The sequence below is a fragment of the Poecilia mexicana genome, unplaced genomic scaffold (assembly GCF_051168715.1).
Source record: "Poecilia mexicana isolate PSO_F unplaced genomic scaffold, ASM5116871v1 scaffold_19, whole genome shotgun sequence".
In the NCBI taxonomy this organism is placed as follows: domain Eukaryota; kingdom Metazoa; phylum Chordata; class Actinopteri; order Cyprinodontiformes; family Poeciliidae; genus Poecilia; species Poecilia mexicana.
In genome coordinates, this window is record NW_028263388.1 from 24,572,495 (window position 1) to 24,817,303 (window position 244,809).

Below are 244,809 nucleotides of genomic sequence, written 5' to 3' on the forward strand. Positions count from 1 at the left end.
AAATCCTATAATTTATCATGAATGTTGAATAAATCATCTTTATAAAAGCATCTGAAACAAGCTGCGCTCTGTTTGAAACACGGAAGGTAATTAAAGTTCTGCTGTAAAGTTTTATCATTAATGGTTGTGGAAAATTATCATTGAGGAAGGATACTTCCTTCACATGTTCCCCCTGCGGTTAGATGGTTTTAAGAGGCTCTTTGCTCTTTGTGAAGCTTTTATTGAGGCCAACTAAATGTGTTAGTTCAATAAACGGGTTGGACTTTTGCTCTGCCTTTCACATTTTCAGTTTGCAGTTCCTTATAGGTCCAAACCGCAAGGAAGCCATAAATATCACAACTCGCTCAAACTGTGAACAGACAAGCAGGCAGACAAAATCTTTAACAAAACCAGAACAGATGAATATTTTAAAGAAGTAAAACTTTAAATGTCGACATCACAAGACGTCTATAGATGTTTACCTTTATTTACGGATGACTTAAGGAATGAGCTGGTCATAACCCTGAAGCAGACAGTTACAGCTGATATAAAGCAATCAACACTAATAAACTTGCAAAGCAGGCAAATCTGCTTGATCGATGTCCCTTTGAAAGCAGCAACTATAACCGTTAATAAGGAAGTGCCAGGCGGGGCAAAGGTCCCCGAGCTCACACAAGTCTAAAAAGGAGAAGCAGTTATTTACTGTGTCACTTTGAGTAAGAGAAGGGACCAGAGGTTACAAAAGGAGGACCTGGCTAGGAATTAAAAGTCAACACTGGATTTATTACGGCTCTGAATCAGCAGCAAGCTGGGGGAAATTTGTTGCTTCAGTCAACACATGAGGTGGAAGAGCTGAGGTTTACCTGACAGCGGAGACGAGCCTCTGCTTGTTCATGTGATTTTAGGGGAATAATCAATGACAAAGATGGAGATTTTATCACTCAGATCCACCTCAGTCGTCCTGTTACTCTTCAGCCTGCTTTTGGTAAGTTCTGTATCGTCTTTACATTTACTGGATCAGAAGCTGCAGCTGTGTGAAAAACGCTGAACCTCAACAAAAGGAAACAGTGTTAACCACAGAGGGGCTCATGATAGTCATCGCTGTACTTCAGTCTAAAGACAACTGACAAAAAAAATCAGTCTACACAGAAAACAGCAAATATTTTATAATAACAGACTGTGAGAAATGAATCATTTACCACTTGTTTTAAAGAGAAACTAATATATGAATTAATGGACATAAATTTGCAAGTTTAGTGTATTTTTCCCCAACAGTTGATTGTTTTTATTTGTCCAAGAAGAGAAATTGAAAGTTTCATGTTCTACAGAAGTACCTGTGTGTAGGTTTGCTTTGTCCTTTTCAAAAAAGCATCAAGTATAGTCAAAGTTTGGCACCTTGTCAGTGCTTCAGTTGGATTGTTGAGATTGTTACGTATATTTGTTGTTCCTAATTACTAAAACAACTTCAATCTGTAATTTGAGTTTGAAATTCTCTCATGATTTCCGTATTTCCTTCACACCAGTATCAAAATCACCCGTTGTTACTTTTGGATTGCATAGTTTTGACGTCAAAAGTGACGGTTTTACGGTCAAATTTCACTACGGTTGTTTTTAAAGAATAAAGTGTAAAATGTGTGTTGATGAATCCTGGTTCAGGTTGTAGCAGACTGCAATACAACAATAAAACAAACTACAAGAAACGGGACAGGATCGGAGAGGATAGGAACTACTTTTTTGTCATCAATATCTACAACAACACCAACAACAACAACAACAACAACAACAACACCCAAACCCAGTTAGTTTGAACTGCTTCTTCCATTTTTGACAGTGACATATCATTAATTACAGATTACTCTCAAAGCTTTTTTCTAGTTGACACCGTCTGCTTTTTGTCCTGCAGCTGCTCCTCCTGATGTAGCCAGTGTAACTCTGGTGACACAGAGTGAAACCAGTATAACTCTGCAGTGGAATAAGGTTGGCAGTGTCTCAACATACAGACTGGAGAGGGAAGGAGGTGAAGCTGTCAATGTGCCTGACAGTCATGAAGACACAGTAATGTATGTGGTCTCTGGTCTGACTGCTGGGAAAAGATACAGTTTCACTCTTTTTTCTGTGGCCAATGGACTCAGCAGCTCTGGATATAATTTTACTGCAGTTACAGGTTGGTGATGTTCTAAAGCTCATATGTTAACGTTATTGGTACCAACATCGCTTTAATCTGACAAATAATGTAACTTTAATCTTAAGATGTATTTTTTGTTCTTCATTTATATATTACATTATCTGTGATCATAAAACTCAGTTATAGGTTTGTCCAAATCGAACCATAGCTTTGTTAAAGTGTTGCTTTCATTGGAATTATTAGATTTTGAACAACTTTCCCAACTAAATTGAAATAATTTTTAAATAATTTTCCTCAAAATCTTTTTGTTTACGTTTTCACATGTTAACTCTCTGTGATGCAACATAATTTAAATCACTTACACAAAGTGAAACCCACATTCTTTTTTATAATGGTAGGAAAATGTTACCAGTTAAAGCAAAACGATGAAAAGCATTAGAGCCGGTTTCAGTCTTTATTTAAAATATCAAAACCAGAGAAGAAAATCTTCCCACAGTTGTTTTTTTTCTCCAATAATAAAAGGTAATATAGTCTCTGTGCCTGGTTAAATGTTATAGAGGAATTACAAATTCAACATAGATCACAAGTTATTAGGTGTTTGTGATGTTAGCTAATATTGAAGAGCATTTCCCGTGTTTCAAATCACGGATCTGAAAAAAAGTTTCTCATTTCACAGCTTCTCCACTTGTAGCTCTTTTCACCTCCAAATGTTCTTGTTCTTCTTTAAACCAAATCAAATTTTCATTCCAGCAGTGATTTGTATTGAAAAAAAGAGTCATTTCAACGTTTGATTTAATGTTTAAGTGAAACATATTATTCATTCATTTCCTCTCTAGACGATTTCATGCAAAATAATCTCATTATTTCTTTGTAATGTTATTCATTCACCAACTTAAATTTAAGACTGGATTGAGCCTTAAGAAAATTTTCTCCTTAAATGTCTCTTAGTTACAGCTGGTGGCATTTTATTAGTTATTCTTAAATATTTAAATAATTGTTTTTCATTTATTATTTATTTTGAAATCATCAACCCTACCTTTTTTTATCTGAACGTTTTTTCTATTGCCTTTTTTGTTTAAATGTAATATTGAAAGTGAATTAAACTTCTGTGAACTGCTAACATGTAGTTTGTAGGCAGACTGCTGGTGTCTCTGCAAGAGAAATACACAATTTCTAAAATAAAATTGGTTTTTGTTCTCCCTCACATTTTAGCTCCTGGTGATACTGACAGGTTTGAACCCAGCACACAAACTGAGACCAGCATAACTCTGGAGTGGAGCAAAGTGGGAAACATCGACACTTATATTCTTTCATACAATGGAAACGAGGTCAACATAACTCACTCTGCAGAAGGAGGAAAACACACAGTGTCAGGTCTGACCAGTGCCAATAGATACAGCTTCACTCTCTTCACTGTGTTTGATTACGCCAGAAGTGATGGAGCAACTATCACTGCAGTCACTGGTGAGACGTAAAATAGTTTATTTGCTTATATTACTCTCTATACTTTATATGTCTGCCTGATTCATTTAGACTCTAATTTGAATGATTTTCTGCCTGTTCAAACACCAAAGAAAAAACGGCTTAAAAACATTACTGACCAGTTTTACTCTGTTACTTTTTCTGGGGTTTTTTGCAGTAGATTTAATTTCACATAACTTTAAAAAGAAAATAACAGAATTAAAAATGTTGATTGTAAACTTTGCAGGAAGTAACATCTGACCTGCTGATGTTCAGAAGTAAAACATGTAATTCTGTAAATATTTAATTTTGTAGCTCCACGTGATACTGACAAGTTTGAATCCTTCACACAAACTGAGACCAGCATAACTCTGGAGTGGAGCAAAGTTGGAAACATCGACACTTATATTCTTTCATACAATGGAAACGAGGTCAACATAACTCACTCTGCAGAAGGAGGAAAACACACAGTGTCAGGTCTGACCAGTGCCAATAGATACAGCTTCACTCTCTTCACTGTGTTTGATTACGCCAGAAGTGATGGAGCAACTATCACTGCAGTCACTGGTGAGATGTGTTTTTCTTTTTATCTTTTTACTAAAACTGCTCTGGAGGTTTCTATGGTAACTATTACTTGGTTCATCAAACTTTCACTTTAAATTAACAAAAACCACAATAAAGAAAAATCTGCTAAAATACATTTTGCAAACTATATTGCATCGGTTAGTTTTGTGAAGTCTTTTCTTCTGAACATTTTTGCAAAGCTCTTTGTAAGCATGAAACACATTTTTCACGTTATAATATCAGTTCTACCAGGTTTGTGTAATAATTAACTTTTGCTGCTTTTTTTGGTTGGAGAAATTTTGTTATATTTTATCTGTTAACACATTTTCTACTAAATGTGAATTTAGACACTTCAGTGTTATAAGGTTGTTGTTTTTTCATGTGGGGGTTTTGAAGGAAAAATTATTTAAACGAAATATAATCGTAAAACTTTTCGTAACTTTTCTTAGGTTTAGAAGTAAAATATAACAATTCTTTTAATGTTTCTTTTTTTTTCATGTATAAATTGTAGCTCCACGTGATACTGACAGGTTTGAAAGCAGCACACAAACTGAGACCAGCATAACTCTGGAGTGGAGCAAAGTGGGAAACATCGACACTTATATTCTTTCATACAATGGAAACGAGGTCAACATAACTCACTCTGCAGAAAGAGGAAATCACACAGTGTCAGATCTGACCAGTGCTGATAGATACAGCTTCACTCTCTTCACTGTGTTTGATTACGCCAGAAGTGATGGAGCAACTATCACTGCAGTCACTGGTGAGATGTGTTTTTCTTTTTATCTTTTTACTAAAACTGCTCTGGAGGTTTCTATGGTAACTATTACTTGGTTCATCAGACTTTCACTTTAAATTAACAAAAACCACAATAAAGAAAAATCTGCTAAAATACATTTTGCAAAGTATATTGCGTCGGTTAGTTTTGTGAAGTCTTTTCTTCTGAACATTTTTGCAAAGCTCTTTGTAAGCATGAAACACATTTTTCACGTTATAATATCAGCGCTACCAGGTTTATGTAATAATTTACTTTTGCTGCTTTTTTTGGCTGGAGAAATTTTGTTATATTTTATCTGTTAACACATTTTCTACTAAATGTGAATTTAGACACTTCAGTGTTATAAGGTTGTTGTTTTTTCATGTGGGGGTTTTGAAGGAAAAATTATTTAAACGAAATATAATCGTAAAACTTTTCGTAACTTTTCTTAGGTTTAGAAGTAAAATATAACAATTCTTTTAATGTTTCTTTTTTTTTCATGTATAAATTGTAGCTCCACGTGATACTGACAGGTTTGAAAGCAGCACACAAACTGAGACCAGCATAACTCTGGAGTGGACCAAAGTGGGAGACATCGACACTTATATTCTTTCATACAATGGAAACGAGGTCAACATAACTCACTCTGCAGAAGGAGGAAAACACACAGTGTCAGGTCTGACCAGTGCCAATAGATACAGCTTCACTCTCTTCACTGTGTTTGATTACGCCAGAAGTGATGGAGCAACTATCACTGCAGTCACTGGTGAGATGTTAATTAAATGTAATTTATATTAAAATATAATACAGGCACATGCATTGAAATTTAAATCTTAATGATTCTGGATCCATAAAAAAATACCAAACAGAAAAAGTTGTAATTTCTTTGTTTTTCTTGTAATGATCTACTTTGTCCAGATGTTGCTGCCACACATAAAGCCAAGCTGCAATACAACGAGTACCGAGGAATTTAACTTTACTGTTCAGAGATGTTTTATTAATTTCTAACAATAGTTGCTTTATGTTCGCGTTCACATTGTAGCTCCTCGGAAAACGGAAAATTTTGATCACATCAATCAAACTGAGACCAGCATAACTCTGGAGTGGAGCAAAGTGGGAAACATCGACACTTATACTCTTTCATACAATGGAGACGAGGTCAACATTACTCACTCTGCAGAAGGAGGAAATCACACAGTGTCAGGTCTGACCAGTGCTACTAGATACACCTTCACTCTCTTCACTGTGTTTGATTACGCCAGAAGTGATGGAGCAACTATCACTGCAGTCACTGGTGAGATGTTCATTCTTATGAGATAAATGTGACTTAACATTTACCTCCTTATTTACTTATATCTTTATTAACACTGAAGTAGAACGGTGAAAATAAAACCCTACCAAATTAAAAACCTTTTTATTGAAGACATCATCTAATCATTTTTCTCCTTTTTGTCTCTTTCAGCTCCTCAGAACCCAGCAGAGTTCAGCCCAGCAGAACAAACTGAGACCAGTATAACTCTGCAGTGGAAACCAGTAAAAAACATCACAGATTACAGAGTTGCTTATAAAGAAACGGAGATAAATATTACAACATCAGATGAAACTGTGACACAAACTATCTCAGGTCTGGACAGTGGAACCAGATATGATTTCTGGATCTTCAGTGTGTTTGATTACACCAGAAGCAGAGGAGCAACAATCACTGCACCTACTGGTAAGAAATCTGAGAAAACATCACTACAGGGAAACCTTAGGGTTTTATTTAAGAATAAAAGACAACGTATATAATGCTGGAATGGTAATGATGAACTAGATCTTTTATTAATTCTTTATTTTTTTGTCAATGAAGACAAAACAAGAGAACTTTATAACATTTCAATGGTTAATTTGTTTATTATCATTATTTTCACTATCATAAGAAACAAAATAATGCTTGTATTGTGTTTTCGTTTCCTCAGTTCCTCCTCAGGTGTCTTCAGTAAATGTAGAGCGCTCTGTAAATGGAGCCGTTCTAAAGTGGGAGGATCCAAATAAAGGCTGGGAATACGAGTTTAAAGTTGACGAGCTTCAGGAAAACATTACTAAAATTGATCTAGTTACATATTCAGTAGAAAATCTAAAGGCTGGAACAAAGTATTCATTCAGCATCATCACTCTGTTCTCTGGACTCAGGAGCTCTGATTATACTGGTATCATAGTAACAAGTATGTATACAAGTCTTTACATTTTTTCTGAATTTCTAGAAATAGAAATCTTAATTATAATGTGCATTATTATTGGCTGAAGTGTTTAGTGTAATTGAACCTTTTGTAAATGAATAATTCATTTAATATTCCAGAAATCGACTGCAGTGCCGTATCCTGGAGTGTCACCAACTCATCGATCCAGGGAACAGTTGAAGGCTTGTTCTCCAAAGCTACGGCCTCTTATGGATCTGAAACTCTCATCAGTCCTGAAGGGAAAACCGTGAAATTTTCTGGCCTCCATCCTGGAGCAACCTATGAGATTTCTCTACTGTATGAAACATCGTCTGAACTTTATCCACAGTGTAGCATCAGCAAAACCATCAGTAAGTACAAAACACTCATTGTAACTTTTTATTATAACAGAAATCATGTTGGTAACACTTTATTTGAAGGGGGTTGAATAAGACTGTCATAACACTGTCATAAACATGACATAACACCTGTCATGAACATGAATAAGCCTTCATGAATATTTATGACTGTTGTCATAAAGCGTCATTCGGTAAATTATGACACTTTTAATACAAAGTTGACATTATTAAAAATGTCTTTGTTATGACAGCTTGACATTAACCAAGAAATCATTACTGATTAAACTTTACCTTTAATAACATAAAGTTACCTAATTTTTAAAGTGCAATCAGTAATACTTTTATAACAAATTTATATCAGTAATGATTTCCTGGTTAATGTCAAGTTGTCATAACAAAGACATTTTGAATAATGTCAACTTTGTATTAAAAGTGTCATAATTTACCGAATGACGCTTTATGACAACAGTCATAAATATTCATGAAGGCTTATTCATGTTCATGACATGTGTTATGACATGTTTATGACAGTGTCATGACAGTCTTATTCAACCCCCTTCAAATAAAGTGTTACCGTCATGTTAAACTAATAATAAGTCTTAGACTGAGTATATTTGAAATGAAACAAAATCTTTATTTCAAAGAAGTAAAATGTCAGAGAAAAAAAATAAGAAAACCAAAAAGTATACATAATAGTAATTAAACATAAAAACAAAAATAAAACTTCCATATTCAGTTCAAAAAGGAATAATAAGAAGACAAAGCTTTTAAATCCTTCCCCCAAATGTCTCATCTAAATATGTTTGACATTTTACTTATTTACACATCTAATTTTTGCTTCCAAATTAAATCCTTGCAAATAATCAGTTCATTTAACTGTACTAGAAGCAGAAAGTGGACTCCAACTTAAGGGTTTTATTATTGTTTTATGGTTTGTATAAGTAAATTAAAGGAGCACAGAAATACATTAATACATGAAAATATTTAGTTATAAAATGCAGTGGATTAGTACTAGATAGGAATACTAGTATCAGAGGTTTATGATATAAAGCTGACAAACCAGTACTTACATCTGTTTATATTATTAATTCTTTCTGATTAATTTTCTGGTTCTTTCCTCCAGTTCCTCCTTCTATATTTGCTCACTGCAGCTACTGGGGTTCTGGCTACAGCGCTCTGATTAAATGGGACCAACCGGTTGGTGTTTGGACGACAGGTGAACTCACCATAAATGGAAAAACTGTCACTTTAAACCCAGATGAGAATCAGCTCATTGTGGACGGACTTCAACCTGCCAAAACGTATAAAGTCTCTGTGAATTCAAAGCTGGAAACTGAAGCTGATCCCTTAAAATCTGAACCATTCAGTTTCTTCTGTTCAACTGATAACAGAGGTGAGAAAAACTACACACATTTTCTGTTTTGCTTTATGAAGTAATAATTTCTCTAAGCTGTTAAATGAATCCTTCCAGGAGTCATTGGAGGATCTGTCTTCGGTGTTCTGCTTATTGTTGTTCTCATCTGTGTGATTGTATTTCTTGTCCGTAAAAAGCCAGATATTATCCGGTGAGTTTCCTCCGTCACTAATTACCTCTATGAAGTTAATAACTGAATAATTAATGTTTTGTTTCTCTTCCCATAGCAGAAAAAAGTCTTTCCTCTCTGGATCCAAAAAGCCAGATTCAAAGGGGAAGTGAGTTTGAGCTTCTTTATCTCCAAATTTAACCCTCAGTGGAAATCACAGCCTAAAAATAACCAAGAACAACATTTATCTAATATTTCTACTGTTTTTGTTTCAGAGTCATCCCTGTAGCCAGATTCCCAGACCACTACCACCAGCTGAGTTTGGATGATAACCGAGGTTTCAGTCAGGAGTATGAGGTGCATCCAGATCTTTAACACTTCCTCTCTTCTCCGTTACGTTTCCAGATAAAGTTTCTGTCGTTCTGTGAAGCTGAGGTTGATCATTTCGCCCTCGTTTCATTTCGTGGTGTGTCGTTCTCTGCTTCCTCTCAGTCCCTCGCTCCTGCTGGCACAAACCAAACCCAAAAAGCTGCGACTCTGCCAGAAAACAGAGGGAAGAACCGCTTCACCAACATCCTTCCTTGTGAGTCCACCGTGTTCCTGTTGGTGTTTCTGTGGTATTTTATCTTTTTTTATTTTTAAATCATGTTTTCATTCTCCTGCTAGATGATTGGAGTCGAGTGAAACTAAATACACCAACTCCAAACAATATCTTGGACTACATAAATGCTAATTACTTACCAGTAAGTATGACTCTGCAGCCATGTTGCCGTGGCAACTGTTTTGTAATCTGAGCTCATGAGAATCACATGTGGGGTTCCTCAGGGCTCCATTCTTGGGACACTTTTATTTAGCATCTATAAACTTCTCCTAGCAAACACTATGAAGCACAACAACATCTCTTACTACATGCTGATGACACAAAACTTTTTATTTCTGACTCGTCATTAAAAGATGAGTCAGAATTTCCAACATAATTCAGACATACGTCCACAATAATCAGTAAATCAATTAATCACATGATAATTTAAAGCAAACTCAATAATTTCCATTGGTATCATTTAACTTTTATATATTTTTCTCTCTTTCTACTAAAAACTGGATGATAAAGTTTTCAGTTTGGTGTTTTGGTCTCAACCAGCTCTTATTTTGAAGGACAATTTTGTTTACAAAGACTTTACAATTGATTTTATTTGTTGTTTTGTTTATTTTGGATATTTAAAATGTCTTCCAGTTCAAGTGGTAAATGTTCATTAGAATTTAAAGTTTACTTTAAAGTTTCTTTGAGAATGTTTTCTTGCATTATTATTTTGCCATTACCGCTATATCACTTAAAAATGGCCTCAAAACAACAATATTATCGTTTATCGCAATAACTTCTGGAACAATTTATCATCCAGCAGAATTTATTATGGTGACAGGCCGAGTCAGAGATCAACATCTAGCTGGACTCAGTGATGTTAAAGATTACAGCGAAGGTCAGAAGCCTTGGTGTCTGAATGTGGGCAGCTACGTTAAATCCAGTAAATCATTAAAATATTGGCTGAATAAAGGGTTTTCTGTTAAATCAGGGAAGAAAATGCATGTTTTTATTTTCAGAAGGTTAGATCTAACATGCTTCTTTATGGAATATTATAAGATTATTTCATCCTTAGAAGGATATAAATCATTTTTAATGCCATTTTTTAATAGATGCAAATAAAACTGATATTTTACCATTTAATCTACATCTGCCAGAGTTATGTGTAGTCCTGTCTGCTGTGTTTGTCTTCATGGTGCAGTTTGTTCACTAATGTTCAGTTAAAAACCTCTGAGGCAGGAAACAGAGCCGCTCTTTCTCACATGCGCGCCATCTGATAGCTTTGGTTTCTCTGGGTTTTATTTAGAGGCATCGAGGTAAATGGGACTGAATACAGATCGTAAAATGCTTTTCATCTGTTTCTTTTTAAAGAAATGCAAAAGATCTGGTGTCATTTTCCTTCCACTTCAGAATTGTGCTGTGCTTTGTGTTGGTCCATCATCTTAAATCTGAACAAACATTCAGATTGGAAAAGGTCAAGGGTGAGCACTGCATCAGGAATGCAAAACAGAAAAATAAATCTGTTTTATAAAATGCACAAAAATCCCCTCAAAGCAGAACTGACAGCTGAGAGAGAATTTATAGATGTGCAAATCTAGCTCTATTCATCTTATGAGTGAGTTTTGTAAGAGGAAGCAGCTTTGATAACTGAACCGTGAATCCTATTGCTACAGTTCTTGATTTTAAATTTGCTTTCATAAAGCTGAAGCATTTATTAGTTGCGTTTTGGTAACTTTTGTAATATCTTATTCCTATTTTATGTTGTCTTGCGTTCTGATAATTTTGTACAAAGTCTGCAGAGCAAGACGGCCAGCGACCTGCTAGAGTTTACATATTTACATAAGGGAACAAATGAAGTCATTTAATCTACGGTTAAACTTTCATGTCATTGCTGTTGGTGTTGAATTTGATATTTAGCTTTGAATAACAAAAGTTGCTTCAAAAGACTGAAGAGAAAAGCTTCACCAAACCCAGAGAGGCGTGATAATAAGTCATAAAACTGTAGAAAAATCTAAAAGGAGGAAGTTGACAGAATCAACAGAACAAGATAACTGAGGTGTCAAATCATAAGAGGTCATTTTTCTGTTGCAAGCTTTGAACAGTTTAATAAAATAATCTTGATCCCTTTTTCAGCAGCATATTTTAATGTTGGTGGATGAGATAAAAACTTACTAACTTCAAAGTCCAAACTGAGGCATCAGTTACCGTTTGTAGGAGTTTATATATTAGACTTTGAACTTTGGTAAACTGTTAATCATAGAGCTTTTCTGGTAACTTCCTTTTATTCTTTTTACGGCGTCTTGGCAGTCGTCTTCCTCATTGCTGCAGGATTGTTCTCAAGGTCTCTCTGCAGATGTGGTCATAAAATAATTCAGTCACCTGCAAACTAAAATCTTATTATGCCTTTTGTGTTATTATATAGTCATTTCCCCTGAAAAATACATATTTTATTTGTTTATAGCATTTTTAGTCTTTCCTGGGCATTTTGTTGCATCTGCAGGTGTGGTTTGACCTTTGGTTTCCTAATGACTTCTGCTCTATTTATAAGCTTTAGTTCTTTTAATCATTGTGTTCTTTGTTTGAATAAGGACCAGATTACTGATAATCATTAGTAAATCTTATCTAGATGTTATGCCTTGCTTACAGTAAAGCGTTACTAAGGATTTTTACATAAAACTGATGATCCATGTGCTTAAATCAGAAAGCAGAAGTTTGATAAGCTTGATGGGTACAGAGAAGTGTGGTATTCAGTTTAAGCGAATTGTTTTCTGTGTATGTTGATGTTGACGTTAATATTGATGTCAGCATGAAACCTGAAGGGTTTAGGTCGTATAAAAGCTTTATAAAGATCGTCTTCTTTTTCAGGGCTACAGCAGCAGCAAAGAGTACATCGCCTGTCAGGGTCCTCTGCCCAACACGGTCGGTGATTTCTGGAGGATGGTTTGGGAGCAAAAAGTGAAGAGAATCGTCATGGTTACCAACTGTGTTGAAGCAGGGCGGGTATGTTTTCTGGAAAATGTTCTACAGATTTTAGGGAAGTTTAAACCTGAAATGAAAGAAAAAGATGCACTGTAAAACATTTGAAGGTGGTTTAACGTGAAAATGAAAGTCCACCTGCTGCCTAGAAAATGACATTTAAGTCAACGAGCATAATTTATTAACAGGTCCTCAAACAGTTAACCAAAATAGTTTTGGTTTTAGCTCAGAAATTAAAGTTCATGAAGTTGATTTAACAACAAGAGACAAGTTGTCTAAACTTTGTTTTTTAAGTTCATTAATCTTAAATTGTGAGTTTTAACTTAATGCTGCAATTTAAACCAAATAATTATTTCACAAAATGCAAGAAAAAAAACTGTCCTCACCCAGTTAAAGAGCCACATTTCTCTGTTATTTTACTCACAATATCAAGTTAAAATAACGACTTATTTCACTGTAGAATAATTTAAATTCTTGTTTCAAATCACATGAACCAAATTTCTGATCTGATGATGAATTTTATGAAACATCTGAATGAATTCAGCTCAGAAACATTTAGTGTGAACAGAACAAGAGTCAGATCAACGTAACACACTTCCATCTCAGGAGACAGAAACACGCCGCTAAGCATTCTGGGAAATAATTCCCACTCCTGACTTTTTCTTCTTTCAGTTTTTAAAGTGCAAACCTAAAAACTCTGTTTATTCAACTCTTAATAAAAAGTTAACACAACTTCTTACTGTTTATTCAATGTCACATGCTGTTCTTTTTTTTCCCTTTAATTATGTAAAGGACCTTGAAATGCTTTGCTGCTGAAATGTGCTATACAAATAAAATTTGATTGATTGATTGATGTCACAAACTCACCCATTTAGGTTCAAAATCTAAAACTCACTAAATGTATTTGACTTAAAGAGTAGAAGACAGTAGACACAACTCAAATGTTTTACAGTGTACAAATCTTTTGGTTCTCTTGATATTTGGTGATTAAATTGATATGTGAGCATGAAGCAAACCAATGCAGTAACAGAACAAGCATAATTGTCATTTTTTGTGTGTTTTCTTCTTGTAGACCAAATGTGAACAATACTGGCCTGAAGACAGGAGCCCTTGTGCTCATGGAGATCTGATTGTCTCCAAAACGTCTGAGGAGAGAGAGTCCAACTGGGTTCTGAGGGAGTTTAAAGTGAAACATGCAAGTAAAATTTCTTACATTTCAAAGAGAAATAAAATGAAGTCAGTGTCTTACCTGCTGGATCTCAGTCTGGAGAAAAACAGATTCCCCCAAACAGACTAACGTTAGCACAGCTAGCTCATGTTTAGGATTTGTTCAAATCCTACAGCAGATCTGTTTTAAACGCATCATGCAAATCATTTACTTCAGATTTTAATAATAGGTTAATTTTGCATTTCAATTTTGCATTTCAATAGTAATTTAAGTAGTCTGATCTATTTAAAATTAAGACTGTTAGCACCATTACCTGCTAGCAATAGCCCTCCATGTAAAACACATAAACAGTTAACATTTGCAGTCAGAGGAATTACTTAATAAAAATACAGAATAAAAATGAACAAAACAGCTTTTACATAAAGGGATAGTTTGAAATTTCTGAGGTGAGGTTCTGTTAAAAGGTTGTAAGTTAACATAAGAGGTAGAAGCTAATGGCTAGTTAGCAACCAACTGATGCAAATTAAAATAACTCCAGTCTCAAAAATATTGCAGCTGTTTATATAAATATTCTCTTTTATGAACCTTTAAAATTTCAACAGGTTCGCATTGCATTTGTATGTATTTCCATGTAAACACCAATGATTGATTTTCCTTTGTAAAACATGAAGAGATATAAAAAGAGGAAATACTGCTAAACAATGTTTTAGCTGGTCTAGAGAGTATGTGTTTCACATAGAAGATCAACAACAAATCATTGACTTAAAACTCAGTTTAAAAATTCAAAACTATCCACTTAAATTAAAAAAGTATTATTTTTGCCACCAAGTCACTTTATAGATTGTTTTTTGGTTGAAAACTTCAAATTGTTCAATTTCAAATTTTTCTAATTAGTAAACCATTACTAATGCAAGTTTTTATTATCGTTTTTCCAAACTGTTTAATCTGCTTCTTACTCCAGGTAAGATGCTGACTGCTCAATACCTCTCCACAGAACCCCACCTTTTACTGTTTCTTTGATCTTTTTTATACTGCTTACAGGAAATATGGATTTTTATTGGCTATAGTTTAACATTGACCCGTTATAACCTCTCAAATGCATAAATATAACTTATTTTATGCAGATGAAGGATTCAGAGGAACGGACGGTGAAGCATTTCCACTTCACTGCATGGCCTGACCATGGAGTACCTCAGGGCACAGAAATCCTGATCCGTTTCAGAGGACTTGTGAGGAAACATATAGAGAGCGAAGGGAGCAAAGCACCAACCGTAGTTCACTGCAGGTAAACAAAACGACAAGGAGACTCCAATAGGCACCAACTAGCTGCAGGGCTGATTCGTACATATTAATGCTGACAACTTTCCAATTTCTAGTTATGAAAGTTTTTAAGACAGAAATTTTGAGCAAATAAAGGAGAAATAACATCAACCTGAAAACTGCAGTGGTTGCAGTTTTAATTTGAGTGGCTTTCAGAAAACGGAACTAGGAAGTAAACACATTCTGAGTCGCACTGCAGAGGTTTCCATACAGAGCTAATTTAGAAAAGACTTTCTCTAGATTTAGATATTTGCAGTTTTTCTTAACACACACATTTTATTAACTGTTTGCTGATACAGGTGGGCTCTAGTGAGCTGAAGCTAAGTTTTACAAGAGTCAAGTAAACTTCAGTATTGACCCTTTACACGTGACGTCACGCTCCTCAGAACTCCGCCATGATGGACGTCAAAACAACCAACGCCTCCTTTAAAGCTAGTTTAAAAAACAGACATATGAAACCTAATATCGCTTCTATTTAGTTGATTTCACTTTAAAAATGGTCGCAGGGCGCTCAGCAAGGATAGAAACCACACTTGTCATTTAACTTTTAATGAATAAAGATACAGCAGCGATGAATCGTGAATAATAATGTCTGGCAACTATTATGGAGAAGATGCGGGTCTAATCGTTAGTAACCATGGAGACAATGAAGCGTCGTCATGTAGCCTAGCATGTATGAAGACAACTGGTTAGCATCTGGTCTTTTGGACAGTTTTAAGTTTTCTCCGGTGTAAAGGGAAACGCTGTTTATGACGTAGTGATATAAATCACGTGGTGTGAATTCAGGTAAGGTCGTAAATTTGATAAACGCGTCAGGAGGAGGAGGTACGGGTCGGTTTCTAAGCTAGCTGTTTCCAGCCTTTGTAAATCCCGCCGTTTATGAGCCCCGAGCAGGTGAGTCACGTTCACAGACAAATTATCTGAACTCGAACAAGAAAAAGCCAAGAATAAACGGGCAAAAACAACTTTGGAAAACAGTTTCAGTAGCTCTGTTCAATTCTCCCGTCCCTCACTTCCGACCGTCATGGCGCCTCGGATGATTAAGTGACGTAACTGCAAAGGGTCAATAGAGGAAGTAATCACACAAAAAGTCTAGTGTACGCTATATAGAAGAGGTAACATATTTTTAATGGTTTCTGTATAATACAATATGGTTATACGGAAGTATTTGCATGTAGTTTCCTGTTGCTGATGTTCATACTTTTAACCCAGAAATGCTGGTGCTTCTATTTGTTGTTTTCCCATCAGTGCCGGGGTGGGCCGGACGGGCACCATCATCGCCCTGGACGTCCTGCTGCAGCAGCTGCAGCAGGAGCGGGCCGTCGGCATCAACAGCTTCGTCTACAAGATGAGGCAGCATCGATCTCACATGGTGCAGACGGAGGTAAAACTAACACTCTGCAGGTTTATTACTGAAGCGTATCTCCACGTCAAACACCCATAAAATGTAACAAAGCTGCTTTTGGTGTTTATTTATAGATTTATTGACCGCATGGTTATTTGGCTGTTAAGCTTTCTGTAAATTTGCAAGTAAAACAAATTCCAGTACATCCGTCAATAATTCTTAACAAAAGCAGAAAGTAACTAAATTATTGAGATCTTTCCTAAATAAGATCATCTTTTCAGAGGCAGGAGAAATTCTAAGCCTACAATGAATCAGACTGAAGGGAAAACAGTAAATCTGCTGCTACCCCAACGTAACAAAATAATGTTTTGTGTTCTTTTGCAGTGAAGAGTTTAATTACTTCACTTTTTTTAGATTTATCAGACACATCAGGTGTTTTTGCACAAAGTATTGGTATCATATTGGAACTGCCGATGTCAGCTTGAATTTTACTCGAAAAGGAAATCGTTATCGAACTTTTCTATTAAAAATCTTTTTTCTAAATGTCCCTCGTCAGTCCCAGTACGTGTTCCTGCACCAGTGCATCATGGACAGCCTGCAGCCGCCCGGCGGCCAGGAGGAGAACGTTTATGAGAACGGCGACCTTATGTACGTCAACGCCACGGCGCTCCGACAGCTCCGCTGACCCGACGGCGCCGGTTCAGCCCAGCACTAAGACTTGATGCACATAATGACGAGCCAACAGTGTCATTATATAAAGCACACTTATACATGGTGTTCATACTGTATAGAAATGCTTTTGTAGTTTACATCTGCCGGTTCTGCCATTATGCTGCCTTATATTATTATTAATAAATGTCCTTCAAATGACCAGAGAATGTTATAAATTTTATTAGAATTATAAAATTATTCAAGTATAAAAATGTAATCTGTACATAGAAATAAAACATTATATGTTCAAAACAACCCAAAGTTTCCTGACTGGAAGAAAAAACTTTCAATGTTTTCTTCTTTAATTGCATCAAAGGTAACAGAATGAATTTCACAGATCCTCTTTGCTTCACGGTGAGTCCCGGCTGCCGACGGAGGCAGAGAAGTTCCTGTCAATGAGTTCCTGTCGGGCTTTTAGTGCCTCCAGGTTGATCTCCATCGGAGACGTATACGGCTTGCCCGGGTACGACGGTTCACCCATCCCGGCCCGTGGCGGCAGAGGGACGGAAAACTTTTTGGCGATATTGTGCAGAACGCTGCATGACTTGATGATGTTGGACTTTTTGTTCAGAGAGGCTTCTTCTGCAAAGCCGAGCTGCTGCAGACACCTGAAGCGCCTCTTCATGGCGCTGAGCATGCCCTGCATGACGCGGTGCACCTTGGCGTGCGCCTCGTTGAAGCGGACCTCGCGGTCCAACACCGGGTTGGACACGGGGGTCAGGACGTGTTTGCTCAACCGGTAGCCTTTCCCTCCTTCACAGGAAACCAGAGAAAATGAGTCGAGTTAGACAAAAACGAAGCATAGAAATGTCACATATAGGCCTCTCATGATAGCAAATTTTGCTGGACGATAAATTGTTCCAGAAGTTATTGCGATAAACGATAATGTTGCTTTGAGACCATTTTAAGAAATATAACGGTAATGGTAAAATAATCCAAGAATGCATTCTAAAAGATCAGTAAACTATAAATTCTAATGAACATTTACTGCTGGAACTGGAAGACATTTTAAATATCAAGATAAATAAAACAACACATAAAATGAATTTTGAAGTCTTTGTTAACAAAATTGTCCTTCAAAATAAGAGCCGGTTGAGACCAAAACACCAAACTGAAGACTTTTATCATCCAGTTTTTGGTAGAAAATGAGAAAAAAAACAGATAAATGATAAATCATTACAATGAATTTGTTTTAATTTGTCATGTGTTTAATTGATTTGGCCTAATTAAATCTCCTATCTTTTAATAAAGCGTTTTAATCTAAGGACTTGATGGATTCTTGCTGGTTCAACAGGATTTGGGACAAAAAGCAGCAGCTGCTGTTGCTAGAAAAGAAATTGGTTTATTGATCATCAGGATCAGTGAACCAATTACTTGAGTAAACTTTTTACCAAATACTTTTTTACTCTAATTAATTTCTTCTATGGCTGCTTTGTACTTTTACTTGAGTAGAAATATGTTGAAGTAGTGCTACTCTTACTTCAGTATTATCTGTGGGTCCTCTGCTGATTTATTGGTGTACTGCCAACAGCTGCTAGTCTTTCTAAGAATTCACATCTAAGAAAATTCTCCCCGACTTCTTTTAAGAGTTCTGAGAAGGAAAAAAAAATCTGAATTTTCTGTTTTGGCTCCAATCCTCTTTCATACATTGGTGACTAAAGGGCTGGGCTTTATTGTGACTACGGCAGTTTTGTCTTTATTCTATTTGCCAGCTGATGAACAGCTCTGATAAAACGAAACCGATAAATTGCTTTATAGGATTACCATGAACAATAATAGTAGTTTAAAGGAATTGGGTGTTTTAAACTCATATTATGGTTCAGATTAACGTAAAAAAAAATATTAGTGGAACATATTACTGCAGTTATTTTTAATCAACCCCACACTGGGATTTGAACCAAAGTCCTTGGAGTTGATGGGACTCTGGTTTCTGCCCAGGGCAGCTTTGGAAAAGAGGTGCACAATTGTTTTTAACAAAATAACCTATTTATCTGACCAGGTTCCGGCTGGTTTCATGCATACATGCACAAGAGTCAGATGGTATCTGAGCTACAATTAGTTAAGCAATAAAGGAAGTGTTTTATCACATGTTGTGGTTGAGGGGGCAAAAGCGGAGGTTGCACGAGGCATTGCTGCAAAAACCACCACTGCTGTTTTGTTTTTGCATCGTTTTCATGCCTCACCAATAAACCAGAAAGGTCCGTGCAGGTCGTCCTCCACCTCCTTCCCTTTGAACGAGGAGTCCCACAGCTCCTGCTCAAACGCGCCGCCCACGCAGCACTTCTCCACGCTCAGGATGTTTCCCTCAGAGTCGCATATGAACTGGCTCACCACCGACGTGTACCCCAGCGTGTTGATGAACGACTTGAAGGACTTCTTGTCATAGGGGGAGGCTCTGATCTTGAAGTGCGCCGGGGCCAGGACGCCCAGGACGCCGGGGATCCCGCAGAGCTCCTCCATCCTGGACGCGGTTCTGGCTTTGGCTTCGGCGGTCAGAGGGAAGGAGATGAACACGTCCGACATTCCCGCGATAACCCCGGAGATGATGCTGACCGCATTGACCAGGGCGGCCGGTTGGTTGATCCCTGCCTTCGCCTGCACGGAAGAGGTAAACACGCCATGGGCGTAGTAGCTCAGCGCGGTCATGAGCATCACGTCCACCGGCGGCTGGCTCTTCTTAAAGGCGGCCGACTTAACGCGCATGCGGACGGCGTCTGTGATGAAGGCTATGCAGGGTCTGGAGAGGTGGAAGGTCTCAAACAGAGCCTGGTCGTTAAAGTCGTCGAAACAGCTCTGGGAGCCGCAGTCCTCCTCTGGCTCGCCGCTTTCCAGCAGCTCCTCCTGGACAGCGAGCCACACCGGCGCCGGGAAGGCCATGTGGTTCAAAATGCAGCCAAAACACCGCGACCGGCTGCGGGTCTAACAAACTAAGCAACAAAGTAACACAAGCTACGCTAAACAACAGCTGCTGCGCTCAAAGCTAAACAAAAGATTCTTCCTCTAACAATTTAAGTAATTAGAATTTCCAACAATGACACTTTAGGGCCCTCTAGTGGTCATTTATATATATTTTTTTTATTTAATTTTTTTTTTCCTTTGGCCAAAATATCGATAAGATAATCAACTCAAATCAACGACATAAAGATAAAGTACAGTAAAATTTATGCTTTATGGTCTACATTAACATCGGCAGACAGTTTGACCTAACAACTCCAACACAGCTAAGAAAACTCTCAACCCATCACCGAATAGTTTATCATAACTTTATCTAAACTTCTTTAATAAACTAATCTCCCTCTTGCTAGCGATGCTTTTACACTAACAGTTTACTAAACATAAGCTAGCATGTTTTGACATGATTTGTTAATAATGAAGCTCATAACACATTTCTATGTATTTATTTTTTTAGGATACCTGAATCATCTAATTTTAGAGTTGATTTTTACAATACTTTAAAATGAACTGCAGTAATAGAAATCATAATGTGAAAATCCAAAATGTACATTTAAACACAAACACCAGCAAGCACAGCATGCTGAGCAGGTCACACATGGACTGGCTGCTGCAGCAGTCAGTACAGTCTCTATTTCACCATCAAATCATCGCAATAGGTGAAAAATAAAGTGAACATCATATAATAGAACCACTGCAATAAATATCCATTTTTAGGCTTTTTACACTTTCTAGTAAATAAGATCTTAAATCTCAATGAGACAATCTGTATAAATAAAAGTTAATTAAAAAAATAAAATCTTTCCAGCAGGTTCAGAGGTTGTGGATAATTTTGCACAGAATTTAACTCCATAAAAGCAAGAATATTCAATAAAACAAAACCCAGCTCATTCCATCCCAAAAAAAAAACTATTTAAGAAATATTTGATCCTGTGTTTAAAGATTTTCTTCTGAACCTTTAAACTGGTATTAACATTTAATCAAAATCTAGATATTGATATCAATAAAATATATAAAAGACTGCAACATACAACAATGAAGACTTTCAGTGACTCATAAATCAGTTGTTACAAAATAAATAAAATTTGACATAAACTGAGGATGATCTTTCTTCCTTCTGCACAAACACAACAGTTATTGTCCTTTATTGTTTTAAGACAAATGTAACATTTATGTAGGTTTTCAATATAACATGCATTACCATTGATGCTTCCATTATGATTTACGTCATCAATTTAACAAATTAATCATTTACAAAAGTATTATTTGCTTGTTGCCTTGTTAACATCTCCAACATGAATTGATGCATTTCCATGTTAGAATTGCTTTAAAATAATTATATTTATTACAGATTTACAGCCATACTTTACTTAGAGCTTTATAAAAACAATATTTGCTGCACAAAACTTTGCATTTAAGAGACACATTGACCCGTAAAGAAAGAAAAATAAATAAAAATCTGGGGATTTTTTTATATTAACAATTATATCACGGTTGTTATACAAGACTGAGTTTTTTCTAACAAGAAAACTACAATCAAATGAACTAAACAGCGACGGCCAGTGAATCTTAACCCGCCCACTGCTCAGTTACTCTGTTTGTCACGTCTCAGAGGATAAATAGAACATTTTGTTGACTTCACTGATGGAGACGTCCTCCAGTCGGGGTATTCCGCCCTTCCTGTAGCAGTCTGACCTCTGACCTTGTGCAAATACATCTGTGACAGAAATATGAAGTTTAGCAATATCTGGACGAGAACATGTTGTGCCTGAAGAGCTCTCAAGCTTTGAAATGATTATTTTTCCCCTAAATAAAATATGTCTAGCTTTATTCCCTGCAGTTCAGTAGGAGCTATTGAAAAAAATTATGGGATGGAGTCTCACCTGTGACGTTGTCCACAGAGTCCAGTGGAGCCGTGTTGTTCATGTTAATGCCAAACAACACAACCAAAGACACCATTAGGGCAACCAGGAGGTAGATTGGCATCGCAAGAGCCCAATACCTAAACAACACAAAGCATTTCATAAACAAAGACAGCTGGAGATATAATTTATTATTATAAGGAGGTAACTTACTTCTGAGGCCAGTAGGTGAGTCCTACTGAATGAAGCCATTCCTCTGGTACATACGCCCACAGGCAGTACAAAACTACAGAGGAGACAGCACTGTTACAAAGATGACTCTCCTTGTAATAATCACACATATTTACTGAAGTATTCAGCCTTATTAGTGCCATGAATTAGGATTATTTCTTTTCAGAAAAGAACAAAGGAACACAACTAGATTTAACAAAAAATATAAATTTCTTTAACTTGAATTGGTATGAAAATAAAAAAGTCCAACAGGTTTCACTTAATTCTGGTATCACCGGTTTACCATCAGAGGCTAAAGGTTTATTAAGTTTAGATAATTATAACCAATATAATCATCTCAAAATGTGCAATAAATACATATAATATATAATGAATATAATCATATGCGGTGGTTTTCACTTCCCACCACTTCTCCACAGGCTGGCATCGTGGTTACTAAGAAAACCCTTACAGAAGCCAAACTGTGAACCCAGGAAGAGCACAAAGCCATAGATGGCTCTCTCAGGCAGGGGAGACGGAGAGTTTTCCACCATGATCTGAAACCAAAACAGAAGCACAAGAATAAAGAAATCAAATAAGAGAGAGGAAAAAAAACTCTTATAAAACCAAACTAGTGTTTACTTCCTTTATCAACAACTATACGACAAACACTCATATTTCTGTACGAAATACTTCTGAAAAAAGCAATTTGGCCAAATTACCTGACCTAAATAATAGTCGAGATATCATAAATAAATTTAACGAGAACAATTTTAACAAACATGCAAACATAACCTACAGTTTATGACAAAATCCACCACGAAGACTTCCGACAACCTCCTTTGCGTCAGTGACGTTTTTACCGTACTATATATCAGGTCGATGCGAAACATTGTTCAGAACAAAAGTTCCTCCTTTGGAGTAACGCCGAATACAAGGAAAAACGTGACCGACTAAGTTGAAAATGTAACTTTATTAACAGATACTTATTTGCTTTCAATTATATATAAAAAACTAAAATAATCTAGCCACTTAGTTAGTAGTGTAAAATCGGGAAGTGTTGCTTCGTCGGAAACATTTTGCTGTTGCACACTATAGAGAGATACAATGCAGCATGGCTTCGAAAATCCCACGGGTGAGCAAAATTATGAGCCTTTAAAGAACGTATTTGAAGACTTTTTTTGTGTTACTATTCCGTTTACTGTAAATTCACTTCCGTAAATTATTCTCGATCGGACGTCGTCATCCGGTACGTTTTAAATCACGATGTCCAAGGCGAAGGAGAAGAAGAAAGCGCATTCTGACGCTAAAATCCATAAACATACAGCCAAAGACAAGAGGAAGACGTTTTGGATCAAACAGAACCTGAAGAAGAAGAAGAAGCTGGAGAAGCAAGCAGCTCCACAGAAGCAGCAGGAGAAACCTGGACCTCCACGGGAAGCCGAGCAGATCTCTGCCAACTGGAAATCATTACAGCAGGTTGGTCTCTGCAGTGTAGATGTATTTAAACAGAAGTGTTCTCTGGAGATTACACTGATCTTTCCCAAACTTCCCTACAGATCCTGAAGAGTAGCCAGCCAGAGAAAAAGCATCAGAATGGCTTCACCACAAAGAAACACCAAGAAAATGCTTTTCAGAGGAGTTCTGTGAACACTGCCGCTCCAAGCGAAAGGGACTCTGGGAAAAAGGAAAAGCAGAAAACGGTTCCTGTTGACCCTAAAGAGGCTGGAGAGAAGCTGAAGCTCCCTGCAGCTTCAGACTCCCAGCAATCTGCTGCTCCAAAAAGGAAAAAAGACAAAAATATGCCAAACAGTGAGGAAGAGGGACCAAAGAAGAAGAAGAAGAAGATCTCACTGGTTGAGGAGAGGAAACCGACAGAGTATGTATACTGTAAAAACGGCATGTTTATATTTGGGTTCGGATTTAGTGAACTTAGAAGAACTGGTTCCACTGGGACAGGAATCAAAACATCATCTAAAATTACACAAATGATGAAGCTGAAGAGTCGTTTGTGTTTCATAACTTAAACATTTTTGTTAAGATAATTGGAAAAAATTCAAAACATAAGATGTGTTTCTTTTTACAGTGACAGATAAAGTTTTTACTCTCCTGGTAAACATGAGTAAACCGCACTGAAATAAACTAATGTGTTTTTGCAGTAGAATATTCCTGAACAGTTTTTAAATTTAAAATTCAACCTTTAGTTTCAGCTTTCATGGGGAAACACTCATAGCAGTTTAAACAGTCTTAATTTTAACTAAATTATAAATTGCACATTTGTATGTTGTGTTAAAATAAATTTATTATTTTCAATTTCTAAATTGCTAAGAGTTTTACAGAACTTTCAGATATTTGGTTTTTTGTTATTGTTTATTTTAAAGGGGAATAATCCACATCACATAACGAGCTACAGTTAGCAAACATGCTAGTTTTCATCTGTAGTCCCTAAATGTAATCCGTAGTTTTCTGTTTCTGGGGGGTATGGATATGACGTGACACCGGTGAGCATTTCTTTAGGCAGCAGATTTTTGACTTTTTTTGACAAACCTGTGAATTAATTCAGCTAAAAAATAAACACATGGATGAGTTTTTTTATATTTTGCTGGTACATTAATTCTGGAAATGTTCTTCAGATGATTGAAGGCCGACTTTGTAACTGTCTTTATGTGACTCTGTGTTCACAGCAATAGTTGTTCTACTTTAGATTAGTTCTACGTTTTTTCAGCCTGATTAGACTACTCCACTAAAATATTAATTTATTTTAAAGCTTTTACACATAATTTTAAAACTAAATATGTTTTTTTTTTATCAGAATTGTATTCTAAGTGAGATCAACTTTCTGAACCACGGATTTTTTAGAGTGAATTTTAAGTCGCATAAAACGTCTAATTGTCTTGATCAGGTAATGTTTGTTATGTCGACGGTTCTCAACACGCTCCAAACAGTCCAGTCCAAGTCAGACTGCAGCGCTCTGACTCCTGAGCTCCTGTTTCAGGGACGACCTTTGGTTCGACGACGTCGACCCCGATGTGATCGAGGAGACGATGGGAGCGGAGGCAGCAGAGATCATGAGGAGGAAACAAGGCATCCGAAGCAAAGAGCCGGAGACTTCCCTGGTGAAGGAGTCGGCCTTCAGCGGGTGAGTGAAAACATTCCTGTTAGAAAAACCAGATCATGATGCTGTTCAACATTAGTGTGAATTAATGCAAAAACAGACCATCAAAAACGGATCAATGGGAAACTGAGATGGAGATTCACAAAATTAATCTCTTTATTCTTATTGTCACTCTTTGCTTAAGTTTCATATGTGAATTTGTGTATTGTAAGAAGTTATTACTACTACTAATAGTAGTAGTTTTATATTATAAAATAAAGAGCCTAAAAGTTGCTGGTGTTTTGCTGTAATTTAATTAAACTTAAACTATAACTTTAGCAGTAAATGAATCATTTAAAGACATGTCTGTTAATTTTATGTTCAGTATTTTTGTTTGTTTAGGGATGCAGGATAAAAGCAGCATCACATTTCAGAGATAATTGCTTCAGCTGGTGGCTGGTCGCACTGCGCCCTCTGCTGGTAGATCTATGAATAGGAGCTTAATGAAGATGAAGGGTTAAAAAATTTTTAAATATTTGCGTAGCAAGCAAATGTGGCATAAAGTGTAGGTTTTGCAGATCAATATGAAAGCATAAAACATTGAATAGTTTTTTCAATGATACAAAAAATAAAAGAAACAACTAAAAGAAACAAAAAAAAACTGAACATTAGAAGAAATGTACCCAATTTTATTTATCTGATTTATGCAAAATGCTTTGAGGCAAATTAATATTATCATATTTTATATGAAAGTTTTGCATGTTTTTTTTAAGTACTGTGTTTTTTGCAAGGCTGACGGTGATATTTATAGCAAACAGGACGTGACAAACCAGGTGGTTAGAATCCAGGTTAAATAAACATTTCTAAAATAATTAAAAAAATATACCACGTTATTTTTGGAGGATTTTTGGATTGTAACCATTTCATTATGACCAGTGAAGAAAAATATTTCAATACATATTTTAATATTAACAGACTAATAATTTCTTCTTAATAAGTAAATCAGTCCCATAAAGCCATTTAAAGCACTACAACGTGTTTTAACTGTCATTTCTATTCACTTTTTCCAAACATTGTTTTCTGTTCTTCAGTTCTTGAATCTTCCCACTGAGTCATGACTAATCTGTCTGAAAGCCTCTCCTGCTCCACATGGCATTAGCTCTTTTTGCTAACTTTGAAAATGTTTAGCACCCCTAGCTTCCTCTATACTCATTTTACTGGATAAATTTGAAAGATCCAGTTTATGTAACTGTTTTGTAAACATCCAGTTGGATAAACTTTAATATCTGGTGAAGTTTTGGTTATCGACTGTTAATATTCCTTCAGTTTATCAGACTTTTATAACCATGCTCTTATTTTGAAGGGGGGGAGGAACTGTTTACGCAGCAGTTTCTTTTTTATTTCAAAATAATATGTAAGGGCATTATAGAACAATGTTTTAATGTCAACATTTTGACATATCATGTAACTTATAATAAACTGATGCTCTTTAGCATTAGCCTCCACTAAATAAACTAATGTTTATGATTAGCGCCTTAGTGTAGTGCAGCTAACCTTTCGGCTAGTCATTCACCCCAGTGATGGTTTGTCTGTCTGCTCTTCATCATGGTCGTCAAATAACATCTGCAGCTGATGATTATTGCCTCTGGATTCCCTCTCCTGACCCTGGTTGCTTTTCTCTGTTGCCAGAATAACCCAAACTGTTGCCATCGACTGTGAGATGGTGGGAGTCGGTCCTGATGGCGAAGAGAGCATCCTGGCCCGAGTGTCCCTGGTCAACAAGTTTGGGAAATGCATCTATGACAAATATGTGAAACCCACAGAGAAGGTGACGGACTACAGGACAGCCGTCAGCGGCATCCGACCGGAGGACATCAAGGATGGTGAGCCGGCGGACAAACCGCTGCATCCGCATGAGCTCCTGGTCACATGACTGGATTTAATGTCTCTGATTGGCTCCCTGCAGGAGAGGATGTCCAGACGGTGCAGAGGGAGGTCGCCGACATCTTGAAGGGGAGGATAGTGGTTGGACATGCCATCCACAACGACTTAAAGGTACGCTGGCTGGCAAAACGAAGTTACAGGAAATTTCCCCCAAAAAAACTCAGAAATTTTGAGAATGATCTCAGAAATTTTCTAGAAAAAAATCTGGAAGTTTCTGAGTTTGAAAAGTTGGAAATTTGCTTGGAAAAAAATCAGAAATTTTGATATTAATGTGTGAAATTTTCTACAAAAAACTTGGAAATTTCTGAGTTTCAAAAGTCAAAGGTTTTCCCAAAAAAAAAAAAAAATCTAAAAATTTGTGATTTTAATCTCAAAATTTCAAATTGTTTGACTTTAGTTTAACATCTGAAGTTTTCTGTTGTAATGTGACAAAATGTGAAAAGGTTCAGGCGGTGTAAATACTTTTGTAAGGCGCCTAAAAACAACAAACACTTCAAAATCAGCCGTAAATGGTTGCTTAACTTTAGAAAATGTTTTCAGATTTTGCTTCTGGATCATCCAAAGAAGTTCATCAGAGACACACAGAAGTATAAACCCTTCAGGCGCATCGCCAAGGTAACATAAAAACATAATGTTATGTTTTAAAGTCATGAACTTCCAGCTGAATCGACCTGATTTCCCGTCTTTAGAGCAGCCGGCCGTCGCTCAAAGTCCTCTGCAGAGAAGTCCTGAACGTGAAAGTCCAGCAGGGCGAGCACTCATCTGTAAGTCATCAGTAACCCAAGCTTTCACTGGAGAATCAGCTGATTGATGGCTAAACTGAGGTCACTTCCTGTGTGTTCCAGGTGCAGGACGCTCAGGCCACCATGAGGCTTTACACACTGGTGAAGAAACAGTGGGAAGCCGAGATCAGCGGCAGGAAGAAAAACAAAGAGTCCGAGGAGAAAAAGAAGAGGAAGCCGAGGTAGGGAGGAGGACAGAGGAGGACGGAGGAGGACAGAGGAGGACAGAGGAGGACGGAGGAGGACGGAGGAGGACGGAGGAGGACAGAGGAGGACAGAGGAGGACGGAGGAGGACAGAGGAGGACGGAGGAGGACTGAGGAGGACGGAGGAGGACGGAGGAGGACAGAGGAGGACGGAGCGTCTCGAGATCGGAGAGGACAGGACTCGTTCTGGACTCGGTCTGGACTCGGTCTGGACTCTGTCTGGACTCTGTCTGGACTCTGTCTGGACTCGGTCAGGACTCTGTCTGGACTCGGTCTGGACTCGGTCTGGACTCGTTCTGGACTCGGTCTGGACTCGGTCAGGACTCGTTCCGGACTCAGTCTGGACTCTGTCTGGACTCGTTCTGGACTCTGTCTGGACTCGGTCAGGACTCGTTCTGGACTCTGTCTGGACTCTGTCTGGACTCGGTCAGGACTCGTTCTGGACTCGGTCAGGACTCGTTCTGGACTCTGTCTGGACTCTGTCTGGACTCGGTCTGGACTCGGTCTGGACTCGTTCTGGACTCGGTCTGGACTCGGTCAGGACTCGTTCCGGACTCAGTCTGGACTCTGTCTGGACTCGTTCTGGACTCTGTCTGGACTCGGTCAGGACTCGTTCTGGACTCTGTCTGGACTCTGTCTGGACTCTGTCTGGACTCGGTCTGGACTCGTTCTGGACTCGGTCTGGACTCTGTCTGGACTCTGTCTGGACTCGGTCTGGACTCTGTCTGGACTCTGTCTGGACTCGGTCAGGACTCGTTCTGGACTCGGTCAGGACTCGTTCTGGACTCTGTCTGGACTCTGTCTGGACTCTGTCTGGACTCGGTCTGGACTCGTTCTGGACTCGGTCTGGACTCGTTCTGGACTCTGTCTGGACTCGTTCCGGACTCGTTCCGGACTCGGTCTGGACTCGGTCTGGACTCTGTCTGGACTCTGTCCGGACTCGGTCAGGACTCGTTCTGGACTCGTTCTGGACTCGGTCAGGACTCTGTCTGGACTCGTTCCGGACTCGGTCTGGACTCTGTCTGGACTCTGTCTGGACTCGGTCTGGACTCGTTCTGGACTCGGTCTGGACTCGTTCTGGACTCTGTCTGGACTCGGTCTGGACTCAGTCTGGACTCGTTCCGGACTCGGTCTGGACTCGGTCTGGACTCTGTCTGGACTCTGTCCGGACTCGGTCAGGACTCTGTCCGGACTCGGTCAGGACTCGTTCTGGACTCGTTCTGGACTCGGTCAGGACTCGGTCTAACAGAACCACGCTGTGCCTACAGAGGCAGAAACAAACATTCTGGATGGAATATGTTTATTAAAATGTGTTTATCAGCTTGTGGAAGATTTTATGTTCCACAGCAACATCTGTTCGTTGTCTCACACGACCTTTGACCTCGTCAGATCATTACAGATTTCATCTGTTCTGCAGGTTTTGTTTAGTAAAATGTCTCAGATGTTTTTAATCCTATAAAACCTCCCAGTTATTAAACAGGAGGCCAGAGAACCCAAAAAATAAACTCAAGTAAGAGAAGCACTGCAGGACGAAACACGGCCGTACCAAGAGTTTCTATTAAAACATCCATCAGACTCTATAAGCACTTTATCATCCTTTAATATTAATGAAAAGGTTCTGGTTCTGCTGCCAGATAAATTCACTAATAAAACATGTTTCCCATGTTAAAGTGAATTTATCTGCCGGTGAAACCAGAACTAGAACATTTTAGCAAAAATGTAAATGTAGTTGAGTAAATGTAACTAGTTTCTTCCCAACTCTGCTCTAATCTAATCTAATCTAATCTAATCTAATCTAATCTGATGACGTTTGAGCTGTAAGTTTAGGTTTTTATGGTTTAAATCATAAAAATGTATTGGAGCTGAAACATTTAGACCTGGAGCCTCGTCCAATCAGAGCGCAGCGTTTGTGAGCCTGGAGGATCTGCGTCCAGCATCAGGACCGATGCAGCCGTTTGACCTGAGGGACCAAACTTCAGGTCTGCTCAGTCTGGTTCCTGCCAACTGCTGAGGGACGTCCAGAAAGTTCTCCTCTGTTTACTGTCCACATGAACTGGACCCAGAACCGAGTCAGAACCTTCAGGTCGGACCGGCTCAAACACCAGGACCAACCGGTGACCGTCCTGCTGATTCACTGAATTATTTCCAGGTTTGTTCTGGAAAAAACAATTAGTTTGAAATTATGATTGCAGTAAAAACAGGATTAGAGAAAATGCAGGAAATATTTTCCAAAACTAGAGAAACATTTTTACCGACGATCTGAACTCGTTTTGTTTTCATCCACAAAATCAGGTTTTCATCCTTTGAAAGATAAAACTTCCTTCCTTCCTTCCTTCCTTCCTTCCTTCCTTCCTTCCTTCCTTCCTTCCTTCCTTCCTTCCTTCCTTCCTTCCTTCCTTCCTTCCTCCCTCCCTCCCTCCCTCCCTCCCTCGCATTTTTCGACCCTTTGCAGCAGATTTGAACAGATTTAATATTTTTAATGTTTTGTATTTTAATAACTCTGAAGCTCGTTAGGATTGTAGTTTTACTTCGTAGTTTCTAATCAATGATTGATGGGCATTGAACACAAATGCAGGCCACACTTTTAAGATTTTATTTATGAAAAAGAAAGATGGAAACTGTAAAAGTTGGATCAACGTGTCTTGTTGTTCCTCTGCTCCACGTTCAGCTCTGGTTCCTCAGTCCAGCTGTTTATGCTTCATAGGAGGTCAGAGGTCACTCGCTTCCAGAGAGCCGATGTTCCTGCAGGTCTGATTGTTGGCTGAACATCAGGTAGAGTTCAGAGGATTCTCATGAATCCTGACTCTGTCTGGAGGATTAAACTTCACTCAGACACGTTTTCCCTTCAGACGATTCCCGGGAAAGAAAAGATTGAGCAAACAACAGAAACTGGAAATCTGAAGGGATTTAAACATGTTTCCAGTAAAATCACCAGATGTCTCTTCCTGTTTTCACAGTTTTCTCTTTTTTTATTGCTGTATTTTCTCAGTTTATTGGTTATATAAATCTTTGACACAATGAAATGTTTTATGTTACAAACAGTCTTGGAAGTCAGTTTGTGTCTCAATGAGATTTAAAAGTATAAATAAAGATTATGGCCATTTTAGTTTTTTTTTTAAAGGAGTAAATTTCCACCAAAAAATTCCAAAATTTTCCCAAAAAAACTTCTGAGCTTGAAAAAAATTTTTTAGAAAAAAATTCTTTCCACAAAAATTTCTTAGATTAATCCAAAATGTTGTTTTTCTTTTCTTTTTTTGGTGAGTTTTCAACTTTTCAAACTCAAACTTTCTGAGTTTTTGTTTAAGAAAAATTTTGACTTTTTCTTTTTTTTTCTAAAATTTTTCTTCCTTTTCTTTATTTTCACCATTTGAAACTCAATATTTTTAAGTTTTTCTGTTGCAGAATTTCAACTTTTTTCTCGTTCTTTCAAGAAAATGTGTGTTTTTGTCAGAAATGATCTGGAGCCGGATCTTTTCTAATTCTTACATGATGGAAAAACTTGATAAAAAATTACATTCTAAACATTTTTCTAGTCACAATAAGAATCTCCATAAACACCAAGGATACAAAAACCTTTCATTACGGTTATGATATTCTGTTTGCAGAAGGAAACTCGGCTGCAGTTCTGAGAGCTAAAATAAATAAAGCAGCTCTGGAAAACAACAGCTGTGTTTGTTGTTTGTTTGCTGCAGGCCTGAAAAAGACGGAAACAAATCAGGATGTAGTTTCTGTTTGTTACTGAAATTTTAGGAAATATCGCTGGCACTTAAAGCTTTTGACTCCCAAACTGAGTTTTTGTTTGTTTTTGTTGTTTCTTTTTGATTATGCGTTTGCTGCAGATCATTGCATCAAACTGATAAAAGACAAACTGGACTCAGTTTTTGCTTCATCTCTGATATTCATTTTTGCCTTCATGTTTTCAGACCACAGATTTTCAGACCAGTAATTTTGTCTTTGCTTTCAATGATCTGCAGGCGCTGATGGAGCGGCCTTTGACTGTTCCTGTAAGTTTCATCAGACTGTCTTCACTCAGCGCGAGTCCATCAGGGAAACTGTTGGCACACAAACATCCTCCTGCAGGCAGGAAGAGGAACTCATCTGGTTTGATTCTGCAGCTGATGTCGCAAATCAACAACTTAATAAAATTATGGAAAAAGTCAAAAGAGAGTTTTGTTAATTTATTTTTAAATCAACTCTTTTTTTTTGCAGAAGATGATTTAGGCAAAATAAAAACTTTGCAAAAAATGACAGCGATGATATTAATCTTGAGCTAAAAGATGTTTTAAAAAGTTGGATATGACAGAAATAAATTTTATTTATGGGTTCAGGGTTTTCATGTAGGTATAAGCTAAAAAAAAAGACTTAAAATTTTAAAAACAATCAAATCAAAAGTTAAATAGTGGCTGAAGGTGTGCAGGGTTCTGCAACCGGGTGTGTTTTGGTTTTTATATTTTCATCTCAGTAGATTTTTATTTTTATTTTACAGAGCAGATGAAGGTAAGAAGGCTTGGAAATATTACATATTATATATGATATTTTGAAAAAATAATTTAAAATCATGTCGGTTTATTTAAAAAAAAATTTCTTTCATGTCAAAAAAATAAATTTTATTAAAAATAAAAACCAATTTCACTGTTTTTGTCTCCCTAATGATGTTTCGCTGTTAAAGTGTGTAAGAATCCACCTGCTCCTCTCAAACCACGTGACTGATGATGTCAGCCGAGCCACAATCAAAGCCGGGAACCTGAAGACAAAATGGTGTTAGTGCGTCCATCCATCCATCCGTCCATCCATCCATCCGACCGGAAAGGGGCTGAAACGGGGCAAAAACAGACAAAAACAGTGAATCACTTTAATCTTCTGGCTTCTCCTCTCAGTTCCGCTGCATTCATGAAGTTCAGGAGACATATGGGAAAAGCATTAGCCTCTCTATTCACCAGGGCCCTCCCACCCTCTCTCTTTCCCTCTAATCCGCCCACATGTACCGTCTGAGGAAAAAAATAGTGCAGGAGGTGACGCTCCTCCAAAGGAACAGAGAGGGAGAGGAGAGGGAGAGGTGTCTACAGGCTGCATCTCCACTCAAACATTTGGAAGAGGGGGGAGGCAGAGGAAGAGCTACACCCAGAGAGAGAGAGAGAGCAACAAAGACTGGCACTTCTGTTTTTTCTTTTTTGGCAATAACAAAGAGGTGGGAGAGACAGAAAATAGCATAAATAAGCGGGGGACTTCTGCTTCACTTCATCCGGAAGACTCCATCATCATGACCATAACGCGCTTTAAGTAACATCCGGCAATAATAACGCGGCTTTCCAGCAACAGATGCGCGCGATTTGCCTCTGATTTTGATTGGGGAGAAAAGCAGAAGAAAAAGAAGAAGAAGGAGAAAAGATCAGCTGAATGCCTGCGAGAAACTGGACTGAGAGCATCAAGCAGAGAAATCTGCGCTTTGATTGATCTTTTTCCGTAAAGCTTCATGTGCGTGTCTGCGCGCGCACAGCAGCCGAACCTGAGCCAAACGCGAGTGAGTATCCAACCGTGACTGTGTGTGTGTGTGTGTGTGTGTGTGTGTGTGTTTCTTTATGTTATATACTGGTGGCTTCATTCAAAGGAATATTCTCCCATTTGGAAAATAAAAATAATAAAAAATAACTGCATCCGTTTAGCAGCATTCAACAAGTCTGCAATACCGGTAAAAAAAAAAAAAGTGTGATCGTGTTCTGATCAATATCTGACTCAAAGCACTTAAAGGGAAACAGAACTACAATCTGAAACTGCAGACAAAATAAATAGAATAAAAAATCATGAGCAGTTTGATGCTGTCTGACTAAAACGAGGCTGGGGGTTTAAATGTTGGGTGTTTCCTCCAGCAGATCAGTTTCATGACTCTGGGTGCATGCATGCACTCCCTCCTGCATCATTCTGCCTGCACGAGTTCCCCCGTTTCTGTGTGTGTGTGTGTGAGAGAGAGAGTGTGTGTTGCTTTGTGCTTTTAGCAGGAATGCATCTGTTCTTCTCTGTGCATGTCAGTTTTCTCTCTGTGTGTGTGTGTGTATGTGTGTGTGTGTTGAGGCCTGAAATGGAGGTCTGATATGGAGGAGGAGATGCAGAGGCTGAACAGGAAGGACATGGTGTCTCTGAGATCTCATCCAGGAAGTCTAGAAGAGATGGAGGCGGGATGCTGAGCGTCTAGACTTTTTCTCCCTCCTCTCTCCACGGCCTCTTCCCGGCGTTCGCCGACAGTTTCCTCCATCTGCATTCCTCTGCATTTCACACACAGAGCCCATGGTTTCGTAACAGCTGGCTCCGGCGCTCCTCTCCTCTCCTGTTCCTCCATTTGCTCTCCCTCTGCCACCTTCCCCAGCCCCGCTCTCAGTCCTGCATTATGAATCGACTTGCTGCTGCTATTTTTAGGCCCAGGGTAACCCAGAAACACCCCTTTTTGATTTTTTGTAAAGAAGAGGGAATAAAGATTCCCCTCTCCTTGTGGGATTCTGGTGGAGTAAGTCAGAGGGGCTCGTAAAAGGAGGGCGCTGCTGTTTGAATCTATTTTGGCAGCTGTGATTGAGTTACGGCTCCGTTTTCCTCGGACCCTTCATCTCTCCCTGCCTCTCATGCTTTCTCTGTCAGCTGTGGCCTTCAGAGCTGGGAACTTCACTGCATCTGTCCTGATTACCTGCTGGAGAAAATCCAGCTCCTCTAATGTCCACTTTGCTCCCCTTTTCCTCCTCTTAGCTTCTCGGCGCTCAGAAAGTATTTATCCAGGTTATTAAAGTGAGATTCTGTGAAGTTATCAAGTTTCCTCAGTTAAAGTAAACAGACGTTCGGTTAGAAAATCCTCAGAGCGATGCAAGTTATAAAGCACATCTATTCAATCCAGTTCAACCAGATTAAATGTTGATCCAACTCATGTAATCTGAGTTTCTTCATCACAGTGTTAGCAAGCGCTGCTAATCCGTCTCATTTGCTTTTGCTGCTCCCTCTTTTCATTCCGTTAGAGAACCGGGCAGAGAGACGTCCAGGCATCATTTGAACTTCTTGATGTTTTTAAACACAAGCAAAATTTGTTTCTTTTATAGGGTTAAAAAAAAAATCATTTTCTTTTTGGCACATTGATATTCCAGGAAAATTATGTTAGACATGCAGTTTACAAGCTTATGCCAAGAAAACCAGATCTAAAAACTGCTGCTGTTAATTTTAGTTTCATTCTGTAATGAAATTATAGCATGAAAAACCGATAAAACCTGCATTGTTTATTATATTTATTTATAAAAGCGTCAGTTGGCTCTTCATCACTTTTCTGACCTTCAGAACAAAGACTTGTTGAGTTTGTTGCTGTTATTTCATCAGAACTGATCCGAGTCACCAGGAGCCACAAACACACAATCCCAAACTTTAACCCACAGATTGACGCCTTAAACTTCCTCCGTTTGGGTCGCTTGAAACTGCTGAAATCTGCTAAACATAAACTCCAACCTGACGGATAAACTTTCTCACTCTGAGGATTTTCTCACTTTTTCCTACAAACTGTGTTTCCTACAGATAAAGGAATTATTACTGATAATAACTTCAGTAACCTACTGAAGTTATTATCAGATCTGCTGGCCTTTCTTCGCAGCAGATCAGACAGGAAGAGGGCAGAGAGAGAAAAGCAAAGGTCAAAAGGTCGCGACTCGAATCCCGGTGGGCTGAACTGGCAACTAAAAGCCTTTATTTATGGGCCGGCTGCTGTACCGCCACACCACAGCCGCCCCTCGTCTGCTCCTTTACAGACATATTAAAGGTCTTATGAAGGGAGATTTTGCTAAAAGGCTTTAAAAAGTTAATATCTTACCCTCAGTAAATAACTCTCTTGGGTCTGAAACCATTAGCTTCAATCTCAGAGGCGAAAGCTTATCGCTAATCCAACGAGGGACCAGAACTGCAGCAAACTTTTGCTGTTTTATAGCAACTTCTCTCTCAAAAACGTCTCAGCAAACAGTATTTCACGAATTGTTTTTAATGCTAACCATGACCTCTAACCCCTACGTAAACTCAAACTACTTGTGCTAAAATAAACTGGAAATAAATCTGGACAGAATAAAAGTTTAATCATAAACTGGAAAGAGTTTCAGACTGTGGAGTCTGCAGCTGATACAGAAACAGGAAACAGAGGTCGGAGGCAGCGCAACACCAATTATCTTCCTGTGTGAAACACTAAACGCTGAAAGAAATTTCAAGTGTTGCAGTCAAAGAACGTAAAACAGCAAAAATCATTTAAAATCAGTCACATGATTTATAATGCAATACTTTCCCTTTTTACATCACCACCATTACAAGTGGACAAAATGATTTGTTCCTCTGTTAATGACCAAAAACGTAACAAAGGTGATAAGAAATAAAAATTTGAATGAAAACCAGGCATCACTTTTGAATTGTGGTTCAACAGAATTATTTTAAAAAACAAACTAAGGAATCGGGTCAAAATGATTCAACCTGCAGCTCAACCTTTCCAGGTAATGAAAGTATTCTTATAACTTTTGCACCTGTTGAAAAAACCCGAGATCATCCCACTTCCCCATGCTGGAGATTTCAGTTTAACAGTAACGACACATGAAGTTACCTTTAAAGTCAATCACTCAAACTTCAATGAAATCAATCTGCTTGTGTTTGTTTTCATCTCCTGCAAACTTTGCTTTAATTCCACTTCCTTTTTCTATCTAATCATAAGAAATCACAGTCATGAGACACGAACGGCAGGCTTCCTGAGAAAAGTGGAAGTAAGTTTCCAATATTGCAGGTTCATGAAAATAATTAAAACTCTTCCTTATTTCAAAGCATAAAAGTTTCAAAGAATGAAATCTGAACATTTTGAGTAACTTACATTAATATTGTTTGCTTGTACGAATATTTACACTTACAAGTAAAAGAAGTAACTGTAACTTTGGTACCAAATAATTAGAATAATGGTTTATTCTTGGTTTCTTTTCAGAAGACCATCTGTAATAACTCAGATTATGATTATTATAAGAGTAACGAATAAGTTGTGGTTATCATAATATTATAAATGAATGAATCAAAGGAACTAAAAAGGTTATAAATGTGATTTTGACATTGATGGTGTAAAATGTGTAACTTTAATTAAAGGTCCCTGATGTTGTGCTGGAGGTGAAAGGATAGGAGAAAAGAGGAACTAACAGAGCAGAGATGACCACGGCCTTATTCGGAAACAGAACTTAAACTTTTCCAAGAAAAGGTTGTGCAGGTAACGGACTTAGGAGGATCATTGAGCAACCCTGGGTCATCAGAACGTCTCTAACACAGTGACGGATATTAACCAGGAGATTCTGTGTCAATATCTGCAGCAGTTCAGACGGTTAAAAGGTTTATGAAATAAAGTTCACATGCCAGCAGCTACAAATCTGGTTAACCTGGATTTAATCTGTTTTGGCAAAACAGAGATGTTCTGCGCATGCAAACAGCTGATAAAGCTTTATAAAGAGGCTTTTCAAACATTTATAAAAAGTTGTTGTGTGGAAAGGATAACTAGAGCTTCTGTCCTCAAACCAAAACTACATTTCCTAAATTAACCCACATCTGTTCTGTTAATTCAAATGCAAACTGATAAAGTTAATAAAAAATGAGTTTCAACTGTTGTGGCAGAATCATAACCTACCGCAGCTTTAGCCATGCTCAAAATCCTCACTTTCATTTGAATGAAAACGCTGCTGCCTCCTGGTGGCGGAGGATAGCTGTTACAGCTACAAAAATCCATCCAGAAGTAAATAAAAAAAGAGGAAAAAAGCATCAATTTAAAGTCAGAGTAGTTTATCTCAGATGTTCAGGAGGAACTCGGTTCAAAGTGGCACAATTAACTGAACCGAATGGAAAACCTGCTGTTATTCCACCAAATACTGATTCTGAGCTCTTCCTGAGTTAAAACATTAGTGTTGTTGTTTCTAAATGAATATTAACTTGTTTTCTTTGCATCTTTTCCTTTAGTTTGAGTTTTTGCTTCGCTTTTCAGAGACATGTTGTCAGTAGTCCATAGAATAAAAGAATTATCATTTTACTCAAATGAAAAAGTAAAACATAAGCCAATCATTTTAAGTTAATTTTTTCCAGAGCTGTATTTGTGTCTTGAGTAAACATACATGAAACTAAACTGCATTGAATTAAGCAAATAAAATATTAATTACATCTACCCTTCCAACTGGATCCAGACTCTCCCTCCTCTGTCTCACCTCATCTAATCGCCAACTTCTCTCTTTAGTATCCAATTGTCTTCCAGGTCACAGGTCAGGATTGAGCGTAGTAATACTCCATCCCGTGTGCCGTTCCTCTGTCTGGGCCGGCGCGCCGCATCGCTGCGCTGCCGGATCATAACAGGCCTAATCACACCGGCAGGATAGAGTCATTAATTAGGAGCAGGCAGGTTTAAATGACTGAGAGGAGCTGGGAGGTGAAGGGGAGGCTTAAAGCTATCCGCTCTGAGCACAAATTCTCCAAGAAGCTGGTTTTGAAGTTGAACACCGAGGGATTTCAGCTCAGATTTACCCGGGGTCTAAAAATAGAGCTCCTTCTCGACATGACACAGTATCTTGTCCCCCTTATTTCAGCGCCGCTTTCAGGGATTAACCTGACCTTTCCTTCACCAAAACACCTTCTTCTACCACTTCTCACTTTTTATTCCGACATCTCAACCTGACTTTGCATCTGTTAGGGAAAAACTTCCTCATGTAGGGCAGGAAAGATCTGAGACCGGCAGCTCCTGCTGCAGACTCCACTGCTGCCGGTCCGTTCCTGATAAGAGCTTTATGTATTAATAATCCCCACGCAGCTGCAGGAAGCAAAGCAGGAGTGCTTGAGTTTGGTTTTTGATAGAAAAAAAGGGAGCAGCAGCAGTTGGGAAGGGGTGAGCGACCGACATGCACAGCACTGAAGACCCCAGAGGGGGGCGGCGGCTGCAGCCTGTGTGGATTGGTCAGCCCTGCAGAGCTCCACCGTGATGTTGCCAAGTAGAGAAGCAGCCGCGGGAAAATGAGACACTTCCTCCTGTACTGCAGCAAATGATTTAATGTCTCAGCAAAATCTTTCACAGGTGGATCTAAGAACCTAATGTGGCCCAGATGTTCTCACTTTTCTTCTTTTTTTTAAATGTTAGCCACAAAAAATTCAAGATGGCGGCCCTGGCTGTCAAAGAAGATTTAAAGAAGTCTCAGGTTTCTGGTGGACAATTTTCAAAATGGCCACCATGGTTATAATGAAGAGTTTATAAGTAGCATTAGTATTGCTAGTGGCGGGCATAGCCAACAAAAATGTAGCTTCACTAGTTCAATAAGTAAGAATCTTAGCTATGCTCATGCTAAACCACTAAACACACAGAAATATTAGCAGAACCTAATGCTAAGCTGCTAAAAGCATAGTAATGTTAACAGAAGCTATTGTTAAACCTAAAAAATTAAAAAGCTGATGCTAAATCGCTAAACACACAGAAATATTATCAGAACCTAATGTTAAATTGCTAAACACATAAAATATTAGCATAAGCTAATGCTAAACCACTAAACCAAACTCAAATATTAGCAGAAGCTAATGCTAAAGTGCTAAGCGCATAAAATATTAGCAGAAGCTAATGCTAAATCGCTAAACATAAAATATTAGCAGAAGCTACTGCTAAAGTGCTAAATGCATACTAATGTTAGGAGAAGCTAATGCTAAATCGCTAAGCACAGAAAATATTAGCAGAAGCTAATGGCTAACACAAAATAACAAAAGCTAACACTAAACTGTTAGGCACAAAATAGTGAAAGCTAATGCTAACCATTAACTGTCTCCCAGTCATGTTTCCCTCCAGTTCAGGTTTGGTGTGAGACTCACAAACAGCAAAGTCCTCAGATTCATATTTTGCTACATTTAATCATTTTAAATTGCAGGAATACGACGACCAAAGTAGAAAAGACGTGATGTGACATAAAGTTCATCCAAGACGTGAAAATGGGAAACATTTCATGGCAATAATCGGTTTAAAAATGGCTTTAAAAATGGCCGTCATCTTGAAATTCAAGTGGCTAAATATGAAAACATGACCTGAGGGGAGAGCAGCAAATCTTTCAGCTTGTTCCCACAGTTAAAGATTCTGACAGGAATATTCTGCAATGCTTCCCTAAGTGATTTGACCTCTAGCTATCTGTATTTTTGGTTCATTTTAGTTGCCTTTCTTCCACATATTCACGCCATCCTTCTTTATTTAGTGTGTTCCTGCCATCACCAGCCCATAACACACACACACACACACACACACACACACACACGCGTCCTGCCCGGCTCAGATTTACACGGTGAGGTGCAGAGGGTGGGTGAGGTGGGGCGGCACGCGCCGTGGTGTGACACCGCACTGGAAGGGGAGGTGACCGCAGTGCTCTGGCTCCGGCTGCAGTGCTCTGGTTTCTCCTGCGGGGGTCTCCTCGACACTGGGGGATGAGCGCTAGAGAGGAGAGGAGGGAGGGGGGGAGGTGATAAGGACGGAACAGCGTGACGCCTTGTGGTTACATCCTTTGATGAGGTACAGTGGCGTGTGGAGGGAGAAATGTCTGCAGAAACACACACTTCACACACACATCGCTGTTTTCTCCAACATCCAGCTCAGCAGCAGCTCCGTCTACCAGGTTCTGTTCTGCATTTCCCCCACGTTCCCCTTCCTCTGCTCCAGCTATCTGTTATCTGCTCTCCCTCCACCCCGCCGCTCCTCTGTGATTGCTGAAGGTTTTGCACTTTTTCTGCCAACTGCTGCTTCTGTTCCGCATAGTCAGCACTCCTCCAAATTCCTCCCTCCTTCCCCCCGGATACTGCTGCTACTGCTGCTACCTCACAGTCAATGCATCCCATAATCTCCCTTTCTCCCTCCCTCCCTCCTCTTCTTCTTGCTGCAGTGTTTCTGCTAATATATATTAGCGTCTGCGCGGCGCACCGTGCTGCAGAAATGATCCCCTCTACTCAAATAGTCTTTTTTTTACACACATGCGTGTCGTTCTGTCGTTTCTTTGTAGCCAGGTGAGCATGTGTGCACTCCTCCTCCTGCTCGCTGTGTGTGTGTGTGTGTGTGTGTAGTGGCGCAGGACACGGTGGCCAAGGCAGGAAATGCTGCAGGAGAGAGAAAGTGTTGGTGCTGTAGGGTGGAGAAGGTGGAGGGGGGGATTGTCCCAACCTCAAATGTTCCTGTGAGAATCTTCTTTCTCTCTCGTTTTTAATCCTCTGGACTTTTCTGAGTTTTTTTTGTTCCTCCTTAAAATCAGCCACATGCCATGTAAATAAAAGTAATTCTGTCCTTTTAAAGTCAACAAAAACTTACATCCAGGATGAATTCTGACAGAAATCAATGAGCTCCACTTGCCTCACCATGAAGGAACAAACAGAGACAGAACCGCAGTTACAGACTTGTGGCTGACCGTGCATCAAATATTCAGCAGTTCGCCCAATAAAGCCGCATCTGCAGCTGTAAAGTGCGAGCTGGAGTGCAGGGCTGCAAAGTTTAACTGAAACTGAAGTTGTTTTCTCCAAGAAAAGTTACTAAAATGATGAAACTTCTTCCAGAAGCTGCAGCAGAAAAAGTTGAGCGTGGCAGTGTGGAGCTGTCCGTGGTGCTGGACCGGGATCCGGCCCGGCAGCACAGCAAAAGCCCCGCTGGACCGGGAGCTTCAGCACAGTTTGACCCAGAGATGTTTGTGTTTTAATGTGTGATGATGAAGCCGGCTCGGTTTCAATGTGTCTGCATGCAAACTACAGGAGCTTTGCATAAAAATGCAGCGCAACTCAAACTTTGCAGTGCAAAGCAAGAGAGAAACGGACTTGTTCAACTTTTCTCATTTTTTCCTCTGAGGAATAACTTCTCTTTTCTTATTGTCGACTCATGCAGAACGCTCGCTTTCAGTCGTTCTTACCTTTGGGTTGACAAACTGAATCTTTCCTCTGGTTTAGGAGAAAAGGAAAAATCTTCAGACATTAAAAAATCTGTTTCTTCAGATGCAAAACAAAAAGTAAATAAGTGCAAGAAGAGAATAAGTGTGAGAGCAAAGTAAAATAAGTTTGGGAAGCAGAGAGAAGGAAACGGAGTGAATCCAAGTGTGATGCAGAGATGGGAGGAGAAAAGATGACAGCAGAGAGAGAGAGAGAGAGAGAGAGAGAGAGAGAGAGAGAGGAACGGGACTGTTGAAGAAGAAGGAAGAGGTGAAGTCTTGATTCCTCTTCAGTGAAATGTGATTCCTTTATGCGAAATATGAGGGTGAGAGAGGAAGAGAAAATGAGGGAAAGGGAGGGAGGGATGGAGGGAGGGAGGGCTCACAGGAGAGGAGGAGGAGAGTGGTGCATTTCTCTGAATAGGGAAAAAAAGGTTAACAACATAAACACAGGGGGCTTTTTCTTTTCTTTCCTTCCTGCTGGGAACGCGTGTCTTTTCTGAAGCCTCTCTGGATTGCGAGGCAGCCCACAGGCAAACAACCTGACCCTCAGAGGGGGAGAGAGGGAGAGAGAGAGGGGGGGAGAGGGAGAGAGGGGGGGAGGGAGAGGAGGGGAGAAAGATGGGGAGAGAGAGGGAGAGAGAGGGGGAGAGAAAATAACTCCTGCTTTTTACTGCAGCAGAATTCATTCACTTTTATAGTGCACTCTCCTTTTAATGCTCTTCCTCCTCCTCACCCCTCCTCCTCCTCACCCCTCCTCTTTTTCTCCTCCATTACTACACAAGAGGCAGCGTTACACGAGCTGCCCTCTCTCAATCTGCTGCATTCACTTTCTCTTTTCTCCCAGCTCTTTCCCATCAACAATCTGATTTTCAGCCTCATCCTCTCTCCTTTTTTTCTTTTCTCACCTTCCTCTCTTCCTCTTTAAGCCTCCCCCCCCCCTCTCTCTCACACACACACTCACACACACACACGGCTCAGTGCAGTGCAGTGCATGGGAAAAGTGGAATAATTGTGCATCGCCTGGATCTCGGTGCGGTCGGAGGGGGCTGCAGCAGTTTGTGTAGAGCAGCACAGGCTGATTGAGGAGATCTAACATTAGTACGGACACCACACTCTTGGGAGGCAATTAACGCACACACACACACACACACACACACGCACACACACACACGTTTACGCACACGCACACACACACACACACACACACACACACACACACACATGTTCAGCACACACACAGCTCTGCACCAACACGTCACAGAGGTATTCTGGAGGAAGGTGGGAAACAGATCCCCAGTTCTCTTTTTCTCTGGATTTTTTTTAAATATTGAAGCTCTTGTCTACGGTGGCCCAGTAGGAACACTGCCTCCCGCTTTAGCTGCGGTCAGAATTGAGATGCTGAATGTGGAGGACTGTCCTGACAGTTGGAGGGAATCAGATCTCATCATCTCTGTGGTGTCAACAAGCAGCCATGCGGATTCTGACTCACGCCACCTGTTTTCCTGGTTTCTCCCTTTTCCACGATGCTCGGTGCTGCAAACTACTTTGCGCCCCTCTGCACCTCCTCCTCCCTCCTCCTCCCCTCCAAGCCCCATCCTTTTCTTCCTCCAGCTCATCATCATGTGAATTCATGTGAAACCTGCTGGTGTTACTGTGTAATTCCAATAATGTTGATAATCCAGATCTATATATTTCTCCCCCTTTTGTCGCTAAAAAACATTTTTCTGCCCTTTTTCTCTCCCCGCAGACTCCTCAGACTCCTCCCTCCTCCTCCTCCTCCCTTCGGTTTCTCGCATCCTCTCCCTCCTCCCCCCCCTGGTGCTCTATGCTCAGTTCGGTGTGTGTATCCTCTTTCAAAGGGCGCAAGGGTGGGAACAAGTCGTCCAACAAAGCATGTTACAGCGCAGACATGACTTGTCCGTCGGAAAGCGAGAAAATCGTGATAAACTGCGGGGGGGTGCGGCATGAGACGTACCGGAGCACCCTGAAGACGCTGCCCGGGACCCGCCTGTCGTGGCTCACCGAGCCGGACGCCTTCAGCAACTTCGACTACGACCCCAAATTGGACGAGTTCTTCTTCGACCGCCACCCGTCGGTCTTCTCCTTCATCCTCAACTACTACCGCACCGGGAAGTTGCACTGTCCCAACGATGTGTGCGGTCCGCTGTTCGAGGAGGAGCTGGCCTTCTGGGGCATCGACGAGACGGACGTGGAGGCGTGCTGCTGGATGAACTACCGGCAGCACCGGGACGCGGAGGAGGCGCTGGACAGCTTCGAGACCCCGGAGCCGGAGGCGCCGGACGACGACCCGGCTCTGGGCGGCGCGGACGGGGACCTGAGGAGACTGTGTCTGCAGGAGGACGCGCGGAGAGCGGGCTGGTGGAAGACCTGGCAGCCCAGAATATGGGCTCTGTTCGAGGACCCGTACTCCTCCAAATACGCCCGGGTGAGTTCCTCAGGTCTCCCGACTTGCTCCTCTGGACGGTTGTTGCATGTTTTCAAGAATTCGCGTGAAAACTTTGTTTAAAAATCTTCCATTAAGCCTAATTAGTGCGAAAACAAGCCGTCGATATTAACTACAGGTCACTAACTGCTTGCATGTAATCTCTGGCAGGATTAAGTGGCGGTTGCCTGTATTGACTTACTGATGTTTAATAATTAATGCTGATAACTTGAGGAAAAAATGGAAAATGGTTTGTCAGCCTTATAGTGTCTCCCTCCCAGCAATTCGCCTACGAACAAGTAAACCGCAGAAGGACGTCCAAAGACGTTTTGTATGACTCAAAGCCGAACTTATAAATATGTATTTAGTGAAGAAATGCGGTTTGAAAAAAACGCGAAGATTTTTATGACGTTAATTAATGTCTAAAAGTGGCTGAAAGGGAAGCAGTGAAAGTATTTGAAACGTAACGGAATGAAATATTTAAATAACTACAATAATATGTAGATTGAACAGCTGAAATTATATCTGAATAAATATAATTATGTAGAAATGAAGTTAAAAGTGAAAGGTGCCTGAAAAGACAATGTCAGCATAAAGACATCTGTTGACTTCAATGGGGTTCAAAACTAAAACATTAACATAAAGATGTATAAATGTGGTCTAAACGTGCAAATAAAAATATTTATATGTATGGACTGAAGTTTAAATGTGACTAAAATGTGAAAACAGCAACAACCCTGACATGGACCTTCACCTCATCGCCGTTCACTTTTAGCCAAATCAGTTATTCGCATGTTTTTCGTAGAGCGTGTCAGAAATATTCAAGAAAATTCAGCTTTGGAAGTTGAAATACTTTGGTGCTGAACACGCAAAGCGGTTTTCATTTTCCTTGTTGCCGATTGGCTGAAGTGGAGAAGACCATAAGATGGTTTCCACCGTGTGTATTAATGCATATTCAGATATATTTGGTGTTTTGGCTGCTGACGGCTTCAGACAGGATGATGAGTATTTAATCATTTGCAGGTGGTTGTGATTCCTAAATGTGAATGGGGATGTAGTTGACCTATAGCTGTCTATTAATGTAAAGATAAAGCCAGAAAGTACCAGATGACATCTTCCTGTTGGTTTTTGAAATGTGTTTGTACATCAGGACGCCTCATGAATCCTGTGTGGATAAAAAGACGTCTGCACGCACAGAGACGTCGGTTTAGTTGGTTTTTGTTGTTCAGGCTAAATTGGAAAAATACGTTGGTTGATTAAAGTCCAGTTTTCAATGCTTGGCACCTTTAAAAACCATAAATAAATGATACATTTGGCTTTTGGTGTGTCAGTTTTTATGTTTCTAAAGCCGGTCTTCGTCCATCTTTGGGATATTTGACATTGGTGATTGATATAACTGCTAATGTGGTTGAAAATAAACAGAAATATTTTTAGTTGGAATAGTTGGTGGATTAGTTCCAGCCCCTTTGTTGAGCAGTTTGATGCATTTACAACGTTGGAAAAAATGAAAAGCTCACTGCAGTGAAGCCCACTGAAAACCTCGAGGTTTTTCCACCAAATATTGATTTCTGAGTTATAACATTAGTGTTGATGTTTCTAAATGAATATGAACTTATTTTCTTTGCATTATTTCTGAAAGCTCTGTAGCTTTTCATCATTTTGACCATTTCTCATTTCCTGCAGATAAATACTCAAGTTTTGCTTGGAATTTCAGAGACTCGTTGTCAGTAGTTCATAGAGTAAAAGAACATTATTCATTTTAGTCAAACATATAATTATAAACAGGAAAATCAGAGAAACTGATGACTTTGCAGTCATTTTCTGTTCTTTTTCCAGAGCTGTAAATATGAGTGTAATGCATCATCCTTCAAAACATTCATGAAGTTATTTTAGCATCGTTGGTAAAAACGTTCATGGATTCCTTTACTTTTATCCTTAATATGCCCTGCTGGGTTTCTGCTTTAACATTCTGCAAGGTTTTCTCTGATTTTTCAAGTTTTTCTCTGTTTTTTTCTGGTTTTCCAAGTTTTTTTCTGGTTTTCTCTGTTTTTTTTTCTGTTTTTTTCTGGGTTTTTTTCTGGTTTTCTCTGCTTTTTCTCTGGTCTTCTGTCCATTATGTCTAGCTTACTGTGAAAATATTTCCTGCTTTCAGGGAAACTGCTAATGAAATCCCTCCTAAATGCTCTTGTTTTAAGACATACAGGTGGAGAAGTAACAAGTCTCCCTGACTGGTTTTGATCTGCGCCGGTTCTTTTATTCTGAGAGCTTTGTGTTGCAGACAAATCCAGCTGTTTGATCAGAGCTGCTGCTTTCTGTTTTTATATTTAGAGTCACCCTCTTGTTGCATTCAATTTTTTTCCTTTTACTTCAGTCTAATCTGTAAAGACAGTGCAGCAGAACCAGCCGGGTTTCTGCATTTGTTGATTTAAAATGAGGTGAAAATAAGGAAACTCCTAATTCAGCATAACTGCACCGTCAGGAAAAACATCATTGTCTCTGTATTAGTTTAAAACAAAGGTGCATCACATGATCTATTCACTTTAACTTGAAACAGAAAAGCAGGAAATACTTCTACTGTTGTCAAAATACTAAAATATTGAGTAATGCAGCTGTAGCGATGCTTTCTGTAACGTTTAAATGTTATTTTGTTTAACAGACTTAAGACTTTATTAAGTAACAGTTTAATCACAGCTGATAGTTGTTGGTTAGCTTGCATCATATTCAAAGGAAATGTTTTGAAAGGTCAGCCTTTTAAAAGCTTGGTTTAACTGGAAACCAGTCCTCATGCCTGATCTGTAATCCCAGTTAGCAGAAGGATCTGCGCTTGGCGGCTCCGACCATTTACACGTTTTCAGACACAGACATGACTTCAGTTCTCAGCCAAAATGATGGAAAGTATTGAGCTGTTATCGTCTGGGTTGGACGGCCCAATCCGTCAGACGGGACCTGGACTCAGACAGGAAGTGGTTCTGTTTGACCCGATGGGATTGAATCCTCACCACGTCCAGCAACCCCACACCAGGACTTTTATGATAAAAAAATTTAATTATGAGAACAAAGTCTTAAATTACGAGAATAAGGTTGTAATACTGCAACTTTATTCTTGTGTTATTACTACTTCCTTTTCGTAACTTTTTTTTTTTTTATCATCGTAAAGAAGTGGTGAGAACTCAGTCCCATCGGCGGTAAAACAGAACCACTTCCTGTCTGAGTCCAGGTCCAGTCTGACATCGTCGAGGTCAGCGGTGTCAAACTCATTTTCATTTTGGTCCAAAGCTCTTAAAGGGCCGGTTGTGCCGGAATGTATTGATAAAACCTGATCACAAGCTGTTAAAATATCAATTAATTCTTAAAGTTAAATAATAATATTAATCTTTTCAGTCCTTCCAGGATTTTGTGATATTTTGTGTGAAATATTTGGAAATATTTGCGATATTTGCTCTTATTTTTGATGGTAAATGTGACTTTTTATTCCTCGCTGTATCGATCATGGACTATAACCTGACATCAGTTAAAGCTGAGGCAGCCGGTTAGTACAAGTAAGAAAGTTTTTGAAAATTTTTGAGAAAAATCTGCAATAAACTCCCAAATATGTATTAGCACAACAAAGTGTGGGGATTTGTTGATTTTGTGTGAATTTCCACGATAATTTGCAAGAAACTGGAGGGACTGATTGATGTAATTTGGCAGTAAACAGATAAAAACTGCATTGATTTGATATATAACATGATATTTAATCACAGTTAGTGTTTAGTGTAGGATCCAGAGGGCCACATAAAGAGTTGTGGCGGGCCGGATATGGCCCACGGGCCTTCAGTTTGTCACATATGATCTAATATCATCTTAATCTATGATGATATTAGTCATTCAAAGACAGGAATCTGCCAATTTTCAGTTAGTTGTTTTTTGTTTTTATCAACAATCAGCAGGTCAAATACTGAAAGAAAGTTTCCTCATTTATTAAATGCATAAAAACAAAAACATTCCAACTATTTTGGCGCCATGCATGGCACTCATTTTAGTTAAATTCGGATGAACGTGTCCTTGGAATAAAAAAACTAAAAAAATCTCAAGAACCAGAAATCAGTTTCAGTCAGGAAAAGTCGGATTGGTGCGTTTTTACTCCAGTGTCTACAGTGGGTTGTGGCAGCGGGACGTGGCGCTGTGGCAGCGGGACGCGGCGCTGTGGCAGGGGGACGAGGCGTTGTGGCAGCGGGACGTGGCGTTGTGGCAGCGGGACGTGGCGTTGTGGCAGCGGGACGCGGCGCTGTGGCAGCGGGACGCGGCGTTGTGGCAGGGGGACGAGGCGTTGTGGCAGCGGGACGTGCGTTGTGGCAGCGGGACGTGGCGTTGTGGCAGGGGGACGTGGAGCTGTGGCAGCGGGACGTGGCGTTGTGGCAGGGGGACGAGGCGTTGTGGCAGGGGGACGTGCGTTGTGGCAGCGGGACGAGGCGTTGTGGCAGCGGGACGAGGCGTTGTGGCAGCGGGACGTGGCGCTGTGGCAGCGTGACGTGGCGCTGTGGCAGGGGGACGAGGCGTTGTGGCAGCGGGACGCGGCGCTGTGGCAGCGGGACGCGGCGCTGTGGCAGCGGGACGCGGCGCTGTGGCAGCGGGACGCGGCGCTGTGGCAGCGGGACGTGGTGTTGTGGCAGAGGGACGAGGCGTTGTGGCAGCGGGACGCGGCGCTGTGGCAGCGGGACGTGGTGTTGTGGCAGAGGGACGAGGCGTTGTGGCAGCGGGACGCGGCGCTGTGGCAGCGGGACGCGGCGCTGTGGGAGCGGGACGTGGCGCTGTGGCAGCGGGACGTGGCGTTGTGGCAGCGGGACGCGGCGCTGTGGCAGCGGGACGCGGCGCTGTGGGAGCGGGACGCGGCGCTGTGGCAGCGGGACGCGGCGCTGTGGGAGCGGGACGTGGCGTTGTGGCAGAGGGACGGGGCGTTGTGGCAGAGGGACGTGGCGTTGTGGCAGCGGGACGCGGCGTTGTGGCAGCGGGACGCGGCGTTGTGGCAGCGGGACGAGGCGTTGTGGCAGAGGGACGTGGCGTTGTGGCAGCGGGACGTGGCATTGTGGCAGAGGGACGGGGCGTTGTGGCAGCGGGACGAGGCGTTGTGGCAGCGGGACGCGGCGCTGTGGCAGCGGGACGCGGCGCTATGGCAGCGGGACGCGGCGCTGTGGCAGCGGGACGCGGCGCTGTGGCAGCGGGACGTGGTGTTGTGGCAGCGGGTCGGGGCGTTGTGGCAGCATGGCGTGGCAGCGAAACATGGCGTTGTGGCAGGGCTGTGGGTTTATGGGGAGTGCATAGCAGGTAGTAGGTGGAACTGATTTGGACTGAACTGGTTCTGTTTCTGGGTGAATTTAGCCCCGTTTCTCTGCGTCCTTCCATGTATGTCACACAGCGAAGTGACCCCAATCAGGCTTCGTCCTCTCTGCTCCTCCGTCACGCTATGTGAAGAGGTGCAACCTTTTTTATTTGCTCTACGATGGAAACTGAATGTAAAGGAAAAAAACCCCAAGGTGATTCAGACAGAAAAAACGAGAAAAAAAATGAAATCCCAACGTGGAAATGCACCAAAGGCAGATGAGAGGAAGAAGGAGCTGAGAGCAAACATAAAGAAAGATGGGGGTGGCGCTGGTGGGGCGGCTTTACGCAAATGATTTCTATGTGGGGGTTTGGGGGGGTTGTTTGCATGGCTGTGATGTAATGCAGCAGTAATCAATGTTCTGATCGGAGCGATCCACGCTTGGGTTTAGCTTCTTTTCTCCGTTTTACTCCCTCCTTCCTAATTTCACCTTCACCGCTCATGATGGCGTGAGGCTCACGCGCAAAATTCACCGTAGTAGTGCACACATGTAGAAGCATATATACACACAAGCTGGTGTCTGTGCTGGCGTTTCTGCTGCAGTAGACGAGAGAGAGAGAGAGAGAGAGAGAGAGAGGGAGCTGGAGGAAGAGGGAAAAAGAGGCGGAGGGGGCACGAAACGGGAAATGGAGAAGGGGAGAAAAAGGACTTAAGCAGGAGCCTGAGCGGGGTACAGACAGGAGGAGAGGCGCGGTGCGGTGGGGGTGGGGTCCTTCTCTTCTCTTGGCATCTTCGATTATCGGTGGAGGCTTGAGCCATCCAATCTTCCCCCTCTGCCTGCTAATCGATTGATGTTTCATTGACTATCTGCTCTTTTTGCCTCCCAATATGAGCGGCTCATTCTGGACTTGTAGGAAGTAAAGCAGCTGTTTAATGGAGGCGACTCGGCTGCGTCGGGTTCTCATTGAGACCCGGCTGGTTGGTTTGGACCTCACAGTGAATCCATGTAGATCTTGACCTTCATTTACAGACATTATTTAGTCTTTTTGAACCACTGTTACTTTGCTCTCTGTTGAATTTCTTTGTGTTTCTATTGACCACACAACTGGAAAACTGGAGTTACAATAGGCCTGTCACGATAATCAATAAATCACTTGATCACATGATAAATTAAAACAAACTCAATAATTTCCATTAGCATGATTTATCATTTATCTCTTTTTTCTCTCTTTCTACCAAAAACTGGATGATAAAAGTCTCCAGTTTGGTGTTTTGGTCTCAACCAGCTCTTATTTTGAAGGACAATTTTGTTTACAAAGACTTCAAAATTCATTTTATTTGTTGTTTTGTTTATTTATTTTGGATATTTAAAATGTCTTCCAGTTCCAGTGTTAAAATATTCACTAGATTTAAAGTTATTGATCTTTTAAATGTGTTATTGATTTGTTATTTTGCCATTACCGTTATATTACTTAAAAATGGTCTCAAAACAACAATATTATCGTTTATCACTTCTGGAACAATTTATCGTGAAAAGCCTGTTATGGACATAAATTTAAAGCCTAAGTTTTTGTGAAATGGTTTTTCGGCTGTATTGAAGTTATTGTATTTCGCAAAACTGCAATGGAAACTTTTTTTTTCACACCACTGGTCATGTGATCAACAACAGGATGTTGCTACTGAAAAGATGAAGACGACGACAGGAAGTGGTAGGAGGACGGTGGCGCAGCGTGTTTTTAAGTAACTTAACGCATTAAAAAACATATTCATGTGATTTTAATTGCGTTTCTTATTTACTGGAAAACTGCAATTACAAAATTGACTCCATTTCGTTTGGTTTCTAAAGATGTTTTTTTAACCCCTTACAGTTCATTTTGTCCTTTTTTTTTTACATAACTTCTTAGTGTTTCTATTTTTGTTCCTTTTTTTTTCAAGAAAAACACAAAAAACAGCATTTTTTCCAAACTATCTACTAATTTTATGGGGTGAATATTTCCCAAAGTTTGGGAGAATCAGAATCTGGCAGCAACACTGATCCTGATCACTTTTTAGTTTTTGTGCAAAGCTGTAAAAAGGTATTAAAAGGGAATTTAACTTTTGCCAACCTATTCATGTAAACTGGGAGGTTAACATCAAGTACAGGAAGGTATTTTCACCTGGAGCAGGAACGTCTGTGTGCGGCCGGATGCCTATTTGTGGCAGGAGGAGATGGGCATTTAGAGAAAGTGTTTCAGGGGGAAACATTCACTGATGCGAGGCTTTTGAAAGAAGATGCATGCGGTGGCTTTTACTCAAAAGGCCCTTCGGTGAACCCGTTCATTAAAATTAGCTTTACAGCTTCACCCTGTTCTTCTTGGTGAGAATACAGAAGCATCCTGACAGGAAGTAGAAAAACAAAACATTCTAGGAAACTGTGTGTGGTTGTTTTTATAGTTTTCATAGATTCACACAACAATCTTCTATAAAAATCTTTGTTAATTTCAATAAATATTGTGTTTTTAGTTCATTAATAAGCTGGTATCGCCTCTGCTTAGGATGCTGCCTCTGGATAATTGAAAAATAAATATATATCAAAACATGCAAGAACACAGGAAAATTAATATATTTTTAAAAATGTATGAAAATTGTCCCCTTATGCAAAATCTGACCACATTGTTTTTCAGCAGAAATAATCTGGAGACCGATAATCTGCTGATATTTTAGCCGGTTGGGATTTTTCTTTATGTTTTGTCTGTCATTAATTTGTTGTTTTAGGAACAGACATGCATAACATAACAACTTCAACAGAAAGTCAAACTGAACCAGAAGTTCACATTTTAAATGATCTTTTCCATTAGCAGCTTTAGCAAACATCAGATTATCTCTGGATATAAATCCAACGGTTTCCATAAAAAAACAGGAGAAATTTGATGTTAATATTTCTGTTCAGTGCTTTGCAGTCGAAGGTCTGTGAGGTTGGAAATAGTTTCCCTTTAATTAGCTTCATACACCTTTTGTGTTTCCTCTGATTGCATTTTAAACTCACTTTTCGTCTTCCTCTTCCAGAGGTAAAAGCTTTCAAACTGTGTTTTGGTGCGTTCACTGGTTGAAAGAAAATCTGATTTCTGTGTTTACTGTCACCAGTTCAGTTTAGTCGAATCTGAAAATCAACCAGTTCTCATCTCAACCAGGTCAGGCTGATAAAAACTTAAATTTAATCATCTTTTTCCTACTTACGTCTTTCCTTTGTATCTATTTTTCTGAAATTCCTACTTTAGGATTTCGGTTTTTTATATTTTTAATAAAAATAAAACAAGATAAAACGGATTTCTTTGGCTGCTGTGTACTTTAATGTCAGGAACTGGCATTTTGGGACCTTTACTATGTGGGTTTTAATTGTACAGGTAGTAAAATGATCTGAGGAAATGAATGAAAGCGTTTGCTCACACCTTTCTGGACCCGGCTGTCCTGTTGCTGCCCGTTTATCCTGCAGGTTCGGATCCATTTTGGTCACTTCCAGAAGGGCACAGCAGAAATCTGCTGATGAAGCATCATCTGTAGCTCAGCATGTTCCACAGACAGCGACCCGTTTGGCCCGTCCAGAACCGGACACCGTGTGCCTCGTTTCTGGTGGAGCAGCATCCAGAACCCACCTTCTCCCTGAAGGTCGGCGGCCGATCGTTCGCCGCTCTTTTTCCACTGTATTCAGCGTTTCGTCATAAACACAACGGCGAGCTGCCGGCTCAGGTCGTCTCCAGGTAGAGTCACACCAACCGGATCACGACGCCTCCCAGAACCAGAAATCTGGTAACGAAAACGTGAAGTCACAGAAATGTTAAAGATTTTTCCTCCATCACTGATAAAAATGACTAAAAACGCCCAAAATAAATTATGTTTTTAATTAAAACAAGAATCTTGGTGGAAAAAAAGACATAAATAATCTTTTTGGTAACAGTTTAATTGAAGGGGTGTGAAAAGACTGACAACACTGTCAGCATGAACATGAAGGAGTCTTCATGAATGTTTACGACTGTTATGAAGTGTCATTCGGTAAATAATGACACTAAAGCAAAATTTCTATTCTTTTATAAACATTAATTTTCTTATTTTACTTGAATGTCTGGAGTAATCCGTGGCATTTTGTTTCCCTTGGAGTCTGAATATCATGCTGTCACTCTTCAAAATGGGAAACAGGGTGTAAAGCTTTCAGATTAAAAGCTTGTTGTCAGCAGCGATGCCAATCGTTACATGACCTTTGCCTAAAGTTGTCGCCCAAATAAATGTAATCAGTTGTTTGCTTCAGTCTTTTCCTGTTTGGACTTATGAAATTTGTGCCTCATTATCCGTCCTCTGGAATGGGTTTAGTCATCTTAAATTTAACATATTTAAAAATCTCTGCTCTTCTGTGAAAAATGGCTTCTGACACTTGATTTGTTTTTAACTTTGGATGGATTTTTACTTTAACTTAGCTGTTCTACCATTACTGGACTATTTTGGTTTAAAATTGACAAAATGCAGGCAGAACCATCAGAATCTAGAACAGGTTTGCCACATTTTTAATTAATCCAGGAGAAGAGATGCGTCCCTTTAAATGGGCAGCGTTGAAATTCGTCTTTTAGCGGTGCATCCGCATTGTTTCCATTCGAACGCGACCCTGCCGAAAGGCCTATTTCCCTCTTCCATTCGGCTCCTCTCCCTGTGGGCTGACTCTGAAAATAGCAATGAAAGGAAAAGGAGGCCTTAATTTCATTCTCCGGTGGCAAATCTGTTCCTCCATTACTGCTGAGAGGATGAGACTTGGTGCTTGTATCATGCGTCTATAGAAGGCACTTGCCCAATGCCAAACCTGCCTTCCCAAAAAAACAGAAATTCCTTGATGCTCAGAGAGTTGATTAAGATAAAGAGTTTTCCTGGAGCAGCGGGGGTGTGGCGCTTTGTCAACTTGGCATTCCTGTGTCCGCTGTTGGTAAATATACCTCATTCTGTTTCATTTTTCCCTGACAAAGTTTTGTTCCGCGGGCCGTCTCATGTTGTGTTGGCATCCTGGGAAGTCGCTGTCCCGCTGTTTGCTGCTTTGTAATCTGAGCACTCTCTGTTGGCCATACTTAACTGGACAGAGGCTCAATGTCTCATAACAAGGACGGACACCAGATTTTGTGTTGAATAAGCAAGAACTGCCTTGAGGGGAGAGAAACCAGAGATGCAGTTTTACAGAATGCAGTCAGAGTTCGATTTGTTTAGATAAGCGAAGGATTTCGTGTGATGGCAGATCAAGGCTTTGAAACACTTCTTGTGTTGATTTGATTCTTCATTTTCTCTATTTACCTGATTTTGAAAATGTTCAAAGGCCTTAAGAGATGTTTTGGTACAATCTGCAGAATGTTTTTAATACTGATTGGCCCAGATTCAATCAGTATTGGATCTGATAACGAACCATCATGATTTCACCATGGATGTGTTTTATTCAGAACAGCCCATTTGCAGCTACGTCACTAAATCATTGGAGGCGCCATGATGGACGCCGGAAGTGAGGGACGACAGTACTGAACAGAGCGACTGAAACCGTTTTCCCAAGTTATTTTTGCCAATTTATTCATGACTTCTACTTGTTCGAGTTCAGATAATTTGTCTGTGAACGTAACTCACCTGGTCGGGGCTCATAGACGGCGGGATTTACAAAGGCTGGAAACAGCTAGCTTAGAAACCGACCCGTACCTCCTCCCTCCTGACGCGTTTATCAAATTTCCGACTTCGCCTGAATTCACACCACATGATTTATATCACTATGTCATAAGCAGCGTTTCCCTTTACACCGTAGAAAACTTAAAGACGTCCAAAAGACGAGATGCTAACCACTTTTTCCCCATACATGCTAGGCTACATGTATTACCAATAGTCTCCATGGTTACCAATAGTTAGACGCACCTTCTCCATAATGCAATGATATCTTTCTAATCAAACTTACTTATAAGTTAATCTTCTTACCTTGTTAAAAGCCTTCGCTACAAATCCGCGATGACACCAAGGCTGACAGTTATGATTAACAGCTGCTGTCATCGCTGCCGCATCTTTCCTCATTAAAAGTTATTAAATAAAATAAAAAGTTGGGTTTTTATCCTTGTTTGGTTATGCGGCCGACAGCGCAGCATCCTATGACCATTTCTAAAATGAAATCAAATAAAAAGAAGCGACATCAGGTTACAGATGTCAAACTAGTTTTAAAGGAGCCACAGGGGCCGCGTTTCATTGGCTAATGCCCATTTCACGTCACAGCGCAGCTACCACGTGCGTGACCGTCTCACAAACACAAGCCACAGTAGTAAACACATGCTAATATACATTGTGGACTAGCAGACCGGCAGAAAGTTTTTGCGTCAGGACTCGAAAAAGAATGGTTCTCCACCGTCAGTGGGGAATCTGAACAGGCGATGTCAGGTATCCTGATGTATTTGTGGAACTAAAATTCACAGATTTCCAAAATCTGAAACGGAAAGTCTTGCTTGGATCAAAGCTTGTGCACGACCGCATTTGCAGCTCAACCGTCATAGGATCAATAAGAAAGGAGTGTGTGCTGGTGTAAGTATTATTGCTTTGCTTTCTTTGTGTTTAGTGAATGAAAAAAAGAAAGTCAATAATTAACACATCCATTATGAAAACCGTTTAGCCACGTACAGCATAATGGCAGTATGGATACAACTTCTACACCTTGAAGCCTGTCTGTTACACAGTCTTACGTTAGCTGAACAGATCAATATGCAGTGTGTACCGTATCTGACATACATTAAATATTTTATTTTACCTGAAAAGGCTTTTTACTAAACTGTGATCGTGTTAGCCACGCTAGCACCGAGTACCGAATATCAGGCCTAGGCACACAAACATTTGCCAACAACAGAAATCACTGGTTTCAAAAGTAACCCTCAAAACCATGAATGCCGACTTACCCAGCCTTGCAAGAACAATAGGCATCAGTGATCTTGTCCACAGCTATATTTATGCTGAGGCTGTGAGGATCTGCTGTTTTCCTCATCGACCGGTAGCATTTAGCTGCGACGCGCACAATGTTGGAGGCATCCCGTGGCTCAAACACCTTGATGTCGTCCAAAAAAGATGATATGAACTTGTTGGTTCCCCTGTCCATTGTCGTGGCTGATATTTTGTGAAAATCCAGCAGAAATGCTACACTAATCGACTCAGAAATACTCTGCAGAGAGTCAATCGAAGTGAAACACGCCATGTTTACATAGAAACTAAGCTCCGCCGGGCTTTGTTTGTGAGCCATGCAGCCACGTGGGATTTTAGGGGGCGTTTCTGGGCGGAGCTTGGTGAGGTCCATTGGTTGTCTTGGTCCGTCATGGCGTAGTGGGCGGAGTTCTGGATGGAGTGACGTCACGCGTAAAGGGTTATTAAACTCTCATTGCACATAAAGAGAGTGGCTCTACACCAGAGAAAACCTCACACAATCTGAATAAATTTGAGTTTTCAATTTGAGTGAAAATTAAAGTAATTAGACACAGATGTTAGCGCTAGCATTAGCACACTTGGTTAACTCGGAGGCTACAGGGCATTATATTTTGTTTTAACCAATACTTTATTTTACTTTATTAACGGCAAACTTAGTGAGCGTTTTCAAGCACCACAACAAAATGGCCGACTCTTTGACTTGTAGTGGTGAATCAGTTCACAACCTGAACACAGCTCTGTTCTCTTTGTTCCGTGTCTCATGAATATAACGGAGCAGTCTTTATGCCTCTTGACATCCTGGTTATTTATTGTAGCTTAAAGTCTCTCCATTTGTTGGTTTTTACTTGAGGACATGAACTGAAGCCAGACACTAAACAATCTGTTGGTTTTACAGAAATGTAAATGAATAATACCTAAACTGGGTTTCAGGTTATCTAAATAAGTAATCCTGCTGGACATTTGTCTCGCAGGCATCCGATGAACGCCGCTTGTGTCTCCATTTCAGGTAGAGGCTTTGTAAAAGCAGTGCGGACGTTGCTGCTCTGCTCTTCACGTCCAGCCATGTTCCTCTTTCACTTCAGCCCATTTAGCGGCTACCGGTTAAGTGCTGAGTCAGCGCTCCGCAGCTCCGTACAGACGGTCAATTAGTTGGACCTTGTGATAAACCCTGGACATTTTGCTCTTATGCTCTGGAATTAAAACCGATCCAGAACGCGGGGCGTAGCAGAGACAGAGCCCACAGCATGCCAGAACCGATTATGGCGGTGGGAACCTGAATTTCCTAAATGGGGCAAGTCTTGTCCAATGACGCCAGGGAGCAGGGGTTTGTGAGCTATAATCAGAAAAACTGGCACATGTATCTATAATCAGCGTTTGATGATTGAAACATTTAGTTTTAATTCTTATCACAAAGTCAAGTTAGAAAGTTACCTCTTACCAAGCGGCTGCTGCAGTCTGATAAGGATTTCTGAATAGACTTTCATCCTCTTTTATTTCTAAATGTCCTCTTCTCTCCGACCCTTTGAAGCGTAACTCGTTCCCCATTAGCTTAGCCTCCCTCACCGGCCCAAACACAGCTAAGTGTATCTGCCCATAAAGCATTTGGCTGAGCTTTCACACCTACACGACGCCGATAAATCACTTCTTCTGACATTCCTCCTCATTTCTGCGTACAGACGGACGTCATCGATGAGCCGCTAACTGGGCCACAAACCAACACAATCAACGGTTCGTCCAAAGGGCTGATTTCTACTTTAGATTGTTTTGGGTTTGATGAAACAGACTTAAAATGTCATCACATAACCAGAGGAGGAAAATCTGAATTATTCAAATATTTATGCTATTTTTACACTGTAAAACATTAGAAGGTGGTTTAACGTGAAAATGAAAGCCCACCTGCTGCCTGGAAGATGAAATTTAAGTCAACAAAAATATTATTTTGGTATTAAACATAAATTAATGATTTAACAACAAGACACAAGTTGTCTAAACATAGTTTTTTTAGTTCATTAATCTTAAATTGTGAGTTTTAACTTAATGCTGCAATTTAAACCAAATTAAATCACAATATGCAAGAAAATAATCTGCCCTCACCCAGTTAAAAAGCCACATTTCTGTATTATTTTACTCACAATATCGAATTAAAATAACGACTTATTTTACTGTAGAATAATTTAAATTCTTGTTTCAAATCACAAGAACCAAATTTCTGATCTGATTATGAATTTTATGAAACATCTGAATGAATTCAGCTCAGAAACATTTAGTGTGAACAGAACAAGAGTCAGATCAACATAACGCACTTCCATCTCAGGAGAGAAATACATGCCGCTAAGTAGGGCTGTTGTAAACGAATATTTTAGTAATCGAGTAATCTATCGATTATTCTTACGATTAATCGAGTAATCGGATAAAAAAAATTATAAAATGAAATATTGGTAAATCTGGCATAATACCGGTGTTACTATCAGATATCAATATCAGTCCAATTGTTCACATTTGAGCATCCCTAACAGTTGCTTTTTTGTAGTTTAGAAAACTAACCTGTAACAATAATAGCTCACTTTCTAAGTTAACCAGAAGAAAAGTTATAGAAAAATCTGAAATTATATTGAATTTAATAACAAAGAGGCAGGCTCACAAATATGCTTATAAAAAATGTCTACGATCCAGCTTTTAGTTTATGTATTCATCTTCAGTGAGTTTAATAGATTAATTAAACTCACCTTGCCACCTAACCTGTCACGCTTTGGGTTTGAAAATACGGGAAATGCCGCCTGGAGTGGGAGGAGAGGGCGAATGAACGAACATGGGGTGGAGGGGAGGAAATAGACCAGCGGACTGACGAACCGTTAGACCGGGGGACGAACACGGGGGGAAGCAATACGGGATATTTACGACACCTTCACTGCTCACACTCAGAAACTCATCTACCAGCCATGTACGATGCGCTCCGCCACCCGTTTCTTCAGACCGGGATATGAAATTTATTGTGCGGTTCGTCGGTAAAGCTACATTTACACGGTAAGCATCAGCTACTCAGCCGCCCGCCCTGTTCAGGCTATCCGCTCACCTCAGCGCTCTTCCCGCCGTTCGCTTTCAACCAGCAGCCCCGGAGGAGAAATGCTGCCGTACTCCAGGCATTCCCCCAGTCATTTTAAGGATGCTTATTGGTTCCCCAAAAACGATAAAAAGTCGGGCATTATCATCAATCAATAAAATCCCCACGGGCCAATCTTGAAGATTGGACTTTATGCCGCTGAGACTTAGCTTTTGTCAACAACTCAGAGGCGGAAGTGAGAGCTCCGCGCAACGCAAATGAAGTCCCGGCCGGAACACGGTGCGCTAACTAATAAAACATAAATTAACGAAGCTTCGAGGCAGGTAAATTTTCCTCGAGGAATTTTAGTAATCGAGGTACTCGAATCATTCGAGGAATCGTTTCAGCCCTACCGCTAAGCATTCTGGGAAATAGTTCCCACTCTTGTCTTTTTCTTCTTTCAGTTTTTTAAGTGCTAACCTAAAAACTGTGTTTATTCAACTCGTAATAAAAATTTAACACAACTTACTATCTTTCAGAAACTCACACATTTAGGTTAAAATCTAAATTTTATTTAACTTCCAGCGTAGAAGATGGCAGAGCTCGGGTCTGAAGCAGCAGCGGGACGGATCATGCATGTCCTGCAGCCTGAGGCCTTGTGTCCACCTGCCTGTTTCTAATGCCTGGACATGCCTGGCAGGCCTCGCGTCATGATGTAGCACTTAAACAGTCAGACTCGGTGCTTGCTCATTCTCTTGGCAAATGACATTGGATGGTGTTGCTGCAGCGATGAGTCCTGTGTGACCATCTGCTTCCTGATCGTCCCTCCTGTCCCCGTCCAAGTGGAGGTGTGCAAACACCACGGTTTCATACAAAACGCTGATTTAGACGAATATCTGATGGCTTCATTCAAATTTTACACGTCGTATGACTTTTCAGAATAAATTGTGGTCAGTCACTTAAGCACACAGGGACAAAGACAAAAGGGGTTTGCAAAGGGAGGAGGCGGAGAAAGCAATCGGTCATCACAGCTAATGGAGTAGAAGCAACCGTCTCGGACGGAACAAGCAGGACAAGAGAGGACAGATGGAGAAAGGGATGATGACTGCAGAGAAAAGAAAACAAGGGACTTGCACATATAAGCTGCAGCGATCGGGACGGAGCAATGTTCTGACAGGAAGAAAGGGACATGTGTACAGTTCAGTCACCTGCAGGCGGTCTTTGTTTGTCTTCAGAGCTGTTTTGACAGGACTGCAGTGGAAGTAAAAAAGAAAGGACCTGAGCGCTGCGGCGCACATACCACACCGCGACGTGTCGACTTGAGTCGTGTGTGTGTGCGCACGTGTGTGTGTGTGAGGGAGCACGTTTTAAAAGCGCATTTATTCAGCTGTATCATGTCAAAGTGTTGACTCATTCGGGGGAATCTCTGAAACAGAAGCTCCTCCAGTGATTGAAATTTTACCAGGATATCTTCCAGTAGTGCTGACCTCAGAGAGTAAGAGTTGCAAGAATGTAAGTATAGCACTCTGAAAATAAAATATATGCCAGGATTACCCAGTGCAGGAGCTAATTATATCTCACAACCTTACTTAAGCTCCCAGCATTCCTCATTCATCTCCAAGGTGCCTGACAAACCTGCATCTCCTTCCTCCAGCTCATCTCTCCTGCAGCTCAGATTCTGGGTAACCCCTGATGGAGGCTGAAAGCCGTCCTGGCTCAGAATCCCGCCCACACGTGTTGATGGCATTATCTGGGAAAAAGCAGCATTTCATCTGCAACAGATGATGGTTCAGAGGAGGAAAGGGCCACTAGGATTCGATATATTGTGTTTGGCCATTTGGCTCTGGATGCTTCCTTCAAAATGATCCGAGGTGCTTCACTTTGTTTGGGCCGATGTGATCCCATGACACCGTGAGAGGTTTCTGCTGCAGTACATCTTCATTCGACAAAACCACAAACTGATGCATTAGCTGAATTTTTATTTTTCTACTTAACCTGACATAGGGAGGTAATTAATCAACTGAAGGTTGATTAGCTCATAATGAGCTCCAATCGCTCTGCATCTGCTTAGATATGCTTTCAGTGTTGTAGTTTGGCCTCCATCCAGCAGAGGTTGCCGATGGTCTTAGCGGAGCCAGTTGATACAGAAACAAAGATGGCAGGACCATGTCAGAACGTGAACGGTCCAAACAGAGTTCAGTGTGGGACGCAAGATTCACTTCATATGTTTCTGCTTTGAAACAGAAACAAGTTTTCACCTTAATGCTGCTGAATCAAGAAGTTGTTCAAATGTGCTGGTTTGCTCCCTGGGTGGTTTGTTTCGTCCACAGAACAGATCAGATCAGAATTAGGGTTGGCATTCCCTCCATCCAGGACTTGTACAGGCAGCTAACATTTCTGCAGACCGCACACATCCTGGACACAAACGGTTTAGACTATAACATGCTCAGATTGATAGCATCAGACCTGCTTATTATAAAAGGTGTGTGACTTCCTGCTGTGTCTCTGTTGGAGAGTTTTAATTTGACATTTTAGAAAGTAGTTCACAAGTTGTCCTGTTGTGTTGACGGAGTCTTACATAAGCACTGAGTTAGCCTCCAAAATGTTTAGATTGTATATTTTGGCTGAATTTTGGGTCTGCAGCAGCGAAAGTAAATGAAATGTTTGAAATGAAACGATTCAGTCAAACATTCATGTTTTCTGTCATGAAAACCATCTGAACGCTGATCTAAACCCGACATACCTGCTGATCTGCAATATCACCAGTAAGAAGTGTAATGTTCATATTTATTAGTCTGGTATTTTGCATGAGTTTTACACCTTTTCAAGCTGATATTCACACAACACACTCAGAGAAATAACGCCTGAATGACCCGGTCCGGACTCGAACCTTCGCCCTTCAGGGCCCCGTCCTGTTCTGTACCTCACATCGTTAAAACGTTCATCTTTCACGCCTCATTTTCATGATTTCAGATCATCCTTCAGTGTCTGCTTATCACTGCTGACTCTGCAGCGCTCGTCGCCCATTTGCTTCGCCCTCCAGTAGAGTCTCTGCACAGCCCGCCGTACCGGTTGCTGCTTGTCATACTAATGCCGATCAAACATCGCCATCATCAATCCGTGTGCATGTGGAGCAGAAACAAGCCTCTTTAGTGCATCTTTTTTTATATGCCACACCTCTGTGAAGGTCACCTGACCACTTCTGGTTTAAAAAAAATGATATTAATAATAATTATCAGGATCAGCAAGCGATCACATTTGTGCTCTCTTCGCCAGCTGTAGCAGTGTTTGGCTTAGTCTTGTCCTTGGTGCCTGAAAGCAGAGGCTAACGCAGTGGTTGTCATGGTGACAGAGAGCCAGGCAGGACTGTGGTAATACTGTAATGATAAAGCTCTTCTGGATGGTGCCGCAGTAAACACTGCGCCACTAGGGTCCCGTTAAAGAAGAGCGCAGCGCATCGGCGTGCATGTAAAGAAATAAATAAAAAGAAGAAGAAAAGGAAGAAGAAGAAGAAGAAGAAGACGTCTGTAGAGCTAATATCAGCTCAGATAATCTCTACTCGGTTATATCACTTACATTCATCCTCCTCCTGTCTTTCTCCTGTCTCTGCTCCCTTCCACCCTAATTTGTGCAGATTTGCAATGATCTCTCTTCCTCCATTCCTTCAGACTCGCTATACAATTAATGCATCATTCTCTCTCTCTCTCTCTCTCTCTCTCTCTCTCTCTCTCTCAAAAGAAAACATTTTCATCCTCTCCCTTCTGCTCTTTTAATTCTGTGTCGCCGATCTTTGCACACCTAATCTGAGAGCGCGGCGGTGGATTTGGGGGTTCGGTGTTGGACCTTGAAGGTCACCCGGATGCAGGTGTCGCGCGTGGCAGAAACAGCGCTGTCGAAAATTGAGCACGCGGACGGTACCGCGAGCGTCCCCCCGGTTGAATATTCAAAAGCGCCGACATGGCTGTTCTGTCACACACACCTTCACGTCGCGGCGCGGAATGGCGGGAGAGAACAGAGGCAAAGTGCCGGAGGAGATAAATAAGTGTGAAGTGACAGATTGCTGCTTCTCCTTTTATCGTCTTCCTCCACCTCTCTTCTTTCTCTCCGTCTCCTCCATCCTCTCATTCCTCACCGTCACCTCGGCGCAGTGCTCCTGCAGCTAGCGCGCTATCTGGGACCAGCACACACACCTTATGTGGCCATAGGCTGTGTGTCCACACACACACACGCACGCACACCCCCCCCCACACACACACACACACACACACACACACACACATCCACACTTGTGTGAAACATGCAGATTTGATGCATTGCTTTAAGAACATTATAACAATGTTCATTCCGTGGGAGATTTCTACTTCATTTGCTGCTGCATGGATTCATGAACTGATCTGGTGTTCGGATCTACATTGTAATCCACTCTCCCAGCATTAAAGTGCTATTAGATCTAATTACAGAAACAATGATATTGTCTTTGCCAACATTTGATTGTGGCTTTTTACCCAATCGTGATTAGATTGGCTGCGGTTGGAAAGCGGAGCTACGATTTCTAAAACTGGAGAATGGAGTCCAGACGTTTCCCAGAGTTTCCGATTGACAGTAATGAACTAAAAACAAATGTCGTTTCTGTAAAAAACCTTTTATGCTGCTGGGAACCTTCCAAAGCAGTGAGACAGAGGAGCAAAGAAGAGTCCAGTCATGATGTAAAAAGGAAAACATGCAGAAACTTTTCTGGAACTTACGTCAAAGATTTGACTAATTTCTGTTTACCAAAATGTTTTATTGACCAGAATCTGAGCATTTCAGCCTGATTGGTCGATTGGAAACACAGAAATCCTACATTTTTCAAAAAGAGAAGAAACAATACATCAGTACTACTTGTTCACTCCGACAATAACGCAAGTTTTTGATACGTCTGATCTGAAAGATCGTGGTGCAAAGAAAAACTATATTTGATACATGTGGAAATAAAAGTTTTCACAGTGGAGATTCATTCCTCATTTGTTCTGAAAGGACTTGATTGTGTTTTAGTTTGAGATAGTGAGATTTAAAACAAAGATGTTTCCTGTTTAAAACTCATTTCAGACTAAATGATAACACCAATTTTAGCAGACTGATTTCTTTTGAAGAATTACAACACAAGAAGAGAGTAGAGCTACTTTTTCATGCCCTGAGTGGATATTAATTATTTGTAGTAGTAGATGTGGTGTTAAGATAAGCAGAGGAACAATCACAAATGTTTTAGTCATATTTTAAAGATAAAATAATTAGAATTTAAGCCGTCTGCTAATCAATAATCGGTGTGATTAGCAGGGCTAGCATTCCTTTACATAACTTTGTCTGTTATGAAACATGTTTTATTTTCAAACTCAACAGGATTTTAATTTATTTTCTGTTATCTGCTGAAAGTCTTGCACAAAAACACGCCGCTAAGCATTCTGGGAAATAGTTCCCACTCCTGTCTTTCTCTTCTTTCAGTTTTTTAAGAGCTAACCTAAAAACTCTAGTTTATTAAACTCTTAATAAAACGTTAACACAACTTACTGCTGTAAGTTTATCTTTCACAAACTCACATTTAGGTTCAAAATCTGAAACTCACTAAATTTATTTGTCTTAAAGTGCAGAGGACAGTAGACACAACTAACTGCAGCTCAGATGTTTTTCAGTGTGCAAAAGGCTCTGGGATAATCAGAAAGCCATACAAGCTTATTCTAAGTTATGCAACTGTTTCCTTTCACATGAATTTCTGCGTTTGTGATGAAGAGATTTGATGGAGCAACATGTCAGCCGGGACTCCCAGGACTCCCCGTCCCTCTGCTTGACACAAGTTGCTTTTGTGGCTAAGGCCTGTCATTCACCATTAACCTCCAGGCTCCTGATGTGTTTGCTTCTTTTTCCTCGCTCTCTCCCTCTTCCTCTTACTATCAGCCTCGTCATACTTTTCTGTCCTCTTTTCAAGACACTGTCACTTCCTGTTGAGATCACTGGAATGACGAGCTACCTTTTCCCAACTTTAGTCGCTCTGGATACTTTCTGTACTTTGAATTATGCTGCTTAGTCATGTGGTTATTTTTGGTGCTCTCTCTGTTCTTCATGCATGGATCCACATTTTTGTCCAACCTGTCCACTCCCCACTGTGGGCCCACCTGTGTAACCTGCAAAGAAGATGCAACATTACAGCAGTTTTATTTTCTCATTGCGTCGTCTTGGGTGTGTTATTTATACTTTTGCAATGGATCTTACTCTACAGCGAGAAGAAAATGTCTAAAAATAAAAAGTACATTTCCCTCTGCAAAATGTTCTTTCCACTTCAGATTCATCCCATTTTGTAACCACAAACTTTTTCTGTGTTTTATTGGGATTTATTGGGACAAAACAGAAGCTATCTGATTTTAAACTTTCCTCTGTCTATTGCCTTTACCTGCAGAGTAAACGCGGTGTCCATCTCCAGAGGAGGATTACACTCTGAAAAAGTGTTATGATTAAAAACAGGATAAAAATGCAGCGTTTTTCATTCTCAGTGAATATTTTGTAGAAGGCAAGTCAAGGCAACTAGCGCCTTTCAGTCAGAGACAATTTAAAGTACAAAGAAGTTAAAACAACATACAAGAAAAACAGCAAAGTAGATGCGAAGATGGTACTTTGCTCCGATATTAAAAGTTTAATTTAAGTGTTCATCTACGGTAATGAGTAGTTTCTCTAGATAAACTGATAGGAGTTTCTTTCTAAGTTGGCTCTAATTCCTGCTGTGGGTTGAGGGAAGTTTATAAACTAAATGTTCTGTGTTGCTGGATACGAATAAGTTCTCCACAATTTATAAACTAGAAGGAGTTTAAACTGATACATCTCTAAATACTGGTCTAAAGTAATGAGTTCTCCACAATTTCTAAAAGTAATAAGTTAAACAGACAGACAGACAGGGCAAAGAAGAGACACATCTGGAAAAATCGGCACATTAAGCAACATTAAGACAGCAGATCCAGTGACGTCCTGGTGATGAGCAGAGCTGCGCCCCGCGCTGACTAACTGCATCTTAACACCTAGAATAAAATCATGCCTGAAACGAAATGTTTCTTTTTGCCAACACAAATCAAGTCTATTTTTTTTAATCATGCTTCTAAATTACAAATATCTCTAAAATGTTAGTGCACACAACACTTGTGGTAAAGAACTTGTTTGATTTCCATGTTTCCATACTTAAAGACTCTGTAAATGACTCAAAATGCCCCTGGTTTTATCATAACCCGCCACCTTTCACATTAGGAACAAGGCAATGAGTTAAGAGACTAATGTTTTCAATTCAGGTCGTTTACAAGTGGGCCATACGTTTCCATGCACAGAAAAATAAACATTTTATATTGGACAGCTGTTTTTATTTTTGTGGGACTCTGTGCAATCGCTGCACGTCTTGGACCACTTCCTGGTTGATCTGCAACATTTCCAGTTTTCTGAAACTTGCCAATAAGTTTTCCCACAGTGTCGTGTGTGTGATGCTCGCTCCATGTTTTCTGTTGAAGTTTGGTGCAACCATGCAACTGCTTCCCCATCCAGCCGTTAGCATCATTTCAGGTCTTTGCTCTTTTGTCAAACGCATCTTCTTGGGTATCTGAAATATAAAAGACATACACCTTTTACATTCTCCTACGTATGGAAACTTATGGCCCTCCCTGTATATTAAGATCCTCGGTCCTCGGCCTGAAAGAGTTCGAGAAACACTGCTGTAATGTGGAAGGATGTAAAAAAGTTTAACATTTTCTGCTCATCTGAGCGCCGCTGCCTTCGCAGCAGCCTAAGAAATACCAACAATGGAAGCAGGAGGATTAAGACAAAGATCTCCTCATTGGCCTGATTTGTTCGACTGAGACTCTCCTGTGTTGAGCCGGTAGAGGAGCCCGCTGAGCCGCTCCCACCGGTGCTATCCCTCTTCCCTGGGACAGCGGGGCCGGTGGGGGGAGGAGAGGACGGGAGCAGGTAGGGGGGTGACTGAGAGCCTCTGCGTGTCTATGTGTGTGTTTTCACGATACAGAGGAGAAGAGCACTGCAGCAATCGGAGAAAGTAGGTCAGACACCGACTAGTGAGAAAGATCGAAGAGGAGAGGTAGGGAGGAAAGATGGAGTGGAAATGGGAGGAAGGAAGGAGAGAAGCGGAAAACTGCTGGAGAACGAGGATGGATGGATGTCGAAACAAAATATTATGGGACAAATGTAATGTGTCATTGGAGCGGCATGATTTGGCGCCCTGGCTTTACTTCATGGAACTTTATTCGGCATAATCTAACAGAACCAGATAAGAAAATAAACATTTCATTTATCCTGATGCTCCAGAAAGGCCACATGTTTTAGACAAACATGACATTAAACCAGACTAAACTGTTCCTGCTTGTTTCTGACTTCAAAATGCAAAAGATGAAAAATTACTTTCCTCAAACTCTGAGATTTAATTACATTTCCTTAATATTTAGTAGAACCGACTTTTGAACTTTATGACTTTTGAACTTTATGGCTTTAGTCAAGCATAACTCAGTCAGTTTGTGTGTTTTTTCCACACACACACCGTTTCATGACACACGTTAAGCCAGGAGATCCCCACAGTTAGTGTTACCTTTGAATCGCCACTTGCTTTGTGAAGTGCACCAGTCCCTCCTGCAGCAAACACGAAGCTGCCACTCCTGCAGTCAGAGTTGTGTTCTTGTGACCAAACACTCCAGTTTCAGTTTCATCAGAGCCTCAGAAAATGAGTTTATGTACAAACTGCAGTCTGGTTTTTCGTGTTTCACCTGAAGCAATGACTTCTTACTCTACATCTGCATTTCCATTGACCTTATTGGCATAATGGAAACATGCCAATAAGTCTAATTCTTTTGTTTTAAAGTTTTGGCACGTGGAAGAGATGAATGTTTTGGTCGTATTCAAATTAGAATATTTCACAGAACTGCAATGGAAAGACATTTTTTGCATCCAACAAGTCGAGTGATTCCAGTGACGATTTAACTGCATTTCTTGTTTCATGGAAACAAACCAGTTGCATAATTGTGGAAAATCAACAAAGCTTTGGAAACAGAGTTTGATTTGTGTTTTAGCTGATGTTAGTTTACTGTAGATGCCGCCTTTCTGTCTTCAGCCTCAGCAAGCGACTTCTGCTGCTGATACACACTCATACAAAACAGTAACATTAATGCAATCAGCCTTTTAATTTAGACATTTGAATAAACTAATAAAAAGTCTCTAAAGAATTGTTTTCTTCATTATTCTGGCATTTAACAAATATAAATATTTTTAAATATTTATATTTAACAAATAAGTATTTTTTTAAAATATATTTAACAAATATTTCTATTTTTAAAAAATATGCATATTTGTAAATATCTATTTTAAAAAGATTTCTATTTTAAAGTATTTATATTGAAAATATTAAGATTTTAAAATATCTATATTTAAAGGAATATACTTTTTTATATTTATGTTTAAACAATATACATATTTTAAAATACTTACATTCAAAAACATAAATATAATCTTAAAAAATATATTTACACTTAAATATAAATTAAAATATTTGGGGATCATAACCGACTTAAAAGTTGAGTTTTATTTAAGGTCAGAAGGTTATGCGTCATTGTATCCAGTTTATATAAATATCTGGTTTTAACTGTGTTTCTCAGCTAATCTCCTCAGTAAAAGCTGAGGCTTAGTATTTTAAATCTTCTGCTTTGTCTGTCTGTGTCATAAAGGCACAAGGGGAAATATGTGTAGGCCTTCATCCAATTTCCAATTCAAAGAAACTCGAGAAAACAAAGTGAGTCCTTTGAGGGAAAAATAAGTGAAAGTGGCTCCATTTGTTCGATATAAGGTCTCGTCTTGTAAGTATTTTCCTCTTCATATTACATAAGTGCATAATGTTGAAAATACATGCAACACACGCAAAACACACTTAGGCTTCCCATATATATATCTGGGCTCCACTCAAGTATGAATTACCTCTCTGTTCTGCTCCTCAGGCCAAGCTGGTATTATTTTATTATTTATCTGAAAAAGCTCAAAGTATTCAGCGTCTATAAATACTCGGGGCTGGAGGGAATCAACCGCAGTCCGGAAAAAGCCTGAACATGTAAAAAACTCGGAAGGTCACAGTTGGGAGAACAATCGTGTTTTTGAGTCGGGATTTTATTTATTTTTTTATCTTGAATGTAATATTTTCCAAAATGAGATTCAAAAAATGATGATTAGACCTGGACTGGTGTGACATTCACTTTCTTAGTGACACTGAGTAAAAAAATAAAAACAGCTTCACAGAAACTATTCAAACATGATATAATGACTTCTTTAAAAATAAAAGAAAAATGTAAAAGACGGCTAAATGTCACAAGTTTATTTATTATTTAGATTTTTAATGAAAGATCTAAGCAATAATATTAAAACCAGAGGTTTCATTATTCCAGGTCATTTTAGTCGCATTTGTAAATGTTGGAATGTTGTGTTTCAGTTCTGGCTCTCAGAAACATTCTTCATTTTCTTCATTCTTCATTTTGTTATTTTTGTATCAAACTAAATAAATACGGATATGTACAACAAATTAAAGCAAGTAAAGATGCTCAGTGTGTGACAGGAGCTTTACAAACGAACCTGTTTATAAAATGTATCAAAAAATTATGACTGGGTATAATAAAATTCAAGTAAAAACATAAAATTATAATAAATTTATGACATTACGCGAATAAAGTTAATAATACATGAATAAACTCGCACAACAATTAAGTAATAAAATTACAAGAATGAAGTCAAAATAATGAGAATAAAGTCATAATATCACTATTATAGTTAATTGTATTTTTTTTACTTTAATACTTTGTTGTAAAAAAAAAAAGTTTAATAAGATAAAACATTTGTAGGAACATTTTCTGTAAAGAAAAACATTTTTGGAATCATGTGTCTGAATTGCTGCTTTGATTCATGTTTTCCTCAGTCTAACTGTCCGACTCTCTCCTTCTTCCCCTTGTCGTCTTTCCCACCGTGTTTCCCAAAACCTCCCGTCCTTCCAGTATGTGGCATTCATTTCCCTCTTCTTCATCCTCATCTCCATTTCCACTTTCTGCATGGAGACGCACGAGGCCTTCAACACCATCCTAAACAGGACAGAGAACGTCACAGACGGCAACACGACCCACGAGGAGATAGTGTACGAAGTGGTGACCGACAGCTGGTTGACGTACGTCGAAGGCGTCTGCGTCATTTGGTTTACAATTGAGGTCTTGCTGCGGGTCATCTTCTGTCCAGACAAGTTGGAATTCTTCAAAAGTGCCCTCAACATCATCGACTTTGTCGCCATCCTGCCCTTCTACCTGGAGGTGGGCTTGAGCGGTCTGTCCTCCAAAGCTGCCAAGGATGTCCTGGGGTTCCTCCGTGTTGTCCGATTCGTCCGAATCCTCCGAATCTTCAAGCTCACTCGCCACTTTGTGGGTCTGCGCGTCCTCGGCCACACCCTTCGCGCCAGCACCAATGAATTCCTCCTGCTCATCATCTTCCTGGCCCTCGGCGTCCTCATCTTCGCCACCATGATCTACTACGCCGAGCGAATTGGGGCAGACCCAGACGACCCGACCGCCAGCGCACACACCAACTTCAAGAACATCCCCATTGGGTTTTGGTGGGCCGTGGTGACGATGACCACCCTGGGTTACGGTGATATGTACCCGGAGACGTGGTCGGGAATGCTGGTGGGAGCGCTCTGTGCCTTGGCTGGTGTGCTGACCATTGCTATGCCTGTACCTGTCATTGTCAACAACTTCGGCATGTACTACTCTCTGGCTATGGCCAAGCAAAAGCTGCCCAAAAAGAAGAACAAACATATCCCTCGAGCGCCTCAGCCGGGCTCGCCCAACTACTGCAAGCCAGACGCCCTGGCAATGGCCACCGCATCACCGCAAAGGATCTTGGGAAATGTCTTAGGTGGAGTGATGGGGTCTGGAGGAATAGGGGGTGACTGTCCTCTTGCTCAGGAGGAAATCATAGAGATCAACAGAGGTAAGAAGTTCTCATCATTTTTGATCACAGATACAGTCTTGGTAAAATATTAATTTCCCCCTTACAGACAGATTCAGTTGTTTTATCACATTAACCCTTCTAGACCGAACGTATCACGATGTGCAGAACCGTAACTAACACTATGCGCCAAAACTTCCAGCGGTTTCTGAAAGGGGAGACGTTGCGCTTTCCAGCCAATATCGGGTAATTATGGTAGTTTGACTCCCAGGAAGTGAAATTAATCTGAGGGGCGAAAATAACGGCTAGATACTGAAAGTTCCAGTAGTTATGAATAAATGGGTAAATATATTTACTCACAGGTTAACCTGTCACAATAAATCAATTAATCGCATGATAAATTAAAAGAAACTCAAAGATTTTCATTTGCTTGATTTATTGTTTTATCAAAAACTGAACGATAAAAGTCTTCAGTCTGGTGCTTTGATCCCGACTTTCCCTTTTTTTGAAAGATAATTTTGTTTACAAAGACTTCATAATTCATTTTATTTGTTGTTTCTGTTGTTTTGGATATTTTAAATGTCTTCCAGTTTCAGTGTTAAATGTTCATTATAATCTAAAGTTTATTGATCTTTGAGAATGTGTTCCTGCCATTATAACTCAAAAATGGTCTCAAAACAACAATATTATAGTTTATCGGAATATATTCTGGAACAATTTATCGTCCTACAAAGTTTGTTATCGTGACGAGACATTTAAAGAACTGTGTAAAATTAAAAAAAGCAAAAATATCCAGGCGGAGATTTGAAACTCTGAGGTTAATAAATCTTTCCTGCAGTTGGAAACAAAAACAGTCTTTGCTGTTTCAGATGTGCAGCATGACTTCAGAGATCTTGTGTACTCTTGATTTCAAAGTGCCAGAGTCTCCAGAGAACGGAGTGGGAGTGATATCAAGCGGTGATGCGTGGTTGATTCTCGCACCACCCTGGAGAAATCACTGGCCCATCAGAACTGTTGTGTAATTTATGATCGGCTTTCGGATCGCAGTGGCCTTAAGGCTCTTCCATCTGCCAGTGATGAACATTCACTATGGGAAGACAATGAACTCAATTATCTATTAAAACAGACTAATGCGTCTCGATTTTGGCTGACTTCACGGGATTTTTTTTTTCTGCCATTAGCAGTAAAACTGCTTTAGCATCTAGCTACCATAATGCACCTTTAACGCATCACTTAGCAGTCAGGAGTGAGCACGTCTCGCCAGCATCGCCTGGAGTCAAGACTGGAAGCAGAACCAGTCGATTTTATTGTTGCTCCAAGGAGGAAGTCAGAAACTTTTACCGGGGTTCAGCACTTCCTCTAATCGGTGTTTTGTCTTTCAAAATGTGACAGTAATGCAGCGTCAACTGGGCTTAAAAATGATGGAGAGGAGCCGCGTCCCTACGTCTGTTATCTACAGCCGTTTGTCCTGCTGTTTGTTTGGGTCAACTAAGAGCAAACAGCCGGACTCACACTCACTTATTCCTATGTGCTAAGAAACGGTCAGTTAACGGTCCTGGTTTAAATACGTAAAAACCCAGAGAGAACCGATGCATGCAGGGAGAACGTGCAAACTCCAGATGTTTCTGTCCCAGAAATGTATCATTTATTGCGATAAATGATAATATTTTACGTGATATCATGGTAATAATGCAGGAACCGATTCTGAAGAGGTCAGCTTGGCTCCAGGTCTCTGGCTCCTTCAGCCCTGTGCTGCCTTTTCATTTTGTCAAATTATTGTCACAGCAACCAGATTTCACCTACTGAATGCTTTTAATCGTACCAGCCCAGTTCCATGTGTGTTTAAGCTTTAATTGTGTTTGGGAAAGTTAAATAAAATGATCCTGAATCGCTTAAAGTAGCTGCTGGTTGTTAACATTTAATTACGTTGTAGAGACATACAAGACATCTACATATCTTGAATAAAAATACTTTTTTTTTCTCAATGACAATAAATCAGATTTCACTTTTACTGTATCCCTAAATTGTTTGTATTTGCTTAAAGCCAGAAAAATGAGATATAAGTTTTTAGAGAGTTGTTTTCTTCCTTTTTTAAAATAAGAACCTTACACGATAGCCGTTTATGTTACATGGCTCTACTGGCAGATTACGTCAACTTTTTCATAAATATAAAATAATTATTTACTTTGAACCAGGTCCTATATCTTGGCGAAAAGTTCCTTGTAAGTTAGTTTTGTCTTATTTCCAGTTTACTAAGATGTTTTCTTTAGAAACTGGACAAAAATTCTTGGTAAAATTATATTTTTGCCATTTAAATTCTTAGGTATTTTATTCATGTTTTCTTTGATTTATTGTAAGAAATTAACTTAATTTTTTGTTTACATACTTTATTTCTTATGCATGGTGATGTTGAATGAAAACAAATAAAACTGGACCTGGCTTCAGCAGGCCTCCCTCCCCGCGCGTTTCCTGTCGTTTCCGTGACGACCTCGCTGTCGTCCGGACACACAGAAGTCCGTTTGCAGCAGTAAACCTCCGCGGTTGTGAATTTTTCTTCCAGATTCCAAGCAGAACGGCGACGCAGCCTCGGCCGCCCTGGCTAACGAGGACTGCCCCACCATCGACCAGGTGCTGAGCCCGGACGAGCGGAGCCCCATCGGGCGGGGCCCCACTCGGGAACGCTACCAGCAGGACCGAGCCTGCTTCCTACTCAACACCAGGGAATTCCGCGCCACAGATGGGAATGTGCGGAAAGGTACGTGTCGCACCGGGAGACGGATATGCGAAGTGCACTCCTCGTGTAAACACGAGCACAGAGCAAGGCGCAGTAAACACGTCCCCACAGAGAAACCACGTAGAGCGCTGTGTGTTCAGGAGACGTAGATGAATTATTACACGTGGATGCAGATTCCAGTTCATATGGCTGCAGAAACATTAGCCCTTCTGCTCTGCTGTCTTTGTTTCCACCTCTTCATATTCACGTTGTTTTTATTTCCATCACCGCTTCGTGTCATATTTGATTTATTCCGTCTCATAATGTTGTGTTCTAACATTTTTCCTTTCATTTTGAAGACATTTTTGAACATAGCTCCGGTCATGTCCTCCATCTTTCTATGGCGTCTCCGGATCTTTCCGTCCCAGAACGTGTCACGTCCTCTCAGACTCAAAGTGATCTGTCTTTCTCTGTCTTCTGGACTCAGACAGTTGACCATGCATTAATTTACTTCTCGTCACTTCTGTTTCTCCCTGTCTGTTTCTCTCTCCCTCTCACGTCGCCCTTTTTTCTTTTCTGACTGGCACCTCCCCCGTTTTTACCCCATTTTCATCCTTTTCCCTCCCAAACCCCCCATTAACTCCCCCCCTCTGCTTCCTCCCTTTTCCTTTTCCACCTCACCGTCCCTCCTCTTGTTTTTCCCCCCACCGCCATTCATTTAATACTGCAATCTGACCACTGCCACCGTCACCAACCTGCACCAACAAAACACTCCCTCCAAACTTTCCCCTCCCTCCCTTCTTGTTGGCAACAAACCACTGTAGAGGCAGCAGCCCTGGCTCCCAGCCCAGACTCCCCTCTGACTGAGGATTGGTATAAGATGGAGGGGTCTCTGTTACAGCAGGACCTCAATGCAAACTCCACCTCCTCCTGGATCAAACCGTAGCTCAGAGGTAACACTGAAACCAGTTAAAAAGTCACAAATAACCCAGTTCTGGCTCCCCAGGAAAGTAGCGCCCCCCCCTTTTAACACAAATCATCAAAAATCACAGATACACAAATATTTCCACCCTGTTGTGTCAAAGATGCTGCAGCTGACTTGTCACTCCTCTGTGGCTGAAAGAGTTTGTCCTTAAGGTTGATGCAGAACAGCTGAGCATAACCTTAGCCCGACGTCCCGGTTGCCAAAACCTCCTGTTTGGTTCCGTGACGTCGTCTGCAACCATTTCGATACACAATGTCCAGGGTGTAAAAGAAAATGGGGTTTGCAGCACAAATGACCCCAGATGTTTTGTACCTGTGTGTTTGTTTTGGTGTGAGTGTCTCTAACCTGCATCCTGTCATGAGTGCAGGATCGCTAAGCACATCCAGCTACTCAAGTGAATATAACCCAGTTGTTGTGTCCTGTGTTATTAACTAATCTGTAAGAAGAAAGAGATGAAGCGGGACGGCGGGTCACCTTGTTGTCTGATGTGCCTCTGTGTTGTTGTTGTCTCTCTCTTCAGGTTGTGTCATATCACGCGTGTGTATGTGGGCTTTTCATTCTTACGTGTTTATACACTGTGTCTCTGTCCCCCCGAGTGTCGTGTTTGTGTTGTTGTGTGGCTTTACTTCTTTTTTCCCCTTCTAATGTGTTTATTCGTGGTATTCCCAACCCCACAGACCAGCACCTTGGTAAACAACAGCACTTATTACAGCCTAATGCTGCAAACCGCTGCACAGCAGCTACAGTGGTGTGTATTCATATCTCCGTATCAAAGAATGTGTTTTATGCATGTACAGAACTGTGCAAAAGTTTGAAATCAGCCTTAATTCACACATAATGGTTCATTTTTTTCACAGCTTGTGCAGCACTCAGGTTTCATATCAAATAGTGGTTTTTTTTTTGCTCTAGTTGCCTTTATTTGATAGCTAATTTGGTAATAAGAGAAAGGGGAAGACATGCAGCAAAGGTCGCCAAGGCCGGGAATCGAACCTGCGACAGCTGCGTTGAGGACTAAGGCCTCCATATGTGCTGAACCCATGCGCCACCACAGCACACCCATATCAAATAGTTTTTAATATCAGACAGAGAACTTAAAAGTAAGTAAATTTCAGGTTTTAAAGAAAAAAAAGCCATAAATTTAACTGGTATCTGCATGAGGCATTAGTAGTAACTGTCATCAGCTGCGTTTTCATTACAATCGGTAGAAAAATACCAAACAGAAACCTTATTGCTGCAGCAGCAACAGCATCATGCAGATATAGAAGTAAACTGGTACAAAAAGGAACCGGTTCTGTCTGAAATATATCAGTTAAGCTTTATTTATGTAACTCTTGATCTGCAGAAAATACTTTACATAAGACCCTTTAACCCTTTAACACATGCACTGAAATGGGTGTCATGACTACAGAGCCCTAGAGGACATGGAGGGTTTTTCTTTTGCGTTCTCGTAATAATAACTTTCTGCTACAATATAAGGTTTTTCCATGTATGTTAATATCTCATTTGTGACATACCTGAAGTTTTATATCTTTCTCTTTAGGATTGAAATGCACCACAAACCTTTGTGCAAAATGCAAAAGTAAAGCAGGTCAAACATGAGATTTGCATCCCTTTAAGATATAAACAGAAACTTAAATAAATAAATTGATTTTCAATCAGCTTTTTTTTTTGCACCAAAGAGTTAAAAATATATAAACATGTTTTCACTGAAGCTCTTTAAATGTGTATATATTTGAAATTTGAAATTTCATTTTGTGACTGTATACAAAAATAGACCAAAGTCTATCTGCTTATTGTGAGGGAACGCAAAAGAAAAACTGCCCCCCATGTCCCCAATGGGGCTCTGTAGCAGACACACCAAATGCATGAATAACTCAGTCTGAGGACTCAAGACTTTTGCACAGTAACGTACATGTTTAACATTTTGTTGGACGTTTTTCCCCAACTTAAAAACGTTTATAATGGTGCTGCGAGTCGGTTTCCCAAGGTTCAAGGTCCCTGGGGTCAGTGGAGTCGTCCATGCCAGGGGCGGCATCTCTGGAAACATGGCACGCTGTAAAAGAGCAACGCTGCTGCATTTTTATCAGCGTCTCAAAACGGCAGCATCAAAACAGAAAATGTGCGTTCATAAATCAGCTGCAACACGGCAGAGACGTCTCCCAAAGCGTGTGATGGATCTGAAATGCGACTCCCTGGACGGTGTGACTGTGTTTCAGTGCCTGGTGCAGCGCAGACCGTTATGGAAGTTAAAAAAGGCGTCCAGGCTGCACTCGGCAACTGAAACACTTACTGACCAGACAGACAAAAACGCTGCGACAGGTTTGACTAACAAGTGGCTTCATGCTGTCTAAGGTAAGCAAGCCTTCCAACTGTCCGCGCTTCTAGAGGACGCTAACAACGCTGCCATTGTAAATGGTTCTTCTGTGCAAACTGCAATTTAAGTGACACAAAAATCCCCCTTTAAAGCAAATCAGGAGCGCATTGAGGAAAATAATTACTGGACTCATTAGGACGCCACTTCAAGGCAACCTAAAGACAAATTGCACACTTTAATTTGTACCCTTAGGCTGGGGATCTATAACGGTCCTCGTTCCTTAAACTGCTGAAACTTCCTGTGCACTAAGAGAGGAGACGGCGCTTAGTGCTTTACGGTTAAAATCAAACGGATTTGATCCGATTCCTGCTGACCTCCAAACCCGGAGAACCTTTTGCAGCTCGTTGTGGACGACCACAGATGTGTTTGATTCTGTTTCCTCTGATGAACCAACACAAAACGGTTGATAAATGTAAAGAGAGGAATCAGAGCTGGACACATTCCTGTCCTTCTCAGTCTCAGTCTGACTGGACGGAGAACGACTCTGGACATCAACGTCCAAGTTCTTCCTCTGATTGGATCCTACTCCTGAACTTTGACTAGACCATTCCAGCACATTCATACCTAATAGTCAGCTTGACTACTTGACTTACTTTTCCTATTTATTGTTTCTTTTTGGTAACGTTTTATTTGAAGGGGTGTACATAATACTGACCTGACTCTGTGGTAAACATGAAGGAGTCTTCATGAATGTTTGTTGTCATGAAGGGACATTTGGTAAATTATGACACTTTTAATGAAAGGTTGCCATGTTTAAAGGACTCTTAATGCAACTTTTAATTGAATTTTAGATTAAAAGTATATATTTTTTGCAGAATAATGCAAAATTTACACATTTAATTGACTTTTAGTGCAACTTTTAGTGCAAATAGTGCAAAGTTGATGCTGTTAATGCAACTTTCAGTGTAGATTTGAATGAGAAGTGCCGTTATTTACCAAATGATGGAAGCAGTCAAACATTCATGAAGGCTCCTTCATGACGGCATCATGTCAGTCTTATTCACATCATGTTACCTTCTTTCTGCATATCCACTAATTAACCTGTGAACATGGATTTTATTGAAGTAATGATGACTGAATACTTTCGCACTTTTCACATTTTTATTTCTAAAAGTTAAAAACTTTTATTTTCACTCTTAGCGTTCAGCGCTGCTTTGTGTTGACCGATCAGAGGATTCCTGTTGCTACTTCAGAGTTTGTGGTTGTAACCTAACAAGATGAAAAAGTTACAAAAAAAGAGCATGGATGCTTTTTTTAAAGGAACTGTATGTGGATAAGATTCCCGTTTCTAGAAAATCAAATTTCTGAAAAGTATTTGCGTTGAGTTGAAGCGTTTTGTTTTAAAGAGGGATTGTTCTGCTCCTCCTTCCTGTGTGCATCGTTTGTGTTTTATTTGATCTTCCTGAGCGTAAGACGCCTTCCTTCCTCGGCTTCTGTGTGTTTTCTGTTCTGTCGGCCATGTTGACTTCCTGTGCTCATAGCTGATGCATGGCTCTCAAAGGGCGACAGCCTCTTTGACTCTCCAGACCTTCATCAGGATCTCAGTCCTGTTGGTTTCAACTCTTCAGTTTCTCTTCTTCCCTCACCTTACAAATATGTACAAGTTTTATTTCATTTATTGTTTTTGTGTCTATCATTTTGTTACTAACTTGGTGTGTACAGTGAAATATGTTTTGGTGATTTGGTTTCTAACGTGAATGCTTGTTTTTATTGTGGTGACATTCGGTTCATATTTTGCCGTTTTCTGTGATTGTGATTTATTTTTTTGGATATATTTCAGTTTTGTGCAGCAGTGTCTTGTTGTTGTGGTTTTACTTCCCTTGTGTTCTTCCTGGAAGTCGGAAGGAAAATACTTCCAACATGACGGTGAAATCAGTGACTGGAAAACAAATAATCTTAACTAGACACAATTTTAGGAGCTTTTACCCTCAGAAAGTTGATGCTTGTTCAAAAACAAACTGCAAAAAAGTTCATTTTTTACCATTTCTCTTTAAGTTAAACAAAATCTCACGTTTATTCGAAGGTTTTAGTTTCAGATGCTCAACTAGTGGATCTAAATGATGTGTTTGTTAGCATGTCAGGCTCAGGACCCTCTGTGTGTTCAAAGCGTCTCGTCGTCCTGCATGCTGTCGTCTCACTGTGTCTCTGATCCGTCTCTTCACACACCTGGCAAATATTTTGTCTGAGCCGCATTTAAGAAACAACAAGTCACAATCCATCAACACGATTAATATTCATACGATTAAAGCTGAAATGAGACAACGTGGAGTAACTGAGCAGTCAGTATCTTGCCTACAGTAACAGATATTTTGCTAAACAAAGATTTTCTCTTGTGTTTGTACCTGTTGCTCAGGTAATTATTTCATGTGAGCCGTATCTCAGTAAGCCAACTTCAGACTCTCAGAATATTTCCTAGGGATCCTCATGTTTACTCTGAGGCTGAAAGCTTAAATAATAAAACAGAGCAGCTTTCCTGTTACCTGCTGAAAGTCTCGCTCTCTCAACAAACTTCAGACATTTTTCACACTGTGGGACAAATAGTTTAATCTTAAATTTAAAACACTTCAGTGATGTTGAAAACAGATAACTGAGTCTGCTTCCCTCAGTCACAGCCTCCACACTGAAGAGTGTTGATTAAAGCTCAGTGCTTTCAGAAAAAGATGGGAGTTTTGAGTCAGCAGCCATTTTTTTCAGTGTATTTTTAGTTTTTTCTTCCTTTGACCATCATATATGACTGACTGACAGATTTTATTTAAAAAAGGTGGAGGTGAGTGTTGCAGGGCATTAATATACAGATCTGGAAAAATGAAGAGACCATTTAAAATGATCATTTCCTCTGGTTTTTACTTTTCATAGATATAAGTTTGAGTAAAATGAACATTGTTTTTTATTGCATGAACCAAAAATTTTGTATTCATTTACAGACAATGAGAAATGGTCAAAATAATGAAAACGATGCAGAGCTTTCAGTCCTCAAATAAAGCAAAGAAAACAAAATCCTATTAATTTCTAAACAACAATATGAATGTTTTAACTCAGGAAGAGTTCAGGATCAGTATTTGGTGGAATAACCAGGAGGTTTTCAGTTCAGAGGGCTTTTTGTTTTTCCACGGCTGTAAATGACATGAATACAATCAAAGATTAAAGACTTAGCCAAAGTAGCATCATCTTTGTGTAATTTTTGCACATTACAGGAAACCTGTAATGTTGATTAAAATATTCAACAATTGTATCATGCAAAAGTAGTAAAGTATAAAAATCTTTTTTGTGAACTCCGTCTCTTAAATTTGAGGTATTTTGAAAGTAATTTACCTTTAAATGGACCAGTTTTCATGCCGTACTTCACTTGACTCTACATGAGGATTTTCCTTACTTCTGTCTACTCCAGGTAAAATCCTGATCGATCAGAAATACTCCACACCAAATAAAAAAACTGAAGTATCCCTTTAAGTAGACTTTAGCTTTATTTATAACTCTACAGGCTGCTGTGACCCAGATACTCCTGACAGGAGGTGGAGGGACGCGGCTGCATGTCGTCTCGTTTCTCCGGCAGGCTGTACTGTATGTACTGTATGCGCCGCTCCGGTGATCATCAGGAGAAAACTCAATACATCTAATTATGGGTAACAGGAGATGACGCCACCTTTAACAGCCAATTGACCGCATGTAGGAATGATACTGTAGATGGGCAACCCAGGGATAGAAACTGAGCAGTCAGCAAATCCTGTGGATTCCTGGCAAACATTACAGAGCATGTCTGAAGACAGTCAGGCCTGTCATGGCGTCACATGTTACTGGATGATACATTGTTACAGAAATTATTGCGATAAACGATAATATTGTTGTTTTGAGAACATAATGCAAAAACACATTCTAAGAGGTAGTAAACTTTAACCCTTTCATGTATGAATTATGATCCTTTACGTCAGGATGTTTTTCCCCCAAAGAGTTTTTGACTTTTTTAAGGAATAAAAAAAGTGGGGAAAATTTATATTTTTAGGATTTTTTTCTAGGTGATCAGTTGTAATTTTCTCTTATTTGGAAAATACATCAGTAGTATTGGTCTTACTTTGTCACAATGTTCTGTCCTTTACAGTAGGAGGGGGGACTGGAGTTGCTTTTTCATATGTCGGCCATATTGGATTTAACAAAAATATTCTTGCACTTGCAGCGGATGGCCAGTAGTTGGCAGTGTGCTGTATGAGGCACTAGGGTCCATTTCAGTGGTCTGTGTGCATTTCTAACATAAGAACAGAAGAAAAAGGCTTTAAGATGGCCGTTCGCTGCAGTGATTTATGGTTTGACATGATTACTGTGACAGGTATGTATATACTTATATGTAGTTTACCTAGGCTACAGTAAAATCAAAAAGTCAATTACATGATAAAATAAATTGGACAATTTGTTGTTTCATTTATTTTGGATATTTAAAATATCTTCCAATTCCAGTGTTAAATGTTCATTCATATTTAAAGTTTATTGATCTTTTAGAATGTGCTCTTGCACTATTATTTTCCTTTTACCATTATATTCCTTAAAAATGGTCTCCAAACAATAAGATTATAGTTTATCGTCCAGTGAAATTTGTGATGGTGACAGGCTTCGTTAGGTATTTTGAAGTCATGTTGGTAAACAGGCTGGACACAATATTTGCTCCTCTTCCTCCTCTTCCTCTTCATAACCTGCTCCTCCTGTGATTAACACTCATTCTTCATCCCATCCCCAGGCCGCCACTGCAGTGCAAGTGTAACTAAAGTCTGACTCTAGGTAGGTACCTGCTCCCTCCTTAGGGTAAATGAAGTGTGACTTTGGGCAGGAATTATGTCATCATCGCTGAATGCGGTGAGGGCCAGGCTCCTCGTTTCCCCTGACGGCAGACCGAGGCGGCTCACACACGTCCAGCCTCATTTCATTCTCACACTGCAAAAACGATAAATATTACCAACTTATTCCTGTCTAGTTCCTAATACACTTGAAATAAGACAAAGTAACTTAAACGTTTTTTGTTTTTTTTCCCCCTAGAAAATAGGGGCTTAAGTAAATAATTCTTTATTATTAATGAAAACGTTCTTGTTCCATTGGCAAATAAATTAACTCATAACGGGAAAAACGTTTTGTCATAAGTGAAATAATCTGCCAGTTGAACTAGAACTGGGTTGCTAGGTAGCGGCTGGGGTTGCTAGGTAACGGCTGGGCTTGGCTGGGGTTGCTAGGTAACGGCTGGGCTTGGCTGGGGTTGCTAGGTAATGGCGCCAGTGGAACTAGAAATTTTTCACCAATATTAAGGAATTATTTACCTAAAATCAGCCTCTATATCGAGCTACAGAGCTACTTTTAAGTTAGTTTGTCTTATTTCAAATGTACTCAGATATTTTCTCTATAAACTAAACCAAAAATACTTGGTAAGATTTTGTGTTTTGCAGTGCATGGATTAAAAAAAAACAAATAACTAAAAATCCTGCAGAATTCAAATCATAGACTCCTGAATGATCTCCATCTCTCTTCTTTCTCGATTCATATTTTTAAGCGAAGCCTGAAGGCTGCCAGTTTCCACCGTCTGTTTTTCTTCTGTTTGGGTCGAAATGTTCACGAAGCTCTGACGTGTTTGGATTCGATCCGGTACCGAGTGACCGGACAAACGTCAAACTAAGCACTGAAATCCAAGCTGCCTCAGATTATTAGATTTATGTGACGAAATCTTACAGGTGCTTCTCAGTAAATTAAAATATAATTCAAAATTTAGGGTCATTTAGAATCCTTCTCATTTTAATGTTTCTTCTCTGCTGACTTTTTGTGTAAATTTGCTGTTCAATACTTTATGCTGCCCATCTGGGCTTTTCTCAATGGGATGGTCCTAGTGGAATAATAAAAAATATATATATTAGTGACATATTGCAAGCATGTATTTATGTTCATTAAAGAAAAAACAGCTTACAGCTGACGAAAACCCAAAGTTCTGCATAGAAAACTGCTGACTTGATAAGGAGGAAAAGCCACAAATATTACAGAATAGAAATAAGATTTCTATTCACAGAGTGTTATATTCAAGCACATTGATAAAAAGTTAAGTGGAAGGAAAAAATGTGTCTAAAGAACAACTTCTTTTCAGAAGGTAAATCAAAGTCCCAGCATGCAGCAGAAGCTAATGAAGCCAGACTCTGAGGATCTCCTCCATGTCATGCTGCACTGACCAGTAATCTGAGCAGGAGGATCCCAGACTGAGATCATTTCAACTGGTTAAACTGGTCTTTTGGATTTTCATTGGCTGTGAGCTGCAATCTCTCAAACAAACAGAAATCTCAACCTGTGTGCTCTGAATTCATGTAACGACTCTAATGAGGGAAATCAACATTTCAGTGATATTCTAATTTATTGAGATAAACCTGCAGAGACGTAGAGAGCTGGGTGAGAGGCACAAAGCTCTAAAACCTATAGATGTTGAGTTAACTTCAGTTTTTGACGTCATAAAAAAACCTCGCTAATCTGCAATGGATGGAATAAAAACCAGAAGAAGGAGAACCGAAACCCGGTTCTGTTGCTCAGCAGCAGTTCTGGCAGCGAAGTGAGCGTCTGCTCTCTGTGAAGCTTTCACTGCCGCCGGCCAGCGATGCTCAGATTGCAGCTGCTGCGGTTCGGCTACAAATGGGTGAAAACACTCCTGTCCATTTGCTGAGCTCTGCACTTCTGAACATTTTGACCTGGATGACTGCTTCCAGTGAAACAGGAGGAGTGTTGCACAAACAGACGCCGTTTCCTCAGGTGAAACATTTAGCCGAGTGCAGAAAGCCTCACAGGTCAGCTTCACTGGATTGCAGCGACGACTAAAGGCGACGATGTTTTAGTCTTTAAAACGAGGACAAAATAAATGCAGCATCTGAATACACACTCATCGGCCACTTTATTAGGTACACCTCGATAGTACCGGGTTGGATTCAGAGCTGCTTTAATCCTTCATGGCAGAGATTCAACGAGGTACTGGAGACATTCCTCAGAATCTGGTCCATGTTGACATGATGGCATCATCCAGTTGCTGTACATCCAGGATGTGAATCTCCCGTTCCTCCACATCCCAAAGGTTCTCCGATTGAGATCTGGTGACTGTGGAGTTCAGTGAACTCACTGTTCAACAAACCAGTCTGAGATGATTTATGACATGGTGCATTATCCTGCTGGAAGGAGCCATCAGAGGATGGTCCACTGTGGTCATAAAGGGATGGACATGGTCAGCAGCAACACTCAGGTCGACATGATGCTCAGTTGGTACTAATGGGTCCAAGTGCCAGGAAAATATCCCCACACCACCAGCAGCCTGAGCCGTCGATACCAGGCAGGATGGATCCAGGCTTCATGTCGTCGATGCCAAATTCTGACCCATCATCCAACCAGATCAGGCAACGTTTCTCCATCTTCTGTTGTCCGTTTTGCTGAGCCTGTGTGAGTCGCTGCCTCAGTTTCCTGTTGTTAGCTGACAGGAGCGGCGGCGGTGTGGTCGTCTGCTGCTGTAGCCCAGCCGCCTCCAGGCTCAACATGTTGAGTCTTCAGAGATGCTCTGCTGCAGGGCTCGGTTGTAACCAATGGTTATTTCAGTTACTGTTCTATCAGCTCCATCCAGTCTGGCCGTTCACCTCTGACCTCCGCGTTCGCGCCTGCAGATCTGTGGCTCACTGAATGTTTTCTCTTTTCGGACCATCCCAGTAGATCAGCAGTTTCTGAAATACTCAGACCAGCCCAACCTTTCTGACGCTCGGTTTGACCTGCAGCGGATCGTCTCGCCCAGGTTTACCTGCCTAAAGGCGTCAAGTTGCTGCCATGTGATTGGCTGATTCCACATTTGCATTAATGAGCAGTTGGACAGGTGTACCTAATAAAGTGGCCAGTGTTTTTACATAAACGTTTTAGCAGTTTTTCATACTATGAGTGTTTTTCTTCCTCTCCTTTCTCCTCCTCATTCTACTCAGCATGTTGCATGCTCGCTGTTGTTTCTAAAAATAATTATCTGGACACAAAGCATCCGTTCATCTGTCTGTTCTCATTCAGACCTGCTTTCATAAAGTCAGATTAACAGCCTGAGCCAAGAAAATTCAGTGTCTTTGTGCTGCATTTGTAGGAATTAACTTATAACTTAATAAATAGTGTATGATAAGAAATAAACTAACAAAAATAGAATCAAAATACAAACACTGAAGGAAACTGACAGAACCGATTTAAAGCAAACATAAAAATAACACTGCAAAAACACAAAATCTTACCAAGTATTTTTAGTCTGGTTTCTAGTGCAAATATTTTATAACACATGAAATAAAACAAAACTAACAAGTGTCTTTTCTGCAAGACACAGGAGCTTGTTTTAAGTAAATAATTTCTTAATATTGGTGAAAAAGTTCTTGTACCGCTGGCAGATTAACTAGGAAATGTATTAATTTAATTAAAAACAAAACAATTATGTACAATAGAAAAATATAAGTAAAAAGAAAAAAGAAAAAAAAATCTTATATCTTCCCCTTTTATTCCAAAAATATATCTAAACAACAGAGATTTACAAAATCACTTATAGTTATTTCACTTACGACATGGGAAAACTGACTCATTAGTTCATTTATCTGCCAATGGAAATAGAAGGAATTATTTACTTTTAAATTAGTTTTATCTTAGTTTTGTCTTAATTCAGGTTCACTGAGATATTTGCAACAGAAACTAGACAAAAACACTTTGTAAGATTTTGTGTTTTCGCAGTGAAACAAAAAGATTTTATGCAGATCAACTTATAATCCAGTTCAGTTTAGATTCCGATCGGTTCAGTGAAACGTTTTTGTTTCTGTGATCCAGACATTTTCATGCCACCACTGATCGGCGTTTATAATCTCAAATTAGACGATTTCTGGTTGGGATTTAAATACTTTATTAAACTCAGTCCAAGAAGATTATATGGCGAAATGGCTTTCCATACTCCCACTGCTTCACCAAAAACATTTTGCACATTTTCGTACAAACGTATTTCTGCAAACAGGATGCTGAATTATCTACATGAAGAATTAAATAACACAAATGAATATAACATGTTAATAATTGAATAAAGAGTCGTAACTGTTCAGGTTAACAGCTGATCGTTTGATCCCAGCCGTTGCACCGCAGATTTAAGCAACACAGAATATTTCCCAGGAATCATTTCAGTGACGTAAAAACCTCCAGAGCTCAGTAAAAATGCATCATACATATTTTACTACTCAGGCCTACAAAAAAAATAAAAATAAAATAAAGACGTGTTGTCCAAAGTGGTGGAGCTTAATTCAGGTTCATTTTATTTTTACTTGTTTGCTTCTGGACAGGAAGACACACAGGGCGTCATCTGCTGCGTGCTCCTTGTTGTCCGTCTGGCCATGTGATGGTTGGAGGTTTATTTAATGCCACTGGAAATCATTAAATCTCTTAATTTAGCAGTAAAGCTCCAGCCATTATATGTGTGTGAGCTGTTCATTGGTAGATTTCTACCAATGGTGTTTTTTCACTTCCTCTGATGCAACAACACGCCGTCAGCACGGCCCTTTGTTCTCTGTGGCGCCGCCCTGCAGGGAAAACTCAGCATCTGCATGCTGTGGCTCACACCCACATACAGCGGGAAAGGACACTGAGGACGCTGCATAAGTCTTAAACTCACCAACAAGTCGCTTGCGCAGCTGGATTTAGTTTTCGTGTCATTTCCCACTGTAGCCAAAGTACGAAGAGATCTGGTTACAGGAAACGGTCACGGCAGGAAACGGTCACAGCAGGAAACGCTTTTTTTCTTCTTTTTTTTTTACGTTGGCCATCTGAAGTTTGCATGAATGAAAAGCAAACGCAACGGGTCCACGGTCAGATTGGCAGCGGCGCTCAGTGGGACACGACTGACGAGACACAAAGTCATTTTAAACGTGAAAATGTTGTGATTTTTTCCACCTTTTATGTGACGTTTATTCTGCACAGTTCAAATGAAAACTTGTTAATGAAAATTTAAAAATGGTGCAGTGACCTGTTTATCTAATTATCCTGATGCAAACCTTATTTTGTTACAAAGCATAAAATAACCAACCAAAATGGAGGAGCAGTGCTGCAGGACAGAAATCTTTTTTTTCTTTTGCAGTGAAAGCATCCAGGTAAAACCTCCACACAGCTGCTGGGATCCAGCGACAAAATGTAACTTTTGTGATAATGCCATTAATGGGTTTTACATTGCTTTTTAAATAAGTTAACATTTTTAGTCAAAAGCAAACATTTTTAGAGTCTTTATATTGTTTTATTATCATTTGAATTTTGTCTGACTACCAGAAAACTAAATAATTTTATAAATCCACCTGCCAGGTGTGTAACTGTAAGTTTAGGACAGAAACACGGTGGTGGCAGCATCATTCCTATAAATATTAATAACTTTCTGATCCGTTCCACAAACCAATCAGCTGTGATGTGAAAGCTTGAAGAATGAAGATGAAGGCCGATTTAAAAAGAAAAAAGAACAGAAAAGATGGCGATGAAGGAAATAAAACTTAAGTTGAAAGAAAACACTAGAAGGTCTGTGGGATCGCCACCAGAGGAACAGATTTGTAGAACTTTTTCAGATTTTTTCAAATCATTTTCCACCTACAAAATTATATTTTACTTCCTAAGAGAATTTTTTAATATTAATCTGAAACATTACAGGATAAATGTCACATCAGAGGAGGAAAATGTTTTATAAAGCATTTATTATATTTAAAAACTGACTTTTCACACTGTTGAGGTCGACAGATCTGCTCCAGAAAAGCTTCATGTGGTCAACTCCTTCTCTACATGGATGATTTGCTCTTCTATATTTGTGTTCAACTGTTTCCTTCAGGCTGAATCCGCCTAAAACACCTGAAGAAGAAACAGTTTGGGTGATTTACGCAGTGGGCCTACAATTGGTGTTAAGTCTCTAAAAATCTGTACATTTTGTGCTTTGTGTTTTTGAAAAGAAAAAGAAAAAATTACATGTCATAACTCGCATTTTCTTGTTTTGTCTTGTCTGTCCTGTCTCTGTCTGTCTGTGTGTCCTTTCTGTTTTTTTCTTGTTTTCTTTTTAAACATTTCTACTTATTTCTGCTTTTCATTATGTGCTTCTTCTCTTTTGACTTTATAAACTACATGCTCATGTTTCCAATCTGTGCCAACCAAACTACAATCATCTTTACGCACACGTTTCATCTATGATTTTCTTTTGCACGCGTCCAAACTGAATCGTTTTTGGGTCATAAAGCCACCGGCCAGGAGAAATCCCGTAGTCTCAATAACATATCTGGAGTGGCGGGTTCGTCTCTGCGCCTCGCTCCCATCACTAGTCCCCCGTTTGAGAACTATGAGACGCCGGGGCAACTGCGCCGCTGCCGCTCCCCCATCCCCTCCATTTTGTAGCGGATCCTCGCGATTGGACGGCAGAGAAACGCGGTGGATTCGTTACGGATCATGCTGAAACTTCCCTTTGCATTATAATATATTGTGCAAACAAAAATAGCAATAACGTTAAATGAACTTGAACGTAGAGTGACTTCTGTTTGTGATGCATGCATCGGCCATGCAGATGGGTTAAAGTACAAAATGTAGCTTTACAGGAAGTTATTGTAAACTATTAGATGATTCGTTAAAATATTGAGATTGGTTTAAAAAATAGCCTCACAGGTTCAAGAAAAAACAAAAACAAACACGCTGATATTTTAGAAGTTAAATTTGTAGATAGACATCCATTTTGTGTTGTGGACCAAACAAAACTAAGCTAGCATCTCCAGAAAACGTTCATTTAGCCAAAGAAAAAAGTCTTTGTTTGTAGATTACTTTGATGTTAGCAGTTTTCTGCATTCGTCGTTTGTGACTAATGATGTAAGAGGATAGTAGAAATCATCACGGTTAGCTCTTTGTTTCACTGTTAGCATCCTGTCATCATAGGGCACATAAGTGGAAAGTTTAAACAGCGACTTAAAGCAATGTGTAGCTAAAAAAAGAGATGCCATGGTGAAAATTAAGATTATAAACCGGCTTCATCTTAATACACCGGGAACAGAATCCTGCATATGCAAATATTACCCTGGATTCAGCCGGAAAAGGTCCATTCTGTCATTTTACTGACGTATAAAATGAAGATTTGTGCAAAACGAGTTCATCAGGAAAACATTCTTACCAATTACAGAAAACCAGGATAATGTAGATTTTGTTTCCAGATAGCAGTGGCTAATCAGGCCGAGCTAACGCTGCGTTCACACGTGGCTAATCGGGCCGAGCTAACGCTGCGTTCACACGTGGCTAATCAGGCCGAGCTAACGCTGCGTTCACACCCAACACGTTTAAAGTGTCAAAACGTTTCTTGTTGGACGGTTTGCACAAGTGCAAACATTCATGCTGCGTTCACACTGAGCGCGGTTTGAGCATCAGGCCCTTCAAGTTCACATTCAAAGTCAAAATCGCTCTAGACGCTCGTTGGAACAAGTCGTTGTTTTCTCTTTATGGTAAATGAAACTGAGTGGTATCGAAATGTGGCATAGTAAAAGTTTCTGCAGTCGTAACAGAGGCTCAGATGTCTCTGCTCAACATTAATGTTCAGTTTCTATTGAACAAACAGCGATAACAGCTGATAACGGCCCGACGCGTTGGAGCCTCTCGCCTTTTTCCTTCTCCTGGTTACTTTGAACAATGAAGGATGAAATTCTGAGAGTATCGAGGTTTTATTTCCTTAAATCAACTGAATGTAGTTGTTGGGCGCGTGTTTAAATTTACCAGATAATTCAAAGGTATTGAGAGTTTGGAGAGTTTCACAGCTGGGTGTTGATTTCGTCTCGCCCGAGTCCAGTTCGATGACCTTCTGACCCGCGGCGTGTCTCCTGGCAGGACACCCCCTACTGGCCACTACGTCACACAGCAGAGTCTCTCTGATTGGTTGATTGGTTGACGCTCTAAGCTCAGATTGTCCAACTCCAAACGCTCAGCGCTGGATGCGCCGCGGCTCCACAGAGACTTTGAATGTAAACGCGTTTGGGGTGAACATAGCAGCAGCATGGCTGTTAGCTAGAGCTACACTTGTTTTGACAACAGCAGCTACAGCAGAGCCCCAGGATGCTGCCACAAATACTTCAGACCGTCTCTAAGGATCCACTTCATTTCCTGTTTTAACAGATCAAACACCAAATATACCTTAAAATGCATTAATATAACGTAATATCTTCCATTTCTCTGCTCTTGGGTGCAGCCAGTCAGCTGCAAGTTTCCCAAGCTGCATTTTATTTAGAATATTTTGGATATGCTCATAAAGAAAAAGAAAATTAAATCAGCAAATTAAGGATTTTTCTCAAATAATTTGGAGTTATGATCCACAGAAAAATCAGCAGCAGGTCCCTGCAGCCACGTTTTCACAACTTTATTTACTTAATGACAGGAAATGACTGAACGGACCTTTGGGGGGGAAAAAATCATTTTCTGGTAAGTGATATAAACAAAATATTGAATATTTCCTCGTTTATTTAAAAAAATAAATAAACTTAATGCAATGTATTTAAAAAGCTCCTAACAAACTAATTTTTAGAAAGTCAAATTTGAACGACTTTAACTACGAAGTTTAAATAAAAACAAGCACTTTACTAACAGTCGGTGTCGATTACTAACCGTTAACGTTTGCATGTCGGCGTAAGGAATGAAATGTGTGGAAACGAGCCGCGCCATCGAACACGCTTCGCGTAGCGTCTGTTTCACACCATGATTGTTCGTTTCTTTACTCAGGTTCTCTTTTGCTTTAAATGTTTTTCTAAAATTATCAAATCATCTTTTTTTTCCTCATTTTACTGAAAATAATCAACACATTTTGCTTTTAAAACCAAGATAAACATCTTTCTGTGTATATTTTTCATGTTTGTACATTCTGTGTTGAGCAACAGATCAGCAAAAAAAGTGGAAAAAAAAAAGTCACATTCACATATGCAATAAATGTGCAATATTTCTGTCATGCTGGAAAAAACATGTAAATATGCAGATATATTTTTACCCTAAAAACTTGTTCGCATGTTTCAGCTCCTCTGGATGTAAGTAGACGTGTTCAGATCTGATGTTGTGTAGCCGTCTGAAATGGTTTTAGGTTGGAAAAAGTTTATATTTTCCTTTTTTTTCTGCTGCATTTCACTGTAAACGTCCACACTGCTGCTGTAAGAAGAACAAACTAAAATCAGATCTGATTTAGGTTCACGTGTGTAAAACTCGTCTGCTTGTTTCGGTGTTGCTGTTCTGTTACAATCCTGGCACCAGGTTTTAAATCCATGTGCTTCCAAAGAACTGAAACTAAGTGAGTCTCATGTGAACAGATGGATGTTTGTTTTAATCGCCAGTTGACTGGAAGTGAGTTGTGATGTGAACAGAAACGGATTATTTAGAACATTTTTCACACATAGATTTAACATTTTCATGTAAAAAAAAAAAGGTTTCAGTATTGTAATGTTTTCTGAACACTTGTCATTCAGCATGCTGAGCAGATTTTCAGATTTGTTGTGTACAGTATGAACCTAAACTCTGGTTTTAGCGTGCAGTGAGGAGGAACGCTCCAGGACCAAACTGAGATTCGGCTCAAAACATTTGTTAGGATCATTTCTCTCTTTTTCTGCTGCTTTTCTTTGCTTGGCTCCTCATTAACGCTTTTAGCCTCATTTACATCTTGTCTAATCATAAAGGGAGGCTATTATATTCTGTGGATTATACTTTATCGTTTACAGAAAAATAAGAAGGAATATTTTTGTGGACTGATGCAACTGAAGGGATCAAATAATGTCTTTATTTTGCACAGTTTTCCTCATATAAATGCTGTATTTGTGTTTTAGTCACAGTTATCTTCTGTTAAATCATATTTGACCTAAAGTTGAATCAAACAGAAACAGGCCTTCCTGTGCCTCCAGGAAGTACCTTAGACCCTGATGTCAATTTAGATGCAAAATGCGGCTAGATTTAACTAGCTGAACCTTTGAAGAAGCACTTATTACAGAAAATGTACATGTGAATGCATTAAAGTTATTTGAATTTAGTCGTACTGATTATGTTTAAAATTTTCATATGCAGCTCTGGAAAAATTAAGAGACGACTCGAAATGATCAGTTTCTCTGATTTTACTTTTTATAGGTTTATATTTGAGTAAAACGAACTTTGATCTTTTATTCTATGAACTACTGACAACATGTCTGCAAAATTCAAAGTAAAAAGTTAGTTTTTATCTGCAGGAAATGAGAAATGGTGAAAATAATGAAAAAGCTGCAGAGCTTTCAGACCTGAAATAATGCAGAGAAAACAATTTAATATTCATCTAGAAACAACAATATTAATGTTTTAGCCCAGAAATCAGTATTTGGTGGAAAAACTTGGAGGTTTTCAATGAGCTTCAGTGCATTTTTTCCCACAGCTGTTTATTATTTTTACCAGATGTTATTGTCAACAAAAACAGTCTGAATATCTGCAGACAGAATTGGAATAAATGTAATGCAGATTATTGAATAGTTTCATGCAAAACTACTTTAAGTCTTTGAAAATGTAAACTATTTTTGTGATAAAAATTCATGCATAACTTTTCAGTGGAACAAAAAAATATACTTTTTTTCATGCATATTTATTCCCCCCTTTTTTTTACTTTACCCCTAAATAAAATCCAGTAAAAACCTCAACAAGTAAACAGGATCAGTCTGTGTATAAATAATATAACTAACATTTATTTTATTTCAGTTAAACTCTGCAGTGACAGAAATACCACATTTTGTACAAAAGTGTAATGTTGGGAACTCTAAACTAAAATAACTATTAGTTACAACACAGGAGAATATTTTGATCAGGTGATTTCATCAGTTAGATTAGATTAATGCCTTTAAGGATTTTTAAAATGTACAAACTCAAAGATCCATGTATAAAAGCCATATAAATAATCTGCAATAGATTACTAATTATTGTCATAAACATATCAGATCACATAACTTGTTCCCATTGAATTTTGAATATTCTTTTAGTTCACGTGTCAAACTGAAGGCGCGGGGGCCAAATCTGGCCCGCCGTAGCTTTTTCTGTGGCCCTCTAGACTCCAGATTACATCAAAAGTCTCCAGTTTTTCACAAATCCTGAAAATTCACACAAAATCAACAGATTCCCAATTTTTTCTGATTTTACTGGAAATTTTTCTCAAAATTCATCAAAAACTTTGGATTTAATTGACTGCTACCTCAGCTTTACTTGATGTCAATACGGCGAGTATAAAAATTCACATTTAACATCACACATCAGCGCAATTATAAAAATTCCTTACAAATATTTCTAAATTAGCAAAACAAAATCTGTGATTTTGATTCCAAAAAGCCACAAAAAACAAAACCCTGATCAGTGATAGCTTAATTATAAGAAACACTGATTGGATGCTGAAACAAACAGCTATTTATTAATATCAATCCCAGAATGTATTGATAAAATGGGCTTTATCAATACATTCTGGCACCACCGGCCCTTTAAGAACAGTCAGATTTTTGATTTGGCTCAAAGTGAAACTGAATTTGATGCTCCTGTTCTAGTTGCAATTTGGATTTATTAAAAAAATCAAATTTACTACTTTCAAAAAGTTGATGAAGAAGAAAACCAATCACCAGCTGGTATTATTTTGCCATGATGGCGTCTGTATGGAACAATGGCAGCTGTTTGGACGACATTTTAATGGCCTTGGTGCTGAAAGTGAGTGATGTAAATAAAGTTCCTTCTGTGATTCTAAAACAACATAAATAAACAAGTTTCCAAAAATTCACGCCTTCATTATGTCAATTTTCCAATGATAAAAAATGGTGAAAATAAGACATTTTATTGCATATAATAAAATAATAGATTCATAGATAATGTAACTAGATCTAGAACGCTGTTTTAAGAAGTGACATTACAATCAGTTTTAAATCAAAACACAAAATGAATATATATGTAATGTAAAATCTATATAAAAGTATAATTATATAGCTTTATAGAACTTAAAAATATTTTTTCTCTGGAGAGCTCATTGTTTTAGTGTATTCATTACAGATAAAAACATCACAAACTCAATAATTTCACTGGATTTGCTGTAAAACTTTTGTTTCATTTGACTGCTGCTTTGTTGTTAAACATGTTTACAGTTAATTTTTCATTAAAATTCTGTTTTAAACCATTTACGATTGGTATTTTTAATGCAAAAGTTGGGCTTGATTGTAATGTGATTATTGAAAACATGATGTTTTTCCAACCTGTTTATTATTTTACTGGCCTGCTGGAGGTTTAATGAACTCTGGTGACGTCTCTCCACTCCACGCCTCGTCCTGTGGAAAAATGAAGAGCACACAGAAGAAGTTAAAAAGCAGCTGCAGCAACGGATGATGTCTGGGTTTAATGAAACAACATTAATTTTCCTTGATTTCATCAAGGAAAATCCTTCAGAAATGTTTTATTTTATCATTTTGTGTCTCAGCATTACCGTTTGCACCAGTTCCTATCTGTAAATTAGATGTTTATCACCAATTAAAGGCACAATTTAGAGCCTGAAGAAGTCAAACTCACCATAAATGCTAAGGTACAAAATGACTGGGGCTAAATTTACTGTTGTATTTTACTAAATGTTTACTTTTTCTTTGAAAAGTGAAACCATTTCTGGATGTTTCTGAACAACAGTTTTGCAAACACATGCAGGTCAAGCAGCACCAAATCACATGCTGAGCTCTCGAATGCTGTTCAGTCTGGGAAAAGTCAGTTTTCCATGTTTTTGTAATGTTTCCATTTCATGATTTTGCTGTTTAAGACGAACCAACCATTCCAGCAATTTAAGTGTTTGTTGTGTGTTGTTGAAGCATTTTATTTCAATTTGTTCACTTCATTCTGACACAGTTAAACTGCAGTTGACAGGTAATGGTAACTCCTGATTACTTTACATTTGTTCATAATGTCAGAACCTAATTAGTCATTTTTTTATTTGTATTTGAGAAACCTCAGCTAACCAAATATGAAGTGTGACTGAACATGATTATTTGAAGGCTAGCGGCGGTGAACGCGACACTAACGGCTTTCTGTTTCTCTCTTTGCAGTGTTAAGTTTCTAGCATTCGCCTTCTCTGTTATGAGGAGTCAGTAACTGGTAAACAAATTGCGGCGGGAGCCACATAAGCAACAGGCTTGTCACGGACGGACAGTTGAAAGGAGATCTTTGAGGTGACGAGAGAGACCAGAGGGTAATCATGAAATAAAAAAAATATATAAATATGTATCACACGGTCTGCTCCTCACATTGTTACCAAAGCAGCCTCTTGGATCGCCAACCACACCTTTTTGACAACAGTTCACCTGAACCCCCTCCCACCCGCCCAGTTCTTCTTCCTGTGCCCCCTTCCCTTGTCCCTCAAGCGGACTGAGCATTGCACTGACACACTTTTGGAGAAAACAGGACTCCTGATGACACATTCCAGACGACATCTCTCTGACAGTGTTATGAACGCCATCCTGCTTATTGACCAAATCGGCGCCGCCTGCAGTGCTGAACCACTGAGCAAGTTTCCCGGTCAAGCACTCGTCTTTCACCTGGACTCAAACGAACAATGTAGCATCTCTGCTAACACACTGTAGCATCTGTTGGTTGGGAAATACCGTGACTTAAAAACCAATCCATCCACAGTTCAATGAGAGAGAAAATTATGCATTCAAGGGATCTTCTAGATGTCACTCCTGTATTCCTTTCCAGTGAAGAAGAAGAAAGTAATTGAGGGAGCACATGAGAGACAAAGGATTGGTCTTATTCAATACAATTAGTTTAAAAAAGAGAGAGATGCACAAATATAAAAATGCACAGTCTTTAACGGCACCTCCTGATAGCCCCTTGTTAAAGTTTAGCACTTGTATAGTCTTCCATTTACTTCTATTAGACTGAAGTACTGCCCTGCTCATCAAACAGCACTAACTCTGAAGCAGAACAATCGAAGCACATGTAGCATTATCTTAAACCAGTCATTTTATACTCGCCCTAAACAGTCTCCATCACTAAATAGTGGAAAAAGACTTATCTTTATCTCTCATGTACTGATGTGGGCTTGCACGAAAATCTATGTTGGGTACCAAAGGTCCTTTAGCATGCACTTGCTGAATGACCCTCTGTAATGTATAGTAGATTAGTAGAGATCTTAAATATAGGGTGAGGCTTCTACTCCCTCTCATGCTAACCATTGTCTCTTAGTCCTTTGACTGCCAGTAGCTTCCCGTGCCTCACTGCACACGTAGGAAACGTCCCCGTGTCTGGGCGACGGAGACTTGATTAGTAAACAGACTGACTCACGGAGTCAAACCCTGTTGGAATATCGGCCTATCCTGCCTAAATTACAAAAAAAATGCAAACAGTTCTGCATTATTTTGAACGGGACCAATCTGGTGAATATTTCCCAAACACTGCCGATTAGGCGCCAAGACTCCTCTGATGCATACTGCCCTGCCTCTCTTGTCCCTCTTGCTGCCAACAAGTGCTTCACTGGCAACACAATGTCACGATGAAGTTCAGGGGGGAAAGAGGGAGTCCTTCTAGGCCCAAAGGATATATTCAGAGAAACGAACCAAGAGTAAGAGCAAGCGTGGAAGTGTACAAAGAGAACAAATCTATATTTTGATAAACAAATCTACGATGCTCCATGTCTTTGGAGATGGGGTCCTGTCCGGGAAGAGTCCGGGAAAAAAAGGTCTCATACAAGAGAAGAAAAATAGTCGGTGGAAAGGATGCAGGAAAAGAAGTATTCCTTCATGCTGGGGAGTGCAACATAATTTAACCCACAGGTGTTGGGGATGAAAAAAGGTCTCTAGAAAGACCTTTAGCAATGACTGACTCTTGCCCATTCAGACATGGAAAAGAAAAAGGATGGACAATAAGAATAATGGGGAAAAAATGCATTTTTGTAACTTTGTTTACCAGCATGACTACTTTGCATGACTGTCTTTTCTGCAAGCCCTTAGTTGAAGACAAGGGTGCTAGAGATACAAAAAAGTATATATAAAATAAATTTAAAAAATGTTATATGCAATTAATGTTTTAAAAAAGATTATAATTAAAGAGAAGAGCTATATTTTCTTTTGAGAAGTAAAAAAAAATGTGAATATTGAAACATGTATGTTTGCAAAGTACACCCTGAACTATGTTTTGTTTGATGAAATCTCTCTGCTACTACTGCCCTACACTCTTCATTCCAGTGTTGATGGCCTCTGCCATGGTTTTTATTTTGTAACGCATTGAGCAGCACACTTTCTAAACATTCAATTGACCAACTTTGCCCGTAGCATCTGAGCAAAGTCCTGTAGTTGTTGTCAGTCACAAAGTCCATGTTTCCTCCTTGACTTGTTTGCACATCTTCCGTAGCAAAAGCAGCACCGGTACTGAAACAGCAGCTCTCCATGTTCTGAAAGCTTGATTAGTACTCATAGTTTGCTAGTTTTCTTTGGCAATAAGGCAAGAGTTGTCACGACTGTAGCTGATAAAAACCGAGTCCTTTGAGTTATCTTCAAAGCTTCGGTGTTGAAGGGATTCCTAAGAGTCTTGGATGCCTCGTTCGCAGAGATAGCAGTCTCACCCTCTGCAGGAGAACAGGAAGACCAATAAGATAATAAAAGATGCAATATGGCGAGGAGTTGGGAGAGATTTTTAAGTTTGCATGGAATAAACTGCCATTCCAGATTCAGAGCGTGGGCTTTAGGGACTCAGGTGTGCTGATAGTGTGTGTGGATGTAGGTGTTTTGCTATTTTCTTTTAACATAATAAATTCTAATATATAGAAAAATAATAATGTGAACACCTCACAGTGATGTGTTAAAAAATTAAAAATCAAAAAAACAATACAAAAAAAAAAAGCATGCATTATGACTTGATAATCTCTCGAGGGGGAACAGAGTCTTGCCATTTCCCTCCAGCCTTCTGTCATTGTTCCCGTCATGATTCCAGTCCGGATAACTTTATAAACACTGTGCCGTGTTGTAGAGCAGCAAAGTCTTCCTTGGAGAGGCAACTGAGAACTACTCACACTCACAGTGTCGGCATGAGTGTGTAGAGGTAGCTTGTCTTCATTTTTTTTAAAAGGTCAGGTCTTAGCATCTGTCATGACCACACGGTCGAGTTCTTGTCATCCCGCTGGCTAGTTCATCGTATCACAACGCAGTCATGCAAGCACCAATCAAAGAGACCCAGAGCTTCCAAAATGATGTCAGAAAGTGATAAAGGGTAAGAAGTGGTCCACCTGGGGGAGACTGATGGTGAAAATGAAACAGTGACAGGTTGAAGGAAGACAAAGGTAACCTGAGTGTAGATGGGTCTTCAAGAACTTCTTCTTTGGTTTGGTTTTCCCAGTGAGTTTCAGGCCCCGCTGGTCCGGGGTTTAGCTCAGGCAGCTGAACGGTCCCCCGCCCATTCCTCGTTCATTTCAGCGTGATGTAGACGACAGAGAGCGTTCAACAGTTCTGTTGAGTCTGCGCAGGTTTAACAGGGTCTACAACTTTCTCTATGTGCAAAAATCTTACTAACACATAGTTTTCATTCGGGAAAGTTCTCAGAGCTTGGATGGCCACAGTGATTTTTCAGAGGTGGCGTGCACACCGGCAAAAACAAAAAAAAAAAACTTTGTGATTCACCCAATTGTTTGTAAGTTGTAATTTTTATTTTTTATGGCCAGGCAGTTTTTATTTTCATGCCACTGTTTTTCATTGTTAAGTTTTCCGTATCTTTGTTCTCCACGTTGCAGCTGTCTGCCAGCGGCAGGCTGAAAAGATGTCTTTTTTTCCCTAATGCATAATACTGCCATTTGATTTAGATTTGGTTAACAGGATGAGTTACAATGTTGGTTGTGCCAAGTCTGTTTTATTTTTAAAGGTTTTCTATGTGTTGGAAAATGTAAAAGAAAAAAGCAGTCACCTCATACAACCAAAAGGACAGAAATGCTTTGTGTCGGCGTGTTACTCTGATTTGTCCTGAAGGCGCCACGCGGTCTTTGGACAAAAACCTCCTCAGCAGCATCCTGTTTGGTTTTACTCACATGTTTGTTCATTTTTAAAATGTTTTCATTGTGTCTCTTTCTGTTTGAGGACACTGTATGCAATCCACACCATGAATGCCACTGATCGACACTTACTGTAAGCTCCCCGTGACACAGATGTGCCGTCATCAGTTTAGACGTTTTCAGCCACCTATTTAGTGGCTTTATGGCTTTCCATAGAGTTACATAGCAATCACATATATCTTAAAAAAAAAAGTATTTTACAAATTGAAAATATTACAGTTGTTTCAGAGCAAATTATATCATACTATATAAAGTTTTCTAATATATGAAATGTTATTTTAATTAGAAAATCTAACAAGTCTAACCTCTTTATAAACATCTGATTTACTGCATTCACATAAGCATCCCAAAGATTCATTTTACATGCTATTATTGTGTAAAACAGACTTAGGTACTGGTCCATTGTACTGTGGTCTTAAATGGAGCCTGAATGGGGAGAAGAGGTGGTCACTGCAGCGTCAGGTTGTGACTTATGCCGGATTTCATTTTTGAAATGTTGGAACACGAAGAACAACTCATCAAGAACTGTATAAAGTATATTTCAATGGAATGTTCATGATCTATCTTTTTATATTTTGAAGAGAAAAAAAAATAGAAACATATCAATAAAGCGTCATAATTGAACATATTTCTACTATTGAGACTTAAAATGTATGAATGTCAATGCGATCTAATGTGAAACAACCTGCACTGCAGCTTGAATGAATAACTGAACAACAGTCATGAGATGCTTTTTCAGAGACATTGAAATTGCTTAAAAATCACTGAGATCAACCTAAAATAAATGGAAGAGTAATCTCAGCTGTGTGTCGGTTTGTTTAAGTTGAGTAACTGAAAGCAAAAGAAGCCCTCATGCGTTGTGACCGAGTAGGATATGAAGTGGTGAAGTGACTGTCACAGTTAGCTGTGTTCATCAATCTGACAGCAGCAGGGAGGCCACTAAGCACTGACTGATGTAATCAGAGCTGAAATGAGGAGGCGAAGAAAATCCAAAGTCTTTCAAGGCAACAGTGACATGTTAGATGTGACTGAAAGTTTGAGGACGTTTCCAGGAGCTTGCTAAATATCAACATGGAGGTTGATATTTAGGGGGGATTTTTCTGCCATAATTTGAGAGCACACATTTAAGTTTGAAAGCAGGGCTTCATGTCTTTCTCTTCAAAACATGTCTGCTCTTTCAAATATTCACTGTGCTTTCTCAAATCTCCACTCGCTTGCCAAACATTTTCTGCTAGCGCTTGGAACAAAAACCTACTGTCGCCTAGCAACCTCTCAGCCAATCGAATGAAAGCGTTATACTGGGTGCGTTTGTTTCCTTCTAGTGGGTGTGCCTGTGTGGCTACTGTCGATTCTATCTATCTATCTATCTATGATGGACAGGTTCATAGATAAATACATTTTCTGTTAATGGTTGTCTATATATCATTACATATAACCACTGACAGAAAACATATATCTATAAACCTATCCATCATAGAGAGACAGACAGGTAGCATGTTGTGACTAAGGTGTAACACAGTTGGTTCTGTGGATCTGTGAACAAACTCCTGCTACAATCGACAGTAGCCACACAGGCACACCGACTAGAAGGAAACAAACGCACCCAGTGTAACGCTTGCATTCTATTGGCTGAGAGGTTGCCAGGCGACAGTGCTTTTCTGTTCCAAGCACTAGCAGAAAATGATTCGTAAGAGAGCAGAGAGGTTTGCAGGTGGAGATCTGATCTGAGAAGTTTTGAGAAGAAAGACATGAAGTCCTGCTTTCAGACTGAAAATGTGTGCTCTTGAATTATGGCAGGAAAATTCCCCCATAGGAGGTGATCTTTAAATCTGGGGCAATCTGGAACAGGGTCAGGATATTTTGAATCAGGGAGGTAATCTAATGGCCTTTCTTCTTTTACATAAAAAACTAAATTGTTCAATCTCAACATTTGTTTTTGAAAGAATCTTTAATATTGACACACACCAGTTTATGAAAGTAAAGAGCCTTCAGGTTGTGTTAATACAACCTGAGGTATTTGACACTGTGTCACATTAAACCACAAACTTGTGTTCAGTCTCCTTTAGCCTACTACGGTCTTTACCAGATTAGCATATCCAGAGACTATTTTTCTTCTTTTAAAAAAATTAATCAGGCAGAAAAAAGCATTTTTTAAAACACAAAATAGACTCTTAGCTGGATTCAGGTCTGGACTTTGACTTGGCCGTTGTAACACATGAACATGCTTGAAGCTACTCCCATCAGTTTCACATGTTTTGCAGTTCCTGAGGTTTTCGTCCAGCATCAGATCAACTCTGACCATCCATCAACTATAGAGTGGACTCCTGGTATTCATTGGGGTTAAAGGTCACAATGCCACCCACGAACAGCTGAAGTCCTCAAACTCTTGAGATTACATCTATAAAAAACTTTATAAATGGCAAATTTATTACTCTGAAACACTAAATATACCTCCAGAGGCATTAATATGCACAGTGGAAATCAGAAAAAGATTATAGATGATTTTTTCTGCAAATAATTAGCAGAAACCATGTAGCCCTAACTCTGACCCTTATATACATATTTTAATTTGTAAAAAAAAAAAAAAACTTTAAACGTGTAATTTTTCTCATTTCTATATGAGTGTGTTGTCATGTCAGGAGTATCACAGGGTAAAATGATTGCTCTGCAAAGCTGCAGCACAGTAAAACCTTTATTTGACGCATTTCATTCAATAATTTCATAGGATTAGTTTGTTGCCTTCATCTTTTAGTTCACATTAAGCACAGCAGCCAAACACACTATATTAGACGACCAGGAAAAGCATAAGGGTTTGTTTGCTATGAATGAAGGCAGCTGTGAGGAAATGTCGCAAACATACAGCAGCCTCTGTTACAAAACATTACCGCCCTCTGGTGGTGTATCACGGTACTGTTTGGTAGAGTATATGCAACCACATTTTCCAAATCGATTTAATTGATTATGTACCATCTGATCTTTATTTTTTCTTACTTTACACTATTTACAACATTTCTGAAAAAACAAGATGGAAAATGATCGTTTAATTTGATGTGTTTTAAAGTTTCCACTTTCATTTACCATCTAAGACAAATCAGCAATGGAAATTGAAAATGGTACCATAATTAAAATAAGACCGACTCATTTTTGCTTTCTCTTAAAAGAAAAGCATAAGCTAAATACACACATGCATATCTTTTTAATTAAATCATATATACATATTTTAATTAGATCATTGGGAGATTTCTGTAAATAAATCTGTTTTTTTTTATCAAGCAACAGAAGATTAAGTTAATTTGTGTTTCTGTTTTTTTTATCTAAATATTTTTGAAGGGAATGCAGTAAATGTAGTTGAGGAAATATTTCTGAACCATAATAATAAACTTACCAGAGGTGACAAGACGTCACTCAACTCCCCACCTGAGTCTAGAGTTAAATCCCAAATAAAACCATGAAAGTCCAAATTTAAGTCCAAAGACAAAGGTGTGCAATTCTTGAGTTGAGTCAAAATCCAAACATTTTACAGATACATAATTTAATTATAGTAACTCTGAGATGTTAAAATTATTTTTAACAGGTGCTTTGTTTGCCAGAACAACCTAAGTGAACAAAGTGAATATCAAAGTCGTCTTAAAATCATTGCCTCACCACACTAAACTGAAATATAAAACACCTTTAAATCAAATGGCTTATTAAAAATGATTAACAAGGTTTTAAATCAAAAGCCTTGGCAGTAATCAAATGGGGTCGGGGCCTCCTGTCAGCAGAAAGCCCCATGCTGGGCTCAGGCGTGTTGTCATTCGATAGGGAGGTTGAAGGTTGTCGTGCCTCATGGCTGAAGTGGAGGGGACAGGACAGGGAGGAGGTGGAAGGGTCTGCCGGGGATCTAATTTCAACACGACAGCGCTCCTAAAACATTTCGTCCACTGAGGGACAGGGCGCGATCCTGGATGTTCCTTCAACAAACAACTGGAGGCAGAGGTTGTGACCAGGCTGGACACAGCGGATCACATCGCCGGCCGGAGCGGGCAGCCAAAGGAAGGATTGTGTTTGTGTGACACACATAATGACAGGCGAAAAGACAGACCACCTGGTGAGCAGCAGGAGGCGAACAATGTGAATCCTCTTCCTCCAGTTAGTGTCTTTCAGCAGCTCGCTTTCCAAACAGTGAGTAGACTTTCTTCTCACACTACGTCTGAACACTACAGACACAAAATCTGACAAAGTATTTTTCGTTTCTAGTGCAGTATCTCATTACACTTGAAATAACACAACACTATCTTACAAGTAACTTTTCAGTAAGACATAGGACCTTGTTTTAAGTCAATAATTCCTTAAAATTTATGAAAATGTACTCGTTCCACCAGGTCTTGTTATAAGTGAAATAATCTGCCAGTGGAACAAGTACTTCTTCAATATTAAGGACTTATTGACCTACAACAAGCTCATATATCTTATTTAAAATGCACCAATCTATTTGCATTAGAAACTAAACCAAAAATACTTGGCAAGATTTTGTGTTTTTGCAGTGAACGAACATTTGCTTGCTGTTTCTCTTTAAAACTAAGAAAAATGAGTTAAGTGCACTAAAACTTATCAGGTCCAGTATCTAAAACTCTGCTGCCATCTGTAGCTCCCGTTGATGGTCTCATCCCTCTGGTTTTAGACAGCGTCCACCTTCAGGTCCAGTTGTTCTACAAAGTCTCAGGTGGGAGGTTCTTCTGATCTCTCCGAGGGATGGATAGTGGAGATCCAGAGGCATTCGAAGAAGGAGACAGAGGGAACGAGGGGAACACGGAACAGGACAAACATCTGAAGAACCAGCTCAACACCGAGGAGAAGGGAGAGAAGGAGAACAAAGGGGATGAGAACGAGAAGAGGAAAGAGCGGCGCCGTTCGGGGGCTCTGTGGCGGAGCGGCTGGGCTCTGAGTGAACGGCTGGCCATCAACGTCTCAGGAATGCGCTACGAAACCCAGCTTCGCACCTTAGCCCAGTTCCCCAACTCCATGCTCGGGGATCCCAGGCGGAGAGCCCGGTACTTTGACCCGCTTCGGAACGAGCTGTTCCTGGACCGTAACCGCGCCTGCTTCGATGCCATCCTGTACTTCTACCAGTCCGGGGGGCGGCTCCGCAGGCCCGCCAACATCCCCCTGGACATCTTCATGGACGAGCTGATGTTTTACGAGCTCGGAGAGGACATCGTGAACCGCTTCAAGGAGGACGAGGGTTTCCATAAAGAGGAAGAGCGGCCCCTGCCGTCCAACGAGATCCAGAGAAAACTGTGGATGTTGTTTGAGCACCCTGAATCCTCGTCTGGGGCCCGTATTATCGCCATCATCAGTGTGATGGTGATAGTGCTGTCCATCCTCATCTTCTGCCTGGAGACGCTGCCTGACTTCAAGAAAGAGGTTGGGAACATAATGTTCTGCCCCAGTGGGCCCTTTCCCTGCTGCCCAGGGCCCCACTGTCCTGCATGGGTCCAGCTCAGGTCCACTCAGTCACATTTACTCCATCAAGCACAGCACATTAAACAATGTCACGTCTTAAAAACACAGCAAACTGCTTTGTGCTGTTTTCTGACCACAGGCTAATTTGCAGACCCAGTCATTGGCTGGACCTAGGCCTGTCACAATAAGCAATACATGAATTAATCGCATGATAAATTAAAACAAACTCAATAATTTCCATTGGTATGATTTATTATTTATCTCTATTTTTTTTTTCTTTCTCCCAAAAACTGGATGATAAAAGTTTTCAGTTTGGTGTTTTGGTCTCAACCAGCTCTTATTTTGAAGGACAATTTTGTTTACAAAGACTTTAAAATTATTTTTGTTTGTTGTTTTGTTTATTTATTTTGGAAATTTAAAATGTCTTCCAGTGTTAAATGTTCGTTAGAATTTAAAGTTTACTGATCTTTGAGAAAGTTTTCTTGAATTATTATTTTGCCATTACCGTTGTATCGCGTAAAAATGGTCTGAAAACAACAATATTATCGTTTATCGCAATAACTTCTAATTTATCGTCTAGCAAAATGTGTTATTGTGACAGGCCTACTTTATTAAAAGACAGCACAATGAAAATTAAAGATTCTTATCACACACACCCAACTGCTCCCCCTCTCCTGCACAGCTGACTAAATGTCTGCTCTGCCTCCTTAGCAGGCCTTCAGTTGCTGCAGAAACTGATTATAAAAACATGGGGATTTTTTACATTTTTGTTAAAATTGTCAATATGTTGTGACTGTATAATCTATGGGAGTGTTTTCATTAAGCAAATTCATTTTCGTAATTCCAATTTGAATACTTATGCAGTGATGGGATTGCAGTTACTCAGTGAAACACCTAAAACATGCAGGACGGCCCTGAAGACACCACGTGTCGGAAAAAGATTAATGCTAGAGGTGCACAGATTTATCAGCACCAATCTTCTTCATTTTGGGAGATTGGTGATCGGCCAGTTCTGGTACATGAGTCCGATCTGATCCATTGACCTCATCAACCTCAGCAAAGGTCTGAAAATCAGACCTTCAGCTCTGCAGTGACCGACCCACCAGGTCATGTCTGCATGTTTGCCGTTGTTTCCAACTCAGCAACTTTCTTGCTATATTTAGCAACATTTCAGGAAAAAAAAAACTGGAATCGGCCTAAATCCAAATCAGCAGGTCAGGCTTTTTAAAGATGGGTAATCAGCGACTGACCAGAGAACTGCACCACTAATTACTGGAAAACTCTCTTGGTTTTGGTACATTTCTAGATTTAGGTGGAAGAAAATTGATCTTTTCTAAGTAATGAAGTTAACATGGGTTACACATTCAGGACGGGAAAGAATAAGAAATACACTGACATTTTTCCTCCTTACTGTTTTGCATGTGAGTCATTCAGGGAGCAGAAAGGAGGACATTGTTTAAAATTAATTGGAACCTGATAAAGTTTAAAGATAAAACAAGTATAATGCAATTACATTACAAATAAGATTTTATCATTTCGGACAATTCATCTCAATAAATATCTAAATATGTTAGGAAATATATACATGTACATATGTACTTAGTCTATGTACATGGTTTTCTAAGAGGAATGAAATGGAACCAAAACACAATGCAGAGGAATGAAATTAAATTAAATTTACTAAAAAAAGGAGCCAAAGAAACCATAATACTGCCCACATTACTTTCAAAGAAAATATCCAGTTATCTAGTCATAGCTAGGGCCACATTTTATTTGACACACTATTGTTGCTGACTCTGATCCTCTGAAATATGACAGATTTTGAGTCTCTCAGTCCAAACTTTTACCTCCTGCTGGTAGATATTATTTATGTTTCACAGTAAAATATGAGAAGATTATAACCTATTTTAAATCATTGGTTTTCACAGTGGGTAGAGAACGATACGTCCCGCCGCTGACGGCTAAAGAAAAAGTAAACTGGACGAGAACCAGTAGCTGCTTTTTTATCTAAACATGAATAGTTTAGTAAGACCTTAAATAACAAACTATCCTCCTTAATTCTGCCAATCATAACCCTATAGGTTTAGTAATTCAAGTTAAAACAAATTTAATCTTTTGATTTTTGTTTTTATTTGATTGAACCACATTTGAAGCGATACGTTTTTGCGCCACATCTGCCTCCAAACGGTTGCTGGTAGCACCCAGGAGTATTTTCTAGGAAATTCTCTGTTTGGCTCCTAAAGGACTTATTTATTAATACGTCCAGGTTTTAATATTTATAGCAGTGGCGTCTGAGCCAAATAAACTTTCACAGCCAAATGTTGCACATTTTACAGCCTTCATATCAAATCACCAGGGTACAGAGTTTTTAAATGGAATATGCTTAACTATTTGGGTCAAAGGAAACATGATACCGTGTGAGGCAGGTGTTCAGGTAAACACTCTCCTGGAGAGTGCCAGAGTGTGTTTGAAGGAAAAATACTGGCACGGGAAGCTTTTGGCCAATATCCCTGGATGCAGACCAGAGAAATACTGCAGGAAGCTTAGGGTGTGATTATTTTAGCCGGCTGTTAAATCTGATATGGATTCAGGAAGGGTACACCGAGTGTCACTTGGGAACTAGAACACAGACAGAGCGAAGGGACGGTTAGGTGTGTTAATGAAAGGTCACAAATGACCGTACACATGAGCAAGGGTGAGAGCCAAAGCTCGCCGATGGCTTGGAACCAATGAGTTAAAGGTCCTGCAGGATGAGCAGGATACACTGGGTCATGTTAACACATTCCTCCAGCAGTGTTGTGCTGCGCCAGGCTGGCGTTGCTGTCAGGAAACTACTGTAACTTTCTCCTGTCCAAGTCAGAACGCCCACCGTTCACCAGCAGTGTTAAACGGGGAGATGGGAAGGTGTAGAAGGATGAGGAAGACACTCATGTTTCTCCTTAGAGATCTTAAAGGGGTTATATTTAGCATTAGGAGAACCCATGGAGCGGATCAACACATTCTGCAGATATCCAGCGTTAGTAATAAACACTGTCACCGACCTGCTACTGAAAGTCACCATCAATACTCCCTCTTCATTTAAGCTTCTCTCAACCTATATATATGTATGTCATTATAACATACAAAGCATATTGTTCTATATTCAGGTCGTTTATCACTGTACTTCTGACTGGACATGTTCCCAGTGTCATATCGTCCTGCACAGAAATATGATGATAAATGACTTGACAGATGGAACAACAGGTGGTCTGAGGAAGAGTTCAGAAAGTGCAAAATGTAAAAGACGTTTCACGTGCTGCCTTAAAGGGCAATAACAGTAAATATCAACGTAGCTTATTAGAAATTTGTAGATGAACTGTGAATATTTTTGATGGTAGATGTGTATTTACTGAGTAGTCTGTGCTTTAGGCTAACAATGGAACCTGAAAGCCTGTTATTAGTTAGCCTAGCTTAGCATAAACATTCCTAACTGTGTCTTCACTGATGTCATCGAGTTCCTAAAGTTACACATTGCAGCCATGTTGGAGACACTCATGGTGATCAGTAAAGCAGTTTTAAACAAACTTCTGATATATTGTTTTAAATATTTTAAAGATTATTTTTTGGCCATAAAAGCACCAGACTGGCTAACAAGCATCAAGAGGAGCAAACAAACGAGAACATATTTTGGTTTTGATGAATTATAAATCACATTATAATGAGAAAGTTTCCCTGCGCCTGAATTGAAAATGTTTCCATAGCTGGAGGAGGAAAACAGCTGGTGCTACTGTGCAAAAATCAAAACAGATTGACCCAGCAGGGCTCAAACACACAAGAGATATATGCATGTAAAAAGGTTCAAGCAAATCAATCTTATCAATGAACACATAACTAGGTAAGAGGGCCGACCTGACACAATATCCACCCATCACTGACCCCTTTCCTCCTTCAGCTCTATGTACATCTTCTCTCCCCCAACAGCTTCTGACATTCTTCTACTTTATTATCATCATTATTAATTGTTGATACTTTTTATAAAGTAAATGTTTTTCATAATCAGAACAATTTCAGCTACAGGAGTATGTTATTATTTTTACCTTACTTGATAACATAGGACTTAGCTTGTTTTAGTTTTTATATACTACCAAAATGGCCACCCGGTTTGATGACATAAAATGAAAACACTCCAGTATTTCTGGAGCAATACTCTTTTTTTTAGCGTTTATAATTTAATACCAACTAATAGGATGTATGTTTTGTTATTGTGCACTTGTTTAGTTTCAAACTTCTGCTGTATTTCCTGTCTGTTCCTCTTTAGGAGCACCACTCCCATGGTAGGAACTCTTCAGAGAACATGCCTCCTCATCCAAGCATTTTCAGCGACCCGTTCTTCATAGTGGAAACTTTGTGCATATGCTGGTTTTCCTTTGAGCTCATCATGCGATTTTCAAGCGCTCCCAGCAAGATCCACTTCTTTAAGGATGTCATGAACATCATTGATTTCAGTGCCATCCTTCCTTATTTTGTCACCCTTGGAACAGAGCTGGCCAAAGACGATGACTCGTCTCCGACCACATCCTTGGCCATCATCAGAGTCATCCGGTTGGTGAGGGTCTTCAGAATCTTCAAGCTGTCTCGGCATTCCAAGGGCCTTCAGATCCTCGGTCAGACGCTACGGGCCAGCATGCGTGAGCTCGGCCTGCTCATCTTCTTCCTGTTTATTGGGGTCATCATCTTCTCCAGCGCCGTCTACTTTGCGGAAGCTGACCACCACACCACGGATTTTGTCAGCATACCGCATGGCTTTTGGTGGGCAGTTGTCACAATGACCACAGTGGGATACGGTGACATGTACCCTGCGACCGTTTGGGGTAAAATGGTTGGCTCCATGTGCGCGATTGCTGGTGTTCTGACCATCTCTCTGCCTGTGCCCGTCATTGTGTCCAACTTCAGCTACTTCTACCACCGAGAGACTGAATGTGAACATCAAACTGAGTACAATCATGTGCAGACATCCCTATGGGAGGATGAGGAGCCTGAGGGAGAGGAGACAGAGGACGGGGATAGGTATCAAGATCCAGAATTTTATCCCACTGAAGGAATCTGCAACCCTCTCAACGGGACTTTACTTGGCGGATTATGTACTGGCCAGATGGCAGAGTACACAGGAGGTAACATGTATCTGAGAGAACCACTAGTTACACAAGTTTAGAAAGAGCCAGGATTCTTAGCCCCCGTATTCAAAGACACAGGAAGTGTAAGTAAATAAGCTAATTCTTGCAACAAGAGTGAAAAAAAATGGAGGAACTCCAAAGGGACACTTTTAAATTCTCACCTTGAGTAAGACAATCAAGGTTATATACCTCCTAAAAATGTTGTACTGGTTCTACTTCCTCGCTTAATTGTCCTTTTCAGCGACATAAGTCAGCTAAATATACCTGAAGATAAGCCTTTTTCACAGAACAGCTCAAACTACCAACAGCTTTCTATTCTCAGGGTAACGGTATAAAAATAACTCCTGCTAACATGTAGCAATGCTTCCAGCTTGGGATGAAAATGACTTTCAGAAAGTCTGTACCTTGAAACTATGACGTCTTAGTTATTTTTGCCTTAAAGGTTGCAGTGCAAGCGAGACAGATGATTGCTACATCACAACAGAACTCAGCCAAACGGCAGTAAAGCTGCCTCCGAAGAAAGACTGGGATCTGTCCTGATCCAAATTCACATTCTCAACACTCTTTTGTGAAAAGTATACAAACGCCGAGTTTGTCTGTTTTAATTACATGCTCTCTTTGTTATGCTATAGCAGTAATACCCTTAATTTATGCTTTATAGCTCAGTGTTTTTGTCAAGGATACTATTTTACTAATTTTCTTGAAAGCTACTTTCATCTGTAGGCAGTAAAAATACATGGGTAGAAATTAAATGGGTTGACAAATATAATATTCACCAAGTGATAATTGTATTTTTTTTATTTTATGATAAAATAAAAATGAAAAAAAGTCTTTAGGCTGCCATATCAGACCTCGTGTTTCATGTTTGAGTTGCTGAGAGAAGTCTTGCTAACTGCCAAATAGTTGTCATCCGATAATGTTCTAGTAATGTTCCTGTCTCAATAAAACTCTTCAGATTTTCCACTACATCACAGTGGAGACTAACAGAAGTTATGCAGACTAAGGCAATGCTGCTACAATAAACCACTTCAGTAATTGGCTTCAGCTAGTCCATTTAACAACCAGTAAAGTCCGAACTGATGAAATTGGGTTTTTTGGTGGATAAAGTCCAGATCTCTGTTTACAAAAGATGAGGAAATGATGAAAACATGATGTCAGTGTGATTTCCCACATTACAGCAACACATTTTAAAGGCATGGGAAGAAATGCTAACTTCTAAAGATTTTATGTTTATTTGATCATACCAGTAGATCTATGATATCAACAAGACATTTTTGTTTTAGTTTTCCAAAGGTAATTTAGATTTGTCTTGTAGCAGCAGAGTGACTAACTTTATTTGTTTTTGAGCTCTGATAATAGTGTGAAATTAGATGCAAAAACAATACAGTAAAAAGTGTAGGCTGTTTAGTTTTTATAAATGTAAAGAAAATGTTGTCATATTGTGAAACACGGACGTCGCCATGTTGTTTACGCTGCAATGCATTCTGGGTAAATGACATGCTTAGTCCCGTAGTGCTAGCTAACCAGCCAAAAATCGATGGCAATGTAGAAATCACAAGGCGCAATGAAGATGAGGAGGACCAAACGAAACAAGAGGAAAAAGTTACCAGAAGAAGCTGCTGCCAACTTCAGCTTCATAACTGAAACAATGGAAGCCACGTACCTCTGGTCGGACTGTGTGATCCGGTAAGTTCATGTGCTCTGTGCGGTCCGGTAACATCTGTTTAGGGTCTGGGTTTTGGCCCGGTGTCGGTCCGTGATTTTACACTCGACACTATGGTAATAGCTTTGTTGTTTAAAAGAGCTTTCTGTTTCTCCCGTCGTCTTTAGCTTATTAGCCGGCGGGGTTAGGCTGCGCTTTGTGGATAAAAAATGTCTGCATGTCATTTGGTTTAAGCTTACCAGGTTACGACTCTTTTGATCAATTTTGCTCATGACTTAAAGTTTTTTAGAGAGAAATGCTGAGAGCAGAAATACTTAGGAAGTTGTGTTTTTCCAACTCTTCTTGAGTTTTATTGGCGGTTGGCAAAAACCATTAAGTAGCATTACCGCCACCTACTGGTGGATGTGGTTCATTTCTTCGGCTCTTTCTCATTGTGCTCTTCGTTTCTTTCACGTGGGAAGCGTGTAAGACTCACTTCACTATTTTTGTTTTTGTCATGAAATTACTGCCAATAAAATGGCTACCTCCAGGCGTGACAAATATAACAAAATATATACATTTTTTGAAGTAATTATGAGTTTGTATGCATCACAAAGAGCATTTTTTGAGTTAATAGGAAAATTACAACATGTTAATGTCAACATGTTCAACTAATTAAGGATCCATGTAAAGTAAATTAATCTTTTTTGCAGTGCTACCACACAAAAATAGAAAAATCTAACTTTTAATTTGAGTAGGCTTCATTTATTCAGAAAGGAAAACACGATGAGAGAGGATTGTTAAAAAAATCACCATTGGTTTGATTATTGACATCTTTACAACTGGTGAACCATCTCTGTTAATTTGGCCCATATTGGTGATAATTATTATGCTGACAGACCAGCTATATATATTTTATTGTAAATATAAATGTCATTTATCTTTTATTTATTTATTTTTTAGCTTTTTAAAAATGGCAGCTTAGAGGGAGTTGCAGTAGTATAACCTATATACAACTTCTGGCATCATTCAAAACAAAAAGACAACATATAAATACCTTCATGGTAAAAGTAATAACAAAACAGGCTAAAACTCTCTGTCACTTTAAATAATGTAGAAAAAAGGAGGTATGTATGTCTGCGATTACTGTTAAAAAAAAGTAAACATGAAAATAACTCAAGATGTCCAGAGATTTAAATCAAATTTTATTTCATTTTATTTTTAACAAACTCATAGATTACAATTTAATTTAGAAAATTTAAGAGTTTTTTTCTCTTTCCTGAATCACAAATCAGACAGAAATTAGCAAAATAAAAAAAATTAAAAAAAACTTTTGCGCTCATTATTAGTTTCTTCCACTAGAGGGCGCCCTGCTCCTATACTGAGCACTGCTCTGCATTGGAAATACCAAAAAGAAAAACGTGGAATTGCACAAAAACAATTCCAGGATTTATTTCCCTGGAAAAGAAATACAAATTATTCATATTTTCTCAAAAGATCTGAGCAATTCCCAGAATGAATAAAACTTCAAATAAGCTTTAAATAAGACACAAAAATAAATAAATAACTTAGGTCAGTATTAATTAAATTTAAGAATCCTAAAAAAAACAACAAAAATAATAAATTAGAAGACAATCATGTATCAGAGTTTTAAAACCCAAACAGTTCTGGTTTCTTTGTGGTTCTGTATTTTAGTCCACGAACAGCTGAGGACTGACCACCACGTTCTGACCCATCCCGAAAAGGTCATCCGAGTCCAGGTTGAAGTCCCTCTGAGTCTTTGTTGATTCTTCCGAAACCGTTAAAGTATTCCTGAGAGGTAAAAATCTTGTGAAAGGAACCGAGTGTCGATCCGGAGAGTTTCTGGATGCCAGCGATAAAGGAACGCCGTGTTGTGAGTTCAGGAAACGGGTGTAGCCGTCAGCGAGCAGCAGTTCCCTGAAGGAGCAGTCAGCCTCGTCATAGGTTGTCTGAAAGGAGCGGAAACCATTAAAACTTTCTTCACCAGAAGAGAAAAATACGACTAAAGAGTCAAAAATTAGATGTTCTTGAGCTCTTCTTCATCGTACCTGTCCCCTTAGATTCCCGGAGTCGTCCATGCAGAGAAACATGGACGATGTCTGTCCCTTTATGACCACATGACCCGGTTTAACGGACTTTATCTGCAACACACCTGGACAAACAAACAGGTTCAGTTTTCAGGCTGTTTTTTCAGCTTAGGAGATTTTTCTTCAACTTCTATTATATCCTCAATGACACACTTGAGTCCTCTTCCAGTTTTTATGTACTTTTCATTTTCTAAAGTGACCAAGAGGAAGGAGCCTCTGTCATGTCATGCACTGCAAAAACACGTCATTTTATTTTGTCTAGTTGCTGGTGCAAACATCTAAGTACACTGAAAATAAGACTAAACTAGCCTAAACGTAACTATTCAACAATAAATAGAAGCTTGTTTTAAGTCAACAATTCATAAATATTGATCTTAAAAAGTTCTAGTTCCACTCTGGAAGATTTTTTTTTAACTTATAATTTTGGAAAAATGTCTTTTTATGAGTGCAAAAAGTCTGCACTTTTTATCAATATTCAAAAATTTATTTAAAACAAGCTTCCATGACTTGCTGAAAACTTTCTTGTAAATCAGTTTAGTGTTATTTCAAATGTCCTCAGATATTTTCACTTGAAACTCGACCAAAATACTTTGTAAAATTTAGTTTTTTTTACAGTGTAGAAGAACCGGAAAGTCTTGGATTCCTGAATTAAAGCCCCAAACAATTTAATCAACTCTAAAACGTGAAGCATTATTTCAACAAATATTTCATTCCAGTTACATTTATACTATTTTGTTGAAAACAATTATTTTTTTTATCTATTAAATAAATGTATTCAAATTAAAGATCAAATTTTAAGGAAAGTGATCAATGTGAGATGAAAAAATGTGCTGGTTTCTGTATTTGCATGTATTTTTTCATATGTTTTTACTTGCAGTTTATGTTTTAATCCCTCAGTTACTCACTATAAGGACTCTGAGCATCACTTCCAGTCACTCTCCCATCCAGATGCATCTCCACATACAACCCGCGTCGGTGATTCTCTGCAGCAAAGAAATCAGCACAATTAAAATTAATAAACTCTTTCATTTTTTATTTAATTCACTTAAATATGAACACTTTATGTCAGATAAAATAAATCGTGAGTGAAAAGGAGCAGAAAGAAGTTATATAATTTAAATATCTTAAAATGCAGAAAGAGATTTAAATGGTTTTATCTCACTGTCCAGATTCACACCTTGAACTGAAATTCATCTTTCCATCAGAAAAATGTTTGAAAATCTCAGTTCCTTTTATTAAATTCCAGATTCTCCTTCCTGCACTGAATAAAACTGAAGTCCTGTACATACCTGTGTAGAGACGCACCTCTCTGAGCTGATTCCTGAAGGCAAGGATTGGGTTGGATTCTGGGACGTAAAACGACCATGAAAAGGGAAGAGAGAGGATTAAGAAAAGGAAGAGGAACAGGCAGGAAGGACGCTTATCTGGAAACAAAAACATTTTGACAAAGGAATAAAAGGGAATGTTAAATAAAATAAATACAAAATAAATAATAATAAATAGCTAGGGGGGAAAAAGCCAAAATAAATAATAAATATGAAATTCTTGACTCTGTGTGAGCGGCTTCTGGATTAAAGGAAGTTTGGTGCTTTTATAAAGGAGTTAGGAGAAGGAGGTCCAACTTCACAAGAGTGTATGAGTCAGACATTAAGCTGCTCAAACTGGAAACCAGTTCCCATAATGGACCAGCGTTCCCATAATGTGGTTTAAACACTTTTTACAAATCGATTCTGATGCATTTTAACAAGAATATTTAAAAAAGAAACATCAAAAAAGTCTTGAAATTAAATGTTTTTCCACATTCCAGCGCTGCGGCAGTCAGTGTTTATCTGAGACGTTCTGCATAATTACCTCAACACACAGCAACGCAGCGGCAGCGGCTCTAACTCACACCAGTGATGAAGATCCTTTTGTCACGTTCACAACATTTACTGTAACCTAGCGTGCCTTCCCCTGCAGCCCTCCGCTCGGAAAATAAACACATTTCAAACCTGAGAAGGAAGCTGCGGCGCTGACACGTCTCCCTGCGTCACGCGCCGCAGCAAAATGTGGCGAGTGATTCTGCCAGGAAGTGACGTCGGCCGTGTTTTGGACTTTATGGTGTTTATTCTGTTTGATGTATGAGTGTTTGAGAGAGAAAGAGAAGGAGAGAGTGGGCTGAAACTGATTTCCAAGCAGGGGAAGTGTTTACAGGACCGCAGCTGTGCAGACACCAGAGAGACGCTGAACGTCAGACTGTAAACTCGCCGCCTGGCATCCAGCGAAAACTCCAGAGCACAGCAGACTGACTCCAGATACTGTGACAAGTGATGTTTGCAATGCAAAGGTAATCTATTATCACATTTTAGAGAAAGGAATCTGAAAACATATGAAAGATGAGTCACTGCCAGCCTTTTTACACTGTAAAACACTTTAGCTGCATTTAGCTGTGTCTGCCATCTTCTACTGTTAACTTTTTATTGAGAATTGAACAAACAGAGTTTTTAGGTTAACACTTTAAAAACTGAAAGAAGAAACAGACAGGAGTGGGAACTATTTCCCAGAATGCTTAGCGGCGTGTTTCTGTCTCCTGAGATGGAAGTGTGTTACGTTGATCTGACTCTTGTCCTGTTCACACTAAATGTTTCTGAGATGAAATCATTCAGATGTTTCATAAAATTCATCATCAGGTCAGAAATTTGGTTCTTGCAATTTGAAACAAGAATTTAAATTATTCTACAGTAAAATAAGTCATTTTAACTTGATATTGTGGGAAAAATAACAGAGAAATGTGGCTCTTTAACTGGGTGAGGACAGTTAGTTTTCTTGCATATTGTGAAATATTTATTTGGTTTAAATGCAGCATTAAGGTAAAACTTACAATTCAAGATCAATTAACTTAAAAACTGTGTTTTTAGGTTCTCTTGTTAAATCAACTTTATGAACTTTAATTTCTGAGTTAAAAACAATAATTTTTTATTGACTTAAATTACCTTTTCAAGGCAGCAGGTGAACTTTCATTGTCACCTTCTAATGTTTTACAGTGTATTGATTTCTATTTTCAAGCAACTAACATAGAAACTTACAAAGCAGTTTTCTGCAACCAAAGAGCCTTTAGAGTCGTGCCCATTAAACAGGAAGGTACGACCATATATGGACGATGAAGTAACGTCTGTGATTACATTTTCAAAAGTCCCTTACCGAACAGACTGTTTTATTCTCAGGAAACATAATTTGTAGCAAAAATGCATGAAGTAGATGTGTGGCTTCACAAAACAAGGACAGAATGTGCACTTTGCTGTAAAGATGATCTACACAGGACCAGGATGAGCTCTGTGGAAGTAAAGAGGTGAAGATGATACTGTTTGTTTCTCACTCATAAAAATGTCTCTCTGTTGGAATCACTTTTTGAAACAACTTGAATCTTTGTTTCAAATAAACCAGGCAAAACTGAGGAATGTGAATTTAGCACGTATAAATGCCCTGAATGTTAATGAAAACTCGCTATGGGAGTAAACGGCCAGATCGCCATGGTGACACCTGGTGTTGTTTGTGAGCATGAAGTTAATCAGTTTAGAAAATAGTTTCTTTATGAGTCCAATGTCAGCAGATTGCACTAAACCAACTAAATCATTTGGCTTCTTACTGGATGTTTAGCCACATCACGTGACTTCAGCTGCCACACTGCAAAAACACTAAATCCTACCAAGCATTTTTTTTGGTTTAGTTTTTAGAGCAAATATCTCAGTAACCTTGAAATAAGACAAACTAACTTAGAAGAAATTTTCAGCAAGGTATGTCCACTTGTTTTAAGTAAATAATTCCTTTATATTGATGAAAAAGTTCTAGTTCTGTTGGCAGATAAATTAACTGTTTGACCGCAGCTGCAGTCTGGATGTGTTTTAGCTTCCCTCCCATCAGCCACATCTATTTCTGACCTTTTTTGGGACCAAACGATTTGTAGTTGTGGTGAAATAACTGCAGACAAACGTTTAAGGTTGGAGTAGGATGATGGGAATAATGTTTTCACAGAAACTTCTGAACTTCCTTCAACGCTGCTAAAATTTGAGCACTTTTTGTCATAATGCAGGGAATTACAGGCAGACCAGATGCTGAGCTTTTAAATCTCTCCACATGATGCCGGTTTGTTGGGTCTAATTCCTTCTGGGTTTCTTGTTAGAAAACGTCTTGCTGTATTCAGTTGTTGATGCCATTTCACTGGTTCAGTCCTTTGTCTTCAACTTGTTTTCATTTCCTATTTGTGCATTTGAAGTTATTTCTCTTACATCGTTGTTGGGTATTTTTACTTAAATTTGTAGTTTTTTGGGGTCTGGTTCAGGTTTCTGTTGTTTCTATTCGTTCCCTCAGGCTGCCTGTTGCGCCTGCTGTCTCCTCTCCCCCCCAGTCTAATCTCACTGGTTTTCTGCTCTCCACTGCTCGTCTTTGCAGAACTTTTAACTATTACTTATGTCAATGTTATCAAAGTACTGCAGCAATATATTTTTATTATGCAAATTGGCCGAACAAATCTTTCCAGAAATAAGAGTTGAAATTTGAGAGTTGACGCCACCAGAGTTTTCCTCTAATTTAGAAATCAAAATGATGTGTTAGTGCAGCTGCACCATGTGCAGAGTCTCCAGTCCTCAATGCTGTTTGATTCCTGATCCATTTGATCAGGAATCAATTTGCTGCCTCCTTCCTGTCCAGCTGCTGTTGCATAAAAGACACTAATGTCACACAAACCTTTAAAAACCTACAATAATAAACCATATTTAGCTCTTTACCAGAGATAATCAGGTTTATATGATGGCAGCATTCTAACACATTTCCCAGGTTGTTTTGAAAGAGAAAAAACTCCCACAGCATCATAGTCCCTCCACCGTACTTAACTGAAAATCTGTAACGTGTATTCAAACATAACTGGATGAGAATCCATGTTTATCTCAACAGAAATAAGGCAACAATAAGGCAACAGTCTAACTCCAGGACATTATCGTGCATCGTTTCCTGCTGGGAAAAATTTAACAAAATGTACTTTTCAGCAAGAAAAACACCAGATGCATCTTTTCTTTTTTTTTTTTTTTTTGTGTACGCCGGAAACGTCATCAGCTGAAAGAGCTGGTCTAAATGCAAATTCAAACAAGGGTTTATTATTTGCAGATCGTCTGAAGTTTAAGCTTGAATTATTTTTGAATTACCGTATTTTCCAGACTATATTGTCTGATTGATCTGTAGTCAGATCAATTGCCTTCAACTTAAAAGCTGCATCATACGAACTTCTTCGTGTGGTCTCCATGACGAGGTGAGTTTGAAAACATTTCTGCTGCTAGCATGTGCTTGTTCTAAATGAAAATTAGCGCCTCCTTCTTTGATTTCCAATTTTGACTTCTAATGATTCACGTCCTGCTAAAGCGCCCCCTGGTGGTTGAAGAAAAATCCAGACAAGCTGCACCGGGCATCAAGCCGCATGGTTCAAGGTGTGGGGGGAAGTAGCGGCTTATAGTCCGAAAAATATGGTAATTTTGGAGCTAATGTCTTAAGCTTCAATAATTCAGTTACAATTCACTTTACATCTGTATTTGTCACAAGCAGACTGATGTGTATTTCTATATAGAGATCAGATTGCCTTCTCAGATTAAATTAATATTTGATTTTTGCCCAGTTTTCATAGATCTCAGTGCTGCTGTCGGTTCAAGATGTGTAAAAATAACAAAACATCTTCATCAAAAACTCCAATCTGCCACATTACAGGTATGTTTTTTTAATTACAGCTTTTACAATCATTTTCATTATTGTCATCATATTATGTCACTACTCTCCAGTAATATGAATTTAAATCATAGCACAATGTGTTTTTTTATTCTCCAAAATGTACACATACAAGTAGCATATCTTAAATGTCCATAGTTTAAAACATATTTCCTTTTCATCAACCGCAAAATGAAATTACAGTCAGCCTTAAAACTGAGTATGAAATGAACGTACGGTTTAATACACACATACGAACTGTACATACATACATACAATAGCAGTTATCATAAAAATGATAAAAATAAAATACACGTTTTACAAAGTCCTGACCCGAGCGTCCACATCTTTAGATGACTGATATCATGAAGTTCACTCTGAAATGACAGATTTTGGCATGCATATTAACACAAAGGCTCCCTATCTAAACCGTTTATTTTTTAAATCCTGGTTGGATCAGGAGTTTCTCATAAAGCACTTTTCCCAACTCTCGTCATTGGTCCTGTTCACATTTGTGCATCTCAGTTCCTCTATGGCTTCAGAACACACACACACGCACGCACGCACACACACACGTCAGTTATCCGTCGGAGTGTTTTCTCCTTTCAGAGTCAGATCATCTGAAAATATATCAACCGTTTCACTCGATCTGAACAGGAATGCATTTCTTAAATCGTAAATTCGTTGTGTCAATATTGCCGTCTCACGCTCAGAAAAAGAAGATGAATTCACGACAGGCGATGGTCACTTTCTACAGACCACTTTCTACAGATTCAAACATCATCATCATGCCACAACTATGGAGAGGAAGAGACAGAAAGAGAGAGAGAGAGAGAGGGAGAAACTGATGGATAAATGGACATTCACTCGTTATTTCCTCATCTTTTCAGATTTCATTCACACACCGTCTTTGATTATTTCGGGACACGATGTCAGTCGTCCGTTTTTGCTTTTGCTCTTCGGTATTTTTTTCTTAAAAAATGTGGGTTTTTTCTTTAGGTTGGAGTAGAAGTGGGTTCTGAAGAAGAAGAGAAAAAAAGAAACATCTAAGTGTTATTACTCTGGTCAACAGCCAAGAAACAGTCTGAGGTTTTCCAACTGTTTGGGTCATTTTGATGAGCTGAATCCAACAATCACATCGGTTTTGCTCAATCAGGTCAACTTTCTGAGCTATGGAGCAACATCAGCATCAAAATGCAGGACCTGTTCTCACATCCTGAGAATCTGATGAGCAGGAGAAGAAATCAGGACAGGAAAGAGGCAGAGAATATTCCACAACACAGACGTAACCTTCAACTTACCCTTAAAAGTGTTTATTACTCAATTTACAGAAATCAAAGTTTATAACATTTAATTAAGAAAACCAATTTTTTCTCCTAAAACCTTTTTTGGATGAGAAATTTTAATGGAAATGAGCTGATGATGTCAAGTTAGTCCAAATTAAGTTAAAATAAAACCCTGACCTGATGGGGAAAAGTGAATGTCATTTTTGGATTCAGTGGTGCAAAATAATCCTAATTCATCTGAAAAAACAGATTTTTTTTCTGTAACCAGGTTTTGTTATTTGCGCTGCTTCAAGAGGAGGTTCTCACCTGGTGTGCTTGTCTTTAGCAGGAGTACGTTCTCACAGAACCCGACTCTCCTCTGGGCCCGGAGTTAGCTGAGAAAGAGAAGGAGGATTATTAACAGACAGTTACTGACGACCCGTCTGGGTTTTACTCGGCACCAGACAGACCGATCTGCAGTTTTATGCAAAAGTATTCATGCTGCTTGAATTTTCTCACATGTTGCAGCAGCATGATGACAAATTTTACTGGATGATAAATCGTCCCAGAAGTTATCATGATAAACGATAATATTGTTTATTATATATTATAACACATTCTTACAGATCAATAAACTTTAAATTCCTGTGAACATTTAAAACTGGAACTGAATAAATAAACAAAACAACAAATATAATTAATCATAGAGTCTCTGTAAACCAAACTGTCCTTCACAATAAGAGCTGGTTGAGACCAGACTTTTATCACCCAGTTTTTGATAGAAAAAAAGAGTTTGTTTTAATTTATCATGCGATTCATTGATTTATTGATTATTGTGACAGGCCTTGATGCAGCATTGGAACCACAAACATAATCAGTACAACAGAAAAGTAGAACTTAATATTTGTTTACAGTTGCATCGATTGGACGTTCCCAGGAGGTTTTAACCAGATTTGGACCTCAGAATCATGAAATGATCCCAAAGGAGACACTTCTCAGTGTTTTCACTTCGGTAGGTTTAGTTCGATTTAGTAGATTGAGACATTCGTAACATTTTCAGTTGGTGCGGTTCACTTTCATCCTGCATCGGGTCAAATGAACCAAACCCTCTGAGGAACCAGTTCCTCCTTTCGCCTGTAGGGGCGCTGCATCAAGAACCACTACAGAAAAACCTCTGAAGAAGAAGCTGAGCAAAATGTAAACATCAATGGAGAGCATCAGATTTTAGCAGTTGGAGGATTTCTCTTTTTGTCTTTGGGAAAAAGAGAACGAGCCATTTCTCCTGCTAGCGATAGACTACTGTGTTCGTTTTGGTTTCGTTTACCCACAATGCACTGTGAAGCGCTCTCCATACCGTTGACCTTCACATATACATTGTTGCAGAGTTCATTTAATCCGAACCGAGACTTAGCCTTGCAGGTGGACCTGAGTTTGTGTTGGTCTCTGGCTAATGTGAAATACCTAAAATACAACTTGGCTGTAGCTGTAATTACCCACCATGCAGCGCTGCAACTTCTCACCTTCACTCTGGACTTTCCTCAACGTGACGGAGGGCGTCGAGATGGCGGAGGCACGGAAGTTGGCAGGTAACGTCTCGGAGGAATCGGACGTGACGCCGCGGAGATCCTTCTCCCGGAACATCTTCCTCCAAGACGGGGAGCGTGTGAACGTTTTGGTGCCGTCCTGCAGGAAGCAGAAAGAAACGGAGGTGATTTAGGAAAACCAGCATGCAGAGCAGAGGACGGCCATTACAGCCTGTTGATAAACTAGCATTTGACAAAGCACTCTCTTTTGGACGGTTTGGTCTTGCATGCTGTAACTAAGCAATTAGCACCATGTAAACACAGCTGAACCTCTTCTGCATGCCAACAGTGGCACATGCACTGGAGCCCAAATGGCTTTCTCTATAAATAACAGGAAACTGGAGCTTTTCATGACAATGGGGAAAAATTGACAAGTGAGCAACATCAAAAAAATCTTTGATGTGAAGTAAAATGGACCTAATCAGCTGGTTACAGTAACGTCACACTTCAATCTTCATGAGGAGCGGTTTGTCGTACCTCATCAGGCCTCCTTTCTGTTCCCATGGAGATCAGAGCGTTGTACTCCTTCTCCAGGAGCTGCCTCGCCTGCAAACACAAATCCTGGTCAGACAGCAGCTGACAAAATGAGATGAACATGAGAATTATCTTGAAACTAGACAAATAAGAGTGGAAGCAGTAACTTCTATTTGAAGCTCAGCACCTGTGTGTTCTGATTTGGGATCTGGAGAAGAAGTGCCAAGTCCGTGTAATCAAACGTGTCGTCGAGTGCCAGGAGGGCCCCGTGCACCCCGCTCTCCAAAAGGTTGTCTGCAAACTCCTTCAAACCGATCGACTGAACCCAACACATCACGCGCTCATTGGACCAGACCATCACATCTGCAGAGAGGCAGGCAAAAGCAGCTGGGAGAAGTTCCTTCTTTAAAGTCACGTCTGGTGAAAATGCCAGAGTTAAAATCTTAGGTGTGGTGCTAAATAAAAAGTCTTGGTGGTGTTTTAACAGCACACAGCTTTAAAGTAACGCTGCCAGCGTATCTTCTGACAAATCTGCGTTGTTACATTCGAGTGTAACGGCTGCAGAGTGCGTTCTTAAACCGCCAACGTTTAACGATCAGAGAGGATTTCTAAAATTCTTTTGTTGTTCGTTACCTCAAGAAAGTCGTGCATTTTGTGTGAAATGACAGGCCTGTCACCATGACAAATTTTACTGGACGATAAATTGCTCCAGGAGTTATTGTGATAAACGGTAATATTAAGTGATATAATGCTTAAAAACGCAAGAACACATTCTACAAGATCAGTACATTTAAATTCTAATGGACATTTAACACTGGAACTGGAAGACATTTTAGATATTCAAAATAAATAAAACAACAAATAAAATGAATTTTCAAGTCTTTGTAAACAAAATTGTCCTTCAAAATAAGAGCTGGTTGAGACCAAAGCACCAAACTGAAAACTTTATCATCCAGCAGTGGAAATTATTGAGTTTGTTTTCATTTATCATGTGATTCATTGATTTATTGATTATTGTGACAGGCCTAAAGATTCCCTGAAAAAGAAGATTCATGTTCTTAATTCAACATAAATGACTTAAATACACAAACAGGCTCAGTTTGGAGCAGGAAGGTCCTGGGTTCGATTCCCGGCCCGGCTGTGGGGTTCGCCGGCTTCCTCCCACAGTCCAGGACAGAACTGTCAGGTTGACTGAATTCACCTTTCAGTGTTACTTTAACATTATATTAACACCAACACCAGGCTCTGTTGAATATTTAACCATGTCTGGTGTTAATTTCACCAAAACAATGGGTGTCAATCTTTCAACACTTTCACAAATGTGACTTTAACACCAGTCATTGTGGACACATATAGACACTGTGTTGGTGTCAAATTAACACCAACATTTTTTCTGTATTATGAGAATAAAGTCTGCACATTTTCCCCAGCAGAGCCAGTAAACGTGAATCTTCACTAACCCGTGTTCTGGTGCTGACTTTCTTCCCTCCTCCTCTCCAGCTCTTTCCTGTCGTAGTTCAGGCGCTTCAAGCACATGATCCCATAGTGAAGACTCACCCTACACGCAGAACAAAACACACATTATTCAGTTCTGCTAAAAAAACACATCATTCAGAAGACATGGGAGAGAAGGAGCGCGTCTGTCTCGCCTGTGGAAACTGTCCACCATCTTCAGCTGGCCTCTCAGTTCCTTCTTGGTGAGGTGGTCCAGCATGCGGGCGTCCACCAGTGACTCCATGAAGTATGAGCGATACTGGGGGAGACCGAGACTGGGCAGCCACTCGTTTCCAACCCACTCATGGTTCATGTCTCCATGGGCCAGAATCTGGAAGGCAGGAAGGTTGACTTAAAAAATCAAACACTTCCTGAAGAGAAACTCACACAAAAGCTTTCCACGGCGTCTCACAGATAACTGGACCGTAACGGACTACAGATGAATAAACGGTGGTGTTTTCTTCTGCTATTGTACTTTACTAAATGCACCAGGACAGGCGACTTTCTCTCTGATTTTGTGCTACAAATTTTAACTTGAACTTACTCAGTATTAAGTGAGGTCATATGATGGCTTGCTAGGGTCATTGCAGAAAAAATAATTCTGCTAAAATCTAATCTCAGAAAATTTGTAGAAAAAAATTTGAAATTTCTTAGTTTCAAAAATGAAAAAATTTCGATTTTTGGAAAATTTCTTAGTTTCAAAAGTAAAACATTTTCAATTTATGCAACTCTGAAATGTTCAAGATTTTTTCTAGATAGATTTTTCTAGTTTTGTTTAAATGTATTAATTTTTTTCTAACATGCCGTCATAAAGGTTATAATTGCATAAAGAAGCACTTTGGGGGTTTTGAAGTGTCACAAAATGTGCATTGCTTCAAATGGCCAGCAGGAGGCGCATGACTGCATATAGAGGAAACTGAGAATATTCCTTATGAGTTTACTTTTAATCATTCCTAAAGATTGTTTTACATTAAAAATTATGTTTGTGGAAAAATATGTTAGTTTGTTTTGTTGAAATTAAACATAAGCTAGTCTCACCTGATCCCAGCTGAACTCCTTCTGCTCCTTTTTGGTTCAAAAAGAACATGAAGAAAAAAGGGAAAGAATTGGAAAGAAAAGGGAAGATCACCAGGTAGGAGTATGATGTTTTGTGTGTGTGTGTGTGTGTGTGTTACAGTGAATCGGTGCCAGAATAAAATGGAGGGGAGAGGAAAAGCAGAAGAAGGAAAAGCTTTGTTAGTGAGTGAAAATTAGTTGGAAAAACACCACATCAAAACAGATTTCAGGGAACAGCAGGGAAAAGGTGAAGCCAAAAATTCCTAATCAGAGACAAAGAAAAAGAGAAAAGCTTTACTCATATTGCTCACTTTGCTTCGCTAAAAAAATACTTCTATCTAAGCACCTCAAAGCAGAAACTTCTGACATAAAGGCTGCTATAATCCTGAGTTTTAGCGAGCAATAGATGCAGTGCTTACTGGTTTGGTGGCAGCAGCGAGAGACTCCATCTCAGCATGCGTCATCCAGATATTACTGGTTGACTTTAAAGACAGAAGCATAAGGGAGAATGAAAACTTTTTGTTTGAACATGTAGAGCAGAGATTTGCTGAGGTTTTCCTCTGAGGCTTACGGAGCGCGTGCTCGCCGGCGCCGACGGACTCGTGAGGGAAACCATTTCCTGGATGGCCAGGCGAAGCTTTAGCCTGTGCAGAGGGTTGCTGATGCCGATCTCCCTCTGGATCTCAGTGTCCGACAGGTTGGCCATGATGGCGCCGCTCTTCACGTTGGCGCGGCACGCTGCCACGTACCATGCAGGCATCCCGACCCACAGCTTGGCAAACAAAGTGTGGACACTGTGAACTCTGAATGGTGGGAACTCTAAGCTTTTCTTTCTCTCTCAAATTATTACTGCAGTACTACAGGTTCCTAAATGACACAAGATGGGGAAGGAAGTGAGATTTTATCTAGGGATGCATGATATCTGCTCTGAAGGCAGGACTGTAGTGTAGTTCTTAGCTTCGCCGCTAGGTGGCGCGGCCGTTTTGTGAGTAATATTTTGTTCCGCTGAGGAAGAAGTTCAGATCGGCGGAAAGTTTGGTTGTACGTAGTTTTACGTTTGTTTTTTTATGAGTGTGCGTCCATAAGACTGGTAAGTTACTGTCTATTTGTGTTTAAGTAGAATAATATGTGTATTTTATTACTTTGGACATTTTCTGTTTGCCAATTTGTCCAGATTAAGCTATGGCTAAGCTAAGCTAAGGTCTACTCTAAAATAGTGAATTCTACTATGTTTAGTTGAGCTCTTTTACTTTAACTTTATTAGTGATTGAAAGATAAGACAGGAGTAATGAGAATAATGTTTTATTTCATTTACCTTTAAGAAAACATAGAAGATACTATTTTTTTATTTTTACACACAGCAAAACTTCATGATTCCCAAACTGTGTTTTTAAGAATTTATTTTAGGATTATCAGGTTAAGCTTTGAGCAGATCCAATATTATTTGTTAGCTGGCTTAAAGCTAGCCACAGATGACGGACTGTTAGCTAAGTATTAGCCATTTGTGCTAACAGAACATTGGTATCGTTGTCTTTTTTCTACGGGGCATCTGAAATCTTGTCGCAGAAGAAATTTAAGTGACTTCTTCAATGCTGATGTAACTTATGTTTACTTTTAGATAACTCCTGTTAGTTTATGAATTATGGAGTACTTTTTATTTTAGACCAAAATTTAGCTTTATACTTTTAGTATCCATGCAAGACTTAGATAAACCCTGCTAGTTTATAAATTGTGGAGAACTTAACAATCCAGAACAAGAACCCAAGATGGAGAACCAACATTTAGCTACTTAGCAACCCACATCAACTGGAACATCTGAAAGTGTCGTTTTTCTTTTGCTGTACTTGTTTTGTTTGTATTTCTTTCTAATTCATGTGAAAAAAAGAATCTTATTTTATGTACCTTAAAGGGAAATCAGAATCGACTAAAATTGGAAAGTTAAGTCAAAGCTTTACAAAAAGCAAAACTAGAATACAAATTACCTTTATTGTCCCTCAGGGGGAAATTCAGTACTAATTTATTGTTTTTTCCTGAAATTCTTAGATTTCCTTGAGATTTACTTCTATTGTGATGACAGGTAACTGAGTTTTCAGGCAGATATAGTTGCTGGAAGCGTATTAAGCGATGAATGACATTAAATCGCATAAAGCAAAGAACCGGACCGGGGCTGAGGCGTACCTCCAGCCAGGTGACGACAGTGGGGCCGTCCCAGGAGGCGAAAGGAAGACCCTGACGACAGGCTTCCTCCAGCAAGTCATGTCTGGCAAAGAAAGTGGAAAACAGATTTTTGACAGAGATTAATTTCTTCGTATCTCACCTTACGGATGTTTCCATTTATAAATAACAGTAAACATGAGATGTCATTTTATAGCATCCCTCAGTGCATGCTTGGCGTCACTCGACTGTGATTAACAAATCTGCTCCAGAGATTATCTTCTAACATGAGAAGAGTGAGGAAAGATGTCTGGTCTCACTTCTTTTTGCTGCGGCGATCTTTCTCCACCGTTCCCGTCCCGAGCTTCGCCAGGCCCAGTGGGTCGGCCGAGCCGAGGTCATCAGACGGAGTGGAGGCTGTGGGGAAAACAACTGCTTCAGTCCACAGGTTGGTAAATAACCAAGTTTACATGTTGATTCTGCAAGTTAAAACTGGCTACTTTGGCTACTGTTCGTCACAGGGTTTCCCCCAAAGACTGGCGGGTGACCAGGCTTTACTTGTGCCCCCACCAGGCTAAGCTTACTTATTTAAGTCTTTTTAAAATATTATTTAATACCTTAGACAGAGTAGCTTGTCAACGAATAAGCAATTTCCCCTTGGGGATCAATAAAGTTTATTCTATTCAGTTCTATATTTTACAGTTTTGTTTTAGTTTTGCTCTGTAAAACCGGTCCAGCAGAGCAGCTTCCAGTTAGTCCACAGACCCAGAGAGGCAGATTCCCGCCCAGGCGTGCCGATTCTCCCCTTCTCCTTCTTGCCAAACAGACGGCCGATGGACGACTTGATGCTTTTCTTTTTGCTGGCTTTGTGAAGGGAGTCCTGGCTCGCTGTGGTGGCGCCGTCAGCAGAAAGACTGAGCAAACAGAAACAACCAGAGAACAGTTGAAGTATGATGACTGCTAGCAGGCCTCGTTCACAGCAGGGTTTCCGTTCTGCACCTGCGGAACTCGCGGTGGTCGTCCAGGCCGGCTCCCGGGTGTGTGTGAGTCATCCGGTCCAAGCGCAGGGCTCGGGGGACGGGCGGAGGTGTGGAGTCGATCAGGGCCAGCGCTCGGCATTCCTCACCCTCTTTGCTGTTCTGCAAATCGGAAAACATTCACTGGACTTACACAGCGCTCCTCAGAGTCTCACCTCTTTAAGATGCTTCTGCTGGTTTAACTAAAACTAACAAAATAATGGAAACTGGAATTGAGAAAACATTTTTGTAAACTGAAGTAAGTAAAAACTGACTGGAACTATATCACGTTTTCATAACACACATACGTTTTTGAAAATGTTATCTTCTGTTGAGTATTTGTTAACCAATCGATGTATAGATAACCACAAGACGATACTTTGACCTTTTGAATTCTGCACCTACAATTTTTAAGTTAACTCTGTCAATTAAATCCATGATAAATTAAAATTAGCTCAATAATTTCCATTTGCATGATTTATCGATTCTCTATTTCTACCTAAATGTTATAAATTTTTGGTCTCAACTAGCTCCTTGTTTTTGAACAGAGACTGAATTCATTTTATTTGTTGTTTCTGTCGTTAAATAATCATTTGAATTTTAAGTTTATTAAACTTTGACAATGTGTTCTTGCCATTACTATAATATTACTTAAATGGTCTCAAAACAATATTATCGTTTATCGCAATAACTTCTGGGAAAATTTATCGTCCAGCAAAATTTGTTATTATGACAAATAGTATGAAAAACTAAAACTACTATAATTAATAAAAACTAAACAGTATTTTACTAATAAAAATGAGTAAATACACTCTAAAAACTAATTAAAACCAACTGAATTGGACAAAAAGTCACAACATGAAACAAACCATTAGAGCCCTGTCTGGGAGTCAGTACCTGTCTTTCAGTCTCCCTGGCAGGCGAGTGGGGCAGGCGGGGGGTGGAATGACCAGAACTGGGAGGCGACGGCGACGCCAGGGTGGAGGACGTGATGGACGGGGTCATGTAGCCCCGCCCCATGCTGTCCCGCCCCCCCAGTGAGGACGGAGGGAGAGGCGAGGCATCGAGAGCCACGCTGCTGACCCGGCTCTCGATCTCCTCGGCCCGCAGCTCCGTGCTCTCCTTCTCCTCCTGAATCAGCCTGGGAGGAAAGAAGAGGAGGAAATAACCATGTTGTTCTGGATGACTGGGGCCCAAATCCACCCTGGACCCTGAGCAGGAGTCTTTATTAAAGTTACTACCCACTGCGGTGCAAACAAATGTAAACTGACTACATAAACACACCAGCATGGTTTCCACTGCAGGATTTAACAAAATATATTATTTTTTATTAAGTCAGAGAATAAAAACAGCAGCTAATTCTGCTCTGTTTGATGACATCACAAGAGGCACAGGAGCTGCTTTTTAATTAAAAGGAGCCATAATGTGTTTCTACAGCCGTTCTGGATACAAGGAGTACAGCTGGAGAAAGAACTGGATTTAAAACATGAAATTAAAACAAATGAACTGAACTCAGAAGAGCTGATTGGTTGTTTTCTGCCTTTTGTGATGTCATCAGATCCATCTGTTCAGAGCAGCTCGTTTTCAGGACGATAGTTTGAGTTTGACTTCATTGAACGTAGTGTAATAAAAGTTATATGACTTTGTTCTACAACTTTGTATGTTTTTACGATATCAAGCAGTTCAAACTGCCTTGTTGCTATGCAAATAAACTTGATTGATTGATATACAAACAAAGGAAATGGAAAATAAAAGCAAACAAAAGAAAGGTAGTAAAATATATTTACACATTCAAAGGATCCCATAAATTACTATTCATGTTAACTTGGTTTTACCAGTATTAGTATTTTCTCCATATTTATAACTAGTATGGTGCATTCACACTTCAATGCCCATTTAAGCAAGCATCATTTTTAACGTTAAAAATTTCAGAAAAATGTAGTGATACTCACTTGATCTCCTTATTTATGGCCTCCAGCTGCTCCTGCAGCATGATGGCCAGCGTCTGGACGTCCGTCTGTCCGCTGGGAGACAGAAGCTCAGACCCAAACAGAGTCTCTCTGTCCTCTTCATCATCAGAGCAGCCGCCTTCAACGCCGCCCTCAAACCCAGGGGGCAGCATGTTGCCACTGTCCCAGTCTCCATACTGAGAAGAGAAACAGTCTTCCTCATGAATAATTAGAAATTAGCTTTTATAACAAGCTCTGCACTGTAAAACATCTGAGCTGCGTTTAGTTTTGTCAACTGTCTTTTACTCTTTAAGTCAAATACATTTAGTGAGTTTTAGATTTTGAACCTAAATGTGAGTTTGTGAAAGATAATAAAAAGTTAACAGAACTTACTAAGAGTTGAATAAACAGAGTTTTTAGGTTAACACTTAAAAAACTGAAAGAAGAAAGACAGGAGTGGGAACTATTTCCCAGAATGCTTAGTGGCGTGTTTCTGTCTCCTGAGATGGAAGTGTGTTACGTTGATCTGTTCACACTAAATGTTTCTGAGCTGAATTCATTCAGATGTTTCATAAAATTCATCATCAGATCAGAAATTTGGTTCATGGAGTTTGAAACAAGAAGTTAAATTATTCTACAGTAAAATAAGTCGTTATTTTATTAAAATAAACTTTTAATATCAGAGAAATGTGGCTCTTTAACTGGGTGAGGACAGTTTTTTTTCTTGCATTTTGTGAAATAATTATTTGGTTTAAATTGCAGCATTAAGTTAAAACTCACATTTCAAGATTAATGAACTTAAAAACAAAGTTTAGACAACTTGTCTCCTGTTGTAAAATCGGCTTCATGAACTTTAATTTATGTTCATAAACCAGAACAATTTTCTTGTTGACTTAAATTAAATTTTTCAGGCAGCAGGTGGACTTTCATTTTCAAGTTAAATCATCTTCTAATGTTTTACAGTGTGCTGTGTCGGCCTGAGATGACCACCTTGCCACCGTCGTCCCTGGGAGGCCCCCAGCGGCCGCGGTGGGCCCGCCTGACCACCACCCCACTGGAGGAGTTTCCGTAGCCGGCCGGGAGCGAGCCCCCGCCCTGAGGGTACCGCAGCTCGGAGGCGCTCCCTGGAAGAGATCTTCGAAAAAGGGTGGAGGGAAGTGAGCTGACGCTGCCCGCCCTACGATGAGATCCAGAATTCATTTGTTATGCAACACTTACTGAAAATGACAACTTCCATTTTCAAGGTGAGAAGTGAAGTGTGACAGTTCATCAGAGGTCACACATGAACATAAATATGATTCTGATTTATGGTTTTTAGGAGCAAAACAATCTGAAGGTTTTTCTGATTTAAAAAAAAAGGAGATTGCTGGTCCTCTGAAGATGATTTTTCTGAAGTGACGTTTTGCTTTTAGCCGTCTTTTACTTCAAGGTGGAATGATTACGTGACAAAAAAAAAAAAACAGTCAGATGTGAACCTTTGAATTCAACGTTACGGCTGAATTATTTACATAAATCACCACACATGTAAGTCTGTCGTAATAAATCAATTAATCATGTGATAAATTAAAACATTGATTATTTCCTTTTGGATGATTGTTTATTTTCTCTTTCTACCAAAAACTGGATGACAAAATTCTGGTCATTGATCTTAATCAGCCATTTATTGAAGGGAAATTGTGTTTATAGAGACTTCAGCATCAATTTTATTTGTCGTTTTGTTTATTTATTTTGGATATTTAAAATGTCTTCCAGTTTTGTTGTTAAGTGTTAATTTGAATTTAAAGTTGTTTGTTACATCATTCCACCTCGAACTGCTTCAACAAGTCGTTCCCATTTATTATGACATGTTTCTGATGAATGCATGCGGTGACTTCAATCATTTCTTGGTACATCAGAGTAAAGAGTGAAAACTAACAATATTAAGCAGGTCGTAGTTAACAAAGACAGCAGATGTTAAGTTTCATGGAAATTCAATCATTTTAGTCTGAAAACAGAAGAAGGTTCAGTTAAACGTTGATGGAGGCCAACCTGGAGTAAGAGGAGCCGGGTCTGCCTCTCAGCTGATCCAGCTCCAGTTGGACTCGCTCCAGCTCAGCCAGGAGCTGATCCTAAACACAAACCACAATATTCCAGCTCGTTCACTGGAAATTCACATTTAACTTAAAACAAACAAACAAGAGGAGAAATGAGCACCTTGTTAGCGAGAAGGTCGTCTTGGATCTTCTTCATGTTGGCCAGCTCCTCAGAAAGCGCGTTCTGGCAGTGAACAGGAGAGAGAGCATTGGTGGTGTAATGTTGTTGCATTGTCAAAGCTGACCTCTGACCTCTGGTTTCTCCTCACCTTCTCCTCCAGCGCAGCCATCCTCTCTTTGAGGTGCAGCTGAAGCCTCTCGTTGGACTCAGACAGAAGTTTATCTACCGTATCCGAGAGCCGTTTGTTGTGTTCATCGTTCATCTTCTCCCGCTGCCTGGCCTGAAATCAGGCAAAGGAAGCCGAACTTACTGTTAAAAAAAGAGAAAAATCTCTGGTGAAGGAAGCCAAAGAGAAAGAAAACGATGTTACCCGTTGTAGTTCTTGATTTTTCTCTTCAAGCTGGGCTTCCATTTGCCGCAGTCGCTCCTCAAAGTTTCCGTGGCGCTCCTCCGCCTGGTAACAAATCAGATTTTAAATTATTACAGCGTAACCTGTGTCTGAATGGAAGCTTATTTTCTCATGCAACAACCACAAACCAACATGTTTTAGATGGGATTTCATGTCACCACCAACAGAAAAATGTAGAAACCAAGGAAACAGATACACAATGCTCAATGTTATTCATCAAATCCAGAATCTCTGAAGAGTTTTGTGAAGAATTAAATCTGAAATTACAGTCATAATTATTTTAGGATCACAGATTTAACAGCTTAGAATATCCAAGAAGGATTTTACAGAAAAACAACCCTGAACATCCACGTCTTAGAAAAACAGAGCGTCTTTAGTCAGAGGCTCTTCAAATTCAGGAGAAATGAAATGATGAGTTACAGCGTTTCAATAAATCGTTTTCAGTTCAAACTGAACTGAATATCGTTTAACTTAACTCTGCCTTAAACTTCTGAAAGTTACTGGTTTCACTGTGGATTTTATCAGTTTGTTATAATTAAGTAATTAGTAATTTTCTGAAAATTAGTAGAATCAGAATCCAAATGCTCATGTAAAAATAATCATGAGAACCATTTATTATTTTCCTTCCACTTCAGAGTTACACTGCTTGGTGTTGTTCCATCACTTGAGTCATTTTTTTACTTGAGTAAAATTTCTGGATTTTTTTACTCACTGAATGAAGAACAAACAAAAATTCACCAGACACAAACACACAGCTGCAGTTTGTGTTAAACTTTTTTATATGGAAAGAAACTGACTTGGATTTTGTTTTATTTTGCCTGATATTTATATTTTCAATTTGGTCCTTAAAATACCAACATTTCCCACATAACTTTACATTTTGGTCCAAATATTGATGTAATTTTTAAATGTTGAATGGTTTTTGTTTTGATCAGTTACTCAGTGGACTATTTACCAAATACTTTTGTACTCTTAGTTGAAGTAGTGCTCCTCTTACTACAGTGCAGATGCTGGGAACTGGACCAGGTCTGGTAAAACATGATCACCTTATTGAGAGCAGCGACTCTCTGAGCGAGCTGCGCCTCGATCTCCGGCAGCGTCTCGGCCCTCTGCAGCGTCTGCTGCAGCTTCTGCTTGGCCTCATCCAGACGCTCCTGCAGCTGCCGGTTCTTCTCCTCACTCTGGACACAGAAAAGCAAACTCATGCCTATGAGCTCTGCAGCTGGAAAATACTCCTCCAGATCCATTTTCATATTTGCTCTCAAACAGTGAGGTGTTTTTTTGCCTGCTCAGAGGCAGATTTACTTGTCTGTGCAGGGACTCCTTGCTGGCCAGCTCGTTCTCCAGCTTGTCTTTGATGTCATGGAGAGAGGTCGCCTCCCTCTGGGCACTCAGGTACCTGCAGGCAACGGAAACCAACATGTTTCTGGTTCAGGTTGTCACAGGTTGTTAATAGTTTCAATTCTGTTTTTTACAGGAGAGGATTAGGGACACTGAAAAAAAGAAGAATTCTGACATTTTTCTCAGAATTCTTCTGAAAGTCAAAATTCTGAGAAAAATCTGAATTCTGGGAAAAAAGTCAAAATTCTGAGATCAAAATCAGAATTCTGACTTTAATATTTTGAGATCAAAAGTAAAAAGTCTAGGAAAAATGTCAGAATTATGACAAAAAAGTCAGAATTCTAAGAAAAAAGTAAAAAAAAATTCTGAGAAAAAATAAAAATTCTGAGAAAAAATAAAAATTCTGAGTCAGAATTCTTTTCATGTTTTTTTCCTCAGTGGCCATAATCCTCCTTTGCATGGATCTAACCAGACTGCAAAAAATAAAATAAGATAAAATAAGGACAGTAACCTGCATACTGCTAATACGTAACTTTTGATTCAGTTTATCATTCAGTCTTCTTTAGGAAGTCCCACCTGCCATCAAATACACTGAATCCGATTGACCTAAAAATAAAATTTAGGACCTGCAGTAGGTTTTCCTTGTACTTTGCTCTTTTCCACCCCTGAACAAAAAGTGATAGTTTCTAAAGAGGTTACAGAATTGCAAAGAGTTCAACTTGTAAAGGTATCAGTCAGGAGGGGGGTACAAAACTGTGTGTTGTCTTATCAATAATTTGAGAAAACACAGACTGATGTTACAAAAAAGGAGATTGCTCCAAATTAAAGAAAAGATAAGTTGGAAAGTAGCCAGAGAGACAGAAACATTGAAGGAGCGGCGAGAATTTATGAGAAAAGGTGAGTAAACTGGATTTTCATGTGACAATGGATGAAACTTCCATCTTCCAAATAAATCAGAAATGGCCTAGCATAAGTTCAGGAGCACATCTGAGGAGGCGCCAGAAACATTTCTTCAAAATCTGATATATTTGGAAAAGATTAGCAAGGTAGAGTGGGATGCCAAATCAAAAGTTGCTTCAACAGTTTAAACTAGCTTCACGCTAGCTCATACCAAACGCAACATGAGCTAGTGTGAATTTAAATTGCCTTGTAACTGAAGATCCATCACAGGAGTTTGCTTGGTTTTCCACTTGCCACCTTTGGCAACATTATATAACCATTTCCACCTAAAATATTAATTTTTTGTTGAAATGTGTGGGATTAAAGGGGGAACATTTTTGAAAACAAACACAAACTCAGTGATTTTGCACTTAGACTTTTGGTTATGATCTGTTACCTTCGCTCTAGCGTTGTAATTCTCTCTTCCATGTCTTCTCTTTGGCAGAGAGCCTGTAAAAAGCAGCAGTTCAGGTTATTCTATCCAACAACGCAGCTGTTACCGTTCAGTCCGGAAAACTGATTAATGCTAACAAAAGGAGAAAATATGCATTTCTGCCCTGCGTAAGCATTCTGTTTAGACTCTGCAGTGTTACTATTCACTCCTCTCTTTGCATATATTTGGGTCTGAAATATCAGTAATCCGAATAAATATATAAAATATTTTAACTGTTAAACAATTTGTGATTCCCTGCTAACCCAGCCCCAGAATAACCCGGTGTATTATTAGCCGCTATGCCCACAGAGTCTGGATCTACCCCTGGAGCCCCGGGTGCTGAGACAGCTCCGGGTCCGGGCCAGGAAGGGACAGATTGGTCCAACAGACCTCCTTCACTTCCCTTTGGAGCTTCTGATTGGCCTCCTCCGTCTTCGTCACCTCCCTCCTGGCGGCCGCAAGCTGTTCCTCTATTTCTCCAACCTAGTGTGAGCGAGAGAAAACGCCACACACTGAACCTGCAGAATTCACTATTATCTGCCACAGAATTAGGTGTCAAACTGAAACAACAGCGACTGATGACAATCTCCATCTGGTTAATGTACAAACACATTTTTTTAATCCTCAGTCAAACCTTTTTTGTATGTCAATAATTATATAAATCAGATTAGGCTAAAAAAAATTTATTTGGCTGATATCCAATATTTCTGAAGTTTTTTACTGCAAAAGTGTAATTTGCCACTAGAGGGAGCAGGTTTTCTCTTTTGGGAGTTATTGACCCTTTGCAAGTGACGTCACGCTATTCGGAAATCTGCTCCGCCATGATGGACGTCAAAACAACCAATGCGCTCCTTTAAAGCCTGTATAAAAAGACAGGCAGCAGGTAGCCAAACATCGCTTCTATTTAGCTGATTGCACTTTACAAATGGCCACAGGGTGCTCAGCGGTCGGCTGCACAACAGACAAAGACAGAAACCAAACTTGTCATTTTATTGCATAACTTTTAATGAGGAAATTTACTGCGGCGATGATAGCAGCCGTTAATCATAACGACTGTCAGCCTCGGTGTCAACGCGGACTTGTAGCGAAGGCTTTTTACAAGGTAAGAAGATTAATATTCGTATGTTTCATAAGCAAGTATGATTAGAAAGATATCGCATTATGGGGAAGGTGCGTCTAACTATTGGTAACCATGGAGACAGTGTCGCACCGTCATGTAGCCTAGCATGTATGGGGAAAAATGGTTAGCATCTCGTCTTTTGTACGTTTCGATGTTGCTCTGGTTTAAAGGCAAAGGCTGTTTATGACATAGCGATATAAATCATGTGGTGTGAATTCAGGTAAAGTAATCTGATCAACACGTCAGGAGAGAGGAGGTACGGGTCGTTTCCTAAGCTAGCTGTTTACAACTTTTGTAAATCCCGCCGTCTATAAGCCCCGACCAGGTGTGTTGCGTTCATAGACAAGTTATCTTGACTCGAACAAGTAGAAGTCATGAATAAATTGGCAAAAACAACTAAGGAAAACTATTTCAGTCGCTCTGTTCAATTCTTCCGTCCCTAATTTCCGACGTCCATCATGGCGCCTCAATATTCTAGCTGAAAATTTTAAGTTAAAGTTAGCATCCCTGCAAAAGACAGCTGGAAACCTGTCTTCTCTGAGGCGCAACATGAGGCTCACTCACCTGTCGGCACATGAGGGCCAGCCTCTCCCTCAGCTGGGACAGCTCGGCTTTCTGCCGCTCTATCTCCCCTTCCCGCTGCCTCTCCAGCTCCCCGTCCTCCAGCCCAGACGAGGGGCCGTTGGGGAGCCGCTGGAAAGAGGACGAAACAGCAAAAAAATGAGAGTAACGAAAAAAATAATGAGTTTGGATCTTTTTTTAAACTTCGGAAGAGGTGGAAAATCACACTGACACACCATGGTACCCAAAATCTACTTTGCTAACACGTACACAAAGACAACTGGAACCAACATGCAGAAAACCCTCCCTTACATCTTTCCCGCCGTCCACCCCTTGTTGACGTCTTTTAATTTGGTCTCTTAAAGAGATTACCTGAAAAGAGGGAGACAAAAAGTCCAAACAGAAACTTCGGATTAATAATCACGCTAAATGAGCTGGAGGAGTTGGTTTGCATCTGAGCTTACCTCTTGAGAAGACGCTGCGAGCTGATCTTCTAACATGGACACCCTCTCAAGGGCCACACGGAGCCGCTCTCGAACCTGATGGGGAAAACACACAGTGACCCAGGTAAGATGGCCGCCGTGGCGCTGAACTTTACGTTAAGCAGGAACCTCAGGAGCCATGACTGCGGCAGCGACTGGTTATGCACTAAAAAAACACAAACTATTACCAAGTGTTATTGATGACAATAATTTAAGTAACAAAAATTAACAATCAGATTAGTCTCTTTCAATAAAAAAAAACGTATAAAACTTTCAGAAAAACTCCAGCTGTGTGTTTGTCAGGTGAATTTTTGGTAAAAACATGCTTGTTTTTTATTTAGTGGGTAGAAAATTCAGAAATTTTACTACAGTAAGAGTAGCAATACTAATTTAAAGTAACTTTTCAGCAAGATGATCAATAATTAATTGATATTGATAAAAAATAAAAAAAGTAATGCTATGCAGTGATTGGTGTGATGGACTTAAAGTTCTTATCACAATATCTTGTAGTAACGATAACTATTTATTACTTCTTATGACTGTGACTGTATGACAACAAATAAAGCCCCACAAACACAAATACTGCTCTTGGAAACGCATATCAACTTGAATTGAAATTTACAGATACTGTCATTATAGATACCGTCTTTGTCAGTGTTGAAAGTTGCAAAAATAACAACCTAAACAATACAGACAGTTTTGGGGGGATTTTGAACATCATTCATTTGAATTTATTATGACGGCAATAAATCAAAATTTATCATGATAAACGATACAAGTGCAGATTATTTCACCTGTAGTATGGGGAAATGTCTTGTTATAAGTAAAATAATCTACTAGAACTGGAATTACTGACTTTAAACAAGCTCCTGTATCTTGCTGAAAAGTTACTTGTAAGTTAGTTTTGTCTTATTTCAAGTGTACTAAAATATTTGCACTCAAAACTATACCAAAATACTTGGTAAGATTTAGTGTTTCTGCATCATCAATTCATGGAAGTAGACAAAACTGAAACAAACATTGTTGTAAGAAATCAGCTCTGCTCTTTGGGTGCAGGAGGAACCGGAGAGGAAAAAGCAAAATGATGCCAAACACACTGGTGCCAAAAGCATTTTCATTATTCACAAAGTCTAGAAGCACCAATGGAAGATTGGAAACGTTTTTTCAGATGCAAAATATTGACCATTTCCTCTGGACTGAGCAAATGCTGATCCAGATATTTGATTATCAAGCCTCTTTAACCCTCGGATTGAGGCAGCCTGGGGAGGAATGAGAGCTCATTTGTTCGCCCTGGGGAGGAATGCTCTTATCTTCTCTGGATTTTCATCATGAATACAGTTTTTATTTTCCTGTAAACTCAGACAATGGAACTATACCTCATATATGGCGTCAAAAATTGTTCACACATCCATTGTTGGTAAAACGTTCCCTTTTAAAACCTTTTTTTCTTCTCTACGTTCACTGACACACCTGGTAGATTATGTAAAAAGCTGCAGTGTATTAATCTCTCAATAAAAAAAATCCTGCACTTCCCCAACGCTGAACTCTGGAGATTTGCTTCTTTTTTTTTTTTCTTTTACCTCCCTTATCAGCTTCCTGACTTTGAGCTGTGACGAGATAAACTTGGATCTTCATCCAGCCTTTTATGTCACAGTTACACTTCATTTAAACTTCAGTCGTTATGGACAGGTAAACGCTAACAGGTACTCTCTTGACTCAGGAGGATAAACTCACATCTTACTTTAAGCTTATGTCACCTTGATTTTCCCCAAATAGTTATAAAATACTACACAGGGCTGCAGAGTACATCCCAAATTTACCACCGTTATGTCTGAGCAATAAATAGATCTGATCAAATAATCAGATTTTCTGTTTTTGTATATTTTATTTTTGGAAAATTGTTTTTTTTTTCCACCAATAGATTCTTCAGGTTTCCATGGTTTTCACACATAAGAACAACCATCAGGTTTCACCAGCGTTTTTACAACTTCTATTTATTTCCACTTAAATTCAGGTCAACTCAAAAAAAGAATGATTGAAATAGAAGGCAGTATTTTAAGATATTTGCTTTTTTTATTGTACAACATGGCAAAGAAACAACTTGGCCAGTGATATATATTTGATGATGCTTGTTATCTAAATTGGCATAACGATAACTAAAAGATAAAGTGGTGGTAAAGTTATTAAGAAACAGCTCTAACTAAGATGGTTGAAATTTTGGCCAGAAGCAACTTTTAAATAAAATTTTGTTGTTCAGATGAAAATATGGAGTACATTTTTTTTTTCAGGCACTTGACGGACTACTAAAAATCTAGTTGTTACAATAAACCCAAAGCAGAAACACTTAAGAACATTAAGTTCAGAAGTAATTTCATTATTGTGACATTCGCCAGTACTGACCTTCATATTAATGATGAGACATAACGACATTAACGGCTGTTTACTTTATTTAGCCGTTTCATGGCGTCTGAAGTTTAACGCACCAGCTTTAATTCGAAAGGCATGTTCTCCTGTCTTTCTGGTTTTGAAAAGGACCAAATAGAAATTTGGCCTTTGTGTCCAGTCATATTAAAAATGCAGGTAAATAGAAAATCATAACTAATATAAAGTTTCTAAACATTCTGATCACAAATGTTTTTACCCACTGAATGAATTTATTCAAATTAAGTTATTTTTTTATGTAAATTGTTGAGTGAGACTATCCTATTGAGCTTGTTAACTTTATTTTATTTTTTACATTCCTGTTTTGCTCTTTGACTAAATTCTCTCCATCCTCCTGAAGCTGGTTGCCGCGTTTGGTTGATGCTTCATTTTAGGTCAGGCAGCACCCAGGCACCTTCAGAGCATCTCCACACTAACTTTAATGAGAGCAGGAAGGAAAGTAGGGTAAGCCTGGATGATTTGCTGGAAGAGGGAAGGAAAGCGAATACATTTCACCGCTGCACTGACCCACCTTCTCGTCCAAGGCTTTGTGGTGCTCAAACAGGGATTTGAGAGCCTTGAGGACTTCCACCTCGCTGGACACGCCTGCAGGGGACTGGGCTTGCCTCTTCACCACCGTCATCCTCAGGCTGCGCTCGTGGCGGGACACCAGACACTCCAGGTGCTCCAGCAGCAGCTGCAGGACGGAGGGGGAGAGGAAGTGAACATCAGGAAACGCTGCAGCTCAGAGGAGGAACCGGGCCGGGCAAACTATTCACTCCATGCAAATGTTCTCACATTTTATCAAATAACATTATGTGATGGGTTTTCTGTGGCAGATCTTCAAAAATGAATGCAAAACTGAAACAAAAGTGGATATAAAATCTCACTTATAATCTATTTTTTAAAAACAAACAAAGACTCATAGATTTGTCAATACTTTTAATAATAAGTACCTTCTGCTATTTTTTATTTACTTCTTATACTTTTTATAATTATGTTTTAGTTTCCTTTTTTTTGCAATTACTGTTTGACTTGATTATATTTTTTGTATTTATTTGCACATTTATTTATGACGTAAAATCACTTTAACCTTGTTTGTATCACCTTTGTTTGTTCTTAGCAAGACAAATTACTCATTGTCCAGAGACAACAGGTGAAAAAATACCCCGGTGGCTAATTCTGATGCATTTACAAAAATGTTAACGTGCATTTTCCCTACCGAATAAATTAAATAAAATTAAAATTAGCATTAAATAAAATACAGTGCAAGCCACTGTGTTTATTAAACGGAATCAGAATGCAGAGATCCACTGTTTATATTAATAAGTAAATTATCATCTGAAACAAGGTGGTGGCAGCTTCATGCTGAGGGGAAGCTGGTCACCGTCGATGGAAAGACGGAGATTTACGATCCATCAGGAAAACTAATAGAAACACACAATCCAACAGTTTAGATCAGAGCATGTCATCGGGAAAAGCAGAACGTTTAAGGAATAGTTTTGCAAAAAAAATTAAAAGAACACAGAAAGAGGAAAAATAAAAACAGGAAGACAAAGAAGGAAGTGGAGTTAGAATGTGAATGGGCAAAAGACGAAATAATTAGGAAACAGAGGCGAATGAAGCGGCTTCACAGCCACAGCGGGGTGAGCAGCGAGTCAGAGGCTGCGACGGCGCTAATAGGCAAAATGGCCGCTAAACATCTTACACGTGTGTTGTTTCTCTCCGCCTTGAGCTCAGCAATTTCCTCCTCCCTCTCCAGAAGCTGCTCCCGGCAAACGTTCAGCTCCTTAGTCAACACGGCGAACTCCTGTGAAACACACACACACACACACGCACACACGCACACACACACACACACACACACGCACACGCACACACACACGCACACACACACACACACACACACACACACACACACACACACACACGCTGCAGTCAGGAGCAGGAAAACAGACTGAATGTATGTTTGTAATACTCTAAATGTGGCTAGGCTGCAATGAGACAATACAGTACAGATCAAGGTATATAAAAAAATAAATAAATCTGGATTTCTGCAAAACTAAATATAATTGTCTGCTTCAAGGATTCAAACAAAGAAAGCTAAAAATATACACAACCAAAAGGCTCCCAGAAACACGTTTAGCGAGACGCCGGCGACTAAAGCTGTAGGTTGTACATGATGTAAAGCTACATAACAATCAGGTGAATCTCTGACACAGATTCTCCCGTGAACTCTTCTTCATGGACAGATTACATCACGCTGTTACACAACGGGCCGGCGGCGCAGCGCTCAGCAGAGACCCCCAAAACAAAGCATCAAACGGCGTTTATGACACCACTGGGAATACATCTGCAGCGCCTGGGTGCAAACAGGACGCCGTGTCCTGCGTGATCTTTGCAAAGCCCCGCACCATCTGTGGTCATTTGTCTTTTCACGTCTCCATAAAACACACCTACGGCTGCAGCTTAGCGCCGTTCGTAAAGACGCCTCGCGTGTTTCAGGTGTGTGCAGCGGCCTGATTTATGGTTAGAAACAGAGTAAAGCAGATAAATATAACTCGTTTGTGTTTGAAAGGGAGGAGAGTAAGACGGAGAGAGATGCATGCAGATGGTGACACAGTGGGTTCATTGGCCATCGGCCTTGTGGGATTGTTTCTTGCTTGGATCGGGGTCAGCTTCTCAGTTAGCCTTTAGCGTCTTTGTCTTTTTTTCTATGGAACCTCAGTCTGTCTGTCTTTGCATCACTTTTTCATCTACAGTCCTTTTTCATTCTAATCAGACACTGTAAAACATTTGAGCTGCATTTAGTTGTGTCTACTGTCTTTATTCTTTAAGTCAAATAAATTTAGTTAATTTTAGATTTTGAACCTAAACCTGTGAGTTTGTGAAAGATAAACTTACAGCAATAAGTTGTATTAACTTTTTATTAAGAGTTGAATAAACAGAGTTTTTAGGTTAACACTTAAAAAAATGAAAGAAGAAAAAGACAGGAGTGGGAACTATTTCCCAGAATGCTTAGCGGCGTGTTTCTGTCTCCTGAGATGGAAGTGTGTTACGTTGATCTGACTCTTGTTCTGCTCACACCAAATGTTTCTGAGCTGAATTCATTCAGATGTTTCATAAAATTCATCATCAGATCAGAAATTTGGTTCATGTGATTTGAAACAAGAATTTAAATTATTCTACAGTAAAATAAGTTGTTATTTTAATAGGATATTGTGGGAAAAATAACAGAGAAATGTGGCTCTTTAACTGGGACAGTTATTTTTTCTTGCATTTTGTGAAATAATTATTTGGTTTAAATTGCAGCATTAAGTTAAAACTCACATTTCAAGATTAATGAAATTAAAAACAATGTTTAGACAACTGTTGTAAAATCAGTTTCATGAACTTTAATTTCTGAGTTAAAACCAAAACAGTTTTTCTTGTTGACTTAATTTGCATTTCCAAGGCAGCAGGTGGACTTTCATTTTCACATTGAACCACCTTCTAATGTTTTGCAGTGCAGGGTTTCACCCATAAATCCAGCCAATCAGGGTCCTGGGGTGCTACAGCAGTCCACCAGTTGACCCACTGTGCTTAAAAGGTTTTAAAAGTTTGAGCTTTACATCATGTTATGATGTTATTTCCTCATACCTGAAGTCTTGCTTTCATTCTTTCACACGTTTGAGAAATCCTTTAATCACCATGGCAACCATTCAGCTGTGCAAAACACCTGGGTGGGCCTAGCTCCACCTTCGTGGCGTAGCTTGTCCCCCCTTCAGCTCCTACACACTAGCCAGTAGCAATTAGCAAACACCTGATGGAACTGCACATCTGAGCTGATTATAGGAGCTACTTCTCAGAGCAACGCTGGTAAAAACTTTGTTAAAGTGTTAGTAGAGGAGCCATGTTGTGATGACTTCCTGAGGGTGGAGCTTCACAAAGAGCAGGAGTTTTTAAAGAGACAAAAACCCAATTTCAAGGCGTTAAATTCGGAAGTCAAATTTCTTTTAAAACATATTCGATATAAATACTGCAAAGACAAAATTTTAACAAGTATTTTTGGTCTAGTTTCTAATGTAAATATCTTCGTACACCTTGAATAAGTCAAACTGACTTAAAATAAACTTTTCAGCAAGATACATGCACACGTTTTAGAAAATAATCCCTTAATATTGATGAAAAGTTCTAGTTCCACTGGCAGATAAATTAACTTATGGGAAAATAATCTGCTAATGGAACTAAAACTTCTTAATCAATATTAAGAAATTATTTAAGACAAGCCTCTATATCTAGCTACAAAGCTACTTTGAGTTAGCTTTGTCTTATTTCAGGTGAACTAAGATATTTGCACTAGAAACTAGACCTAAAATACTTGGTAAGATTTTGTATTTTGCAGCATTTTTATAACAACTGAAGTTATAAAGTGGCACTTTGTGCCTGGGAAACACATGATGCTGCCCCTTTAAGGCTCTACCTGTCCCACCCACCCAAAGCAGCGCCTCACCTGGGGCAGAGCGATGGACAGCTGCCTCTGGAGCGACTCCTTCTCGTGGCCGAGCTCGCGGAGGCGGAGCTGTGCCGTGCCCAGGCTCTCCTGCGTCTCCCTCAGGTTCTCCAGCAGCCTCTCCCTCTCCGTCAGCATGTTGACCATCAGAGACTCCAGGTTCCCTGTGCTGCCTCCTTCGTCCCCCCTGGGCTCCCTGCTGCTGAATCCCCCTCCACCCATGGCTCCGGCGGGGCCCCCGCCCACTCCTGCCCCGGGCGGCGAGGTGGGGCCTCCACCGCTGCTGCTGCGCCCATCCTCAGATATGGTGGGCATCACCTCGCACATCATCATGAGACCGCGGCGTGTGAGTGGAGTTAGTGGAGAAACCTAATGAGGGGATTGTACGTGCAAACTCTCTTGGTTTTTTTATTTGCTCGTACTAAAAGTTAGATGTATAAAATATAAATCTTTACATCTTCCAAAAATAGCGTCCCTTTAGTTGTCTCTACATCCACTTCTTCTTGAGTTTATTGCCGTTGTGTTTGCTCTCTTTGCTTACTAGTCTTTCATCACAAAGTCCTGACCTACATGGGAAATGATCCGAATGTTCATGTGGAAGAGGCAGATAACGCAGCGTTGCCCTTCCGGGGGGTATCTAGGGTTGGCCAGGGACATGGGAGGGAAAGGGTTAAGGACCAGGAAGGGATAAAGGTGGGCCGGTTGCTTTAAATGGTTTCCACAGGCAGAGCTCCTCACAGCACCAGCAGGAAGAGCTGCAAAACAGAGCAAGCGTAGCATTAGCTCAGCTAGCAGAGACTTCAAAAGAACTGCTACACACAAATAAGAAAGGACAGAATGACGTACGTCAGAGGGAGCTGACAGAATTACAAGATGATTGCTTCCACTCAGAATTTTGTTCAAAAGAAACTAGTAGATTAACATCTTAATAAAGACCTAAATTATAAAAAAAAAGTAGCAATTCTAACTCTAATTGGCTTCTATTGTCATGCTTCAGGATCTCAGATTGCACAAAAATGTCAGTCAGCGTTTCTAAGCCTGGAAACTTTCCAGGTCTGCAGAATGACGGAAACAGAAGTGTGCAAATTAGGGCTGATGCAATTAATCAGATTAATCGTGATGAATTGATTAGTCAAGTAATCGTCACATATTGGGTAATTAAATAATCGTAACTTGAGTATACAGATTCTACAAAAGGCTGAGAGAACAACACAGTCAGAGCACTAAATAAACCAAAACTGTACAAAAATATACATACATACAGCATAACAATAACAGGATAATTTCTTTTGGATCAAATCTGATTCAAATTCTGTAAAATTTATATTAAAAATAACATTTAGGCAGTGATTTTACATCATTTTTTATAAACATCACATTTCTTTAGTTAAAATATTTTTATTGGTCTGGTGTAATATTCTAATCTTAAATGTTTTTTTATTAGCTGTAAGAAGAAAATTATTGCAATTAACATACATATAGGATTTTACATCAGTCTGTGTAAGTAATCTATATAATGTGTTTGTCTTGGTGAAATTAGTTATTGAAGTAAATTAACTCAATAATTTATTGATTTTAGCTACGTTCACACTGCAGCCTGAAACGACTCCCGATTCAAATCGGATTTTTTTTTTATTTTTCTATTTTTTACTGTGGTCGTTCATATTTCCAAATACAAACATGTGATCTCCAGTTGAACAGTAAATGACCTGAAAGTGTCCCGCATGCGCAGCAGAGGGCGCAATAACGTCACACATAGAGAGCGTGTTCAGTGTTTTGCTAACCACCGCAAAGAAGAAGAGCTCGGCGTTTGCGGAAGTAAACATGGATCCTAACGGTGGAGCATATCTTACGATCTTGAAGTTGTTGTCCGAGCGAAGCAGCACATTAACAATTTAATCTTCATTATAGTCCGTCATGGTTGATGTTTTTCTTCCCGTTTGCGCGTATCAAGACGCAGAATAGTGACGTTTGTCGAGTATCAATGACGTCCAGATTTAGGTCACATTTGAAAAGGTCAGGTACGTATCGGATATCCAAGCGGCCTGGGTGGAAAAGAATCCGATCTGTGTCGTTCAGACTGTCATGAAAAGATCAGATACAGGTCATATTAAGGCAGTCCTCAGGCCCCCTGCTCTGCATGTTTTAGATGTGTCTCTATTCCAAAACAGATGATTCAAATGATTGCATGACCATCAAGTACTGCAGGAGCCTGTTAATCACCCACAGATTCAATCCAGGTGTGTGGCAGAAGGGAAACGCCTAAAACATGCAGGACAGGGGGGATTGAGAAGCACTGCATTAAGGCAATAAATCGGAATTGGGTCACTTCAGGCTACCTTCTTCCCTATGTCCTGATATTTCTTCCGTCTTTCCTCTCTTCCCTTTCTCATCATTTCTTCCCTCCTTCATCGTGCTTTTCCTACTTTTATTCCTTTCTTCTTTGCAGTTCTTGGTTTGACTAGATTTCATAATAAAATATGACACTGTAAAAAAAATCCCCAATAAGTTCATAAATGGCTTTGGTGTTTTTACTCTAAACTTAGCATAAAGGAATGCGAACTCTGGAGAAGTTGGGAGTTTTTCTACGTATAAAAAAGTAAGGACCGTGTTGCCGGTTTTTCTCTTCAGAAACGTCTCAGTGAAACTGAAGAGAATCTGTTTCTGAAAAACTTGAGTCAAAAATACGAGACAACAGCTGACTGCCATAAGTTCAGCTTAAAAAACAAATGTAGTTTACATCTTAATTGCTGTCTGCATCTCAATTTCAATGAACGTTTTTCCAGTTTTTCCCTCATTAAAGCCACAAACTGGTGGAGTTTGTTGGGATTTTATGCGGAGAACAAATATAAAGAAATGCATAACAGTGAAGTGGAAGGAAAGGAATGAATGATTTTCATAAATCTGTACCGGAATAAATCTGAAACGTGTGGCGTGCATTTGTATTCAGCCCCATTCCCTGACAGCCTTCACTGCAAATCCATAATTTAAAGGCATAATTTGTATAATTTAAAGACACAACAGAATAATAACATTTTAAGCTCATTTCTATATCATTATTTCTATTTGTTTATCTTTTCCTCTTCTAAAATGATGTTATATAAAATATACTACATTTAAATAGATCCGAATTTTGCTCTAATAATTCCATTAAAAGAAATATTTTTTAAAGTTGAGTCAGAGTATTATTGAAATTAATTAAAATTAATGATAAGTCCTTTTATGAAACATCTGACTTCACTGCAGGCAGACTGTAGTGACAATATTTGGACCCATTACTTAAAAAATGTTCCAATATAATCTCCACAGTCAGCAATCAGCAGCTTTGTCTGCCACGATTTTCCCACAACATTTGCTTACGTTATGCTTTTATAGTTGACTCCCTTTTTAAAGCGTCTGCTGTTCCCAGAAGCCTTCAGGGGAATTTGAGGAGGAAGGAAGTGACGTGATGTTGAGTCGAGCTCTGTAATGTGACGGGATTAATGAATAAGAAGTGGTTTAAGGGAAATCAAAAGCAGGAGAGGTCTTTGATCTGTAGAAGCCGCAAGTTGGCAATGTTAGTTATAATAATTTCGTTCCTGGCAACAAAAGAAGCTTAGTGCTGATTTTTAAAAGCAGCCTGTGCTTCTGTTGCTGGGAGTGTTAGGAAAACTCAGCGTGGACAATTCTAGGAGTTCAGCCTGGTGATTTATTTGGATGTATTGCATATCTATAAACATTATCCAAATGCATCTGAGAAGTTCAACAAGAAAGTAGTTGGAGAAAAACTCAACCAGTCACAGTAACAAACTTAGCTGGACAATAAATTGTTCCAGAAGTTATTGTGATAAATGATAACGTTGTTTTCAGACCATGTTTAAGTGATATTATGGTAGTGGCAAAAATAATAATACAAGAGCACATTCTGAAAGATCAGTAAACTTTAAATCTAATGAACATTTAACACTGGAACTGGAATCATTTTAAATATACAAAATAAATAACCAAAACAACAAATACAATTAATTTTGAAGACTTTGTGAACAAAAAAAAGGGTTTAGTTGAGACCAAAGCACCAAACTTACAAAACCTCTTCCAAAATTATGTTATATATGAAATAGATCAGAATTTTAAAAATGCCCTTTTTTAAGACAATGGAATTGAATTTACAACTATAAAACATTCTCAGTCTAATTGTGAGAGAAATTGGAGCTCAGTGACGCTGAGGCCAATGTATTTAAGAGTAAAAATGCTCACGCCATTATTTACCAGTATGATGAATTAAAGACTGACTGGATTCACCAGAACGCTTTTAAAGCCCCAGAAGGAAGCCGGTTTGTTAGGTCTCCAAGAGACAACAACTCAGCTGACTTCTGCATCTTTACTGCAAAGAGTGCCATTTAATTCTCACATTCAAGCTGGAATATTTACTGTAGATAATATTTTTTTGAGTCGACTAGAGTTTAAAAGTGTCCATTATCCTTCTATGAATATTTATATGTATGTAAATGAATTCATTTATCTTCATTACCTTACAGTTTTCTTCTGCTACTCTAATGAGGAGAAGAAGATGCTTTAGCAATCTGATGTAATCTGACGAGGACTTTCAAATAATAATTTTAAGAAGATATTTCATCTTTTTCAATAAACCTGAATTCACTGATTGTTGCATAAGCACTTCATTGGAAAACAGGCTGCAAACAGGGAAACGGTGTAAGAGGCCTTTTAGCAACGCTTTGCATTCATGCTAACTCTTCTCAGTGTCTCTTCCCTGGGAAAACTAAGCTGAATCAGTTCAGACCAACATTACTGTGCAGGCTGCAGTTTGGAGTGAAGCGTCAGCTGAGAGGTCATGACCTCTGTGTTTATGGATGTGTAATGAAAGAGAGACAGTGGAGGACAGAACAACAACTTGAAGTGTCCTCATTAAGCAGTATCCTTGTTTTTAAAAAGGTTTTTTAGTTGGTTCAAGGCAACTAGAAATTACAAATTTATGTTTCAACTATTGTAGGAAGATTTTCCAAAAGTTTAAGGAGTGTTAATTTTTTACCCTTCTTCCAGAAGAGCATTTAGAAGGTCAGACACTGATGTTGGACGAGAAACCCTGGCTTATATTTTCCATTTAAATTCAGTGGGCTGATGAAACAGGAAGGGTCATTCCCCAAACTGTCCCCATAATGTTGGAAATGTGAAATAGTCCAAAGTATGGCTGCACTGATTGCAGTTTTCTGGCTGATCACTGATCTTTAGAAAAGCCCAAACCTGCCAATTCAGATTTTGACTGATTTTTTTTTTTATCTGGAGATTCACTAAATACTGTGACAAAGTGGCAAAGTTTCCAAAAGTCTGATGACTGTTAACATGTGCAGACGTGATCATCACTCTGATGCAAACCATGGCTGATCTTCAGACGTAGATAAGATCGGTTTCACATGTATTTATTCACCAACCTCTGCTCACCCAAATTTAAAGCTGCAGTATCAAACTTTTACAGACTTGTTACATATTTGTTAAACTTTTCATTATGTTGTGACCGATAATCTCTGAAAAAAATGACCTTCTGCCAGTGCTCCCACTACCAACTGCTGAAATATACCACTTAGTCAAAAACAACCAGTAAGAGCCAGGAGGAGGGTCTTAGCGCTGTCAATCAAGCTCATGCTCACCCCGTCCCGCTACAGCTGGTTCACCACAACATAGCTTGCCATCAATGCTAAGGCTAGTTAGCGTAGCCACTGATGATGGCAGGTAAACAGTTTTCTTGGAGCCCTGACTTGTTTCTCCACCTTTAGCACTTTGAGCAGCAATAACTGCCAGATTAAAAACGAATCGATCTTTGATTGGGATCGATGCGCTTCTTCAGATGCTGACAGCAGCTCATGGAGGAAGAGGAGATCAGATTACCTGTCAGTACACTGTCACATTTGACAGTTATAACAAATACAGAATCAACATATTTTTGTAAAAGTTTTAAGGAAATCGGAGCCGATCGATTGGTGCAGCCACAGCGTCTTGTTGTGCTGACGTATCGCTAACCTGAAGATCAGCCCCACTATAATTCCCTTCACATCAAACTTTACATTTAACTCAGGCAGGAACATGGCGTTCTCCTGGAAACGCCCAAACCTAGACTCCAGACTTCAGGCAGGATTTATTGGTGAAAACAGGAAGCCTCAGCGCTCCAGTCTTCACTCCAAAGCATCTGATGTGATGTAAGGCCTGGGCGAAGCTGCACAGCAATAAAACCCAGTTTTTAAAAATCTCTGTTCCTGTTCTTGAGCTAATTTGATGGCCGCATGACGCTTCAGGGCCTGGGTGTCCAAACTTTATGGCAATGTCGAGTTGCAACTCTGAGGGCCACAAAATTTATCATACTTCTAATTATAATTGCAAAAACAATTTTATTTTGTTATTTTTCCTTGCTAAATAAACTAAACACACAATACTTTGATGAAATAAGCAAAGCAGTCAGATATCTGTAGTTCTTTGTTGACTGAAAACAAAAAAGGGTGTTTTGGGTTTGCCAGATAAATAAAAAACAAAACAGTAAATCATAAACAAAATTTTTCATCTTTTTCTGTTTTTTTTTTTTGTCTGTTTTTAGCGACAGGAACTGTTTATTTCTCAGTTTTTGGTCCCATTACAAATAAATTAAATTCAAAGCAAAACCCTGGATGAATACTTTGTTTTGTACATTTTAAGATTTTAACCAGCAAACCAAATTTATGCTAAATGTGATCAAGGGCCGCCCCAGAATTGTTCAGAGGGCCGTAAATGGCCCCCGGGCCGCACTTTGAACACCCCTGCTTTGAGGTGTACTGACTGTGTGGAGTCGTTGCGATCGTTCCCATGGACTCAACCAAATTTAGCAGCGAGGACTTAGTGCACAGATGGCTTCACATCACAGTGTTACATGTAGAAGCATGTAATCCTGTCTGGGCTTTACACACCAGTCAACTCAAGTGTTGGAAACACATGAATTTAATCATTTGGATTCATAGGCCAAAACCTTTGGTAATATATAGTATAATGAGATTAAATTATATACACAGGAACCCAATTTACTAAGGAGCTGAAATCTGAAAGCAAGTGATTGTAGTTTTTTTATTTTATTTAGGGGTTTCAGAGTAAAACAAAATCCCGAGGTTTTATGTGATGATTTTACTGTGTTTCTTATTCTTTTGTTCTTTGTATAAATTCTTACTGTACTTTGTGATTTTACTTCCTAAAAGTAAAAATTTTATTTAAAAATTTTATTTTGGCTAATTTCCATTTCTAATCCCTTTGGCAGGTTAAAAACAGGAGAAATAAAAAACACAAAATAAAGGTACAGAATAAGAAATGAATTAAACAAATATAACATCTATACATATTTGCATCTATTTAGTGACATTTTTGGCTTTACAATAGCCAGTTTTTATGATTTTTGAATATAATTCATATTAATTCACACCAGAAATTTAAGGTTTTAATTTGCTAAAAAAAATTAAAATCATGTCATTATTCACTTCTTTGTGTTTATCTGTCACATAAAAACCCAGTAAGAAACAGAAGTTTGTGGTTTTAATGTAAATGTGGAGCTTCCTGCTGAACATGGATGTTTTTCTGACTGTGGGTGAGCACATGTGATTCTATGGCATAGCTGCCCACACCATCATCATCACCATCACCATCACCATCATCACCATCACCATCATCACCATCACCATCACCATCACATTCAGTCGCATCCTACCCAGAAGTTGACAGAAAAGCTGTGCAGAGCAGGTCTTGTTATTAAGAAGAGATTTATGTCATTAAATCCTCCTTGTGTGTGAGAAGGAAAGCGTCTACTGTGCCTGTGATGTTGCTGCTTGTGCATTGTGTGTGTGTGTGTGTGTGTGTGTGTGTGTGTGTGTGTGTGTGTGTGTGTGTGTGTGTGTGTGTGTGTTGGTGGGTGAGAGAAAGAGAGAAAAACACGCTCCTCCACCAGTTACTGGGGCGGGGGATCGAGCAGGAAGCTGCACACTGAGGCGGCCTCTCTCTGTAACGTTAAATCACGTTCACGGTGCGCCTGAAATGCGGTAGTAATCGCATTTCAATAGAAGCAGATCGAGTAATAATCAGCCCCCATTCTCCCCGCCCCCCATCTCCCCCCAGCATGGAGCGGTGCGCCCCTGCGGGGCCAGAAACGCATCACTGGAATCAATAAGCGGTGCGGGCAGACGGGCTGAGGAGGCTGGAATGAGAAGCACCTGGATCCCGGAACATCACACAGCTGACATGTCGACTGATCTGCTGCACCTCCATGTCTGGATGGAAGCAGGAAAGACCATTTGGTGAGGAGCGCACGAGCGCGCACGCGCAAAACTCCGTCCCTATGGGAATCTTGTTGGATGTATAACTAAGGGATCTCCTGCCCATCCTTGCACTAAACGACAGGAAGGAGCCGGAGTCCGGTTCGGTTCTGGTCCGGCATATAAAACATCACCAGCAACAATCAACAACAACCCCACAGAGGCAGCGGCAGCTCGAACTGGGTGGTGTAATTGCCAGGCTCCCAGTGGCAAAGAGCTTAGTTGCAGCCATGATTAATTACAAGCAACACATTCTAGTAGGCCAGCATTCAGAGGCATCTCCTGGTGATGCTCCGGAGCCCCGCTCCTCTGCCTCCTCTCCTCCCCTCCGCCCTGCCTTTAACAAACCCATCACCTCTCTGACTGGATGCAAAGGGAGCGTGCCCTAAATAAATGCTGCTGTCTGAGTGTTGCCAACACACCTGTCAATCCCTGACGCGGACAAAAGCAGCGAGCGATGCACAGTTGGTCTGATGCGAGCCGAGACTCCCTCCAACACGCACATACATGCACAGACCGAACCGCCTGCCTTCCGCGGCTTCTCAACACCGCGGAGTCAATGCAATTCACCAGTACGTGCACATTTCTCTTCTGCGCCGTTTCTGCATCTCCTCTGTTTTTCCCTCTCTTGTCAACAGAAACTGGGTTGCGATGGGGCGGTGTGAAGTTGCATCCTTACCACAGTCATCGCGGGAAGTCTGGAGTGTCCATGTTTGGTGCTGGAATTAAAAAATAAATAAAAAATGTTTTTAGAAACCCCTTATCCATCCATTTCGGTGTGAGCGCCGCTCTCCGAAAGTAGCCTTCGCGTTATTTCCCCCCCACATGTAAGGCGGGAGGCGGGGGCGCGGAGGGCGCAGGCAGGGAGAGACGATCCGCCACCTTACCACAGACTCCCCCTCAGCCGGATCGGGAGGTAATGGGTCTTAAAGAAACATCCTCTCAGCATTCTCCGCATCTCTGTGATTTACGCGCGCGCGACACGCTCTCGGCGCGCGCGCGCGGACGGTCATTGGCCAATCAAACAGCTGATTAAATATACAGTTACCAGATACAGGCCGAGTTTTCTCCTCCAACTTCAACATTCTGCTTTTAAAAAAGGAAAATGGTGTCAAATTCACCACATTAAGTTAAATGTGAGCTAAAAGGAGAATTAATTGACTGAGGATTCTGTTCTGTTTGATCACCGGGATCAACTGGATCCGTTTGATTGGACTGAAATTATTTTTGTGTAGTTTGTTGAGAATTTGCGTTATATAAATAAATTGAAAACTACTTGTTATTATTTTCTACATTTAATATTCATTCTCCTCTGAATAACAGATGTTCCGATCGATTGTCATTTGGATTCAGGTCTGGGCTTTGACTAGGCCAATATATATCTAATCCTTTCTATTGTAGCTTTTTGCTACGTCAGAGGTGAACCTCCATCTTCCGATCATCTGCGATAAGTTTTGTTGTCCCTGTTGAAGACATAGCATCCATCCCACAGCATGCTGCTGCCACCACCGTGCTTCAACATGCTCCTGTCTGTGTTTCAGTGATTCATGTTCCGTGATTTATGATTAATAACTAGTTAGTGACACAGGTTCATATTTATCATTACTGGACCCAGGATGTGATTTTCTTGAAACTTCTGCTTTCTACTCTCATTTCAAATGTGGTTAAATTTCCAGTTTTGATTAAATTACATGTTTCTAAATGTTTTTTTTTTCCCATCTTAAGGCTAATCAGGAAAAAATATAAACTACAAATTTCAACATCAAAATGACATGCAACAAATACAGAACACAATATTTGGAAGTTTTTGTGTCTGAACAGCAACCTAGACCAATTAAAGATTTTAGAACAAATTTTTTAAAAATGGGATTTTTTAAATGAAAAACTTAAACTATTTTGATCTGCTCAATGTCCAAACTTGTGTTACATAAAAGTTATTTAAGCTAATTTAAAAGGCGTCATTGTCGTGATATTATGTTACAGATATTGATTTGGAGCGCTAATAATGCATCCTGATGCAGGACAAAAACATTCACCGTTTGTTTTGAATTTAAAACCTTAAATAAAAACCTCTTTGGTGTTTTCACACGTTAAATAAACCTTTAAATATTTAAAGACAATGTGGCGGTAAATGTTAAATATAGGAGCAATGAGTCGAATTGGAAGCTCTAGTTCAGTTTTCTCAAGAGCCCCTAAGCAGAGTAATGCCCTGGGCAAAGAGCCATGTGAAAAAACCAAACACTTCTTCCTTTAGCAACAGCTCACATCCGAAATGATCTTTCTCCTTTTCTACAGCATGAAATTAACTCTCATTTACTCTGTTCCAAGTATTATTCTTTTAATATACAATATAGAATGCAACATTAAAACGTGGCAAAAACCGTAACTGGATATATTTCATGCAGCCACAGACGTATTTACTTCAGCAGCAGCACATGCATTACAGCTACTGTCATAAATATGCATGCTGATATAGATATCACATCTGCAAACAGATCAGTAGATCAGTGTGTGTGTGTGTGTGTGTGTCTCAGTAAACATGAGGTGGTGCGGTCTTTAAGAGTGAGGGAGAGAGGGAGCCTGGGAAGGGGTGATGTAATGTGTTCTCAGACAATGATGTCATCGGCTGAGACACGCTGAGGATTTAAAGTGACAAAGGCTTTTTTTTTTTCGCAGGAGCTCCATGTATTTCTGCGTCGGGTGTCCGCGGAGAGCTGCACCCTATAGCACATGTGGGACCTGGCAGACGATGAGGCGGAAACGTGAAGCTCTGACAGCAGCCGGAGCCGCGGCGTGAACAACGCTCCTTTATTATCGTCGTTATTATTCAGGACATCTGAGATACAAAAAAAAGCACGTTTTCACAGCGATAAAAACAGGATTATGTTGCCAACAAAAACAGCCATCAAATATAATTTCAGTGAGTATTAGATGCATACATTAAAAGGAATGGAGGTGTTAGCATTTAAATAGGATATTTGACTGCACCTGTCTAGTTGCAAAAAACACAATTTCACTTGAATAAATAAGATTTCTGGTGACAGATTTCAACCAACATCCTCCTTTATGTTCTGTAAAATGAAAACATTCAAGTTTATTGATGGTTATACATTATTCTGCTGTTATACGTTCTCACAGCTGGGCCCAGTCCAATCATCTCCAGTGAAAAGTATTCACACCCCCTGAACTTTTTCAGTCGTTCTGCAACCTCACGCTTCAGCTTTATTGGGATTTTAGATAAAGACCAAATCAAAGTACTACATGATTTAGAAATTCCCCCCCATAAACATAAATTTTCAAATCTTACCAAAAATCTTTTGGACTTTAACTAGGTCGTTCTAACATGTTAACGTGTTTTGAGTGAAACCAATCTGTTTAACAGCTTCTGTTCTTTCATATAATCTGACAGGTTTCCTCTGACCTACTGAAAGTAAAACATCCCACAGCATGATGCTCCCTCCACCTGGTTTTACTGTAGGGATGGCCAGGTGTTAGTGTTTTGCCACTCCTAGCATTTTGTGCATTAGCAAGAGGAATTTGGACTTCCTGTGGCTTTCTTTTCACCACTCTTCCATAAATTGTTTGAAAAGTCATCCTGTGATCTCTGCAGGTTTTCCAGAGGTACCAAAAGTTTCTGGGGTCAAATATTCAGATTTCTGTTTGTAAAATTAAACTTATACCCTCTTTTGAGTTGGTCTGTCATATAAAATCCAAATAAAATGCCACGAAGTTGTTGGTTGGAATGGGACAGCGTCTTTTCTTGGATCTACAAACTCGTCCGGAGGACCGTAACCCTCGGCTTTCCGAAGGACGCGCTCCGGATGATTCTTCCTCCATCACAGTCGGTCTCTCCACCGATGGAGCGTCTGTTTCCTCGGTTTTCCTCATCCGTCTTCTTCTCTTTACTTCCTCTGGAACGTTTCTTTGTTTCCTCACATCCCTCTTGCTTTGTGTTCAGATCTTCTGACTCTTTCTTCACACGGTGTTTCTCCTCTGTCTTTGTGTGGCCTTCCAGTGCCTGAGTAGAATCCGTCTCCGGGACACAAGCTCCCGTTTCTGAAACTTTTACTTCATCGTCCCGCCCGAATTGCTCTGCTGGACTTAGTTCACTTGGATCCACCAGAGTCTTGTCCTGCATTTCTCTCGTTAACTCCAGAGATTTATTTTCAGCTGCTGCACCTCTTCCATCCAAACTCTCTAAATGAGACGGCGTCCCAACATCGCCGGTCCTCGCCGGTTCTTCGATGACCAACGTTTCTTCCTCCTCTGGTCTGCAGGTCGTTTGATCGTCGCTCTTTATGTCTGAGTCGGAGATGCTGATGTCGCAGGCGATCTTGTAGAAGAGCGAGTGGTTCTCCTTCATCTTCTGCAGGCTTTCGGTCACCGTCGCCGACATCTCGTTGAGGTCGTTGGCGTCATCAGAGCACGGCTGGGCGTCGGGTTCCTCGTTCTCCTCGATAGACAGCGGCTCCATCTGCAGCGGTATGAAGCCCTGCCACTGGTTCGTCGACAGGAACCACTTTGTCCTCAGATGGGAAGACTTCAGTTTCTCCTCTTTGTCTTCTGCAGCGAGTCCTTCGGGGTTTTCCTGCTCTTCATCGTTGCAGCTTATGAATCCTTTGGCTCCGTCGTTTTGGTAGACGGTCATGGATGAGATGTGATACGGAGACGCTGAGCGTCTGCTTTTATTGTTGGCAGCTTCTGCTCTCCCGCTGTGCTGTGCTCTGTTCTCAGTCTGGACCCGACTTTTAGATTTAACTTCATGACAACTCTGAGACGTTGAACCTTGAAGATCTCCTGATCTGCTTACATCATCCAGACATCCATGACTTCCTGGAGGTTGGAAAGAGGGAATCATTTGTCAATAACTCAGTTACTTTCTGCTAGTTGTGTTTCTGTCTGTTCCAGTACCTGCTGTCGGCCATTTTCCTTCAGCCGAGTCAGAACGAGCCTGGTGAACTTCCTTCCTCTCCCTCCTGATTGGACGCTGACTGTCTGTCGTAGAACTTTCTCTGGCTGCGCTGAGAAACGGACGACAAACAATTTGTGGACGTTTGCTTCTGTGCAGGGCGTGTCTGCACATTTCACCCAAAGCAAACCCACCTTCTCATCACTCTTTCTCGTATCCGTTCGACTCGTCGGAGTTTGGCTTCGCGCTGCTCAGAGCTCACACCAGGAGTCAGGTCAAAGTCAGCAGCCGACGACCCTTCAGCTGCCTGGTCAGAGGGATTTTATTTAGTTTATCAAGTAAATTAAAGGAATTTTAGGATAGAAAATATAATCTGGGCTTTTTAGTTCTTAAATGTTTTCAGATGTAGGTGAGGTATAATTTTTCCCCTCAAGTTGTTATTTTTTCACTGCAAAAACACAAAACCTTACCAAGTATTTCTGGTCTAGTTTCTAGTACGGATATCTTAGTACACTTCAAATAGGACAAATTAACTTAAAATAAACTTTTCAGCAAGATGTACAGCCCATTGTTTTAAATAAACAATTCCTTATTATTGATGAAAACATTCTTGACCCAGTGGCAGATAAATTCACTTATAACAAGGGAAAATGTTTTATTATAAGTGAAATAATCTGCCAGTGGAACTAGAACTGGGTTGCTAGGTAACAGGCGGGGGTTGGCTGGGGTTGCTAGGTAATGGGCAGGGCTTGGCTGGGGTTGCTAGGTAATGGGCAGGGCTTGGCTGGGGTTGCTAGGTAACGGCGCCAGTGTAACTAGACTTTTTTCACCAATATTAAGGAATTATTTACTTAAAACAAGCCTCTGTATCTCGCTATAAATCTACTTTTAGGTTAGTTTTGTCTTATTTTATGTGTACTCAGATATTTGCATTAGAAACTAGACCAAAAATACTTGGTAAGATTTTGTGTTTTTGCAGTGCTCTCATCTAAAAGAGCCTCAGGCATCTGGCTACTGATGTCTTATGTTGTTTTTTTTTTTTTTTTTTGTTCTTTCTTGTACTGAAGTTAATTTTGTTGTGTTTTCTGTATAATGACAATAAAGGCTGATCGTCATTGTACTTTAACTTGAGTAAACTTTTACATGTAGTGGAGTATGTTGTTACCATGAGTATCGATACTTTTACTGAAGTTCTAGAGCTCAGTACTTCATCCACCCTTTCAGAGATAAAGCGGACGTCTCCCTCCTCACCTTGACGTCTGCGCTGCCTTGACCTCTTCCTGACCCCGTCAGGTGTTGAGCTTCACTTCTCGGGCTCTCTGATCCGTCGCCTCTGCTCACTTCTAAAAGCGGCTCCATCCTGGAGCTCCTGTACGCCGACGGGTGTTTCCTGCTGGCCTTTTTTGCAGCCTGATCCTGGTGCGGCTCGCGGGCGGCCTGGTTTGAGTCGGGGCTCTCCGTAAGCAGCCCCCTGGCGGGTTTGCTCAGGAGTTTTTTGCTCGGTTCCGTCGGTTTCTGCTGCGTTTCCGGCAGGATTTGTTCGGGCAGCGGAGCGTCGAGCTCAGCTGGAGGATCCTCGACAGAAACTCTTCTGGCCACGAGCGAAGAGGGCAGCACAGCTGTGACAACGCGGGTCACCCTCAAGGGAAACGGCGCCTGGCAAATTAGAGTTGAATCATTAAATTATGACATAATATCACATATATTTATACCTCAATCGGGTTAAAAACGACATGTTGTGGGCCTAACCTCCTGTCTTGTGTCTGAACTCTGATTCTGGGGTCCTGGAGTCGCCACTGGAGGTTTCCTCTTATTAGCCAACCTCTCCTGATTCCTCTTCATCCTCTCAATCTGCTCTGCCTCACTCATCTTCAGTTTCATCTTCTAGGATGAGAACATAAGCTGTTTAAAATATGTAATTGTGATTTAAAACATGTTTTAGGTGAATTATTTCTCGCATTCTGTAGAAAACTGCAAGAAAAGCAGTGTGTGTTGGTGTGTGTGTGTGTTCTGTGAGTAAAGGGTGGGGTGCAGGGGAACTGAGCTGTACCGCTGTTGTGTTGAAACATGAGCCTCTGGCGCCCCCTCTTGTCTACAGCTGGTATTGCAACATGCCCTAATTGCAGTGAGGATGGGAGAACTAAAGAATTAGAATTTGGCTGTGATTGCAATGAAAAAAAAACAGCTTTTACTGCGTCTATATTTAGCGTCTTTTGGCCCACTTCACAGATTATCATGGCAGAAATGAAGAAAAATCAAACCTTTGTTGGCTGGTTGGCTGTTTCTGGTGGGATCCACTTTGAACCAGACTGAGATTCTAAATATAAAAGACAAATAATCAACATGAGACACCATGGAAAGTGGGTTTAAGGTCAGAAGAGGAACAAAAATCCTCCCCAGATGAACGCAGGTTAGGATTTTGCAATGAAAAATACATGAGAGCTGGTATTAATAGATATCAACACACAGCACACGTCAGAATCAAAGTGTCCTTGTTTCTGCTGGTGTGTGTGTTGGTGCCAACCAGTTGCATCTCTCTGTGCTTTCACGTTAAGGAGGTCAGGCTGGCTGTTTCCTCTCCTGTCGGCAGGATCAGCAGGATGCTCGTAGATTCTCTGAAACACAGAAACACGTTAAACGCACCGCCGTTTATCTGCCTCCTCTGGTGATGAACGGTGATAAAAGTCCCACCTCATACGGTGACTCTGGCCACACACGGCCCGGGTCCTGAGCCTGCTGGCTCTCCTGGATCTCCAGGGGTAACGGAGGGCGCAGCGGCGGCTCCTGCTCCAAATCCTGCAGACGTTTGTCACACACTGATGAAACACTCACCGGGGAAACATCCGAATGCTAAAATCCTGATGTTACATAACGACAGAGATGTAAGAGGAAGGAACATTTTATTTCTATGATATCCAGAGACATGTCAGTGATTCCTTCAGGCTGCTCAAAGGTGAGAGAGAGCAAGACTAACAGGAAGGCTGAGCAGAGAAAGGCAAGGTTTGAGTTGTTCTCAGGACCAACGTTCAGGGGCATTTACTCACTAACATCAGATGTGAAACAGCTTAAAAGCCAATCATGGCCTCCTTCTAATATACAAACAATTATTTAAAATGTTTTCTGCTCTCTTGTTTTATATTTCCTAAATGAAAGTCAGAACTGAGTGAATTTGATATTAACAAATCAAAACTTTACAAAAAACAGAGATGAATCACCAGATCTGTGCTGTCCTGCTGACTTAGGATGCCTGAAAAATGTATCGATACTTTATCAGGTTACCTGAGCAGACCAGTTTTTAAATATCTACTTGAATAGATTAAAGAGAAGTTGTGCATAAACAGGGAGAGCAGAGCGTCTTACTGCTGGCAGTCCGACTGGAAGCCCGTCTGGGGGCGAAGCAGGAGGTCCAGGAGGCAAAAACTGGAACACTGCAGACAGAAAACGTCTCGTTCACGACTCCATTTCTGTCTCAGTCTGCAACCTTCACCATTCAAAGAGCCATTTTTACCCCCAGTCCAGCTGAAGAAAACTCATTCAGAGACACAAATGTTACATGACCTGCTGATAAAAGACAATTTTTCATTTTTAATATACATCTACTATGGGACATGTGTTATTTTAAAGAACCACCATTTTATTTCTACTTTTTGGTTTTAAAAAAGTAGAAATACTAAGTTGAGTTGAGATATTGGTAGTAATACAGCTGTTATGGCAGAAATTACCAATATTTCATTTAATCAATTTTTTATTTGATTACTCGATTAATCGCCAGATTACTCGATTACTAAAATAATCTATAAAAGGACCAACAAATGCAGCCATTTTCGTGCTGCTAATAAGTAGCTCTAAGAAATGCCGCTGCGTTTTAATACAGGGACAGGAGACGTGTGTCTGAGCAGCAGATCATTCTTACTGTGATGTGTCTGCAGTCCCAGCAGGAAACAGAAATAATCCCGATTGACCTTCAGCCCGTCCAGGATGTCCTCCATCATCCACAGCTCCCTCTGAGCCTGACACTGCTCCTGATCGGACAGGGAGACATCAGGAGACGGTTTGGACAGCAGATCTTTCAGCGTTATATTAAAATAAACAAGTTTTTAAAATTATTTTAGCTGATGTCCAAACATGAAGAATAACAGTCAGACGTTAAGAGTTGCATAAAATTACCTGTGGCATTCCAAAGTTGGAGATGTGTTGAAGGTGTGAATGGATGACAGACAGCTCACTCTCCATCCTCTCATACTGACTCCACACTCGCTCCATTTCCTTCACACAGAAACACCACGATAAGAAAAACATATATTTATATATTTACACTGCACAGCTTGTTCTCTGTTACACACCAGTGAGACGTCGCACACTCTGGCCCGGATTGTAACCAACTCCTCCTGCAGCAAAGCCTTCTGGGTGAGTGCCTCCTCCAGGGCCCGGGGCCCCTGGCTCCGCCACTCCTCCACTTGGAGCCTGGACACCTCCAGAGCACACTGGACGCTGTCCTGCAACAGAAACGCCTCTGTCATCTCATTTCCCAAACTCACTAAAACCTGAACAGTTTTTCCTCAGTTCTGAGTCACGATAATAAATTCTGCTGGACGATAAATTGTTTGAAAAGTTATTCCGATAAACGATAATATTGTTGTTTTGAGACCATTTTTAAGTAACACAATGGTAATGATGCAATATCACATTCTGAAAGATCAATAAACTTTAAATTCTGATGAAAATTTAACACTAGAGTTGGAAGACATCACAAATATCCAAAATAAACAAACAAAAAAAAGAAAAAAAGACATTTCAAGTCTTTGTAAACAAAACTGTCCTTCAAAATAAGGGCTGGTTCACCAAACTGAAAACTTTATCATCCAGTTTGGTAGAAAGAGAGAGAGAAAAAAAGATAAACGATAAATCATACAAATGGAAATTATTTAGTTTGTTTTAATTTATCACGTAATTAATTGATTTATTGATTATAGTGACACTTTTCTTTTACATTTACATATGTATCACAAAATTATGCAGATAAACAGATCCGTTCTCTCTGGTGAACCACAGGGCTCCATTCCTGGATGTTTGCTTCTTTTCACTTTACCTGCTGCCGTTAGAAGAAACAAAGAACAAACATAACATCTGTTTTTGTTCATATTCAGGTACATTTCCCCCTGAGTAGAAGAACTCACTCTGTTGATCCCCTTCTTGACTGTCTGGCTAACATAAGAAACGGCTTGGGACCAGATTTTCTGAATTTTGATTTATTTCAGAAACAAGAAAAACCAACAATCTGTAAAACAGAGGAAACATGTGTATGCATAACCAAGAAAAAAATATTTGTTTTCCACTACTTTCCTGTTTGAAAAGGAGTGTGAAGAAGTGAACACTTATTTAATCCGACCCTGGGCTCAATTTAATTAAATATATTACTTATTGACTCAATAATGATCAAAAATCTGTAAATAAATCCATGTTAAAATGCCTCTGACCTATTAGAAAAACCCTGTTAACAAAGCTAAGAGTAAACATGAACTTTCTCCTGAAAATAAGCAGCCAAGTTGAGCAGTTTAGGAATTTTATTTTATTTTGTTCTGAAGGCTGTAATCAATGCTTTTATCACATTTGGGCTCAAACACATTTTTACTTCCAGGCCTTTTAGAGTCATTTTAGTGGTTACTATTATATCTTATCTCCTGCTGTGCTGCATGTTGGTCAATCTTGTTGTTTTAAAGCTACTTTGTAAATAAGTTTGATTAGATTTGGAGATGATTACTAACCTTATCCATCTGTAGCTGGGTGAGCTCCACAGACAGAGACTGCAGCAGCTTGTCACACCCACACAGACGCGTCAATACGGCCTGAAGCAGAAAAACTCAGGCTCATGTCCACTAAGATAAATAACTATTCATCTATAAAAGCTGCTGAACTGGGAATACTCACATCTGCATCACTTTCAAGAGGCCGTATCGGCTGCAAATCCCTCTGGTCAGATTTAGACGCCTGGAAACAATTCCCAATCTTATTCTTTAAACGCAAATACGTACAATCCTACATATCACACACTCTGGACAGATTGTGAAATTAATTTACCCTTTAATATCAGTATTAAAGGGTAAAACTTGAGCTGCAATAAGCCTCAGCAAGCTGTAAACATATTTTAAATATTTTTAAAAATTTGCGTTGTTGTAACTTTGCAAAAACAAAAACAAACAAACAAACAAACAAACAAAAAAATTATATATATATATATATGAAAATAAAAACAGTAAAAAAAAAACTCCAGACACAGTTAAAGTAAGCAAAATGCTGGATGCGTTTGGCGCCATCTAGCGGCTGTACCAGAGCTTGCGGAAGCACAGAGACCGGCACGTGAAGCTGGCGGGGCTGTTTTGAGGGGTTGGAAACATGCGCTGCCCTCGCTGCAGGGGGCAAAGGGGGCAGTAAATCTGCCCCCGTGGAGTGGCTCTGAAGGAAAACACAGGATGTAAATCAGATAAAAACTTTTTATATCAGGCTAAACAAACTGTCGACTAAAACCTCCCATGTTAATGATTTTATGGGAAGTTTTTAAAGTAAACGCAACTTAAAATTTTGGGCTTTTTATTCTGCAGCCTCCCCAACAGCTGCTGCACATTAGTTTGGATATTTCGCTGCTTATTTTTGCACAACACTGTCATGTTTTCACCTTAGCTAAGGGTCTTCTCCCACTTGGTGTGTGGTGAACAGAACCGTATAAGGCGGCAGGCTGCGAAGAAACGAAAGAGAAACAACAGAGCTTCACTAAATACCACACGGTTAAATCCATGGGGACAAATAACTCCTGTTTTGTGAAATAATTATTTGGTTTAAACTGCAGCATTAAGTTAAAACTCACAATTCAAGACTAATGATCTTAAAAAACAATGTCAACTTGTCTCTTGTTGTTAAATAAACTTCATGAACTTACATTTATGAGTTAAAACCAAAACACTTTTCATGCTGACTTAACTTTTATCTTCAAGTTAAACCACGTTGTAATGTTTTACAGTGTAAGGTAATTTGCATTAACAGCGCTGACCTTGCTGAGGTTCTGCCACCTCTCTGTGACCGGGGTGGTGGGAGCAGACTTGAACTCCAGCTTAGGGGAGGCAGGTGTGTAGTACACAGTGACGGGGTCATCGTGGGGTCGAATGTCGACCCTTCCCACCGGGGTGTGGGGCCGGGAGCCCAGCTGTCCCCTCGAACCCAAAGAACCTGACCCCACGATGGCCGCCTGCGCTGAGTTTTCATCGTAAGAGTCGTCCTCCCTGTTTGAAGCAGTTCTTCTCCTGATTGGATCCGGTGGGCTGGGGGTTCGGTTCGACGGGCTTTGGAGCGTCACAGAAAGCGGAATACCAAACTGTAAGTTTCCCATATAAACAAATAGGATGTGAGATTGAGATTACTGACCTCCTGTTCCGGTAATGCACGCTCCGTCTCCCCCGGTGCTCCGACTGTGACCTCCCCACCCTCCCGCTGAGCTGACCCGGTTCGCTCAGGGTTCTGCTGACATGCCTGTGTTTTTGCGGCGGACACTCCTCCTCAGTGGGCGATCTGGGGAAGTCCATGGACTCACTGCTGCCACCAAGCTGCGTAAAATCTTGATAACTCGAGCAACGCCTAAACGGATCAGAGTTTTTGCATAAAAAGCTGTTCGTGCAGTGTCGCCAGGTGTACGATAATTATCGTATTTGTACGATAATTTTGCCCTCTGTGCGATGTACGATCAATAATCCCCAAAAAGGCCATAATCGATAATTTGACCATCCCGTGAATGTGTGTTTGCAATCAGCCTGTCGCAACTGTCTTTCAGAGTTTTTTTGTGACCCTGAAGGCATCTCTCACCGGAAACAGATGCATGATTGGCTGGAAACTCCAACCAATCAATCGTGAGCTACGTGTATGTGTTTGCCTCGGAACAACGGCCATGCTGGGCTGAATAGTCCGCTGCGCCCACACCAAGTGACGAAAAGGAAAAAAGAAACGGACACTTTAGCCTAACGGAACGGTGGGTGCGCTTTTGAATCCATTCCGTACTTTCACCACAAAGCGATGCCTACTATACGCTATCAAGAGTGACTATAGCACATCAATAGACTTGTTATTTTAGTTATGACGATAATTTCCCTCAAGATACAATAATTTTAATGTATCTGGTACGATAATCGTACATTTCTCGCCTGCAGGCCTGTTTTCGCGTCATTCTGCGTCATGGTAACTTTGAACTGCGTCATACCTGTTCATGGTGGTGTCTGGCTCCATCGCAGCTGATTGGCTCAGGGCTCGAACCCAACCCAACATGTCCTCCTGAGTGTCGGCGCTGAAGAAATATGACCGCATCCCCTGGTGCACCACCTGGATTCACAGGAACGGCGGATAAAACCTCTATGCTGAATAATGCTGTGTGTTTGGAGGATAAGATCATTTATTAGTCTCCCGTAGGAGAAATTTGTCTGGGAAGCAGAGGCAAAAACTGCAGTAGAACAATAAGAACAGCAAATCCAGAAAGAACAATAGCCATAAGTAAATGCATACAAGCAAAAAACAACAACAACAAAAAACAACATAAAAACACAAATGCCAGATTGGCAGCACATCCCATAACCATTTTCATCCACATACAATAAATACATCCTCTACAAGCTGCTCCTGGTCAGGCTGGGCCCTGCTGGTTGGCCATTTATCAGGCTAATGGAGAGTCGTACAAATGAATGTTTCAGACGACTATTTACCCAAAGGATCCCTGTAGCCTCTCCCTGAATTCATGAGGGTTGATCCCATGTCCTGTTGGAGTCCCACAAGGATCCCTATGGGGACCAGCTGCAATATCTTTAAACCTTCTGCTCTTTAGGCTGGTATGTAATTAGACTATATCGCCAAAAGTATCGGCTCCCTTCCGTGACTCACACATGAGCTGAAGCGACATCCTGTTTAGATTTTAAAAAAATCCTGAAAACTATTTTTACTTAAAGGAAAGTCTGAAGGTACTTACAGTGCAGCTCTCTGTCAGACTTTTGATTAATTAGAATCACAGATTGAACTTCTGATCCCATAATAACGATTAACCATAGCTGCCATGGTAAATCATTTCTGATAACTATTGTGATAGTCCTTAACATTAATAAGATCAGGCAGCTTGTAATCATAAATATGTAGATGTATTATTGTTATAAAGGAAGAAAATGTGTGTCTGTATCAACACGTCGCCCTTGGTGCTGCTCTGAACCCATGAAGCAGCTTCCAGCCTGATCCCAGGTGACCCTGATCTAAACTAACCAACCTGTCGACTCGTTTCTCATCTCTTTCGTTTCTCATAATCCTGAACTTGTACATCTCGTTCCCTGACATCCGTGTAGCTGTGAGGAACGAAGCTTTTGCTACCTTGAAGGTGAACTTCCTGTTCTTGCATTCTCGCGGCGTGCAGAACAGGATTTTGTAGCTGGGCAGCGGGATGCTTCCCAACACGGTTTCTTCTCTGCTGTCTGGGGACAGAAAGCATTTCAGTAAGGAAGAAGACATGCGGGTCAGAACCTCGGCACCGAGCTGCAGGCGCTTTGCTTCCTACCTTTGTAGTAATACAGACAGTAGTTGGAGAGGACGAACCACCGCCTCTTCCACAGCTTCAGACCAGAGCTGTCCTGCAGGAGCGGCGAGTCAAAGACACATGAAGATAAAACGCCTTGCAAAAGTTTTCACATTTATTTAACTTCTTCAGATTTAGTCATTTTATGAAGCTTTGTGTTTTCGACAGGGATTTTTATGCGACAGACCAACAGAGTGGTGCAAACTTAACTAAACTTCTCCAGAAATCTCATGTTTCTTACAGTTTGTTCAAGTCTGAGCAACTTCCAGGATCCTGGTGAGGAAAAGCCTCCACTTCCCAAAGCATGATGCTGCCGCCAGTGGTGAGTTCAAACATATTTACATGAAGAACCAACAGTTTAAGTTTGGCTTCATCTTGCAAGGCTTGTTTCATTTTGTTAGAATTTTACTTCAATCATTTTTTTTCTTGTTTCTATTTCTTGATACAAGAATCAAACATGGAGAAGCAGAAAAATTCAGTTTTTATGCTCCATTAATCTGGAACAAACTTAAAAAAAACTGCAAAACAGCTGAAACACTGAGCTCTTTTAATTAAGGCTGCCATTGATTTATAATAACTGGAACATATATTTGCACAAATTGGAATTACAAAAATAAATTGGCTTAATGGGGAAAAAAATCACATTTTTTGATAAAACTTTTCGTGTTACAGTGAGGAGGTTTTCTGACTGCATTGAAGTTTTATATTTCGCAAAATTGCCATGGAAAAAGTTCCAGTTCTATTGGCAGATTATTTCACTTACAGCCAGACAAAATGCCTGGTTAGAAGTAAAACAATCTGCAGTGAATCTGGTCATTTCTCACCAATATTAAGGAATTACTGACTTAAAACAAACTCCTACATCTTACTTGTAAGGAAGTTTTTTGTAAGTTACTTTTGTCTTATTTTAAATGCACTGAGATTTTTGCTCTAGAAACTGGACCAAAAATACTTGCTAAGGTTTTATTTTTCAGTTTGACATTATGTGATAAAGTTTACAGAGGATAAATAGTTTTTTCAGCGCTGCGTGACCCAGACGCACCTTTTTGTTGAGCCAGCCTCTGATGACCACCGGACAGTTGGGGTCTCTTTTAGCAGCCTGGCATCTTTTCCCAAACGTCTGCACCTTCCCATCACTTTCCTGCTCAAATTGGAGGGAGACATTTTGATTCTCCTGTTTGCTCTCTGCAACAAATCATGCATGCAAATAAATAAAAACAAACCTTAATGACATGAAAGTAAGAAATCGTAGCCACACTGGACGCTTGGCTCACTCTGTCCTGGTCGTCCATCCTTAAAGGAAATGAACAAATGAAAGAAAATAACAGTTTTAAGCAGAAAACAAAGATAAAATAAAAAGTCGACAGTAACACATGAGCTTGCAGTGGGTCAGTTCTGACTAATATCTGGACCAACAGTCCGTCACTCCCTTCCACTCACACATTTTCCACATTCCCGCCCAGCTGAGACGTTTTCCCTCCGGTCAACTGTCCGTTCCCTCGGCCGCGGGCTCGGCGTCCTGCTCTCCCACTTCCACCAGGAACTCTCCCACATTTCTATTCTGAGCCGTCAGCCGGCCGGAGCGCATCCCTGGCATGGCAGCGACAGGTGACAGCTGCGTCTCCGTGGTAACAGGGAGGGGCCGTGAGCGTGAAAACCAATCTGGCAGCAGGGGGGGAAGTAAAGGACGGCGCTGCCAAACGGCAGAGGGCCCAAAACGTGAACACATGCACGGAGTGGAGGGACATTCAGGGTTTTAAAGGGTTTTGATTCCCGTCAGACATGCAGCCTGCTGGTGTTTCACTGCAAAAACACAAAATCTTACCAAGTATATTTGGTCAAGTTTCGAGTACAAATATCTTAGTGCACTTGGAAATAAGACAAAACTAACTTAAACGTAGGTTTGTAGCTACAAGGCTGGTTTTAAGTAAATAAATCCTAAATGATTTAAACTCCTGAACTCAAGCTACACCTAATGCAGCTTCATCTCATAAATTATTTACACACACATATATTACATAAATTATTTTATTATTTATTTATTTTTGTGTAGTAAATTTCTTAACCTGTCCGAATTTCGTACCTCAGAAAAAGCAAGGTATTATGCAGCTTTATAGCTCCATACAGAGGCTTGTTTTAAGTAAATAATTCCTTAATATTGACAAAAAAAGTTCTAGTCCCACTGGCACCGTTACCTAGCAACCCCAGCCAAGCCCAGCCGTTACCTAGCAACCCCAGCCAAGCCCAGCCGTTACCTAGCAACCCAGTTCTAGTCCCACTGGCAGATTATTTTCACTTATAATAAAACATTTCCCCCATGTTTTAAGTGAATTTATCTGCTAATAAAACTAAAACTTTTTCATCAATATTAATGAATTATTTACCCAAAACAAGAGCATATATCTTGCTGAAAAGTTTATTTTAAGTTAGTCTTATTCCAAGTGTACTAAGATATTTGCACTATAAACTAGACCAGAAATACTTGGTAAGATTTTGTGTTTTTGCAGTGTAGTTTCTTTTAATTATGCATAAATTATTTTCCTTTTCTACATATCCTTTGGTTTATACATTAACGAATCTAGAAAAGTACTTCTTTAGAAGTTTTTCTGGGTCACACCTGTTGAAACCGGTTTTAAATTTAGACTTCCTGGTTCGTGACACATCGCCACAGATGAAGCTGAAGATAAAAACATCACGAGAGAAACCCAACACTGAACCCGACCCACTTCACGGGAGACCACGAGGTTCTGACAAGGTTGGCCGCATCCAGAGCCTTTGTGAGCCCAGACCACAGTCCCCAACCGGGGAGGCTTTGGGTCGATCAGACCAGACAATCGGCTCTTTGTCAGACAGGCGAGGAGAAGCTAACCACTTTGTAGCCACCGGTTGTGTGGGAGTTGTGAAATATTTGGAAAATCTTCTCCTTAATCAGGCAAGTTCTCCGGCTGGGAGAGGAGAAGACTGGAAATGCTAAAGAGGGACGGAGGGGAGGAAAAATGGGGGTCTGTGTGCGACACAGAGTGGGCTTTGTGATGCCCGAACGCATCATGTGAAGACGCACACAGAGCATGTTGAATACGGTTAAAGGCTGGAAAATAAAGCTTTCTCTCTTGGCCAAACATTGGCGAATCTCCATCATTCTTGATGCTTCAAATGTCAAAATAAAATCAAAATGAAGCTTCGACAGTAAAGCTGGGAGATTTTCTCATTTACAGATGTAAGAGTCCAACATGCAGACGTGAAAAAAGTTTTTAATCTGACTAAATATGATCCAGACACAAAACATAATCCTTTATTGATGAGGTTTCATTTAAAATATTCTTTAAAATCTCCCGTTTTTAAAGTGTTTATGTTCAGTAGGTGGATTACCTGAGCATCTGCGGCCGCCTGCCGCCGTCCTTCATCTCCATCGCTGGGCGTTCTTCCTCACAGCATCCCGTCAGGTCCGGCGCCGGTCAGCCTTCTGTCTGCTGGTAAATACGTTTTTAATCGTTCACATGTGAAGCTTTTTCTGTTTGCTGCTGCTGCACTTTGTTTTGACTGAGTCTGAAACGCTCTACCTCCGCTGAGGCTCCTCAGTGCTGAAACACTGAACTCTCTGTGAGCCCCGTCTTTCTTCTTCTTCAGTCTCCCTCCCTCACACTCTCACCCTGACATTGACCGCCTCTCTGCCGCTCGCTCTGTGTGGGTTTGTGGCTCAGGAATTTACAATAAAACAGCTGCTCTCTGTCTTAGTAAATTAATAATCAAATATTACAGCTTCATGACAATAAAAATGTAAATATTTGCCTCTTCATGTGTGCAGTCTGTCAGTCGTTGCCTCTTAAATTTATATTTCTGACCATTAAATACCAAAATCATCAGAAATGAAGAAAAAAGAACCAAAGTTGGGTTGTTATGACTGGATGAATTTGAAATATGTTGCTTTCTGGAATGACAGTGATGGTTGATCATGTAAATTTTACAGAAATTCTGTATTGGAGAATGATTTAATATCAACCATTTATATTTATGGTCTGTGATTGATGTACTTTTCTTTCAGTATATTTTATGTTCTGTTATGGTTGAACACAGTTTGTGTGGTGAGTTTTTTTTCTCATGTCTTTGTACTTTAAGCAGTTGATTTACATTTTGTGTTTAATTTTACTTTGTCTTAAGAGATATATTTATGTCTTTTTAGGAATGTCTGTAAATTATTCTTATAATAATGTTGATGTGAACCTCAGGAAGAGACGAATGGGAATAGTTACATAAAGAAATAATTGTTCTTTAAGATGAAAAACATACAGTTTCAATTAATAAGTAATCACAAGTCAAATGCAGTTCTTTGAAAAATGTTTATTTTTTCTGTTTTTCATCTAAATAGGATCTGTCTGACATCATGAGTCAGGTTAAAATATCTGACAAAGCAACATATTATGTTTTCTGAACTACAACTGCTCAGAAAAAATGAGGTTTTGGAGTGGCCTAGTCAAAGTCTGGATTTTATATCAGCTCAATCTTAAATCTTCCATTTATTCTTAAAAACTGCTGAATTAGATCAGTTTTTAAATATTGATCTCAGATATTTGATGGCACCAAATATCAGGATAAGGAAGCAAAAATATGTAAAACATTTACAAAGTCGGCTTCTGGACCTTTTATGTTCGTTTTGTTCTTGGCAAAATTATACTTCATGTTCATTCTTATTCAACTGTGACTTAAAAATTCAGAAAGAACCCAAAAAACTTTTTAAATTTATTTTTGGCCCTCATACTAAGAAAAATCAATAACGTAAAATGATAATAAAAGAGACACGTGATTATTTTAACCTTTTATGTTATTATTTATAGAGTAAGTGGAATAAGTTAAAAACTAAACCTTACTGGTGAGAGAAACAGAAACACCTTTAGGGAAACACCTGAAGCTGCTGCAGGATGTTAGAAATCCTCCTGAACTCTAATTCATTTGTCTCGACTGAAAAGTAAACACATTTTCCCAGATGGGTAAATTATATTTAACTCTGCTGCTGCACTGACTCAGCTCCATGCTTTCCTCACATGTCCTCTTTTTAGAAAGTGGGTCTCTGGTGCACTAAATATACCTGCAGCACGCAGCAAAACAAACACAGAGCTACTACAGCTGCAGGGAAAAAATAACATCTCATATCGTCTGAGCTGAAATAAGTGAAAACATTTTGGGTTTTGCTTCATTTAAAGGGGAAGTATCAGGAAAAATCAGCTTTTTTAGCTTAACTTTCATCAAAAGCATACCTGGGGTGTCGCCTTGGTCCTTTCCTGAATGTCAGAATGTCCTTTAGTCTCCTGTTCACACTCCCCACTCAGCTCCTTCAGACTAGCCAGCAGCAATTAGCTGAGCATCAGCTGAGCTCATTGTAGGAGCTACTTCTCAGTGAAATGCTGGTAAAATTGTCGTTAAAGGGTTAAAAGAGGAGCCATGTTGGGATGACTTCCTGAAGTGGAGTTTCAGAAAGAGCTGGAGTTTTTAAAGAGACAGAGGCCCAATTTCAAGTCGTTAAGTTATTTAGTAAAATGTCTAAATAACATTTTATTTATTTATTTTCTGAAAGATGGAGATCTTTCAGAAATAATGCAAAGAACACAAGTTCATATTCATTTAGAAACAGCAACACTAATGTTTTAACTCAGAAATCAATATTTGATGGAAAAACCAGGTTTTCAATGAGCTTCACTGCAGTGGGCTCTTCATTTTTTCCAGAGCTGTATGTAGCATTTTGATAACATAGTTACTTAATTATGTTAAGAACTGGAGCTGTGTCTGGGAAACACTTTCCTCTGCCCCTTTAATGAGCCTGGAAGCGGTGAGAGCGAGAGCTGATGTTCAGCAGCAGGCCAGAGATATCGCAGGCATTTTAAGTGATCTGATAACGAGAAGGAAAATGTCTGAGAACAGCAGCCTGGTGGGAGGCTCCAGCTTTAAATTCGTGACAAAAATCACAACAGGAGTTACTTCTACATGCAACTGAAGCTCAAAAGTCCTGCAGCCCTGACAGAGCGGCAGAAAAGCGTCCAGCTGTTGCTCACATGGCAAACATGGCGTCTCATAATTAGCATTGTCATCTCACTTGTTCCAACCGTTTGGTTTCTGACAAGGTCGTGACCTTCAGGATGTCCAAACACTCAGCATGCAGAGATTTACCCCCCCAGTCCCAACCACTTCAGATGCAGTAATAATCACTGACAGATGCATTAATATCAATATAAAAGCCAGCAGTTATTTTTTTTTTCAGTTTATTGCTCAGTATAATGTGAACATTTGAAGTTACAGCTGAAGGAGTATCACTGTGTGTGTTTAAAAAAAGTCATTTCAGGAAACTTGACTGATTCAGAACTGGAATATTTACATTAATTTCCACAACACAGAGTCTGATTCAAATATAATAATAATAATAATAATAATAATAATAATAATAATAATAATAATAATAATAATAATAATAATAATAATAATAAAGCAATTCCAGACATGCTGTCTCAGGAAACCAGCAGGTTGTATTAAACTTTCACTTTGAAGAGTTGCTGAAATTTAAACTGAGCATCAAAATCGAGATGAAATTAGATTTAATAGCTAAAAAAAAACTGATTAATAATTATAAATTTACCTCATGTGTCTGCAGCTCGTGATGTTTTTAATGTTTGACCAAAGTTAAAATCTCATTAGGTGGAGTTTAACAGGTGTGCTGACCCAAAGGGCCCACCAGGTGGTGCTGTTCCAACATTTATCCACCTGCTGAACGTGGCGCTAATAATCAATCATTCTTACGATGTGTTACAGCTCAAATAATGACAATGTTTGGGAAAAAAATAAAAAATTTTGTCTCTCATTTCAGAAAATGAAACTTATATTAAAAAAAATCAGTTTGCTCATAGAAATGAACAAACTGATGACATTTCTGCTCAAAATATCGTTTTTTGCTGATCTGAGAAAAAAGTCAGAATTTTGAGACAAACACAAGATGCTGATATTTTGACTCGTCCGATTCAAACTGCATCTTCACGGCTCTCTGCAGCACGATGGGCTCCACCGCTGCCCATATGTCGAGCTAAAAGTGTCGCTTGTGCCTCTCTGAGTTGCAGGCTTTAGATTACAGAGCGCTCGCATGCCTGGCATAAGCTCACACATACTGAACACACAGAGGGAGGTCGGCTGCATGATCGATGGTCACTGATGAGTTTCCCGACTGTAGATCAGGAGCCAATCATAAATCACCTCTGGAGTTACATACACACTGTTATATAAGACACATAATATTTGCTTTGCTGTCCGTGAACCTTTTGTTTGGCATCCCAAAGGATGAGTAAAAAGCCTTGGTATTTATGGTTGCTATGGAAACTTGACCAAAAGAGGCTGCTCTTCATCCGTTACCATCGTCCTCTCTTTGCATTTCAGCAACAGAAACTCAAATCCTTATCCAGCTCTGAGCCCGTTTGGCTCTGCTGAATGGCTGAATGTTTTTATGTCTTTCCCGTTTTGCAGAGCAGCTAAGAGAAATGACGCCGTGTGTCACGTTATATCTGCTCCCCAGAGGAACAGGAAGCCGTAGATTAACAAATGAAACTACTGATTTACAAACTGCAGGAGTATAATGTTGTTTGAATTCATCTGTCTCAGAATGATGGAAATCAGGTCTTCTATCATCATCGGCCAGCCGATTCCGTCAGAGCACACCGTGGTTTGTTTTGTTTCCACAGAGATGGACACCAATCAGTCAGGTTTCCCCGTAAATATCAACACATTCGATCAAACTTAAAGTTCTGTCAAACTGACATGTTTCCTGTAGTCTTATGCTAAAAATGCCTGAATATTTCACAATTATTTCCTACTGGAGCTGTTTTGATAAAGTCTTTCAAGGTCTTAGTGGAGATCATATGTCACAAAATGGAATAAAATAAACATTTATGTTAACATAAATTAACATTTATGAATAATGTAAAAGATTTAACATTAAAATAAATCATTTTTACTGGAAGAGCATGGATTAATAACAGATTATCCACCTTTGATTAATTGAGGGCTGCCTCAAACATCAAAGTTAATTCAGTGGGTCACTGCTGCCTCAGCCAGGCATCGTTTCCATTGTTCAGGAGGTACTGAGTGTCAACTGGCAGCAGTTAAAGTGATTCACATTCTGGCCTGACTTGTGCAGCCGTTTACTCTGGATCTACACATTGAGTGATGTTCTCCGTGCCCGCTGCTGTACTCCCGCCTTAATCCCACTAAATCCCGGGTTACACGGCAGCGAGGTCGTCTGCTTCTCCTAGAAAGAGTCTGATTTCCAAGCAGGACCTTCTAAAAATGGGCCCATTTGACCCTTTGGACATTTCAAGCTGCTCTAATAGATAATCAGAAAATGGTCATGAAATGTTTTGGTTTGGTTGCAAAACAAATAAATAAAATTTGTTCCAAAAATTTTTATTTTTAGAGATTTGAAAACCACTGAACCATCCAGAATAATTACAGTTCTTTACATTTGAACTTGATCACATTTAGTATTTGCAGAAACTCTTTCTGCTAACATTACAGCTGTAAGTTTGTTGGGAGGATTTCTCTGTATTTTCCATTTCTTGCAGGAAACGACTTGAAAACTCTGAGCGCAACTTCCTTCTTCAAGAAACGTAACCAAACGTGGCGTAGCGTCAGATTTTAGCGTTTGTAGGATTCCTGGTTTGGTAAAAGACCAGCTGGGCCGTCATGTATGTTTTGGTTGTATTTACCCAGAATGCCCTGCGCTGTTGTTCGCTTCCTACTTTTGGAGCGGTTCCTGTCCGCTTGGTGTTTCTATGCATTCGAACGGCACCAGAGTTCACTTCAACCGAACTGAGAGTGGTTGGTAGGCGGACCAGAACCCCCTAAACGAACTGGACTCTCCAGGCAAATGAACTTCAGCTTAAAGCTGAACAGGGCTGGTGTGAAAGCACCCTTAACACCACAATAAGGTATTTTCTATTAGTTCCCCTGGATTTTATTTATAGGCATCAGCATAAATGCATAACCTTCTATATTTTTATTTGGAAAACCATGGATCCAAATGAGCTTAAATGCTATAATCCGGTACAGTGGGTCAAATGCTGACATTTATTACACATTGTCTCTTTTTAAATTAAGTTTATTATCATCCATTTTCTTCCACTTCACGGTTTATTTAATACTTTGTGTTAGTGTAGCTCATAAATCCCAATAAAATACACCAACATTCATACTTCTTCAGAGTTTAAACATAACAGTCTCTATAAACAGCGTTAGTTTCCTGGACTCATTCTGTTTTCTGCAGTAAGGTGCATGAAGACTGAATTCCCAGCCAGAACCCTGGAAGAATCTTTTTCTCCATGGTGGTCGTGACTCGGTGCAGCAGCCTGACCTCCCGCTCCGCGCCGTCGCCGGCTACAGCGTAGAAGTTTATGATCCCGGCCGGCTGGTCGACATACATGCCGATCCTGGAGCAGAACGGGACGTCGCTGATGTCTTCGTGGTCGCAGTCGAACCAGATCTGGTAACAGCTGCCCGACCAGCACAAACCCCAGGACTGCTCGTTTTCCCCCAGGCCGCTCATCCCAGAATCCGCTCTCCTCGCTGCTTGGTCGTACGAAGCGCCGACCGCCACCCAGCCAGAAAACTCAACCTCCCAGTAAGCCCTGCGCTTCCAAATGCTCTCCTTGCACAACACCTGAAAGTAACAGAATAAACTTCAGCTACATTTAGCTTAACAGACCAGGAAAAACTCCTGTTAGTTTATTACTTAACAGGAGAATCAACATTAACTTTATACTTAGCAACCCAGAACAGCTGGAACCATCCCGTTCTGACTCACCTGGGGAGAATATTCAAATCTCTCCGGTCCGTCCAGAACAGGACAAACCTCTTTGGTTCTGCGGCAAACCTTCGACCCGCCGTCAGAAATCCACAACAGCTTATTGGCTGTTTTATTATCCAAAGTCAGATTAATCCAATCTAGACAAGAGAAAGAAAGTTACTTTGATTTTCTTCTTACAAATAATAAAACTAAAGTTAAAAATGTTACATTTCATCAGCTCAGCTCTGCTTGTGGGCTCTGGAATATCTGGTGAATAAAATCTCTCTGCACAGGAAGACAGAAAACAGCATAAAGAACGAATCATAATAATCGTAATAGTTTCACATCTGATGGTTTTCTTTTACCTTCATTTGTTGTTTCATCCTTTTTGGATTTACTTAGTTTCCCTGCAAAGCGCGAAAATAACAGCTGCTGAAATAAGATTCCTGCCCAAAATGAAATCTTAAACATGAACAAAGCAGACAAACAAAAGAAAAGGCTTTAAATCTTTTTCCTGAGTTTCTTACCTGGTTTGGTTTTGTCAGGGAGGATTGCTGCAGAACTGGGTTCCCTCTGCATCTCAATCTACATCCAAACTAAATCACCAAGAGAAAGTGGTGATTGTTTGTCTTGTGGTTTAGTTCTCAGGACAGCTGATGGAGCGTTCAGGAGACGTGTTGGTTAGAGGAACGAGGGATCAGTCTGACACATGCCTGGCCTGAAACGCAGAGGAAGACTAATGTTGACATCCAACCTCAATGAAACATAAGAACTGAAAAGAACTTCACTGGAAGCAAGATGGAGGCAGGATGGATCAACGTTGTCAGCAGCAGCCTGTTCCGAACAAGGTGGGGACAGCGTGAACCGCCAACGCCTGCAGTGTTCGTAAAAACGATCTTCCTGCTTGTTTTTTCTTCGTAGTCACAGTTAAACACAATTTAAAGGTTCAGTCCTTTAAATTAAAAGGTTGTTGTTTTGTAGATTGATTTGATTCTAGTCTCATTATTATTTTGTATTAGTTTCTTATTTTGGTCAGATCAGTCTGGTTCCTGTTTGTCTTTAGTTCAGTCCTTATTACTGATTCTAGCTTATTATATTTATTTATTGTGTCTAATTATTTTTACTCACTACTTTAATTGTGTTTAGTGTTTTACTGTTGGATTCATCTTTTAGTTCCCTGTGTGCCTTTTGCTCTCCTCAGTCAGTTTGCTCACCAGCTCAGGTCCGTTATTTTCAGCCTCCCAGTATTTCAGTGCCTCTTTCTCAGTCACTCCTTGCTGGTTCCTCCCATTTCTTCCCGTCTGTCCCTTGTACTCCTGGATCTCCTTGTACTTTTTGTTTCTACCTTAGCTCTGTTTTGAGATTTACAAAATAATCTCATCAACTTTTCCCTTCTGCTGCTCTTGCATTTGGGTCCGACTTTAAAACTGCACCTCAGGACGAAGGTGGCCTCTTTTGTTGTAGTGACCATATGTTAGTAATCAGAGTAAAACAGACGTTTGGTGGTATGTGATTTATTTAAACTTTTGCATTCAAACAACATTGGAGAAAACACAATTTTCTGAAACAAAACATATTGGTACCGACATAGAGCGGTTAAAAATACTCCTGATGAGTTTCTTAGTGTGTTGTTTTATGTAGCTCCCTTTACTTCTGTTTCTAAAGATTCAGCCAAGGTGCAACCATCACATCTACTATTCTATAAAAGGCTTTGAGTTTATGTGACGAAACTCCCTGCAGTATCAATAAAAACAACAAAAATAATTTTTTTTCTAACTTTCAGAGATTCTTACTAAATAAAAAAAAATAATTCACTCTGCAGTCTTTACAAAGTTGCTTCTTAAGTGTACTTTGTTCATTTTACCAGTATGTAAAATAGCATTTAACGGGAAGCATAAACCAAATATATTTTCTATGAATTGGACCCCTGGTTTTCCCAAGCAGGTTTCTTCAAACTCTATGATAAAGAAAGTGAATTTTGGATTTACTTTACAAGAAAAAATCTGCAAAAACAGAGTAAATCTATGAATATTGAACCATAAACAGGTGAGGCTCCACTGAGTATATTTAGTTTGCTACACTTTATTTCAACAAATCTAGTTTCAAGGTTGGCAAACTTTTAAAAAAGAGTAATTTCAATAAGGTTCATGCAGCAGCTCTTACTTGTCCTGAATTCGGTTTTACTCCCTGTTAGATCTGATTTTCTGATCTACTCCTCCTTCTGCAGGATCAGGCAGTAGGAGTTTGTTCCCACCCAGAATCCCGGCAGCAGCTTCTGCTGGAAGCAGCTCCTGACCTGGTGCAAAAGTTTCACCTCCTTCCTGACTGCGCCTTCCTCCTCCTCCTCTTCAACAGCGTAGAAGCTCAGTAAGCCAGCAGGCTGGTCAGCGTAAACGCCGATGGTGGCGTGATGGGGAATCCCGTTGATCTCTTCCTTCTGGCCCTGGTGCCAGACTTGGTAGCCGGAGCCGCTCCACTCCAGGCCCCAGGATTCGTGGTTCTCTCCGAAGCCGCAGGGCCCTTCGCTGTTCCTCCGTCCCGCTCGTTCAAACGCAACTCCGATCACGACCCATCCAGACGACCGCACCTCCCAGTATCCTCGGAAACCCGCGATGCCCTCGCTGCAGAGAACCTGTTGGAGAACAGAACCAGTTACATCAAATGAAGGGACTCGGCGTTCGTCGTTTCACCCGATTTCAGGTCTGAACACTAATCACATCTGCAAACATTTGAGCTGCATTTGGTTGTGTCTACTGTCTTCTACGCTTTAAGTCAGATAAACTTAGTGAGTTTTAGATTTTGAACCTAAATGTGAGTTTGTGAAAGTTAAACTTACAGCAGTAAGTTCTGTTAAGTTTTTATTAAGAGTTGAATAAACAGAGTTTTTAGGTTAACACTTAAAAAACTGAAAGAAGAAAAAGACAGGAGTGGGAACTATTTCCCAGAATGCTTAGCGGCGTGTTTCTGTCTCCTGAGATGGAAGTGTGTTACGTTGATCTGACTCTTGTTCTGTTCACACTAAATGTTTCTGAGCTGAATTCATTCAGATGTTTCATAAAATTCATCATCAGATCAGAAATTTGGTTCATGTGATTTGAAACAAGAATTTAAATTATTCTACAGTAAAATAAGTCGTTATTTTAACTTCATATTGTGAGTAAAATAACAGAGAAATGTGGCTCTTTAACTGGGTGAGGACAGTTTGTTTTCTTGCATTTTGTGAAATAATTATTTGGTTTAAATTGCAGCATTAAGTTAAAACTCACAATTCAAGATTAATGAACTTAAAAACAATGTTCAGACAACTTGTCTCTTGTTGTTAAATCAACTTCATGAACTTTAATTTATGAGTTAAAACCAAAACTATTTTCTTGTTGACTTAAATTAAATTTTCCAGGCAGCAGGTGGACTTTCATTTTCACGTTGAACCTTCCAGTGTTTTACAGTGTATGTTTTACCTGTGGGGTGTACTCGTATCGCTCTGGTCGGTCTAACACAGGACATGTGATGTCATCAGTCATACGGGCGACTTTAGCGCCACCATCAGTGATCCACAGCATCTTATTGGCTGTTCTGTCATCCAAAGTCAGGTTGACCCAGTCTGAAACAAAGGGAACGAACAATAACTGAAATATTTCATACTATATTCTGAATTAGTAAAAGGTCTGATTATATTTATGTGTATTTTTGTAAAGGACAGCCAATGAAAACAACTTATATTAAAAAAATCACAGCTGTTTGCTTTATGCATAATGTCCAGGACAAAAAATAATGTCTGCTCAAAGCTTCTTCAGATATATTAAATATGTTGTCTCAATTTTTTATGTAAGTTACAAGTTCAGTTAATGCTTTTTACATCAAAGTAATTTATAATTCTGCTGTTTTATAATACGTAGCAAAACCTCTACCTGCAGAAACCTGACAGTATTCCTCCAGTTGGATGCTGTAGTTTAAATAATATAAAAGGTAAAACAGTTTTCTCTATTATTTTGAAAGGCATCAGCTGTAATGTTTGAGTTTGCATGTATTTGGTGCAGAATGCTTCCTGTATCCAGTGCCGTTACAAGAATAAAGGCGATGGCACCGCTTTATGGATTCCTCCTTATGTTTTTATATTTTAAACATTTTCTTACGTTTGATAAGATCAGCTCGACATTTTGGTTCTGGAATATTTGGCTCGTAGTCGGGGACCTTTGTTAAAAAAAATAGAAGAAAAAGAGAGATGGATTTGCAAAAATAGCGTTTTTTATTTTAACATCGTAACATTAACTCTGCTTACCTGTAGGTGTGTTTCCAGCTTTGGATTTCTTTGCTGAAGAAACTAAGAAACACGAAAATACAAAATAAATTCAGTCAGATCAGCCGGTGATGAGCTCATGTTCTTCAGAAGTAATGCACTGTAAAACATACATCAGAAGATGGTTTAACTTGAAAATGAAAGTCCACCTGCTGCACTGAAAATACAATTTAATTCAACTTTGATTTTAACTCAGAAATTAAAGTTCATGAAGTTGATTTAACACCAAGAGTCAAGTTGTCCAAACATTTTTAAGTTAATTAATGTTGAATTGTGAGTTTTAACTTACCGCTGCAATTTAAACCAAATAATTATTTCACCTGATTTATTACCCAGTTAAAGAGCCACATTTCTCTGTTAGTTTACTCACAATATCAAGTTAAAATAACTTATTTTACTGTAAAATAATTTAAATTCTTGTTTCAAATTGCATGAACCAAATTTCTGATCTGATGATGAATTTTATTAAACATCTGAATGAATTCAGCTCAGAAACATTTAGTGTGAACAGGACATTAGCAACTAAATGCAGCTCAGATGTTTTCCAGTGTATTTTGACTTAAAAAGTCGTATTTTTCCTCCAGCCAGTTGGTTCCAGGTGGTTAAAGATTCACCTCACATGTTTTAGCGGCTCAAAGCTCAGAGCAGATTATCAGAGGAGATGAATGATACGATTTGTTTGTACAAATCAGATAAGCCACGCAACCTGATCCAGCAACTGTGAACTTTTTGTAAATAACAACTGGAGACTTCTGGGAAATTTTCCAAAAATATCAATCCTAAATAAGCACAAGCTGCTGTAATATAAACTGTAAGTGACGATTAAATCTTCCCTTTAAGTAGGAGATGAAGTAATAGATCCTACTGTCATTACCAATACTTTGATCTTACAGATAAATATGTTTTTTTAATTATGTAGATCAAGATGAACCCTTAACGCTCTTAGCATAAAGTTGTCAAAACTGGCACACGTTGTTACGGAGTAACAGTTCCCACATTTAATCATCTCAGAACATTAAGTCTAGCTAAGATGAATTATTGGTATGAAATTTAAGAATGAATATGACATAATAAATCCTTCAGAGTACAACGTGTCATTGTCCTCATTCAGTCCTTTCACACGTTTCTTCCTGTCCACACTTTTACAGCAGAAAGTTTGTCACGTCAGGTTTGAATCTGTTTGCTTATTGGAGGCAGGAGAGGCTGGCAGGACGAACACCTGCCTGGACGCAGCAGCAGGGGATGAAAACAACACATTTAGACGTCCTCATTGCAACCCAACACCAACCTAAATGCTTGCGCCTGAACGTTGCTGCCGTCTCAACTTCTATGAGACCTTTTGATCTCATTTACTGACAAGTGTCTGAGACCTTGAAGTGTTTCAGTGAGTCATGAGTGTGTGTATATATACATATGTACCCATAAACCAGCAAGCCGTGACCTCGTTTTCTCAGGTGTAAATTTAGATATACCTTGTCAACATGGGAAATACAAGAGAACATGCAATTCAAGTAAGAGAGTGATGTGTTTTCTGGAAATGTCTACAAGAAAATAGTTCCTCAGGGTTTGGTTTTGGGTCCTCCATCTTTGCTTTATGATGATTAGTGGTGGATTTCCATCCTTTATTTATTTAGAAATGTTATTAGTTTCAGTTTTGCCTCATATGGTGTGCCTAAATGTAATGTGAGTTATTTATACAACTTTTCCAATAACTGACTCTCATTCAGCGGTGAATTTTCCCCAACAGATTCGTATTTTGCAGCGAAATAGCCAATCGTGTGTGTGTGTGTGCTAGGGAAAAAATTATAAATATTTGGCCAATCAGCATTACTCAATTCAATGTTTTTGGGGTGCACCAAAAAAAAAAGGTGGGGGGGGAGTTTTTAATTGCTATGGGAATAAATGCAAAATTCTCCATATTGGATTTTAAAGACGGCAGATTTACTTTATCTTCTGTTGTCCACGTGTTTACTTAGTTTTAGCTGTTATATGATTCCTTTTTTTCTTCTGCTGTGTAGTTTTCATTAATAGTTGATCTTCGCTGATAGTTGTGAACGTTGCTGTGGAGTGGATGACGTCACGCTCGCCTGAACTCCGCCCACTCCGCCATGACAGACGTCAGAACAACCAATGCGCTCCTTTAAAGCCTGTCAAAAAACAGGCATCTGTAACCTAATATCGTTTCTATTTAGTTGATTTCACTTTAAAAATGGTCACAGGGTGCTCAACGGTCAGCTGCACAAACAGACAAGGATAAAAACCAAACTTGTCATTTTACTGAACAACTTTTAATGAGGAAAGATGCGGCGGCGATGGACAGCAGCTGTCAACCTCGGTGTCATCGCGGATTTGGAGCGAAGGCTTTTAACAAGGTAAGATGATTAATGTTCATGTACTTTATAAGTATGATGAGAAAGATGTCAAATATTGCTTCATGGAGAAGGCGCATCTAACCACTGGTAACCATGGAGACAATGCCGCACCGTCATGTAGCCTAGCATGTGAAAAATTGGTTAGCATCTCCTCTATTGAATGTTTCAATGTTGCCCCGGTGTAAAAGGCTGTTTATGACGTTGTGACATAAAACATGTGGTGTGAATTCAGGCAAAGTCAGTAATTTGATGAACACATCAGGAGGAAAGAGGTACGGGTCGGTTTCTAAGCTAGCTGTTTCCAACTTTTGTAAACACCGCCGTCTGTGAGCCCCGACCAGGTGAGTTCAGAGACAAATTAGCTCGACTCGAACAAGTAGAAGCCATGAATAAACTGGCAAAAACAACCGAGGAAAACACTTTCCTCTGTTTCCTCTGTTCAGTACTCCCGTCCCTCACTTCCGACGTCCATCATGGCGCCTCGAATGATTTAGTGACGTAGCTGCAAAGAGTCTATGGTTAGCATGATGCTAATGCTGTTCTCGATAAATGTTCCTAAGATTATTTTTTTAAATTGTTAACGATGATGATGTTCCTATCAGTTTTTGTTTTTTGATAATATTGGTGAGATAATGTTTGGCTAATTTAAAGATGTTTCTTGGTAAGATGTGTTGTTGCAAAGTGGAGCTGAGATTCTGTTTGCTGACTCAGATTTATGAACATTCATATGTGATTGTCCTGTTAAATTGCTTCCCACAGAATCTGATAACTCCTTCGGGTTTGTTTGTAATCATGTTTATTTCATCCTGTAGAAATGTGTTTTAGTTTTCTTCTGTTTGGTGCCATCAGTTGATTTTCAAAAGTTCAGTTTTGATAGGATTTAATCAATTATTTGCATATATTTACATTTATAGGAAATCATACATTAGTTTGGCATTTTTCACATTTTAAAGTCTGACTTATTGTTACTGTTGCAGTTGACAAAGATTAATGATTAAATTATTTTTCAAAGTTACTGAACAAACCTTTTACTTCTTGCTTATTTAGAAATTTATGCTATTTTTGACCATTTAACTCCTGAACTAGAAGACTAGGGAGGGAACAATGGCATTGTAATCGACTGTACACTCAAAATATTACTATCATACAGCAAAGAGTGTTAAATCTTTTTAACAGGATGATGCTGCTGCTTGCTGCCAGGTAGTAAAACTCTTCTCCGCCCTCCCATAATGACAGGCATGAAATCGCTAATTGAATTGCTGAGCTTTACATGCAGACATAAACTCCAGTGACCCCTTCACTCAGGATCTGCTCAGAAGATAATAAACCTCACAATTCATTTAATGCTGTATTAGATGAAGTAAACCTTAGTAATGATCCAAATATTTAGCTGAATATTTATGTGAAGTCATGCATTGATCTTTTTACTGTATAAAGTGGTGGAAAGGAAGCTCACCTTTATCTGAGTTTTGGGTTTCAGAGATGATTCTGTTGGTGGTCGGCATCTTTACAGAAGATCCTGAAGGAGACTGACTGAATTATGATGAGTTTCCTTTAACTCGACCCTGCAGCAGCTTAATGCTGCCCATATATACCTGTAAAGGCATGCAGAGGTTAAGCAGACGGAGGCGGTTCTTACCAATAGGAAGAGGAAGGGAGGAGATTTGTGAACTAAAGAGGTTTTTTACCTTTAAAAGTTTTAGATGGAGGCAACGCTTTCACCAAGGAAGCCCCGCCTCCTTCCCTCTGCTGAACCGACGACCTCAACACACTGCAGTGACTACACAGATGTTGGTGTGCAAGAACACACACTACACGCCTAAACACACAACTATACACATGCATAGACTTCCATGCAAATTCTGATCCATGAATCTCGGAGGCGTTCCTGGTGTCACACATAAAGCAACGTGAGCTCCAAGTGATGTAACTAGAACTTAACAAGAACCTCATTGTGTCACTTTATCTACTACTTTAAAATATTTAAAAAACTAAATTTTTGTCTTTTAATTTAACTTTCTCTAGCTGAACAGAAACAAAACTGAAGTTTTTATCTGTGGACCTAAAGAGGAACGATCTAGAGTCAACATCCAGCTTCAGTTATTACAGCTAGAAACTAGAGAACAGGATGAAATCTGTGTGTAGTGATGAACTCTGACCTCAACCTCCAGAGCCACATAAAGGCAGTTACAAAGTCGGCCTTCCATCACCTGAAGAGAAACTCAACCATATGTTTATCTTTAGTCACACTGATTACTGCAACAGAGTCTTCACAGGTTAAAAAATCAGTCAGATCCAGAACGCTGCTGCTGGCATTCTGACTAAAACCAGGAAGACGGAGAACATCACCTGGTTCTACAGTCTACTGAGAGCAGACTGTAAAACACTGATGTTAGTTTATAAATCACTGAACGGCTTAAAGATCTGCTGCTGCTGTGTCAACCTTCCAGACCTCTCTGGTTCTGGTTCTGGTCCAAGGAGCATTCAGCTTCTGTTTACCACGAATCTGGAACAAACTTCCAGAAAACTGCAAAACAGCTGAAACACTGAGTTCCTCTAAATCAAGGCTAAAAATCAGCAGAGTTACGTAAAGTGGAAAATTGATCAACATATTTGATGTGTATTTACTTGATAAATTTGATTATGAATTTTGACAAAACTTGATGTTTATTGCTTCACGTTCTTATGATGTAAAGGCCTTTGAACGGCCATGTTGTTGAAATGTGCTGCACAAATTAACTTGAATGATGTCAGAGATTACCATTTGGTTTTTAATACATTCTGGTGTATTAACTCTGTGCGAAAGTACAACACATGTCAGTTTTTACTTTAAATAATTACTCCTCTGTGTAGTTAAGTTCACCTTACATACTTTGTTTATTGATTGTAGGTTCCTGATATAAATACCTGCTTTATCATGGCATCAGTTTGTCATACCAGATCCCTCGGATCATGCAGTGCGGTGAAATGAAAGGCCTGCGCCGGCCCATAAACCCGCTCTGAGCTTCGCTCTGCAGGCCGGGTGTCGGAGGTGTTTACTGTTGTTGGCCCTGAGCCCAACCTCATGTCATGCTGCTGCGTCCTTCTAGTGTTCCTGCAGCAGAAGCACCAAGCAGGACATACCAGACATGTTACAGTATCAGGCCCGGTTTCTAGGAGCCGGACTGTAAGGAGCAGCGATGGGGACGGGGTCTGCGTGTGAGGGGTTCATTTCCACCCATTCATATCTCACCAGGGAGCGTGAAGTGATGACAGACCGGCAGGCGAAGCCACATGTTGACTTTGCTTTGTCCGCTTAGTAAGACGTAAGATTTTTATTTGTCATTATGTTTCTAGAACGTAACGACACTGGAGTTTTCTTGTTTCTTGTTTCAAATCACATGAACCAAATTTCTGATCTGATGATGAATTTTATGAAACATCTGAATGAATTCAGCTCAGAAACATTTAGTGTGAACAGATCAACGTAACACACTTCCATCTCAGGAGACAGAAACACACCGCTAAGCATTCTGGGAAATAGTTCCCACTCCTGTCTTTCTTCTTTCAGTTTTTTAAGTGTTAACCTAAAAACTCTGTTTATTCAACTCTTGGAGGTTTGGCAAAAAATGAATAAAAAGTTAAAACTTCTGTAAGTTTATCTTCCACAAACTCAAACATTTAGGGTCAAAATCTAAAACTCACCAAATTTATTTGACTTAACAAGTAGAAGACAGTAGACACAACGAAATGCAGCTCAGATGTTTTACAGTGCACTTATGTTTCCATTTAATGTTCTCCAGCTGAGCAGAAACAAAACTGAAGTTAATATTATCTGTGGACCTAAAGAGGATCGATCTAGAGCCAACGCACAGCTTCAGTAATTACAGCTGGAAACTAAACCAAAAATATAAGATTTATTTATTTTTTTTACATTGTAGAAACTCAACTTCTGTTATTTGGATCCGATCATCTTTAATGAACCAAAAGTCTTTAGTTTTGTTCTGAGTGTCATTTTATTCCTTCATCCATTTTCCAGACAGTAGATTAATCTGTAAATAGATGACAGCAGCTGATCGCTGGGAACTGAAATATTCAGGCTGGATCTGCCTATAAACGGGCAGAGGAAGGAACAACAAACCTGTTTTTCATAAAAACACACAGAACTTCTTACTAAATCCATTCAAACACATGAAGAAGACACTTTTTTTAGAATTGGGTTTTGTTTCTGTGACATCCTGAGCTGTGATTTAGAGGTTTAGGTTTGCAGCGATTCATCATCTCTGCCACGCGGCGCGTTCAGACTGCATCACACTCAGCTGCTCTGGATCTTTCATTCTTCACCCTCCATGTCGGCAGCATGAAGCAGATCCACAGGATCAAGCTGGTGACAGAGGAGAAGATCCTGAGCTGGACCACATGCATGCAAATAAACAGAGGAGAGAAGGAAATACCGTAAACTCTGGGAACACTGACAACTCGGCTTCAGCTTCCTCTTCATTCGATAACCGTCCACAAACTCAGAAATCTGCAGAAGAAAAAAAAAAACATTTTAGAGTATTGAGTTAAATCCTAAAGGCTTTTTCTGCTTTATGTTCTGCTCAGGGAAAACAGAATGTGTTGTTAAAAGACAATTTAAGATATTTTATCGATGTTTGGAACAAACAGAAAACAAACCCTTTCGACATTTTGTTCATTACAAATCTGTTTAATATAATTTCAGAAAATATTATCTGCTTTTTTAAACCTATTTCTACTGAAGACAAAACTCCAATTAAAGATCCTGGATTCAATTATTTATTCTCATTATAAATTCTAAATTATGATATGTAGACAGTAAATCTTTGGAAAAACTCTAAAACGTATCAAATAAAATACACGTAGTGTGCAGTTATTTGAAATACATCTATAGTTAAACTAAAGGAATAATAAAGCAGACTTATTCAGGTGCAATAAGGAGATGGTGATAAAAAGGTTTTTATCTCTGCTGCCCTCTAGTGTAGGAAGGCTGAACCACAGGAGGCGGTCATAATGAGAAAACTATTAACGTCTCTGCGGCTTTTCTTCCGGCGTGTTGCACACAATAAAATCAGATATAATAAATATTTACATCTAAGGCTGTTATGGACTTTAAAAGTCATTATACTTTGTATTAAATCGTGTTTAGAGATTTTTTCTTTCCCATGGATGTTACAGTCTGTTGCTTAGCAGCAACAGAGTCACAGTGTGTTAATAAATATTGTTAAATATATTGTTTAATGCTCATATAATCAATTTCTCTTTACAACTCCTGATTAAAACATATTTTGATTTTTTGACATTTCTAAACTTAAAATTGGTAGTAAATAATTTAGCTGTGATGATAACTATGGAGAGCAATTTCAGCCACAATTAAATCAATGAATAAATAAAGAAATAAATAGTCATTTGCATCTTTATTCCTATTTATATTTATTTACTTACACATTTATTTATTTTATTTATTTATTTTATCCATTTTCCTTATTCATTTGTCCTTTATCAGCTCTGTAATGTTGCTTTTTACAAATAAAAAAATACATGATGCTACATTTATTTTTTATTTAAAGTTAACATCGTAGTTGGCTAAATATAAACAATATTTAAATGTCATTTTGGGATTTTCAAAGTTTTTTTAATTCAACATAACTTTATTTTTTTATTCCCACTTTAAACAATTTGAATAAGCAGGTGTAGAAAATCTGACCCAAATTAATTTATCTACAAATCGTATCAAGAGTTATGCTGCATTTACTGCGCCTTGGAAATATGAAGCTCACACTTTTTCTCTCTTGCTGTTTGACTTTCTAAAAAAGAAATTCTAAAAATCATATCTATATCTATATCTATATATATATATGTTGCCTTAGCTGCAGCTAAATTAAATAAAAATGTCCTACAACATACAGGAAATAAAAGCTCAGGATTTAATATAACCACAAGATGGCGCCGTTAGACCATTCAATAAAAACAAAATATGGTCAAAGTTCCTTAAGAAAACAAAGATATTGACTGATTTCATCTCTTTTTGACTAATATTTATTTTTATTTTGTATAAAATTTATAAAATAATACAACAAAAAGTATCAAAAGAGAAAAAGTCACTGCACAATGATGTCAGCTGGTCATTCATGTTCAGCTCATTGATCAGTTGCGTAACACCAAGCTGTTGGGTGTAAGTTTATCCATCTGATTACAAAAGAGCAGAACAACCTTCTGGTGTTTCTGAATTCATCTGAGTGAAAAGAGCAGCAGAGAGCCTCATCTTCACTGCAAGTCAGAAAGTTTACCATAAATAGCAGCTTTCCTGCGCTGGCCGGAGGCCCAGCTGCACGGATTCCTGCAGCAAAGGCAGGAAAATCTGTTCAACAAGCTCATTTTGTTAGCTGGAATGCAAAGCTTTCATTTTCTGTCGCAAAAAGCAAATAACAAACCGTATCTGTGAGAGCCTTTGACGTTTTCTCTCTGTGAAAGTCCCCAGATATTTATACTCCCCCTTCCAATTCAATTCCCTTATCAGATTGTCGCACCACGTTTGGAGCGGCTGGTAAACCTTTCAAATTTATTACACCAAAAATCTCAGACAACACAGTCAGACTGTCTCATGGCAGACATTACAAACAAATCTTCTTCAAGCTTGATAAGCAGTCAGTCTAAGTATTTGTTTTGTCAGACTTTATAAAAGATGAGGCGGCAGCGGTGTCGAACTCACTTCTGTTTGGGGCCAAATCAAGATCATGAATGCTCTTAAAGGGCCGGTTGTGCCAGAATGTATTGGTAAAACCTGTTCACAATCTGTTAAAATATCAATTAATTCTAAAAATTAAATATTATTGAACATCTTTTCAGTCCCTCCAGGATTTTGTGATTCTTTGTAATAAAAATCAAAGTGTTTGTTGTACTAGTTTGGAAATATTTGCAATATTTGCTCTTATTTATGACGGTAAATGTGACCTTAGATCATGGACTATAACCTGACATTAATTAAAGCTCGGGCAGCTGTTTAGTACAAGTAAGAAAGTTTTTGAGAAAAATCTGTAATAAACCCCCAATTAGTGCAAAAAAGTGTGGAGATTTGTTGATTTTCATGAATTTACACGATAAATCTCAAGAAACTCGACCGACTGATTGATATAATTTGGCAGTAAACAGATAAAACCTGCATTGATTTTATTGATAACATGATATTTAAGCTCATTTAGTGTTTCATCTAGAATCTAGACGGCCACATAAAAAGCTTCGGCGGGCCGGATTTGGCCCACGGACCTTCAGTCTGACACATGTAGCATAAAGGAATAAAAGACAAAAAACTTTCCTTCAACTTCGCAACATGAATTAATAAATGGTCACATTAAAAAATACTTCAAAGTTTGTAGTTTTAATGTAACTAAATGGGAATAAACTCAAAGCTTCTGCAAACTTTAGCAAGGAACCAGAGGAAAGTTTGAGTAACGGAAACAAGTCGACCTCTGCAGCTTTATTAAAATGAAAGGTAGAAAAATGAAGGCAGCTTAGCTGCACTAATGAGAAGCATTTGTAGGTGAGCGACTCCGGCGCAGTGTGCTCATTACAGCGGCTCGGCTTTGTTTGGTTCACAGCTGTGCAGCGCCTCTGCTTTTTTCTAAAACAAGAACTCTGCATCAGCCAGATTTCTTGCTATGCAAAGCAAATTCTCAGCGAAATTCAAGTGAAATCAATGAAAGCTCAGATTCTGGATCATCACCGACTAATCGCATCAGATGCACCGGATGCAGACCTCAGAAGAGTCGGGTTGTAAACGCAGGCCTCATGTTCCTGAACAACATACAAGTTATAATCATGAACTGAAGACTCATCACTATCTGAAGTACAGATTCTGCTCTAAAGCTTTTTATGCATTACATTTATTCCTACACTGCAAAACCACAAAATCTTAAACTATTATGAAGATTTAGGACTAGAAACGTTTTTGTTTAGTTTCTAGTGCAAATATCTTACACTGTGTTGAGACAACAACTTCATGAACTTTAATTTCTGAATTAAAACCAAAATAATTTTCTCATTGACTTAAATTGCAGCAGGTGAAGTTTCATTTTCAAGTGAAACCATCTTCAAATGTCTTCCAGTGGATTACACTTGGAATATGACGAAGCTAACTTACAAGTAACTTTTCATAGGAGTTTGTTTAAAGCCACTAATTCATTAATAATATAGATTTTCATTTCATGACAATAATTTTTTCCCATATATGAATTAATCTGCCTGTGGAAATACTGGCCTAAAACAAGCATCTTGATGAAAAGTTAGTTTTGTCTTATTTGGAGATATTTGCACTATAAAACAGACCAGAAGTGGTCTGTTAAACTGTTAAGTTTTGGTTTTTGCAGTGTAGCTGCTGCATGAGTTAGAAACCTTCATCATGGTTATTTTTAAAATGTGTGCTTCACCGGTTGCCACCTCGCTGTGCAAATGAGTGCACTCAGCTATGCTTTATTGAGAGAAGCCTGCAGTGAACGATCGATATCCATTCTGCTTACACACTAAATGTATGAAAAAAACAGAAGGAGCCTCTTTTCTCAGCACGAGGAGCCATAAACGATCTGACTGGATAACATACAGCTCAACTTTGTTCAAACTGTTTCCCGTCCTCCTTCTGGTGGTTTTCTAGTAGTCCTCGTCCACCAGCATTCCTGCACCATTCTCAGGTTCACACTTTGACCCTCGTCTCTGCTGTGGCTCCAGCTGATGCATGCACATTGCTGGTAAATCATGCTAGAGCCGGGAGCCTAATTGAGAGAGGCCCACTACTGGACCTGGACCCCCCACTGGGAGGTCAGTGGAAGAGGAGACGGATTTCTGCTGCAGGTGATATTACAGGGTGCAGAGTTACTAGCATTGGCTAGCTGACTGTTCACACCACGTCTGCTGTAAAACGGACCTCCAGATGCCCGTTCTGTCTCACAGGACCTCAGAATCACTCTGCCATCTGGGAAGTGATACAGAAGCACAAAGTTCAGTTTGTTGCCACAAGCTGCCAACACATATATTATCTCTTTTCTTTTGGATACTAAAAGAATGCACAACATTCTTTTGCATAATTTCAGATGCATATGACAATGCTGGAAGATTCAGCTTCAAAGATTGTTTTTATTGAGCCATTTAATTAAGTAAAGGAGATCTTTACTTATTTCCTTGAACAGTTAGATTAGGTCTATGCTTGTTACATTTTTGCATGAAATCATTCTTAGATAATGAGATTTTAATCTGCTCAGTTTCAGTTGATCTCCTTTCAGACTGAGCCTTTTTAGGGTGTCTTGTCACTTTAAATCTAAATAAGCTGCTGCTGGCCACGCCCCCCAATTCAACATTTAGACTCCCATGTGAAAATGGCTGCCAACAGATGCACAATTATACAACAGTACATCTTTGAAAAGCAGAAGCGTAGCCTCCTGTACAACCAACAAGAAAGCAGGAAGTGGTTTCTGGATGGTAAATCAACAACAAAACACTTGTGTTTTCCAGCAGCCATTGTACAGCGCATGGTAAAACCAGCTGACCAAACATGGAGGAGCTCAGCTTGGGTTGCTAGGTGACGGGCTAAGCTTTGTTGAGGTTGCTAGGTAACGGTGCAGTCCCTGCTGATTTGTGAGCTACAGTCCAGACACCTAAAAACATTAGCGCAATTAGTCCTGGGGTTGTTTGTTTTCTTTTTTGGAAGCTATGGAAACCCAAATTGAAATATAAAAATGTGCAAAATTAGTCATAATTCATAATGGGTTTCATGACTGGTTTGTCTCTTTATTGTGCAAACTTCAGGTGTGCCTATGGCAGGCTGGTTTAGCATAAAATCGGCTTCATCTGGCTACCTGCAGTTACATTCTAGATATCTAAGAATTAGTTTGCAATTATTACGATCCTCAGATCTTTTGACTTTTTGTTTATTTTCTTCTTTGATCATTTATTTTCTTACATCTTGCTATTTTGGTTTATTGTTTGTTAGTTCAGTTACTCTCATTGGTTGTGTTTTGAGATTAATATTCATTTTTGTTAATTATCCAGGTTTCCTTTCCTCTCTGTGTTTGAACTGATTCACCTGTGATTAGTTCTTCTGGTTCCTGTGTATTTTCTGTTCCCGTCTATTTAAGCCTCCTGGTTTCATTAATCCACTGGTTTCTTGCTAATCTGCTAATCTCATGCAACAATCTCCCTGTTCCAGAGTTTCCCTCTGCATTTTCTTTATTGGAAGTTTCTGTTTAATTTTTATCTCTTCATTAAAACATTTCATCTGACGGTTTGCTGCACTTTGGTCCTCCGTTCCACACCAAACATGACTTATTCTGATCATTAAAAGGAAAAATTCAAGATGCATTCAGTTACACTTTGAAGTAAATGATGCCACCGGATTCAGGTCAAACATCCTCAGTTAAAGCTCAACACATCTCAAACTCTATGCCTTTCAAAATTACATTTTTAAATGTCTGAATTAAGAAACTATAATCCCCCAGTGCTGTCAAAGTGGGAAGGAGGTGATAAGTAAACAGCAGCGGTGGACAGTTCAGGTTTCTTCTTGGTGAATTTTATTTTCGGACTTCTTAACCTCCCAGTAGCCAAAATCTTACTGGTTTTATACAGAACTGGAAACAAACCTGGGTTTCATTAGTCTGTAACACTAGAAAATGTAACAGATTTATATTTAACAAGAAGCAAGATTGATTGTTTTTACCCTTTTTAAGTGGAATTGCCATTTGAAAACTGTTTTTTTTTGTGGTTTCTAATGATCTAAAATGCTGAAGAGTGACTGAAACAAGTACAAAGGAGAGGGAATTTAATAAAGACTAAACCTTTTTACATTAGGCTTCTTTCTGAATTTCTCATAAAACCATAAAGCAACACGAAGACAAATGTGAAAGTATAAAAACCCATTTAGAATATTATGAATAAATTAGATTTTTCTCTTTTCTCCTCTTTTAATCAGGAATCAGAATCACCTGCACAACACAGGGGGCAGCGACTCCCCAATTAATGAGCAACATAAAACTTTTAGGGCACTTTACTTCAAGCTCTTGAGCCGCCCCCTACAAGATGCTGCCCTGGGCAGTGAGCCACATTAAAAACTTTCAACTGTTCATGTCAAAATGACTGGAGATTTGGTGGCAGCATTTATTAAATGAACCGAACAACATTTCTGTTGGCGTCTGTGCTAGCTACTGTTATAATGTAAAAGTGCTATTTCCGTGAGCCGCCAGTAGAGGGAGCTACAGCACAACAACCTCACTGCCTCAGCTAAAACATTTGATGCTAAAAATAATGTTCTGTCAATCCAATCACACGTTAACATGACTAAGAAAATACGTAGAAAATTTAAAAACACAGTAATGGGGCTTAACGTAGAAATAAACAGATCTTTACCAGGATCTGAAATGATAAAAATCCAACATGTAGAAAAACAAATGAAGCCCAGATGGGAAAGTGTTTGAAAACGTAAATAACCTCCAGCTCGACCTTGGCTTCAGACTTTCTTTATGTCGTCCCCTGAAAATGTTGCATATGAAAATTTTAAGGTCGTCAGATGGATTCCTCTTCTTCTGTTACATGATGTATGCGAACATTTCGAATACGTTTAATGCATAATGAAAAAGGCATCAAAGCTCCTACTTTTCTCATATCAAAAATTCAACAAATCCAAGCGAGAAAAAGTCCCAGAAACTGGAGCCTGTTGGGTTTTTATTTGTCTGTTTGGTGGATTTTTGTGCTCATCCGTCTGAATCTGAAACTCCCTTTTCACAGGGAGCAACGTGTCTGTTAAAGTATTGCATTTATTTGCAAAGACTTGTTGATCCAGCTCTTAATGCCAGTGTAAGGGGAGTTAATTGAAAGATTAGTCTGGCAGTAAAAGTTGACGCTCCTCTTGGTGGTTTCTGCGTTCTTCTGAAGGATTTTAAAGCCTGACAGATTTACCCAGCCTATTAAATCCTTGGTTCTGTAAATCTGCGAGACCCTTTTCACCACTACCTCACCGCATTGCCTCCTGCTCCCGCTCTGACTGCTTCTCGTCTTGAACTCCTCAAGGGCGTCATCAGTCTCTGCAGACCTCGTTGCTCACTGAAGGGTGTGGGGGGACTTGAGTTCCAGGGAAGCTTTGAATAACACAGAGAGGGGAGAAATAAAAGGAATAAGCCCCACAAGCCCTCAGTCATCCAGCAGAAAAGAGGAGACGCAGGAATAACCATGCCTGAGCCAGTCCCTGAAGGTATGCAGATACTTGTTATAACAGCATAATTTATCCTAATTACAGACAAAGACGTGGTTAAGTCACAGTGTTGATGCTTGAATTTAAATGCCCTGCTCTGGTTTGACGTTTAAAATACACGATGCTGATTGTTTCTAAAGCATGTTGTGAAATAAGTGGAATCATCTCAAATATTTATGTGAGAAAAGCAAGTTTAAAGCGTTCACTTATGAAAACGAGCTAAGAGCTGCTATGGTTGTGTTGTTTTGGGAGAAAACGTGGATTGTTTGTACTTATTACACTCAAACTGTCTGCAGCAAGAAACAAACTTTAGAGTATTTAATCCCCCAAGTTAGACCTCAAAATAAAAAAAGACATTTGTTACAGTGAAATCCCTCATTTTGTAGATGTTGGAGAAAATGGAGAAAAGTGGGTTAATGATGCAAAAACAAGAAAAACTTTTCTTCTTGTTGCAAGTACTGGAAATTAAATTACTTCTAGACTTTGAGTTTATAAATGTAGATTTAGGTGCCATAGCTGTCACCCATCCACCTGCTGTGACATCATCGTTGTGTATTTGTGAAAGACACCAGAGTCATCCTCGCTGTCCTGTACTGTGTTAGTAACACTGACACACTGCAGCTTATTTGCTCTGAGCTCTCAGGGACTCAGGTTCATGTTTCAGTTTCTGCCTCAGTGCATCACATAGAAAACACACATTACGGCTATTTCAATGTTTTTAGTCTTTTATGTTGCATTCAAGTATTTTGCAATTTTTAACTAAAAGGTACTTCTAAGACGTTTTCCGTATGTGCTGCCCTTTTCCAAGCCCACATGAACTAAAATAAGCTCATTAAAGGCGTTACTAGCATCCAAATGACCTGTGTTCCTTATGCTACTTTTCAATATTTAACTATTTGTAGCAAAAATAAAACTGAACATTTCTTTTGTTGACCTAGCTAGCAGATACTCAACTCGATTTTTTGTTCAGCTAAACAAAACTGAAACACAAAGCTTGCAATTAAATAAAGACAAATTACGACTGAGGAAGGCATTAAGTTTAAGTTTCCCAAACACTTTATGAGCTTCAGTTCTTAAAGACAAAAGGTCTGTCCATACTCTGAGAGAACTGATGCATTTATCCTCCCAGCACTGAGGGACCCGCGTCAGGCTGGACTGGTAGCCAACAACTAACATGTGATTTAATGCGGAAACGCAGAAATGTTCAAAGTTCTGCTTTTGTCTGAGAAATGTTTTCTCTTTCCTGGTGATGCAGGAACCAAATGACATGACGTTGTAACATAATGCCACATTGGGAAGGACTTCCTAAAGGTCCGCACTTCAGTTCTTGTGAAATATGAAAAGTCCTAACAAAAAAGAAAAGTGTTCTTCCTGAGTAAAAAACTGGAAAAAGAAATTTAAAGCTTTATTTAGCATAGTTTGTAAAATCTTGGACAGAACCGTTTTTTCCCACTTCGTACCTTCTTGTGTTCCTAAGTTCTTGCATATACGGACCTGGAGCTACCCTAAAGCACTCAGCTAATTTGAATTGGCTCTAGTTTCCTACAGCTAGTTTGAGCTATATTACAAGTTATCAAACTTAAGTTTTCTAAACACTCTGCTAAGTAACGTATTCTAAAGACTTGCATATCTTGTAGCTTGGGTTTTCTAAAGACTTAGCTTGTCTGAGTTCCCTTAAGAGTTATTAACATTCAGCTGGTTATGAGCAGATCCCACAGTTGGTTGTTAAATAAATAACTTCATGGGAGCCTTAAGTTGGGTGTTCAGATAACCTACGACCTTCTCACTGTAAAGCTTGTTTGCCAAAAGTGTCCGGTTATATAAGTCAGATATGAAGGTAAAAATATTGACGATACAATCCTCCTCATGCAGCTTCCTGAGACTCCACACCCGATAGGCTGCAGTTGCTAAAAGTGGATCACTATTAAAAACTCACTGTCTTGGAACTTCAATGCCTAACTAATTTAGATCTTAGGAGGCAATCAAAGTTCAGGAGTTAATTTTCCAGTCAGCTTAGTTAAATTACAATTTGATTCAGAGCTGTGAACATTTCATTTCTCAAACTTTTGGCTTACTATTTCTTATCTACAAGAAAAGTTGAAGCAAAATCTGAGCAGCCTGATCCCGCCCCTCAACTAATTGCTAAAAATACTCTGGAATAAGCAGTGACCTCTCACACGTTTTTTCCCCTTGTACGTTCATCGGGTTTCACCCCACCCGTGTATCAGGTTTTGCCTTTCCACTTTGCTGTGCCGGTGGAGATAAATCATGGCGTAATCTGCCAGTTTTAACCAGAAAGTTCCTCCTCGGTCAGCAGCCTGATGCGCCGTTCTGACTCTGGCTCGGCTCCAAGGCAGTCCATCAAACACAAGACAGTTTTCCAGTCAATGGTTGGAGGCGATGCTGTGATTCATGATCATAATTCCCTTCATCACTGTGTGCTGATGAAACACTATGAGAGTAAATTGAACCATAACTGCTCCGTGAAGTTTTTCCAGTCCCTCAGCGCCGTTTATCTTTGTCTGGATACAAGAACCTTGACTTGAAATGATGACATGATTAATTCTCTCTTTGTCAATGAATAATGGTGTCTTTAAAAAACTGTTACGAACACTATCTGTCACTGCGCAATCAATGAGGAAACGACGTACAATAAACCGAAACTGAACAGGAAACTCCGACCCTGAGTGGCAGCTCTCCGATGAGCTGCTTTTAAAAATAAAAGTTCCCTGAAAAGCGCATTATTTATTGTGTAATGTTAAGACAAACTTTTAAAAAAGATGAAAAACTGAATATATAAATTATGTAGATTTCAGTCTAGATGTAAGTTTTCATTTAAAATGTTCACACAACTGGGATCCTGCAGAAAACAGAAATAATCTAAAAGTGTTGATAATGGCTGGTATGAATTTGATAATTAATTCCTGTTAAATTCTGCCCTGGTCATAATGTATCCTCAGAAGAAGTGGATTTGGCATGGCTTAGTAAATGAGAAAAAAATGTGTTATGATATCTGTGGCTGAGATGCAGCCGTAAACCCAGCGTGTCTTTATGTCCGTGTCGTTAACGACGCTGTAAATCAGATCGTCAGAGTCAAATATAGAAATGTAAACAAACGGTGAAGAGCTGATCGGATTCTTTTACACAGAAAAGAAAACACCTTAACGAAAAGCTCCTTCAACTTTCTCACCTTGTCACATCACATCCCCAAACAACGTGTTTTGTAGAAGGAAATTAATTTGTGGTTATTTAAAAAAGATTAAAATCAGAAAAGTGTCAGCCCTCCAAAATGTCATATTTATGGTGCTCATAAACCTCTAATGCCCAAATAAGATCTGTATTTATGCAGAGATTAAATTACACTCGAGGAGTTTCTGAAGGCTGCTGATTTTATTTAGGAGCATCCAAGTAAAAGTGACACGTAAAATCTCAGTGGAGTACTGTAGCATCACAAAGTGTTAAAAAACTTTAACAAAAGCAGAAAAGTTCCCCCTATAAAAGAACAAAATTTGCAGCCCTCTCTTCAGTATTTGTGTATTTTGCAGACTTGACCTACATAGCATTAAAAATTAGACTAATTATGAGTCTTGCACAGTTCTGCACATGGAACCTCTGAGGGTGTCTGAGGGAAACATTTAAACTGTGAGAAACAGCTGTGCAGAAGTTGATTACCAGGCTTCATCCCAAACTTGTTGAAGATGATCAAGACCCTCGCCTCCCCCGGCGGATTACACCAGCAGATGCTGATGCAGATTTACCTCCATGCAGGTGTTGTGTTCTCTAACGGCCTCTCAGAAGTTTGTTCAGCACTCCGAGTCGAGTAGCATTTTGTTTTTGAACGTGTCGGTTGATGTTCTCATTTAAAAAGGAAAATAAGCCGCAAGCAAACCACGATAACAGCTGTTAGCAAAATGCTACGAGGAGTAACGGTTCTCATCTAAGACGGAAAATAACCTAGCTAACAACCGTTAGCATAATGCTACGAGGAGTAACGGTTCTCATCTAAGACGGAAAATAACCTAGCTAACAACCGTTAGCATAATGCTACGAGGAGTAACGGTTCTCATCTAAGACGGAAAATAACCTAGCTAACAACCGTTAGCATAATGCTACGAGGAGTAACGGTTCTCATCTAAGACGGAAAATAACCTAGCTAACAACCGTTAGCATAATGCTACGAGGAGTAACGGTTCTCATCTAAGACGGAAAATAACCTACCTAACAACCGTTAGCATAATGCTACGAGGAGTAACGGTTCTCATCTAAGACGGAAAATAACCAAGCTAACAACCGTTAGCATAATGCTACGAGGAGTAACGGTTCTCATCTAAGACGGAAAATAACCAAGCCCCGGCAAAAAAATTGGAATTGCCAAAAAATCGGAATTGGGTCACTTGAGGCTGCAGTGTGAACGCGCCCTAAGATGGCTACTTTTGTAAATCCCGCCGTCTACGAGCCCCAACCAGGTGAGTTACGTTCACAGACAAATTAGTTAAACTCAAACACGTAGAAGTCATGAATAAACTGGCAAAAACAACTTGGTAAAACAATCTCAGTCGCTCTGTTCAATTCTCCCGTCCCTCACTGCTGACGTCCATCATGGCGCCTCGAATGACTTTCTGACGTAGCTGCAAAGGTCAATGGAATTTTTAGTGAATTTTTCTGTTTAAATCCATGTTTGACCTATTTTGCTTTTGCATCTTGTGGTGCATTTCTATCCTAAAGAAAAAGATACAAAACATCACACATGAGATATTAACATACATGGAAAAATCTTACACCAGAAAGACTTGCACTGCTCAGTTATGCCAAATGAACTGATCAGTACATTATTGCGAGACAAACCTAGTGATAGTAACGCAAAAGAAAAGAAATCCCTCTTACAAGGGCAATGGTTTGGTTTTTCTGCCGCTGAGTTTCAAGCCGGCCCTCCAGCGAGACGTGAAGCTCTTATGGTTAACTTGGCTTACTATTCAAGGAAAGTGCGTGCAGCTTGGGAGAACGTGGCCTGGCTTCAGGGAGGTCATAAGATACCGTCCCTGGCCTTTAAGAGCCACTGAAGTGACCCCCACTGAGACACTTGGGGAGCCTGGGGTATATCATACGCCTCTATTTCAGTTGAGAATTTTCTTTTACCCAAATTAGGTCTCAACAAAGACACCCTCATTAAAAAGGCACATCCCCTCCCTCCTTTATGGCTCTAGCTTAAGCTTTAATCATGTCGCTACATCAGGATATCCGTTTCAAAGTCCTGGTCCAGATGTGACATGTGAAATTTCAAAGGGGAACCTTCCTGTTCCTGTTAAATTTATGTCATCGCTTTGGAGCTAAAGCATTCCTGAAGTATCCGCTTTATCTAAAGCTATCAATTCCAGGCAGGCGTCTATATAAATACTGTCAACAAGAAGTAATTAAAAGATACTTTAAAGGTTTAACATCTATTGATATCTATACAGGTTACCATCTTCATGTAACTTTATATACAGTATCCTTTGTGTTCACTGTAGTTACTCTTTAAGTAACTTTAAAATAAATTACTGCTTTACAGCAGAAACATGATCTAACACTGACATTTTTTAAAAATACAAAAAGAAAATCATTAAGAAAATAATTAATAGGATCCCAGAAACTCTTTCTTCATATTTTAAGTTAGTTTCCATTGGATATAAACATGCCGTGACAAAGACTTGTACTTCTTTTAGCCTGTGGCCTCCAGGCAGGATGAGGATTCACATTTTGGCACCATGCAGTGGGAGAAAAATGGGAAAAATGTGTTTGGAGAACAGCAGCATAGCGGGGCGTCCTGGTGTCACCAAGCAACCGTTGGAAGCTACCAACAAGCTTTCTCTGTCCCTCCATCACAAACATGAGTTTTCTAAACTCAACTGGGACTTTAGCACTTTAATCTGGTGAGAAACAAAGAATCCTTGTAAGGGTGGGTCGTCACTGGGTCTTAAAATGTGGTAATAATCTAAAATAAACGGCCAAATCAAAGCAGAAATGCACAACCAGCCACCAAATCAACTTTCTCCCTTGATCTTTAAATGTAATGCTGAACAGAAGAGGAAGAGAGGACGAGAGAGATTAACGCAAACAGGATTTTTTTTTATTTCCTACAAAAAAGAAACTTATTGAAAGATTATTTTCACATCTTTATCAGGGGATCTGATGAAAGCTTGTGTAAAATGTAAACGATGTGTGTAAGTAACAGTTTTCTGTCTGTTTCACAGCTAAACCGGCGGAGGGTAAGTCAGCGTTTCTGCTTTTGTCCCATTATTTATGTTGTGCCTCCTATTATCACATTGTGACACATTTATGGCTCATATATATTTCTTTCAGAGTTTTACTCACAAATCATGTCGAGTGTTGGTTTCATGCAGACTTCAAACACTTTCTAATCAGCTTTCGCAATGTTTTTTATTTATTCATGGACGTTCTGTCAGGAGAGCATCTCTATTTAAATTATAAATAGCGCCGTGTTTCTACAGAATGGGGATATTAATACCTTCTGGCATTCTGGGTGAAAAGCTGCTCTTTTATATCTTACATCATCTGTAAATTGAATATGGTTTGGATTTCCTCTGCTGTTCGGCTGCTAACGTTTTGTTTCTATGGTGATATAACTTGTTATGCTGCGTAAAACAAACATGCATCGGCAGCTGATGAAGAAGGTGAGAGGCTTTCTGTACTTTTGTTTTCTGTGAGTTGAGGTGTTTTTTTATGTGTGTGGACCTGAGTGCGATCAGGTGGAGTGATTATATTTTAATAAAACCTCTTTGCTGAGTGGTTTAATCATTCATAAACCAGTTTGCAGGAAAATGATGCAGTTTTATCAGCAACTTTGCAAAATATTCCAACCCGTTAAACTTTTCTCACATTTTTCACTCATGAAAACTACAAACTTTAATGTATTTTATTGAGATTTTGTGATAGATAAACAGCAAAACATATGCAGGACTCTCCTGTGTATAACTGTCACGATATCAAATTTTGCTGGACGATAAATTAGAAGTTATTGCGATAAACAATAATGTTGTTTTGAGACCATTTTTAAGTGATATAATGGAAAAGATCAGTAAACTTTAAATTTATGAACATTTAACACTGGAACTGGAAGACATTTTAAATATCCAAAATAAATAAACAAAACAAAAATAAAATTAATTTTGAAGACTTTGTAAACAAAATTGTCCTTCAAAATAAGAGCTGGTTGAGACCAAATCACCAAACTGAAAACTTTTATCATTCAGATTTTGGTAGAAAGAGAGAAAACGGAGATAAACGATAAATTATGCTAATGGAAATTACTGAGTTTGTTTTAATTTATCATGCAATTGATTGATTTATTGATTACTATCAAAGGTGTAGTCCTGCAGAAGAAAAACAGCTGCAGACTTACAGTTAGGGGGAAGTTGTTTTTGTATTTGAGTGGTCTAGTCAAATTTCTGGCGTAAATCCAATTGAAAATCTGAGGTGAGGCTTGAAAATGCATTTTCAGAAGCTCTCCATTAAATCTGAGTTGAAGTGTTTTAAAATGGCATTATTTACACATTTTACATGAACAACTGGTAGAAACACCAAAAGATCCTGATGCACATTTTTTCAGTTACTGATTCAAAATCTGGAATTATTTTTATTTTTTTTTATGTTTTATTTTATGTGCTACCTCAGAAAAATCCCAGTGAAGTTATAATCTGACAAAATGGCTAAAAGTTTGAAACGGTGTAAATACTTTTGCAAGTGACTGCATCCATCTTTTCTCTTTGGTTTTGTGGTTGAATATATTTAATTTAATATCCGTGTTTCACTGTGATTCCTCAGAGTTTTTTGTGAATTTGAACGTTTATTCATGGTCTGATTCCTTTTTTCTGAATGAGGCAGAGAAGATAATCCATTCATGTGGATTATGATCTATACTGACTGAGTGCAAATGGATGCATTTTCTGCATCCATGCGCCGCGTTTCCCACATTGACCTTTGGACTACATTTCACTGCAGGCATGGAGAGTGTGAGAAAATGTCTGCAAGTGTTTGTTGATCGAATCATTTGGGTCAAATTTAAACCTTTTTCTCTTAATCCTCAGCAATATGTACTTATCTCTGGAGATATTATTATAGTTAAACATGTATCTGTACTGGCAGAACCATGTAGACAGAATATAACTGAATGTTGTTTCCACACATGATGGACTCTAATTTCCCTTCCTTTCCTTTAGATGCGCCGCCAGCAGATGGAGGTAAGACTAAACCCTGGCAGTGAATCCACATGACATACAATGTCCTAATGTATTATACACACATACATAATCTGTTTCATGCATGCATAAAAAATGCATACATGTGCCGGTCTGCTCCACAATGGAAGCAGCTGCATGAGCTGTGATTTATTTTTTCCCTGATGACCCTCATCAATTATTGATAAATATATAAAATGACTTTAATGAACATGAAAATGAAATTACCATGGTGGTGGTCACTAAGCGCTCTGCTGCTATGATGCATAATTCATTCCAGACTCGGTGGCCGGTGCGCTGCTCTTCTCTCTGATTTCTGTATATTATATGCTGCATCTGGGATTTTAAAAAACGCTCTTGAGCAATAAGCTGGATTTTTTGTGAGGATCCTTGTTATTTATTCTGGGTATTATATGCATGCAGAAATACTGAAGACAGAACTTGTAAGCTTGTCTGTACCTTTTGATTTGGCTTCAGATGATTTCTTTATGTGACTCTGTCTTAGATTTCTGCTTTATTTGCACGTTTTGTTTCATCGTTTCTGTGCACAAGCTTCTGCTTTAAAGCAGCTTTTTCAGTGGTTTTGCTTCCTTGTCTGCACCAGGTTCAGAAGCAGACGATGATGGTAAGAAATAAAGGAAATGTTCACCTGAGTGCTGATAACGTTATTGTAGTTTTAGAATTTGATCCATTTCATCCCTATTAATTTTTACGATTATTGGATATTATTTTTGACTGCTTTATCGTGGACTGATCTAAAACCCGTTTTATTCCTCTCATTATTCTAAAGTTTTTGTTTTGCTTTTTAAATGTGTAGAAAAAGCAAAGCTGAAGTTTTTTGTTTTGAAGTTTCCTTTGCAATCAGAGACGCAGCTGCCAGACTGTAAGGAACAATGAAGGAGCTTCTCTACGCTGATCACCTGTGAAAAACACAAAATCTTACCAAGTACTTCTGGTCTAGTTTCCAGTGCAAGATAGTATTATTAGCATGTCTTGGAATAAGACAAACTAACTTAAAATAAACTTTTCAGCGACATGTACGCACTTGTTTAAGTACTGGTTCCATTGGCAGATAAATTAAGTTGTAACCTGGGAAAAATGTCTTGTTATAAGTGAAATAATCTGCTAATGAAAGAAGTACTTCTTCATCGATATTAAGGAATTACTTACTTAAAACTAGCCTCTATATTTCGCTACAAAACTACTTGCAAGTTAGTTTTGTCTCATTTCAAGTGAACTAACATTTGAACTAGAAACTAGACCAAAAATACTTGGTAAGATTTTGTGTTTTGCAGAACATTCATTCAAATTAAAATATACTTTATTGATCCCAAAGAGAAATCAGTTAAATCATGCTGTTATCAAATATAGTGCACTGGATGAAAATCAATCAGGTGAAACATTGTTAATTGGTATAAACTACCTTTGTAGTTCTGAACTTCGTCACATTGCAGCCCATGCGATGAATCGAAGGCAGCAGCTTTCTCTTGTTCTGGATCTTCCCAGGAATCCCAAGATGTTCAAGAAACAAAAACGGAACTGTTCACTTTTGTATCTATGTGAGAAATTAGTATTTAGTTAATTCACGTGTGGGCGTCCTTTTCTGCTTCCCGTTGTCATGGCGCTGCGTATGCCCTCTGACCTTTCATGATGCTGCTCCCTGAGCAGAGGCCTGCTCCTCCCATCTGTGACTTATGACGCTGCTCTGTGCGCTGCTCCGGTCCCGCAGGCAGTTCCAACAATGAGAGCAGAAGCACAGCTGTGTTGAAGTACAACACAAGCAGCTGTTACTGCTAGCATACCAGCATCATCTGATTCCAGGACACGTTTATGCTCGGCTCTTGGGCGAAAACCGAGCTGCACTTATGAGGTCAAGCAGTGGAGTCACTGAAGGAATCTTTAAAGGGGACCTATTATGCAAAATTCACATTTTGTGCATATTTGTACTTCCATTTGGGTCTCTGCTTCTTCTAAAAACAACCCAAGCGCTTAGAAAAAGCAGTGTGTTTGGAAATAAGTTGATGTTTTTTGGTGTCTGGAAAATGAAACCTTTCAAAATCCTTTGGGATGTAACATTATAAATCGGAAGGCACTGCGTTGTTCCCTCGCAACCCAAGCTGAGCTCCAGCATGTTTGGTTTTACAGCTGTATGCACTTTACAATGGCTGCTGGAAAAGACAAATGTTTTGTTCAAATTCAAAAATACTTTATTGATCCCAAAGGGAAATTAAATAATAATTATTGACTTACCATCCAGAAACCACCTGCTGCATTCCGGTTGGTTGTACAGTTGGCTCCACTTCTGCTTTTCATAGATGTTACTGTTGTATAATTGCGCATCTGATTGCAGCCATTTTTACCAGCAGGTGTAAATGTTGAGTTGGGGGCGTGGCCAGCAGCTTATGTGGATTTAAAGTGACAGGACGCCCTAAAGCAGCTCAACATGAGCAGAACTGAGCAGACTGAAATCTCAGCATCCAAGAATGATTTTGTGCAAAATAATGTAATGAAGGTCAAATTTAAGCACAGGATGAGGATTGGAGGAGCATGTTTTGTGATCTCAGATGCCTTCAGATGATCTAGTTAAACTGGATACCGTGGCCTTTGGAGCAGATTCGTAAATGAAATGACCAATAAAGTATGTTGTTGGTGATTAGCTCAGGTTTTACAAGAGAAACCCAGGAGCTGTCGGTCATGTCAGCTCGCCTGCTAGATTCACATGAGAAGAGCTTGATTTTATTAACTAACCAGGAGGAGATTAGATGTGGAGATGTTTTAAAAGCATCAGGGCTTTAGGATCCGTTCACGACAGACTTTACAGGTTCTGGGAGGCAATGCTCCCGTTCGTACAGCCATTAGCAAAAGGAATCTTAACAACTAGGTGAGGCTAACTATCCATGTTCTCCGTGCTAATAAACTGCTAATATTGCTATGCACTGGGTTCTCCAATGGAACAGAGAGAAGCACACACACCTCCAAATTGTGCGCATAGGCTGCTGACTGAAAGACGGAGAGAAGCTGTGGGTTTTTCAAATTAAAGTTCACATGCAAAAGGTATTTTAATGCAATAAAGCATTGTATTTAGGCAGCAAAAAAAGAAGGCAAAAAATGTAAGATGATGTTTATATTTATGTTTATTATAAACATTTATGTAAGGAAAGAGTCAGGCCATGTGTACGAAAGAGAAGCCACAGTGAAACATTTTTAGTCTTTTAAAATTAAATATTATAAACCGTCTAGAATCATATTTGCATTTAGTCGGGTTACTTTTTACATTTGACCCCTGAGAATTAATTTGCTGAAAATGCACAACTTTTTAAACCTTTGAACCTTCTTCCTTCAACATCAACAATCGCTGCTGATCGAATGACTTCTTACCAGAAATGTTCCAGTATTTTCCATCATACTGCATCAAGCTGAACCCGCCTCCTCTAAAAATAATCACACCAATGATTACATCACAATTAATTTACATGTTTACAGGTTTTTAAATGACAGGCAGAGAAACAACTAACTTCCTCTGCAGATGGAAACAAATTAAAATAAAGATATAGTGAGTTTGCTTTCATCTTGTTTGTTAGAAAAAAGTCATTTCTCTGCTTTGTGTTTTTTCCAGTGGCCCTTAAAGGTCACCGCACCTTTCGCCCCCAGAAACCTTTGCAAACTCGACCCCAGACCAAGCTGCCAGAAAGCCTCTGCTCCAGGATTCGTTTCTTTCCCTCTGGGTTTCCATCCGTCCGTTTTAGCTTCTATTTTTGATATTTATGATGCGTTTCATCACCTGTTGGGACTCCAAAGCGGGTATTGAACTACACCGAGTTTGCCTTTGCCGTATTTATTACAAGAAGAATTTCCATGAGTGAAGAGCTGATCATACCAGGGCTGTTTCCAGCCGTACAAACAGGGGGATAGAGTTAAAGGGGATTATCTCCACTTGGGCTGCAGCCATGTGATCTGGCCCTCTTCATCGCTACCAAACAGAAGCTAAAAAATGTACATCTGTGATTGCATTCAATGGAAATTAGCCATTCTAGATGACTCAGGCAGATTTATATGAAACCCAAACTAATACACATGCTTATTGTAGGAATATCAACTTTATGCCGTGCAGCTTTTTGGTATCAGTCCAAAGAAAGCAATCAAAGTCATTTCTAATAATTGTTTTGGTGTTTGACAATTAAACCGAAAGTAATCATTTGATTACTTTGCGTCAGTAAAGGACAGTCATGATCCCACCGTCATGAACAATAATGTTTTAATGTGACTGTGTGACGTGTAAAAACTGCAGTAATTTCATCTCTCTCTGAAGCTGCTTGGTCCCAGACCGATGAGCGTCGTTCAGACGCCTCGGCCTGAAATCAGGCTGATCTCCTTGCCGTGTTTACTCCCTGTTGACCTATGGCACAGTATAACTCCACATTGTTATACTTCCATATGTTAAAAAGTGACGTTTGTTTTCCCCAGCTGAGAAAAGCGCTGCGGGGCAGGGTAAGAGCGAGACGAGTGGCATCGCAGTGACGCTGCTGGTCGTCTGCATGACTGAGATGGTTGAATCCTACGTGTTCGTTAGACGTGCTTTCTCTGTTGTGTTGCTGCAGCAGGCAGACTGCAGCCATTTACAATAAATTAGGATTTTAATTGTATTATCGAAACATTTTGTTTATGCCTGGACTTTAACTGAGCCGTTGATCTGAACCATCCTACTGTCAAAGACAAGCAACCCCACAGCATTACGCCACCACCACCGTGTTTCACTGTGTGGATGGTGAGCGTTATCAATTTAACTGCATCATTTATGCATTACATGATTATAGGCAAATAAATTTATTCAAAGGGTATTTCCAGACTGCCACACAGGACAAACAACCAGGCATTCTCACTCAATTTTGCACCAACCAATTATCAACACAAATATAAATCTCATTTGTTTACATTATCATGAACCTGTCAGGTTCATGTCTTATTATTATTTGTTTTTAAAAAAAGCCGATTCCATGCATGTAATCGTTACAGACCTGAACTCTAAATCCAGAACTGGGACCCAAAGTGTGGAAGTGTAAAGGTCACCAGCTGCTGCGTCCTGGTAGAGGTCTTATAATTAGCACAGTCTGTCTTCGTTATGACGTCGCGGACCCTCTGATTGGCACTTCGCCGTGGCGTTTATGTCGCTGGAACCTCTGCTTGCCTGGAAACGTTGTTGGGAGTGTTGCTGCTTTACTCACAAGAAATCTGAGAAACTGTTGATTAAAACGAGGGTCCAAAAAACACAGAAGAACCACGTGATACATTTTTACAAAGATAGGATCTGTGTAATAAAAGCATGTAAGTGTCACTTGTCTGTAATGCCAGTTTAATGTCTGCCATCATTAGCAGAAGTCCTGTGGATTAGGGATTGTTATTGTAGCCGTTGGAAGCCATCTTGGGAATGTTGAACATGGAGATAAGCGATGTGTTTTATATGTTGGTGCCCTCAGCTTGTGTATGTCTTTTTGCTGCACTCCTTTTGCACCAAAAGAAAAAAATAAGAGATTTTAAAGTGGCGTCTAAAATGTGAATTTATTAATTCTTACGGTTTTGTTCCAGAGAATCAATCGACTTCACTCTCTGGGCTTTTTGTGGAGAAGCCGCCGGAGAACGTGGTCGCTGTAACAGGTCAGGCTCATTTGTTTCCTGCTCTGCAAAAACCTAAATACTCTAAAATATATCTAGTTTTTAGTACAGATATCTCAGAACACTGGAAATAAGAGAAAATTAACTTATAAGCAACTTTTCAGTAAGAAATAGGAGCTTGTTTAAAGTATTTACACTAAAGACTAGACCATAAATGTTTGGTAATATTTTGTGTTTTTGCAGTAAGCTCACTCAGACAGGTGATTTCCAATCTGTGATGTGTAAAATATCAGAGTCGATTGTTGCGTTTTTTCGTTTGTTTTTTCTGATTGGACAGGGTCGGATGTGACCTTCGTAGCCAAGGTGGACGCCAGCACCCTGACGAGGAAACCCACCATGAAATGGCTGAAGGGGAAGTGGCTGGACCTCGGCAGCAAGGCGGGGAAACACCTGCAGTTTAAAGAGACCTACGACAGAAACACCAAGGTGTGCGTGCGTGTGTGTGTGCGTGTGTGTGTGTGTGTGTGTGAGAGAGAGCCCATCCCACTGTTTCAACATCATCTTTCAAACTATAACACCTTCCATAACTACTGAATATTTCTGAAATTTCATCACATCACAACCACAAACCTCAGTTTATTGGGATTAAATATAAAGTGGAAGAAACTTTCTACATTTTCACTCATTATTAGTAAAACTTCTCAAACTGGTGAACATCTGCTATCAATGATCAGGCCTAGTCTGCACATAGTTGGATATTTGGGAAATTAATACATTTTTATGCGTTTTGGCCTTTCATCCACATGAAAAACCAGTTTTACATCAATAAAAATAAGTAATAATTAAAAGTAGTCCAACTTGTATATGAAACGCCTGGCAGCATTTTTCATTAATCCCTAGCAGGAAGTTGTGGTTGCATTGAAGGATTGTGATTGGCTGACATAAGTTTTAGCTCTGCGCTGCACTGCCCCCTACAGGTTTGGCATGTTTAAAACAACACCCAGAGTTGGATTAGTGCTGATTCTTATGAATAAAAACTTTTCTGAAACCACTCCTGTGTGTACAGTTACATACAAATATGTAGGAAGCTGTACACAATAACTGAATTTAATTGTATTTCTAAATTTACTGATATTTACTGATGCTCTCGTGTAATTTTGTTTTATTTACCATCATTAACTGAAAGTTAGCATGACAATAATAAATCCAAATTCTTATCACGATGAGAAGATTTTTTTTACGATAAATGAAACGATGTGATAAATGCCCCTCCAGGTCGAATCCTAGTAAAACACACTGAAGCTTGTAGGCCTAATGTGACAAAATGTATTCAAGAGACATGGATCCCTTTGCATCCTCCTTCCTTAGATCTATACTTATGAAATGAAGATCATCAAAGTGGTGGCTGGAGATGCTGGAGGCTACAGGTGTGAGGTGACGGCTAAAGACAAGTGTGACAGCTCCATCTTTGAGATCTCAGTGGAGGGTGAGTGAAAACGGACCCTGAGCCGCCGCTGCTGCTGCTGCTGCGGATTCTGCATGCTTTACCGTTTTGATCCCTCAAAGCAATAATCTGCGTTGTCGGCAACTTCTCTCGTTACAGCTGCACATCAGGAGGACCAAGCAGATATTTTGTCTGCATTCAAAAGAGCGTGAGTGCTTCAGGGATTTCTCTTCCGTCTCTGTGTGGGAATGCATGAACTTACATCCTATTTATAACATTTTTAGTGTGTGAGCAGGACTTTCAGTCCATTTTAACTGTGTAAAGTCAGTTTTAAACACCGTTTGTTTCTACATACAGAGATGCTGGAGAGGATGAGGGAGATCTGGACTTCAGTGCCCTGCTGAAAGCTACTAAAAAGTAAACATGATGAGCATTTAGTTGGCAGAATCATCAGGTTTTATCTAAAATCTCCTTCCTGTTGCTAACAGGAAGAAGAAACAAAAAGAGGAACCAGAGATTGACGTGTGGGAGTTGCTGAAAAATGCCCACCCGAGCGAGTATGAGAAAATCGCCTTTCAGTACGGCATCACCGACCTGAGAGGCATGCTGAAACGTCTGAAAAAGATGAAAGAGGTGCAGAAGCCCAGTGAGGGTAAGTCAGAGGGGTGGAGACCAGCTGGGGTTACAGAGTGGGCAGACAGTGACATACTTTCAGCTGGTGGGTAATTTCTCTTTCTGTCTGAATTCCCAGCTTTCCTGAAGAGGCTCGAGTCTTGCTACTCAGTGGAAAAGGGCAAGAAAATCGTGATGTCATGTGAAGTTCTTGATCCCAACGTCCAGGTCAAATGGTTGAAGAACGGCCAGGAGATCAAACCCTCAGCAAAGTACGTGCTTCACAGCAGCACGTCCACACAGTTTGACCAGGTCGTTTTGGAATAAATATATTTATCGACACGTTTCCTTGCTTGTTGCCTTGTATCATGGAGTCAAAATAATCGAGCTGAGACGGACTCAATGGGCAGCGCTTTAAATGGGCAGCGCTAAAATTAGCAGAAGCACAACGTCGCTTTTGGAGACGATTCTGTTGTCACCGGGTTTTATTTTTAGCCGGTCATAAGGAGCCTCCCAGTAGAAAGGAGATCTTATTCCCCCCCAAGCAAACTCACTCACATACACGTCAACACAAAGAGCTCCGTCACGGCAAGACCTGGCAACGCATTAAACCCAAAATGTCGTTATATTTTATTAGGATTTCATTAGATAGACCAACAGAGTGGTGCAAATCTCTGTTATAATCCCCACAAATGAACATCTAAAAAGTGTGGTGTGCATATTCAGTCTGTTGAAGCAACAGGTAACACTATATTTGAAGGGGTGTGCATAAGACTGACATGACACTGTCATAAACATGAAGAAGTCTTTATGAATGTTCATGTCATGAAGTGTCATTCGGTAAATAATGACAATTTAATGCAAAGTTGCTCTAAAAGTTGCAGTAAAAGTCCATTAAAAATGCCAACTTTGCATTAAATTGACATAATTTACAAAATCTTGCATGTCATGTTCGTGACAGTGTCATGCCAGTCTTATGCACACCCCTTCAAATAAAGTGTTACCAAGCAACACACTGTCAGTGTACCTTACCAGCATTTTCTGGATGTTTCTCTACCAGATTTGCTCATCTGGAGTCTATTGGTTTCCATTCATGATAACTAAAAACTTAGCTGTGCTAACCCTACCGCACTAATCATAAACATTAGCTACACTAACACTACTGCACTATACCAACAAAGCATTTAGCAGAAGCTAATGCTTGAAATTTGACTAATTGAAAAGCGTATAGGATGTAAATACTTTTACAAAGCACTTTTTAGTAGGGGTGCACCAATTTATCAGCGCCAATTTTCTTAACTTTGGGATATTGGTGATCTATATTGGGAAAGGTCTGAAAATCAGCCACTGACCTCTTCCGCTCTGCAGTGAGAGAGATTTGACTGATGGACTTCTTCGAAAAATTGGTAATCATCGATCTGCCAGAAAGCTGCGACTGGTGCAGCTCTACCTTTTAATGCAGCTCTACCTTTTAATGCAGCTCTACCTTTTAATGCAGCTCTACCTTTTTAATGCAGCTCTACCTTTTAATGCAGCTCTACTTTTTAATGCAGCTCTACCTTTTAATGCAGCTCTACCTTTTAATGCAGCTCTACCTTTTAATGCAGCTCTACCTTTTAATGCAGCTCTACCTTTTAATGCAGCTCTACCTTTTAATGCAGCTCTACCTTTTAATGCAGCTCTACTTTTTAATGCAGCTCTACTTTTTAATGCAGCTCTACCTTTTAATGCAGCTCTACTTTTTAATGCAGCTCTACTTTTTAATGCAGCTCTACTTTTTAATGCAGCTCTACCTTTTTAATGCAGCTCTACCTTTTAATGCAGCTCTACTTTTTAATGCAGCTCTACCTTTTAATGCAGCTCTACTTTTTAATGCAGCTCTACTTTTTAATGCAGCTCTACTTTTTAATGCAGCTCTACCTTTTAATGCAGCTCTACCTTTTAATGCAGCTCTACTTTTTAATGCAGCTCTACTTTTTAATGCTTTCAAGCTGAAAATGCCCTAAAAACAAACCCAAATGAACACATAGGGATGTGATGTCACACACCGACTCCCAATCAACCTTCTCTCCAGGTACGTGATGGAGGCCAACGGTAACGTCCGAACACTCACCATCAATAAGGCCAACCTGTCTGACGATGCTGCGTACGAGTGTGTGGTTGGCGAGGACAAATGCTCCACAGAGGTGTACGTCAAAGGTGCGTCATCCCCTTATGTTTCTGCCATCATCCACTGGAAATTACAGCCAAGAAATGCCATGAAGTAACAGCTAATGGCTTATGCAGAGCCCCCCATCACCATCACCAAGCTGATGGACGACTACCATGTGGTGGTGGGAGAAAGAGTGGAGTTTGAGATTGAGGTGTCTGAAGAGGGCGCTCACGTCATGTGGTCAGTGAACGCCGTCAGCTTGATGTTGATCATCACGTAAATCCACTGGGAATGCTTCCCGACGTTCCTTCGTCTTCACGTTTATGTGTTTCTGAACGGAAAGGTCCTTCGAGGATCAGGAGATCACCAAAGACAAGGATTCCTCAAAGTATCGCTTCAAGAAGGACGGGAAAAAGCACACGCTGATCATCCAGGAGGCCACGCTGGACGATGCTGGGATGTACCACGCCTGGACAAACGGAGGCCACACCAAAGGAGAGCTGGAGGTGGAAGGTACAGCAGCATCACTCGCTCAGCCTCTGGTGCTCACATGTGAATATTTCATGATGTTAAATGCAGAAGCCAGAGCTGAACCGAACTGCTGGACAAAAGGCTCCATGTTTTATGCAGATACAGGACAGTGCCTGCAGAACCATTCACTCCCCTTATCTTTTCATTTTGTTGTATTAAAACCACACATTTCAATTAACTTTATTAAAATTGACTGTAGAGTTTTACACCAGGTTATAATGTTATTCTCTGCAGTGTTGCCTTGATTCGCTCATACATGTTTAAGAAATCCCATGGCCAACTGATTAGCAATTAGCAAACACCTGATAGAGGTTAGCATCTGTTAGGCTCTCAGTGCATTGCTGGTAAAAACTAAAGGGTTAATGTTGCAGCGATGTTGTGATGACTTCCTGAAGGCGGAGTTTCAGAAAGAGCAGGAGTTTCTTAAAGAAGCAGAGGCGTTAAATTACAAAGTTAAATTTATTTATCATTTTAGTTAACATAGTTACTTGCGATAAAATGATACTATGTGGCTGGAAAAGACATAATACTGCCTCTGTAAGATATTATGCAGCAAAACAACAAAAGTCGTGCATAAGTTCAAACCAAAATGTAATTTTTTAGTCTTAATAGGATAATGTGTATAAATGTTCTTTTTGCAGTTTTCTGTAATTGTAGATAAACATTGTTAACATGTTGCTCTGAATATTTTTTAGTTTTAGATTATAAAGTTGGTTGAATACAAATTTAAACAAACTTTTTCTGATTTTTGTAATTTTCCTGCCACTTCGCAATTATTCTCTGCTTTTTACTGGTCTATTACGTCACATAAACATTTTAAAATAGACCAAAGACGGTAAATTCGGAAAAGGTAATGGAGTATGATCTGAAGTAAAGATGCTTTACTTCCCTCCCTGATTCTGGTTGTTTTCTCATGACTTTTTCCTCCTGTGTGTTCAGAAAAGGAGCTGGAGGTGCTGCAGGACATTGCTGACCTGACAGTCAGGGCGACAGACCAGGCCGTGTTCAAGTGTGAAGTGTCCGATGACAAGGTCACTGGAAAGTGGTTCAAAGATGGAGTGGAGGTGCTGCCAAGCGAGCGCATCAAAATGACTCACGTAGGAAGGTCAGAATAGCAGCAGGTGGATGAAATGTGATTGGGTTTTTGTTAAAAGCTGAACACATGTTTGCTGTTTTGTCGCGTCAGGTTTCACCGGCTGGTTATCAACGACGTGAAGCCTGAGGACGCTGGGGACTACACGTTTGTTCCTGATGGATACGCTCTGTCGCTCTCCGCCAAACTCAACTTTCTGGGTGAGGAGGAGGAAATATTTTCTAAGCCATCAGACGTGCATATCATTTATTACAAATGTGACATCTTCAACTCATTTCTTCTCTCTCAATGCAGAAATTAAGATTGACTACGTGCCAAGACAAGGTAGGACTCCTAATCCCACTGAAACAGCAGATAATCTAATTCCTGCTGCTGAGCTAAATGTGTTCCCTGTTTTTATCTTTAATTTTTAAACAGATCCACCAAAGATCCACCTGGACACCACAGGAAACATGGTCTCTCAGAACACCATCATCGTGGTGGCGGGCAACAAGCTGCGTCTGGATGTGGAGATCACAGGAGAACCGGCTCCCACTGTGGTCTGGTCCAAAGGAGAGGAGGTGAGGGAACCACCCAGCGCCGCCCGCTGAAACCCAGGAGTACTGTAGGCCTCCTTTAAAAACACTCCAACCAAATATACATTCATTAATACACACAGTGGAAATCATCTTGGCTCAACTGGACTCTGAGGTCAACAGTCTTCCTCTTCTCCACTTTAGGGGCAACAGCCAATCAGTGCCAAGAAAACTAAATGACGCTCCTGGATTGGCTGCTTTCCAAACGCTAGCGTAGAGTAGTGTTGTGTCTACTTGTTTCAGCTTCCCAGTTTGTTTTCCAAAAAGTCTGTCAATAAGCAAATTTTCAGCAAATAGTTTGTAGTTGCATTCCACAGAAAAGTCTCTGAATACTGAAGCGTGAATTGGAACGGCTCAGTATTCAATAATTACACCAACGTTAATGTCGCTGTTTTGGTCAATAACTGATATTCACCAATATTACATATACTGCTCTACTGCTTTGACACATTTGGAGGAAATAAAATGAGGCCCATTTTTTTCGTGTTGGATTAAATCTGCGATTTTAGACAAAACCACAAATATTTATTTTTTTGGCATTTTGTACATTTTGAAAATGGACGTTTTACAGCCTTTTTTTATTATTTTGAATGAAACCAGATTTTATTTGACCAAGATTTTAGGATGGAATATGGAAATAAATATCGGTTGTTATTATTTATTGTTTATTTATCGGGCTGATGTTGGTGCCGATATATATACTACCAGTATGGCGTTTTTGTCTATTTATGATTATTTTTTACATCTGTTTTAAGATTTTTGACACCAGTATGATTTTACAAAGATAGTTTTTGTTATTTAAGTTGGTTTTAAAGGTACATCAAAGCCCTAAACCTGTTCATTTGTGACTCTCAGATGTTTTTACTGAACCAAGCTTCTCTTCCACAGGAACGTTTGTTAGTTTTTTAGCACTAGTTGTGAACTTGTATAACCTTTTTCATTTTGCTGATTTTAAATCTGGTGAATTGAAAACGCTCCACGGTCCCAGGTCACATGCCTTCCTGTGTTTCAGGCGGTTATCGCCACTGAAGGGCGGGTCAGGGTGGAGTCCAGGAAGGACCTGAGCTGCTTCGTGATTGAGGGCGCCGAGAGAGCGGATGAGGGAAACTACACCATCTGTGTCACCAACCCAGCAGGAGAAGACAAGGCTATGCTGTTCATAAAGATCGTGGGTAAGAGGAAATGTGTTCATTTATTCATAATTACCAACTGCAGGGTTTAACAGCCGTCATCTGGCCTGGCTGGAGAAAACTAACCCGTGCTGTTCCAGATGTGCCCGACCCGCCTGAGAACGTCAAATGCACCGGAGTGGGTGAGGACTGTGCCACCATCGTTTGGGAACCTCCCAAGTTTGACGGCGGTGCACCGATCAAAGGTAAAGAAGCGAGTCTGAAGTTCTTCAACCCAAAAGAGACGCAGCTGAGATCTGGGTTTCCACTCCGACAGGTTACCTCATGGAAAGAAAGAAGAAAGGCTCGTCCAGATGGACGAAGCTCAACTTTGACGTATACGAACCAACTACGTACGAGGCCAAGAGGATGATTGAAGGAGTCCTGTATGAAATGAGGGTGTTTGCTGTCAACAGCATCGGCTTGTCTCAGCCAAGTCTGAACTCTAAACCCTTCATGCCCATCGGTAGGTTTCACAACTGTCTGCACTTCGTCTTCCTCAGCCTCCGCTTGTCGTTCCCTGTGGGTCTCACCCTGCTTTTCGCCGTGCCAGTCACTTATTCCGTCGAGTCTCTCGTTTTGTCACCTTCAGCCCCAACCAGCGAGCCGACGCGTCTGACGGTCCACGATGTGACAGACAGCACATGCAGCTTGAGGTGGCTCGCCCCGGAGAAGATCGGGGCCGGCGGTCTGGACGGCTACGTGATCGAGTACTGCAAAGAGGGAGGTACGGCGGCGGCGCCGCGCCGAAGCAGAGGTTACAACTCCTCCCGCCGTGACTTACTGTGTGCTGCTGTTTAGACACCGAGTGGGTAGCCGCCAACACGGACCTGTGGGAGAAGCAGGGATTTGTGGTGCGCGGCCTCCCAGTGGGAGAGAAGATCAATTTCAGGGTGGTGGCAGTAAACATAGCCGGCCGCAGTCCGCCCGCCACTCTGTCACAGCCCGTCACCATCCGCGAGATTGTTGGTGAGTGAAACGGCTTCAGACGAGAGCGAGTAAAAAAGACTCAGCAGATCTTACTACTACTCAGCTGCTAAAGCCAAACACTCATCCATGTTTAAAATAATATGGATTTACATACCGGTCCCACATCCCTAATACAGACGACCTGTAGCAAACTCAAAGATTAAAGTTATATTTTCACTTGTCCAAAAAAATGACTCCAGTAAGAGTAAAATATTATTTGGTAAAAAGGTTATTCAAGTAACTGATCAAAACAGTAATCATTTAATTTTGGGTTTGGTGTAAATATTGCTACTTTAAAGATCAAAATAACAATAATTCATATAATTAACTAAATACAAAATAAGAAAATCATTTTTCCAGATAAATTCTTTTCAATAAAAAAAATCATGAAACTTTAACAAAAACTGCAGGTTTGTGTTTGTCTGGTGAATTTTTGATTAAAACATGTTTTTCATTCAGTGGGAAGAAAATCCAGGAATTTTACTAAGTAAAGTTTAAGTAAGAGTAAAGACACTTCATAATAAAATTACTCAAAGCTAAAAGTACATTTTAAAAAGTTACTAAAGTAAATGTAAGTAGTTGCTACTGAACGCTCCTCTTCCTTTCCGGATTGGTTGTTTAGACGTCCGTCATGGCGGAGTGGGCGGAGCTCTGCAGAGCGCCAAGCTTTTCATTTCTACTGAAAGCATGTGGTTGACGGGCAATTGGCAAAAATACATTTATCCAAATATTAGAGGGAAGAGTCTGTATGAAGGACTTTCTAAACCCTCAATAAATGTAATAAATTGTTTTTGTAAATCCCCATAGAAGTTTGTAGTTTTTCACTCCATCTAAAATACATCAAATAAATCCGCCTGCATTCGTTCTCATTATAAACGAATGTAAATGTTTTAACGCTGCTGTAACGTTGGGAACCTTCTGATTCAAAACGACCAATTAAATTAAAGCGAATTGTGTTTTAACTGGTGTTTTTTGTTTTTTCAGAGCATCCAAAGATCCGTCTTCCACGTGAGCTGAGAACAAAATACATCCGTAAGGTTGGAGAGAAGATCAACCTGACCATCCCGTTCCAGGTTAGACTCAGGACGAGCGCCGAACCCGTCAGCCTGCGCTGCTTTCTGTTCAACTCTGCAACGATTATTGGCTCTCATGTTTAAGACCAACACAGAAGGCTTAAAATAAATGGTTGTTATGGCGACTCGGTGACCCCTCGTTGCCACTCTTCCCTGTGTTTCTTTAACGATGAGCGATGGATACTTTCACTCGCTTCCTCTCAGTCCAGCTTCAGGTTAAACCTGGGTTTTCAAATTAAAACATATTTATATAATCCCAAAAGAGAAATTAAATGCTGTTGCAACAGGAGGAGCCTCTGGTAGCAGTCCGTCTTCCAGCACATCTGAAGAGGCCTCTGACTGAAGACTGTTGCTGGATTGCTGTATCATTTTTCCAGATCATATTCTACAGTAACGTCCTGGATGGCACCTTCAGTTGTTAGCTAGCTCTGCTAATCTACCGCCTTTGCTTTTGCTGCGCCTCTTCAAATCTATCTGGCTAGAAAAGTGGGCAGTGAGATGTTGGCGTAGGGGATCTGATCCTGTCTGATGATGGTTTGAATTTCCTTCTCTCTCTGTGAGATTACACACCTGCAATCAAAGATGAATTTACGATTTTTAACTATGAAGGCCTCAAAACGTCCCAGCTTGTGTGATTTTAGTTTTCCTGAATGAATTTTCCTCTGGCTCACAGGGTAAGCCGCATCCCATTGCAACTTGGCTGAAGGACGGCCAGCCGGTCGATCCCAAGATGGTGAACGTCCGCAACACGAACGTAGACAGCATCCTCTTCATCCGCTCAGCAGAGAGAGAGCACTCCGGGACGTACGAGCTGGTCCTCAAGATCGAGAACATGGAGGACCGAGCCACCATCAACATCCGGGTCATCGGTAAAGTCGACATCATTCAGGAAACATGGATGTGAAAAATGGTTCTAACGTCGCTAAACTAACCCGAACAGAGAAGCCGGGGCCTCCGGTGAATGTGAGGGTGACGGACGTCTGGGGCTTCAACGCCGCGCTGGAGTGGGAGCCTCCAAAAGACGACGGCAACAGTGAGGTCACCGGATACACCATCCAGAAAGCTGACATGAAGACGAAGGTGGACAGATTTGACCTGATGGTCCAAATGATCAACGTTTCATTCATTCATCTAACATGTTCCACCCCCCATCAGGAATGGTTCACCATTTACGAACACAACAGACGAACAAACTGCACGGTGTCCGATCTGATCATGGGGAACGAGTACATGTTCCGGGTCTACAGCGAGAACCTGTGCGGCCTGAGCGAGGAGCCGCGGATGAGCAAGAACACGGCCGTCATCTCCAAGACAGGTGAGCTGTGTGTGAGGCTGAGTGTGTGAGGCTGTGTGTGTGAGGCTGAGTGTGAGCTGTGTGTGTGTGAGGCTGTGTGTGTGAGGCTGTGTGTGTGTGAGGCTGTGTGTGTGTGTGAGGCTGTGTGTGTGAGGCTGTGTGTGTGTGAGGCTGTGTGTGTGTGTGTGAGGCTGTGTGTGTGAGGCTGTGTGTGTGATGCTGTGTGTGAGCTGTGTGAGGCTGTGTGTGTGAGGCTGTGTGTGTGTGTGTGAGGCTGTGTGTGTGAGGCTGTGTGTGTGATGCTGTGTGTGAGCTGTGTGTGTGTGAGGCTGTGTGTGTGAGGCTGTGTGTGTGTGTGTGAGGCTGTGTGTGTGAGGCTGTGTGTGTGATGCTGTGTGTGAGCTGTGTGTGTGTGAGGCTGTGTGTGTGAGGCTGTGTGTGTGTGAGGCTGTGTGTGTGAGGCTGAGTGTGTGTGAGGCTGTGTGTGTGTGAGGCTGTGTGTGTGAGGCTGTGTGTGTGTGAGGCTGTGTGTGTGTGAGGCTGTGTGTGTGTGAGGCTGTGTGTGTGAGGCTTTGTGTGTGTGAGGCTGTGTGTGTGAGGCTGTGTGTGTGTGAGGCTGTGTGTGTGAGGCTGTGTGTGTGAGGCTGTGTGTGTGAGGCTGTGTGTGTGATGCTGTGTGTGTGTGTGTGAGGCTGTGTGTGTGAGGCTGTGTGTGTGTGAGGCTGTGTGTGTGTGAGGCTGTGTGTGAGGCTGTGTGTGTGTGAGGCTGTGTGTGTGAGGCTGTGTGTGTGAGGCTGTGTGTGTGATGCTGTGTGTGTGTGTGTGTGTGAGGCTGTGTGTGTGAGGCTGTGTGTGAGCTGTGTGTGTGAGGCTGTGTGTGTGTGTGAGGTTGTGTGTGTGTGTGAGGCTGTGTGTGTGAGGCTGTGTGTGTGATGCTGTGTGTGTGTGTGTGTGAGGCTGTGTGTGTGAGGCTGTGTGTGTGAGCTGTGTGTGTGTGTGAGCTGTGTGTGTGTGTGAGCTGTGTGTGTGTGTGAGGCTGTGTGTGTGAGGCTGTGTGTGTGAGCTGTGTGTGTGAGGCTGTGTGTGTGTGTGAGGCTGTGTGTGTGAGGCTGTGTGTGTGAGGCTGTGTGTGTGTGTGAGCTGTGTGTGTGAGGCTGTGTGTGTGTGTGAGGCTGTGTGTGTGAGGCTGTGTGTGTGAGGCTGTGTGTGTGTGAGGCTGTGTGTGTGAGGCTGTGTGTGTGTGAGGGTGTGTGTGTGTGAGGCTGTGTGTGTGTGTGAGGCTGTGTGTGTGTGAGGCTGTGTGTGTGTGTGAGGCTGTGTGTGTGTGAGGGTGTGTGTGTGTGTGAGGCTGTGTGTGTGTGAGGGTGTGTGTGTGTGAGGCTGTGTGTGTGTGTGAGGCTGTGTGTGTGTGTGAGGCTGTGTGTGTGAGGCTGTGTGTGTGAGGCTGTGTGTGTGATGCTGTGTGTGTGTGTGTGAGGCTGTGTGTGTGAGGCTGTGTGTGAGCTGTGTGTGTGAGGCTGTGTGTGTGAGGCTGTGTGTGTGAGCTGTGTGTGTGAGGCTGTGTGTGAGCTGTGTGTGTGAGGCTGTGTGTGTGTGTGAGGCTGTGTGTGTGTGAGGCTGTGTGTGTGTGAGGCTGTGTGTGAGCTATGTGTGTGTGAGGCTGTGTGTGTGTGAGGCTGTGTGTGAGCTATGTGTGTGTGAGGCTGTGTGTGTGTGAGGCTGTGTGTGTGTGAGGCTGTGTGTGTGTGAGGCTGTGTGTGAGGCTGTGTGTGAGGCTGTGTGTGTGTGAGGCTGTGTGTGTGTGAGGCTGTGTGTGAGGCTGTGTGTGTGTGAGGCTGTGTGTGTGTGAGGCTGTGTGTGTGTGAGGCTGTGTGTGTGTGAGGCTGTGTGTGTGTGAGGCTGTGTGTGTGAGGCTGTGTGTGTGTGAGGCTGTGTGTGTGTGAGGCTGTGTGTGTGTGAGGCTGTGTGTGTGTGAGGCTGTGTGTGTGTGAGCTGTGTGTGTGTGAGGCTGTGTGTGTGTGAGCTGCAGATCCCTAACCCGTCTTTGCAGCAGAACCAACTGGGTTCTCTGGTCTCTCCAGGTCTGGAGCTCAAGCAGGCGGCCTATAAGGAGAAGGACATGGCCTGTGCTCCTAAGTTCACCCAGCCGCTGGTGGACCGGTCGGTTGTCGCTGGCTACAGCACCGCCATCAGCTGCTCTGTGAGAGGCTTTCCCAAGGTAAACCAGCCTGCTGTAGTAAGCTTGCAAAAATATTATATTCTGTCTCATTACAGCCACAAAATTTAAAATATTTCATTTTATGGCCAGACTGATTTTCCTGTTTCATCCGTTTCCAACCGTTTTCTCCTTTCGCTCCACGCCGTTGTTTTTCATTTAAGCAGTTGTGACAAAACCTGAAACTGCTGCTGCGCGATTTACTCAACAGGTTGTTGCTAGGCAACCAAGGAGCGAGTGAGTTAGTTGATCCCACTCACTTTGCTTTGCTAGCTAAAAGAGGTGGAGCCTACATCCCCCAGAATGCTGTGCGGTCTTGAAGCAGAGTTTAAGGAAATTATTGAATTAAAAAAACACAAATATTTGCTCCACAAACACATGTCCAGTTTGATTTGTGTCACTAAACTGCTCTCAGTAACTGCATTTAATTATATTTTCAAATTTAGTGAAACTCTCATTGAACAAACACTGGAAAGGATACGAAAACTATGAAATTGGGTTTGATCCATTCTGGAAAGATGGATGGGAAAACATGTCAGGCTCTGGGGGCATGAAGCCTAGTAGTTCTGCATCAGTACTTGCAGTAAAAGGTACAAAGTGTCGACTTAAGCGACTCAACATAAAGCCACACTACATTTTCCAGATTTTGATTTTGTCTAAAAAGTTTGAAAACCACGTTCTATGTGCTTTTCATCTCCCAGTTCTTTGTGCGTTAACCAGATGACATCCAAGTAAAATACACAGATGTTTGCGGTTGTGTTAAAGTCTTCACAGAGCCAATTCACTGCATCTCTGCATTCTGCACCTCTCAGCCTAAGATCGTCTGGATGAAGAACAGAATGATCCTTGGAGAGGATCCCAAGTTTCTGATGCAGAACAACCAGGGAGTTCTGACGCTCAACATCCGCAAGCCGAGCACGTTCGATGCAGGCAAATACGTCTGCATGGCGGTCAACGACCTGGGCCAGGATGAGGTGGAGTGCAAGCTGGACGTCCGAGGTAAGGGCAAAGATGGCCGAAAAACGGTGGAAAAGTTGTTTGTCACATAAATTCTTGGCTTCAGTTTTGTAAATATATTTAACAGGAAACCTTGTGACTTAAAACAAGCAACCAGTGATCAACAATTTCACCTGGAAAGTGACAGAAACATGTTTTTAATCCTTTTATATTGAGCTGCTAGCTAAAGCAGTCCACACCAAACCAATGCAACCATGACATGCAGAACAACAAACAGCAGCAAGCTCAAAGATTATAGAATAATGTGCTTATGGCAAACTGTTTGTGGATTTAATGCTGGCTCACAGTTTGCCACGCAAACAGCTCTTCATTTTTCAAACCACAGTAAATACTTCTAGGTTATTAAAAAAAGATTTAAGTAGTTTTACACTAGTGAAGGTTTTCTAGTTGTTCCTTTTATTTACAAATATGGCCAGTCAGACACATTTTATGCATTTTTTTTTAGATCTTACAGTTGATTTGCTTCATTGACCTGCATTAGCATTTAGTGTAGTACTGTATTTATTTAGCACCATGTATTATGCAGAAATCTGCTGAAACATTTGAGGAAAACTACCTGAAACATGTTTCTTTTTATCAACCTGTTCTTCATCTTTTTATAACTTTCCAGCGTTTGATTCTAACCGAAGTGTTTCTGCTCCACAGTTGCCATAGAGCCGGAGAAGAAATGAGGAGCCAAACAGCAGAGAATGTGAAATCATGCAAACCAAGCTGCAAATGAAGAGTGAATGTCACTATGAAGGATACCAGTTATTACCAGTGATTCAAATAAAGTTTATTGATCTGCTCCACAGATTTCCCCTTACATCTGATTTCTGTTTACATTTCTCAAATGCATCGTAAATTATTTTAGTCACATTAATATTCAGACACAATAATCTTAGAATGAGAAAACAAACTCCTGAACTCTTCCCAAGTTGGTTAAATACTTGGTAGTTTTTCTTATTTTTGGCACATCTGCAGGTTTCCTGCTCTACAGGTCCCTGGAGTAGGCCGCTGTCCGCTGGTGGACAGCCACCGCTATGCTGCACAACAGCGCCACTCCCAGGAGGCCCACCGCCACTGCAAGAGCTGTAATGATACCTGCAGGGAACAACAGATCATTTTTAGGCGTTTATACGTTTTTGTTAAAATATATAAACGTATTCATACTCCTTGAATGTTGTCACATTAAACCAAAATGTGTTTGTGTTTTCATGATTTTATGAAATAGTCCAAAACGAAGCAGAGTTATGAAGTGAAGCAGCTCAGGCTCCATCATCAACCTTCTGATCTTTTAATGATTTTTTTGTTTGTTTGTTTAATTATTCCATTAAAAAGGAGGACAGAATTCAAACGAAGATTATACAAAATACTTTACCTACAAATTAACACGATAAACAGGAAAAAATAAATATTTGTGTGCAATGTTTCCTAAATAAAAAGTGCAAAAAATATTTTACAGCAAATCAAAACAAAACCTTTTATGAGAAACACTGAAAATAAAATTTCAAGAGGGAATGAAACTAACATAGTGATTCTACAGCGCTACTGTCGATCTGATACCAATACCGATCAGGCATCAATATTTTAAGAGGGTTGCTGTAATTTATGACTATGCCTTTATTTAAATAGTGCAGGGGTGTCCAATGTGTGGTCCAGGGGCCATTTGTGGCCTTTGGGCTGACTTTGTGCGGCCCCCAACTGGAATTAAAACCTGACACAATGTAGATGGAAACTTTTAATCTGTAATCAGGCTAAAAATTATTTCCAATGTAATTTTCTTACACAGCAAAATGTAAAGTACAAAACAAAGTATTTGTCTTTTTGTAACCAAGTTTTAACAAAAGCTAAAACCAAGACTTTCACTGAAAATCCAACTTTTCTGCACACAAACCAGCTTTTATTCTAAACCAGCAGTAAAATATTGACTTAATCCGATTTTTAAATGAAATGAAGGTAGGGCCTTTACCCCCTACCTGTGCTGGACCACCTGGTCTTGATGCCGCACTCGGCCTCCCAGTCTTCCGGCATCACGTCGCGCACCAGCTCGGTGAAGGAGGTCAAAGGGCAGCGGCTCAGGCCGCCGCAGCCCGGCACGCGGCTGGGGTAGGGCTCGGACGACGATTCATTACGGTAATGCAGCTCCACTGAATAGGATCTGGGTGATTATTAGCATGAGCACAATATGATGACACACACTTGTGGGAAGTGTTATGTAAATGGGCTTTTTGCATTCTGTGCTAATTTGGCCAAAGCGGCGCTGGACGGACGCCCGGCCTCCATCGGATTTTAAACAGGAAAATATATTTGAATGGTTCATTCAACTAAAAAGAAGAATGCAATAAGTGAGTGTATGTGTGTGTACGTCTGACCTAGATACCGCACTTGAATATGCAAATAGCAGAGTGCGTGGAGAACAGACTGGAAGGAAGTCATTACCCATCATCCTCCTGGTAGAACTCAAAGAGTTGACAGGCAGCGTAGGGAGGCAGGAGGCCGTCGTAGACGTCCAGCGCTGCCTGCAGGGTGATGAGTGTGGAGTCATGCTAGGATAAGAGCAAGCAGTGAGAACGTGAGGGGATGTGAAGCAGCGCGTCGCGACACAGATAGCCGGTTTATGTGAGACGCTGAACTTACAGCTGAGTAAATAATGAATTTCAGCGCGGTGCCGCCACTGCTGCTGCGCTCCATGGCGTCAGAGAAATTCCTCAGGATGGCATTTAGCAACACCCCTGGCAAATTAACACAGAGTCAACAGAGCAAGTTCGTATTCCGCAGACACCATCAGAATCCTCTTGACCCCGTTGAGCCGCTTCCTCTGGCGGCGCCGTCTCCGTCCCACCAGCTCACCGTGCGACTCTTCAGAGCCAACGCTGCACTTCGCATCGTTTGAGGCGAAAACAAAGCGTGGGCCAGCAGCCACATAGGATACACAGCTTCACACACACACACACACACGCGCGCACACACACACATACACACACACACATGTTTGTGTTGCTATCTTTGTGGGGACTTTCCATTGACTTCCATTCATTTCTACAGCCTAAACCTTACCTTTACCTGTTTCCTAACCCTATCCATCACATACCTAACCCTATCCCTAACCATCACATACCTAACCCTAACCATCACATCCCTAACCCTAACCATCACATACCTAACCCTAACCATCACATACCTAACCCTAACCATCACATACCTAACCCTAACCATCACATCCCTAACCCTAACCATCACATACCTAACCCTAACCCTAACCATCACATACCTAACCCTAACCAACCAAAACTCAATTCATACCTTAGCCCTAAATCTGACCCCTGACCCAAAAACAGGGTTTCCCCTTGTGGGAACCAGGCTCCGGTCCCCACAAGGAGCAATTGGTCCCCACAACGTAGTATATGTCAGGAAAATTGTCCCCACAAGGTATTACAAACAAACGCACACACACACACACACACACACACACACCCTGTAATATTTATCTCCTCGCTGTGCTACAGATAAAATCTAATTTTATTTTTACAGCACATTTCAGCAACATGGCAGTTCAAAGTGCTTTATGTCATAAAAACACAAAGTCACAGAAACACTATTTGCCATCATTACACATCAGATCATCAATTATTGCTTCATTGATTATGTTTCTAAACCAGCTCTAACCAGCTGGGTTTTTAGTCTGGATTTAAAGAAACTCAGTGTTTCAGCAGTTTTGCAGTTTTCTGCAAGTTTGTTCCAGATTTGTGGTAAACAGAAGCTGAATGCTGCTTGGTTCTGGTTCTGATGCAGATCAGAATTAGAACTGATTGATTCTTTTTGTTCAGAGCTGAAAAGAAACTGTTGCAGTAATGAATGCGACTAAAGATAAAGCACGGAGGAGTTTATCTAGATGTCTTTGGGACATTAGTTCTCTAATCCTGGAAATATTCTTCAGGTGTGAGAAGGCCGACTTTGTAACTGTCTTTATGTGGATCTGAAGGTTCAGGTCAGAGGTCATCACTACTCCCAGGTAATAACTGAAGCTGTCGTTGACTCTAGTTCGCTTCTCTTTAGGTCCAAAGATAAAAACTTCAGTTTTGTTTCTGTTCAGCTGGATAAAGTTTTGGCACATCCACACATGTATCTGTTCTAAGCATCTGTTCAGTGATTGGATGGTTCTGAGTCACCTGGTGACATCATAATGTAGAGCTGTGCATCATCTGCATAGTTATGGTAGTTGATCTTCTTTCATGTTATAAGCTGATCCTAGGATTGAACGTCGGGGTTCACCACATGTGACTTCTGTCCACTTCAGTGAGAAATTTTTATATATTCCTATTTACAGCCAGAACACTGTAAAACATTACAAGGTGATTTAACTTGAAAATGAAAGTCAATCAAGAACAAGAAAATTGTTTTTGCTTCAATGATTAGACAAGTTGTCTAAACATTGTTTTTAATTTCATTAATCTTGAATTGTGAGTTTTAACTTAATGCTGCAATTTAAACCAAATAATTATTTCACAAAATGCAAGAAAAAAAACTGTCCTCACCCAGTTAAAGAGCCACATTTCTCTGATATTTTATCAAGTTAAAATAACGATTTATTTTACTGTAGAATAATTTAAATTCTTTTTTCAAATCACATGAACCAAGTTTCTGATCTGATGATGAATTTTATGAAACGTCTGAATGAATTCAGCTCAGAAACATTTAGTGTGAACAGATCAACGTAACACACTTCCATCTCAGGAGAGAAAAACACGCCGCTAAGCATTCTGGGAAATAGTTCCCACTTCTGTCTTTTTCTTCTTTCAGTTTTTTAAGTGTTAACCTAAAAACTCTGTTTATTCAACTCTTAGAGATTTGACCAAATTAATAAAAAGTCTAAAACAATCTAAAACTCACTAAATTTATTTGACTTAAAGAGAAGACAGTTGACACAACTAAATGCGGCTCGTCGAGTTTTGCAGTGCAAAGTGAGTTCCCACCTCCAGAGAGCCGGGCCTTCTCTCTGCGCTTGTGACTCAGGATGCTGTATGTGACCTCGAAGGAAGCGATCCTCCGCAGCGTTTCCAGGACGTCCGGCGTGGCCCAGCGAGGGAGAGTCAAGTTATGGATCCTCTGTGCACAAAAAACTGTCATTACTGACGTTACACCGATGTGTGGACATTTAAAAAAAAAGAAATAAACAGGGGTTAATTTGCTGCGTTACATTGTTTCTGTGATCCCGTCTATTTTTAGATTAGAGTAGGAAGATAACAGATGCTCATTTTGCAAGTGTGAATGAACAACCTGGCCCAGAAAGCTCCCATGTCAGGGTATTTTAATTACTATATTTCCATATGTTCTCCATTTCAAGTCTGGCTGGAAGTATGAACATTATCCGCATCCATTAAGAGAAAACTATTTTCCCCTTATTTTATTATTCTCTACTGATGATCTGCAGCTAGAGGCAAGAAATACTGGAGAACCGCTTATAACTGCCAATTTTAATAGTTCAAACACCAAATATGCATTAATTCAGACAGTGGAAAACATTTTAATACTAAAGCATAACCTAAACTTACAGTCTGCCTTATTTCTGCTTTGGGAAAAACAGCCAAAGAAAAATAAATGCCACTTCCTGATTGGCTCCTTATGTTGCATTCTTGGAAAAGTTTAGACATACTCTATGAAAAAATATCTGAACAGGTGATTTTTTTTGTAAATTTTCCTTCAACAAATTTAAGACAACTAAAGCATAAATACAGAGGGGTTTATAAAAGTATTCATTCAAATTGATTTCTGTTTTTTTTTGTATTTTGGGACACAAAGCAGTGGATATCTGTTCTCATTTTTCATTTTCCCACAGCATGATGCTGCCACCACCACTAAAATTTCGCTTGCCAGCTCCAGTTTGTATAATTTGTCTCCCACTTGACATTTACGCAAAACTTTGTGCTGATCAGCTGCAGAAAATCCCTGTGGTTGAAGTGAGGAAACATTTTGTTCAGTTTAATTTAACTTTAATTTTAAAACCTATAAAATGTTTTCAGTGGAACAAACCTGACAGGTCAGAGTGTCGTGAACCCTCCAGATTTTTTTGCCGACCAGTCGGGACACGGGGTAGCCGGTGTGGTTGGAGAGCCTCTCCACGAAGCTCTGCAGGTCAGACAGAGGAATTCAGATCAAATTTATTTGCAGTTCTATTTCTTTTCATATGAATCTTAACTATGTCTCCAATTTTTACACAGTTGATCAATTTCCCCCCTTTGAGTCTTGACTTGTTTTTAGATTTATGCATGTTTCTCTGACCTTTATTCATTGCTGTGAATCAGTTTGAATGCAACGTGTTGGCTCTAAAGTGAAAAACGGACAGTGTGAACCGAATCCACCCGGTTCTTGCATGCAGCTTGCAGGTACAGCAGAGGCTGTTCACATGTGACAGCAGCGGCCCTGGCCTGATCTCCAACACCTCCTTAGCAAGCAGCGCAGGGGACTCGGTTTAATTAAAACTGTTTCATTGTAATTCCTTATCTAATTTAATCCAACCGTTAATTAGTGTCTCTGAGAATGTGAGAGAAATTGCACTGTGCAGCTTTTTGCAGGCACTGGAGTCACCGTGCCTGAGAAAATCAGCGAGAGGACACGATGCCTGGTGCATAACTAACACGTCCACTGGAAGTGCTGATTGTGTCGGCAGCAGCAGCCACTGAACTGCAGCGATTTCACCCAAAAATGCGCAATTCTGTTTCCTAGTTTACATACCAAACAGCCGAAGTTACGAAAATAGTGTTTAGCAGAGAATCCAGCAGGATTGTGTAAATCTGCTATAAAATTAGTGAGCGATAAACAAGATTTCACAAGTTCACAGGGACATGGCTCCGGGAAAGAGACGACGAAAACAGGAAGGAAAGGCAACGACCTTCAACCAGAAGATGTAAATAAGCTTTCTTCAACCTGGTGCCTGCATATTTTAATCCAGTTGCTTAATTTCTTTGCTGCAGGACAAAAAACAACTTTCTGCTTTTAATGCCGAGGTTTGTGGCAGCTAGCTGTGATGCAATGCTAATGCTAACTTCTGTGTAACCAGAAGCAACAATTAGAGACTCAGATTCAGATTTGTTTGCTTTTATTTCTATTTGCTCACTCTGTTAGCAGCTGACAGTACAGCTAATGCTAAGGGAATTCAGCTCTCCACCCAGGGCGCTACTTCCTGTGGGGCGTCATGCGTTAAAAAAAAAACAAGAAAAGTTACATCTGCTGCACCCCAAACAGGATTTTTATTGATTATCTGTGGATTTTACAAATGGAGGGAAAGGAGCCTCGCATTTTACTGTCTTATATCTGTATGCAGTGGTTAGCTAACGAAGCTAACGCTGGAGATTTCCAGCTTCACAGTGAAGTTGGCACTAAATTAAAATCAGTTTCTGGACTGAATTTGAATGTCTTTAAAAGACACATACTGAGCTGAGGTTTTTAAAACATAATTAGAGATTTCTGAAATCACACAATGTTCTTTTTAGTGATTCTGTAATATGACTTTCTAAAATTTAGCATAAAATTTGGTCTGGAGAATTTGAGCGAAGATGCTTGGAAACCAATTTTCTGATTGGTGAATCTTTTATTTCTAAAAAGAAATAATTTTTTTTTTAATTATTAAAATTCTTCTTGTTTTTATACACACACACACATATATATATAATCAGCTGCGTTTTACAAATTTATTCAAACAGACAGATGCATAAAAGGGGTTTTCCCAGGTGGGGTTTGTCACTTTTTGGGTTCATCCTACCTGGTGAGTCCGGAGGAACCTCTGGTAGGGGGCGCTCTCAAAGGTCTCCGTCATCAAAGCTCTGAACCGCGGACAGTCTTTGCCTGGAGACTTCAAAAGCTTCAACAACAGAATAAAAGCATTGAAAAAACAGACAAATAAAGAAGCATTTACTTTAAGCTCTGCAAGGAGTATAACTACACCGTCGCTTTACACTGTAAAACAACAGGCCCTGAACGGCGTCAGGTTCAGCTGAAACTCTGACAGCAGCATGGAGCCGGGGACCCGACTAAATTTATGCAGGGTTTGGGTACAGCTGTGCACGGCTGCTGGATGAAAAGGAAATATTTATTTGGCTCAGCAGCCCACCTTATCCTGGGCCCTGGGGACGGTGTGCACTGGAATGGGCCGCCACAGTAACTGGGGCATGATGGGAGGCGGGCGTCTGGTGGGGGGGAACATCCCAGCAAGGCAGGCCTGGGCGCTCATCAGAGTACGGTCGTAGTCAGTGCTCCGGACATAAAGCTGGAGGAAACACAGAGGAAACATGGAGAAAACACAGAGGAAACATGGAGAAAACATGGAGAAAACACAGAGGAAACATGGAGGAAACACAGAGGAAACATGGAGAAAACATGGAGAAAACACAGAGGAAACATGGAGGAAACACAGAGGAAACATGGAGAAAACATGGAGGAAACACAGAGGAAACATGGAGAAAACACAGAGGAAACATGGAGGAAACACAGAGGAAACATGGAGAAAACGTGGAGAAAACACAGAGGAAACATGGAGGAAACACAGAGGAAACATGGAGAAAACATGGAGGAAACACAGAGGAAACATGGAGGAAACACAGAGGAAACATGGAGAAAACATGGAGGAAACACAGAGGAAACATGGAGAAAACACAGAGGAAACATGGAGGAAACACAGAGGAAACATGGAGAAAACATGGAGGAAACACAGAGGAAACATGGAGAAAACACAGAGGAAACATGGAGGAAACACAGAGGAAACATGGAGGAAACACAGAGGAAACATGGAGAAAACATGGAGGAAACACAGAGGAAACATGGAGGAAACACAGAGGAAACATGGAGAAAACATGGAGGAAACACAGAGGAAACATGGAGGAAACATGGTGGAAATGTGGAGAAAACATGGAGGAAACATGGAGGAAACACAGAGGAAACATGGAGGAAACATGGTGGAAATGTGGAGAAAACACAGAGGAAACATGGAAGAAACACAGAAGAAACATGGAGGAAACATGGTGGAAATGTGGAGAAAACACAGAGGAAACATGGAAGAAACACAGAGGAAACATGGAGAAAACACAGAGGAAACATGGAGGAAACACAGAGGAAACATGGAGGAAATGTGGAGAAAACACAGAGGAAACATGGAAGAAACACAGAGGAAACATGGTGGAAATGTGGAGAAAACACAGAGGAAACATGGAAGAAACACAGAGGAAACATGGAAGAAACACAGAGGAAACATGGAGAAAACACAGAGGAAACATGGAGGAAACACAGAGGAAACATGGTGGAAATGTGGAGAAAACACAGAGGAAACATGGAAGAAACACAGAGGAAACATGGAAGAAACACAGAGGAAACATGGAGGAAACAGAGGAAACATGGAGGAAACACAGAGGAAACATGGAGGAAACACAGAGGAAACATGGAGGAAACACGGAGGGAACACGGAGGGAACACGGAGGAAACACGGAGGGAACACAACGTTAAAGAGCGGCACATGTGACGGAATACGACGGCGTATTAGTACTGTCGTATTTCTATCTGTAGATTGAAAAAAAAGTAAATTTCCCCCAAAAACCTCAGAAATTTTTCGATTAATTTCAGAAAAAAACAAAGATATTTTATCTCCAAATCTTGAAAATTTGCACACAAAAAATAAACAAACAACAAAATCTGAAATTTGACAAATAATTTCCTAGAAAATAATGTTGAAATTTCTGATTTTGAAAAGTCAAAAATTTGCTTGAAAAATTTGAGATTAATCTCAGAAACTTTCTGGAAAAAACTTGGACATTTCTGAGCTTCAAAAGTCAAAAATCTTTTAGAAAAGAACTCAGAAATTTGTAGATAAATTTGAGAAATTTTCTAGAATTGTTTTAGCTCCGAATGTTAAAAAAATGCAACAAAAAACCTCAGAAATATCAAGATTCATTTCCTAGAAAATAGCTCAGAAATTTCTGATCCTGAAAAGTAAAAAAATTCTAGAAAAAAACTAGAAAATTTGAGATTGATCTCAGAAAGTGTCTTGAACCTTTCTTGTGTCTTGAAAATTTCTAAAGTCAAAAATTCTGAAGGTACAGTAGAAAATATCTAAGATTCATCAGTTTTTTTCTCACAAGTTTTCAACTTTTTGGATTCAGAAATTTTCTTGTTTTCACTAGAAATTGTCTGAGTTTAATTTTAAAATTTCTAAATTCACTGCTCCATTTTTTTCCAACTACAGATTCCCTAACACGCCGTTGTAGGAATCAGACACATTCTGGGGTTTTACATGATTTGGAAAAGGAAGAATCTTTTCTTATAGCACATTACATCACAACTACAAGTTTTAAAAACATCACTTTGATAATATTTCTGTCATTGTCCAATAAAAACATGAACTTCAAGGCACAATCTCTGCGCTGCTTTATGTGGGTCAGCTGAGCCATCAAGTGAAGGGAAGGATTTGAAAAAATGCGGGAAGGAGGAAGGTGGGAGATCCGGCTGGCTGTGATCTCCTCTGACACCAGCCTTTGCTCGTCTCCATCCCTCTGTCACTCTGTGTCAGGTTTTTGTACACAGTAAATCCCTCTGATAAGCTCAGATGCTTCTGTGACGCCAAAAATCCTCCTTTTCCCCTGTTTTATGAAATTAAAGCAGACGTGGCAGCACAGGGGGAATGCTCGGTACAAGCTGACAGCGACTCGGACGCAAATTACCAACGACAGGTACCGAGAAGAGCTGGTATTTTCATATTAATTACATGTTACCAGGAGAAGGAGGCTGGGAGGAAGGAGAGAGTTTGGAGACAATAAGAGGGAGTGGGAGCAGAAATCATGCCCTGATGATGACAGTCTGCTGAGCCTGCAGCCCCTCTCAGCCCGACATGCTGCCAAGTGTATACAGTACAAACGGTGGCGCCCTGGGCTGCCTTATCCCCCCCATTCAGCACATAACAAGGCCACGGCAGCGATACGACCACAATGTGTCATCCTCACTAAATTACTGCATGCAGCGCAGGCGGCAAAGACACGCATAACTTGACGCATGTTGCAGCAGCGGCAGCGTCGTACATGGGAATCCAGATATTGGAGCGGAGCTTTAAAAAAACAAGCTGCGATTTTCAGATGAATGTGAGGAATCACACACCTCTTTGCTGTTGTATTCCTCACTGAGGAAGTTTCCATAGCGCCTGCGTAGAAATCCGCCCAGCTCAAACTGCTGCTTCATGCCGAGCTGCAAGGGAAGCAAACAGGAGGTTCATGTGGAAAACCTGCACCCTGAACGTCTCTTCAGGATTTTGTACTTTTTACTTTTACTTCAGTCATTTTATTATGAAGTGTCTCTACTTTTACTTGAGTAAAATTTCTGGATTTTCTACCTACTGAATGAAAAACAAACAAGTTTTAACCAAAGATCCAGGAAACGGACACAAACCTGCAGTTTTTATTGAAAGAAACTGATTTGGAAAACAATTTCTTTTGCCTGATTTTGTCTTTTAAATTTCCACCTAACTTTATATTTTGGTCTGTGTCATGATGTAATTTTTGAATATTAATGATTGATCATTTGATCAGTTACTTGGGTAGACATTTTAACCAAATACTTTTTGTCTCTTACTTTAGTCATTTCTTGGACGTCTATTTTTTGCTATAGCTTCTCTTGTTTGAGTATTTGGATATTTTCTCTGCTCCATAAACCTCTGAAAACCAACTGGACTTACATGTGTGTTTCTGCAGGACTTACTGGTGTGTGAATGACCTTTGACCTTTCAATCTGCCGTCATAAATCCCTTCATTAGCAAACAGAGTGTGATTTAACCTGAATTTAAATGCTGCTGGTCTAAGAAAACATGAAACCAACATATGGTTCCCACTTCTAGACATTTATTTGTCAACAATCTAAAAACTGTCATCTTTCTTCCCCCTTATTGTGTTTTTGTCACAATAAAAATATTAAATTCGTGGCTTAAATCCTTCAAACCACAGGAAATTATTTTATTATATTATTTTGTTTGAAACAGTATGAAGTTATAATCTGCAGTAAGTTTCCATTAATTCTGTTCCTGTTAATCTGTAAAAGTCTGTAATTTGTTGTCATTTAACTTTATATGGTCGGATTTAAACGTTAGCAGCTGTGTCACATTGAACTACTGAACATTAAACAAAGCATTTAAAAATAGAAAAAGACATGAAAACACAATACATATTTCAGAAAGCATGCGCGAACAATAGCAGGTTTGTTAATGTTTAATCGTTCGTCTCTATGCTGGTGCAGAACTGCTCAGCTGAATTTCATCAACCTGACAGTGAAGTGGAGCGAAAAGTCAAAGAGAAAAACCTGAGAAATTTTAACAGTAAAATGACATTTTTAAGTGGCGACTCTGATCTTTGTGAGCAGAGACAACCGGCTTTGCCTCCCAGCTGATTAAGAAATGAAATATTTGTTGATTTCTGTTTAAATATTTTGTTTTTGTGTTACTTAAAGTTCATCAACCATCTTTCTCTGTTAAATAGTAGTTTGATAATCTCAACTTTGACCTTAAGTTAAGGTAAAAGTTAAAAATCTAATGTTTTGAAAAGCACAAAAAGACGTTTCTAATAAGACACCAGAGAAAGTGAAAGAGTGACAGTCAGTTTTCTAAAATGTTTTAAGCTGAAAGACTTTTCACTCTCAAAAAAAGACAAATCCGTCTGTTTGGTGATGTTTCCTGCTTAAAGGGGCAGAAATTATGTATTTTCCAGGCACTTAGTGCTGTTTTACTTTCAGTTATTAAAAAAATGCTGCATATATCAAACTTAGAAGAAAATTAGCTTTGAAATTTGATGTCTTGAAAATGGCCTCTGTCTCTTTAAGAAGGTTGCGCTCTTTCCGACACTCTGCCTTCAGAAATCATCACTACAATGTTTCTCCATTATGCTGTTAATAACTGTAACTAGGAGCGCTGAACTGAGACATAGTTTGTATGAACCAGATGTTTGCTGGTTGCTGCTGGCTAGTCTGAAGGAGCAGAGCGGGGAAGGCATGGAGCTCTGTGAGGCAACTAACATGATAAACATTTAACAAGTTATTGTCATTTATAATTAAATTGGGAGAATTTAATTAATTAATTTAATTTTGGCTCACTTCTGGAATATTTACTGAATGCTTTCTGCTCGAGGTTTCATTCTGTGAGATCCTTTCTGTGGTTTGTTCCAGTTTTAGCCTTCATGCTCCTAAACACTGGAAGTTTTGTCAGAAAGAAACAACATGTACCTCGGTGAGCTGTCCGAAGCCCTGAGCCCAGACTTCCTCCCCATGTGGATCCCTGGGGTATGACTCAATAGGCGATCGATCGCCGTGTCGGAACACCTTAAAAGTCAGAACAGATTATATTGCATGAATTCAGGCGCAGTGCTGCTGCTGCTGCGCTCATCACGCCCTCTAGCTAAAGGAGAAACTCTGCCTGAGACAGAAAGTGGTGATTAGAAACAGATCAGGCCGGATTTGAGGCGCAGGCAGACGAGTCATAGTGTTATTAACCTGCACACTGTAAAACATCAGAAGGTGGTTTAACTTGAAAATGAAAGTCCACCTGCTGGCTGGAAAATGAAATTTAAGTCAACAAGAAAATAGTTTTGGTTTTAACTCAGAAATTAAAGTTCATGAAGTTGATTTAACAACAAGACACAAGTTGTCTAAACATTGTTTTTAAGTTCATTAATCTTGACTTGTGAGTTTTAACTTAATGCTGCAATTTAAACCAAATTAAAATCTGCAATAAAATCTGCCCTGATTTCTCTATTATTTTACTCATAATATCAAGTTAAAATAACGACTTATTTCACTTTAGAATAATTTGACTTCTTGTTTCAAATCACATGAACCAAATTTCTGATCTGATGATGAATTTTATGAAACATCTGAATGAATTCAGCTCAGAAACATTTAGTGTGAACAGATCAATGTAACACACTTCCATCTCAGGAGACAGAAACACGCCGCTAAGCATTCTGGGTAATAGTTCCCACTTCTGTCTGTTTCTTCTTTCAGTTTTTTAAGTGTTAACCTAAAAACTCTGTTTATTCAACTCTTAATAAAAAGTTAACACTACTTACTGCTGTAAGTTTATCTTTCACAAACTCAAAGCTTTAGGTTCAAAATCTAAAACTCACTAAATTTATTTGACTTAAAGAGCAGAAGATAGTAGCTAAATGCAGCTCAAATGTTTTACAGTGCAGAATCACCTTTGTGAGGAGCGATTTAACCCAGAGTTACATTTCACTGGATTATGAAAACATTTGATTCGCTCCTGTTCACACCAAACACACATTAACTTGTTTTTTTAAAGTGTCTATAGACCTCAAACAAAAAGAACCTGTAGGATTAACACTGCAAAAACACCAAATCTTAAGTATTTTTAGTTTTCTTTTGAATTGAAATATGTTAGTACACTTGATTTAAGACAAAACTAACCTTTCAGCTGGATAAAGAGGCTTGTTTTAAGTAAATAATTCCTTGATATTTATCAAAAAGTTCCAGTTCCATTGGCGCCGTTACCTAGCAACCCCAGGCAAGCCCATTCTGTCGCCTAGCAACCCAGTTCTAGTTCCACTGGCAGATTATTTCACTTATAAAATGGGGAAATTCTCTTGTTTTAAGTAAATTTATCTGCCAGTGGAACTAGTACTTCTTTATTAATATAAAGGAATTGTTGGGTTAAAACAAGCTCCTTTATCTTGCTGAAGGTTATCTGTAGGTTAACTCAGTCTTATTTTAAGTATAATAAGATATTTGCACTAGAAACAAAACTAAAAATATTAGGTAAGTCTTGATGTTTTTGCAGAAAATAAAAATTTGCTCATTTAAGAGCCAAAAGAATACAATTTTAAACGTCACAACCAAATGTAAAAAAAAAAAAAAAAAAAAAAGCTATACTAAGTAATTATGTATGAGTTAAATATTGTAAGGTCATGTATGACCTCACAGGTTCTGGAGTGAATTCATTAAAGAAATGGATGATTTACAGTGAAACCTTGAATACTGTCGTCCTCTCAGTGGCTTCTGCAGCCGTCACACCCTTCCTGCTTTTGTCAGTTCACCTTCGTGTTCTTGAGAGCATGTCCTACATGGCTTTGCTTTTACTGGGGAAGTGGTGGAGAAGTGGGACGCAGGTATTTTATTTACTGGACAAGCTTTTCATGTCCATGCGCTTGTTTCTCAGCTGGTGTCTTACAGCCTCACCTCTCCTGGAGTTTATCGGCATACATACGGCCAGCGCCGCTCGCTCCGACTGTTTCTGCACACCTGGAGTGTTATCTCTCATCTCTTGGAAAATATTTTGTTAATTCTGTTATTAATTTAAATTATGCTGTATAAAACAATCTAAAATATGTCGCTTACGGGAAGATAAGAACTTATTTTTCAGATAATTTGGGGGATTTGATTATTCTAAGAGCAACATAATTTTATGAATTAAAATAAAAAAACATTATTTTAAAATCTGTCTACTGCTTGAAAAGGATACATGACTTTTTTGTGTGTAGCGTCTCCTTAAGTAATTCAACTGTGTGCTGGAGTGTTACATAAAGAGGTTTATGAACAAAGCCGCAGTGTCTGGGAGAGATATGCTTGCCGCTGTCTGAGGCGAGGCTCAAAGTAATCCTTTGTGATAAAAGTGTAAATAAAATAATACTCACTGGGCAGAAAACGGCAGCGTAATCAGCAACAATGCAAATCAAAGCAGGCTGTCAGATTATGTTAAAATCATGGCGTTCAACAAACAAATGCTATCAGAAGCACTATGCAAACATCTTGTGTGTGATGTATTACTGGAGAAAAAAAGAAAACGTATGTCATGGCTGAGGATTTCAATGGTTTCACTTACAGCAACAACAAACTTGAGCTGCTGGGACTCGGTCAAGCAGATGCAGCAGAGGAGGTAGAAACATCCCAACGTCGTCCACATCATGTTGACTCACAAAACGCTGCTTCCTCTGAAAAATCCCCGCCTGAATTTAAGAGGAAAAGTTGCAGAGTCATAATGGGAGTAATCCCCAAATAACGATTTAAATTCCCATCGGTGTTTACCTTACGCACACATGTTGCTGTTTTAGTCAAATTCTTGACCAAACGGTTTCGGTGCATCCCACATCTTCTGCATCAGGACTGCAGACTTCGGTTAAGCTCTTGTTTTGCTGAAGTTAAGCAGAACTTTTATAGTCCTCCTACCTGACCTCATCTTTCTGTCCCTCCTTCACACTGTAAAACATTTCAGCCGCATTCAGTTGTGTCTACTGTCTTCTACTCTTTAAGTCAAATAAATTGAGCAAGTTTTAGATTGTGAACCTAAATGTGAGTTTGTGAAAGATAAACTTACAGCAGTAAGTTGTGTTAATTTTTTATTAAGAGTTGAATAAACAGAGTTTTTAGGTTAGCACTTAAAAAACTGAAAGAAGAAACAGACAGAAGTGGGAACTATTTCCCAGAATGCTTAGCGGCGTGTTTTTGTACCCTGAGATGGAAGTGTGTTACATTAATCTGACTCTTGTCCTGTTCACACTAAATGTTTCTGAGCTGAATTCATTGGGATGTTTCATAAAATTCATCATCAGATCAGAAATTTGGTTCATGTGATTTGAAACAAGAAATTAAATTATTCTAAAGTAAAATAAGTATTTATTTAAACTTGATTTTGTGGGTAAAATAACAGGAAAATCAGGGCAGATTTTATTGCATATCGTGACATTGTTTAGACAACTTATCTCTTGTTAAATCAACTTCATGGACTTTAATTTATGAGCATTTTCCAGGCACCAGGTTGGCTTTCATTTTCAAGTTAAACCAACTTCTAATGTTTTACAGTGTGGGTCCTCTGTCTCCATGACCTAAAACGCAGCTTTGAAAGGTTTAAGTCAGAGTTGGATCTTCAGGGAGAGTTTATAGTCTGTAAAGGCAAAGTCACATGTTGTCAATCTGTGTTTACACCTCTGTGACAAAGAAATGAGCAAAATGCTGATGTTTGCACCTGACTTCACCAATTGTGTTCTGGTGAGTAGAAACACACATGTAGGCCTGGCCACAAACACTCATTAAAGCCGACTGTCATCTGCTGCGGCTTCGCCCAAAATGACAGGGCCGCTGGTGTTTTCCCTTACTTAGCACGCCTTTAAGTATGTGTTGGTATCAGAGCAGCTTTGTGGGATATAGAATGGGATTACTGCGTGTGAGCTGTGTTGATGTCATGTTTTAAATGTGTAAGGCAGGAAGGACCAAGTCACTTAGAAAATATGGCTCAATAGACGGCTTGTGGGCTAATTATAGGAATGATTTAATTTTTTTTAAAAACTTGAAAATGAAAGAAAATAAGAGCTAGCTAGCTTCTATGATGGTGGATCTTTCACAGCTTGGCTTTATCAGAAACTATTTGTGGAGCCTCACTTGGGCAGAAGGAGTTTATATTAGAAAAAAACAACCTGAAGTCAGAACTTAATAAGAATATTAGCAGATACCCTGATAGCTCAATGCTAACTCGACTTACCTGCAACGACACAAGAAGTTAGCTTGCATTTTCTAGGCACATACAGGCCATTTTATAGCATAATCATGTAGTTATAATTATTTTAACAATATTATAGATGTGAAGTTTGTTCAAATTTATTTATTCTTTGTATTTATTTCATTTAGTAATCAAGTCGTTTCTCCAGATATTTATTGCATTACGCTGCTTTTTACGGTAGGTGGTTACCATAGCAACCAGTAACTGAGAGCTCCGCCCCCTTTTTCTGCTGCCGTTCTCTATGGTGTGTGTTAGATTCAGCTCTGTATTTTCATACAAATATTATATTTTTACATATAAATTAGACAAATTTAATAATACACAGTGTTTCAAGAGTAATTTTGCTAAGTTTTGCATATGTTTTTAACTGTTATCATTATTAATGTAGTCCAATTTAGCTGTGTTTAATGTTAGAAATGGTAGCCGCTGCTAACTGCTGCTGCTAACTGCCCATTGGGAGATATTGCTTTGTAGGGTTATTTTTACTCCTACTCTTTCCGACACTTGAGCACCTCATCATAACAGTACTTCTCATTATGCCGTTTTCAACCGTTATGTGAAGTAATTCATATGATAAGCTCATCCGTTCCACCAGGTGTTTGCTAGCTGCTACATAATACAATATGACTTTATTACCAAATAATGCAATTTTTCATCCCAATTCTCTCTTTTGATTAAAATAGGTCATATTTTCTAATAATTTAATTTACTCAGCTCTTATGATGGGTTTCCTGTCCACAGCTGAACTGCTGGACGGTTCCTTTGGTCTTATTCTCGTCAGAAACGTTTTCCATTTCTTGCTTGCTAAGCTAGCTTGATTAGCAAAGCAGCTTGATGAATTTGGCTGGCAGACAATCTGAAAATGTACGGCCCCCACTTTGAGAAACAGTATTTTAAACTACTAAACCATGGTGTACTCATCTGTTGGTTTCTTGAACACAACTGTGACTTTACTGCAGTCCACTGCCTCTACATCTGTGTACAACACCTTGGGGTCTGCTGGAAACGGAGATTTGCATCATAGATGTGTACTGTTTGTTTCATTACGGCCCAGAATTTGTTAGGAATGTGTCTGACACCTAGTTGAGTCTTTGTTGCGATGAATTAAAGCAGATCTGAAAGTGAAGGTGGGTCCAAACAGGGAACAGCCAAGTTGTGTTTCATTTTAATGTGGGTCTTTACTGTACAGCTCTCACTATGTCCATCTGCTTGACTATTTTTCTCTTTGTCGCAGCAGTGCACAGTAATCCCCTCGCTGGCAAGTACACACACAAAAACATGGAGGGTGACACTGGTTGGTCTTGCAAAGCCAAACACTGGTACCACTGGGTCAGTGAGTCCACCTGCACCATCCAGGAGGCGACATCCAGGCTCACACAAACACCGGTCACAGATCCCCATATGTTACATGAAGACACACACCCCATATCATAGCTTAGATGTAAAAGAAAAAAAAAAATCTTCATACACACAAGTTCACTGAAGGGTCACAGAACGAGTATGTTCCCTTTTCCAGAGAACAAACTCAACCCAAAATCACATCCGTCTTTCTCCTTCCTGTCCCTCAAGCAGGTGTTGTGTTTATGTTTGTTTTTGATCATGGATAAAATAATTGTAGTCATTTCAAGACGGTTGTCATGGCGACCCAGAGGTTGATGCATGTTGACGGAGAGACTGCAAAGCGGGAGATAAGATGTGGGCAGAGGTGTGTGTGTGTGTGTGTGTGTGCGTGCGTGTGTGTGTGTGTTTCAAAGTCGACACGCGTCCCTCCGTCCTGCATGTGACGGGCCCAAAAAGACTGCGGCCCGGGATCAGACGTGAACGGTTCTGAGTGCCGAGGAGGAGAGAGGTAGAGGAGTGGAGGAGGGGGGGAGGAGCGAGCTGTGGGGGGTGCTATTTTAGTCTGGGTGTTGTCATGGAAACTGCAGCCTCACTACAAATGGAGACATCCAGAAACGCGTGGATCGCCGAACAAATGATGTGCGTAAAGGCTCGGCGTGAAGCTACGCCACGGCCGTGCGACAATGTGCCGTCTCAGTCGAACGTCCCCCCCCCCCACACACGCACACGCACACACACACACACACACACACACACACAAACAGCCCTCCAAGCATGACAACTGTGGCGTCTTCTTCATCGCAGGGACAGAATATCAATGCGAGGGCGCCCTTTATGTGGGGGCAGAGCAAGAAGAAGAAGTGGCGCCCATTGGAAGCTGTCTTGCCTCCCTCCATCTTTTCTCTTCCTCCATCCACCTTCACCTCTGTTTCTCTACCATCCTTCCTCTCTCCTGCTATCTCCCCCTCTCCAGCGCTCTGAAGGACAGAGGTATTCCCACATTTCTCCGCTGCTATAGCAACACTGCAGCAAGAACAGGAAAGAGAGGACGCAGCCAGGCAGGGAGGAGGAGGAGCAGGGGGAGGATGGAGACGTGGTGGAGGTTGTG

The 244,809-nt window shown here is 39.9% G+C and overlaps 13 protein-coding genes, 1 long non-coding RNA gene and 1 pseudogene across 17 annotated transcripts; 7 read left to right on the forward strand and 8 right to left on the reverse strand.

The window, feature by feature from the left end:
• The first annotated feature begins 634 nt into the window (after positions 1-634).
• LOC106908460 (receptor-type tyrosine-protein phosphatase H-like) lies at positions 635-17,321 on the forward strand. The gene is made up of 22 exons (XM_088000956.1): positions 635-964; positions 1,636-1,777; positions 1,883-2,143; positions 3,317-3,568; positions 3,881-4,132; positions 4,641-4,892; positions 5,401-5,652; positions 5,929-6,180; positions 6,349-6,600; positions 6,845-7,090; positions 7,225-7,455; positions 8,567-8,836; positions 8,915-9,008; positions 9,085-9,135; positions 9,242-9,323; positions 9,459-9,549; positions 9,633-9,709; positions 12,412-12,546; positions 13,595-13,717; positions 14,815-14,975; positions 16,259-16,394; positions 16,912-17,321. The coding sequence occupies exons 1-22, from the start codon at positions 896-898 to the stop codon at positions 17,038-17,040; spliced, it is 3,810 nt and encodes a 1,269-aa protein (XP_087857082.1). The 5' UTR covers positions 635-895; the 3' UTR covers positions 17,041-17,321.
• LOC106908462 (putative nuclease HARBI1) lies at positions 17,231-20,985 on the reverse strand. The gene is made up of 2 exons (XM_014974570.2): positions 19,250-20,985; positions 17,231-17,819 (listed from the first exon to the last, which is right to left on the reverse strand). Exons 1-2 carry the CDS (start codon positions 19,941-19,943, stop codon positions 17,416-17,418), a joined length of 1,098 nt encoding a protein of 365 aa, XP_014830056.2. The 5' UTR covers positions 19,944-20,985; the 3' UTR covers positions 17,231-17,415.
• A 140-nt stretch (positions 20,986-21,125) lies between these two features.
• Positions 21,126-22,972, reverse strand: pigp (phosphatidylinositol glycan anchor biosynthesis, class P). The gene is made up of 5 exons (XM_014974572.2): positions 22,890-22,972; positions 22,563-22,647; positions 22,094-22,166; positions 21,902-22,020; positions 21,126-21,735 (listed from the first exon to the last, which is right to left on the reverse strand). The coding sequence occupies exons 2-5, from the start codon at positions 22,642-22,644 to the stop codon at positions 21,620-21,622; spliced, it is 390 nt and encodes a 129-aa protein (XP_014830058.1). The 5' UTR covers positions 22,645-22,647; positions 22,890-22,972; the 3' UTR covers positions 21,126-21,619.
• A 27-nt stretch (positions 22,973-22,999) lies between these two features.
• rexo4 (RNA exonuclease 4) lies at positions 23,000-32,278 on the forward strand. 3 transcript variants are annotated; one of them, XM_088000966.1, is made up of 10 exons: positions 23,000-23,225; positions 23,418-23,569; positions 23,650-23,969; positions 25,086-25,229; positions 26,874-27,067; positions 27,151-27,239; positions 27,669-27,743; positions 27,818-27,892; positions 27,974-28,092; positions 32,090-32,278. In XM_088000966.1, the coding sequence occupies exons 1-10, from the start codon at positions 23,198-23,200 to the stop codon at positions 32,094-32,096; spliced, it is 1,203 nt and encodes a 400-aa protein (XP_087857092.1). In that variant the 5' UTR covers positions 23,000-23,197; the 3' UTR covers positions 32,097-32,278. The 3 variants fall into 3 exon arrangements, with proteins under 3 accessions (XP_087857092.1, XP_087857091.1, XP_014830055.2); XM_088000965.1 differs by having other exon boundaries at positions 23,148-23,569; XM_014974569.2 differs by lacking the exon at positions 32,090-32,278 and having other exon boundaries at positions 23,149-23,569; positions 27,974-28,188.
• Positions 32,279-32,364: 86 nt separating this feature from the next.
• Positions 32,365-44,740, forward strand: LOC106908458 (voltage-gated potassium channel KCNC1-like). The gene is made up of 2 exons (XM_088000970.1): positions 32,365-33,636; positions 43,797-44,740. Exons 1-2 carry the CDS (start codon positions 33,589-33,591, stop codon positions 44,574-44,576), a joined length of 828 nt encoding a protein of 275 aa, XP_087857096.1. The 5' UTR covers positions 32,365-33,588; the 3' UTR covers positions 44,577-44,740.
• Positions 44,741-70,319: 25,579 nt separating this feature from the next.
• Positions 70,320-71,935, forward strand: LOC148153778 (voltage-gated potassium channel KCNC1 pseudogene; annotated as a pseudogene).
• A 2,371-nt stretch (positions 71,936-74,306) lies between these two features.
• LOC106918753 (uncharacterized) lies at positions 74,307-100,694 on the forward strand. The gene is made up of 2 exons (XR_015761520.1): positions 74,307-74,510; positions 95,905-100,694. It is a non-coding gene; the product is annotated as an uncharacterized LOC106918753 (long non-coding RNA).
• A 3,067-nt stretch (positions 100,695-103,761) lies between these two features.
• LOC106918752 (potassium voltage-gated channel subfamily A member 1-like) lies at positions 103,762-111,341 on the forward strand. The gene is made up of 5 exons (XM_088000976.1): positions 103,762-104,057; positions 104,557-105,299; positions 107,969-107,984; positions 108,933-108,943; positions 109,636-111,341. Exons 2-5 carry the CDS (start codon positions 104,628-104,630, stop codon positions 110,527-110,529), a joined length of 1,593 nt encoding a protein of 530 aa, XP_087857102.1. The 5' UTR covers positions 103,762-104,057; positions 104,557-104,627; the 3' UTR covers positions 110,530-111,341.
• A 1,710-nt stretch (positions 111,342-113,051) lies between these two features.
• fgf21 (fibroblast growth factor 21) lies at positions 113,052-115,785 on the reverse strand. Its single transcript, XM_014988758.2, has 4 exons — positions 115,531-115,785; positions 115,147-115,224; positions 114,203-114,306; positions 113,052-114,103 (listed from the first exon to the last, which is right to left on the reverse strand). The coding sequence occupies exons 1-4, from the start codon at positions 115,679-115,681 to the stop codon at positions 113,825-113,827; spliced, it is 612 nt and encodes a 203-aa protein (XP_014844244.2). The 5' UTR covers positions 115,682-115,785; the 3' UTR covers positions 113,052-113,824.
• Positions 115,786-119,899: 4,114 nt separating this feature from the next.
• On the reverse strand, positions 119,900-146,081 carry LOC106918750 (liprin-alpha-3-like). Its single transcript, XM_014988747.2, has 31 exons — positions 145,351-146,081; positions 142,567-142,668; positions 141,391-141,555; positions 138,420-138,494; positions 138,268-138,327; positions 137,959-138,087; positions 136,665-136,757; positions 136,239-136,291; positions 134,867-134,960; positions 134,608-134,742; positions 133,523-133,606; positions 133,301-133,432; positions 133,153-133,215; positions 132,988-133,067; positions 131,950-132,136; positions 130,963-131,156; positions 129,908-130,151; positions 128,994-129,133; positions 128,760-128,908; positions 128,315-128,411; positions 128,019-128,100; positions 126,412-126,612; positions 126,260-126,322; positions 125,823-125,849; positions 124,940-125,115; positions 124,751-124,848; positions 123,478-123,653; positions 123,294-123,362; positions 122,754-122,916; positions 121,561-121,628; positions 119,900-120,986 (listed from the first exon to the last, which is right to left on the reverse strand). The coding sequence occupies exons 1-30, from the start codon at positions 145,681-145,683 to the stop codon at positions 121,576-121,578; spliced, it is 3,717 nt and encodes a 1,238-aa protein (XP_014844233.1). The 5' UTR covers positions 145,684-146,081; the 3' UTR covers positions 119,900-120,986; positions 121,561-121,575.
• A 10,352-nt stretch (positions 146,082-156,433) lies between these two features.
• On the reverse strand, positions 156,434-169,455 carry plekha4 (pleckstrin homology domain containing A4). Its single transcript, XM_088001089.1, has 23 exons — positions 169,438-169,455; positions 169,206-169,304; positions 168,146-168,266; positions 167,962-168,062; positions 166,817-166,935; positions 165,991-166,200; positions 165,620-165,908; positions 165,248-165,307; positions 164,902-165,027; positions 164,503-164,562; positions 164,340-164,420; positions 162,918-163,070; positions 162,742-162,840; positions 162,488-162,596; positions 161,935-162,002; positions 161,266-161,370; positions 161,099-161,189; positions 160,836-160,891; positions 160,324-160,458; positions 159,826-160,230; positions 158,769-158,881; positions 158,577-158,686; positions 156,434-158,498 (listed from the first exon to the last, which is right to left on the reverse strand). Exons 1-23 carry the CDS (start codon positions 169,453-169,455, stop codon positions 157,432-157,434), a joined length of 3,795 nt encoding a protein of 1,264 aa, XP_087857215.1. The 3' UTR covers positions 156,434-157,431.
• A 7,814-nt stretch (positions 169,456-177,269) lies between these two features.
• Positions 177,270-178,759, reverse strand: LOC106918731 (tripartite motif-containing protein 16-like protein). The gene is made up of 5 exons (XM_088016575.1): positions 178,502-178,759; positions 178,340-178,381; positions 178,203-178,241; positions 177,993-178,132; positions 177,270-177,848 (listed from the first exon to the last, which is right to left on the reverse strand). The coding sequence occupies exons 1-5, from the start codon at positions 178,551-178,553 to the stop codon at positions 177,438-177,440; spliced, it is 684 nt and encodes a 227-aa protein (XP_087872701.1). The 5' UTR covers positions 178,554-178,759; the 3' UTR covers positions 177,270-177,437.
• Positions 178,760-180,097: 1,338 nt separating this feature from the next.
• Positions 180,098-186,148, reverse strand: LOC106918748 (stonustoxin subunit beta-like). Its single transcript, XM_088000914.1, has 5 exons — positions 186,100-186,148; positions 182,260-182,295; positions 182,108-182,176; positions 181,433-181,575; positions 180,098-180,606 (listed from the first exon to the last, which is right to left on the reverse strand). The coding sequence occupies exons 1-5, from the start codon at positions 186,146-186,148 to the stop codon at positions 180,184-180,186; spliced, it is 720 nt and encodes a 239-aa protein (XP_087857040.1). The 3' UTR covers positions 180,098-180,183.
• A 10,570-nt stretch (positions 186,149-196,718) lies between these two features.
• On the forward strand, positions 196,719-225,650 carry mybpc2b (myosin binding protein Cb). Its single transcript, XM_014988729.2, has 31 exons — positions 196,719-196,869; positions 203,100-203,114; positions 205,086-205,106; positions 205,708-205,728; positions 209,568-209,591; positions 210,687-210,755; positions 211,051-211,199; positions 212,082-212,199; positions 212,317-212,365; positions 212,515-212,574; positions 212,646-212,809; positions 212,909-213,041; positions 214,844-214,968; positions 215,056-215,161; positions 215,265-215,434; positions 216,392-216,557; positions 216,639-216,745; positions 216,840-216,869; positions 216,963-217,105; positions 218,133-218,292; positions 218,391-218,495; positions 218,567-218,755; positions 218,882-219,016; positions 219,091-219,258; positions 220,243-220,331; positions 221,005-221,200; positions 221,272-221,411; positions 221,487-221,646; positions 223,707-223,843; positions 224,653-224,839; positions 225,503-225,650. Exons 1-31 carry the CDS (start codon positions 196,848-196,850, stop codon positions 225,526-225,528), a joined length of 3,384 nt encoding a protein of 1,127 aa, XP_014844215.2. The 5' UTR covers positions 196,719-196,847; the 3' UTR covers positions 225,529-225,650.
• Positions 225,608-241,002, reverse strand: LOC106918746 (testicular acid phosphatase homolog). Of its 2 annotated transcripts, none has more exons than XM_014988737.2 (12): positions 240,893-241,002; positions 240,690-240,813; positions 238,079-238,174; positions 235,973-236,059; positions 232,947-233,102; positions 232,599-232,697; positions 230,870-230,965; positions 229,813-229,945; positions 227,477-227,571; positions 227,279-227,385; positions 226,816-226,997; positions 225,608-225,940 (listed from the first exon to the last, which is right to left on the reverse strand). In XM_014988737.2, exons 2-12 carry the CDS (start codon positions 240,771-240,773, stop codon positions 225,831-225,833), a joined length of 1,245 nt encoding a protein of 414 aa, XP_014844223.1. In that variant the 5' UTR covers positions 240,774-240,813; positions 240,893-241,002; the 3' UTR covers positions 225,608-225,830. The 2 variants fall into 2 exon arrangements, with proteins under 2 accessions (XP_014844223.1, XP_087872491.1); XM_088016365.1 differs by having other exon boundaries at positions 240,902-240,994.
• Positions 241,003-244,809: the final 3,807 nt, after the last annotated feature.

Coding starts and splice junctions, on each gene's coding strand:
- LOC106908460 (XM_088000956.1), top strand. CDS start 896: ATGACAAAGATGGAGATTTTATCACTCAGATCCACCTCAGTCGTCCTG. Junction 4,133..4,640: donor AACTATCACTGCAGTCACTG/GTGAGATGTGTT, acceptor TATAAATTGTAG/CTCCACGTGATACTGACAGG. Junction 6,601..6,844: donor AACAATCACTGCACCTACTG/GTAAGAAATCTG, acceptor TCGTTTCCTCAG/TTCCTCCTCAGGTGTCTTCA.
- LOC106908462 (XM_014974570.2), bottom strand. CDS start 19,943: ATGGCCTTCCCGGCGCCGGTGTGGCTCGCTGTCCAGGAGGAGCTGCTG. Junction 17,820..19,249: donor CGGACCTTTCTGGTTTATTG/GTGAGGCATGAA, acceptor TTTCCTGTGAAG/GAGGGAAAGGCTACCGGTTG.
- pigp (XM_014974572.2), bottom strand. CDS start 22,644: ATGGTGGAAAACTCTCCGTCTCCCCTGCCTGAGAGAGCCATCTATGGC. Junction 22,021..22,093: donor CTCACCTACTGGCCTCAGAA/GTAAGTTACCTC, acceptor TGTGTTGTTTAG/GTATTGGGCTCTTGCGATGC. Junction 21,736..21,901: donor CTCTGTGGACAACGTCACAG/GTGAGACTCCAT, acceptor TTTCTGTCACAG/ATGTATTTGCACAAGGTCAG.
- rexo4 (XM_088000965.1), top strand. CDS start 23,357: ATGTCCAAGGCGAAGGAGAAGAAGAAAGCGCATTCTGACGCTAAAATC. Junction 23,570..23,649: donor ACTGGAAATCATTACAGCAG/GTTGGTCTCTGC, acceptor ACTTCCCTACAG/ATCCTGAAGAGTAGCCAGCC. Junction 27,240..27,668: donor CCATCCACAACGACTTAAAG/GTACGCTGGCTG, acceptor AAATGTTTTCAG/ATTTTGCTTCTGGATCATCC.
- LOC106908458 (XM_088000970.1), top strand. CDS start 33,589: ATGTGCGTGTCTGCGCGCGCACAGCAGCCGAACCTGAGCCAAACGCGA. Junction 33,637..43,796: donor CGAACCTGAGCCAAACGCGA/GTGAGTATCCAA, acceptor CTCTCCCCGCAG/ACTCCTCAGACTCCTCCCTC.
- LOC106918752 (XM_088000976.1), top strand. CDS start 104,628: ATGGATAGTGGAGATCCAGAGGCATTCGAAGAAGGAGACAGAGGGAAC.
- fgf21 (XM_014988758.2), bottom strand. CDS start 115,681: ATGTTTTTGTTTCCAGATAAGCGTCCTTCCTGCCTGTTCCTCTTCCTT. Junction 114,307..115,146: donor TGATGCTCAGAGTCCTTATA/GTGAGTAACTGA, acceptor TTGTTTGTCCAG/GTGTGTTGCAGATAAAGTCC. Junction 114,104..114,202: donor CCGGGAATCTAAGGGGACAG/GTACGATGAAGA, acceptor CGCTCCTTTCAG/ACAACCTATGACGAGGCTGA.
- LOC106918750 (XM_014988747.2), bottom strand. CDS start 145,683: ATGATGATGTGCGAGGTGATGCCCACCATATCTGAGGATGGGCGCAGC. Junction 128,101..128,314: donor GATCGCCGCAGCAAAAAGAA/GTGAGACCAGAC, acceptor TTTCTTTGCCAG/ACATGACTTGCTGGAGGAAG. Junction 124,849..124,939: donor ATGGTGGACAGTTTCCACAG/GCGAGACAGACG, acceptor TTCTGCGTGTAG/GGTGAGTCTTCACTATGGGA.
- plekha4 (XM_088001089.1), bottom strand. Junction 168,063..168,145: donor CTGTCTGTATTACTACAAAG/GTAGGAAGCAAA, acceptor TTCTGTCCCCAG/ACAGCAGAGAAGAAACCGTG. Junction 164,563..164,901: donor CTGTGCTTCCGCAAGCTCTG/GTACAGCCGCTA, acceptor AATTGTTTCCAG/GCGTCTAAATCTGACCAGAG.
- LOC106918731 (XM_088016575.1), bottom strand. CDS start 178,553: ATGCAGAGGGAACCCAGTTCTGCAGCAATCCTCCCTGACAAAACCAAA. Junction 178,382..178,501: donor CCCTGACAAAACCAAACCAG/GTAAGAAACTCA, acceptor CGCGCTTTGCAG/GGAAACTAAGTAAATCCAAA. Junction 178,242..178,339: donor GGATGAAACAACAAATGAAG/GTAAAAGAAAAC, acceptor TTTATTCACCAG/ATATTCCAGAGCCCACAAGC.
- LOC106918748 (XM_088000914.1), bottom strand. CDS start 186,148: ATGCCGACCACCAACAGAATCATCTCTGAAACCCAAAACTCAGATAAA. Junction 182,177..182,259: donor ATCCAAAGCTGGAAACACAC/CTACAGGTAAGC, acceptor TTCTTCTATTTT/TTTTAACAAAGGTCCCCGAC. Junction 180,607..181,432: donor GATACGAGTACACCCCACAG/GTAAAACATACA, acceptor GTTCTCCAACAG/GTTCTCTGCAGCGAGGGCAT.
- mybpc2b (XM_014988729.2), top strand. CDS start 196,848: ATGCCTGAGCCAGTCCCTGAAG. Junction 212,810..212,908: donor GGTGCAGAAGCCCAGTGAGG/GTAAGTCAGAGG, acceptor CTGAATTCCCAG/CTTTCCTGAAGAGGCTCGAG. Junction 219,259..220,242: donor CACCATCCGCGAGATTGTTG/GTGAGTGAAACG, acceptor TTGTTTTTTCAG/AGCATCCAAAGATCCGTCTT.
- LOC106918746 (XM_014988737.2), bottom strand. CDS start 240,773: ATGATGTGGACGACGTTGGGATGTTTCTACCTCCTCTGCTGCATCTGC. Junction 232,698..232,946: donor TCCCCAGGGCCCAGGATAAG/GTGGGCTGCTGA, acceptor CTGTTGTTGAAG/CTTTTGAAGTCTCCAGGCAA. Junction 227,572..229,812: donor GAAGGCCCGGCTCTCTGGAG/GTGGGAACTCAC, acceptor TTAATTTGCCAG/GGGTGTTGCTAAATGCCATC.